Source organism: Actinia tenebrosa, unplaced genomic scaffold (assembly GCF_029948245.1).
Source record: "Actinia tenebrosa isolate PJP-AT-01 unplaced genomic scaffold, QUT_ActTen_1.0 PGA_scaffold10__47_contigs__length_13832649, whole genome shotgun sequence".
Classification (NCBI taxonomy): domain Eukaryota; kingdom Metazoa; phylum Cnidaria; class Anthozoa; order Actiniaria; family Actiniidae; genus Actinia; species Actinia tenebrosa.
The window spans coordinates 12,505,603-12,792,374 of record NW_028292570.1 but is presented as its reverse complement, the minus strand read 5'-3'; the positions used below and the strand labels follow the sequence as shown (position 1 = coordinate 12,792,374).

The following is a 286,772-nucleotide window of genomic DNA, read 5'->3' as shown; positions in this document are numbered from 1 at the left end:
GTGTCCATTGTGTTGGTAAATGATTATGGGGGCACCTCTACCTCCGTATTTGTGCGTACCTGGGTAAATGAACCCGTCAGTGATATCTTTTACGTGTATGCGGCGTTCTAAGGCAGTCTCTAACTTCTTGATGTTGTCTATGGTGGCTCCGGCCTTATGTGTGTCTTTTTCCCATTTCCTGATGGCTTCTCTTCTCTTTAAAGTTAACTTACTACCACGGGTGGAGTCTTCAAAGAACTCTCTTACTAACTTCGCAACACAGTTACCTGGATGTCGCATTGGTTTGAGCTTCTTAACGTCGGGCTTCTTAATCTCGTACGCACCGTAAATGACCACAGTAACTGGGTAAGCGACCTCGTAAAACATCATGTCAATACCTACTAACGCTCCCGGGCGCGTATTTTCACTTAAGACAAACAGGTTTTGCTTACCTGACGCCCGAATAGGATTACGGCCCTTTTCGATTATCCACTCGCCGTCTAAATACTTTATAAACGTCAACTCCAAACGGTAGTTACCTTCGGGCATCATGTCGATAATTCTTTCTGCTCTTTCTTCGTTCATCGTCTCATCTGTATCTCCCTCCATAAATGTTGTGAAGGCAAAGTCGGCGTCCAGGCGATCCAACACCTGAGTTCTTAGCTTACGCACAGTTTTGTTTCGTATGCTCTTGATGGCGTCCATCTATATCTAAGGAATATCTTAACCTCCGTTTGCAGTACCCAACAGAGCAGCAGTAAGGGACTCTTCGCGCTGCCACCCGATCGCGCAAGACCCCCTGTAGGGCCTCGTCACTGCTCCAAAAACCCCACCCCCCCCTGGTGTTTTTCGATTTGTGATTTTTGGCAATGCCGGCGATTCGCGAGTCCCCCTTACTGCTGCTGTTTTCAAAGAAGTCTTGAATGATGACAAGCTCTCAGAGTTCCTAATTGAAGATGGAAGAGCATTCCAGAGTTCAGGTGCAGATACGGAGAAAGAACGGTAACCATAAGATTTCAGTTGGTACTTTTTGTGTTCAAGAAGAAAAGCAGAAGAAGAACGTAGGCGTCTTGTTGGAGTATAACGAGAAATCATATCAGAAATGTAGGATGGACCCAAGTCATAACTAGTCATAAGGTATAACTCAAAAACAAGAAAAATTAAACATGTTAAATGGAATTATTTTTATTTTTATTCCAGAAACAAAGGCAGAATTGAAGTCGAAATTTTTTTTTTAATTGTATCAATTTTTTTTATTACAATTTCAATTTTGTTGTCGAAAAATTATCATCTGTATTTGCACGTTTCCCCCTGTATAAACCCCGAAGTTGAAATCAGTTAATTTAAACACAACAAACAATATTATTTCTATTTTCTAGCAGAAATAATATCTCAAAAGAAAAACTACTTAATAAATCTTGAGGTTTGAGAATCTTTTTAGCAAGGTTAGCTAACAAAGCAGTGTTGTTGTCCCAAAAATGCACTCGATTCTCTAATTACCTCTAAAAAAAATCTCATCGGAGGGAAACAACATCAAAAAATTCGAATCTTTTATAGCCATAAATTATATGAGCTTGAAATCTCTAAATATTAACTCTGTGTTAGCTATAATTTTATACAATATCGTAATAGCAGTTTAGTTTTAATGAGAAATATTGCGAAAAACTAAATATATTTTTCTTGAAGTTTCATATTCTACGTGGCAATTGGAATATTGTAACTGTAAAACGCTATAATGTTTTTTAAATACTATTTTTTAGAGTCGTTATTAATTGTATTTTTTATATATTTTTTTTGCAATTTTTGTAGGGAAATTATCAATGGAAGACTTTGCATTGTTTACTCACAGACAGTGAAAAGGTTTCTTTTAGGAGAAATCGAATGAGTTCAAAGTACGAAGGTTCATTTATGACGAACTTCATGAGTAACCAGCTCCATCAATCCGATTTGTGTTTCGGTTCTTTTCGAAACGGTGTAATAGCATATCCTCCGACTGTAGAAACTGCTGAACAAGTCGTCGATATAGCAGATCCCGCAATCCATCCAACTCCACCAGCAACAGTGGCAGCTTTATTATAAACGCCACCAGAAATTCGCCATAAGAGATTACCTTGAGGCTCTTCTATCTTCGCTTCGTTTTCATTAGCGTTTTTCTCCTCTTCAGATTCCATTTTCTAACCAAAAAGAACACGACTCAATAAAGAAATATCAATACTAGAAGCTAACTTAGAGTCCTTGAAGCTATAAATGAGCAGTTGTGTGAAGAAAAGCTCTTAAGATGCTAAGTATTACTTACCTCTTTCATTGTGTTTTCAATAAATATTTTTTTCCCGCGATGGAAATTTAATTTCGGAAAGTTTTCTTCGTTCCTTGTAACCAGAGACACGAAGGATTATATTCGTAGGTAAAATTTTCAGTGTTACGTTTTCGTTTGATAACTACGTATTTGAATGTCGCGTAAACGATGATAAAATACTGCAAAAAGATGTCATAAATTGTTAACGAATCCTTCCTTGCAACCCAGGTAACCTGTATTCTAACCGGAAATGACCTGCTTTGTAATGCGACGGCCAAATAAAAAACTCTATTGTTTTAGCGAGTGATTTTGTTACAATTCGATATCATTTTACAGTATGCGTCTGGGAATTGTTTTAGATCGTGTGACTGTCACGAGAATTGGAACCCTGAGAAAACTAGAAAATAATTTTGTTTTAAAGAAGATATAAATAAATAAAACTAGTTATTGGGGAAAATGGAGGAAAAATAGAGTGAAAAGAAAAATGGGATGATTTTTTTCTTTTAATTTTTTAGTTGAATTTCATAAATTTTCCTTAACTTAATGAAATGTTCTGTAGTATCTAAAGGTTAAATCATTAAAAAATGAGGAATTGAATGAGTGAAAATAATGGGACTGCATTTTTGCATTTTTTTTCTGGGGGAGAGGGGTGTACTTGGGTTGGGATGGGAAATCGAAAGCGTTGATGAAAAAAAAATTCCCAAATTTTTTCCACAATTTTTTAATTTCATTTTTATAAAAATTAAATAGGATTTTAGAGGTGACGCAGGGATTGGAAAGGAAATTAAGAGAAAGATTGTCATTTGAATGAGAAAAAAAATGAGAAAAAAAGACGATTTTGAATGTAATGAGGAGCGCAAAGCACATTGGTCTTTATTCAATATGGCGGCTCAATCACGTTGTATCCTTTTGAAGCTTAGGAAAACTTAAATAATTCCTTAATATTACAATGGATCAAGAATCAAAAGAAGAAAAAGACTCGAGCACTTGTCCTAATGAGTATAAAGATGAAAATATCGATGGTAAAATGGCCGAGGAGAGCTCAAATTATTTATCAATTCAAGCAAGTGGTTGTACTGCAAGAAGGACATCTATAGGATCAGCTGAAGGAGACAAGACGGAAAAACTTCTTAAAATACTTCAATTCAGAAACCCTGGACCACAGTTGGCTAGTTTTGATCCTGATAAAAGCAGACGGGAACAAAGGAAAGTAAGACAGTTTGTGAGAACAACAGATAAACACCTTAACGATGACTTGAATCAGGTAAATTTGAATGGCAGGCGACCAAGAAACCCTCCCAAAAGACGAAATTATCACGATCGATCTGGTATTCGTTTATCGGATAATAAAGATGTGTGTGATTGTCAAGATCTTAACTGTCCTGGATGCCATTTTCCATGCGATTCGTGTGGGTCTGAGAAATGTGGCGTTGAATGTCGTTGCAGTAGAAGGTGGACGTATGAACCTTTAGTACAGATAGAAAATCCTTTTGTAACGTAAAAGGTTCAGGCTGTTTGAACTCAAAATAGCTCACGTATCCTAAAATATTTATCGAGCTTTAAATAATTAGATTATTATATTTAATATAGTAAAAACAGAAAAACCCAAAGTTTTTTTTATGGACATGACCTTGTAAAACTGATTGGGTTGTCTTTGTTCCTGAGACTAGATTGCCTCGGAACACGGCTAACTCGCAGATCGAACATTGAAACAACCTCTGGTTTGATCTACGTCAGGGCATGGCTAACGCACAGATTGAACACTGAAACAACCTCTGGGCTGATCTAAGTCAGGGCATAGCTAACTCAGATCGAACCCTGAAACAACCTCTGGGATGATCTAAGTCAGGGCATGGCTAACTCACAGATTGAACCCTGAAACAACCTCTGGGCTGATCTAAGTCAGGGCATGGCTAACTCACAGATTGAACCCTGAAACAACCTCTGGGCTAATCTAAGTCAGGGCATGGCTAACTCACAGATTGAACCCTGAAACAACCTCTGGGCTGATCTAAGTCAGGGTATGTCTAACTCACAGATTGAACCCTAAAACAACCTCTGGGCTGATCAAAGTCAGGGTATGACTAATTCACAGATCGAACCCTGAAACAACCTCTGAGCTGATGTAAGTCAGGGCAAGGCAACATGTAACTCACAGACCTTCTTGTATAGTACAATTCAGAATTTATAGATACTCATGATGTTTTGAAAGTTGTCAAATTGAAAATGTTCAAAACTTGTACACATAAATTCTGAATTGTACTCGAGATTGTGCAATTTGCTATACTTATTGCTTTTTATTTTATATCCAAGGCTTGTATTTTTGTGCGATGAATGTTAAATTAATGTTAATTCAGCTGACGTAACTAATTTTTTACAATATGTATTGTACTTTTTAAAAAAGATATCTTATAATTTAAACAATTTGTTCAACCAGGTAAAAATGTTAAGTATTTGTGACAGAGTCCAATAAACAGTAGTTTTTTATTTTAATTTTCTCACGTTATTATGGGGAGTGTTAACAACCGATGTAATATGTAAGGTATATTTCAATTAAGAAGCAAAATTTTATAAAATCGTTTTTTTCTTTGTTCAAATGTTTTTTTGTTTTTGTAAAAAGATTTGTAACTTGTTGTTTAAAGCTTGAATTTTTGGAATGGTACCAGTGAAGTAAGGGCATTATGCAATGGCTCAAAAACGTCCAAACCATTTTCCAAGGTGTTAAAAGTCTCTTTTCTACCCCACTTCCTTTTCCATGTACTTTTTTGCTGCTGCTTCTCATTTTGCTTGCATAGGAGTTACATTTACAGACTGAGGCTGTAAGGCTGAGGGGCACAGTCTTTCTCTATCCGGACTGACTTTAGGATGGTAGTAAACTATATTCCCCATTACTTTTTATTTGCTTTGCAATTTGTTTTCTTGTTTAACAATCTGTTATCTCATGGGTGTGAGTGATGGCAAAAGCAGCCAGGATACTGGACCAAGATCAGAGAGAGCCAATACTGCCTGCTCTAACAGCCAATCAGAATGCATGATTTCACCATCAGTTATTCAACCTTTATTTCCCTATAGCCTGTTAACGAGGGCTCTCCGGGGAGCAGGCTATTTCCCTAAAACACAGCAACCCCAATCTCTATATTATTTTCATGTCAAAAAAAGGTACAATTTTTTAATTGAAAAAAAAACCTGGAGTCATTTGAGCTTATTAAATGAGGATGGGATTTGAAGTAAAAAGCTTAAAACAAGACATGACGTTTGTTTGGACGCAAAGGTACAGGATATGACGTCATGCCAGGAACTAAAGATACAGCGGATTGTCTAATGCGCATGCGGATGGGAGTTTCCCATTACAGCGGAAGTCAAAAGGAAGGCATATCTTTTTACAGTGAGCTATTTTTTACACCAAAAAAATCTGTTTGATTCTGCGATGAATACTCTTAAATAACGCACCTGAAAAATGCTAGAGAATCATAGATACCTTCTTATCAAATTTCGCGATGAAATCGCCACAGATCTCTTAGTAGATGATGTACTTGTTTGCCTGGAAAGCAAACATGTTTTGGACTCAGATGACAAAGAAGTCATAAGGAGCCAATTCACCTCTAAAAGACGGGCAGAAAAACTCCTTGATATCCTACCAACTAAGGGATACGAAGCATTTGCTGTGTTTTTCAAGGTACTAGGGGAAAAATATCCACATTTGGCTGAGCTCTTGAAAGATGGAGTTTCAGAAGAGGAGCTTGGTGGATGTGTTTTGGATTTTGTAGATTCCCCTGGACAACGTGAGTAATTTTAACGTGAAAACTTGTTCTAATGCAACTGGATTTACCTATCTATAAAACTATAAATGCTTATAACATAAAAAATTCTATCTAACTATGAAATCTAATTCATAAGTGCTTCGAATCGCTAAAATTTTAATTTAACTAGGTTCATGCACTTACAGGTCTTTAGGTGTTAATGAGATAACCAATGTTTTTGTGTTGATGGCTTTTAAGGTTTATTGACATTTTGTTATGCGTTCGTTATATCTATTGTACTATTACAATTCTGAATGAAATTTTGTTTATAAAAATACTAATGAATGTTTTTGTGATACAAACAGTATAATATATACATATATATGAGCTTAAACACATCCTGTAATTTGCGTTGTTAATATTTTAATTTTGTTGTTACATGTGGAATTGTAAAAAATAAAATAAAATCCACTTTATTAACGTCTCAATGTATTCAGCTCTTCAGAGCTAATTGGGGAGACAAATTAGAAACTGAAATAGATAAATATAAACATAATACTGTTAGGAAATCCCAACTGGCAAGGAGGTAAACCAGTTGGCTATTTACAAGCATATGGTCAAGAAACTGGATTTGAACTAATCAGGACAAATACAGTCTCAGCTAGTGGCCACAGCGGGACTCAAACCCTGCACCACGGGATTGCGAGACCAATGTTATGACCACTCGACCATGCTGCCTCCTTTTTGCACAATTGTGCAATTTTTCATTATAACAAATTTTGATGGGTGTCAATCAAGTGTTGAACTATGACATTGACGGAAAGTGCGAAGTTTTCGAGGGCATGTGACTACAGAATCTCACGGTCCAAGACTTTGATTGACATCCACAAAAACTTACTTTGTTGATTGTGGCAACAAATTCAGTGCATGGTATTGAGAAGCAATTTGAAAAGCTGATTACTATTCTGGGATCTTGCATTCTTTACTTTACTGTTGGTATTTGTTAACATTTAAACACGAATATGATAAATCAGTAGTTTTTTCATCTTTTCACGGTGTATAATTTACCTTTTATCATTACTGTTTCATTAGAAACACAGACGCAGCTCACACTAGTTTTTAGCTAGTTATCTCTTTAGTATTAGTGTGTATTTTATATTTGTACCAACATATAATGTATATATTCTGATACAACATTTCATTTGTTTTATATATTGCTTTAGTTATGAGAATGAGCAGCCTTCATCATGACATGCTAACGACCAACAGAGTAGAGATCGTAGAAGACCTTCTAGTTCACGATGTTTTGAATTCTCTGCAAAGTAAATTGGTCTTTGATACTGAAGACGTTGAACTGATAAAAGCAGCCAGAACTTCCAAGAGAAGGGCAGAGAAACTTCTAGATATTCTTCTTTCTAAGAGCGATGCAGCATTTTACCACTTTAAAGACTCTTTAGAAGAACCTTATCCACATCTTGCTGAACTTTTGGAGGGAGAAAGTTTGTTACCAAGAAAAGTTTCAGATGCTAGAGAAATACAAGAACAAGGTAAACCTATTATAACAAAGAAAATATCATTTATATTAAGTAAAAGTTCTGTTGAGGGCTGTGTTGAGATAAAACCAAACATCTGGGTTGCTTCTATTGCACATTATTTAATTGAATGGTGTCCTGTAAATTGAAGCTAGTAAGGCAAGTCAGGGGGCAAAGGTGGGGGGAGGGGGAGGGGGAGGCTCCAGAGGTAGGCCCACCAGTGTCAAACCATTTTATTTAGACCAAAACTGAAGCTAAACTGTCTTAACTGCAATGCAATCTCCCTATTAATAAAAGTTAATGAATGATTCATTTTTCAGTGGAAAATGTTTTGTTAGAAGGGGATGTACCGCAAAGACCAGATGTCTTCACCAACAGAGCACGTGAAGTTCACCGTGTTCGTACTGCATTACGATCTTTAAAGGATCGCGATGGATGGGTTATATTGCATGGTATGGCAGGGTGTGGTAAGACAGTGTTGGCCGCTGATGCATTAAGAAGCCCACAGATTTTAAACGAATGCTTCCCTGGGGGTGTGTTCTGGATCCGGATTGGTCAAATTGATCAGCCAAAACTTCTGATGAAAATGCAAAATCTTTGTACCCGACTTGATTCTGACCACGCCCGAGCACCTCCGAGAAACTTAGAAGAAGCTAAAGATCGGCTAAGAATTCTCTTTGCACACCAACACCCTCGGTCTTTACTCATCCTAGATGACTTATGGAGTGAATGTGACTTACGCTACTTCGACATCCGTGTACGTGTTCTTGTAACCACTCGTGATGCCTCGATATCTAACGTTATTAATGGCTTGAAAAGCAAAGTTAAAGTTAGCGAAGGATTCACTAACAAAGAGTCGCTTGAAATGTTGTCTCACTGGACTGGGTTACGCATGAATGAGTTGCCAAGAGAAGCAAATGAGATTGTTTCTTTGACGCATGGTTCTCCATTAGCTATTTCTATGATCGGTGCTTTATTGAAGGAACATTCAGAGAGATGGAGGTACTATCTTGGCCAACTAAGAAAGAAAAAATATAATAAACTTAAAACTAGCTTTTCCTATCAATACCCCACGCTCAGTGAAGCTTTATCCATTAGTATTAACAATCTAAAAACGGAATTACGAGAGCGTTATATGGATTTGGCAATGTTTGAGGATGATGCAAAAGTTCCGGCACAAGTTCTTTGTATTCTTTGGGATGAAGAGGTGAGTTAGTATTCACAATTGAGCCTGACTTGCATTCTCACCACTATGCCATCTGGCTTTCCTTCCTGTGTGCCAATCTAAGGTTTGATCCATGGACTTTACATCATGTGTGAGTAGAGTATTTCCGGTCCCTCCCTACTGTAATACTACTCCAATATAGGATGCCCTGTGGCTAGTAGGGGTGAGGGAGATGCTTAAAGTGCAAATGAACCCTTTGACAATACATTCAGTACTGGTTCTGCATAAAGTAAATAGTTGATTGGTATAAACCTTCATAACTTAGAAACGCATCACTCAAATCAAGAAATATTTTACCAATCAACTATTTACTTTATGCAGAATCAGTACTGAATGTATTGTAAAAGGGTTCATTTGCACTTTAAAATCCTTTGGGGGGTAAGCTGGGGTAGCCAGACATGAAACTCTTCTGACTGAAATACTTTTTTAATTCATGCCAAAGTTCGAAGAAGTAGAAGACATAATGGACGAATTAGTAAACAAATCGTTGGCCAGGAAAAGTGTCCAGTCTGGTGACATGACGGAAACGTGGTACAGCATACATAATTTACAGCTGACGTTCCTTAGAGAACAGAATACGAATCCAGAAAACCTACACAAGAAGTTAGTGGAGGGATATCGACTACTATATGGTAATAAACTAGTAGCTATACTTGTACTATCAGTATGGTAATGAACTAGTAGCTATACTTGTACTATCAGTCATTTCATGGTGATCAGTAAATCTTGCTATTTTTTTGTTATTTTGCAACAGTATTGATGATAATTAATGCATAAATACTAAATTTAGATTGTATGAACATTAGTTATGAGAATGATGATGATAATGGTGATGATGATGGTGATGATGGTGATGATGGTGATGATAATGGTGATGGTGATGGTGATGCTAATGATGGTGGTGATGGTGATAAAGGTGATGATGGTGGATACAACGACTGGTGGTGTTGGTGATGATGATGATGATGATGTGTAGTGATGATGATAATGTATTCTCATCTTTCCTGTCTTCAGACAAATTTGATGAGATGGAAGATGATGGTTACATTCACTGGAACCTTGTTCCACACATGGAAAAAGCAGGAATGAAGGAGGAGGCTTACCACCTTCTTGTTGATCTGTCCTGGGTTGTTGCAAAACTAAATGTTACTGGACCAGCTAATCTACTAAATGATTATCTCAGCGTAAAGAAATATAAGGTAGAGTTACGCTTACATCATCAACATCAGCATCAGCATCATTATCATTATCACCACCATCATTATCATTATGATCATCATTATCATCAGTACCAACACCATCGTCATTATCACTACCATCATCACCATCATCATCACCACCATCATCATCACCATCATCAGTACCATCATCATCACCACCATCATTGCCATCATCACCACCATCATCATCATCACCATCATCACCACCATCATCATCACCATCATCAGTACCATCATCATCACCATCATCATCATAATCACCACCATAATCATCACCATAATTATTATCATCATCATCACCATCATCATCAACATCATCAGTCATTATCACCATTATCATCATCGTCATCATCACCATGATAATAATCATTAACAATATCTTTTTCGTTTTATCTTCCAGGACTCAGACATTCTTGAAGGATTCTATCATTTCGTTAGCACCAATGCGCACTTGTTTGTAGAGAAGACTTTGCCAGATATCATTCAGTTGGGTCTACAAGAACCAGAAACATCACAAGTATATGTGCAGGCCAAAGAACAAGCAAGGAAACTATCTAGAAGCAATAAACTTTATCTGGACTGGTGGTGAGTGTTCATTAGACCATTACATTTTTCCCAGTTTGGTATTGAATTCCCCAGACTCCTACTAACTCACAGATTGAACCCTGAAACAACCTCTGGGCTGATCTAAGTCAGGGTATGGCTAACTCACAGATTGAATCCTGCAACTAACGCTGGGGTGATCTAAGTCAGGGTATGGTTAACTAACAGATTGAACCCTGAAACAATCTCTGGGCTGATCTAAGTCAGGGCATGTCTAACTCACAGATTGAACCCTGAAACAACCTCTGGGGTGATCTAAGTCAAGGCACAGCTAACTCACAGATAGAACCATGAAACAACCTCTGGACTGATCTAAGTCAGGACATGGCTAACTCACAGATTGAACCCTGAAACAACCTCTGGGCTGATCTAAGTCAGGGCGAGGCTAACTCACAGATTGAACCCTGAAACAACCTCTGAGGTGATCTAAGTCAGGGCATGGTTAACTAACAGATTGAACCCTGAAACAATCTCTGGGCTGATCTAAGTCAGGGCATGGCTAACTCACAGATTGAACCCTGAAACAACCTCTGGGGTGATCTAAGTCAAGGCACAGCTAACTCACAGATAGAACCATGAAACAACCTCTGGACTGATATAAGTCAGGGCACGGCTAACTCACAAATTATTACCACCCTATATTCTCTAGCTAATGATATTCTTTTGTTTTTTCTTTCACCAGTAACAAGCAGGAAGATCCTTTGGATTCCAGTTTAATGATAACTGCCAAGGTTCACAACGGTGCTGTCTATAAGTGCCAGTTCTCTAAAGATGCGCAGAAGGTTGTGTCCTGTGGCACAGATAATAAAGTCAAGGTGAGGAAAAATGGAAAATGGAGAAGAGGAAGAAGAGGAAAAATGGAAATTTCTGTCTTAATTTTCTTTTTGTTATTGCTGTTGCTGTTGCTGCTGCTGCTGTTGCTGTTGTTGCTGCTGCTATTGTTGTTGTTGTTGTTGTTTTGTTGCTGTTCTTGCTGTTTTTGCTGTTGCTGTTGTTGACACTGCTACTGTTATGGTTGTTGCTGCTGCTGTTGTTTCTGCTGTTGTTGCCACTGCTACTGTTGTTGCTCTGCAGTGGGGGCTTTTGTCATTGTTGTAGCTTGTTATCCATCACCATTATTACCTTCCAGGTTTGGGAGAGTCAGTCAGGAAGAGAGTTACTGTCCATGAATAACCATCGTGATGTCGTTAACTGCTGTAGTTTCTCTCACGATAATACACGTATCATCACTTGTTCAGCCGATCAAACTGTACGGGTAAGAAAACACTCACTCACAGTGTGATTCCTTTTAGTTACTGCATCTTTTCATACCTTGTGCACCTTCAAAAGACAGGGTTTGTGCTACTCCTTGAAATCCTTAAAAACTCCTTGAATTAAAAACATGTGATGGGGTCACGTGACCTGTTAGTGCATGTCGTCTATTGCTCTATACATGAGCCCCTGGCTTGGACAAAGGGCAATGACTCTCACATTATAAAAGTATTTCTCATCCCATATAGGTAACTGTCCAATTATTTTCTTAATTGGACAGGTCTTGTTGATATAGGATTAATTAGGCATCTATATAATTAATAGGTAATGGGATTTCATGCTCCCCAATCAAGAAATAATTAGACTTGAAAAATTAGATTGCCAAATTGGACTCGGCCTAGGACCTCATCCAATTTTGGAAGTCCTCGGAATTTTCCTCGCCCAATTATTTCTTGATTGGACAGCATGGAGTCCTATTACATATACTAACATTTTAGCTTTGACTTTGTACCTTTTTTTTACTTTTTTCATGATATATAAATATCTTGAATACAGTTGTTAGTCTGTCTTCAGTTGAATGAAATTACTTCCTTTGCCAAAATGAAAAAAAAAGCAGTCCTGGTTGAATGTTTCTTGAATTTTTTTTATTGAGAAGATGTTGGATCTTTAAAGCTCTATTTCATAAGCATTGTCATCATTGTTTTTTACAGATTTGGGACAGTTTGAATGGAGAAGAATTGCTTTGTTTCACTGGTCATCGGCAAGATGTGTTCTGCTGTGCTTTCTCTCCTTGTGATGGAAATGTCGTTTCTTGTTCAGCTGACAAAACTGTCAAGGTAAGAATGAAGTGAAAGGGTTTTGGTGGTGTTCATCAGTAATGGTAATGACAATGACTGAAGATGATGGTGGTATGGCTGATGATGATGATACATGATGATGATGATGAAGCGAAAGGATGTTGGTGGTGTTCATCAGTAATGGAAATGACTCAGTGGTGGACAATGACTGAAGATGATGGTGGTATGACTGATGATGATGTTACATGATGATGCTGACGATGATGATAGTGATGTCCTTGGTGATGGTGATGATGGCGATGATGGTGATGATGATTATGATGATGATGGTGGTGATGGTGATGGTGGTGATGATGGTGATGATGATGATGATAGTGCATTTGACAGTGTTAAGCTTACATGACACTCACTTATCTGATTCATATAGATATGGGACAGTAAAAGTGGCACTGAGAGACTGACATTCACTGGACACACGGACATAGTCAGATGGTGTTGCTACTCTTCTGATGGAAGTAAAGTTGCTTCCTGCTCCGATGATACCAGTGTTAAGGTAAAAATCGCTTATTTGATAAGACACTGCCGAAACCCTTCTATATAAAACAAACCAGTAAATATCAATAAAAATAGAGAGCTTGAAAGACTATATAATAACTAGAGATGTATAATATGGATTATCAATCATTAATATTAGTGTTTATAATTAATCATTAATCATCGATTATTAAAGATTAGCTATTATATTAATAATTATACAGCTTGTCATTAATCCCATATAGGTAACTGTCCAATTATTTTCTTAATTGGACAGGTCTTGCTGATATGGGATTAATTAGGCAGCTATATAATTAATAGGTAATGGGATTTCATGCTCCCCAATCAAGAAATAATTAGACTCGAAAAATTCCTCTGACTGCCAAATTGGACTCGGCCTATGGCCTCATCCAATTTTGTCAGTCCTCGGAATTTTCCTCGTCCAATTATTTCTTAATTGGACAGCATGGAGTCCTATTACATATTCTTATTATTAAAGATTAGCTATTGTATTAATAATTATATTATCATTACGATAATCTTATTAATCACTATTTTTACTACTTATTATTATTATTATCGATTAGTATATGTAATAGGACTCCATGCTGTCCAATTAAGAAATGATTGGACGAGGAAAATTCCGAGGACTTCCAAAATTGGATGAGGCCGTAGGCCGAGTTCAATTTGGCAGTCAGAGGAATTTTTCGAGTCTCATTACCTATTAATTATATAGGTGCCTAGCTAATTAATCCCACATCAACAAGACCTGTCCAATTAAGAAAATAATTGGACAGTTACCTATATGGGATTAATGAGAAGCTGTATTATTATTATTATTATTATTATTGTTATTAATTATGTAACTTTGAAAGCACAAAAATGCAGCCTAATATTAATAGTGTCACCAATTTGCTATTATCGAATATTTTTAGGTTTTTAACTCCAAGAATGGTGCACTTCTTATTTCACTTGAAAACCATGTCAATTCTGTGTCGTTCTGTTCCTTCATGAGTGAGGACAAAAGTGTTGTAGCTGTTTCAAACAACTGTGTTAAAGTAAGCTTTTTTAATATAAGAATCATGTCAGAATGCAATTCCAAATAGCTTCTGATTTTTGTAATGTTTTATCTATCCATTCATTCGATCCCATCCAATCATCTGTCTGTCCATCTGTCTATTTATCTCATATCCTTCCCATCCATTCATTCATTTATTCATTTATACATTTTTTCATTTTTTCAGGTCTTAGATTGCAGCACTGGACAGGAAACCAAAAATTTCAATGCTTCATCAAACTGCTTGTCATTGGCCTTTTCTCCTGACGAGACTGTTGTTGCTATGGGATTTTCTGACACTACTGTACAGGTGATTGACATGGTAAAGTGTTTGGGGTTTGTAACTAGGGGTTAATGCTTATCTAAGCCAGAAAATAACTCACAGATCAAACAACCTCTGGGCTGATCTAAGTCAGGGCATGGCTAACTCACAGATCCAATCCTGAAACAATCTCTGTGCTGATCTAAGTCAGGGCATGGCTAACTCACAGATAGAACTCTGAAACAACCTCTGGGCTGATCTAAGTCAGGGTATGGCTAACTCACAGATTGAACCCTGAAACAACCTCTGGGCTGATCTAAGTCAGGGTATGGCTAACTCACAGATTGAACCCTGAAACAACCTCTGGGCTGATCTAAGTCAGGGTATGGCACAGATTGCATTGGAATTCAGCATTTTAGGTTTTGCTGAGGGAGGGAAACTTCAGAACTGGGATAAAAAAACCCTGGAATCAAGGAAGAGAACCAACAAACTTTACTCACATGTGATGTATCTAGGCCCCGAGATCTGAGTTGATATGTGAGTAATTGTCCATTGTAAGTTGTTTTATGTTTTCGTCATTGTTGTTGCAGCTGTGGAATACTATTTCGTACGGCAGTCTTGGTGTTTATCGGGGACACACTGGGTGGGTACATTCTGTTGGTTTTTCATCGGATGCAACCAAGCTGGTCACTGGTTCTGATGATGAGACAATCAAAGTGAGTTATTTTTCAAAACTTTGTGAGATAAATGACATCATTATCATAATCATTATCACTATCATCATCACCATCACCTTCATCACCATCATCATTATCATCATCACCACCATCACCACCATCATCACCATCATCATTATCACCACCATCATCACCATCATCATTATCACCACCATCATCACCATCATTATCATCATCACCATCATCATCATCACCATCATCATCACCATCAAGTAGTATAGGGGATGGGGGTTCCAGCGCAACGACCACCGGAGGATTACCCGTCTAAAGTACCCCCCTCGATTCGTACCGCGATTACCCGCATCCCGTGTTTATGTAAAATATGTTAGTCTATATATGGAGTGCGAAGATTGTAAAGAGTTTGCTTATGATTTCTGTGTAAAGTGCTTGAAACCCAAGTTTGTACCTACTAAGCCAAATAAGTATATTTGTTGTGGTAAGAAAATGCAAATAGAAGACGACACGTCAGCACAGTGTTACGAGTGTGGTAAGAATATTCGTAATGCCGTACCAAATGCCACCAGAGAGCAGTATTACGCTAATGGAGGCCGTAAGAAGACCCCATACAAAAGAATAAAATACTTCAGAGACTGGATGAGTCACATTCAAGGTCATCGGCCGGTATATTTAGACGACGAAGTAATGGAAAGAATTATAAACCACTTAGAAGAGCCAACGCCACAAAGCCTACGGAAAACGCTGAAAAAATTAAAGCTAGGGAAATATTACAAAGCTATTCCCTATCTTTTGTCTGAAATTACCGGTAACTCTATTCCTGAGGTTTCTGATATGAGCAGAGCCGAGTGGATGTTTTGTCGGCTGGATAAGGATATCCCTTATTACCCTGACGTAATCTACGAAATATTTTACAAAATTGACTCCAACCACCCCCTGTTAGTAATGATGAAAAGGTAAATTATACACCGTGAAAAGATGAAAAAACTTACTGACGTTTCGGACGCTAGTCCTTCGTCGGAGTAAAAGAGAAAGAAGTGGTAGAAAGGAGTGTATATATGATAGAATAAGACAAAAGAAACCAATGAGAGCAAGGTAGGCAAGGAAACAAAAACAAACAATCAAAAGACAAAAGAAAAGGTTAGTTGAAAATAAAGCGTTCATTAATCCCGTTGGGACTAAGAGTGCCCAATAGGTGAATAAGCCGCATTTCTTTGGTCTTGCGACAATCATTGTTGCCGTTAAGCAAAGAAAGACCGAAAACAATGAAGTCAGAAAGAGAATGGTTAGCTAGATTAAAATGGCGGGAAACTGGTTTGGTGGGATCGTTATTGCGAATATCATAAAGATGATTGCAAATGCGATCACCAAGACGGCGGCCAGTCTCGCCCACATACAAAAGATTACAGCGGGTACATTTAATACAATATACAACATTAGAAGTGGTACAAACAAAATGGTCAGTGATTTTAATGGTAGATTTAGGACCGACAACAGAAGTGTGAGAGGCTATGTGAGGACAAGTATAACAACGTTTACGAGAACAGCGAAAAGTACCAGGTTCTTTGTTAGAGGGAAGAACTCCCTTGACCAAGAAAGAACGGAGATTACGATCACGTTTATAGGAAAAGAGAGGGCGGTTGTTGAAAATAGCAGAAGTGCGAGTATCAGAGTCAAGCAGAGAAAAGTTGCGGTTAACAATGGGTTTAATGGAAATGTTAATAGGATGATACGTAAGAGTGAAAGGAATGCGGTCATTAGAGGGACGAGTGTGAGGAGTGAGAGCGGTGGTACGATCAATAGTAGAAACTTTACGAATGGCGCGATCAATAACATGAGCAGGATAATTACGCTTAAGGAAGAAGGAACGCATCTCAGAACATTTAACAGAAAAATCAAGATCATCACTACACAAACGACGAAGACGAAGAAATTGCGAGAACGGAATAGCGTTAAGAGTGTGCTTAGGATGAGAAGACGAGTAGAGTAAATAAGAATGAGAGTCAGTAGGTTTGTAATGGACACTAGTGCTAAGACGGTCGTCATTAACACTAAGCAAGATGTCAAGGAAAGTGACTGATGTTTCACTAACCTCCCACGTAAAGTCTAAGGCAGGGTGAAAAGAGTTAACAAAAGAGATGAAAGAATCTAAGTCATTACGCGAACAAGAAGTAGCGCCAATACAATCATCAATATACCGTCCAAAAAACTCAGGTTTAGGTCCATTATATTGTTGAAAAACAAGGTTTTCGATATAACCAACAAACAAATTGGCATAACTAGGGCCCATCTTAGTACCCATAGCAACACCGTTTACCTGCCGATAATACCGATCACCGAAAGAAAAACAATTAAGAGTAAGAACAAGTTCAGCTAAGCGTAACAAAGTGGGAGTGCTGGGCTCGAGGACAGGACGAAGATCGAAAAAATGCTGAAGAGCACGAAGGCCCTCATCATTAGGAATAACAGTATACAAAGATTTGACATCCATAGTAAACAAAAGCTTAGAAGAGTTATCAGGAAAGCGAAAATCATTAAAAATACTAAGAGCGTGATTAGTATCCTTAATATAAGTAGGTAAAGACTGAACAATAGGCAACATGAGAGAATCTAGATAGCTAGAGATGAGTTCGGTGGGACAACTACAAGCAGAAACAATAGGACGACCAGGGTTGTTAGCTTTGTGAATCTTAGGAAGAAAATAGACGTGAGAAGTACGAGGAGTAATAACAAAAAGGTTTTTAGCAGTGGAGGGTAAAGAGCCATCAGAAATGAAAGAGTTAACAGTGTCTTTAACTAATTTTTGATTGTCAGGGGTAAGATCCCCTGTTAGGGGTAAGACCCCCTGTTAGGATGGATTCCAAGGCGACTGACGTAATAATATGACAGCTGCGAGGCGGGGTTTTAACTTTCACGTGGCGGAAGTGGCGTACCGAGAAAGAATAATGAGTTGTTCACGTGTAAGACAATAGACAACATTCCAATCATACCCCTTCGCCTTAACAACCAGCGAGTTTGAAAGTAGATTTGAAATTTACTTTTTGGAGGCTTCGTTGTTACGGCGCTCAGGAATGTGCTGACGTCAATGATAGCTTCAGATATAAATATGAGAAGTTCGAACCGATTGACATACTAATGAATCAGCCCGATGAAGAACTACTCGATTTTGACGAATATGATTTAACCGTTATTTCACAAGGCTCCGGAGTTCAAGTACCACCAGCAAGAAAAAGGGAAAGCCTAGATGATTTCTTGATGAATCTTAAGATGAAAGACACCATTCCAAAGCAAGATGTTAGGAGGATGTGGGTAAAGAAGTCGGATGAAAGAGACAAGGCCTGTAAGCAACTTAGGGACGCAAAGTCCAAGATAGAACGTTGGATGGCGAAGGCAAGGATGCTGGAGGTAGTAGTCAAGAAATGCGAGCAAGACTTACAAGGTCTAGAAGGTCTCATGATGGCTGATATTATGACTCGATAAAGGCTTGAACCCTTAGCAATAAGGAGTATTTGTGAGAACATAACATGTAATAATAGGACTTGACGAAATAAAAAGATGTGAAACTACTTGATTACGCATATTTTCTAGACTGTCGTTCAATATGTAAATAGAATCCCGTCACGTTCTTTTCAAAGCAGATGTTTACTGAGCAAGCTTTCTTTGAAGCTCTTCTTTCGCTTCTTGATAGATCTTTTTGCGAGATTCCTCGGAAAGATCTCTTACGATTGTTTTTTTATTCCTTATATCCGACTTTAATTTCTCGTACTTTTCCTCTTCGGCCAGAATAAGCGAGAATTCTACGTCGTCTATCTTTCTATCACGCAAAGCCTTTGAGACAAGGTCAGTGATAGTATTTACTTTAGCCCTTGACAGAGCTATTGTCGTGTCATGCTTGGATATCTTGCTTGACAACTGTTTCATAATGCCTGTTGTAACAGCGGAAACGATGCCGCAGACGGCGCCGACGCTAGCCAAAGGAACTCCAACAATTATTCCCGGTCCAGTAAGCGAAGTAGCAACGCCAGAGCCTGTTAACGCCACGGACATGGAGCCGGAAGTTATCGCGATTTTATGTAATATGCTTCGGGCTCTAGCATACCTTTTCCTGACCTCCTCATAGTGCTTCGTTTGACCCTCTAAGTAAGCGAGGATTAGATTTGCCTTATTCAAGCGGAAGTTCTCGGCATTCAATTCATTGGGTTTTGTAGGTAAATCAGGATAGAGTGGAGGTGCTGATGGTATGACATCCATTATATATACTAATGTACGACGCTTTTGGGAATGATATACAGGAGCAGCCACATCACGACAACCGGGATTACTGGAACTGGAGGGCCTTCAGGAAGATGTTTCCACATGCGGATGCTAGTAAGTTCGAAAGAAGACCCGATGGTATTTACTATAACGGCTCCAGAATGTACAGTAATGAGGATTTGAAACCTACGCTGGTTAATCAGATAGACGATCAACTGAAGAATTCTGGTTATGTTGAACATAAGCCTAAGCCAACATATGTTGAACATAAGCCCGTGCAAGGTTGGTCAAAGGAATTATTGCTGGGTACCAGTACTTATCCGATACCCGCAGTTTCATTTGATAAACACCCAAGCTTGGACCTAACGCTGAACATGCGGATCTCTAACAAGCATTCCTTTCCGTTAAAGGTGCGAGATATCTTCAAAAACGTGCCCATTAATCATACCACCGCTAAGGAATCTCATGAATGGTTAAGTGGTCCTAACATGCGTTATTGGCCGCAGCAGCTGAACTTTGCGGTTTGGTGTGCCACTAGCGGCTGTGGGGTAAGCGCAAACTTGATGAAGAATTCAATATTTATGTTTCATTTTCACTTCACGGTTAGGAGAATACTACATGAGATGGGCGTTACTGCATTGCCGGGAGATGCTGCGTTTTATCCTAGAGATAACAAATACGACGTTCCAGCCTATAACAGGCTTTGTAAGGAGTTCGGTGTTGTAGGGAAGGATTTTAGATGCACTACCGGTGCTAACAATGGTTTGGGACATATTTGGGCTTATTGGGGGATTGGTGGGCATGTGCTAAGTGATAAGGAAGTTCATGCGCTGCAGTTGCGATGGGACACGGGATATCACAAAGAAACTCACGACAGTAGCACCTTCTTTGAACCAAATACCAAAACCACTAAGGAAGTCAGAGACGGACCTCTGTTCAAAGATGAGGGCGGTAAGTATGCAGGGGCCAATCCACTGATTATTAAGATTACCAACGACGAGCAAACGAAGCAATACTTTAATTTCATACCCCCAGAAGGTAAAGGACTAACCAAAGCCGGCCTTGCCCGTTTCAACCGCAGCATAGAAGCTTACGTGTATTCCATCCTTGGAGCTCAGGTAAACACCCGATCGAGTATAGTGGGGGATACCGGCGCCGCAGAAGAGACGCGAGCCGAAGCTTTGATTCTATTCGAAAGTTCGATTTTGGAGGGCGACATTAGCAAGGGCGTACAGCGTTACCAACTAGCTATACAAAATTCTAAGGCCCGACTGGACTACGCAGTAGCCCCGGGTTGTTGGTTAATGCCTAGTAATTTATCTATAAATACTGGTTCTGTAGTAGGATACAACAACAAACTGCAGCGAGCTACTAAGGATATGAAGTTTGGGGTGAACGACGTGAACTCTGACACTCTTAGGAACATTCCTCACTTCGTAGAGAAGCCAAAAAAGTCACACGAAACGAAGCTACCCACAGTTAAGAAACCATCAAAGAAGGTCCTACCTGCGATACCTGAGGAATATGACCATAACTTATTAAAAGCCGGTCTAGCAGCTGCAAGCATTGGTCTGAGCTATTATATATGGCGATGAACAACCCCTACGTAACTGGAGTAGATTGCGTTTATACGACTTACACAGGCGAGAAAAAATACACCCAAGCATCTTGGGTTGATGTCACGGGCATGTCCGTGAATTTGAACTACTCAGGAAAGAAGTTGATAATATGCAGTATTTGCATTGGTACGGCGAGTGATGCAAACGTAGGATTTCGTTTCTGCGACGACAATGGAGTATTACAGCCCATGCGCGCGAAGACAAACAACAGAGAGCCTACACATTTCTCGGTAGAGCCGCCCGACAACAGCACCGAAAATCTCTCGGTTTGGACTTTTCACATGGTTGCTGATTGCCATGGGAAGGTAAAGTTGCAAATACGCGTAGATGACACGGCGTCGGCGTGCATAAATAGCATAGAAGATCAAAGAGATCGACCTTATAATCACGCGACCATCAGCACTCTTACAGTGTTAAGCCTGTGAGAATCTGTGATTCTTAAATTATATGAATCCGCATTTAAGTGAAACGCATTACGTTCACTACTTAGACGTAAAGGAGTACGCAAGGCATGAGTGGTTTGATATGGGAATGTGGGTTGAAGTTGGAGGTCCTGCGTTAGTCATTTGCACCATTAGCATTAACACGGGAATGAGCGCGAATGTGGGGTTTAGGCTTGTCGATGAGAATGACGAGCCTTTGCCCCCCTATCGAACTTCCCCGAACAGCAGAAGAGCGACCCACTTTTCGATGGAGCCAAACAAATTTAGCGGAGAAGATCTGACGCCGGTCACGTTTCATATGGTAATTAATTGTAAATATGCTAAGTTACAAATATTTCCTGATGACGGTAGCAACGATGGGTCGACGCCGGGCGGCGCAAGGATAAACAGCATTGGCGTGGGTAGCAATATTATCGATGCGGTTTGGAGTCATAAACCCATTTCCACTATGAGCGTGCTGCCGCTAGCCCCAAATTATCAGGGCGGCGCAAATACTATCTTTCATCATCCTCAATCAAGGACGCGGAAAGAGCGCAGCAATTCTAAGGACAGGAAATCCAAGGTCCCTTCATCGACCTAGCTTCTTCAGGAGTACCACCCCAATAGCGACAACCAAGACCCAAATGTTATTCCCCACGAACTTCAACAGTTCTCCGCCAGCCCTAAGTGCCAAGGAAACAACCGAACCCAGCAGCCCAGGCAAGCCGGCTGCCATCTTTTTTCCCAAGTCCGTCAGCCCATTGCCTAATTTCTTTACGCCCGCGCCTGTAGCCTTAAGCGCGGATAGGATAACTCCTACTACGCTTGAAATAGCGACCGCAAACGCCAGCGGAACGCCATACTTCAAAAGGGCTCTTTTTACCTTTTCCTTGGTGGTAAGCCCCAGCTCCTTTTCCAGGTTTTCCTTTTGCGCCTGTAATTCCGCAAGGTGTACCTGAAGGGTTTCTGATTCCCTTTGAGCTGCCTCCCTTTCCTCTTCGGGACGAGTCTGGTCGTTGATTATTTCCTGCTGCCGCTCTATTTGCCCCTCCAGGTCTTCGATGGCCTGATCTCTTTGCCGGATTTGCTCCTCTTTAGTGTTGATTTCGGCAACCAACTGCCGCCGTTCCTCCAAAGAGCCGGTTATGGTGATATGCAAGTTTTTAGCTTCTTCCTTGCTCATATCCAGGTCTTTTAGAGTAAGATTGAAGGCGTGTCTGGCTCGGTCTCTTTCGTCTAAAGCCGTTTCAGCTTCTCGCTTGAATTGCAGTATGACTTCGTTCTTGCCCTTGATTTCTTTCTTTTGAGCATCGGTTAGCTGCCGTATTTGTCTTTCGTACTTTGCTTCCTTTTCTTTCAACGTTTCTTGTAGTTCCTCGGCGTGTTTTTCTAGTGCGACCCTTTCATTCAGGGCTCCCAACCTTTCTAACACACTTCTGGTAGCTAGTTGAAAGCCTCTTAATCTTGCCACGTTAACCTTGACCGAGCCATTTTCGTCAAAGAGGACTTGTGGTTTGGTCCAACGGTTTTTGTCGGGATATCTCATGTCTTGAACGCTTATGAGGACTTTGTTTCCGCGTTCTGTGAGCCTTACGTCGTCGGCCTCGAAGTGGGAATAGCGCTGCGTTAGCTCTTGCGTTGCCCACTCTACAGTTTCCCGCGCGGCTGCCTCAGGCTGCTCTATGTTTTGAAGCTCCAAGTACTCAGGGACGGGGCTGCCGTGGTTTTTTGATTGCCACATGCGATTCAAGGCGGCCTTGAAGCTTTTCCATCTACTGCCGTACGTGTTTTCTAGAGCCATGTCGTAGATTAGGGGGTCGGTTTCCGCGCCTTTAGTCCATGCGTCGTATTCTTCGTCGTTAATGTCTACTTGACCTTCTTCGGTAAGGGGATCAAAATCCGTTCCTTCTACTTCCATTATATATGATAAGCTCAAAGTTAAACCCCAATGTATTACCTAAGCAGGTTGGCGGACTGAAAGCAGAACGCACCTTTCACCGTGTCACCTTTACCCCCAGCAGCGCTAAGCCAGGGGAAACCCTGTACGTAGGCGTGCCCCGCCTAACGGATAACCTAGTCTTAGTTCCTGGCACCCTGGCGCTAAGGTTTGACCTAGCAATACAGCCAGATACCGCAGACGCGCGTTACGTCGTCAATAATGCGGGTAGAAACCTCGTTTCCAAAATGCGTGTAAAGTTCGCCGGGGAATCCCTCTTGGACTTAAACAGGTATGATTTGTATACCACGTACAAAGACTTATGGTTGACCGCATTTGACCGCGCGCAAAGGATAGAGCAGGGAATCGCCAGTGCCGCCATACGCAAGGTAAGGAGCGCAACCTCTGGCGCCTCAGGAGAAGACGAAATAAAGACGGCTTATGGTACTAAATATGTCGTTCCATTAGATTTCGAAATTATCACGAACCACGGTGCATACTACCCAAGGCAGCTAAGCGAGCTGCAGTTCGAAGTGACCCTAGCAGACACTACGAACATCCTGCAAGGAAAAGATGTAAGTTCATCAGCCGTGGATCCTTATTTCATCAAGAACTTGGAGCTGCAGTACGAGACGGTATACAGCGAAGAGCTGGCTCGTAGCGCCGATATGGAATACAGTTCTGGGAAGGCTTTCCTTTACGATCACGTCGTGATGTACAAGACGTTCAGCTTTACAAATAACGTCGAAGAGGTCATCAACCAAAGCATTAACCTTCCCAGGCGCAGCCTTACAGGGATAATGTTGCTGTTCGCAAAGACATACACGGCAGGATTGCGTGACTCCGAGGCGTTCTTTAATCCTAACATTACCAACGTAGGTGTTAGCATTAACGGAGTGCCTAATAAGGTTTACTCACAAGGGATAAAGCCCGAGGACATGTACCGGGAAGTCGCGCGTAAGTTTGGTGATCAAATTGGCCCAAAGGAATTCTTTAAGGATAAGTATGCGCTGTGGATCGACATGCGCACGACGAACGACGAAGACCTACATGGACAGGGTTTACGCCTGGTAAATACCCAGGACGGCATTACGTTGGAGATCAAGCGCACCAAAGACGCCAGCGACACTACTAAGATCAACGCATATATCTTCGTAGTCTCAGACGCGCAACTGAGTGTAGAAATGAATCAGCTAAAGAGCGTCGCATATTAAGAAAAAAAGATATATATATAATGCTCCGTGTATTCGAAAATAACGAAACTAAACTGCAATGCATAACGCAAGGCGATAAACTATACTTCAAAGCAAAGGAAGTAGCTGCTGCATTGGGTTATGAAAGGCCTAAAGATGCAATTAAGGTGCATGTTAGGGATAACTACAAGGTCAAACTCAGCGATTTAAGAGTGGAGGTGAATCGCCTCCCCCTGTATTCACAGCCCAATTCCCTGTACGTAACCGAATCAGGCTTGTATCAGTTAATATTCTCTTCAAAGATGAAAAAGGCAGAGGAGTTCTAAGATTGGGTCCTGGGGGAAGTACTTCCTGCGCTAAGGAAGACGGGTAAGTATGAGCTGGAGAAGCGCTTCGATAGCCCTAATAAGTTGGTATTCAAGATAGAAAATGAGTTCGATTTGCATAAAAAGCTTGTAGATTACATACGTAGATTTCACCCTCAAATGCTAATTGCTCCAGGTCTAGGAGAATTACAGGATTCCAGTCACAAGCGCATCACTTGCTGGCAGAAAGGTTATCAAGCAGGTCAACCTGACCTTTTAATCTTAAATGCTCATAAGGAATACAATGGACTCTGTCTGGAACTGAAAACGCCCAAAGGCAATGGTGTGTTGTCAGATAAGCAGAAAGATATGATGGATAGATACCAGGATAATGGATATTTAACCATGGTAAGCAACGATTACGATGTGCTTTGCAGGGAAATCAATGAATATGCCCTTGGAATACGCATACCTTGTCCTTGGTGCGTTAAGGCTTTCAAGTCACAAGATACTTTACGAATGCACCAAAGAATATTTCATAGATATAATGATAATTAAACAAACACACTGGCGCGATCTGCTGCAAGGAGTCTCATACCGAATAAAAAATTATGTCATGTTCGAGGACATCAACCGTTTGAGGTTAGTCTTGGAACGCGACGGTGAGGAGTACACATTATGGGCACCCGACTGTGTAAGGTATGTACTGCAAGGCGAAGAATACACCAACATACGTAGTCATGGTAAGGTCAATGGTCGATGGAAGTTTGACATCGAACGTAGAACTGAAGCTAATCCATTGTGTGATTAGTCATCCTCATGAGCGGTTAAGTATTGGTCTGCTACGTCGGACCTCATTTTTTCCGTCATTTCATACACCGATAAGGTAATAGTCACACCTCCTAAGAACGCTGCAATGTAAGGTAACATTATATACTTATTTTTTATTGTTATTTTGTTAAACTCCACTCCTTCCTTACCAACAGATAATGATCTAAGGGCTTAGGACCATCATAAAGACAGCACCAAATATGCTGATCGCTACGTCTACAACCACAATCTTCACAGATTCCTTCCCAATGTTCCCTATTCTCCCACCTTACACCTTCAACGTCGTCGAAACCAACGAAGATCTCATCTATTTCTTGCTTTAACTTAGTCAAAGTCCTGGACGTTTCTGTGGGACAACAACGCTCTGCTACGTCTCCATGGACTTCACAGACAATGTCTTCGAGATGATAACGACGACAGCGATATTTATGCCAGTTCTCCTCGAAGAAGGGTTGGTCACAGCGAGTACAGCAGCCTTTTAGACAGACTCTATTCTGACGGTGATATTGTAAGGCCTGTAAAGTAGACATCTCCTTGTTGCAATCATTGCATTTGGTGCTTTTGGTCTTCTGACAGACTTTCTTGGAAACGTGGTATTGTAGTCGCTGCTTGCTACTAAAAGTTCTATCACATTGCATACACTTCATTATATACATCTTATTTTTTATTGTTAAATTGTTAAACGATGGGGTCTATCTTTGAAATTAGTACATATCTTCCATTTAACAAAATAACAATAAAAAAGAAGACTTACCTACGATCTATCTTCCATTTAACAATAAAAAATAAGACTTACCTACGATCTATCTTCCATTTAACAATAAAAAATAAGACTTACCTAAGAGCCTCTTTGCAATCGATAGGTCTACTTTGAACCTCATGATTCACTTATATCATCTAAGGTCCTTCTCGCCTTAGTATCCGCAGGACACCAATGCCCAACGAAGTCATCTTCAGGGAAATCCTTATTACAGTGAAAGCATTTACATTGCTTCTTCTTACGTGGCTTTGGTGTTGGTTGCACGGTAAACAAGCAATCCGCCGGTAACTCACTCGTAATGCAATCCATATATATGATCACAGAGGGTATCGAATGAAGTCCTTAACGGACTCCTTAGCCCACGTCGCAATCGTCAACAAGGCACCAAACCGTTCTGCGCGCTTCAGGTCGCACATTTCATCGTACAATTCCTGCACGCGCTCTTTTAACCGGTCTATCTCCTCCCTTTGCATTTCTATGGTGTCTCTTTTATCTTTTGCGTCGGCGACAATTCTTTGCACTGCTTCCACTGGTTCCATCTATATATGAACCCAGATCACATACCTTGTAACGCTCTGATAGTAGGACCCACCGGCTGTGGAAAGACCCAATTCGTCGTGGAGCAGCTATTAGGACCCTTTAGATACCGCTTTGACTATATCGTGCTATTATGCCCCACCTACGTGAATAACCGCACCTGGACGGGTATAGGAGTGAAAGACGACGACTTCTTTGTAGATATCTTAGACCCTAATGAGTTATCCAGCCATTTGAAGTTCTGGCATAAGCAATTCTCGTCTCGCGAGGCTCGACGAGCGAGTACGCAGACACTCCTTATACTGGATGACATCGCCTGCGGGGACGACGTAAAAAGACGCACCTCCGAGCTCGTTAAACTCGCCTTCAGCGGCAGACACGACAATATCAGCGTTTGGTTACTCTCGCAGCAGCTTACCAGTGTCTCTAAGCCCTTCAGGGAAAACATAGGCTCCCTAGTTGTCTTCTACACTCCAAGTAAGTCTGACCTGGAAACCATCTTAAGCGACTACGGTGGTGAGATATCCAAGGAACAGTTGCATGAATACATGCGGCATTTAAAAACGCACCAACATTCCAAGATGATCTTCTCTTTGAGGTTTCCCTACACGGTTGGAATCTATGATTCCTAATGTATATGGACATTGAGCAGTTGATAGATGAAGTCCCCACACAGTTAGATGAAAGTAACCTCAAGGAACAACTCAACATCCTTGTGTCTTCGGGGAAGTGCAAGGAAATGATAGGCAGGGAACTTACCCATGAGCAGGTTAATAAGCTGTCGGAAGAGGAAGTCAAGAAGTTCCATAAGAGGTATGAGGCTGCCCTTGCAAGTAAGACCACGGACGCCGTCGCAGACTCCGCCATCCGACTTGCGACTAAACTGCTTGGACTTGCGCTGCCCATAGACGACGTGGAGCAACTACAGAAGGACATAAGCGAGGACTATGTCATCGCTCAAGAACTTAAGATAACCTGCGGGTGGTTGTCTTTGAAGTGCGGTAAGTTAATGGCAGTCGCCTCTGCGGCACTTCACGTAGCTCAGCACGTCGACTTGAAGGAGGTACTAGGTTCCTTTGGAACATCTTGGAAGGACTTCAAGAAGGACAGAGAAGTCGAAAAGGTCTTCCAGGCAGCACTTGCTGAGGTACCTGATCAAGTCACCTCAAGTACTTAGTCAAGTCGTTGTCAAGTACTTAGTCAAGTCGTTGTCAAGTCATTGCCAAGTCATTGTCAAGTCGTCATCAAGTTACTTGTCAAGTCCTTCAAGTCCCTTAATATAAGATGAGTGGCACCGAAGAACAACCAGAAAAGGCTCCCGTAGAAGATACCAAGATTACCAAGGCTAAATCTCCGGGCAGAGTCGCTGCCGGAAAGAAGCTCGCGGAGATGAACAGGAAGAACAAAGCCAAAAAAGAAGAAAAGGTGGAGGAAAAAGAAGAGGAATCCTTTATTAATCCGGGATACGTCATTGGCGCGTTAGGAGTCGCTATAGCAGCAGGCAGCCTCTACTTACAATGGCGGGCAACGAAAAAGGTAGAACCACCAACGTATCGCGCACCTGTGGAACCGGCTGTTAGAAAAAGTAAGATCCCTGAAATGGAGTAGATTTATCACAACGTACCGTGGCGACCTAGATTTTCCTTCTCGCTTTGTAATATAATGTCAACCGCGTTATTGAAAACTGTTGAAGAGGCAGCTATCATTACTTCCATCGTTGCGGGTATTGGTTGGGTAGGTAAGAAAGTGCTCAAAGAAGACTTTACTGAAGACCCAAGCAAGAGCTTCGCTAATTTTGCTAAGATGACCGCTGCCGTTGGCGGGGCTATCATGGTAAAGGATTACCTACGGAAGGAAAAGTACATCCCTAATGTATAAATGGCTAGCGTGGTCGCAGGTGGAGTTATTGCAGCTCTAGCATTCACTGGAGCTAATTATGGTGGTCAATATTTGGATAGATTAGTTAGAGGCGACAAAAGCGGAGATTTGGCCGCCGAAAGGAAAAGGCACGATTTAGCGCTGGAGAAATATCAGCGGGACGTGGCAGCTTGGAATGAAAAAAGACAAGCTTACAGGGATTGGTTGGACAAGAACTACCAAGACAAAATGCAGGCGGATAAGAACTTTGAAAATACAGACTACGCCTTTAAACTTTATGCGCAAGCACACCCCGCGGTATTAACGAGGTTAAGAAAGCCTCAGTTCAAGAATTACTATCAGCCTTCTAAGAAACAAAAAGATAGTGAGTTGGTATTCGTGGGAGTTGCAGGGCTGGCGGGAGGCGTAGCCTTGGCGTATCTGCTCTAACGAAGGGGACTTGTCCCCTGTAATATATGATCGTCTTTTTGGAAAGCGACAAGAATAACTTTACCACTTATCTGAATCCCCCCATCAAAGCCTGTAAGGTTCGGCTGGTTAGTTGCTCTTTGTATAATTCTTGGTATAATTTAATTAATGGCTTTGTCATCGGAACTTCCGGCACCAAACCAAAAATACCAGATTCCCATTACACCCCTATAACACTGGCTAAGGAGCTAGCAAAGCATGGATATACTCTTACCACAGGATTACCCCATGAAATGAAATTCAAGAAAAATAGTGGAAGCGCTAATTTAAAGGACAGTTCATTGGTAGAACTCCTGGGTCTTACTAGTACCACAATAAATAGCGGCAATACATATGATGTGAAATGGAAAGTCGCATCCTCTTACGAAGTCTATTGCGACTTGGTTCATAGTTACGATAATGGAGAAAAGTCTTCTCTTATGTCCAAGTTTCTGCCCCAAGGTAATCCATTTGACCCAGTGGAATACACTCCCATTTCTTTGAGCTATGACTTGTCTAATTTGGTAGAAAGCATAAACATCACCATTAAAGTGGACGGAAAGACGGTGGATTTTAACGGACGTAAGATCAATCTTGTTTTGGAATTCATATAATGGGCCGCGTAGAGGACAAACTTAAAAGGATTTACTATGGGCCGGAAGGCTATTGGAGAGGAGCGTCAGCTATCAAGAAACTCGCGACCGCGGCCAGGGTATCAGACGAAACAGCTAAGAACTGGTTGAAAAAACAAACCCTCTGGCAGGTCTATCTTCCCGTGCCTAAGTACATTCCCAGGCCCAGCTTTACCGTAAATACCCCCAACGAAGTTCATCAGGCGGATTTGCTTTTCTTGCCGCACGACAAGGTGAGAAAAAAGACCTATAGGTACGCTTTGACCGTAGTTGATATCGCAAGCAGATACAAGGACGCCGAACCCATAATCAGCAAGGATTCTGGAGAAGTCGCAGAAGCCCTAGGTAGGATTTATAAGCGCGTCTTGAAATGGCCTAAGCTGCTGCAAGCGGATGCGGGAACGGAGTTCATGGGCGTGGTTACTAAGACCCTGAAAGACCACGACACTAAGATTAGGAGAGCCAAAGCTGAGTACCACAGGGGTCAGAGCATCGTCGAAAGATTCAATAAGACCTTGGCAGAGCGTCTCTTTGGATACCAGTATTGGAAAGAGCTGGAAGATCCCTCCAAACGCAACAGGGAATGGACTCAGAGGCTCCCCCAGGTCGTCGCGGCTTTGAACAACGAGGCGGCCAGGGCTACGGGAATGAAACCCAGGGATGCCATAAAAAAGAAACACGTGGAACACAAGTCCTTCGTCAGAAGTTCGAGGGCGGTCTTCCCCCAGGAAAAAAGATTAGGTGATGTCGCGGTTCGATATCTCTATGAGCCGGGTGAATTAGAAGGAGGATCCAAAAGAGCTACGGATCCTAATTGGTCTTTGGAAACTTACCAGATACGAAGTGCGATAGCTAAGAAGGGTCAGCCCATCTTGTATTATCTTCATGATGGTCCCACGCGTGGGTTCGTCAAAGAAGAACTGCTTATCGTGTGATGTCCGAATGCTATCGTATGGATACCATCATCACACATCCACCTCTTACCGTCAAATGCAGACAGTGACACCTTCTCCTGTGTAACGTTGTGTATTTGATGTCCGTAGCTGCGCAGGCTGTTCATTTTATGTCGCTGTTCCTTACGCGTACGCAGGACCTTTAAGTAGGACTCGTGCGTAATGTCCTTCTTAACCACGTATTTTTTTACGCCTTTAGCTTTCTTTTCTACACCGTCCAGCTTTAGCACGCTGTACATCTTTGGTTTCAGGCCCACGTATTCCACGATGGGTTTTCCTTTCATCTCATCCTTCATTTTCCCGATTACTTTCTTGTTTTTAGGGGAGTAAAGAAAGTGGTCGCGTGGGTAATCGCTGGTGTCGTATTCATCGATGTCGGGAACACAGTCTTCGTAAATGTCTTCCGTCTGCACCTCTAGTATCAAGGAATCGGTGTCGGTGTATAAGAGGCGGCACTTATCACCGTATTTCGGTTTTAGCTTGTCGTAGTAAAACTCATACATGAGCAGCTTTGATAGGTCTAACACTGTAAACCCCGTGTATACGGGTTTATTCAGGAATAGATTCGCTTTCTTCATGTGAATCACGTAGAAGTTTAACATTTCTACGTATCTAACGAATCCAGGCTGTGACACGTATGCTTCTGCTTCCTCTCTGGTGCTGGCTATCTTTATGCTTACGCGCTTGCGGATGTTCTCCATTGTCTTACCAAATACGCTATTGTTCATTAGTTTAAACAGGTTCTTTTCGAAGTCATTCTTTGCCTGCGCACGCTTTTGTGTGTTAAAGTCAATGTAGGAGCGCATCCATGGTTCCTGCGTGAACTTCAAAACGCGGTGAATCTTCTTCACGCGTAAGCCGTGGCGCACATAGAACTGCAGGTTGCGGTAATGCACCACGTACTTTCGCTTGTCCATTAGGTTCATCGTTAGCTTCCTGTAGGGTTTGTAGCCAGGACACATTTCCCTCTGCAGCGGACTCAGCTGCTTAAATGGTATTTCTATTGCTTCTGGTGCTAATGGGAACTCATTGTGTGCGTCGTGCAAGTGCTCTGGGTATTCCAGGTCCACCTCCAGCACGTAACCTTTGTCGTCTTCTTTACCTACGTTTAGGTAAAACTCTATGGGCTTTATGTTGTCCCATTCGAAGTCGCGTACAGGTAAGTACTGCGACATTGCCCAACCGTAGAGGTTGTTTGCGTCTAAGTAGAAGATGTATGTGGTTGGCTTCTCCGGGTCGTACTCCACCGTGGGATTGTTTGCGCGGGCGTATCGTCTGCTGGGTCCGCAAACACCGCCGCGGATACCGTCTTCCATAAAGCGGTACATGTCGTATTCCGTTAGGAGATCCAGTTGCGCGTTTGTCTTCTTTAGAAGCGCACTCCAACTAAGCCCAGGAGCCGTGTAGAAGTTCGCTGGATCCAACCCGTAGTATTCCATTGCCATCTTTCGAAAGCTTTGGAAAACATCTGCGAGCAGCACTACGTCTGAACGTAGGTAGATGTCGTGGTATTCTCCCATATTCTCACAGGAGTACTTTTCCCACACATCTAACGCATGCTGGTACTCCTCGTCCTTTATACCGGACTCGTTTAGGGTGCTGTAGAATCTCTCTTTGGGTGGTAGGGGTTCTTTGAATCGATCCCAGGAGTCCATGTATTCGTATGGGTAGACTCCTTTCCTTTCCGCGCCGTATTGACTGGAAATGGGGAACTCCGTGTTGTATTTAACCAAGTTTGCTAAGGAGTCCGCCATGAACTGCTGCGAGTCTAAGAACTTCAGCTTGCCCACAGTTACGGACATGTACCTTTCTTTGTTGTTGGGTATGCACTTTACTTCGGAGCCGTCCGTTCCTTGTAAGAGTAAGTGACTGTCGTAACCCCTTAAATTATGAAAGAATACGGGTATTTCCATTTCTGGATCTACTTTGAAGTTTATATTACATTTCCAATGAGCCGCACCTCTGTATTTACCCGTGATGTGGCAGTGATCCCTAACCTTATCCACATAGAAATCCTCAACAAATGCTTTGTGGCAGTGAATGCAGTGCGTGGAGGGCTTTCCCGGCTTCTCACCTTTCTTAGCATACTTCCCGCATTTAAAATGAGCTTCTCCTAGATACTTTCCATCTTCATCCCACGCTTTCTTGGCTCGTCTTCCAAACTGAAGAAGCGTATGTTGGCAAATGTGGCATTTTTTTGCCTTGTTAAAAGCCTCCTGGTTCTCTTTGGTAAATTCCATCTTCTTTGGACGTCTTAATTGTTCTCTTATCTCTTCCTCCTCTTCTCGCAATGCTTCTAGAAACTCATTAGCTGCGTTCTTACCTCGGTAAATTACAGGAGGGTCGGCCTTACCGTCTGATCTGACTACTATGTAACCAAAGGAGCAGATCTCGTGTAATCCCACCTTATTCGTAGCACCACTTTTCTGCTCTTCCTTAGTTATCAACGCTTCAAAGTCTGCATATATCACGTAAGGCACCTGCATCTGCTTTTGATGGTCTGAGTAGGATAGGTTCTTATCTGTAGGCATCTGGATCCGTTGCGCCACTTCTTCGACTCCGCGACATATTTCGTCGTGATCCTTTAGAGCTTTAACGCTGGTAAAGGATAATAAGCAGCAATCACAGAAGTATTTCTTACCTTTGTGTTTGGTGTGTCTGTAAAATAGTCTGCTAATATGTTTAACCCACGAATAATGTCCGCCGTGGTAGAAAAGGTGTATTCGTTCTCCTTTACTCTTTGACAACACTAGTGGTACTATCGTTTGGTCTCTGACTCCGTAAACGTTAATTGCTAAATCGTTTATTTCCTCAAATATGGGGATGTCTATCAACTGCATGGGAAATTCCACGCCGTCCCACTCCAAATCGTCTGTTGGGTACTTGCTTGGTCTACATGGATCCTTATCTACTGGATACAGTGCAGACCTGATTGCCCACATAAAGCAGCGGTTGTCGTCATTCTTTACGTTAACGATTGCCTTCTTCCTTTCTACCCACACCGGCAGGGGTACGTAACTTCCTCCTCGTATTGGCACGTACCTTGCCATGCTAACCTCCATACCTTCTACCTCCTCCACTGTCCAACCTGATCCTTCTTTCGTGTAGTTAGACAGCGATTCCATTATTGCTTCTAAGGCTTCGCTGAGTGACCTATCCAGATTCGTGGACTCTAATATCACTAACGACTTTGATCGCAGCATTGCTGTCGTCGTTACCTCATCTTTTGATAAACTTACTTCTACCATTATACTCGCTTTCAGGGCTCCTAATTCTTCTATGCCTTTTCGAAGCGTTCTCTTGACCTTCCTTTCTGACTGACGCCAAAACTGCCTAACGTCAATCTCACCGTTACCGGGTATTGACACCGTTTCGAAATTGCTTTGGGATTCCATCTATATAATAGGAAATATCTTATACCTAATTCCAGACCCTTTTCAGATCGTCGTAGTCATACTCACAATCCTGACAATGCCAAAACAATTTAACCTTAGTCTCAAACTTCTTACCACATCCACAATCATAGCTGCTCATACATTTCGTCTTCATCTTCAAATGCTTCTTTAAGTCCACTTCTTTCTTAAAAGTTCTCTTACAATCTTCGCACTCCATATATAGACTAACATATTTTACATAAACACGGGATGCGGGTAATCGCGGTACGAATCGAGGGGGGTACTTTAGACGGGTAATCCTCCGGTGGTCGTTGCGCTGGAACCCCCATCCCCTATACTACTCCATCATCATTATCACCACCATCATCACCATCATCATTATCACCACCATCATCATCATCATCATTATCACCACCATCATCACCATCATCATTATCACCACTATCACCACCATCATCACCAACATCATCACCATCACCACCATCATCATCATCATCACCACCATCATCATTATCACCACCATCATCACCACCATCATCAGTCATCATTATCATGTCATCCTTGTCATCATCATCATAATCATCATCAACATCATCATCCTCATGACCATCATCATCATCACCATCATATGTCATCATTATCATGTCATCCTTGTCATCATCATCATAATCATCATCAACATCATCCTCATGACCATCATCATCATCACCATCATCCTCATCACCATCACCACCATCATTACCATTACCATCATAATCATCATTATCATCACCATCATTAATATTATTACTAATGTATTAATTAATAATTTTCCAGATTTGGACCATAGATTCAAGTGCCGTCCATGATGTCATATCACTAAGAAGAGTAATTGATGCTTATTTTGACGATGGTTCTGTGATTGTTGCTGTCACAGATTTGTTGAACAGGCTTCTAGTGAGTCAAATAGTAATCCATAGCAATGATAAACATGGTTGGTGAAGGGTGGGATGTAAAATAGGGACCATTTTTGTTTCCTGTAAGAGTGTAACACTTCCTGGAAAAGGACTATGTTTCCAGTTCTAAAAAACCATGTATGGATTAGAGACGATTGCTTTTTTGTTGTGTAGGGAGGGGGAGGAGGGGTGGAATTTATTTGCTAACCCATACCAGAAATCATCTACTCCCTCTCTCTCCATTGTTGGATATGAAAGACAACTACGAGAAGCACGGGTGGCGTAGCGGTGAGAGCGCTCACCTCTCACCAATGCGACCCAGATTCGAGTCCCGCTGAGCTCGGTTTCGTATGTGAGTAGAGTTGTTTGTTGTCTTGCTCCTGTGCTTCGAGGGTTTTGCGGGTTCTCCGGCTTTCCTCCCTCCGCAAAAATCAACTCCTAAATTCCAATTGGAATTACAGTGGATGAATAGCTACTGTAGAAATGCCACTGTTAAATCCCATTTATTTATTTTATTTTATTTACTTTGTTTCCTGTTTATCGTAAAAAGGTTTTGTGGCTCAAATGTTTTTGTAAGATCCTCACTTTTTAGCCTGTTGTTCCTGTTGTTCTTTTAAGAAGGGGCACTTGGATAAAAACGCCCCAATTTTTCAAAGTCTGAGTAATTGAAGTATTTGAGGATAATATGACTCAATTACGATTATGAAAATCAGATTAGTGAAAATTTTAGCCTGGGAGCCACTTGCTGTTGAGATATTTTGGGTTAAGAGCGAAAAGAACAATAGGATTGAGTAAATGAGGTCATTTACTTACAATTATTTATATGCTGAATGAAATTGATAATTTATATCCGCCACTTTTTACAGCGAAGAAAATATGTTGCTTGGCTACTATCTGGGCCATATAGATAAATTTAAACAAGTTTCAAGTCATTTCCAATTTTTATACATTTTCATCCAAGTGCCCCTTAATGACCTCCCTCCCCACCCCACTCCCCGCAAATCTTACTTGTCCCCATCCCCTATCCAGTAAGAGAATAAACAGTCCCTTAATGTATTTGTTTCTGCTTACCAGTTGTATGTTGGTGAGGAGGGCAGTTTGAAGGAAGAGAGTGAAGCATTTCCACACAGAATAACCAGCATCACGTTCTCTCCCGATGGGAATGTCATTGCTGTGGGAAGTGAAGACGGCAGCGTCAAGGTACTAACGATATTCATCATTTAAATGTAATTTTCTAATTACTTGGGCTACCTGTGGCAGGCCGAGTCTAGGTGTAGATCTATCTGTCGTTGTAGTCGAGAATCTGCCATGAAAACGAGGCAATTATGAAAATGAGGCGGAATTGACATCACATGACCACAGATTCGATTGCCACGTGAAATGAACTCAAATCAACTGAAATGTAACTCAAATGGGACTCAAACTTACTCAAAAGAACAAACAAATACTAAGTCAAATAGTTCCTTGTTGGTTGTTGTTACATTCATAATAGTTTGTTTTATCAACCATAAATTTAATAAATATGATCTGAGCTTTCGGCCTACTCGGCCATCCTCAGGGAAATGACGCTCGGATCATGTCGATGTCAAGTCTTTAGCAAGCGGGATATTAATTAATTGAGAACGATTCTGAAGATGAGAGACACGGAGAATATATCCCAAACAATTTTGGAATCTTTCAAGACACCAGCTGACCAGCTTCACAAGACTTCAACCTCCAAAACATTTAAAAAAACTACAAAACATTTAAAAAAGAATTGCATCTATTTTTGCAAAATTTCGGAATAGAATCACTAGTTATTTATAATAAAATGAAAATCGAAGGATAAAAGCTGCAAATTCAGCGTTAAAAAACTATCTAGGTTCCGTACGATCCAGCCAACCGAAGTCCAGTCCATTCCAGCTATGTACGGTTCCTGATTTTCCAAACTTAAAAAACACTTAAAATTCGGGCATTTAGAAGGGGAAAACAAGTTTTAGAAGTTGGGCATGTTTTTGCTATACATTAAGATTATCCATGGCCATTCAAAAGGTGAAAATTCAAAATTTTTTTTTTGTGATTCAAGTTCCAGTCACTGGCTGAGGCTCAAACTAAAAACGTTTTACTGGGTTGCCTGTGCAAGACAACCCAGAACATGGAAGATGATGGTGGTGGTGATAATGATGAAGTTTTTGATGATGACTGTTATTAGTATCGATGAAAACTAAAAATTAAGCCAGCAATTTAGTGCTAATTAGTAAAAGTAATTATGATGATGATTATGATAATAATAATAATAATAATAATAATAATAATAGTAATATCTTTATTTACCCTGATTTTAAAAAAACCGATCAGCTGGACACAATAGAACAGCTGGTATGAACCGGTGATCAGCAATATAAAATCTATAAAAATCTAAATAAAATCTATACTAAAATCTGCGATTGAGAACCTTAAAGCATAAATATAAGAAAAGAGAAAATTAAGTATACTATATACATATATACACGGAAACACGAAAACCCCGCGTCCACAAAACATATATATCCATTGTATATACGATTGTATTATGATCACGTTTTTTTCTCTCTAGTTGTTCAACCGATCCTGCCAAGTCTTGCACACTTTCAATAACCACAGCAAGGCTGTCAGATGGTGTAGCTTCAGCCAAGATGGACTTCAACTTGTAACAGCATCTGATGACTCCACAGCCAAGGTTCTTAGTCATCAATACAAAAAATAGCATTAAATTACAAGAATGCAAAAACCATATACAGCTATTTCAAAAAAAGGTTGAATACTGAATATATATTGAATACTTATCTTTCTTGTTAATCCTTTCCATCTAGGTCTACACCCTCCAACCCTATGTGTACGTATTCTCTCTCGATAGTCACACTGATAAAGTACGGCGGTGTAGATTTTTCAATCGAGACCGCAAGATCCTGACGGCATCTTTTGATGGCACAATGAAAGTCTGGGAAGCACAGACAGGCACCTGTGAATTTACATGTTGTCATAGCAACAAGGATTATTTGTTGACATGTGATGTGTCACATGACTGTAAAAAGATTGTGTCTGTATCTGTCGATGGGTTTGCCAAGGTACTGTAACATTAGGTTTCCTTAGGGAAGGGGGGGAGGGGAGGGTAGACAAATGTTTACATAGCTTTCCCTAAGGGGAGGGGGTTGCATGGCTAGATAGTTTTCTCTAGGGGAGGAGGGAGGGTAGACAAATGGTTACATTGCCTTACCTAGGGAAGAGGAGAGAAATAGTTATTTAGTGTCCCTAGGGGAGGGGGGAAAATAGATAATTGTTTACATAGCTTTCCCTAGGGGAGGGGGGATAAATGGTTATATACTTTCCCTAGGGGAGGGAAAGGGCAGATAAATGGTATGTAGAGGCAGGAGGGTAGATAAATGGTAACAGTTTTCCCTAGGGGTGGGGAAGGGTAGATAAATGGTAACATAGCTTCCGTAAGGTTGAGTGGAGGGTAGATAAATGGTAACAGTTTTCCCTGGGGGGGGGGGGGGGGAGGGTAGACAGGCCGATTGATCATAAAGATTGTTTTTGTTTTGTAGGTTTGGGATGCAACAAATGGACTTCTAATCCATTCACTTGGACCTCATAAAGACGTCGTCAGATCTGTGTCCATTTCCAGGGATAATAATTACGTCTGCACAGGATGTGACGAAGGGACACTCAGGGTATCTATACAATGTTTATTTTTGTTGATCAGTCGATCAGTCAGTTGGTCATTCAGTCAGTCAGTCAGTCAATTAGTCAGTCAGTCAGTTGATAAGTTGGTTATTCAGCAAGTCGGTCGGTCGGTCATTCAGTCAGTTGTTCAGTCATTATTAGTTGGTTGGTTGGTCAGATGGGGAGTCAGTCAGTCAATCAATCTGGTAGAAATGATCTCCAACTAAATTCCATCCACTTATTGTCAATATTTTTATTGCATCTATTACATGAGAAGAGGGAGGGAGGGGGTATTAGGGATATTCCTACAGGTACTTCCTGCAAGTGCACACTTAATAATACATTTTTCAATCCAGATATGGGACATGAACAGTGGCAAAGAACTTGCTCATTGTCCAAAACAAGATGGCTGGATCTCTGACTGTCATTTCTCTCCAGATGGACAGACAGTTGTATCTGTGAGTGACAACTTACGGGTAAGTAGCACGCACACACTTCAGGTTAATGCATTTCTTCATAGAATACAGTAACTGTTTTCCCATTTCAGACCATGTCTCTACTCAAGAGAATGACACATGGTCTGAGATGGAAAACATTACTGAAGAAAGAAATAATATTCAAGGGAATGACATGTGGTCTGAGATGGGAAAACATTACTGAAGAAAGAAATAATATTCAAGGGAATGTCATGTGGTCTGAGATGGGAAAACATTACTGAAGAAAGAAATAATATTCAAGGGAATGACATGTGGTCTGAGATGGAAAACATTACTGAAGAAAGAAATAATATTCAAGGGAATGACATGTGGTCTGAGATGGGAAAACATTACTGAAGAAAGAAATAATATTCAAGGGAATGTCATGTGGTCTGAGATGGGAAAACATTACTGAAGAAAGAAATAATATTCAAGGGAATGACATGTGGTCTGAGATGGAAAACATTACTGAAGAAAGAAATAATATTCAAGGGAATGACATGTGGTCTGAGATGGGAAAACATTACTGAAGAAAGAAATAATATTCAAGGGAATGTCATGTGGTCTGAGATGGGAAAACATTACTGAAGAAAGAAATAATATTCAATGGAATGGCATGTGGTCTGAGATGGGAAAACATTACTGATGAAGAAAGAAATAATATTAAAGGGAATGAAATGTGGTCTGAGATGGGAAAACATTACTGATGAAGAAAGAAATAATATTCAAGGGAATGAAATGTGGTCCGAGATGGGAAAACATTACTGATGAAGAAAGAAATAATGTTCAAGGGAATGTCATGTGGTCTGAGATGGGAAAACATTACTGATGAAGAAAGAATTAATATTCAAGGGAATGTCATGTGGACTGAGATGGGAAAACACTACTGATGAAAGAAATAATACTCAAGGGAATGACATGTGGTCTGAGATGGGAAAACATTACTGATAAAGAAAGAAATGATACTCAAGGAAATGACATGTGATCTGAGATGGGAAAACAGTGCTGATGAAGAAAGAGATAATATTCAAGGGAATGACATGTGTTAACTTTCCATTATTTTTCATTTCCAGTGGTGGAGCACCGACGCTGTTCTAAAACAAGAGTTTTTCATCAAAGGAGGTTTTGCTAAGGACATTCGCTTTTCAGAAGACTTTAAAACTTTTGTTATGGTGGATGACACTTCAACACTCTTCATACTAAAACAAATACATTAATTGGAACTACCTAACCATAAAGTATTTCAAGCCTTGATATTCAAGGTTTACTGCAGTATTCTATTAACTCAGTAGTTGCAAACTGCACACTGAAATTTGGTTTTTCACTGTTGTCAATCAAAAATAATCAGTTGGTACCTTATATATTTAAAACTGGCGACAGTGAAAAACCAATTTCAGGACGAGCCATTAAAATGTTGAAGATCACAGAATATCAAAAACCGTAGCAACAATGGACATTGCCACTCCTTTTATTGCTAAGCAGTGATCAAGACAACAGTTGCAACAGGGAAAATGGGCAATACAAATTTGTGTAGGAAATTGCTCAATCTCGAGTACAGTTCAAAAATTCATAGGTACGAGTGATGTTTTAAAAGTTTTCAAAATTAGATGAGCCTTTTGTAGAAAAGTTCAATTTGAAATATTCCAAAACATCACGAGTATCTATAAGTTCCAAATTGTATGAGAGGATCGTGCGTTTTTTCTTAAATAATACACTTAACAAAATTGAGCAACTTAATTGGGACTCTACAGAGTACAATTTGGGATTTAATTGTACTCCTTTTGTCCAATCAGAATAGAGTAATTTTGTAGTGTATTATAAGTTCAGGTATGGAATCTTTATCACGCCATGCCATGTTTATTCTCATGAGAATTTTTTTGTTAAACAATGAATAACGTCATTCTGAAGCGCCTTGCCGTGCTGGAAAAGAATCTTCACAAAATAGACTATAATTTTCAATCATTTCATACAAGGCTCGTAATTTACCTATTATGCATGTTCTTATACAGTCAATGTCATTAACGTTGTCCAGCGAAAAAAGACATTTACACATTTACGCATTTAGACTAAAAGAAATATCACGTTTCCTTGAACGTTCTGGCATAAAATGCTGGAATACCATTCTCCATCTTAAATCCTCTCTAAATGGTCGGGGCATTCTGGATTTTCGATTGACTAGTTAAATTTTACATTTAAAGTTTAGGCTGACGCACACGAGGCAAAGAATACATAATGAAACACGTTATATTTCTTTTAGTCTAAATGTGTAAATGTCTTTTTTTGGTGGACAACGTTAATGACATTGACTGTTTAAATTTCACATATTATGAAGTCACAAGATCTGCCAGTTTGAACAGATGTAAAAACAAAAATCTAAATTATAAATAGAAATTCAATTACTCTAATTTTTTGTAGATAAGCCCTCGAAATCTCTTAGTGATATCTTTTGAATTATTAGATAGTTCCTAGAGAATATTATAATCATTAAATATGCCAATTTTTGTGTGCCAAGTTCTGAGTTTCTGTTGAACTACAATGGACTTTATTTGTAGTAGTGCAGTGCTTTTTCATTTCAGACCATGCGTCGGGTATCACTTCTTCGGTTAACAGTTGCGCATGAATATGGATACAACTCAAACGAAGAATCTTAGGACCTGTCTATACTATGCCGGATAAATTTGAATCCGAATTTTTATTTATTTAGTTAAGCCTATTGTCCACACTAGTCTGGGCGAATCCGGAACAATTCTTCACCGAAAATGAATTTTCAAAATGGAACCGAATAAATAAAAATTCGGATTCAAATTTATCAGGCATAGTGTGAACGGGGCCTTGTTCTCAAGACCATGTGTCATTCCCTAGAGTATCATTTCTTTGTTTAACAGTGGTACATGAGAAGACACATGAATATGGATACAACTCAAACAAAGAATCTTATTCTCAAGACCACGTGTCATTCCCTAGAATATCATTTCTTTGTTTAACGGTTGAGCATGAAAAGACACATGAATATATGGATACAACTCAAACAAAGAATCTTATTCTCAAGAGAATTAATGATGCATGGTCTGTAATGGGAAAACATAACTTGACAAATTAGGGTCTACTGTATTTTACCACCAGCTTGCTGTAAATCCTCCAGGCATGCACCGATTTGTCAAGTTAATTTTTTCAGCTGAACCCTACGAAACTGAGAACAATTTATTCTATCCCACATGACCACACAAAGAAGAAAATACTATTTGATTCAAGATTAGAGTATTTTATTAGCTTATTCACAGATGAATCATTCTACTGTGGGGCACCAAATCCACCACCACCACGACCACGACCAAATCCTCCTCTCTGGAAACAAAATAATATTATCTCAATACTGTTGAAAAAGGCCTATTGGGTTACAATATTGGTTACAATATTGGAATGTTTATTGGTCAGCTCCTGTGACGTTTTTATACGGTCTACGCTTCCAGAATGCCTTTCGGTAGCTCTCTTGCTATGCTAATTTTCATCATTGTTTTTGTATCCTCAAAAGGCCTAACATAGCCCTGTTTACACGAAACCGGATATTTTTTTATCCGGGTAAAAAGAATGTGCGTTTACATGTGGCTTCGTGTAAACGCTCATCATTTTCAACCATTTACGTAAAAACGGTCCATCAACTTGAAAACAATCATGGGAGCTAAATAAGCATGCACATAGTTCCCAAGCCTGCGATCTCCTTTGTTTAGTGACATCAACGTTTACGAAAATATCCGATTTGAAAATCATTTTCAAGAATAGCCGGCTAAACACCATCTCCGTGTAAACCGGAGGCCGAAACGGATAAAAAAATATGCGTTTACAAAAATATCTGGCTTTGTGTAAACAGGGCCTAAGAGACTTTGAAGAGGAGTCTTGTAGTATAGGTATGAAACGTCATTAGAGTTAGGATCTGTTGTCCTTATTTGCATAACGTAAACAACAATAATACTTACAAACTCAGGTTTGAAGTCCGTGCCTGGACCTCCCTTTGGGTCACCCCCTGGGGGGCCTCTCCTGTATGCGTCACGGTCAGAAGAATCTGGGCCACCTTGACGTGGTCCACCATCCATACCTTGAACAAGATTGAAAATATTATAAGATCATCAACATTTAGCCCTGAAACAACCTCTGGGCTAATCTAAGTCAGGGCATGGCTAACTCACAGATTGAACCCTGAAACAACCTCTGGGCTGATCTAAGTCAGGGCACGACTAACTCACAGATCACACCCTGAAACAACCTCTGGGCTGATCTAAGTCAGGACATGGCTAACTCACAGATTGAACCCTGAAACAACCTCTGGACTGATCTAAGTCCGGGCATGGCTAACTCACAGATTGAACCCTGAAACAACCTCTGGGCTGATCTAAGTCAGGGCATGGCTAACTCACAGATTGAACCCTGAAACAACCTCTGGACTGATCTAAGTCAGGGCTTGGCTAACTCACAGATTGAACCCTGAAACAACCTCTGGACTGATCTAAGTCAGGAATGGTCCTAATAAACTCTACTCATGTAAAAGTTGTGGCTGTATGTTAGATAACTTATGTCATGTATACAGCTTTATGTAATATTTCAATTACTTGAGAGAGTTCTTCCTCCGATTTCCAAACACCGAAAAGTGAGTTGAAAAAACGAGGCACAGCCGAGGTTTTTTAACTGACTTTGAGGTGTTTGGAAATCGGAGGAAGAACTCTCTCGAGTGTTTGATATTACTTCTAAAACTCATGAATATTTCTTGGAGAAAATCAAAGAAAAAGTTTATGAAATTTAATGCAAATTAAGAACACATTTCCAAACCACCGTCAAAGTAGTGATTTGCTTTGTTTTCTCATTAAATATTCATGAGTATGAGAATTAATCTTAATCCTCTTGAAACAAAGTCATGACCATGTTTAGCCCAGGATATTGAGTCCAGAGGTGAGCATACAATAAATATAATACATAAGAGTCTGTGTGTTTACCTTTGGGTCGGGGTCTTGCTGTCTCGGCTCGAGAGACTTGTCGTCTGAGCGTGGCAGGGACGATTTCAGGGGGGAGATGAAGGTAATCCCTCAAATATGTAATACCTGTATGACAATGATAATAACATTACTAAATACCTTGGTTAAAAGGGTCAAAAGTGCGGCATTAAGGATATTAGGGAGAATTTCATATAGATACTACTCAAACAAAGAATCTTATTCTCAAGAATAGGTGTGGTTTAAAAGGGGTTAATATAATGCACAAGGTAAAGCAGTCTATAGATTCTAATTTAGTAAAACTATTTATCCAGAAGTATTTAGAAGTGTTTTACTCACATACCTTCATTGGTGAGGTACCAGTAGAAATGTTTCCAAGCAAACTGCTCCGACACGTAACCTCTGGACTTGAGGGACTAAATTATTAATTATACATAATATATTAATAGAGTACACTATTGTACACATTCCTTTAGAAGGTTGAGTACACGGAGAAAATCCTGGACCTCTCTCTGGTGTGTATAATGATGAATTATTCATACAGCACAGCTTACATCGCAATACCAAAAAATAATAAAACCGTTACAAACTATAGAAGGAGTCACAATAGATATTACATAAGATCAGGGTCTGGTTGTACGAAGGGTGGATAGTGCTATCTGTCAGATAAATCTTATCCAGTGTGGATACATTTATTGGATAACAGCATCGACTTATCCACTGGATAAGGATTTATCTATCGGATAGCGATATCCACGCTTCGTACAACCGGGCCCAGCATAAAATTATGTTACACTGGAGAAAAAACCTAAAAACCATTGAATCAAGGGAGATACTAAACAAGCACTGCTCACGTAATGCTGAGACCAGGAATGCTGATATGAGTATACTCATATTGAAATATTATTATTATCATTAAATAGACACATTAGAGTGCATGTAGTCACACTGTTGAATAGTTAGATAAATTTACCTAACTTAGATAATATTATTTAGTCGACGTCACCTAAAATAATATATACACAACAAACCAACGGCCATACTTTACCAGAGAATGTGTGAAGAGACAGTTGATTACATCTTTATTTTCTCCCCTGATTTTCAAACTGTTGGCCCATGAATTTTCAATTTATGTGACGTTGACTATAATAGTAAAGGACTGATCTAATTTATGTGAGGTCAACTATTCACCAGTTAGACTAAATCCACTCTATCAACAACAACAACAACAACTAAGTAGCTATCATGGTTTGTATACCTGCATTGCTTTGCAGACATGAAGGTTTGGCACGTTTTCAATGCACATGTGTTTTGGGTTGTTAAAGTCCTTCTTTGCCACACAGACTCCCTCCTTGAAGAGGTACTCGTAGATAGCAACTCGATTCTTCTTCGGAATAAGCATGCTGTTGAACAGAAAGAACACAGCACTATTTGGTAAGCTAGAGTAAAATCGAAGGTAAGAAGAAAGAGAGAGAGAGAGGAGAGAGAGAGAAAGGAGAGAGAACAGAGTATATATTATTTAGTCATTTTCCTTCCAATTTCTCCTGCTGTTCCCAAAATAAGACTTCCAAATAACGATAAATATCCTAAACTAAAGCTCCTTAAAATACTACATCAATCGGATCCTAGATACTCGCTAAAAAAATAAAGTTCTCTGAAGAGAAGTTGATATAAATAGAGCAGACATTTTAAGTCCAAAATATCAAACGCCTTTATTCTCTAAGCAAAAAAATAAAACGCTAGAAGATTTATTCAATGTTTATTCTTATACTTTCCAAAGATTTCAAGCCGTTTTAAGTTAGGATGGTGAAGATTTTCAACAGATTTTACAACCTATTAACTTACTTTGCGAACCAAAGATGGCAACCACGAAAGAGACCGAACTGCGCATGTGCGTGGCAAATGTTCCTCGAAGGGACCACAGGAAGCCCAACTGTCAACAAACCGTATGTACGAATTCCGTGAAGTGAAATTTTTCAGGAAATGTTGTCAATATTTCGTATGAATAAATGATAAATAAAAGGGATATTTAGCAGTAGAGTTGTTTTCATATGATACAGTGGCTTTTGATTCAATGAATTCCTTGGAATTTAGAAGTTGAATTTTTTGTAGGTAGGAAAACTGCAGAAAAATTCTGAAAAAACATGAGTGACAGTTCCCTCTTTAAACCAATTTTTTTCCCTTCCACACATAATCCTCCCTTATAAATAGCTCCCCGGCCCTAACTAACTCCCAGTTATAAGCCTGTCAAAGAACCCTTATGAATAAGTCTAGGAGTTATAGCAGCATTTTTATGTAGATTTTTTTCCAATGGCCAATACACTCCTGTAAATAATACATTGGGGCAGGGGCGGGTCCAGGGGAGGGGTGTAGGGGGTGCCCACCCCTCGTTATTGTTTTGTATTGGTTGATAATGATTTATTGATAAATGTATATCTTAAAGAGTAGATAATACAGAGTTGTTTTCATATGATAGCGAAACATATGGTACAGAAAATGCATGGTACGACATGCGGTAACATTAATACAAAATTTTTTCCCCTTTGATTCTAAAGGGTGCACCCCTCCCTGGGTTAACTTTGTGTGCAGCACCCCTCCCTGAACAAAATCCTGGATCCGCCCCCGAGGGTGATGGGTGGTTAAGGGATAGATGGGGATGGGGCATGATGGTTGATTACCATCACTTTCATCACAAGCAGTTAGCAATCTCAAGTTGGAACAAGGCTCCTTCATGGTGCATTATGAGAAAGTAATGCATTGTATTAATGCCCTGGTTGAAGACTGTGCTATTAAGAATTATTGATAAAAGAGAGCACAGTTGCCGAGGCCATCTGTACACTCACAGCTTTAAAAAAAATTGAAAACTTTAACAACAAAAACCCAGGATTTGTCAATGTTACGTTCAGTGATACAGAACTTAGAAAACACCTAGAACTTCCAGTGTTTCATATCACTGAAGGGAACATTCAAAGAACCCGTTTTTCTTCGAACAAGAACAAGGACAAGACAGTGAATTTTTAATAACAGTAATCTTTATTACTAATGGTTAAAATAACTGGTTAAAAACTAAATGTACAGAGTTAAGCTTTTTTAAAAAGCTTTGACTACCTTGTTTTTATATCTTTTAGCTTTGTTAGTTCATCAATAGTCCCATTTTCTTATTCTATAATGTGAGTCTGCCGCAATTAACCACATGGACTCATTTTTATGGTTTAAGCTACTAGGTAATACATACATGTATATAAGTATTTTCACACAAGTGAATATAATAAATCCGGAGCACTCATTGGCTACAATTTACATCTTATGCTCCTATATTTACCTACAGTGAATACAGAGTGCATGTGCTCACCGGTTTGCCGATTTGTGTCACTTACAGAGATAAAAAACATTTGAGAAAGGGTAGCAAAACTCTCTCTCCGTTATTTATTAAATTCACTTGTGTTAAAAATACTAAAAGGATTATTCCCCTCAGGCTCAGTAAATATCGGGAAATATCTGATAATCACATTGCATAATAGTTATATATTCATGGGTGATCTATAGTGGGTCGTCATAAGACCAACAAACATCATACATGAATATTACATACTACTTGTGAAATGGTCTACTATTTTTTTTTGAAACTGGAGTGAGTAACTGAGAAAATTCAGTATCAAGTTGAAAGCAAATAAGGATGATTTTGCAACCAATTTACATACTTCTCCTGGCCTGTGATTTCTATTGTTCTCGTTCACTCTCATTAATCATTTTTAACGAGGGCATTGTGTCTATGATTGGATTCGTTGGGCATGCTTTCCCATTCCAACCTCTTCGAAATAATAATTATTTGTCTTTGTTGCATCCATAATGGATTTTCTAGTCAACAAAGGAAATATTCCCAAGAGATCAATGTAACATGGTCTATAATCTATTGTATAAGGATCTATTGTTAGCTATAATCTAGGCTAAACCTGTATAAATGAAAATTTTCACCGTATATTGTTGTTTATAGAACAAGAAATAGGACTACTGGATAACTGTGGTTTTCGATATTCTGCGACCTCACTAGTTGCAAGCTGCCGTCAAAGCTGCCACTGAAATTAGATTTTTCGCTGCAGTCATTCTAAAATAATCAGTTGGTACTTTTTATATTCTTGATAGGCAGTAGTGAAAAAAACAATTTCACAACAAGCTGTTAAAATGACAGAGTTCGAAGAATTTTAGAAAACCACAGTAATATTATTTATATAAAGTATACACACACATACATATTATACCGATATTGTGCTAGGTTTTGTTGAAAGAAGACTAAAGAATGAAAGTTTCAGAGTCATGAAACTAGCTGAATAGTCTTTAGATCTGACACATCCAAAATCGCAGACTTCTATAATATCCTAATGTATAGAGATTTGGCACCATCACATGTCCACACCAATAGAACAGCTTAGGCTGGCTGTGGTTAGATGGCAGAACAATAAAATCCCTTTGCGCTCAGGAATAATCAAATTCTTTCTCATGTAAAATGATTGTATTGTTCCTGCCATCTAGCATGGCAGCCATCACGTGATGGTGCAAAACCTCTATTTTCACAAAGTGCACATTCTAGTTATCCTTCTCAGAGTTCACAATAAGGCTTGATACCTTAAAGATTATAATATAGACATCACATAAATCATAATAGTCTTAAGGTGTATATCAAGGAAATAAAATTATTTATTATATAATTACCAATGAAATATCTATTTTTCTCTATTTCGAAAAATTGATATCTTTACACGTGAATATAACATGTTATTTTCACATGTGAAAATAACACCATTGCGATGGCTATTCAAAAATACATGGAAAGAATTGCCTGAAAAAGCCAAAAGCATACTTCATTGTATATAACTATATATATAATTATATAATAAACAGAATATTACATGGCCGCTTGGAGATAGGAATCTTATATTCTCATGTTGAAAATCATATCTCCGCTCGTCCATGTAATATCCTCTATTTTCAAAATCACTTATATGTGTAAACAGTGTAGTAGTATGATTGCAGTATTTTTTTTAATATATTTTTTCCTTGATATATACTTTAAATATAAGTGTGTTATGTTCAATTGGAAGTGCTCACAAGCAAAACCAAATTTCAGAGCTAGCTCGCAGCTACATCTGAAATTTACATGTTTATGAAAAATAGCAGAAAGGCTTTCTACTGTCCACTATGGAGTGTTATCCTATTAGATATTTCTTTGCATTCAAAAAGTGCCAAACCTTTTGTCAGTGATTGTAGGTTCAACGTTATGATATTTGGCAAAAATTCTGGATTATTTGTAATCATTACAGAGATATAGATGTTTAATAGTATCTTAATGCATAGGTTAAGTATATTCACCAGCCTAATCTAAATCCGCTTCGAGGTTGAGGGAAAAACTTGGTTGTCATTGCAATGTATTGTGGGACTGTTTAGGGGATAAAATAGATGCCATCTTGGAAATACGGCCCCTAAAACAGTCCTAAAATGTACTACAATGCCATCTTGACCCAGTTTCTACCTCAACCTTGGAATAGGCCCTTTCAGTTCAAGGTCATGTGTCTGTACTAGTGAGCAAAATTTTATATTTTAAATTGGTGATTCTTTTAATCTACTTGTAAAGAACTGAATGAAACGATGTGTAACCAGTGTGTTACAAAATGCAGTTTTATTACAATCTCTCGAAACAGGTTGTAGAAAGTGTTTGCTCAACAGTATATTTCACCCATGGGAATCAAGATGTTCATTCATTTGCTCTCAGTGAATTAATCAGCACGTGATTGCTGAGCTGCAAGGGCCTATTGCTAAAACCACAGAAGTCAGAGTTTTTCAAAACTATTGACTTATAAAATGAGAACTGCATTTTTAACCATATTCTCTGATGACTAGTACATTAATCTATGATCCTGGAATACGGGAGTTGTGATTTTGGTAATGATGAAAACAGTGGTCATCTTTTTATTAACCAATTTTCTTTAGTTTCACAAGGTCAAGGTAATAAGTCAGAGAACAAGGAGCAAAGGAGTAAAGTGCAGGAGAGTATATTTCAGGGCTTTCAGAATCGGCTGACAGCTGCCAAGGCTCTTACCATTGCTTCAAAGTGAAGCTGGCTACTTTTTCTTTTCTATAAAATATCTTCTGTTCCTTGTGTTCGATCACAGCCAGCTACTTCTGACTTATGGCCATCTACTCTAAAACAATCTGAAAGCCCTGGTCTCTAAAAACATGTTAGTTAGTCTGAGGATCATTCACACCAAAGTGGTGAAAACCAGTCCATTAAAGCATATCATCTGTGCTTTGTATTAATGTTATTCAGTGCAACTTGTGATTAAACCTTTCTCACAATTAGTATAAAGTTTTTACTATATATCATGGCTTTTTCAGTGGATTGATCTTGTGACCACGAAACAATACCTATAAGTTGAGGTGGAAATTGTAAATATTTAACAATTGTTCGCCGAAGACGAAGCGAATATCGGGGAATAATAACCGAAACGAAGTTGAGGTCATTATTCCCGATATTCACTGAGCCTGAGGTGAATAATTGTTTTAGTTTAAATACACAGTTGCATGATTCTTTCAAAAAAAGAAAAAAAAGAAGATAAAAGACATTTTATGGCTGGCCGCCATTTTGGATTATCGTTGGAGGTGATTACCGTGTGATAATCTGAGTTCCTCGACCAATCAGAGCACAAGATTTTCAATAATCACCTGTGTATTTATACTAAATATGTCTAACCTCGACTTGTAGACATTGTTTTGTGGTCACTCAAGCGAATTCAGGAAAGCTCTATCGGTAGTCCATACACTCTTGAGAATACATCTTGGAATATTCAATTTTTGAATGTTGCAATTACTCTTACTTATGATATGCACTTTTTCCATAAAACATACTAGTAAATATTTTGACTATGCTAATAAATTGAAAACCTTTTACTACTTATTAAAAATATGGTTACCATGGATATATGTTTGTTTCAAAAAGAGGTTTTCATATGAGTGGGAAAGACAATACAACAAAAATTGAAGCTGTAATGCATCTTACACATGTCGTAATAAACCTTTTTTGAATTCGTGAAAAAACTGCTCTGTTCCTTGATGATAGATTCATTTACTCACGGTTAGCGTTTTAATGTCTGAATATTCATAAATACCAACGGGAAAGTAAAGAATGCACAACTTCCGCAATACAAACTCTTCGAAATTCAACAGATCTTAACTGGAACACATGAATATTCTGCACAAAATTGAGGCTGAGAAAATAAATCCATAGTCAATCAAAATAGCAGTACTTTAAGAATTCGAAAAAGTATTATGTACAATGTACATACATTCCACTCATACAAAAACATCTCCATACTGTGTTATGATAGTGTTGTTACATTAAAGATAACAATGATAACTGCTATGAAGAGAAGGAGTTAAAAAATTTTAATATATATTATATTTTTGGACACTAGAATGCTAGATCAACATTATATGAAATGGAAAACCCTAAATCGTTAGAAATTTTCAAGATTATGATATATTACGTTTGTTCGTTAGAATATTACTATAAAATCCTATTTTTCCAATAAATTTATATCTCAGGATAAATCAAAAATGTGTAAACACCCCAAATTCATATTTAATAAATCTGTGAGTTAGCCGTGCCCTGACTTAGATCAGTCCAGAGGTTATTCCAGGGTTCAATCTGTGAGTTAGCCATACCCCGACTTAGATCAGCCCAGAGGTTGTTACAGAGTTCAATCTGTGAGTTAACCATGCCCTGACTTAGATCAGCCCAGAGCTTATTTCAGGGTTTGATCTGTGAGTTAGCCATGCCCTGACTTAGATCAGCCCAGAGGTTATTTCAGGTTTGATCTGTGAGTAAGCCATACTCTGACTTAGATCAGCCCAGAGGTTGTTTCAGGGTTCAATCTGTGAGTTAGCCATGCCCTGACTTAGATTAGCCCAGAGGTTGTTACAGGGTTTAATCTGTGAGTTAGCCATACCCTGACTTAGATCAACCCAGAGGTTATTTCAGGGTTTGATCTGTGAGTTAGCCATGCCCTGACATAGATCAGCCCAGAGGTTATTTCAGTGTTTGATCTGTGAGTTAGTAACTTGGGATAATAGACACACTAACTTTTCCATTACAGTATTTTCAAAGTTAAATTAAGTTTATTGCAAAAACTAAAATCCACCAAATACCAAAAAAGTTAGTTTCAACTATAATAATTTTCGAAATCACAAACATTAACTACAGAAATCTTTATATTTTGAAAATTTTGAAAATAAGATGCAACTTTTGATGACCCCACAAAGCACTCTACTAGAACACAGTAAGTACAGTAGTAACGACAGGTATCATAACACCAACTTAACTAAATCAATAGAATTATTTTATAATGACGGTACCTTCTAATGGAGAAACATACAGTAGAGTGCACACAATATAACCATGAAACTTTAGTAATACTAAATAGCACAATTTCATGCTAATTCCATTGTTTTCTATTGTTTAATTAGCACTATTTGTACTATTTAGTAATTAGTGTTTCATGGATTTATTGTTTGCAGTCTACTTCGTAACTTTTGTGCAACATAATATGACACATCACGAGAAAGTACCAGACTTGTTATTTTTATGTTGCTCTACTTTACCGTTTGTAGGTACATCTTCTAAGCCATGTAGTGGTTCCTGGACCAGTATACATGTTGACGCCATGATATCTCTTGGTTGTTATACAGTATGATCAGTCATATCCTGTAATAAAAATACTTCTAGCGAGTCTTTTTCAAAGAACAAGTTAATAGGTTGAGTATTTGTTGGATAGACTTCATAACAACCAACTCTTCCTTGGCATCTTGAGTGTTCGAGTACCTTGATCTTATAATATGCAGTTTAAACCTCCTCATCAGTTTCAACTTTGATTTCTATCGGCACCCCACTGTTATTGGCCAGTTCAGTATTAGTAGCTACAGAGGATCGATACAGGGAGTCGGTCATTGTTCCCACAGATATAAGGCTATCAGGATTCTCTACTTTACCAGTATTGGTACCTTTGGTTGCTTTCTGTATCATGTCCGTTGCTACTGCAACAGATATCATATCGGCATCAACAACATGCTGGCCTGGGACTCTAGTCACTTGTGCTGCTGTTAAAGGGACTGCAGTTGATCGCTGTGGTCCTCCAATGGCTGTTAGAAAGGTATTCATATGTGGGATATTGGATGGGCCATTACTTGTTGCAGCAAGAGTATAATTGTTGGAGTTTACATCTATGGTAGTGTGAGTCTGCACTGTTGATACAACTGTTCTAAGCATGTAGGGATCGATTCCTCTTGGTTGAGTGACGTACATGCCGTAGGTTGCTTGTGATGGATTTTGCTGACCTTGTGAAGCCTCTATGATGATAGTCTTGTTCTGAGCATTTTCGCCAGTTAATTCTTCTGTTCCTTGAGGTGTAGATGATGACTGTCTATCTCTTGCCGACGACGCGAGGGCTGACAGCATGGACGCCATTGGAGTGCTTGTTGAAGGAACGTAGTTACTCAAACTTGCCAGCATTTCTGCGGCAGATGTATTCCTTTTTCTTCCTCTTGTCTTAGGCTTCCCCTTGGTCTGTCCTGGTTGCTCTGTGGCTGCAGGTTTTGGGTCTTCAGCAGGGGTACTATCCACTGGAATAGGAACTTGTACTAATTGTGTAACAGGAGGCAAACCTTGTACTTGAGCACTGGCTTGATTAGCTACTGTATATTTAGGATCAGGTAATCCTTGAAACTGGCCAGCACTTGTGAATGGTACTTGGGTTATAAATGTCATACCAGGTGTCTGTCCTTGTACAGGGGTTATAGGCAGTAGCGTCTGGAAATTATGCAGAACTTGACCTTCTCTTGGAAATCCAGGTAGGTTAGGATATGTTTGTTGTACGCCTTGTACATTACCTTGCGTGCTGGTCACTGGTATTCCAGACAAAAATCCTCCTTGTGCAGTTTGAATTCCAGGAACACCAGACATTGGAATGGTAGTAATGGTTTGATTCCCAGAGCTCTGGATTATTCCTGCTTGTGCAGCACTTCCTGGAACAGGCATACCTGGAAAAATAGCCCCTTGTAGACCAGCCACTTGCATCCCAGGCATCGTAACGCCAGGGAAAAAAGTCCCAGCCGCCATTCCTGGGAGTAGCGTACCCTGTGGCCCAATTACTGGAATTGTTGTTGTTTGAAGTTGAGCATAACTTGCTGGTACAGACACAATATTTGTTGTTGGCACTTGAGGGTTGGGATTATTTGCTATAGAAGCTTGTAAATGAGTTACCATTGTAGGCAAATTTGAAGGCAAATTACTTCCCATCACGCTGCTTGGAGCTGTCTTGTCATCGAGCAAACCACTCGCCGTCATAAGCTCTGAAACGCTTCCTTTGGAAGAATCTCCAGCTGAAGAGGCTTCCGAAGCACTCCTTCCCTGTGTCTGCATGTTCCTAATTCCTTGAAGAACAGCTTCGCTCGCTCCCCGGCTTTGCGAAGAAGTCGAAGCTGCACGTTTACGAACACCAAGTCTTTCGCGCCTTCGCCTTTGCCTTTCGCGATTACCACGTCGGATTATCTCAAGTTGCTCGGACGTCATAACTTCTTTTCTCCTTCGTCTCCATTCTCTGTATCTCGCTCGAAGAGCTTCAACTTGGTCTGGCGTCATTCTTTCTTTCTGCTTTCGTTTGAGCTCGCGTTGTTTTTCACGGCGAACGGTGATTTCTTCTTCGGAGTTGGTACTGGAGCGTTTCCTTCGAGGAATACGAGCTTCATCGCCATCTTCCCGCTTTCTTGATCGGGTTGATCGCTTGGCTTCTCCGGTGTCAGCATAAGCGTTTTCGTGGCTCTCCTCCTCCCCAGCGCCGTTCAAAACCCCACTATTACTGGGATTTTCACCAAATACCTCGATTTCGCTAGCCACAACAAGCACAGCTAGTTGATCAGTGGCTTCAGAAAGCTCGTTACTCGGTGTAGTAAGCTGTCCTCCGTGACAAACTTCAGTAATGGCGTTGTTTGCCGACTCACTAACACCTTGGTTAGCCGTCTCTCCTGGGGAAGAAACATTCACTGGGGTCCTTTTCCTTCGCGAAATCCGCCTCCTAGTTGCTCTAGTCTTTCCTAAACCAGTTTCTGCATGCTCGGAATCAGTTTTTACTTCAATATCGTCCCTGTCATGGCCAGTGTTAGCGTTTTCAAACACCGCTTCAAGGTTGTCTAAGTTCATGTTAACGTTACTACTCGATTCGGACGCCATGGTTGGTTCATCCTGGCGTGACATTTTCAGTTTCATTCGCCTTCTTCGCTGTCTTTCTCGGTTTAATCGACGGATTCTCTCAGGTCTACTTTCCAGGACAGATCCTTGAGTTTCTTCGGTAGTCGTTATCTCTTGCTGCACCTCTAAAACTCCCGAGTCGTCGTTGGGCTTGCTATTCATTTTGACTGTAGTATCGCATATCAAACCAGCACAAGAATAAACAGTAAGCGACGATTTCCTCGACGTCACGCGATAAAACCAAGCTCTTCTAACTCAAAAATACCCGTTAAAAACCAAACAAATGACTTCGAAATTAATATCAACAGCTAGTTTGGTTGTTGGGAGTGGATTTGCAGTTAAAAGAAGCGAGGAATGAAGCGTTTTTCAAGAATGAGGTAGCCATATTTGAACATCAGTCAATCAACTTAGACGACGAGAAACCGAGCCTCGTTCTGGCGTTACACGAGGCGCGCAGAATCCAAGGAATTTCTAACGTAATTTCAACCCAAATTTATCCAAAATTCACGCAAAAAAATCACCCAGAAAACCCAAATACCCCCTCAAAAAACAAAAAGCAAAATATTTAAGCATTCTTAAAGCATTTGAAGTCGTTATCGAATACGTATGAGTTAAAAATATAGCAGTGTGTAGGCCATGAATATAAATTACAGGTTTTTGGAGTGACGGGGGATCAATTTTCTTGGGAACGAGACTAGACTTTATTAATGTGACGATAAAAATGGCATAGAAAAATAGAAAGCGAAAAAACTCGAAAGCTGAAAGGGATAAAGCACACTAAAGTTTGTCTTTCGATTGAAAAATTTAGCATTAAGAGATATCGTTATTTGTATCAGAGGCTAATGTCACGAAATTTATATTCAAAAATAACAGCAGTGGTCACAAAATCTCTACACTAACAACAGGAAACCCATACTAAAATCTACGAAAAAAAAGTAGTTTATTATACAAGAATTAAAGCTTTTGCACCCAAAAAAAATATTTCCATTCGATTATTCATTCCTTTTCATAAAGAAGTATCTTTTCTTGCTAGCCTAAAACATATTTTCGACTCCCCTCCTCAAAGCTGTGTAGTATTTTTGAGTAACGCCCACTCATACGTCATACCGTGGTCTGCACACTCGAGTTATTTACAAACACGGATTTTTAAAACTACTTCCCGGCATGAGTTCAAGTTTATTAGCTGCTTCATTATAAGACTTCTAAAAGGAAATATAAATTTGAATTTCGAACAAAACGAATAAATTTTTTACATTCTCTTTTTTCCTGCCGGAAAGTTTTTTTTGCCTCAGGAACGCAAAATGAATAATGCGCATGCGCAAGAGACCAAAACACGCCCAGCGCCTCCCCCCATAGACATTCTATACTCTAAACAGACCTGGAAAGATCTCGTCAAGAATAGTAAAGATTATGCTCTACTTTTAGCTCATTTTATGCATTTAAGACTCAAAAATGTCAGTTAGAGGAACACCTAGGGGCTCGGACGAGAACTTAAGTGCTTCGTCGGATAGTTTTTGGGATGTTGGGAACTACAGAAGGACTGTAAAACGCATTGACGATGGAGCAAAGTTATGTGACGAGTTGATGAAGTTGGTAGCCGAGAGAGCTGAGATCGAAGCAAAGTACGCTAACAAGCTGAAAAACTGGGCTAAAAAATGGGAAGAAACTATCAAACTAGGCCCTGAATATAACACTATGGAGGAAGCAATGAAAGGAACAGTGAATGAAGCAAACTCTCGTTCAAACATTCATGTAAAGTGTAAGGAAGACTTGATGAATGATGTGTACGAGTTGGTGAAGAAGTGGAAAAACGAAAACTACCATAAGTCGTTATTCCAATGGAAAGAAACTAAAGATGCTGAAGATGGCTTTGCGAAAGCCCAGAAACCTTGGGCTAAATATCTAATGAAGGTAATGAGAGCAAAAAAGGCCTACCATGGGGCTACAAAAGCGAAAGAACAAGCTGAAAAACAAGTGAGCGATGCGAGTCACGACGTTAGTTTCCCGCAAGAAAAACTTCGAAAGCTCGAAGATGGAGTTGAAAAAAAGAAAGATGACATGGAGAAAGCTAAAGCTAAATATGAAAGACGACTTGAGGAAATAACTAATGAATACAACGATACATATGCAGAAGGAATGACCCGACAGTTTCAAAAGTGCCAAGAATTTGAAGAGAAAAGACTAGAATTTTTCAAAGAGGCTTTGATGAAATATCATCGTTGCTTGAATATTGCAGACAATCCTGAGTGAGTATTTATTTATTTTCTCTTATTTTAACCTATTAAAAATTAAATTTTGTTAACCAAATTTGTTCTATAACGGTGTGGTTAATCGTTGATAAAAATGGAGACTGATTGCCACGAGAAGGGCTCAAAACTACAGCGTCTTCACTCTTAATTTTCGATTTTACTCACTATAAGATGTATTTTAAATTAGTTTTTAAATCCAATCATTATGCATCAATGAACTTAAAGAATTTCCAAAAAATTTCAAGACTATAAATGATTCATCTATACGAATCTAACTTGGGTTTAAATTTTAAAATATGTCCTGAGGTAAAGAGAGCTCGCGGCACTGAATTTATTTAACAAATATGTGTGATTCAAAATATCAAGCTTGTTCACTATCAAAACTATAAATCCTGCATAAATAAATATCGCTCATAATCTGATCATCCTTGTAAATCCTAATGATAATTTATGAGTTTTATGATTAAATATTAATGTTAATTGTTTAAGTAATTAGTATTTTTGAACAAATATTCATCGTGTTATTGATAGACTGATTGTTGCGAAGTTTAGATTTCAGTATTGATTTTGAGATTTAAATCCTCGAAGGGTATGATTTACAGTAAAATATGTTTGTTAAAACTGATAAGTATTAATATTATCAATTATTCATTGCTAATTTGATTCAGGTTATAAGGAGTTGAAAATCTGTTACATTTGTGAAATGATTTGTTTTGATATTGCACGACAGAGTTAAAGCACAGATCAATTACCTATTTCAGGTTTTATCTGTGAGTAAGCCATTCCCTGACTTAGATCAGCCCAAAGGTTGTTTCAGGGTTCAATCTGTGAGTTGGCCATGCCCTGACTTAGATCAGCCCAGAGGTTGACTCAGGGTTCTATCCATGATTTAGCCATGCCCTGACTTAGTTCAGCCCAGAGGTAGTTTCAGGGTTCAATCTGTGAGTTAGCCATGTCCTGACTTAGATCAGCCCAGAGGTTGTTTCATGGTTCAATCTGTGAGTTAGCCATTCCCTGACTTAGATCAACCCAGAGGTTGTTTCAGGGTTCAATCTGTGAGTTAGCCATGCCCTGACTTAGATCAGCCCAGAGGTAGTTTCAGGGTTCAATCTGTGAGTTAGCCATGCACTGACTTAGATCAGCCCAGAGGTTGTTTCAGGGTTCAAATCGTGAGTTAGCCATGCACTGACTTAGATCAGCCCAGAGGTTGTTTCAAGGTATAAATAAAGTTTGAAGGTTTATAATTTGTTTATTGTTTTCCCCCCGCAAAAGTGAAATATGAGACTTCTAATTAGATCCCATGTACTGACATAAACCTATTAAAAAATTGAAATGAATAAACTTCATCCGTTATTTCACTTTCATTTGTTTAAAATTACAGTGACTGTAATGAATATGGCCTTTCAATTTCAATATTGTTGCATTAGGTTCAGAGTTCTTTCCTGTTAGCCCAAGCTATAGAGTATTCTTCATTAATCTGTCAGAATACTTAAATTTGATTGGATGAATGTTGAAATTAAAAACTACAGTGTGACATGTGCTAAAAATAAAATGATGAAAGTAGTAATACTGGGTCTTAAAGAGTCCTACCTAATGCCGAATATACGAATGTCAAACTTTGCATGAGCCAAACCTAATAAGCTCAGAGGACCCCCTTATTATTATCATGGGAGGTTCTTATATAGCGTGTTTGTACGACATCTCAATGCACTTTACATTTTTATGACCAGTGGAGGACTTTTATACACTGCATATTAAGACGCTATTAGCAGGCGTGCAGCTTACAATTATCAGTGAATAATAAGTAATTTGTTATTTATTGTTTTTAATGCATAGGCTCGTGTGAAGTTTGCATAAGGCTTGCTTTTGTGATAACACTGACTGTTGTTGATAATAAAATAATCACCATTGCAATCAACCATCATTATCATAATCATCACCCCTTTCATCCCTGCCCCTCTACGATCATCGTAAATCGTCCTTGCTTTACAAGGGTTAGCACTCGAATCGAAATTTAGAAGTTGATTTTTGTGGAGGGAGGAACACTGGAGAGCCCGGATGAAAAACCCTCGAGATAACAGGAGATAACCAACAAACAACTCTACTCACATACAACACCAAGCATGGTTGGACTTGGGTCGCATTGATAAGAAGCAAGCGCTCTCACCGCTATGCTACCTGTGCTTACCAATAATGACTTTTGCATGATTATTATTTAGTATGCGGGTAATTTTTATAATTCATTTAGTTAGTTAATTTTTGTAATTGCATCAACCAAGGCTACCCAAACAAATTTAAAAACTCACATTTTACCGCTGCATAACAGATAGATTTCTGAATTCTGGGTTTTAAGCTGTTTCTTGTTTATTTCTGGTCATACACACACTGTATGTAGTTGAATATATGATTTTAAAGAGGAAAATGTGAAAATTTGTAAAGATTCTATTGTTTTAAAATACTCAATTGTGATTGGCTAATTTGTATGAAAATTTGTCTGGGTGTCCTTGGTTGGTGTAGTCACACATTAAAAATGTTTGTCTATAAATAAAGACCTTACCTAATATGATGATTATTATTTCATCACAGGTTCTCAGGTATATTTGTTCAAATGAGTACGTCCTTTCAAATGGCCAGCAGTCTGCAAGATTTGGATTGGTGGTCAAGAAACCATGGGACAGCAATGCCACCCAACTGGCCAGTCTTTGAGGTTAGTATATACACACGCACTGGCGTTCAGATTTGTTGATGGCCTATACCCCACAAGGGGAGTAAAGGCTTAGGCTGCGTTCATAATGTATGGCAGGGGGGGCAGATGAAAATTTGAAATGTTCAGAATAATTCTTAACACCCCCCTTTAAAGTCATGCAAAAAGAATATGATTCTCCCGAAGCAAGGCTTGTTGCTTCTTCCAACAATTGTGCATCCCTCCCATCTTTCTGATAAAAATTTGTCTATCCCCCCTTTTCCTGCCAAAATTTTCCCGATGTCCCCTCAATTTTACCTGCTCCCCCCTCAGCCATACATTATGAACACAGCCTTAGGAGGTTACACACACACACATAAATGTATCTAGGTGAAATCTGTCTGAAATCTCTATCATTAACATTCATTGCGAGCATGTAAGCATATGCATATGGAATATGCACGCTATAAAGGTTCTCAGCTATGTTTCTTAAATGAGTATGTACTGAACATATGCATATGGAATATGCGCTTTATAAAAATAGTATTAAAGTTATTATCAACATTGTTATCATTATCTTGTCCATCACAGTAAGTACCAATGTCATTATCATTGTCATCACCATCATCATCATCATCACTATCGTCATCACCATCATCATCACCATCATCACCATCATCATCATCACCATCGTCATCACCATCACCATCATCATAATCATCACCATCATCACCATCATCATCATCATCACCATCATCATCACCATCATCATTAATCTAATACATTCTGTTTCCTGCTTAGAGCTTTAATTTTTTTCAACAAAAGAAAGAAAGAAAGAAAAGATTTTCATCTCTTCATTTATTTATAACTATATTAAACCTCCCTCTAGTGATAGTTTAGTTATGAGAGATGAGGCGGTAGGCTGCGTGGGATGGGCTCGGAAATCATATTAGAACATGCGTAATAGGTAAATTAGGAGCCTAATATTCAAGTAAATTACAAGCTCACTCATTACGCATGTTCTGATAGTTTAGTTATTTCATTATGTGAAATTATAGGAGTGCTTACCCTTTGAACCATCAACAACAAATTGTAGACATAAAACTGTGGCGCAGATATTCAACTTGTTGTTGCCACAGTCATGTGACTCACCGGTCATAGACAGATTGTTTTACGAGAACCTTGGTCCATGTGACAGTAAAGACAGTAATACTGAAGAAACTAGGCCATTAGACAGACAGTGTGAACTGGAATGTCACTCTCCTATACTAGGTAAACTATTGAATGATTTGTAGTTTTTGTAGGAGTAAGTTTTCAGTTAGGTGTCAGTGGAGTGTGATAGTTTGTCAGTAGGGTGTTGGTAGGTTGTAAGTAGGTAGTTGGTAGGTTGTAAGTAGGTTGTCAGTAGGGTGTTGGTGGGTGGTCAGTAGGGTGTTGGTAGGTTGTCAGTAGGGTGTTGGTGGGTGGTCAGTAGGGTGTTGGTAGGTTGTCAGTAGGGTGTTGATAGGTGGTCAGTAGGGTGTCGATAGGTTGTCAGTAGGGTGTTGTTAGATTGTAAGTACAGTGTGAGTAGATTGTCAGTAGGGTGTTGGTAAGTTTTCAGTAGGGCGTTGATAGTTTGTCAGTAGGATGTCGACATGTTATGAACAAGCTAAGTCAAGTGAATAACGACCTTCATGTACATTTTAGGAAATCAAGAAAAGCTTGAACATTATTACAGTTCAGTAACAGACTTAATTTTACCTGAAGGGTGCTTAGACACTACCAAGATAGACAGACAGACAGCTAGTCATCTGGTACAAGGTAGAATCATGGTCAGTAAAGTGTATTCAGTGACTAGTCTCAGTGAGTAGAGTATGTTAGCTCTTTCCCTGATGCTTTTTCTCCAGGTGCCCTGACTAAGATTTATATTTATACATTTTTATAGTATCTATTCATATTATAACTTAGAGGACCACAAGTTTGTTAGTGTATTTACACTATTAAGTCTACATCCTCTTTAAATAAAGTCTTCAGGGTTGTTCAGCCCAGAGGTTGTTTTAGGGTTTGATCTGTGAGTTAGCCGTGCCCTGACTTAGATCAGCCCAGAGGATGTTTTCTGGTATCGATAAAGTTATAAAAGGTTTGTTATAAGGACAACCATACTTCAGATGATGAAAAGTTACTTATCAATCTGTCTTGTTTTAGGAATATGATGAAAATCAAGTAGGACATAAAAGCAACCAGACGTCAAATGCTTACATCTCTAACGAGCCCCAGGCAACATCATACAATACCTACAACCCGACCCCACCTTCACCGCCGCCGTCATATAATCATGTCAATGAGCAGAACCCTTCAGCGCCTCCATATGAACAAGAACAACAAAAGTAAGTGTAAATCATACAATACCTATAATTCCACCTCACCTTTACCACCACCATCATATAACCATATTTATAGACCCCTTGCATCTGACAACTAATATTATTTTCCAGCCCATTTGGACACCAAGAGTCTGAAGAGTATGCCCCAGAACCAGACGACTGGGGTAATGAACCCCCCCAGGTCGACATGGACATAGGTGTACCTGTACGAGCCCTGTATGACTATGAAGGTGTAGAAGGGGATGAGTTATCATTTAAAGCTGGTGAGATCATAACAAAGCTCTCAGAAATGGATGACCAGGGCTGGTGCGAAGGACGCTTTCAAGGCAAGCTGGGGTTATTCCCTGCCGATTACGTAGAACCTGTTTAGATCTATCAAATTCTTTATGCTTAATCTATTTTTTTAAATTGTGTGTTGGGTATATGGTACAAGTAGTTGTACCTTCAGGAGCAGAGGGCTGCCTCTTGACTTCTACATGTGCCTAAGGCCTGTTCTAGATGCCACTCCAGGGCTTAACCTAATAAAATTAAGTTGGACTAAATCAACTTCAGAAAAATGACTTCAGTCAGAAAACTCAGTGGTAAACTCTGGATGATATCAGGGGGGTGGCTGTTACCTTGAAAGCCGCTAGCACATAGTTTCTTCTATAGATTTGACATCAATTTTTATTTTTAAAACATCAAATAGGTAAAGCTAGGCAGTCAATCCACTTACATAATTGTGGTGAAGCTCGTTCACTTTTCTACAGGAATGAAAGAGAAATATTTTCAGTTATCATAACTTATGCGTTACATTTGGTATAGGGAAAAGTGGCATCTGAATCAGTTGCTGCCCTAATGTTGCAAAATACTACAAACCCTTCCAAACTTAGCTGGCTTTGTTGTAGTTAATTCAATCTTCTGTATCAGAGGGATTCTCATATTGCTCTTTGGTCAGACTTTAACCCTTTTGCTACTAAAAAGTCAAAAACAGACCAAAACAGGCCGAAAATTATCATTATTTTTCATCAGCCTGTGTCCACCCAAGAAAATACCCTACTGTAACCCATTGTTCAGTTGTCATACTCAGGGCTGTAACCAGAAATTTTACAGGGAGGGTGCACATCGAATAAAATCGGGCCATTGATCGTTTTTTTCATAACCAACTTAGTGGCGTAACCAGGGATCTTGCAAGGAGGTGCACATGCTACAGGCAATAATTTGCAGAACCAAAAAGAAAAAAAGGTAACCAAAAGAAAGCAGAACCAAAAAAAAAAAGAGATGGAGGAGCAGACCTTAAGCTTTTATGGGGGGGTGCACATGCTCCCCCCTGGTTACGGCCCTGATACTTGAGGTATTATTCAATCAAAGTCCGGAAACTTCACATAAATGATTGTGAGCACAATTTTTGGTCAACTTTCTGAATAGCTCTAGGAACACAGGCAGAATAATGAGGTTGGACCTTAGTAGTCAAAGGGTTAACTCAACATCTCCTGCTACCAATTCTCTGTCACTCAGGGTTACCATTGATTTTGTATAGAGTGTTCATGAGTTACAATGAAGGCTGATGTAATTTCAAAGTCTTTCTATTGTTGAACTTGTGCATTCTTTACTTTGGATGCTGATACAAGGCTAACCCTGAGTAAATGAGTCAGTAATCAAGAAACACAGCTGTGTTTCAAGAATTGGAAAAAGGTCTACAGTCAATTCAAAAAATGTTGTCGTCGACCGGCTCAAGCCTACGCAACTGGACTGAAAGGAATATTGGTAAAAATCACTGAAGCAGTTAAATATTCGTTCTGAATTAATTGTTCCCGCTAGTAATAAGATAATAATGGCGAGAAACAATCCATCAAATGCATGTCTTTGGGTTTAGGGAAAGAAAAACAAAGTAGTTATGATTCAGTTCACAATTTTGAAAATATAAAGGCATTAAAAAAAACGTCTCCTTCAACGCTTCCCGCTCGCCTACGAAGGTTCGTGCTGTAAACCAGGCATAACTAGTCAGATAAAATTATGGAGTCAACTTGGCTTCAATGATTGCTACCCAGAGTTCCTTTCGGTCTAGTTGGGTAGGCTTGAGTTGGTTGACGACAAAATTTTTTGAATTCACTGTATATTTATGTAACTTGTGGAGTGGCATCTGGTTTGCTGTTTGGGGGCTTGAGACCATTTACTAAATACATAAGATCCTTTCAGCCTTAGAGATTCTTAGCAATGTCATGTAAATTGAGATCAAAGAGAATTTTGGTCGCAAAATAACATATTTTCATTGAATCCCTCTTGGCCTTGATAATTATTACTAGAAATCTCTTGAGAGAGAATTAATTGATACAGATACACTTATTTCAATAAAGTTACTCACCTGAAAAGCTACAAAGCTGAGACCAACAAGGATTATAGGTAGTTACGTTTTACATGTTTCAACTGCTTTAATAACTATTGAGGGATTTTAGATCTTTTACCATTACAGTCTCACCTCTTCTGAGCATCCTCAAGCTGCAAATTGTATCAAAAGCTTACGTTTGATATTTAAAATATTCTCATGACCCTCAGTGATATCAGCTTTCTAGTTTTTTTGGTGACTAACTTTTTTGAAATAAGTATATATTCCTCCAAATATGTACATTATATCTTTTCAATTATTAGTGAAGCTACTTTTCCACACATTCCATGAATTATTCAGATGATTTTTATCATAAATGTATTGTTACTGTAGATGTGGGTGCATTGAAGATAGATAGGTAAAATTGATAGATATGTAGATTTATAGCCAGCAATTTTTTATGAAATGAAGAAAAGATTTCCACTCTTGACCAATTGAAAACCTGAACAATACAAGTTATCCAATCACAGAAAAGTTATTTATGGTATCTTGGTTCTCAATTGGCTTCCACTCTGAACCAATCAGAAAGCAGAATAATACACAATATCCAATCACAGGAAAGCCATTTATGGTATCTTGGCTCTCAATTGGCTTCCACTCTGAACCAATCAGGAAGTAGAATAATACACATTATCCAATCACAGGAAAGCCATTCATGGTATCTTGGCTCTCAATTGGCTTCCACTCTGAACCAATGAGAGAGAATGCGATAATGAGACAATGCGATATTTTATCAAAAGAATTCCATTATCTTTAAGGGGTATTTTTATAAATTTCTGAAGTGCATATACCCAATACTCTTACCCCAGAGTCCCCAACCCCCAACGTGTTGGTCACATTGTACCTCATGATACCAAGAAATGCAGAAATTCGAAATTTCATTTATCAACACTGTAAAAGATAGCAAACCTCTGATTTTTACCCCTAATAGATACCACGATTAGACCGTTGGAAATTTGATTAGCCAAAATCAGGGCTTAGGTGCACTTTAAAGGCCTTGTTTATTCATGATTGTTTAGTTGTATACCCATAATTTCTTGAAATTATTGCCCATCTCATCTGGCTCTGTCAACCTTTTGTGAAATAGGTGTATACAAGATTGCAAATCAACAATACTTTATAATAATTAGATCTTATTAACCGAGCGGGAGGTCTGTACGGGATAATCTTGACCGAGGTCAAGATTATCCCGTACAGACTGACCAAACTCGGTTGATAAGAGTTTTATTATATGACCAATATATCAATTTGGGGGGAAAATGTTTTCGCCGTAAGATTAATATGCGATCTGACCGTTTAATACTTGAGAATCTAGACCAGTTCGCGATGCGATCTATCCAATCAGAGTGCTCGATTTGCTAGTGTCCAGGCTCTAAGATTCACGGTCATATAATAATTGTAAATATTGACAGTACTGGAGTATATACCATATATCAGTGAAAAACTTCGTAAGAAATTGCACAAATTTGCACAAATTAGCAAGTTCAGTAGATCTCAGTAGACCTGACATCTTGATAATAATTGGCTTTGATCATTATCAAAGGTATCTATTCAAAGATATCTAAGGAACTTTAATGTGTACTTCCAGAAATCATCCATACCCACCCCACAGAGGAATTTGGAATTTCTGAAGAGTATGGGGGTCAGAGAAAGAACAAAAACTACAGGGATTGTATGGAAGAAAATTGGAATTTCCAGGGGGTAGGGGGGTGTCTTAAAAAAATTCCTCCATGAGGAGGGAATGGATAATTTTTGAAACTACACAATTAACAAGACAATGCGACATAGGCAGTTGTGAAATTCAGATGTGAAATTCACAAATCTATACAATTTTCTTAGTTACCATTTTTACGGATGTATGGTTTGCACTTTATAGAACTAGAACTAACTTGGACTACGACTTCTTGATTTATGGGGCTAGGGCTATTTAAGGGACCAAAACATTTGCCAATGAGATGAAGTTTAATTATGATAATTAAACAATTATTGAATGAGGTTGAGCATGGTATCATAAATTATCAAGACCAAGGTTTGTGTTATCTGCTGAAGCGGAAGGCCGAGGCGAATAACACAGACCTGAGGCCTTGATAATTTATGATATCATGCGAAAACCGAATACAATAATTATTTTATTATACATGTTGTCAATTGAGAAAGCTACCAAGCTGGAGACAGTAGTGATAAAAGGGTGAGAAGATGAAAAAACGGACGCCAGTCCTTCGTCAGAGTAAAAAAGCTAGAGACATGCTGATCAACCATCTCATTTCGAATGGCAAAGCTACCAAGTAGTGACCTTGAGTAAACTTGACAGGATAAATCTATAACCTACAAAACATTTTTGCCAATAATAGACTTATCCTGTTAAGCTTGCACACTATTGAAAATTGTCTTTGTTTTCAGCCAATCAGAATTGAGATAGTGAGTAAAATGTATAATAACAGCAATATTGTTTTCGTGATTGCTATTTTTATTATCATAGTAGATAGTGATGTACAGTGTGATAAGATAAATGTCACTAAGCACAAAAGAATGCTGATTAAAAATAACCTATATTTCTTAATCTAATGATTTGTAAAGAATTGTTGATTTTTTGGGTAGATTTATAAATTTATTTTCTGTCCAAGATTTTGGTGCATTCTTGTAAATCTTTATTCATTCTATTAAAGACCCCTTGCCGCTTACCATGATGCATCACAATTTGTTTACATTTTCAATCGTGTCACCACTGAAAAAACAATTCCAACATTTTGAATAAACTCTTAAAAGAACGTAAAAAAATCATTTTTGTGCCTTAGTGCTATGTCGGAAAAGGATTTAATATGAAGTTATTATTCAATATATGAATCATTGAATTTCATGGACCACGAAATTCATCTGTGACCGCGGTGCATCACGGTAAGTGGCAATGGGTCTTTTTTTATACCCTACAATTCATCAGATATTTCTATAATAATCAAAAATGTGTCATCATGTATTATTTGAGTTTATTCAGTCGATGTTTTTCATGACCAGAATCAAGATATGGTGACTAAATTGAATAACTATGATATCTTCAAATGTAAAAATAACACCATTAGTAAGAATTCTTAGGAATCACATTAAATAGGTAACAAGATGCTCTAGGAGTGTGCACTGGGTTGCCCAATGTGTGGGTATGCTAGAGCTTATTTAACACCTAACTTTTGTTATGTACTGCTATTTAATGATCAATCTTTATTCAGGAAAGCCTAATCCACAAGCGTGTTAGGGTCCTGTAAATATATACTAATGAAAAGACTAATAGAAGATAACTATATTAAGAAGGATAAGTTAAAATATAGGACTATAAAACATATACAAATATATAACAATACTAAAATACACCTCCCTCTACACATCCCCAAACAATAAGTTAAATAATATATTATTAATCATTGTGAAGCTCAAATAAGATTTTAAAATTATACAAGTGAATAGTGAAATAAGCACTAAATATAAAAAGAATCTAAGACAAAGCGTTTCTAATAAAATTCTTAAAAGTAGAAATATCCTTAGCTTCACGTATTTTATCATTGAGGACATTCCAGTCATTACTGGCAAAATTACCTGAGGTCCAGAGTCCCCACTTATGACATGCTACAGATTTCCTTATATTATGTTTAGATCTTGTATTATATTTATGAACATCATGAGCATGTAAAAATGTCAAACTTATGAGAAAAAAAGATTATTTTTACATAAATTTTGTAAATAAAAATCAAATGGTGCATTTCCTTCTTAACTTAAAGTTTTTATCCATGAAAGTTTTTTTTATTTTTTACTTTGGAACATTTTAGGCGTATTTTTTTCCAGAACTTCCAAACACTGCTGATGCTGTTTTGTAGACGGAGAAAACAACTTTGTGTTACTTACATCACTAAATTTCAATATACAGTACTCTCCCTAAGTTTCATTTAATTATTGATTATATTCTTCAAATATAGAGTACAAACACTAAGTGTGCTAAATTATGCTAATTCTATTGTTTTCTATTGTTTGATTACCACTATTTACTACTAAATGGTGCAAAGTGTTGCACACTTTTAGTGTTTGTACTCTAGTATAGTTTCTTAAAATATCCAAAACAGTGAAGTGAAATGAAAAGGTTAGTAAACGGATTCAAAACTTAGCAAAAACGTATAATACCTCATAGAATTTAACGATATCTTCATGTATGTATCTTATTAGCTAAAAAGACTGAAAGCCATATTTTCCTTTAGGCTCTACTAATCCATGCGATTGAAGCCAGAATACTGCCGACTAAAAGCTGTAATAATTCTAATAAATATCTATATTACGATCCTAGAAATCTTCTTTTACTGCTCAATTATATTACTTCTAAAGCCCGGGGTTACATCCTCAGTTGCGAAGCCAGTATGTGAGCCATTAATCTATGAACATGTCATTCAAATCCATATATGGTACTCTTGCGCAACTTTGCACTTTTCCCAAGATGAATCTATGAATCCTGAATAGACCCTTTTGGAGTTCCAAATTACCACTGTGTTTCTTGATTACAGACTCATTTACTCAGGCTTAGCCTCGAATCAGTGTCTAATTACTCGCAAATACCAACAGTAAAGTAAAGAATGCGCAACTTCAACTTCAACTTTAACAACTTTTGTTTGTTTGAACTCCGCTGATTATTTTTTGGCTGTTCTCGGTTCACTAGTTATCAATTTTTACTACTATAACTGTATTAATTTTCCAAGACAATCCTCTATTGATTTATATCGTTAGTCAAAAGGAAATGCCTGGCATGGGACCTAAAGTCCCGTTCGCACTTTCCTCTTTGGGTAGCATGTTGGTTCTATAATTTTCCTTCTTGATTGATACCTAATAAAAGTTGTAAAAGTTAATACGAACACTTTGAAACTTTATATGTTAAGTGTATGCTACTTTGAAACTTGACGGACCTTGACTGGAACACAAATATTCTGCACAAAACCGAGGCTAAGCCTGAGTGAAAAGTCTGTAATCCGAAGAAACACAGCAGTAATTTGGAACTCGAAAAGGGTCTAATGAATGAGAAGAATGTGTAATTTATTGTTTATCATACACTCACCAAAATTGAGCAACTTAATTGGTACTCTACAGAGTACAATTTGGGATTTAATTGTACTCCTCTTGTCCAAACAGAATAGAGTAATTTTGTCGAGTGTAATATAACATAATGAACAGAATATTACATGGCCGATATGTCGCTGTCATGCAGGTCATCATCATTGCTATCATGCAGGTCATCATTGTCGCTCTCATGTAGTTCATCAACATCCCTGTCATGCAGAACATCATCATCATCCCTGTCATGTAGGTCATCAACATCCCTGTCATGCAGAACATCATCATCATCCCTGTCATGTAGGTCATCAACATCCCTGTCATGCAGAACCATCATCATCCCTGTCATGTAGGTCTTCATCATCATCCCTGAAAGATATTTTTTTCAATCTCTGGAATCACTGGAACCCTTTCTTGCATTTGCACTACTTTGCAACACTTAAAGACGTCTTCCTCACAAATGTGTATAAGGTGTTTTCCCAAGCCATCCACAACCATTCTGAACACCATTTGCTTGTGTGGTGAAGTGACATTAGTAGAGGTCTGCACAGTAGGAAAATGACCATAGACATAGCGACAATTGTCAAAGATAAAGAGATTTGAAAACATTTGTCTCTTTTTGGCAGTGTACTCTAATCTTAAAAGCTTTTCTAATACAGGAAATGATGGATGTGCCATTTGACCATAAAGTAGAGTAGCTATCATGCGTGTAGTAACATCTTTATTTGGCACATCAGCAAATTGAGAAAATATGCTATCTTCTCCATCTCCACCGAGAGATTGCATGAATTTTCTCAGACAGTTTTTGAAATCTTCATTGGAACACTCGTCTATAAAAACAATCCAATTTGTCAAGAGATGGATCATCAACAACAACGAAATCTTCTGGTTTTTTAAATTAGTTGATTCCCAGTCTGGGAATACTTCACTAACCCATGTCTTGCAGAAAGGATTACTGGATGATTGTACATGTAGACTGTGTCCTAGTTTTCCTAAGTATGTTTGAGGTTGAGCTTCATGGACTGATAAGTCTTGGACGATTTTATGCTTATCTTGTTTCTTTGATTTCTGTTTTTTCAATAATTTGTCTAACTGCAATTGCCGTTCTTGATTTTCCTTCTTTCCTTGTGCTATCAGCTGGTCTATTTCTAATTCTTGTATCAATTGCATCCTCATTTCTCTTTTTCTCTCAAAGCTTTCTTCAATCAGTATATTTAATTGAAGCCACGAATTTAGGCAGTTGAATTGTGCCATCATACGCCTAATAAGAACTTCCTCTCCTTGAATCGTTTTATTCAGTATATCAAATTCTTCTCCAATTTCTTGTATTGACGATTCTAATCTTTTCAGCTCATCTATTAATGACTTCGAAGTTGACTCTCCCTCCACCATCAATCCTGGTAACAATTCCTCTATAGCCTTAAGTAAGTCCTCTTTCTTCACAAAACTTTGTTCCAATAAGGAATTCCTCTTAGAGTTAAGCATTCTGTGAGCGGGAATATACATGTAAGCTGTGTCAAGAATTTGATAAAAAATATACTCGCTGTAATTTTCCTCGTCGGCTCTCTTCTTTAGAAACTCTTCATTTTGATGAGGAATCTTATGTGCAACGGAGGTGTTTACAAGTCTGTACTTCAAATATTCTACTGATAATTCCCTTAAATGTTTCCTTTCGAGGTCTTGAGCAGCTCCTTCAGCCTGCTTGGGAGGGAACGAAAAGGTCGTGATCAAAGCACCTGGTGATGTTAGCTTGTTGTAGAGAAAGACATAGCCGATGACCTTCAATGTTTCCTGTTTTTCAGATGGCAGTGTACCACAAGCATCGAAGTATATGATATCAAACTTTTGTTCAAAATCACGTAGAAAGTCAAGTAAATTTCCTTCGAAAACCGTTTGGCATTTTCTGGGATTGATTGATATTCTCCAAGGCTTTTTTTAATACATTAGCATCTTTCTCGATCGCCCACATATTCTGAGGAAGGACGCCATTCTCAACAAAAACATTGAAGTCATTTAAGGGGTTGTCTCCTGCTAGATAACACACATGAAGGTCTGAAGGTTTCTTTTCTTGAAAGTTACTTTTGTGGAAAGCTTCCCAGTCTTTGATTTCGTCTTCGATCTCAGTAACTTCTTGTTCGTTGAAGGAAGATGATGCCCCACTTACAGTGAAATTCTTCCCACGCTTTTCGAACATGATCGCGATTAACACAAGTCGAGGTTTTTCTTTCTGTTGTGAGGGATTTTACGGCTTGTTCAATAAGTCTCCTTCGACATTCTATCTTTTCTTCTTGATTATAATTGGATTGTCCTTGAGAAGAATCCATTCTTTGATCACACTTTGAAGACTAAAGCGAAAGCGAAAGTATAACGCGCTAGGGGGCTTGCTCCTTCTGAAACTTTTACGTCACGAAAGTCTTGTACAAGGAACTATGGGATACGCTCGGGGTAAACAAACAAAATGGCGGAGTGTCTTGTATAATGTTTTGGTTTTAGTAGTCTCTCGTACTCCATTTTTTCACGTTTTTGCTTTTTTTTAATCAAATGGTAAATGTTAACTGTTATGTTTCTGGTTGCGTGTCCAATAACCGTTCGTATCAGTATTTAAAGTTTTACAAACTACCCAAAGACAAGGCAAGAAGACGAAGGTGGAAAAAGTTGACACGAAATACGCGAGAAACAGATTCACAATGGACCTGTCTGTGTCGACTCCACTTCCAAGGTGGCTGGAAAAAAGAATTTTATTCTGATCCTTCAGTATTTCCTTGGAGTCCGGAATGGCCTGATGTTGTGACAAGATACAACAACTACGTAACGGAACGTTTTTCGCTGGCCCAAGGTACAGACCATGGATATGCCAAAGCTCCAAAGCTGATGAAAGTTCCAGCAATTTTCAAGAAGTTTGTCCGTCATTCCAACACCTCTAAACGTGCCTTAAAAAGTGTAAGTATTTTGTAGACATACAGTATTTTTTTAAATTTTGTTTGAGGCTTTCATGTAAACAAACTTTTGAATTTAACATACACCCGGCATTACATTACATTTTCAGCTCGAGAAAAGTGAAGAAACGTCTACCCTCCCCAACACAGATCAGGAATCAGATCAAACACATTGCCCAGATCTAGAAGAAACTCCGATTGCCTTATCCAAGAATGGCGAAGTTGACTTAAGAGATGTAACGTTTAAAGACACGTCCACAACGATGAAGGTGTGTCTATATATATACAATATACATTCTTATATGAAAATTCAAATACGTTAAAATTAGACTCCCCTGCTGCTAAATTATACTTAAAAACTTGACTATTAAAAAACAATTCTTAAAACGTTCTGTATTTATCTTAGGCCTTGCCAAGGATTGTGTGCGCAGCTTCCTAGAGTACTCTTTAGCTTTTGGAAGGAAATTGGATATAACAGATGTAATGAATTATGTTAAATCTTAGCATAGAGTATGCGGTCACACTGTTCTAAAATATCTAAAATACCTTTAGCATCTAGTTAGAAAACATTGCATAACATTAAGATCTGACGGACTTGCTTCATAAACAGACAGTGCGTAAGTAAATTTAGTAAGTACAAGTGACTTAAATAAGTGATCTAATTCTAGTGGTGTGTAACCCTCCTTCCCTAAATATGTAATAATATATTAACACCTATTTGCTTCCCATAATTTTGTTTTAACATGAGCAGAGTACTTGCAATTGCTTTGTAAAACAATAATAATAATATGTTTTCGTATTCTTATTTTTTAGGTTGCATATTATCCTGATACCTACTTACTCACTAGGAATGAGTTGCAATCCTTGCTGTCCTGTATTGAAGAAAAACTAGATAAAGGAAGTCCAGATGCTTCACAGCTACTAGCCCTTCTAAAGGTTGTCATCAAGTTATTAAGAAATGTCCAAGAGCAGTTAGATGCAGTGATGGAATTGCGGGAATGGGATAAGTTTCTACTCAGGCGCTTTGAGGGTTCTGATGAGGATATTAAGTTTTGGACAGGATTCCCAAGTTTTTCCAGCCTAATTTACTTCTTTAATGGTTTCATACTCCCTAATGAGTCCCATATGAAGTACTGGGGTGCAAATAATACTGGTTTGAAAAGGGAATTCAAGGCAGGCACAGTTCGACAGCTTTCTGCTGTAGATGAATTATTTCTCACACTCATCAAGTTGAAGCGAGCTAGTGCAAATGAAGACCTGGCAGAAAGATAGACATGTTTCAAGTAGACATGTTTCATCCATTGTCATAACATGGGTTAACCTTATGGCAGCTGTTTTCCGGAAAACAGACACTTGGCTTAGTAGGAAAAAAGTAAGGAAATTGATGCCAAGTTGCTTCAAACCACTATATTCTGATGTAAGAATTATTGTGGACTGCACAGAAATGGAAATAGAACGTCCTTCTGATCTTGAGATTCAATGTGCAACATATTCATCATACAAAAGTAGAAATACAGTTAAAAGCCTTGTTGGTTTGTCTCCTACAGGAGTGACAACATTTGTATCTCCCTTGATGGAAGGAAGTGTCAGTGACAATGACATAACTGTTCAAAGTGGTTTGCTTGCCAAACTTCAGAAAGGGGATGCAATCATGGCAGACAGAGGCTGGACAAACAAGTCAACACTTCTCAAGCATGGGATTAGACTAGTTGTTCCAGAATTTCTGATGGATAAAAATCAGTTTCTTATTCCTGATCTTGTAAAGTCAGTTTCTTTAGCACGGTTGCGTATTCATGTAGAGAGATGCATTGGTAGAATCAAACAATGGAATATTTTAACCAACCGAATACCATTGACGTACTGGAATAATTTGAATGATATTTGGTTTGTGTGTGGAAATTTGCCATTGTTTTGGCCCCCAATCATTGATGTTGAGACAGATAGTGATCATAGCAACAGTAAAGGATCATGAAGCAATTAAATACTCCATATTACTATATATTATTATGATAGATGTGTTGATCATCACAGTGAATGAGCGATCTAAGCGAACGCTGTTAAGAAAGACTTGAAAAATGATTTCAAGCTTCAACGGGAATCGAACCCATGACCTCCGCGATGCCGGTGCGCACCACTGGCATCGAGGAGGTCATGGGTTCGAAACCAGGAAATAGGATTTTAGAATCAGGACAAATACACAGAATGATACTAAAACTCGGAAACAAAAAAAAACTTTACGTCATTTCCTAAAACCTGGAAAGAAAAGAACGGAAAAGAAAGAAAAAAGGAGAGGAAAAGAAAGTAGAAAATGACATTTTAGAATTGTCCAATTTTTAGTTTTAAGATTATATTTTTAGACTAATAACACGTTCACTTAAGAGATCCGGAAATCCAGAATCCGGAACGGAATATAACATTTTTTCTCGAGCATTCAGGAGTAAAAGATAATATAGGTAAGTTGTAGTGCTTGGGAACGAGGTTATTCCGGGCGAAAGCCCTTGGAATTAAATTCGGAAAAATTAATTTCCGACCTCGCTGGGATTCGAACCCACGACCTTCGGAATTGTACTACCGATGCTCTACCAGCTGAGCTAGAGGTCAGACTGAGAGCAGGCCGGGGTGAAATAGATGTTAGGTCGCGGTAATTATGATGCAAAGATGAGAGTATGTGGACCGCGTGGCACTAATGAAAATAGTAGAAGATAATATAGGTAAGTTGTAGTGCTTGTAGTGCATTCAGGAGTAAATTTTTTAAATGCCTTATTACTCGTCTCAGGTCAAAATACCAAAAAAATCACTTTACTCACGATTAGAACATTGTTTAACTTCTCAATTTTTACTTTTCGACGTTTTATTTTATATAGCACATGGTTTAAATATTTTTTGAAAGTTATTTATACTTGATGACGTACCAAAGTAACTTGGTAATAAAAAAATTTTCGCCAACATAAATTTATTGGAAAATAATACAATTTCACAGATTTAAAGCCAAGACAATCCAAAAAAGTCTTTGAACAATCAAGTTCATACACATTTTTGCAAAGGCTCGCGCGGCACTCGATTGGTTTTTCTCGCTTTTCTCGGAAATAAAGTCATATTTCAAAGAACGAAGTATACCACGATTTGTTTTGGCTATATGTCTACCTTATACTTGAATATTAGCGAAATCGATTTTTTGACTGTGGCCAACAAATTTCGGATTTTGTTTGATTTTTGCTGACATCTACTCTAAATATAATCTCTCTTGCATCCGTTTTTTAGTGTCGGTCGTCACGGATGCGAGGGAGACTACATTAAATAATGGAGCCTGAAAAAGGCTGAATTAATCGCACTCATATTCTCACAACCATCAAAAAATTGAAACAATGTCGCGCGATTTCGTTGCCCGTTAGCCGAACGTACCCCACTGAACAAAACTGAACGTCTGGGCTAAAAAATCTTCGAAATAAAAATTGAACAGTACTAACTCTAAGCTCCTATGCTGTCGCTGACGGTCTTTAACTTCGCTTTTTGTGGTTTTATTAAAACTCGTCATTTTTTCTTTCCTTTCTTCTTTCTTTTAGTTTATTTCATTTGCATTCATTTCTCATTTTGTTTTGCAAGTTTCCCTAACCTAACCGTAACGTAGTATTCCCTTAGCTGTCAAAATTTCATAAATTCAGTATTTTATGCGTCGTATGAATGAAACAGGGTAGCGGTGAAACGTAACCATTTTCAACAATATCTTCCCTGCGATCATATATCAATCTAATACCGCGTTTCTCTTTTGCCAAAGACGAACTAATGTATCGACCCGCCTTGCGTGAAAGCCATCTTTTATTTATGTTAAACATTAATTAACATTTACAATCGATTGATTGACTTGTATATAGTTAAGGTCCGCTGCCTGTTTGATCTCTTTTCCTCTGGGCTGTAATGATGGACGGCAAGGCTGATCTGGTAGCTCCTTTGAATCAAGAATCCCTTACTCCTCAACTAAACAAGGTAGCTTTAGTAAAAGCCATTTCTTTGTGTTTTGAGTACTTTAGTCTTGATCCTGTATTGTGTTTATTCTAATGTTTGACAAGCTTAATGAGCTCCACATGCAAGGACTACAGATACATCTTGCAAACGATGCAAAAATTGCTCTTCTTACACGTGCAAACTCATCTAAAACAAACCTTATATTTAAGCAGCATTTTTAGATAACTTTTACTACAAATTTCTCCAAAGATGGTTTCAAATTTATGGAATTTTTAGGTCTTTTCTTCTCGTCCATCAACGCCACGTGCTAAGGACATTGCCTGAATGACACGAGGGAGGGGTCCCTAGGGCAAACCTGCTCAACCGTGAATCAGAAAACTATCCTAGAGTTTATAGTAACCAAGTAAACAAAGAGATATGGAGGAATCTGTGGAATTTGACCTTCAACCCTGATATAATACGAATCCATGGCATATGTCGATTTAATTAATAGCAGGGCTCCACTGAAACGGATGTTACAGTAACACAATGGTTATAACGACATGCACACATAACATATACATATCATTTTCGTAAAATCTGAGACCCAATGAGTGCATTAACTGGATTAAAACTTGGTTGTTTTCATAGTCATTTCATCACCTAACTCTTTCATACTTGCAAGGTCTCCTTTACCTATTGTTTTCACGTTTAGATAGCTACTCTACTGAAGAAACTAGAAGTATCTAGGGTTTTTACATCATTTGTTTATTCATATTTACAACTGCATGCTTGCATTTTGTCCAGCATCTTAGAGTTGTGTGACTTCACGTGTAAATATAAGTGATTATTACCCTGAACTAGCTGTCAAAAATTGGTCATGAAATATCTGTAAGAGGCCGTTTTGAGCATGTTTGCACTTCTACAATTGCTCAGGGTTGGCCTCGATTTTGTGCAGAATATTCGTGTGTTCCAGTGAAGGTGGAATTTCAAAGTGTTTGTATTGATGAAGTTGTGTATGTATTCTTTACTTTACCATTGATATTCATGAATGTTTAGACACTGTTACAAGGTTTTATAACTCTGAGTGAATTTGTATGTAATTTAATAAGGAAACACAGCGGTATAATGAGTGAATTTGTTCAAATTTGAAAAAAAAAATCGTATTAGTTTTAATTTAATTGTATTTAATCAAGAAACATAGCGGTATAATGAGTAAATTTGTCCAAATTTGAAAATGGTTTATACGGGCTAGTATACCTTTCATATTAAAACACTCACAAAGCCACATCAACAGCAGTGACATCAATTTTTCCATTCAGAAATTACATCATATTTTTGGACATTTTGTAAATGATACGACTACTATGGAAACCACCAAATCATGGTTTCGCCAGAAAAATATGTATGATTGCTAACAAACAATCCTGTTTATGTCTCAAAACATCATACAAATTAATGTCTATGCTTCTTAGCGGCAGTTTGATAAAAGAACATATGTGAGAGCAAACTAGGGGCCTTTTTAAGCAACATTTCATAAAATCACAGGGGCGGCGGAACCGGGGGTCCTTTCACCCCAAAAAATATTGGTTCTTAGTCATTGTTTTACGGCGCATGCATCTGCAATCAAACAAAACATTGTCATTATCATATAGCGCTAAATATAATATTCAGTGCCCCCCAAAGATTTTGCAGTGCCCCCCTGAAGATTTTTAGCTTCCGCTGCCCCTGAATCATAAAGCTAAACCAAAGCAAATTTGAAATAAATTTAAAATATGAAAATAAAATAAAATGTATTTTGTAAAATATTAAATATTAAATATTTTATAAAATAAAATATAATGTAATTATATGGAGAATACAAGCATATTTAAGTGCCTAGAAAATTTTTAAAACCTTCCTAATATGTTGATGTTTTTGGGGGAATCCATCATGTATTTTTCCAACAAAACCACGGTTTGATGAATTCTTTGTGTATATTTTTCCATTTCCTTTTTTTATTTTTATCCACCCACCTCTCCCCCAATAACGTGATATACTGCTCTCTCAATGAACAGCAGAACTTTCAAAGGCTAATCTATTAACTCTGTTTTGTTTTTCATTAGTTTTTCCATTTTCCTCATTCCATTTTCTCCCATTTAATCTGTTTAGATTTCTGCAGAGGTTACAAGTCCCAAAAGACCATCCAAAGCCAAAAGAAGATTAAATTTCTGTGATAGTTATGTAAAGAAAAAGAGAAAACCCAAGTCACAAACAAAAACACTTGAGACAGCAAAGAAGCAAAAGGTTGATGTGCCAGTCCAAAAAAATGATGGCTTTGCAATACCTGATGAATGCAGTATCAAGGTACTTCTATTTTTGCTGGCATTGCCGACTCTTGAAATATGCGCATAGCCTCAAATCCAGAGTGATTCCTGATGCCCACAACCTATAGAACAATGAAATAGTCCCTTTCAAGGTTCCCTGTCAGAGGCTGTAGAAGTTAATAGCCATTTGTTAGCAAACCTATGGCACTATCATTTCATTATGAATTTGGAATTTAGAAGTTCTTATTTCCCAGGGGATTTTTTTACTTTCAAAACTCATTTAAACAACCTTCTTACTGTTGAGTGAAGCTGTTAACAGTGTACTTGCAAAGCATCATGGATACATTCTAAATAGTCCCCTTCACAGTTCCTGGCACTATCTTGAAAGGTCAGCCATGCCTTTGCATCGACGCGAGACGAACAATGAACTTGGAATGATAGAGACCTTTATTTAACTACTTGGACAATTATTCACATGTGTCTATCATTGCAAACTCACTGTTTGTCCCGCTTCAATACAATAAGGCATGGCTACCTTTCAAGATGCATGGTACAGGGAACTGTGAAGGAGACTATTAAGTGGGAAGCATGGGTGGCGTAGCGGTGTGAGGGCTTGCCTCTCATCAATGCGACCCCAGTTAGAGTTCCCCCGGGTTTGGTGTTGTATATGAGTAGAGTTGTTTGTTGGTTCTCTCCTGTGCTTCGAGGGTTTTCCGGATTCTCCGGTTTTCCTCCCTCTGCAAGAATCAACTATTAAATTCCAATTCGATCTTGGAATGAGGGCACAGGTTTGTTAGCCACTGGCTATTAAGTGCTACCCTCGTGAAAAAAGGACGTTATTTTAAGTACCGATCTGTTTTAGCATCACCGTACTCACACCATAGTTTTCTAAATATTTCTAGGTTGAAGCACCAGTTAGCTTCTCAACTGGTGATCTAGTGTGGGCCAAGCTCAAAGGATTTGACTGGTGGCCAGGAAAGGTGGTGTCTTATCTGGAGGCTCGCCGTTCTGCACCAAATCCAGGAAGCCACTGGATTAAGTGGTTTGGAGACAGCAAGTTTTCACAGGTCAGAATTCCTAATTGACGTAATTCATGTTGATGCAATTAGTTATTCTATTACAGACCACGTGTCATTCTTGAGAATAAGATTCTTTGTTTGGGTTGTATCCATATTCATGTGTCTTCTCATGTGCAACTGTTAAATAAAGAAATGATACTCTAGGGAATGACACATGGTCTTGAGAATATAAAGATTCTTTGTTTGAGTTGTATCCATATTCATGTGTCTTCTTATGTGAAACCGTTAAACAAAGAAATGATACTCTAGGGAATGACACATGGTCTTGAGAATAAGATTCTTTGTTTGAGTTGTATCCATATTCATGTGTCTTCTCATGTGCAACCGTTAAACAAAGAAATGATACTCTAGGGAATGACACATCGTCTTGAGAATAAGATTCTTTGTTTGAGTCATATCCATATTCATGTGTCTTCTCATGTGCAACCGTTAAACAAAGAAATGATACTCTAGGGAATGACACATGGTCTTGAGAATATAAAGATTCTTTGCTTGAGTTGTATCCATATTCATGTGTCTTCTCATGTGCAACTGTTAAAAAAAGAAATGATACTCTAGGGAATGACACATTGTCATGAGAAAAGAATGAATGAAAGGAACTGAAAGGATGGACAGATGGGTTAAAGGATGAATAAGTGAGTGAGGTCATAAGAAAGGTAGGAATAAGGATTGAAGGTAAAAAGAAAGCGTACTGGAAGCGCAATCTTAACCAGTGTGATGGCTAGCCATGAATGACAGTGCAATGATATATCTTGTTTTGTTTTGGTGTGCCAGGTTCTTCACACAGTCGTGCGGCCATTTCACGAATTCAACTCCAAATACAATCCTTCTAAGATGAGAGGGCTGTACAAGAAAGCTGTTTATGAAGCCTTAGAGGTACATGACAATGGTGATGGTGTCTGATGATGGTGATGATAATGATGTTGATGAAGATGGTGATAATGATGGTGATGATGATGGTGTCTGATGATGATGATGAAGATGGTGATGGTGAAAATGTTGGTGATGATATCGATGATAATGGTGGTGGTGATGATGATGATAATGGGCAATGATGATAGTGATGGTGATAATGGTGATGACGCTTAAAATGATGGTGGTGGTTATGAAGATTATGGGGATGATGGTGATGGTGATGATGATGATACCAATTTTTTGATATTTTTCAATTTTCTTGAAACCTTCTTTAAGTATTTATTGAAAAATAAATTTCTTGAAACCAGTTTGCAGCCAAGCGATCCAAACGAGCCTTCACCAAATCAGACATGACGATCAAGGCAACAAAGAAAAAGCGTGTTAAGAACAAGAAACAAAGGCAACAATGCGAAGAACCATCAACAAACTTGACCAGCAAGAATGACGATGAACCCTTGACCGAGGAAGAATATCGAGAAGTGATAGTGGACTGGGCTCTGGGTGGATTTCTACCCAGTGGGCCTCCTGGGTTTGCACCAACAGAAGGTACCATGGTCATAAAAAAATTATATTCAGCTTATCTTTGACATGGATTCGATAATGGTAAAATGTTCGTTTTTCTCCATTACAAGTCCTAGCCTGACTCTCTCGTTCGAGCCCTGCAGACATCATGTGTGAGTCGAGTTTGTTTGATGTGTTGTTCTCTCCCTTGCCACGAGGGCTTTCTCTAGGTACTTTTGTTTCCTTCCTCCGTAAGAAAACAATATGTGAGTCGAGAGGTAGAATACGCATAGAATATTCAAGTTTCAAGTTTAGTTCAAGTTTCAAGTTTAATTTACAAATAAAGATTGTCATATTTACAAAATGTATCACCCTCCCGCGAATAGCACTAAACTAATTAGACTAAATCTAAGCGGGAGGCCATTTATTACATTGAGAAATAGATATTTGAAGATTTACAAATAACTAAGAAAACTGACAATTTAATTACAATAGTAAAGAAACGAAAAGGGGAAAATGTGGAGATAGTGTGTGTGTGTGTGTGTGTGTGTGTGTGTGCGTGTGTGTGTGTGTGTGTGTGTGTGTGTGTGTGTGTGTGTGTGTGTGTGTGTGTGTGTGTGTGTGTGTGTGTGTGTGTGCCGTGTGTGTGTGAAAGTGGGGCAAAAAGACCATTTTAGCTTGGGCACAAGGTTTTCACTTTTTCTTATTTGCTTTTATGATAATTTGTTGTTAGAGGAGATGAACGTTCGATGCTCAGTAATACCATCTGATAGCGATGAAGATGATGATGCTGATGATGAATCTGACGGAGCAGACAAGTCAAAGGTTCGCTTTGGTAAACCAGTTAACGAACCAAACCTCGCCAGTGATGTCAAAGGTAGCGTACCTCACTAAGTCTATCATCCGCTTTAATCCGTGATACAAAACTACAGTTACACACGTCGCGTCTCACCACCGTCGCGTTATCACGGGTTTTATCCTTTAATACATACGCCATTATGTGTGAGAAGAAAATTTATAAAAATGTTGAGCTCTTGAACACAACACAAAGTTCTTTCTAGACCTGTAGAATTTTCGACCAACGCTTAGGTCTTCTTCAGTACTCGGTGTTGTGGTCAAACGTTCAACAGTCGTTTTTTCAATGAGATGGTAAAGGGTCAAGGAGTAAACATAGATTTTCTTATTGTCTCTGCAGCATTATTTGATGAAGTATTGGACGGAAAACGGAAGCTAGAAGGTATGAATATTTCATGACTTCCGGTTAATTTTGGCGGGAATATTTTCGCGCCAAAACGCGCGTGGCACACACTCCCAGCTCTTTTCAGTGTCCTTCTTGAACCGTAATGAAGATATGTCTTTGACTGCATTTTTATTTTACTATTTACTTTAGAAATATGTTTAGGTTGTGGGGATCTCAAAGTCTGTGCCAAACATCCATTGTTTGAGGGCGGCCTCTGTAAAGAATGCAAAGTAAGACCACATGTTTTTCTATCGAGTAATATTTCTTTCATCGGTAGTGTTTGCCCATCTCAGACCACATCATTCCCTTGAGTATTATTTCTTTCATCAGTTATGTTTCCCCCATATTAAACCACATATTGTAACACAGTTTTCTCGTTTCTATAGCAAACGTTTCTTGAATGTTCATATCTCTTTGATGGTGATGGATATCAGGTAAGCTGTGCTTTGTTGTGCTTTGCTGTGCTGTGCTGTGCTGTGCTGTGCTGTGCTGTGCTGTGCTGTGCTGTGCTGTGCTGTGCTGTGCTGTGCTGTGATGTGCTCTTTCTTGATGCATGCTGTGCTTAATATCTTTGCTGTTCATTTCCAGATGTACTGTACTATTTGTGGTGACGGTAAAGAAGTATTCATGTGTGACAATGAGGGATGTTTCAGGTAACAAGCATAAAATACCCAGTTCAACTCAACCATTCTAGCGTGTTAATTATGGCTCTCTTGTGTCACAGGTCTTATTGTGGATTGTGTATTGACATGTTGGCAGGACAAGGCACAGTTAGATCGGTAAGTGGAACAGTAATGCGCCTACTTTTGAATCATGCATTCTTTGTAGTCACGCGTCGCGCCATCCATTCTTTACCGGAATACCCGTGTCACGCGAGCAGCAAAAATATATGCCAAAGATATTGATTGCTTAATGTTCCTTTCAAGATAATGTCACAAGAGAAGTGGATATGTTACATGTGTTCTGGGAAAACTAAACGATTGATCAAAAGAAGAAAAGACTGGCAAACCAGGTTACACGAGCTGTTCGTTAGTGACAGACAGGCTGAATACGTAAGTCACTTTATAACACCATCGATCATTATCATCATCATAATCATCATCACAATCATCATCATTATCATTATCATAACCATCACCATTATCATTATCATTTTCACCATAGCCATCATCACCATCATCATCACCAACATCACCATTACCATCGTCATCATCATCATTATCATCATCACTATCATCATCATTATCATCACCATCATCATTTCCATAGCCATCATCATTATCACCATCACTATCATCATACGAGCCAGTACTAGTCGTTCTTTGCAGCTGAATTAAATGCAATACTGTAATTGTCAACTCTGCAGGAATTACCACCAGTGTATCCCATAATTCCACCTGAAGATCGTAAACCAATCAAAGTACTTGAGTAGTATAGGGAATGGGGGTTCCAGCGCAATCTCAACACGGGCAAGACCCGTGTCAAAAATCCACCTACGGAAACAACCCACTCCAAGTGTGGTTGGGGGCAACAGCGCAAATATGTTAGTCTATATATGGAGTGCGAAGAATGTAAGAGAACTTTTAAGAAAGAAGCGGATTTGAAAAAGCATTTGAAAATGAAGACGAAGTGTATGAGCAGTTATGATTGTGGATGTGGTAAGAAGTTTGAGACTAAGGTTAAATTGTTTTGGCATTGTCAGGACTGTGAGTACGACTACGACGACCTAAAAAGTGCTTGGTATTAGGTATAAAATATTTCCTATTATATAGATGGAATCCCAAAGCAACTTCAGCACGGTGTCAATACCCGGTAACGGTGAGATTGACGTTAGACAGTTTTGGCGTCAGTCAGAAAGGAAGGTTAAAAGGACTCTCCGAAAAGGTATAGAAGAATTAGGAGCCCTGAAAGCGAGCATAATGGTAGAAGTAAGTTTGTCAAAAGACGAGGTAATGACGACAGCAATGTTGCGATCAAAGTCGTTAGTGATATTAGAATCCACGAATCTGGATAGGTCACTCAGTGAAGCCTTAGAAGCAATAATGGAGTCGCTGTCTAACTACACGAAAGAAGGATCGGGTTGGACAGTAGAGGAGGTTGAAGGAATAGAGATAAGTATAGCCAGGTACGTACCCATACGAGGGGGGAGTTACGTACCGCTACCAACGTGGGTAGAAAGGAAGAAGGCTATTGTAAACGTGAAGAATGAAGACAATCGATGCTTTATGTGGGCAATCAGGTCTGCACTGTATCCAGCAGAGAAGGATCCCTGTAGGACAAGTAAGTATCCCACAGATGATTTAGAGTGGGACGGTGTGGAATTTCCCATGCAGTTGATAGACATCCCCATATTTGAGGAAATAAACGATCTAGCAATTAACGTTTACGGAGTCAGAGAGCAGACGATAGTACCGTTAGTTCTGTCAAAAAGTAAAGGAGAGCGCGTACATTTATTCTACCACGGCGGACACTACTCATGGGTTAAACACATTAGCAGACTATTCTACAGACATACTAAGCACAAAGGCAAAAAGTACTTCTGTGACTGCTGCTTGTTGTCATTTACATCCTTAAATACCCTAAAGAAACACGATGAGATCTGCCGCGGAGTCGAAGAAGTGGCGCAACGGATCCAGATGCCCACCAACAAAGAGCTTTCATACGCAGACCATCAAAAGCAGATGCAAGTGCCTTACGTGATATATGCAGACTTCGAAGCGTTGATAACTAAGGAAGAGCAGAAACGTGGCGCCACGAATAAGGTAGGATTACACGAGATCTGCTCCTTTGGTTACATAGTAGTCAGATCAGACGGCAAAGCAAACCCTCCTGTGATTTACCGAGGTAAGAACGCAGCTAATGAGTTTCTAGAAGCATTGCGAGAAGAGGAGGGAGAGATTAGAGAACAATTAAGATGTCCAAAGAAGATGGAATTTACCAAAGAGAACCAGGAGGCTTTTACCAAGGCAAAAAAATGCTACATTTGCCAACATACGCTTCTTCAGTTTGGAAGACGAGCCAAGAAAGCGTGGGATGAAGATGGAAAGTATCTAGGAGAAGCTCATTTTAAATGCGGGAAGTATGCTAAGAAAGGTGAGAAGCCGGGAAAGCCCTCCACGCACTGCATTCACTGTCACAAAGCATTTGTTGAGGATTTCTATGTGGATAAGGTTAGGGATCACTGCCACATCACGGGTAAATACAGAGGAGCGGCTCATTGGAAATGCAATATAAACTTCAAAGTAAATCCAGACATGGAGATTCCGGTGTTCTTTCACAACCTCCGCGGTTACGACTCCCATTTGCTACTACAAGGAACAGACGGCTCCGACGTCAAATGCATACCCAACAACAAAGAGCGCTACATGTCCGTAACTGTGGGTAAGCTAAAGTTCTTAGATTCGCAGCAGTTTATGGCGGACTCCTTAGCAAACCTCGTAAAGTATAACACCAACTTTCCCATTTCCAGTCAATACGGCGCGGAAAGGAAAGGAGTCTACCCATACGAATACATGGACTCCTGGGATCGATTCAAAGAACCCCTACCACCCAAAGATCGCTTCTACAGCACCCTAAACGAGTCTGGTATAAAGGATGAGGAGTACCAGCATGCGTTAGACGTGTGGGAAAAGTACTCCTGTGAGAACATGGGTGACTACCACGACATCTACCTAAGGTCTGACGTAGTGCTGCTCGCAGATGTTTTCCAAAGCTTCAGAAAGATGGCTATGGAATATTACGGATTGGATCCCGCTAATTTCTACACGGCTCCTGGGCTCAGCTGGAGTGCTTTGTTAAAGAAGACAAATGCGCAGTTGGATCTCCTAACGGAGTACGACATGTATCGGTTTATGGAAGACGGTATTCGTGGCGGCGTATGCGGACCCAGCCGACGTTACGCCCGCGCAAACAACCCCTTAGTAGAGCACGACCCAGAGAAACCAACCACATACATTTACTACCTGGATGCGAATAACCTTTATGGTTGGGCAATGTCACAGTACCTACCTGTGAGAGACTTCGAATGGGATCCAGTGAAGCCGATAGACTTCTACATGCAGGTAGGAAAGGAGGAAGACAAGGGTTACGTCTTAGAAGTGGATCTGGAGTACCCAGAGCGCCTGCACGACGAACACAATGAGTTCCCCTTAGCACCAGAAGCGATAGAGATACCATTTAAGCAGCTAAGTCCGCTGCAAAAGCAAATGTGCCCTGGTTACAAACCGTACAGGAAACTAACTATGAACCTGATGGATAAGAAGAAGTATGTGGTACATTACCGCAACCTGCAGTTCTACGTGCGACACGGAATGCGCGTAGAGAAGATCCACAGAGTCCTAAAATTCACGCAGGAACCCTGGATGCGCCCCTACATTGACTTTAACACGCAAAAGCGTACCGCAGCGAAAAATGACTTCGAGAAAAACCTCTTCAAACTGATGAACAACAGCGTGTTCGGAAAGACAATGGAGAACATCCGCAAGCGCGTAAGCGTAAAAATAGTCAGCACCAAAGAGGAAGCAGAAGCATACGTGTCACAGCCAGGCTTCGTTAGATACGTAGAAATGCTGAACTTCTACGTGATTCACATGAAAAAGGCAAACCTCTTACTAAACAAGCCCGTTTACACAGGCTTTACGGTGCTGGATCTATCGAAGCTGCTTATGTACGAGTTCTACTACGATAAGCTTAAGCCAAAGTACGGAGACCGCTGTCGCCTCCTGTACACAGACACCGACTCCCTAATTCTAGAAGTGCAAACGGAAGACGTTTACAAAGACTGCCTCCCCGACATAGACGAGTACGACACCAGCGGTTACCCGAAGGAGCACTTCCTTTACTCTGCGAAGAATAAGAAGGTAATTGGGAAGATGAAAGACGAAATGTTAGGAAAACCCATCGTGGAATACGTGGGTCTGAAACCAAAGATGTACAGCGTGCTAAAGTTAGACGGTGTAGAAAAGAAAGCTAAAGGCGTAAAAAAGTATGTGGTTAAGAAGGACATTACGCACGAGTCCTACCTCAACGTATTACGAACACGCAAGGAACAGCGGCATAAGATGAACAGCCTGCGCAGCTACGGACATCAGATACATAACGTCACGCAGGAGAAGGTGTCACTGTCTGCATTTGACGGTAAGCGATGGATGTGTGATGACGGAGTGCATACGATAGCATTCGGACATCACACGATAAGCAGTTCTTCTTTGACGAACCCACGCGTGGGACCATCATGAAGATAATACAAGATGGGCTGACCCTTCTTAGCTATCGCACTTCGGATCTGGTAAGTTTCCAAAGACCAATTAGGATCCGTAGCTCTTTTGGATCCTCCTTCTAATTCACCCGGCTCATAGAGATATCGAACCGTGACATTACCTAATTTCTTTTCATGGGGGAAGACCGCCCTCGAACTTCTGACGAAGGACTTGTGTTCCACGTGTTTCTTTTTTATGGCATCTCTGGGTTTTATTCCCGTAGCCCTGGCCGCCTCGTTGTTCAAAGCCGCGACGACCTGGGGGAGCCTCTGAGTCCATTCCCTGTTGCGTTTGGAGGGATCTTCCAGCTCTTTCCAATACTGGTATCCAAAGAGACGCTCTGCCAAGGTCTTATTGAATCTTTCGACGATGCTCTGACCCCTGTGGTACTCAGCTTTGGCTCTCCTAATCTTAGTGTCGTGGTCTTTCAGGGTCTTAGTAACCACGCCCATGAACTCCGTTCCCGCATCCACTTGCAGCAGCTTAGGCCATTTCAAGACGCGCTTATAAATCCTACCTAGGGCTTCTGCGACTTCTCCAGAATCCTTGCTGATTATGGGTTCGGCGTCCTTGTATCTGCTTGCGATATCAACTACGGTCAAAGCGTACCTATAGGTCTTTTTTCTCACCTTATCGTGCGGCAAGAAAAGCAAGTCCGCCTGATGAACTTCATTGGGGGTATTTACGGTGAAGCTGGGCCTGGGAATGTACTTAGGCACGGGAAGATAAACCTGCCAGAGGGTTTGTTTTTTCAACCAGTTCTTAGCTGTTTCGTCTGATACCCTGGCCGCGGTCGCGAGTTTCTTGATAGCTGACGCTCCTCTCCAATAGCCTTCCGGCCCATAGTAAATCCTTTTAAGTTTGTCCTCTACGCGGCCCATTATATGAATTCCAAAACAAGATTGATCTTACGTCCGTTAAAATCCACCGTCTTTCCGTCCACTTTAATGGTGATGTTTATGCTTTCTACCAAATTAGATAAGTCATAGCTCAAAGAAATGGGAGTGTATTCTACCAGGTCAAATGGATTACCTTTGGGCAAAAACTTGGACATAAGAGAAGACTTTTCTCCATTGTTGTAACTATGGACCAAGTCGCAATAGACTTCATAAGAGGATGCGACTTTCCATTTCACATCATATGTACTGCCGCTATTTATCGTGGTACTAGTAAGGCCCAGGAGTTCTACCAATGAACTGTCCTTTAGATTGGCGCTCCCATTATTTTTCTTGAATGTCATTTCATGGGGCAATCCTGTGGTAAGAGTGTATCCATGCTTTGCTAGCTCCTTAGCCAGTGTTATTGGGGTGTAATGGGAATCTGGTATTTTCGGTTTGGTGCCGGAAGTTCCGATGACAAAGCCATTAATTAAATTATACCAAGAATTGTACAAAGAGCAACTAACCAACCGAACCTTACAGGCTTTGATGGGAGGATTCAAATACGTGGTAAAGTCATTCTTGTCGCTTTCCAAAAAGACGATCATTATATTAGATACGCCAAAGCCACGCCTCCGGCCAGCCCTGCGACTCCTACAAAGACCAATTCATTGTCTTTTCGTTTCTTAGAAGGCTGGTAGTAATTCTTGAACTGAGGCTTTTTTAACGCCACTGTGGGATGCGCTTGCGCATAAAGTTTGAAGGCGTAGTCTGTGTTTTCGAAGTTCTTGTCTGCCTGCATTTTGTCTTGGTAGTTCTTATCCAACCAATCCCTGTAAGCTTGTCTTTTTTCATTCCAAGCTGCAACGTCCCTTTGATATTTCTCCAGCGCTAAGTCGTGTCTCTTTCTTTCGGCGGCACCGCTTTTGTCGCCTCTAACTAATCTATCCAAATATTGACCACCATAATTAGCCCCTGTAAATGCTAAAGCTGCAATGACTCCACCTGCGACTAAGCTAACCATTATACATTAGGTAGGTACTTTTCCTTCCGTAGGTAATCCTTTACCATGATAGCCCCGCCTACGGCAGCGGTCATCTTAGCAAAGTTAGCGAAGCTCTTGCTTGGGTCTTCAGTAAAGTCTTCTTTGAGCACTTTCTTACCTACCCAACCAATACCCGCAACGATGGAAGTAATGATAGCTGCCTCTTCAACAGTTTTCAACAACGCGGTCGACATTATATTACAAAGCGAGAAGGAAAATCTAGGTCGCCACGGTACGTGGTGATAAATCTACTCCATTTCAGGGATCTTACTTTTTCTAACCTCCACAGGTGCGTGATATGTTGCGGCCTCCCACTTTACTTTTGGCTTCGTAGCCCGCCATTGTAAGTAGAGGCTGCCTGCTGCTATAGCGACTCCTAACGCGCCAATGACGTACCCAGGATTGATAAAGGATTCCTCTTCTCTTTCCTCCGCCTTTTCCTCCTTCTTTGCTTTGTTCTTTTTATTCATCTCCGCGAGCTTCTTTCCGGCAGCGACTCTGCCCGGAGATTTAGCCTTGGTAATCTTGGTATCTTCTACGGGTGGTTGTTCTTCGGTGCCACTCATCTTATATTAAGGGACTTGAAGGACTTGACAAGTAACTTGGTTACGACTTGAGAACGACTTAATAATGACCTGACTAAGTACTTACGAATGACTTGACTAAGTACTTACGGTGACTTGACTAAGTACTTACGAATGACCTGACTAAGTACTTACGAATGACTTAACTAGGTACTTGAGGTGACTTGACAACGACTTGACTAGGTACTTGAGGCGACTTGATCAGGTACCTCAGCAAGTGCCGCCTGGAAGACCTTTTCGACTTCTCTGTCCTTCTTGAAGTCCTTCCAAGATGTTCCGAAGGAACCTAGTACCTCCTTCAAGTCGACGTGCTGAGCTACGTGAAGTGCCGCAGAGGCGACTGCCATTAACTTACCGCACTTCAAAGACAACCAGCCGCAGGTTATCTTAAGTTCTTGGGATATGACATAGTCATCTCTTATGTCCTTCTGTAGTTGCTCCACGTCGTCTATGGGCAGTGCAAGTCCAAGCAATTTAGTGGCAAGTCGGATAGCGGAGTCTGCTACGGCGTCCGTGGTCTTACTTGCAAGGGCAGCCTCGTACCTCTTATGGAACTTCTTAACCTCCTCTTCTGACAGCTTATTAACCTGCTCATGGGTAAGTTCCTTACCTATCATTTCTTTACACTTCCCCGAAGACACAAGAATGTTAAGTTGTTCCTTGAGGTTACTTTCATCTAACTGTGTGGGGACTTCATCTATGAGCTGCTCAATGTCCATATATGTTAACGTCATACGGAAACCTCAAAGAGAAGATCATCTTGGAATGTTGGTGCGTTTTTAAATGCCGCATGTATTCGTGCAGCTGTTCCTTGCTTATCTCACCGCCGTAGTCGCTTAAAATGGTTTCCAGGTCAGACTTGCTCGGAGTATAAAATACTACGAGAGAGCCTATGTTTTCCCTAAAGGGCTTAGAGACGCTGGTAAGCTGCTGGGAAAGCAACCAAACGCTGATATTGTCGTGTCTACCGCTGAAGGCGAGCTTCACTAATTCGGAGGTGCGCCTTTTTACGTCGTCCCCACAGGCAATGTCATCCAGTATGAGTAAAGTCTGTGTATCTTTAGGGAATTGTTTGTGCCAGAACTTCAAATGGCTGGATAACTCGTTAGGATCTAAGATATCTACGAAGAAGTCGTCATCTTTCACTCCTATGCCTTCCCAGGTGCGGTTATTCACGTAGGTGGGACAAAGCAGCACTATGTAGTCAAAGCGGTATCTAAAGGATCCTAATAGCTGCTCCACGATGAACTGGGTCTTTCCGCAGCCGGTGGGTCCTACTATCAGAGCGTTACAAGGCATGTGATCTGGGTTCATATATAGATGGAACCAGTGGAAGCAGTAAGAAGGATTACCGCCGACGCAAAGGATAAAAAAGACACCATAGAAATGCAAAGGGAAGAGATAGACCGGTTAAAAGAGCGCGTGCAGGAATTGTACGATGAAATGTGCGGTCTGAAGCGTGCAGAACGGTTTGGCGCGCTTTTGACAATGGCGGGCTGGGCTAAGGAGTCCATTAAGGACTTCATGCGATACCCTCCATAGATATATGGACTGTATTACGTGTGAAGCACCTGCTGACTGCATTATTGTCGTTCCAGAAGAACCTATCGATAAAGCCCCCTCCAAGCCTGTGAAAGAAGCAACGTCACCCGGTAAGTATCGTTGCCTTAGTTGTAACAAGGTGTATGCGTGCGATGACTTTGAGGGTCACTATTGTCACACGGACCCCAAGCTGATTCTATGAAAGTTCCAGTGAAGAAGACTGAAAACATACCCTAGGATTACTAAATTTGCATGGGTCTTCAAAATAGGGGTATGAAATGTTGACAAAAAGGTTAAGATAATTGTTAAATATATGAGTTGCAAAGATTGTAAGAAGACATTTAGCAGTAGGCAGAGGTTAGAATACCACGTAAATAATGCTGTATGTAAGAAGGAAACCGTTCCTAGGATCTGTAAGGATTGCCTTAAGGAATTCAGTACACAGCAAAAGATGCAGCAACATGTAAAGAAGCGCATTTGTATTACCTGCGATAATTGTGGTGGGGTATTTCCTACAGGATTGCATGAGCATTTAAAGAGAGGTGTATGTATTAATAGCCGTCAATGTAGTTTCTGTGAGAAAGTATTCAGTAGCATACAACGACTCCAAACGCATAAAAGAAGGCATGAGATATCCTATATGCGCCTTTCAAAGGAATATAGTCTCCAGGACGTAGATTGTAAGATATGTCTCGGACCTTTAAATGATTGCATTCATAAAGAAGAATACCTTAAAGGTTGTATAGATAATTATAAACATCTCTTACGGTTATTTCCTTTCTTTGAACGCTCTGAAGGAGTTCCCTGGACTAACAGAAAGTATTGGACAGATGAATGTTATAGCTGTAAATGCGTCAGAGAAGATGAAGGACATATTTCATACTGTATTAACAAAAAGTTAACTTAAACGTCAACATTTGAAACCCCCTATTTTGAAAGCCCTTGCAAAACCATAGTAAAGCTCTAAGGTCCTTACAATATTTGACATTTATGTTAACATTTGAAACCCCCTATTTGGGAGAGCCTTCCTAAAATATATATTATTTTATATAATGATCAGTGAAGTATTGTTCTGCGCCAGCTTCATCGTTGGAACAACCGTAATGGCTGTTGCCTGCCTTTGCGCGTTTGAATTGGGACTACACCACTCCGAATGCATTAACGAGATCCGAAGGGAAAGGGAAGAAAAGCTGGAAAGAGAAGACTAATATATGTTGCCTTGCGGGTGGACTTCTGATATACACCCTTTCAATGATTTTTTTTTTAAAAATAAAGGCAGACACAGCAACTGACTACTTGTCTGCCCATGGAGAGGATTAGTCGCACAATGGATTATTCTCCGTTCGACGTTCAATGGTAAACTTCCATCGGCCGTTAACCTTACCGTGGCTGTGAAGGTGTGTGAATTCTTCACCCTGCAGTATGTATCTCACACAGTCAGGCGCCCAAAGACTGTATTCCTGACCGTCGCGTTCCAAGACTAACCTTAAACGGTCAATGTCTTCGAACACGACATAGTTTTTTATTCGGTATGCAACGCCTTGCAGCAAATCGCGCCAGTGTGTTTGTTCAAGAATCATTATACCTATGAAATATTTTAAGGTGCGTGCTTAAGGTGTCCTGCAGCTTGAAGGCCTTCACACACCAAGGACAAGGGATACGGACGTCAGCCATGTACTCGGCTATTTCCCTGCTCAGCATATCATAATCATTGCTTACGATGGTCAGGTAACCATTCATGTCGTATTTATCCAACATTAACCTTTGTTTCTCGGATAATGAACCGGTGCCTTTGGGTGTCTTCAGTTCAATGCACAGCCCATTGTATTTTTTATGGTTGTTAAGGATCAGCAGATCGGGTTGCCCTGCCTGGTAGCCCTTCTGCCAGCTTTTAATGCGCTTACTTACGGTGTCTTGTAGTTCTCCCAAGCCGGGAACTATGATTGCATGCGGGTAGAACCTACGGGTGTTGTGTACGAGTCGATTATGTATGTCGGACTCCGTTTCTATCTTGAACTTCATCTTATTTGAACCATCGAAGCGCTTTTCCATTTCATACTTGCCTGTCTTCCTTAGCGTGGGCAGGACGTCACCCATTACCCATTTCCTGAACTTCTTTGCCTCCGCCTTTTCAGAGCCAAATACCAGCTCATACAGACCTTCCTCTGTTAGGTACACGGCATTGGGCTGTGCGTTAAGGGTGTCGCTCAGACCGACACCCTTTATAGACCCCAGGGTTACCTTGTTTTCCTCTGATACGTGTGCTCTAGCTGCGTCCCTAGAGTTAGCGTAGCCCAAGGCTCCTGCTACTGACTTTGCTTTAAAGTACAGCTTGTCGCCTTGCACTATGCATTGCAGTTTGGTGTTGTTGTTTTCAAATACGCGAAGCATTATATACCAACGATATTTTTTATCAAAAGGATGAGTCATCAATATGCAACGCTCTTTAGCTGATTCATTTCTACACTCAGTTGCGCGTCTGAGACTACGAAGATATATGCGTTGATCTTAGTAGTGTCGCTGGCGTCTTTGGTGCGCTTGATCTCCAACGTAATGCCGTCCTGGGTATTTACCAGCCGCAATCCCTGTCCATGTAGGTCTTCGTCGTTCGTCGTGCGCATGTCGATCCACAGCGCGTACTTATCCTTAAAGAATTTCTTTGGGTCAATTTGATCGCCAAACTTACGTGCGACTTCCCGGTACATATCCGCGGGCTTTATCCCTTGTGAGTAAACCTTATTAGGCACTCCGTTAATGCTAACACCTACGTTAGTGATGTTAGGATTAAAGAACGCCTCGGAGTCACGCAATCCTGCTGTGTATGTCTTTGCGAACAGCAACATTATCCCTGTAAGGCTGCGCCTGGGAAGGTTAATGCTTTGGTTGATGACCTCTTCGACGTTATTTGTAAAGCTGAACGTCTTGTACATCACGACGTGATCGTAAAGGAAAGCCTTCCCAGAACTGTATTCCATACCGGCGCTACGAGCCAGCTCTTCGCTGTATACCGTCTCGTACTGCAGCTCCAAGTTCTTGATGAAATAAGGATCCACGGCTGATGAACTTACATCTTTTCCCTGCAGGATGTTCGTAGTGTCTGCTAGGGTCACTTCGAACTGCAGCTCGCTTAGCTGCCTTGGGTAGTATGCACCGTGGTTCGTGATAATTTCGAAATCTAATGGAACGACATATTTAGTACCATAAGCCGTCTTTATTTCGTCTTCTCCCGAGGCGCTGTCGGTTGCGCTTCTTACCTTGCGTATGGCTTCACTGGCGATTCCCTGCTCTATCTTTTGCGCGCGGTCGAATGCAGTCAACCATAAGTCTTTGTACGTGGTATACAGATCGTACCTATTTAAGTCCAAGAGGGATTCCCCTGCGAACTTTACACGCATTTTGGAAACGAGGTTTCTACCCGCATTATTGACGACGTAACGCGCGTCTGCGGTATCTGGCTGTATTGCTAGGTTAAACCTTAGCGCTAGGGTGCCAGGAACCAACACTAGGTTATCCGTTAGGCGGGGCACGCCTACGTACAGGGTTTCCCCTGGCTTTGCGCTAGAAGGTGTGAATGTGACCCGGTGAAAGGTGCGTTCTGCTTTCAGTCCGCCAACCTGCTTAGGTAATACGTTGGGGTTTAACTTTGAGCTTATCATATATAATGGAAGTAGAAGGAACGGATTTCGATCCCCTTACCGAAGAAGGTCAAGCAGATATTAACGACGACGAATTCGACGCATGGACTAAAGGCGCGGATACCGACCCCCTAGTTTACGACGCAGCCTTAAGAGACAAGTTTGGTAGTAGGTGGAGGAGGGTCAAGGCCACGTTAAATCGTATGTTCACACAAAAAAATCCATATAAACCCATTCCAGAATTTTTGCAGATGGATTACGTAGTAGGTCCAGGCGGCGACATTCCTGAAGCCCCCAGCGCTGCATGGCTTAGTAAGGTTCAGGAACAAATGAACGAATCCATGGAAGAAACCCCGGACGACTTTGATAGGATCAAGGAAGAATTCCCAAACTGGGATCCAAACAAAGTCCAAGTAATGTTTGACGCGGATAACGAATGGGGCAGGGAAGTCGTAGTAGCAAGGTTAAATAGGTCTAATGCTCATCCATATGTCATCAGGGACATAAATGGTAAATACTACGCAGATAAAAATATTCCTTCAACCCTTAGAAAGGCATTAGGAGAGCCCAACTTACCCGAAAGAATGAGGGAAAATAGTGAGAATATTGACGAAGCCGTCGAAAGAGTTAAGGCCATAATGCAGCGGCAACAAAAAGGTCTTGAGGTGATAAGGGAAGTAGAAGAGCTAAAGCAAGCGATGGAGGAAAGGGAGGCAGATTACATGCGGCAAAACCAACTACTTCTCGATGCTCAAAAGAGAGAAGTTGATGACAAGAATCAACGCATATTAGAACTTAGAGAACAAAGAGACAATGCCCTACGCGATAGAGACCAAGCCCAAAAGACCTTCGAGCTCGCCCTGCAAGACCTGGATATAAGCAAGGAAGAAGCCAAGGACTTACGTGCCACCATAGAGGGTTCTTTGGTGGAGCGGCGGCAGTTAGCTGCCGAAATCAACATTAAAGAAGATCAAATCCAGCAAAGAACTCAGGCCATCGAAGACCTAGAAAAAAACATATCCGAAAAGCAGGAAATAATCAATGACCAAACTCGCCCCGAAGAGGAAAGGGAAGCAGCTCAAAAGGAAGTAGAAACCCTTCAGGAAAGAGTTGCGGAATTACAGGCGCAAAAGGACAACCTGGAAAGAGAATTGGGGCTTACCACCAAGGAAAAAATAAAAAGAGCTCTGGTGAAGTATGGTATTCCGCTGGCATTTGCGGCTGCTATTTCGAGCGTAGTAGGAGTTATCCTATCCGCGCTTAAGGCTACAGGCGCGGGCGTAAAGAAATTAGGCAATGGACTAACGGACTTGGGAAAAAAGATGGCAGCCGGTCTTCCTGGGCTGCTTGGTAGTGTTCTTGGTCTGGCACTTAGGGCCGGCGGAGAACTGTTAAAGTTTGTAGGGAATAACATCTGGATCTTGGTCGTCGCTATTGGGGTGGTCCTCCTGAAGAAGATGAAGGCTTGATCTTATCCTTCTCATCGGACGGTGTCCTGCTTTGAGGATAATGAAAGACGGTATTAGCACCGCCCTGGTAATTTGGAACCAACGGCAACACACTCATGGTAGAAATGGGCTTATGACTCCAGGCTGCATTAGCGGGCCTGCGACCTATGCGATTTATCCCAAACTTGCCGTCATCAGAAGTGACTTGCAACTTAGCATATTTACAATTGGCTAGCATATGAAAAGTCACTGGCGTTAGGTCTTCAGAGGACCTAGTGTAGGGCTCCATCGAAAAATGGGTAACTTTCCTGGTGTTCGTTGAAGTTCGATAAGGAAGCAGGGGCTTATTATTCTCATCGATAAGCCTAAACCCCACATTCGCATGCGTATTTGCATTAATGCTAATAGTGCAAATGACCAATGCAGTGCCCCCAACCTCAACCCACAGTCCAACGTCATGCCAAGCGCCGTTGTCATATCCCTCTTCATCTAAGCGGTGGGTATAACGCGTTTCCCTCACGTATGGATTCATATATTACAGGGAACAAGTTCCCTTCTAGAGGCTCATTACCGTCAAAGTGCTGATGGTCATGTGGTTATAGACAGTATTCCTTTGATTTTCTATGCTATTTATGCAAACACTCCCGGTGTCATCTACTCTTATCTGCAGCTTTACCTTTCCGTGGCAATCAGCAACCATGTGGAAAGTCCAAACGGAAAGATTCTCAGAGCTATTCGTTGGCGGCTCTACTGAGAAATGCGTAGGCTCCCTGTTGTTTGTCTTCGCGCGCATGGGCTGTAATACTCCATTGTCGTCACAGAAACGAAATCCTACATTCGCACTGCTAACGGCCCCCAAAGAAATGCTGCATAATATCAATTTCTTTCCGGAGTAGTTCAAATCCACGGACATCCCCGTGACATCAACCCAAGATGCCTGGGTGTATTTTTTCTCGCCTGTGTAAGTCGTATAGACACAATCTACTCCAGCTACGTAGGGGTTGTTCATCGCCATATATAATAGCTTAGACCAATGCTTGCAGCTGCTACGCCGGCCTTTAGTAAGTTATGGTCATATTCCTCAGGTATCGCAGGCAGGACCTTCTTTGATGGTTTCTTAACTACGGGTAGCTTCGTTTCGTGTGACTTTTTTGGCTTCTCTACGAAGTGAGGAATGTTCCTAAGAGTGTCAGAGTTCACGTCATTCACCCCAAACTTCATATCCTTAGTAGCTCGTTGAAGTTTGTTGTTGTATCCTACTACAGAGCCAGTATTTATAGATAAATTACTAGGCATTAACCAACAACCCGGGGCTACTGCATAGTCCAACCTCGCCTTAGAATTTTGTATGGCTAGTTGGTAACGCTGTACGCCCTTGCTAATGTCACCCTCCAAGATTGAACTTTCGAATAAGATCAAGGCTTCGGCTCGCGTTTCTTCTGCGGCGCCAGTATTTCCGATTATGCTGGATCGGGTGTTTACCTGAGCTCCAAGGATAGAATACACGTAAGCTTCTATGCTGCGGTTTAAACGGGCAAGGCCGGCTTTGGTTAGTCCTTTACCTTCTGGGGGTATGAAATTAAGATATTGCTTTGTTTGCTCGTCGTTGGTAATTTTGATAATCAGTGGATTAGCCCCTGCATACTTACCACCCTCGTCTTTGAACAGAGGTCCGTCTCTGACTTCCTTAGTGGTCTTAGCGTTTGGTTCAAAGAAGGTGCTACTGTCGTGAGTTTCTTTGTGATACCCAGTGTTCCATCGTAGATTCAACGCATGAACTTCCTTATCACTTAGCTCGTGTCCACCAATCCCCCAATAAGCCCAAATATGCCCCAGACCATTGTTAGCACCGGTAGTGCATCTAAAATCCTTCCCTACAACACCGAACTCCTTACAAAGCCTGTTATAGGCTGGAACGTCGTATTTGTTATCTCTAGGATAAAACGCAGCATCTCCCGGTAATGCAGTAACGCCCATCTCATGTAGTATTCTCCTAACCGTGAAGTGAAAATGAAACATAAATATTGAATTCTTCATCAAGTTTGCGCTTACCCCACAGCCGCTAGTGGCACACCAAACTGCAAAGTTTAGTTGCTGCGGCCAATAACGCATGTTAGGACCACTTAACCATTCATGAGATTCCTTAGCGGTGGTATGAACAATGGGTACGTTTTTGAAGATATCTCGCACCTTTAACGGAAAGGAATGCTTGTTAGAGATCCGCATGTTCAGCGTTAGGTCCAAGCTTGGGTGTTTATCAAATGAAACTGCGGGTATCGGATAAGTACTGGTACCCAGCAATAATTCCTTTGACCAACCTTGCACGGGCTTATGTTCAACATATGTTGGCTTAGGCTTATGTTCAACATAACCAGAATTCTTCAGTTGATCGTCTATCTGATTAACCAGCGTAGGTTTCAAATCCTCATTACTGTACATTCTGGAGCCGTTATAGTAAATACCATCGGGCCTTCTTTCGAACTTACTAGCATCCGCGTGCGGAAACATCTTCCTGAAGGCCCTCCAATTCCAGTAATCCCTATTGTCGTGATGTGGCTGCTCCTGTATATCATTCCCAAAAGCGTCGTACATTAGTATATATAATGGATGTTATACCATCAGCGCCTCCACTCTATCCTGATTTACCTACAAAACCCAATGAATTGAATGCCGAGAACTTCCGCTTGAATAAGGCAAATCTAATCCTCGCTTACTTAGAGGGTCAAACGAAGCACTATGAGGAGGTCAGGAAAAAGTATGCTAGAGCCCGAAGCATATTACATAAAATCGCGATAACTTCCGGCTCCATGTCCGTGGCGTTAACAGGCTCTGGCGTTGCTACTTCGCTTACTGGACCGGGAATAATCGTTGGAGTTCCTTTGGCTAGCGTCGGCGCCGTCTGCGGTATTATTTCGGCTGTTACAACAGGCGTTATGAAACAGTTGTCAAGCAAAATATCCAAGCATGACACGACAATAGCTCTGTCAAGGGCTAAAGTAAATACGATCATTGACCTTGTCTCAAAGGCTTTGCGTGACAGAAAGATAGACAACGCAGAATTCTCGCTTATCTTAGCTGAAGAAGACAAATACGAGAAACTAAAGTCGGACATAAGGAATAAAAAAACCATCGTGAAAGATCTTTCCGAGGAATCTCGCAAAAAGATCTACCAAGAAGCGAAAGAAGAGCTTCAAAGAAAGCTTGCTCAGTAAACATCTGCTTTGAAAAGAGCGTGACAGGATTTCGTTTACATATCGAACGACAGTCTGGAAATTACGCGTAATCTTATGGCATAAGATTTATACCATAATACACGGCATGACCTTATTTAGTAAATTATTACGCGTAATATAAATTATTTAGCGAATTATTACGCGTAATATAAATTATTTGCATGACCTTATTTGGCGAATTATTACGCGTAATTTCTCATCTTATGCCATAAGATTCACTATCTTCTTGGAATCCATCCTAAGAGGGGGTGGTTGGGGTCGATTTCGTGAAATATTTCGTAGATTACGTCAGGGTAATAAGGAATATCCTTATCCAGCCGACAAAACATCCACTCGGCTTTTGTCATATCAGAAACCTCGGGAATAGACTTACCGGTAATTTCAGACAAAAGATAGGGAATAGCTTTGTAATATTTCCCTAGTTTTAATTTTTTCAATGTCTTCCGTAGACTTTGTGGGGTTGGCTCTTCTAAATGGTCTATGATTTTCTTCTTTACTTCGTTGTCTAAATATACCGGTCGATAACCTTGGATATGACTCATCCAGTCCCTGAAGTATTTTATTCTTTTGTATGGCGTCTTCTTACGACCTCCGTTGGAATAATATTGTTCCCTGGTAGCACAAGGCACGGCATTACGAATATTTTTACCGCACTCGTAACACTGTGCTGACGTGTCGTCTTCTATTTGCATTTTCTTACCACAACAAATATACTTATTTGGTTTAGTAGGTACAAACTTGGGTTTCAAGCACTTTACACAGAAATCATAAACAAACTCTTTACATTCTTCGCACTCCATATATAGACTAACATATTTGCGCTGTTGCCCCCAACCACACTTGGAGTGGGTTGTTTCCGTAGGTGGATTTTTGACACGGGTCTTGCCCGTGTTGAGATTGCGCTGGAACCCCCATTCCCTATACTACTACTTGCTTTGTTTGATGGAATAGCTACAGGTGAGACAGACAGACAAGATGAACGACAGACTGAATGAACAAAGAGGGATGGATGGATGGATGGATGGATGGATGGATGGGATAGATGGATGGGATAGATGGATGGATGGATGGATAGATGGATGGGATGGGATGGATGGATGGATGAATGGGAAGGAGGATGGAAGCAAATTACTGATCATTTGTATTATCAATATTTATTATTATTATTTTCTCAGGACTGCAGGCCTTGTTAGATCTTGGTATTGAAGTAGACACCTATTACTCGGCAGAGATAGATGAGCAGGCCATACAAGTAGCTAAAGTACAACATGGAGACAAGATTGTCCATCTTGGTGATGTGAAAAGCATCACAGAAAAACAGGTACTCTCTTATCATCGTCATCACCATCACTACTATCATCATCATTATCATCACCATTATCATTATCACCTTCATCATCATCATTATCATTATCGCCACAGCAAAATAAATATCTTCATCAATTATCATTACTTCTTACTCCATTTAGATTCGAGAAATGGGTCCATTTGACCTTGTAGTTGGTGGTAGCCCATGTCAAGACTTGTCCATCGCCAATCCTGTTCGTAGAGGAATATATGGTAAAATACAGTCATGCACAGTAAAGTATAGTTAAGTACTATACTGGAATATATGGCAAAATACAGTCATGCACAGTAAAGTATTGTTAAGTACTATACTGGAATATATGGCAAAATACAGTCATGCACAGTAAAGTATAGTTAAGTACTATACTGGAATATATGGCAAAATACAGTCATGCACAGTAAAGTATTGTTAAGTACTATACTGGAATATATGGCAAAAGTAAAAGAATATATGGGCAATTTTATGGCTTAATGTGTCTCGTCTTTTGTTGTTGCAGAAGGAACAGGCCGTTTGTTTTTTGAGTTCTTTCGGCTCGTTATGTGTGGCAGACCAGATGGCGGTTCATCTCGTCCCTTTTTCTGGCTTTTTGAGAATGTTGTGGGAATGAGAGCTGTTGATAAAAAGACTATATCAAGATTCCTACAAGTAAGATAATCATTTATTATGTATAATCATTATCGTTTTCATTATGACTATCATCATCGGCATCTTCGTCCCTATTATCACCATCACCACCATCATCATCACCACCATTATCACCATCATCATCACCACCATCATCACCACCATTATCACCATCATCATCATCACCATCATCATCACCACCATCATCACCACCATTATCACCATCATCATCATCACCACCATCATCATCATTATAATTAGGTATATCATGCTCTATTGTTAATCTTCTTATAGAGCAACCCAGTGGTGGTTGATGCTAGAGATGTGTCTCCAGCCCACCGCGCGAGGTACTTCTGGGGAAACTTACCAGGCATGAACAGGTACGTGAACCTTGTATACGCTGTCTGGCGGCACGGCACGGCACTGTCACGGTACCGAATTCCCAAAATCATTTGAACCATTCACATAACGCGAGGTCACTGCTTATCCAATCAAAATGCTTCAATCAACTTTCAGTCCCTTTTGGCTTGGGCGTAACGTCTTTCCATTTCAGACCAAGTGTGAATAAGATTCTATTTTTAAGCTGTATCCATGTTCATGTGCAACCGTTAGACAAATAAATGATACTCAAGGGAATGACACGTAGTCATCCGGTCGACTATTGCATGTAAGGTGCTATTAAAGCTGTTATCAGGAGACTAAGCAGTCATTCTACAATTTGATGAAAAATATATCAAATAGGCTAGATGGTTTGACACCAGAACGGCACGGTAAACGCTTCTCAGTTACACAATGAGCTCTGATTCTTCACTGCGTCCTTGCAGACCCACGAGACCAGTCGCTGGCGATAAGCTGACGCTTCAAGAATGTTTGGAACCAAACTGTGGAAGAAAGGCCAGGGTAAGTACGAATAGTGAGCACTGACTAACCCACCCACCCCTCCCCCTCTCCCGTGAATAATTTTGTCTTTCTTAGTTTACAAAGGTTCAAACAATCACTACCAATGCAAACTCCCTGAGACAAACAAAGAAGAACTTGCTCCCTGTGGTAGTCAGTGACCGCGAGGGCATGGAGCGGGAAGATATTTTGTGGTGTACGGAAATGGAGAGGTAAGATACAGGAAGCCCGTCTGATGATTTTACAGCTGTTTTAAAAACTAAATATTAGCTAATCGAAATCGAGAAAATTTGTAAAACTGAAGTGTAACTTTTCCTCTTGAAATTATGGATTTCCATGCCACCAAATGAAAAAATATCGTTGCTAATGAGCGCTCGATTAGTGAATCAATAATTTAATAATATTTTGATAATTTAATACTTATATTGCGCGTGTTACATAGGAAGATGCTCACACGCGCATAATAATTAATGATTTTATATCGTTATTGCTCTGGAGGAATTTTTTGTGCTCGTTCACTCAACCAGAATGTCAATTTAATGTAGAAGAAGAATTAAATCAATCAGGTTTTTCCTGGTATAAAATAAACGATTTATCAGCAAATCATTAATTATTCATAAATAATGCTAATCATTCTATTCTCTGATTGGCTGAATGTAAGAATTCTGTTCTGTGATTGGTTCTTTCAAAAAGATGCGATTAAGAGCTCAAAAGGATGCGATTAATAGCTCCTAAGGATGCGATTTGGGAATTAATCGCACTCCTCTGAACCAATCAGATTTCAGGACTTGGTAGTGATTACAAAAAAGATATGATTAATGATTTTATATTATTATTGCTCTGGAGGAATTTTTTGTGCTCGTTCACTCAACCAGAATGTCGAAATTTGACTATTTTCGCAGGTTTCTTTACGTCACTATTTCATATCAACTGATAATGACGTCTTCATTCTTTAAAGGTTATTTGGGTTTCCTAGTCACTACACGGACGTCAACAACATGGGACGACCTCAACGCCAGCGTCTGCTTGGTAACGCGTGGAGCGTACCCGTCATAAGGCATCTGTTGTCACCACTCAAGGACTACTTTAAATGTCAGGTGTAGCGGGATCCCGAGGGACGGGATAAGTTTAGGGTTTACTTGAATCGGGATTCCCTAGAGATTTCAAACTCCCATCGTTCACATTGGTTGATTGAAGTGTCAATCAAAGTTAGCTTTATATATCCAACCTAATCACGATCGTTCACTTTCATTGATTGACATGTGTCAATCAAGATCTTTTTCTTTTCAAAATACACTGTAGCTGCTATTTTGCTCTTCTCACTCTACCTTGTCTTCTTATCTCTCATTGATTGACATGTGTCAACCATTGTTGAGTTTCATTTCAAAATGGCCGCCAGGGCGTCAAGCGATCTTGTCTTCGTATCTTTCACATCGTTTGATTGACATGTGTCAATCAAGTTGAGTTTTATTCAAAATGGCCGCCGTGCCGTCGTCTTTGAAAAATCAAGTCGTTTTATATATCGGTTTTATTAACGTGGTATAAATCGAAGAAAGTATTTATTCTTTTGGTTCGCTTTGGTTTTAAAATAAGTCTTAAAAATAATAAGGGATTTTAAAAAGGTGTATCATGCAGGCAGTCATTTCGAAAGATAAAATTAAAAATTCGTGTTCTAAATTCGCCAAGTTTTTTCAACCATTAATTTATTACGCATCGAAAATGAAACTTTCTCAAATTTACATCCGTTTACTAAAAATAGCCCAACATGGCGCGTGCGTTATTAAGAAGTTTCCCTCTCTTATTTATGCTTTCTTGCCGGATCTTAATGCGCTTTTGTGTAGGATTGTTTCCAAGCAATAATAATGAAGGAAGAATATATCTTCCTGGCGACGCAAAAAGTTCGCTAGTAATCGTTTACTACTGCTTAAATAGTCAAATATGTTTTTAACAAACTCTGAAACAACCTCTGGGCTGATCTAAGTCAGGGCATGGCTTACTCACAGATTGAACCCTAAAACAACCTCTGGGCTGATCTAAGTCAGGGCATGGCTAACTCACAGATTGAACCCTAAAACAACCTCTGGGCTGATCTTAGTCAGGGCATGGCTAACTCACAGATCAAACCCTGAAACAACCTCTGGGCTGATCTAAGTCAGGGCATGGCTAACTCACAGATTGAACCCTGAAACAACCTCTGGGCTGATCTAAGTCAGGGCATGGCTAACTCACAGATTGAACCCTGAAACAACCTCTGGGCTGATCTAAGTCAGGGCATGGCTAACTCACGGATTGAATCCTGAAACAACCTCTGGGCTGATCTAAGTCAGGGCATGGCTAACTCACAGATTGAACACTGAAACAACCTCTGGGCTGATCTATGTCAGGGCATGGCTAACTCACAGATTGAACCCTGAAACAACCTCTGGGCTGATCTATGTCAGGGCATGGCTAACTCACAGATTGAACCCTGAAACAACCTCTGGGCTGATCTAAGTCAGGGCATGGCTAACTCACAGATCGAACCCTGAAACAACCTCTGGGCTGATCTTAGTCAGGGCATGGCTAACTCACAGATTGAACCCTGAAACAACCTCTGGGCTGATCTTAGTCAGGGCATGGCTAACTCACAGATTGAACACTGAAACAACCTCTGGGCTGATCTAAGTCAGGGCATGGCTAACTCACAGATCAAACCCTGAAACAACCTCTGGGCTGATCTAAGTCAGGGCATGGCTAACTCACAGATTGAACACTGAAACAACCTCTGGGCTGATCTAAGTCAGGGCATGGCTAACTCACAGATCCTTAAAGTTCGGTTCATTCAAATCACGTTATATTTGTATTTCAATACTCCAAATTTTTCTAAATCTTATTCAATCCCATTCAGTTTTTTCACTACAAAGTCCGACTTCCTATTTTTAGTAACATGAGAACATAGATTTTGAATGTTTGTCTTTGGTGATTTAAACCGTAGGTTGAACCAGAAAGAACACGTCACAGAGTACAAACGTCATAAATATATTAATTTCTTTATTTAATCATATAAAACAATAGAGGATTATTAACAAAAACGATTCCTCCACGTCCTCTTATGAAAAAGATACTTTTATTTTTTATTTTTTTTTTTTTGAATAAGAAACGTTTAAGAAATAATTTCCTCGTTCTACGAACCGAAAAATTTTCAATATACATCAATCGTTTTTTGACTCTTATCTCGATTTTTAGCTAGAAAATTATCTTTTTTTTTTTGTTCCAATTCCTTCCTTATATCAATTTTTATTTGTTAATTCGAATTCTCAGACAGTTTAAGCTGTTAATCTATAGTAACAATTAAAATATCGTACCATTCAATACCTCAATACACGCCGACAGCATGGTTTCTAAGTATTTATAAAATTAATTTCTCGATAACTGCTTTTACGCAATTCAAGTAAATCTTCCTCAAAAGATAATTAAATATCATACTAATTGTGAAAAAAGTTATTAACTTCATTACTTTGCTATTTTGAAATAATATTTTTGAGTCATTATAGTTTTGAGTTGAGCATTGTTGAAGAAACTGAAACGAGTGAGTGATGTTTGCCACCAAAAATGAATGTATTTAAAAAAATAGTATTTAGTCTTGTTGTCGTTGCTAATAATTAAATATCATACTAAGTTTGAAAAAGAATAACCAACTTCATTACTTTTCTATTTCAAAATAATATTTTTGAATGGTTATAGTTTTGAGTTGAGCATTGAAGAAACTGAAACGAGTTAAAAGTGAGTGACGTTTGCCACCAAAAATGAATGTATTTTAAAAAGAGTGTTAACCTTGTTGTCGTTGCTAGGAATGTCACTAAGATTTGAAAAAATTGGCGCTTCTCTTGACTGACAACTAAAAGGTTGTCAAATCAATTCGACTTTCTCATTTTCACTTTAAGTATCTCTGTTGAGCAACTCAACTCAGACACCTACAAAATGTTTCCTTTATCTGCAAGTTTTGTGAAGGTGTCTATTATTTTTCTCGGTTTACTCACTTTTATTTTTAACATCACATTTTTGTTAACAGTTTCAAAAACTAGAGTTAATATTTCAAAATACAACTTGTTGAATTTGATTGAGACTCGTATTGTATGGGAAGGTACGATAGATGATGTTGGGCAGAAAAGTGAACTCCATGGACTCAGCCAACATATGTGGCTGAACGTGTGCTGCTCATGCGTGGATTCTCTTTGCAACGTTCCACTTTTTCCAAAAGCTCCAAACAAAAGAACAATCATCAATGGAACAGAATTCTCTTGGCCCGGAAATAAAAGATACACGGAGAGAATCTTTGGTTTTCTTCAGCCTCCGAAAACCGCTTCGTATAGGTTCGCTATTTCTTCGGATGATTCGTCGGAGATTTGGCTCAGTTCCGATGAGAAAAGTGAGAATTCAGTTCTTATCGCCAAAGTAGGAGAAAAGAAACAAAACGCCTGGGCATACAAATATGATTACTGGAAATATTCTACTCAAATATCCAATGAAATAGAACTCATAGCGGGCAAGAAATACTTCATCGACATCATCCATGTACAATTTGGTCATGACGAGCATCTTGTTGTCCAGTGGAAAGACTCTGTTAATGCAAACTTTTCTGACATACCACTAGAATATTTATCCCCCTATTTTACAGAAGATTCGGATACTAATCTTGACATTTTTCACTACGATGTTTTGATACCCGAGGCTGAAAGCTGCAAGAACTTAACCACAGAAAATCCCTTTTTGCTTCAACGTCATCTCACGTACGCAGAACATGATGAATTCAAACAAGTTTTACCAGTTGTTGATTTGGGATTCTTAAACGAAATTCACCACTCAGAAAGGAGCCTCAAGGAACCGTACGAATCACTATCGAAACATTTCCATGGAACGAACGTCTATCCGTTTGAGCCGAAGGTGAAGAACATCTTTGAATGGGATGTAGTACCTTGGGATTCGTTCGGTATGGGAGAAGAGGACGCTATGGCCATTGTAGCATCCTATATGGACAGGTTGAATGCTTCTACTAATGAGTAAGTATCCTCTTTGAAATCGAATTTGTTACTATTTTGTACGTAAATTTGTGAAGGAAGGAAGGAAGGAAGGAAGGAAGGAAGGAAGGAAGGAAGGAAGGAAGGAAGGAAGGAAGGAAGGAAGGAAAGATGGATGGAAGGAAGAAAGGAAGGAAGGAAGGAAGAAAGGAAGAAAGGAAGAAAGGAAGAAAGGAAGGAAGGAAGGAAGGAAGGAAGTAAGGAGGGAAAGAAGGAAGGAAGGATGGATGGATGGAAGGAAGAAAGGAAGGAAGGAAGGAAGTAAGGAGGGAAGGAAGGAAGGAATGAAGAAGGGAGGGAAAAAAGGAAGGAAGGAAGCAGCAAACGTGACAACTTTCAGCTTCTCCAAGAACGCAAAGTGTGTCAATAGATTAAAAAGTGTAAATATTATTAGTAATTGTGATATTTGTCTGGATTTCTTTTTAATTAATTTAGCCCCTCCATATTTTTTGTGTTTAATCTATTTTCATTACCGTGGTTGTACGAATTTCGCACACAAAATTATCTAATAATCACCGCGTTCGCCACGTCAGCTTTAAAGAAACAAATTTACATTTTTATTGAATAATTCCAGCGTAAAAGAACATATTACGCATATATATATTTTGAATTCCTTAATCTATAAATTAATGGATGGGTGGTTAAAATCCCGATTCTTCCTTGTAGCTGATCGTTCTTCAGCTTGGGCGTAAAGTTTTCCCATTTTAGACCACATAATATTCTTTGTTTGAGTCGTATCCATATTCATGTGTCTTCTCATGTGTAACCGTTAAACAAAGAAATAATACTCTAGGGAATGACACATGGTCTTGAGAATAAGATTCTTTGTTTGAGTTGTATCCATATTCATGTGTCTTCTCATGTGTAACCGTTAAACAAAGAAATGATACTCTAGGGAATGACACGTGGTCTTGAGAATAAGATTCTTTGTTTGATTTGTATTCATATTCATGTGTCTTCTCATATACAACCGTTAAACAAAGAAATAATACTCTAGGGAATGACACGTGGTCTTGAGAATAAGATTCTTTGTTTGTGTTGTATCCATATTCATGTGTCTTCTCATGTACAACCGTTAAACAAAGAAATAATACTCTAGGGAATGACACTTGGTCTTGAGAATAAGATTCTTTGTTTGAGTTGTATCCATATTCATGTGTCTTCTCATGTGCAACCGTTAAACAAAGAAATGATATTCTAGGGAATGACACGTGGTCTTGAGAATAAGATTCTTTTTTTGAGTTGTATCCATATTCATGTGTCTCCTCATGTGCAACTGTTAAACAAAGAAATGATACTCTAGGGAATGACACATGGTCTTGAGAATAAGATTCTTTGTTTGAGTTGTATCCATATCGATGTGTCTTCTCATGTTCAACCGTTAAACAAAGAAATGATACTCTAGGGAGTGACACATGGTCTTGAGAATAAGATTCTTTGTTTGAGTTGTATCCATATTCATGTGTCTTCTCATGTGCAACCGTTAAACAAAGAAATGATACTCTAGGGAGTGACACGTGGTCTTGAGAATAAGATTCTTTGTTTGAGTTGTATCCATATTCATATGTCTTCTCATGTGTAACCGTTAAACAAAGAAATGATACTCTAGGGAATGACACGTTGACTTGAGAATTAGATTCTTTGTTTGAGTTGTATCCATATTCATTTGTCTTGTCATGTACTACCGTTAAACAAAGAAATGATACTCTAGGGAATGACACGTTGACTTGAGAATTAGATTCTTTGTTTGAGTTGTATCCATATTCATTTGTCTTGTCATGTACTACCGTTAAGCAAAGAAATGATACTCTAGGGAATGACACATGGTCTTGAGAATAAGATTGTTTGTTTGAGTTCGATCCATATTCATGTGTCTTCTCATGTTCAACCGTTAAACAAAGAAATGATACTCTAGGGAATGACACATGGTCTTGAGAATAAGATTCTTTGTTTGAGTTGTATCCATATTCATGTGTCTTCTCATGTGCAACTGTTAAATAAAGAAATGATACTCTAGGGAATGACACATGGTCTTGAGAATAAGATTCTTTGTTTGAGTTGTATCCATATTCATGTGTCTTCTCATGTGCAACTGTTAAATAAAGAAATGATACTCTAGGGAATGACACATGGTCTTGAGAATAAGATTCTTTGTTTGAGTTGTATCCATATTCATGTGTCTCCTCATGTGCAACCGTTAAACAAAGAAATGATACTCTAGGGAATGACACATGGTCTTGAGAATAAGATTCTTTGTTTGAGTTGTATCCATATTCATTTGTCTTGTCATGTACTACCGTTAAGCAAAGAAATGATACTCTAGGGAATGACACGTTGACTTGAGAATTAGATTCTTTGTTTGAGTTGTATCCATATTCATATGTCTTCTCATGTGCAACCGTTAAACAAAGAAATGATACTCTAGGGAGTGACACGTGGTCTTGAGAATAAGATTCTTTGTTTGAGTTGTATCCATATTCATATGTCTTCTAATGTGTAACCGTTAAACAAAGAAATGATACTCTAGGGAATGACACATGGTCTTGAGAATAAGATTCTTTGTTTGAGTTGTATCCATATCGATGTGTCTTCTCATGTTCAACCGTTAAACAAAGAAATAATACTCTAGGGAATGACACATGGTCTTGAGAATAAGATTCTTTGTTTGAGTTGTATCCATATTCATGTGTCTTCTCATGTGCAACTGTTAAACAAAGAAATAATACTCTAGGGAGTGACACGTGGTCTTGAGAATAAGATTCTTTGTTTGAGTTGTATCCATATTCATGTGTCTTCTCATGTACAACCGTTAAACAAAGAAATGATACTCTAGGGAATGACACGTGGTCTGAAATGAGAAAACATGCCCGAGGTGATGGGTTTTATTATCAATTCTCTTTCTACACAGGACTTATATACTAAAGTCTGTTGTCAACATCGAAACGACCAACGTCACGAACGGCAGTCGATATTTACTGGAATTGGACTTGATGAAGACTACACCGAACAATAAAACAATCCATCTATCGGAATATCTGTATCAAGACAAAAACAATCCCCAGCAGCTTTATTATATTAATCAGATGCAATGGAAACGAAATGCTAAGATAACATTTGTAATCACAGCCAAAAACCAAGGCACATGGGTGAAAATCTTCCTAGACGACATGGCCAAGTTCCTGGGGCAAACAGGAGATTCTAATGTTGATATTATAATATTTGACTGCGAGAGTCAAGATCTCGATTTAAAGAAAGCTGTGCGGGACAGTGGAATTGGTCATCGAATAAAGACTGTTGGTAAACCAGGTCGTTATTCTCGAAGAGAGTCCTTTAACATGGCCATAGATCTTGTGGACGATCCCCACAGTATAGTATTCTTGGTAGATTTGCATTTGAAGTTTGGAGAGGCATTATTGAATGATATTAGAAAGGTAAACATCCCGAAAATATTAAAGAGAGTATTTCTGGGTTCAGCCACCCAAATGGTCCCATTGAAATCAGTCCCTTCCTCACTGCGTGTAGATCAGAGTATTCCTGGGTTGAACCACCCAAATGGTCCCATTGAAATCAGTCCCTTACTGCGTGTAGATCAGAGTATTCCTGGGTTGAGCCACCCAAATGGTCCCATTGAAATCAGTCCCTTCCTCACTGCGTGTAGATCAGAGCATTCCTGGGTCGAGCCACCCAAATGGTCCCATTGAAATCAGTCCCTTACTGCGTGTAGATCAGAGTATTCCTGGGTTGAACCACCCAAATGGTCCCATTGAAATCAGTCCCTTCCTATCTGCGTGTATATCAGAGCATTTCTGGGTCGAGCCACCCAAATGGTCCCATTGAAATCAGTCCCTTCCTCACTGCGTGTAGATCAGAGTATTCCTGGGTTGAACCACCCAAATGGTCCCATTGAAATCAGTCCCTTCCTATCTGCGTGTATATCAGAGCATTTCTGGGTCGAGCCACCCAAATGGTCCCATTGAAATCAGTCCCTTCCTCACTGCGTGTAGATCAGAGTATTCCTGGGTCGAGCCACCCAAATGGTCCCATTGAAATCAGTCCCTTCCTATCTGCGTGTATATCAGAGCATTTCTGGGTCGAGCCACCCAAATGGTCCCATTGAAATCAGTCCCTTACTGCGTGTAGATCAGAGTATTCCTGGGTTGAGCCACCCAAATAGTCCCATTGAAATCAGTCCCTTCCTCACTACGTATAGACTGACTTTACTGTTTCTTTACAGCACACTATTGAAGGCCATCTGATCTATTGTCCAATCATCGTCCGCCAATTTGAATGCTCCACACTAAACAATTTATTTGCTGGTTACTATGGTTACTACGAGGTACAAGGCTTTGGTATTGTTGCCATGTACAAGTCGGACTGGGACCGAGTCGGGGGGTTCACGATGGACGACAAAAATAAATACAAGTGGGGAGGAGACGATTACGATTTGATGGACAGTGTCTATTTACGTGGCCTTGATTACGCCAGAGTAAAATGCCCGTATGTGTATCATTTTTTTCACTCGAAAGATGGAATGTGGTCATGAGGAATGTGGTTGATGCTTCTCAGGGTAGTTAATGGAAAATTAAATTTAATTAAGCATGCCAAACTTTGGTGCCGAACTCTATCGGGAATCGAGCTGATACCGAGCCTTGGCCGATCAATATCGGGTGTCGAACTCCCACCGAGTTCTGATGCCGAACTATGTTGGGAACAGCGAAGTTAATGCTGGTTTTTAATCATTCTGAAGAGAGTGAAATAACAAAAGACAAGACGGAAATGCTGGTTGATATAACAAGAGAATTCACTGACAATTCTTGTGTAAAAGCCGATCAAGATGGCGGCTATGACGTCATGTGCAAACAAAGAACACCAAGTTATGGTACGTCAACCTTTATCGGAAACCGAAAGCTTGTGTATCACTCGAAGATGCAAAAAGCTATTTTCTTCCTAATCCCGGCCCTAAAATAATAAATGAGGAAAACGTAAATTAAACTTAGAGCTAAAATGTGAGATATCATTGTAAAACTTTGAAATTAAAATATCTTATGTGGAAGCATCTGAATATGTAGAATATTAACTCCAAAAGTTTGAAAAATTACATTAAAGCAAGCGTGGATAATACAGAGTTAAAAGAACGCTTTAAATACTGAGGTCAAGGAAAAGACTGGGTCGAGCTGCAATTGCAGTGCATTGTGGGACTGATTTAGGGGACATTTTTTACGATGGTGGCTATTTCGTCCTTTCTTATATATAGCCACTCCGAGGTTTTGGAAAAGACTGGGTCGAGTTGGTGTTGAAGTGCATTGTGGGGCTGTTTTACGGGACATATTTCCAAGATGGCGTCTATCTCGTCCCCTTAAAATTAGCCACAAATTGCACTGCAATGACAACTACTAGAAATATATCCGCTAGTTCTTTTATCGAAAAGAGATAGACTTTTATACTCCAATCAGCCTCAATATTGCTCTTCCTCGTGGCCATTTGCTACAATGACCAAGCGGTTGAAAATATGCACTGAAAATAACCGAAAAATAGTTCACTATAAATTGATCATAATGTGGTCCTAAGAAAGCCTACAAAAGTTCCAGTTGCTATTGTTCTTTCAGCAAGTTTGACTTGTCAATCCGTTTAAATCTTTTTAGCTCTATCAAGCCGACCATCCAGCGACAATTTGTTGTCCAAATCGTTTGGGTCTTCATCTTCTAATCTTTTGACTCTAATAAGTGTTTTTTCGCTTTGGTTATTTATCCTTCCTAAACGCTTTACCCTTACTAAAGGTTTGTCCGCGTCACTATTACGTCTTTTTAACAGAAGCTCTTGCTTTGCTCTTGCGAATTTTTCGCTAAATTCGCCAGGGGTCTCTGCCTCTGTTACAAGCTCCCTCAACACTCTAGTAAGATTAAATGGCCGATAGTTTCCTTCTAGGGACGTCTTTATTCTCATAACATCGTTTTTTAGTTGCTGTTCGTCTTTATTGAGAGCTGACTGAAGAGCCAGTTTGATATGTTGGTCATTAATATTTCGTATTGACCGCCGTAATTCTCTCGTCGAAATACTTCTGTTTGAATTTATTCCGCTCCCTTCTTCGACCTTTATCTTCTTCTTCTTGTTCCTTTTCGTTTTCACCATACCAGATGACGTCATATTGTTGCCTTGACTACTAACTTCAGTCTTGTTAGTAAATAATTTGCTGTCAAGACTTTTCATCGCATCAAAACGGTTTCCTTTTTTCTCAAGCAAATTATTTTCGGAGTGAAAAGCTTTCTTTTCTATTTTGTTGCTTCTTTTTTCGTCCGGCGACGTTTTATTTTCATGGATATGAAGTCTAGATTTTTTAAAGTTGTGTTTAAAATGTCGACTCGACTTTGGTGTCAAGCTCGTGTTTCCCCGCCATTCAGCTTCGTTGCTGTGTCGTTGTGCGTACACAATAGACTCGTTTCTATACTTTAAAACGTCCAGTGGATTAACAGCCTCGTTTGTAAAATTATTTTTTTCTTCTCTTTGATTGACGCTTATTTTACCCAAGTCTTTTTTACGTAAATGCGACATCTTCGAAAAATGAGGTTCGTTGCCAGGTTTGCGCATGCGCATTACCGCATCCGCTCTCTCAAGCTTTTTCTCCAGTGGCTTATCAATACGACCCTGTTTAGAAAGCCTGTTAATCCTGATTTTTCTAAGCTTTCTCGGAGGTTTTCTGATTAGATGAATTCGTGGCTGCATATACTTTATCCCCAGATCTCCTCGGTTTTTCGTAATCGGGGTAAACTGGGTCGGTATAGGCTTTGATTTGATCAAATCTTCTCTGTCAACTTGTTTATCAACTTTTTCCTCTCTAAACAGTTCGCGATTTGCTTCTTCTAATGAAGTGTTTGATTTCCGTAAAATATCCAACGCTACTTTCCCTGTGATGTCGGATGGAGGATTATTGGAACTCGACCCATTCTTTTTCCTCGTGTTATTCTCGTCACCAGGCTTTCTCGTCGTTTCTTTTGGTAGGTGGGGTTTACCTTTGACTTTGGTGTAGAAGTATATTGTATTGCTTGCTAAAGAGAAAACGAAAAAAAAAATTTTTTTTTAATGTGTAAGTTGGGACCATACCTCCAGACCCAGTGCTGAAGCGCAGTATGGCAGCGCGAAGCGTTTACGGCTATGCCGGAGATTTCGGCCCCGACACCGCTATCCAGTGACTGATCAGGAAGCTCGGCCTAAGCCTAAGGGAGAGGTTAGTCGGCCCCTAGACCGTAGATGATTAACCCCTTTTTGTTTTAGCTTCGCACCAGTGTCCCAAGATGTGCAAAAGGGACAGCATGGTGGTCTTTAGCAAGGGGGGTCCTACATGGACGCCAGAGACACGCCGGGGTAATGAGCCCCGCCCCCCATGTAGACCTACACACTACAGATTACTACAATAAACACTAATACAAAAAGATAATCAAAACATCATTTACATATAGAGTATCATCCTGGTCTACCTAGGATTATACTCATCAAAACACTTCATAGGTATATTCAAGCGAACACAACGTTTTCCCTTGCTAAATTCGATTTTTTCTGAGTTGTGTACTTCTATATAGTTGCATTGTTCCATGTGGGATTTATTTTGCACTAACAAGATGCGAATATAGAAAATAGTGCGCATACTCAGAATCTTACCATCATCGCGTGATTCTCCATTTTCGTCAATGATGTATGACGTCATCAAGACTTTACCCTTGGAAACCGAGCCACTTCTGATGCCGTTTAGGAATGGGAACGTAAAGCAAACATTGAGACCTCCACAATACGAGTAGAACACGGCCATGAAGACGAAGAAGAAGAAAAACCCGATAAACAGGTTGAACTTGGTAGAAATCTTCATGCTTGCTGCTGGAAGGTAAGAAATACTTCTTTTAAAAGTTTGGAAAATAAAAGCTATGCTTTAAGCTGCAATGACACGTAGCATAGCTTGAAGTGAAAATAATTTCGTCATAGCAAAAAGGCAATATAAGTATAGATTTTGAATAATATTTTGATTCTCGAGTTTCAAGTTCTCTGTTGCTCATGACCAGCCTCAATTTTATAGAATATTCATGTATTCCAGTGAAGGTCCGTGGAATTTTATTAAACTCGGTGATTGTAAATTGCTGAATACTCCAGTTTTGAGTTTTCTGTCGAGTTTTCTGAATATTCATATGCTCCAGTGAAGGAGTTTATATTCTTGAAGTTGTGCATTCTTTACTTTACCGTTGGTATTTGTGAATATTTAGACACTGATACGAGGCTAACCCTGAGTAAATGAGTCTACAATTGCCCTAATTCATTATGACTTCACATCAAAACACAATCTTCAACAATCTATTGTTTAAACGCAAAGGATATTGGTCGTCGGACGGGGTCAAATCAGCGCAAATTCACCGAAAATTGCTCTAAAACCCGTATCAATCCACGAAGAGAAGTAGAATAGCCAGCAAACGCTCAGAATATTTTTTAGTATATATTAACACATATTATATCCGAAAACCAGGCCATTTTAGATTAAACTGTTTAGCTAGGAGCAAATTTTGTTGAATTTTCTATTGGATTTGGCGATTCTATCCCCCATATAAACAAACACTGATGTTATATTGAACTAGTGCAATTAAGGAGCACAGCGGTATTGTTCAATTTAAAAACGAGCAAGGGGCTGCATGGGGTGCACGACTTTTGAATCTTATTCTAATTAAAATATATTCTAAATCTATTAAATTGTAATCTTAATAGAGGCGTGCGTCCCTAATGTCTACTATTAACCAAACTTTCTTCGTAAAATTTCGACGCTTTTAAAAGCTTGTAATTCTATTCATTGAAACATGTTCAAACTTGCCTGTCGTACTAATCTTGAGATGCCTTTTCGAATTTTTAGAAGAGTTAGATTAAAATTCAAAATTCTACTCATTCCCTTGCTCGTTTTTGAAATGGCCAATTTACACCCTGATAAAAGGTGGCCGGATTCCGTGGATTCCGCAGTCCTCTGCTAGCCATTCAGGTGACTGATGTATTCGGATTCCATATCTGGAAATATAGGAATATCTTTTGAAGGGAAAATAGAAGCTAACAAATGCAACGAAAAGTAAAAATATCATACCTTTTTTATCTAACATATATCGTTAGTAAACAATATCTTTTGGTTGTTGTCTTCTTTTTGATGGTAGTTTGAACTTTTTGGTCCATCGAATAATACTATAAGTAATACACTCTTTTTCTGGAGTTTTTCAGCTGCTTTCTTGGCTTGTGGCCTTTTCTTTTGTCTCTTTGGAAACCTCAATTATTTGTCAATACGAATTTTATGATTAGGCCTGTCTCAGGAACTCGACTCGGTTCTTCGGGGAAACCATTTAACGATCGTTTGAAAGAATATGAACCATTTTGCTATTATTTCGATTTGTTTATTGCTGTACCTGCTCAAGTCATGGAAAGCCAGGCCACGTAACAATCCATGTCACTGAAGATACGGGTGGCTGTTTGATCGAACCGTGCTTGTACTTGTCTGTCAAGCACAGGTAGCCCATAACCATATAAAAATCCCATTAGAGATCAATATTTACCATCGCGTGAGTAAATGAACCTGTGATCAAGAAGCACAGCGGTATTGCCTGATTTCTTATTTATGGCTTCATAAACTACAAATACTTTTACCAGAAAAACTGGAAGTTCTGCCATAAAATAAATGATAAATATCATTCCGATAGGAAAGTTCCGGAAAACTCGGTCTTCCAATTGAGACAATCCACTTTTCCCGCTCTTTTCTGTTCTTTTGATAGACGCGTGTACGATTTTTCGAACTCAAAATTTCCCGCTCTTTTCTTCCAATTAGCGACGAAGAAGCTTTTGGTGGACGTCAATTAAGGTGTTTCCATGACATCCATAGGCACGTGCCCTCAGTATAGCTTTGTGTTTTCCGACAATGTTATGAAAACGCCTTGTGATTGACGTCCACCTAAACCTTCTTCGTCGCGACAAAAAAAGAAAATCGCTAGAGAGCGCGTATGATTGAGCAAAGTGACCCGTTCAAGAACCAGCAAGAAGTACGCATGCGCAAAAGCACTGATATCAATGATTCATCAACTGCCTTTGTTTCGAAAAAGTCAATATTTAAAATTTACATCTTTCTAGCGGATGTTAAACGATCAAGAGACACTGAAATATTTTATTATCAGGTACGAAAAGTGTTTTTTTTATTAATGTGATAACGATTCTACTAAAATTAGTACTTTCTTTTGTTTGCTCCAAGTTTTCTGTTGCGATTTGATTTTTTTTCATTGAACCTCATTCAACTTCGTCCATTTTTATTTGTATTTAACTTGAACTTTTATTTATATAAAACACCCGGTTTTATGACGTCTCTAGTTATTCAAGCATTATTCTGTCTCGTTAAGCTGTGTCTTGACGTGTGTCTCATCGAAGAAATAGAAAAGGCGCGCGTTTGCAGGGTCCGCGAGTTATAAAAGCACGCGGGAATTATTGGTGTTAGGAGAAGCACATCGCTTTGCAGGTGTTGTGGTTGTCCCCGTGTGCTTTAAAAGCCATTCCGAGATTAGTTAAACGAATGGCTTGAGTTGGTATTGCAGTGCATTTTGGACTAGACTGTTGAGGGGGACGCGCGAAACAAACTCGACGGATCTTGACTTGAACTCGTGAATATTCTGCACAAAATCGAGTGTGACCTAGCTGTTTAAACGACTGTGTAATCGAGAAACACAGCGGAAAAGTCTGTTTGCCTCATGATTGAGGATCATTTGTAGTTAGTTATCTTATAATAAATAATGATAACATAATAAAGATCATCAGGGATTACTGAGTCATCAAAAATTTCATCAACAACCCGATCACGTGATCAACATTGGCAACTACGTCATCGAGAACCCGAGATCACGTGATCAATGGTTACTGCATCATCAAGAACCAACCTCGTTCACAGGGGCATCATGGCGGTCGTCGGGGAGAAGACGACCGACGACCGCCATTTAGTTTTGGAGTCGGGCCGAGAGGGCCCTGGGAACGAGGTTGATCAAGAACCCGAAAGAGCGATCACGTGATCATTTTTGACGTCATCATTATTAACCATTCTTTTGTCTGTAGAGGGTTACCAAGGAGCAGGGATGTCGAAGAAGACAATCAACTACCTTATTGTATTCATTTTTTGCTGGAGTATATCCTTCGTTATCATAATCTACACCCAGCTCTATTCACCTAAAGACACGATATCTCCTTTCAACACTCGTCAACTCTTCCTGGTCGGACAAAAAGGAAGCGGGGGAACCCCTGGTTGGTTCCATAATAAATACATATTAACGTACGGCCATTATCCACAATGCTTTCCACTCAACCCAGATATACTACTTTACAACAGGATTTTTAAGACAGGCAGTACGAGCACACAGTACTGGTTGGACGCCTTTGCTCAAACTATGAACTTCCCTTTAGAGTTTGCAACCACAGAGGACTGGTACGATACTGGGAAGTCACGTGTCTACCCAGGGATCATTGCAAGGCACGCCAGGAAAAAACTCTCGCGTCCAGAGGTCAAACGATTTGTTTTTGTCGCGCATTTTTACTTCCGGTTTAAATTGAACCTGACTTCTACGTATACATATATTAATCAGGTTCGAGAACCTGTTAAACGGGTTATTTCGCATTATTTCTATATTCGTAGAAACAAGGAAAGGCCGAAACACCGACTTAAGGAGCTGGAAAAGAGCGGGAACTTCGACGAGTCTTTAGACGAATGCTTACGGCTGCAACACAAAGGATGCGAGAGTAACGTCATGACAAGGTTTTTCTGTGGTAAGCATTCGTATTGTAAGAACGGAGACAAGAGAGCTCTGCGTAAAGCGAAAAAAAACATTCGTCGTTATTATGCTGCAGTAGGTTTACTTGAACATCTTGAAATATACCTAAAGATTCTACAAAAGAGGTTCCCATCGTTCATACCGTCCAATGCTACGTCATGGGTCTCTAAAGAGAAGGTTAATCATCTGTATAACATGAGCGAGGTTTCTATGGCAACCATACAACTTATAAAAACGTTAAACTCGGATGACTTGAAATTGTATGAGTTTATCAAAGAGAGATTCTGGAGTCAGGCCAAAGCTTGTAAGATAATTTAAACCTAAAATCTTTAGTGAAAAAATATGTATTCATTGCAAAAAAAACTGTCGTCATCTCGTACACCACTCCCTCCTCCTCGAGTTATTTGCCTCCTTTTAAAACCATTCCCATAAAATAAGACGTAACTAAACATTACGAAAACTAAATCCTTGCTCATTACAGAAACGCCATACATTAACTTTGAACCCAACACTCAATTCTCAGAGCAAGTAGACTACAGTGACGTAACAATAGATCTTGCATGGGGTTGAACAGGCAATGATTTGCAGAACCAAAAAAAAGAAAAAAAGAAAAAGAAAAGGCAGAACCAAAAGGTCCGTTTCCTTATTCTCCAAACTACCGTGGATATCTATCTTTGATCTCATTAAATGCAGAAAACTCTCACTTCTTTTCAATGTACTTCTAAACCCTTATGCAACAAGTTGTCTCAAAAGAAGGTTCCATGCAGCTCCTTTCTGAAACACGTGGTACTTTAGGTCGTCGTACCAGGGCGGCTTGCTACGACTTGCCAAGGTGCAAAATCCTTGCATCAGCTATGGAAAGTGAACATTGACTTATGGTTCTACTAAACTTTACAATGATCTTCGTTCTTATTTCAAACAGCTCTCTTTTCCTTCGTTTCCTTTGACTCCTAAATCTTTGGCTTCCACTCTTTCTTCTATAAAGTCTAAATTACATAATCTATTTTATCGTATGACCCGTACGGCCCTGCTCGCGCGCTCTAATAAAACCATTGGAAAAAGTCACGTGCTGGGGGCCGGACGGGTTGACGTAAGCGGGCCGGAAAAACCCGTCCGGCCCTGCTCGAATCCGCGCGCTTCCTTTTTCTTAATTATTTTTATTTTCGTGAGGGTCATATGATAAAATGCTTATTGACGGAGTTAGGTCGGGCCGTACGGGAAAATATTTGGCTCTCGGTCATTTGTACGGACCTCGCTACGCTCGGTCCGTACGACATGACCTCGAGCCAAATATTTTCCCGTACGGCCCTCCCACTCAGTCAATAAGTACATATGATTCGCCCATGTCCTTGTTTGAGAGCATTGGAAGATCTCATGTGCTCCAACTATCGCTACTCTATTTACTGTAACTATTTTAAAGCGTATTCTCTACTTTCCCATACCCATAATCCTTTGCGTCTTTGGGGGGTAACCAGAGGGTAAAAACCCACTTATTTTGCTGAAGGCTGATCAAAAAATGTTGAAAATACCTTGTTTGATTACCAAAAATATAATGAAGAAGTATAAAACAGAAAAAGATAGAAGCTTGAAGACGTTTAAGGTAAATTTTAAACATTTTTTCGTAAGTCAATACATTTTCTGTAACACCAAACGTCTTGATGATCTGTACACGCAAAAATAACTTGGAATAAACTGATAACCAGTATTGTACAGATAAAAGCAGGTATAGTAGAAAATTCAATTAAGAAACCTTTCAATTTTGGACAGTTTTTTGATTGGTTACCCCATTATGGGTCATACGCAAATAGAGAATATATAAGTATTCATAAAATAACGAATTGTCAATATTTAAGAATTCTGTGCGCGACAGATCACCAGGGCTAGATAATTTGTCCTAGACACACTGGGTGCTATTGAGGTAGAACTAGTAGTTAACACAGCACGTGAACTTTAGTTATGAGTTTTTGTTAATATTTTTGAGGAATATTTGAGACTTTTAGCTACATATAAAGAACTGTGTTACTAAATGCAGTGTATTACGATCTCTCGAAACAGGTTGTAGAAAGTGTGTTTGCTCTTCAGTAAATTTCACCCATGGGAATCAAGATGTTCATTCATTTGCTCTCAGTGAATTAATCAGCACGTGATTACTGAGCTGCAAAGGGCCTTTTTTTTTTTTTTTTTTTTTTTTTTTTTTTGAGATATAATCAGATTCTTTGTTTATTTCCTTTAATTGCCCCCCCCCCCCCCCCCCCCCCCACCACCCATCTCGCAAAAGTCACTTGATTCATTTCGAACGTGGCATGTTGGGTTTCCTGTGGTATAGAGAAATTCTGATCGATCGTCCTTTTTATGTAAGTATAAACCATACTTTGATACTATTTATATGTTTAGTTAAATATATGAATTTTATTTGTATAGCACAGAGTAGAAAGCCATATAAATGATTATTAAGCTTAGCTTATGGTCGTTACATGGCCTCATTTTAACTCAAAATCATGTTAGCCTGCGTGCAGACGTCTTGCATGTGGATATGAAATCTGTACATAAAATCACACAAAATCTCGCCAAAATATTTGACTTTTAAGCTTATTTTCAAATTCTCTCGCCAGTTTAAATAGTATTTCAATATTTCACTTTAATATGATCTTTTCTTGCAATATGGACTGCATAGTTTGACTTTAGTTGGATCTAAATCTACATGTATAAAAAAGTGTTGGTGCTACATATACGAGACGTACATTAAGTGCTCCAAAATTAAGGGATCTATTACTTTGAGCCCTAGTTTAAAATTGATTGGAAAAAAAAACTTATTTTACACAACAAAAATCTCAGGCCTTTAAATTTTAACTAGGGCTCAAAGTAATAGATCCTTTGGAGGACAAAACAAAAGAATTTCAATCTCCTGAGAATATTGGAAACCTTTTTTCTTCAAATTGAGCTACATTGCGAAGTGCTGCAAGGGGTCTTGCAACAAGCAAAATACATTAGGTGATAGATCTCGACCCTCTTTCCACTGCTATGGAGGGAAAATAGGGGAATTCAAAACTCCCTTTCCCTAAAAAGTGGTCCAACTAAATACCTAGAATGATTTTGTGTTTCCCATTGTTATTCTCTCATACTTTGATTACTTATGTTTAGTTGAATGACGGCCCATACTTTGAATGACCTAAAGCACTCACAGTAAGACCCCCGGGGGGGTGCTCCTGCCAGAATTTGGGTAGGGGTGTTCCGCTGGGATTCTGAAAGGGGTACCCTGTTTATGATAAAAAAACTCAAATTTGTGGACCCTGATATAATAATTTATTGCACTGAGTTCCTGTTTCAATTATCATGTCATCTCGTGGATCATTTTTGGACCAGTTTCAGTCAATATGAAAGTAAAATCCCTGAATATGACAGGAAACTCAGGAAGAACTTGGAACTTGAGTGATATTGCATACCCTGTTTATGACAAGAAGCTCGAAAAACCATACCCTGTTCAGCGGATCATCCCCGTATAGTCCATATATGGGAGTACCCCCCCTCCCTCCCGGGGTAAAACCATGAAATAAAAACAGTTCACTGACAAATAGTAGATATTTAGTGACTCATAGTAGATGCTAGTTATCAGTCAACCAGAACATTTATTTCACAAAGCAAGGGCAGGTCCAGGGGGGCAAAGGGGGGCTGAAGCCCCCCCCTTCAGCAGAATAAAACGATGCTTTTTTATATTGTTTTCTGTTGTGTTGACGGAAGAAACTCAATTAGCCCCCCCTTAAACTCAATTAACCCCCGCCCCCCTAAAATTTTTTCTGGGTCCCTCCTTGCAAAGACAAATACAAGACAGACCATCTCCTTTGCCAACAACAATTTTTATGACAAAAGTGGATACTTTCTATTTAGGAGCAGTCTCCCAAGACTCAAGATGGTAGTACCAATGCGCTATCTGATAAGCTTTATCATCACCTGGTCTTTTACATTTCTTTTCATATGTAATAAACTCTATTTAAAGATGAAGATAATGAGCTTGTATGACATCGCTACTAGAGAGCCAATAAGCAGAATATTAACATTCAATGACAACCCAGACTGTCTGCCGCTGAACGCCAAAATTCTTTTATATAATAGAATATTTAAGACTGGCAGTACGAGTACTTTCTGCTGGTTTCAGAGCTTCTCTAGTGCTATGAAGTTCTCTGTGGATTTCTCAACAACAGAGGATTATTACGACAAAGGGATTTCCCATCCTTACCCAGGAATCATTGCAAACCATACTGCAAGTCATTTATTGATTCCGAATTTGACACAGTTTGTTTTCATGGCCCATTTTTACTTCCGGAATACATTAAAGCTGACTTCTACGCATACATATATTAATCAGGTTCGAGAACCTGTCAAACGGGTTATTTCACATTATTTTTATATCCATAGAAACAAGGAAAGGCCGAAACACCGACTTAAGGAGCTGGAAAAGAGCGGGAACTTCGACGAGTCTTTAGACGAATGCTTACGGCTGCAACACAAAGGATGCGAGAGTAACGTCATGACAAGGTTTTTCTGTGGTAAGCATTCGTATTGTAAGAACGGAGACAAGAGAGCTCTGCGTAAAGCGAAAAAAAACATTCGTCGTTATTATGCTGCAGTAGGTTTACTTGAACATCTTGAAATATACCTAAAGATTCTACAAAAGAGGTTCCCATCATTCATACCATCCCATGCTACGTCGTGGGTCTATAAAGAGAAGGTTAATCATCTATATGACATGCGCGAGGTTTCTATGGCAACCATACAACTTATAAAAAGGTTGAACTCGGCTGACTTGAAATTGTATGAGTTTATCAAAGAGAGATTCTGGAGTCAAGCCAAAGCTTGTAAGATAATTGCATGAAGTAGGTGGTTAGGTTAAAAATAGGGAATAGCAAAATTATATATTATATTTATTAGAGAGTTAGGCCGCCTCTTAGATGGGAGAAAGAGAAGAAGAAAAGGGAGAAATTAATGGAAGAAAGAAAGGAAAAATGGAAGGATGAATGGAAAGAAAGGAAGGAAAAAAGGATGTAAGTATGGAAGAAATAAAGTAAGAGGCAAGATAGAAAGGGGTAAAGAGGAAGGAGGGAAGGGAAAATAGGATGGAAGTAAAGAGGAGAGATAGAAGGAAAGGAAAGAGGAAGGAAGAGAAGAAAGGGAGGGAGGAAGGAAGGAACAAAGGAGGGAAGGGAGGGAGGAATGAAGGGAGAAAGGAAGGAAGGAAGGCAAGGAGGAAGGGAGGGAAGAAGGGAGGAAGGAAGGGAGGAAGGAAGGGAGGAGGGAAGGAAGCAAGGAAGCAAGGAAGGGAGGAAGGAAGGCAAGGAGGAAGGAAGGAAGGAAGGGACTGAGGGAGGGAGAGAGGGAGAAGAGTAATATGCTATTTCATTTCTAGAAGCAAGTCTTTATTATAAGGTAAACAAGATATCTAGAAACATTAGCAAGTAAAATGCACTTACACCAAGCATTTTTTGACAAACTGTGTGTTCTTTCACAAAAACATCTTACTAACAAGAGTGAAGTTAAGTCTTTGAACAATTATTCATCTGTAAGGGATTCCATAGTTATTATACAAAAACAGAATTGGGAACAACAGCAAAGTATGCCGCAAATTCATAAAGTAACGATTATAAACTGATTAACGGCAGATAAACCTCGCCTCTTTCATTGATTTATAAAATCTCTGTACTTGTTCAATTTCTGTAGATATGTGCACTTGTACACTATTACCAGTCATACTGAAATTTTAATATTAGACGAATAATCTCATACATCAAAGACAAAACACATACTATTGGCACTTTCTTTCCTTATTGTGGGCTGTTTAGTCTCCCTCTCAGCCATCTTAATCTCTTTCCATTCCCCTAGGGAATTGGACTGTAAGGGAATGGAACAAGACTATAACGGCTGCAAGGGAGACTATGAGCTGTTAGAGACTGTTCCTTTTTTATGGACATGGGTGGGCTGGCTGAACTTGGGGGGGGGGGGGGGGGGGGCGTGAAGTAAAAAATATGGCATTTAAGGGGGCCACCCCAAAAAATTAGCTTGATGAAAAATTTATTTTAAAATGTATCCTGTTTAACAATTCAGGTTTGGGAGGGGGGTCAGACATTTTATTATAATCACAAAATCTCATCAGCCTCCACCCATACCTGTAAAAATGAATGGTCCCTTATGCATGACCACTATTACTTATCAGGTAGATCAACCATTCGTTTTATATTCCATCATAAAGTTTTCGGTTCAACTTTCACTGGGTACTTCCATTTCTTCTGAACCAGCTTCTTCAACAGCCTCTTTGAACACATCTTTATTTTGAGTGTTATTTTTTCCTTCGCTCTTCTCTCCCAGTTTCTCAAACATATTTGCTGTGAAATAAAAGAAACTTATCAAAATGACTGTCATTGAGAAAACGAGGTTGGTGTAGCATCTTGCCTCTCCCCTCTGGGGTTTAAGGTTCATTTCTCAGACTTGGCTTCAAATGTGAGTAGAGTTTGTTAGGTCTCTCCCTTGATTCAAGGGTTTTTCTCTCCCCAAAAGGGTTCAGTCTGTGAGGTAGCCATGCCCTGACTTAGATCAGCCCAGAGGTTGTTTCAGGGTTCAATCTGTGAGCTAGCCATGCCCTGACTTAGATCAGCCCAGAGGTACTTAGATCAGCCCAGAGATTGTTTCAGGGTTTGATCTGTGAGTTAGCCATGCCCTGACTTAGATCAGCCCAGAGGTTGTTTCAGGGTTCAATCTGTGAGTTAGCCATGCCCTGACTTAGATCACCCCAGAGGTTGTTTCAGGGTTTGATCTGTGAGTTAGCCATGCCCTTGCTTAGATCAGCCCAGAGCTTGTTTCAGGGTTCAATCTGTGAGTTAGCCATGCCCTGACTTAGATCAGCCCAGAGGTTGTTTCAGGGTTTGATCTGTGAGTTAGCCATGCCCTGACTTAGATCAGCCCAGAGGTTGTTTCAGGGTTCAATCTGTGAGTTAGCCATGCCCTGACTTAGATCAGCCCAGAGGTTGTTTCAGGGTTTGATCTGTGAGTTAGCCATGCCCTTGCTTAGTTCAGCCCAGAGCTTGTTTCAGGGTTCAATCTGTGAGTTAGCCATGTCCTGACTTAGATCAGCCCAGAGGTTGTTTCAGGGTTCAATCTGTGAGTTAGCCATGCCCTGACTTAGATCAACCCAGGGGTTGTTTCAGGGTTCGATCTGTGAGTTGGCCATGCCCTGACTTAGATCAGATCAGAAGTTTTTTCATGGTTTGATCTGAGTTGTGTATCGATCTGTGAGTTAGCCGTGCCCTGACTTAGATCGACCCAGAGGTTGTTTCAGGGTTCAATCTGTGAGTTAGCCATGCCCTGACTTAGATCAGCCCAGAGGTTGTTTCAGGGTTCAATCTGTGAGTTAGCCATGCCCTGACGTAGATCAGCCCAGAGGTTGTTTCAGGGTTCAATCTGTGAGTTAGCCATGCCCTGACTTAGATCAGCCCAGAGGTTGTTTCAGGGTTTGATCTGTGAATTAGCCATGCCTTGAAAAATTCTTTCTCTTCAAAATATGAATATGTGTTTTTGCTAATCATAATGGGGATATTTAGCAGGGCAAAATGTAGCAAAACAAAAAGTGGTTCTCACCAAACATTTTCTTTTCCTCCTGGCGATAAATCTTTAGCTTCTGGTCAACAATGTTAAGCTGTTGCCGTGCTTCTCGATTTCTTGGGTCAAGTTCTATGACATGAAGGAAATCTGCCTTGGCTGCGTCATAATCCTTTAACATCAGTCGAGCCTAAAAAGGTAATGATGATAAACGGTTTCATTAAATCTATCCATCCATCTTCTGTTTGTTGTCTGTCCCTCTATCCATCCATCCATTTCATTCATCCATCCATCCATCCCATTCATCCATCCATCCATCCATCCATCCCATTCACCCATCCATCCATCCATCTGTTTCTCCCTCCAGCCGTAATCTATCCATCCCTTAATTACTCCATGCATCCATTCCTTACTCCATCCCTCTATCCATCCCTCCATCCAACTCTCCGTCCATCCATCCATCCATCCATCCATCCATCTGTTTCTCCCTCCAGCAATCATCCATTTTAAATTATCATTTTATTCATTCATTTTTTCTTTTCTTTTCCCATATCCCCTATTACCTTTCCTCTCCTGAATAAAGCTTTTATACTTTTGTTGTCAATCTCAAGAGCCTGAAACAAAGGAACTTGCAACTTGAGTTCAATGGAAATTAAGTTTTATAAGTTATTCATCCAGATTGATATGTGTGTATGAGAATATATGTGAATGAGAATATATGTGTATGAGAATATATGTGTATGAGAATATAAGTGTATGAGAATATATGTGTATGAGAATATATGTGTATGAGGATATATGTGTATGAGAATATATGTGTGTGAGAATATATGTGTATGAGAATATATGTGTATGAGAATATATGTGTATGAGAATATATGTGTATGAGAATATATGTGTATGAGAATATATGTGTATGAGGGTATATGTGTATGAGAATACATGTGTATGAGAATATATGTGTATGAGAATATATGTGCATGAGAATATATGTGTATGAGAATATATGTGTATGAGAATATATGTGTATGAGAATATATGTGTATGAGAATATATGTGTATGAGAATATATGTATGAGAATATATGTGTATGAGAATATATATGATTAAATATAGTATTTGTACTGCAGTTGTAATTTATATATCAAATTATTGAGCTGATCCTCGCAGCATATGAAGCAACTTATGCAGCTGTAAATTGAAAGATTCAAATTTTTTCTGAATCTTTCAATAGCGCAGCACAGTCGTGACGTCATAAAAACGAAGACAAAGGCGAAATTCGGACAAACAAACTTACAAGTTTAGTTTCAGCAGATAATTTTCACAGCCGATCGCGGTTGATCTTAATTTACATGGGTTATTACTGTAACTTTAAGTAAAAATAATAAAATCAGTTCGTATAATCCTCGTAGCGGTTAAACAGAATGCAATGTTTGTCCGAATCTTTAAGCTATTTTTAGAATCAGTGTGCTGCGCTATTTGCAACTGCATAAGTTACTTCATATACTGCCAGGACCAGCTCAATTTGATACAGATTGATATAATAGGTATAAAGATAATGAGTCAATCACAGAAATTTAGAAACAGAAGCTAGTTTCCACTAGAACCACTAGTCTTCTTCAATCTTGCCTGAATGAGTTTAAGGAGCAGCATGAACCCTGTATTCTTCCTCACCTTTTCACATTCTTTGATACACTTCTGGTTTTTACCCAGCTTAAGGTGACAAGCGGCAATGTTTAGATGCCCTGCTACTTTAATCGGGTTGGTTGTTTTGAGTTCTTCGGTATCAAAATAACCATCCAACATCTTTATAACAACACCATATTGACGACAGGCTATTTTGGTTTTACCTTCCTAAAACACAAATGATTACTTTTCAGAGCCCGTTGGTCCCGGGGGGGGGCTCTCCCATATATGGACTATACGGGGATGATCCGCTGAACAGGGTACGGTTTTTCGAGCTTCTTGTCATAAACAGGGTATGCAATTTCACTCAAGTTTGAAGTTCTTCCTGAGTTTCCTGTCATATACAGGGTTTCTACTTTCATATTGACCAAAACTGGTTATAAAAAATGGTCGTAAAAAAACAATATGCGAGATGACATGATCATTGAAACAGGAACTCAGTGCAATTAATTATATCTTTTGTCATGAACAGGGTCTACAAATTTGTTTTTTTTTGTCATAAACAGGGTACCCCTTTCAGAATCCCAGCGGAACACCCCTACCCAAATTCTGGCGGAGTACCCCCCCCCCCCCCCCGGGCGGTGGTACAAAGGGTGGCTAGCGCTCTCCGATAGATAAATCCTTATCCAGTGGATAAGTTCCGTTCTTCAACCCCCTCATTTTGCTTTGCATTTATTTCGTTGTTGTTGTTCTCCTTTGTAAGCCAAGCGTGATGCAAGCCTCTAAATGAATAGATAGATAAACAAACAAAAAAAACCGGCAAGCAAGAAGGTAAATGAATAAGTTGATGCTGTTATCGAATACATTTATCCACTGAATCTAATCTTTCTAAGAAAGTGTTCTCTTCATGCACAATCATATAAAATAATGTCTGTACCTTGAAGAATTTTGTTCCTTTTTCCTTCATTCTCAGTGCTGTAGCGATCTTTTCCTCGTTTGAAAGTTCCCATGCTTCTGAAAACTAGGAAAACATGATATAATCAGTTTTTACTCTTCCTGATTGAGTTTGATGATGACGATAATGATGATGATGGTGGTGTTGATGATGGTGATGACAATGATGATGATGATGATCATGGTGATGGTGGTGACGGTGTTGATGACGGTGATGATGATGACGATGATGATGATGATGGTAATGTTGATAATAGTGATGATGGTGATGGTGTTGATGACTGTGATGATGATGACGGTGATGGTGTTGATGATGGTGATGATGGTGATGACGGCGATGATGATGATGGTAATGCTGATAATGTTGATGATGGTGATGGTGTTGATGATGGTGACTGATAATGATGTTGACTAATGATTATGGTGATTGATGATAATATTATGGTGCTGATAATAACAATGACAAGCAATGCAGGGCTTATAGAATGTTTTAGAGCTGTCTATGATTCGATACAAGGAACACAAGGTATTTTATAGAAAAGAAAAAGTAACCATTGGTTAACCTCTAAATGATTGCATCATCAGCTTCGCCTCTTAAAAAGCGCCGTCTCGGGACCACAAAACACACTATTACCCTCGGTCCCAGTCAATAAGTATTAAATGTTTACCTTTTCAAAGTTCTTTATTTCAATAACATAAGTAAGAGCGGCATTAGGAGGGACTCCAAGTTCGGAGTTTCCTTCTGGTCTGTATCCGTACTTTCCAGGCTTGATAAACACTTTTGCAGTCTCTTTATTCATCATTTTGCCAATCCCTTCTTCGGCACCTTCAACGAGGCCAATCTCTGAACCTTTAAATCAAAAACATTTGAATTTGTTAATAAACCTTGATTTAAAAAAATTAATTAATTAATAAGGAATACAGTGTAAAATATGCACTCATGTCTCTGTTCCCAAGATATATATGTGAACTGGTTAGCATTAAGGATAACAATTCTTATAATCTTAGATCTTCTAAAGGTTTGCTTCTGCAGCCGCCAAGCTTTTTGACCAAAAAGACACTAGGAGACCGTGCTTTTTCTGCGGCTGCTCCGAAGTTAAGGAACAATTTACCACAAGAGATACATAACAAGACGTTGTTAAAGACCCACCTTTTTAGACTAGCTTTTAATTAGATTTCCTTTTACTTAATATTTACAAATTAGTTTCCCATTTGTTTTAACGTGTTGGGCCCCGTTTGGACGTTATAATTATGGTGATGATGAGGATGGTGGTGATGATGATGATGATGACGATGGTGATGATGATGATGGTGATGATGATGATAGTGATGGTGATGACGATGGTGATGACGATGGTGATGACGATGGTGATGATGTATGATGATGTATGATGATGATGATGGTGTTGATGTAGATGATGATAATTATGGTGATGATGATGATGATGGTTATTAACACATCAGTTTTCCATTACTAACCTTCACCAAATGTAAACGTTATATCTCTGTCGTCAAACACTTTCTCTTCACAGGTACCAGTTATATGAGCTAAAAGAAAGAAAAATTATTATACAACATATGCTTTGCTTTATAAAATAACTGTTATAAATCTCGCATTCTGATTGGTTAGGAGCGTGTGCTTTATGAGAGCACACAGCACATGCATGCACTTTCATTTGCGTCATTCCTATCCAAAAAAAACAAAAAAGAAATAAAAACCTTGCTGACGTGGTTTGACTGTAAATTGTGGTCCCATCTCTCCACACTCATCATTACTAACCAAAATTGGAGGAATGTAAAAGAACCACTGAGGACATAAAGCAGCCCTGACAGACCACCCTTAGTACCTACGCCTCATATTAACCACCTCGTTGTAAGCGTCTTTGAATATGTACACAGAAAGGGTGCAATATAAACCACAATCATAACCTTACATTACATTACAGTGAATAGTTAGCATTATTCGCCGAAGGTGAAGTCATTGAGTCTTCTCCATATTCACTGAGCCTGAGGTGAATAATTGTTTTAGCATATACCAACTTGTGTACAGGGTAACTTATTTTTATATATACTTATTTCAATAAAGTTAGTCGCCTGAAAAGCTACAAAGCTGAGACCGGCAAGGATTATGGGTAGATACATTTTACATGTTTTAACCGCTTGATAACTGTTTATGGACTTGAGATCTTCTACCAGTTACAAGTTATCCTCCTCTGAGCATCCTCAACTGCTGCAGTTTGTGTCAAAAGCTTTACTTGTTGGATATAAAACATGATTCTCAGCGATCACAGCTTTCTAGGTTTTTGGTGACTAACTTTATTGAAATAAGTATTACAATAATTCAATAAAACAAACAAACAGAAACTTTTAGTTTGCGTGACCAATTCACACAAAACTTTTAGCAAAACTTTTAGGCCATACTTTGTTGCCTTTTTAGTATTGATAGGAATGACATTTACTTTCACAGCAAAACGATTGCCGGCAGATGCCATTTTGTTGCCGACTCAATATTCCAAGATTCAGAGGTGAATATCACAATATTCACCTCCAATTAACCAATGAGCATGCGCATTCTTAGGAAGTACACAAGTTGGTATATGCTAATAATTATTATGATATGCCTTCAACAGGAAATTGTTGCTGAACAGGAGACAATACCTTCAATTTGTGCACCAATATTAGGTCTGTCGTATCCAACTCCTTTCTTCATGACTATTTTAGTTACTTGGCCATCCTTTGTTATGTTAGTGCCCTTCCAGTCTAGCAGTTCAATTTCAAACTGTAACGTACTGTCAGGGGGTATTTTACTTCCCCCCTTCTTGCCGTAACCGTACTCTGGCTTGATTGTCAGTTGTGCTTTCTCTCCTTTTTTCATTGTTGCTACTCCAATATCCCATCCTTTGATTACTACACCTAATAAGATAATCAAAAATGGTGAAAAACTTGATTTCCTAAATTTTAAAACCTCCAATTTTTTTAGCCTCTGGGCTGATCTAAGTCAGGGCATGGCTAACTCACAGATTGAACCCTGAAACAACCTCTGGGCTGATCTAAGTCAGGGCATGGCTAACTCAGAGATAGAACCCTGAAACAACCTCTGGGCTGAACTAAGTCAGGGCATGGCTAAATCATGGATTACACCTTGAAACAACTTCTGGGTTAATCTAATTAAGTCAGGGCATGGATAACTCACAGATTACCCTTAAACAACCTCTGGGCTGATCTAAGTCAGGGCATGGCTAATTCACAGATCAAACCCTGAAACAACCTCTGGGCTGATCTAAGTCAGGGCATGGCAAATTCACAGATCAAACCCTGAAACAACCTCTGGGTTGATCTATGTCAGGGCATGGCTAATTCACAGATCAAACCCTGAAACAACCTCTGGGCTAATCTAAGTCAGGGCATGGGTAACTCACAGATTGAACCCTGAAACAACCTCTGGGCTGATCTAAGTCAGGGCATGGCTAACTCACAGATTGAACCCTGAAACAACCTCTGGGCTGATCTAAGTCAGGGCATGGCAAATTCACAGATCAAACCCTGAAACAACCTCTGGGCTGATCTAAGTCATGGCATGGCTAACTCACAGATCGAACCCTGAAACAACCTCTGGGCTAATCTATGTCAGGGCATGGCTAACTCACAGATTGAACCCTGAAACAACCTCTGGGCTGATCTAAGTCAGGGCATGGCTAACTCACAGATTAAACCCTGAAACAACCTCTGGGCTGATCTAAGTCAGGGCATGGATAACTCACAGATTGAACACTGAAAAAACCTCTGGGCTAATCTATGTCAGGGCATGGCTAACTCACAGATTGAACCCTGAAACAACCTCTGGGCTGATCTAAGTCAGGGCATGGATAACTCACAGATTAAACCCTGAAACAACCTCTGGGCTGATCTAAGTCAGGGCATGGATAACTCACAGATTAAACCCTGAAACAACCTCTGGGCTGATCTAAGTCAGGGCACGGTTAACTCACAGATTAAACCCTGAAACAACCTCTGGGCTGATCTAAGTCAGGGCATGGCTAACTCACAGATTAAACCCTGAAACAACCTCTGGGCTGATCTAAGTCAGGGCACGGCTAACTCACAGATTGAACACTGAAACAACCTCTGGGCTGATCTAAGTCAGGGCGAGCCTAACTCACAGATCAAACCCTGAAACAACCTCTGGGCCGATCTAAATCACGGCATGGCTAACTCACAGATTGAACCCTGAAACAACCTCTGGGCTAATCTAAGTCAGGGTATGGCTAACTCACAGATTGAATCCTGAAACAACCTCTGGACTGATCTAAGTCAGGGCACAGCTAACTCACAGATTGAACTCTGAAAAAACCTCTGGACTGATCTAAGTCAGGGCATGGATAAATCACCGATTAAACCCTGAATTTTGTTGTGTCATCCAACATGGCTGCCATGCTTGTTCCTTCAATCTCTTCAATCTCAATCTCTTGGGAATGATTGACACTATTCGATTAGGCAACGAGATTTAAGCAAATAATTACCTTCTCCTAAAACAAACTGGAAAGGTTCTCCAGCAAGATTTGAATCGAAAACCTCTCCATCAAGAAATCTGCCGACATAGCTGACCATAACAGTACATCCTTCGCCAACTGAAGTCTGACCACGTTTCCCTTCAACCAAGATTTTTTTTCTCACACCGCCATCTTGAGCCTCTGTTAAATCGACTCCGTATAGCTCTTCTTCATTGACTGTGGGTTCTTGTTTGGGATCTTTTTCGTCTACAACTGAAGGCATTGCAGAAAGCAAAGGTTTAAGAGAAAGACAAATGTTTTTCCTTTCACAACTAAACTTCAAAATGGCGGTAAACAAAGTCTCACTATGCCTACCCCCCTGAGTAGGAAGTTTCATTCTTAGGCACAGGGATCCCAGTTTCGAGTTTACGTTGCCGTTATTACTTTTCTCTCAGTTCTCCTTTCTTTTCCTTCATTCTTTTTCGCTTACTCTTCATGTAGTTTATTTCTTTATATTGCGCGTTCTTTGGTTCTTCCCTCTTCGTTGCATCCGTCCCTCCTTCCGGACTGCCGGACGTCCTTCACGTGCGGTCGCTGTCCTTCGTCTTCTTCTCTTCTTTCTTTTCTTTTCTTCTTTTTTTCTTTCTTTCTTTCTTTCTTTCTTTCTTTTCTTTTCTTTCTTTCTGTCTTTCAATTATTCCACAATTTCTCTTCATCTAATCATTTTCTTAAATTCTTTTCAGTACTCTAAAAGGTAGTTGGATTATGCCACGTAAGTTTCAAGGGTCAACATCAGAAGAAAAAGAAGTTGTACTTGGGGTACAGGGACACTTCGGGAAAACAGCAGGTATTCCAGTAGGTATCCTAGTTCATTCTCTCTTGGTAGAAAAATAAACATCGTCGCGAGCAGGATTTGAACATGCGCGGGGAGACCACATTAGATTTCTAGTCTAACGCCTTAACCACTCGGCCATCGCGACTGTTTTTTTTAAATTCATGTATGAGAGTTGGTAGCTCAGTGGTTGAGCATGGCAACGGAATTGCCAGGGCAAAGGTTCAAATCCCGTTCAAGACTCGGGATTTTTTCTTAGTCTTTCAAGTTGCAGCTGCATAAGTTGCTTCATATACTGCGAGGATCAGCTCAATATAATACATGCGTAATAAGTAAATTACGAGCCTTAGATGAAACGACTGAAGAAGAGTGCCATACAAGCCTTTCACAACTTCAAGTCGCGTAAAAAATGAGCCAGCTCAACTAGAAACTGTGGACAGCTGTTTCGGCCTGTATTGGGCCTCGTCAGCACAGTGTATCTAGTGAGCTGGCAATCCCACGAAAAAGTAGTACTAGATAGATGTGGCAGTGCGCCGTGTGGGATGGGCTCGGATTATCAATATAATACATACTGGTTAATATTAATTTCATTTAGAAATGTTACTTCTAAATCACGTGATTAAATGTCCCAATTGAATAATTTGAGAGGAATACTCGATCAAGAACAGAGTTCTAGCAAGGAAAAGAATACCAAGAAATAATCAACTTCAGCTGTAAGTCTAGTCTCTGTAGTTAAGCCAAAGCATTTTGGGAAAAGATTTTCTCTGATACTGAATATGTTGCTTAGCAACGAAGTTTATACAAAGCCATATCTACAGCCAAAACCTTTCTCTTTTATGTCTTTAGTATTCTACTGTCTTCACTAGTTTTCATTTTACCTGTTAACTGTGAAGTTTGAGTTATATTCTCGCTAACCAATAAGTGCGCTAATAGGATTTTCAGCCGCTTAGAAATTAAGTTCAGGCAGAATCGACGTCGGTAAAATCACGTGATATTGAGATTTGTATAACACGCAAAGTTCATCTATGGTTACCATAAATAAGGTTTGCTGGTTGAACTTTTGCTCACGAAAAGCACAGAGAACTGAGTTGCGATGGCCGAGCGGTTAAGGCGTTGGACTAGAAATCCAATGGGATCTTCCCGCGCAGGTTCGAATCCTGCTCGCAACGATCTTCTACCTTTTTCTCCTAACTCTGAAGATTGTTCTTGCTTTTAAATGAAAAAATAGTTATTTCTCTTTGACACAGACATGTTGAACACACTAGAACTTTAAAGTGTGACTCAGTTGTATGGAAAAAGACTTTCTGGTCCAAAACCAAAAGAAGTCTTATCAAGTTCTAATTGTAGTTTCAGGTGGAGGTTAAATGATTGAGAACATTTTGGTTACAATACATGCTTTATTTGATCGGTTTGGAATCCACGCATTTGCGCACGTCCTACCACCCCTCCCCTCACGTCTACACATATTTTCAAAAATGTCTTACTTATTGGTTCTTTAAGCACATTTTTCACCAAAGGAAATTCCAAGCATTGGCTTGTTTAGATTCCTCTTCTACATAATGTTTTACATGTTTTGAGAAGTGTTGGTATTTCCTTTCCCCCTCCCCCCTCCCTCCCCCCCCCCCCCCCCCCCCCCCCCCCCCCCCTCAAGGCCGACACCACCCAAACACACCTTCTCGTACCAGTCTTTCTGCTGTTATCTGCTTGTTTGATTTACATTTCCTGTTTGTCTGATGAAAGCAAAGCAAAGGTTTGGTAATCTTTCTCGTCCTCTTCTCTTTGAATTTCAAGTAAGTGATACGTGTTAATTTGTATCAATCAGTGTATAAATACATTAGTTACGTGTGATATAGTAGATCTCTTAGTATATTCTAGATAAGATTTACTGTAAGGTTCTACAATACACAGCTTTGATCATGGAAGAGTTGAACTCGTAACTGTTTGATTTGAAAGCCCGTAAAATACCTCATTTGACCAAATAACCAGATAGGATAATGCTTGTAGGATAATGAAGTAAGAATTTGGATTCCAAGCAGTTTAGCTGGGTTGATATCGTCTGTTAGTGAAAAGTTTTGATATCGATCGAGCGAAGGACGCTGTAAATATGGGTGTTGGCTGTCTTGGCGAGTTTCCAAAGCTTCAGGAAGCCGTGTTCGTGTCTTGTACTCAGAGAAAATCATACGAATGGTTTATTTGGAACACCAAGCCATTTATCAAACGTCTAGGTGTATAATTTCTTCATTTAGTATCGTATTTTAACTTTTTTTCTCATATATTTCTATGATTTTCTTGACGATCCTGTATGTCGTAGTGTCCTAATCTAGCTTGGTAATATTCAATTCTATATTGTATTATTAAACATTTTTCTTGGATCTGTTATATTCTTGGTACCCGATCGATGAATTCACAAACGTTTGGTTTCCAGTTTGTCATATTTTTTGACGAATTTAGATATACTTGTTTAAGGAGGCTGTGGGTAGTTTTGGTCTGGCACACCTAGCCACATTGAAACGGCTACAACTTCGTCTTGAATAACTCGATCTGCAAGCGCTTTTCACACAATGCCAGGAAAGGATTAAAGGTTTCAAAAATGATAAATTAGTTTAAAGCGGCCTTTTCGTTTTGAGTATGAATCATAGAAACATACTTATAGAAATAAGTACGCTCACAACTTTTTTTGCTCACAGCTGCTTGTTGATTATTCACGCTTGATATAGTAGATCTCGTAGTATGTTCTAGATAAGATTTACTGTAAGGTTCTACAACACAGCTTTGATCATGGAAGAGTTGAACTCGTAACTGTTTGATTTGAAAGCCCGTAAAATACCTCATTTGACCAAATAACCAGATAGGATAATGCTTGTAGGATAATGAAGTAAGAATTTGGATTCCAAGCAGTTTAGCTGGGTTGATATCGTCTGTTAGTGAACAGTTTTGATCATCGATCGAGCGAAGGACGCTATAAATATGGGTGTTGGCTGTCTTGGCGAGTTTCCAAAGCTTCAGGAAGCCGTGTTCGTGTCTTGTACTCAGACAGAATCGTACGAATGGTTTATTTGAAACACCAAGCCATTTATCAAACATCTAGGTGTATAATTTCTTAATTTAGTATCGTATTTTAACTTTTTTTCTCATATATTTCTATGATTTTCTTGACGATCCTGTATGTCGTAGTGTCCTAATCAAGCTTGGTAATATTCAATTCTATATTGTATTATTAAACATTTTTCTTGGATCTGTTATATTCTTGGTACCCGATCGATGAATTCACAAATGTTTGGTTTCCAGTTTGTCATATTTTTTGACGAATTTAGATATACTTGTTTAAGGAGGCTGTGGGTAGTTTTGGTCTGGCACACCTAGCCACATTGAAACAGCTACAACTTCATCTTGAATAACTCGATCTGCAAGCGCTTTTCACACAATGTCAAGAAAGGATTAAAGGTTTCAAGAATGATAAATTAGTTTAAAGCGGCCTTTTCGTTTTGAGTATGAATCATAGAAACATATTTATAGAAATAAGTACGTTCACAATTTTTTTTGCTCACAGCTGCTTGTTGATTATTCACGCTTGACTTCCGTGTTATTCCTTGTCGCGTGCTGTTATGGCTGGCTGCACTGCTTACGCTTTGCTGGGCTCTGTGTACAAAGTCTTGTAACGCCAGCAAAGCGTAAGCATACTTATTTTTATTTGGCTGCCTTAAAACCCTTCAATGCATAAGAAATTAAAGGAGAATATTTGTAAAAAATACATCTTTTAGTGACTTCATTTAGAAAAAAATCGTTCAATTTTTTGAATGCTGCTTTCATCGATATTTTCTATCACTTTTGACAACAAATGGGGTCAATTAGCTTCATATCAAAAAATCCATAATCTTAGAAAGCCGAAAGTCACAATTACTTGATTCATACTCAATAAGGACAGTGTCTATATCCATACCTATATTCTAGCTACTAAAAATATTGAATCCACTAAATTAAAGTACTGATTTTGAGGGTATAAAGTTGATACGCTGGAAATAATAGTAAAAGTCCATGAAAATATTCATCGCGTAATATTTGGAAAACGCTCTCATACATTTTTTTCATATTGCAATATATTGGGTGCCTTGATGATTACTATCGACTGGTGCAAGTCGCTTTGAAAGTTAAGGTCTAGTTTTTGAGAAAATAAGCGGTAAAGGATTTCTATGATGTCACCATTGCGTCATAATGAAAAGGCCGCTTTAAACTAATTTATCATTTTTGAAACCTTTAATCCTTTCCTGGCATTGTGTGAAAAGCGCTTGCAGATCGATTTATTCAAGATGAAGTTGTAGCCGTTTCAATGAGGCTAGGTGTGCCAGACCAAAACTACCCACAGCCTCCTTAAGCGAATTATGAGTACTAAGATCTAGAACTGTTGTAAATTAATACATTACCCAAGAGATTTGAATGTGTGTCGACAGATCACGAGACTTTAGAGGTCACGCGACCATCTTATGTTACATAGATGAACAGTTTTGATTGACAGCTGATGACAAAGAACTTGAACTGAGTTCAAAATATAAATTCTATTGAAGAGGTTTCAAGGTTCCTAGTGGATGACAATGAAGTTGGGAAGCATTCTTATTATGGATTGAAGGATGCTGTCAATAGTGATTTAAATAAATATACAGAACTCCATCCCTGAGTCAATAGAGTGTTATTCTTTCCCGCGGCATGCCTTTTGATTGGTTAGATACTGGATTCAGTTAATAATAATAATAAACTTTATTTAACACAGAATTAAGAAACTTATTTACACTGAAGCTGTGTATGTATAGAATAAATCATAATAAATATATTCAGAAAATTAAAATATAATGTTAAATATATTATGTGATAATAATAGAAATATATAGCTAAAATTGAGATCTATAAAAATACAAATAATAATAAAAGGGAATATGTACACTAAGTTAAGATAATTAATATTAAATGAGTAAACTAGCAATGACAAAGGCAATGAGGTAGTTTGGCACCAATCTGGTAATATGTTACAGTAATGATAAAAAGGTAAATTATACACCGTGAAAAGATGAAAAAACTTACTGACGTTTTGGACGCTAGTCCTTCGTCGGAGTAAAAGAGAAAGAGGTGGTAGAAAAGAGTGTATGTAAGATAGAATAAGACAAAAGAAACCAATGAGAACAAGGTAGGCAAGGAAACAAAAACAAATAATCAAAAGACAAAAGAAAAGGTTAGTTGAAAGTAAAGCGTTCATTAATCCCGTTGGGACTAAGAGTGCTCAAAAGGTGAATAAGCCGCATTTCTTTGGTCTTGCGACAATCATTATTGTTGCCGTTAATCAAAGAAAGACCGAAAACAATGAAATCAGAAAGAGAATGGTTAGCTAGATTAAAATGGCGGGAAACTGGTTTGGTGGGATCATTATTGCGAATATCATAAAGATGATTGCAATAACGCCAGCAAACGCTCAGAATATTTTTTAGTACATAATAACACATATTATATCTGAAAACCAGGCCATTTTAGATTAAACTTATTCGCTAGGAGCAAATTTAGTTGAATTTTCTATTGGATTTGGCGATTTTATCCCCCACACAAACAAGCAGTGACGTCATAGTGAATTAGGTCAATCGTTCAACCAAAAATCTATGATCATAAATTGTGTTTCATTAGCATTTTGGCTGATGGCGCTCATCTGGAACATCTTCCCTTTTGTTTCAAAAGTTCTAAATATTTGATAATAGATGGATGATTATGAAAATAATTTGAATATCACTTTGATTAAGGCAGCGGCAGTGGTCAACTATTACTGCATATGTTTTCCAGTATTGATACCAATAATAAATACTTAATATCTTTCACATTCAATCTTTTTGTTGATAAATTAATTGAGATTCATTTTCTCTATTTTTGAGTAAAATATGTTATTTATTGAGCCAAAAACCTGGAATTGCTCTAGAAAATATAGGAAGGTCTTAAATAGATTTTTGAGTTCAATGGTGGCAGATCTAATACTTTTTTCAGAGAATGAGGGGGACCTCAAATTTTACATAGTATTGAAAAATATCACCTGTTAATGTTTATTGCATGATACAATTGTTTTGTGAGATGTTTTAGTTTATATTTATTACATTATGGTATTTTTACACGAGTGAATATAATAAATCTGGCTGGCTCATTGGTCACAATGAACCCTTCTTAGAAGTATTGTGGATGTGAGACTAACATGAAGAAATCCCACTTTTTCTTGATGGATTTAGTGGCATTTCTTTTGTATTTCCATGTTAGCCACAAAGGATGCATTTACATCTTATGCAGCAAATTCACCTACAGATGATTATGAGGCATTTATTCGCATCTCGTTTGTCGATTTGTGCTGCTTGCATAGATGAATAAATGAAAGAAAAGCTCTCTCCATTATTGTGTTAAAAATACTAAAATGATTATTCACCTCATCCTCAGGGAATATTGAGGATTAGTAAAAATACACAGGTGATTATTGAAAATCTTGTGTGCTGATTGGTTGAGAAACTCACACTATCACATGATAATCACCTCCAGCGATAATCCAAATGTCCAAAAAAATGTGTCTTTTATCTTCATTTTTTCCTTTTTTTGAAAGAATCACCTGTGTTTTTATACAAAGACAATTATTTGCCAAAGGCAAAGTGAATATCGTCGAATATTTACTGAGACGCTAGTCTGTTATATAGCTACCAAATTTTGCAATATAATGAACACTCTCATTGGTTGAAAGATGACCACATCACACTAGCTAAATCCGGTCAGGAAATAAGTTGCACGTGACAAGAATGGTGAAAATAAACAAGTGCATGTGATCAGAGCATGAAAAAAGCTAGCTGTCATTATCATCCATCTACATTCATTTAAAAAAATTTCACGACATATCACGATATTTGTAGACATACACACCTGACCTCACTCCTTGAATAAAACTTTACTGACCCTCCCCTCCCCAACCTTTTTTCCTGGAACAAAAGTGTTTATTTTTAACTTGTTATTCAACAGAGATAAACCTGATATGGCAACCAGTTGGGCATCTTCAAGTAAAGAAAATGTAAACTTTGCTCGCCTTTCTAAATTATTGATTGATGGTGGAACACGTGCCTTAAGAGATATATTTGACTCGATCCATTCACCAAGCTCCCTTCACAGGACACTACTCAGTACAACAGTCCATTCTACTCTAAAGGAACTGAGAGCAAAGAGGATTCTAAACAAACAACAATGGGACAGACTCTATAGCACAGCTGTCACTTCAGCAGATTTTGACATCACACTGTTATTTGTACTGTTGCGTAATATATGTGGTTTAACACCCCCATCAACAAAATGGGACAACCCTCCTGATGCTACAGACCTGAGTAAAGAAGCTGATTTGGCTCGAGTCAAATATTATAGAAATGAACTTTATGGCCACATCACAAAAACAGCTGTTAGTGACAGTGATTTTGAGAAATACTGGAGTGAGATCTCAGATGTGTTGGTGAGACTGGGTGGACCTCATTACAAACCAGAGATTGAGAAGATGAAAATAGATACAATGGACCCTGAAGAGGAAAAGAATTTTATTGGAGCTCTTAAAGAGTGGGAAGAAATGGACCAGACAATCCTTCAAAAGATTGAGGAGATTGTTCGTAAGGGATTGAAAAGAATTCCAGCAGATGCTTCACAGGCCAAAGGTGTGTACAATTGTAGCATTCAGTATAATCATTTAGTATACCCCTAATGGTTTTTGTATTTTGATGAATCACTTGGGAATACAGTTTTATATTTCACACTAAAAATTTTATAATATGTCTTGTAAAGAGATCAATAATAGATTAATATGTAATCAAAAGTAGCTAAATATTACAGTGTATATCATGAACACAGGATACAATTTTTAGTAAGAAATAAATATATTCATCTTATTTAAAAGATTTCCACTTGCTTTCCATTCAATTATCCCATCCATCTCCCCAACTCAAAGAGAGTATAAGGTTGCTTAATAAATTTAAAACTGTTTTTTAAAGCATAGTTAATAGAGGGGAATGGTTATGAAACCTATTGTAATAAGTCTTTGTTCGCTTTGGAGGTTGAACTGGTCATGACAGTGCACAATGTTTTATTTATGCTCATCCGAAATTGCAAAATAAGTGAACATAAATTTTGTCTATGGGATTGTTGTAAGAAATATTCAAATATCTCTTATAAATCTTTAAGTAATTTGAATTAGCAGTCAAAAGAAAGATTTTTGTCTGTTCACTCAGCCATTGCCAACAATGGTAAAACAATGGTAAAACAAAGGATTGTGCACTGTCATGCTTGAAAAAAGTGAACAAAGACTTATAACAATATGTTTCAAAACCATTCCCCTCTATTAACTATGTTTAAAGCTAGCCATGTTTCAAGGTATTTTCAAGTACCGGCTAAAAGACCTGGGATGAAGGCCAAGTATGGCTAGAATCTCTTTTTTAAAATGTCTTTTATTATGCAAACCTTACCAAAGTTGGCATAGGCACATTAATTTTGATGAATTCTTACAAATATGTATTTACCTTAGTATAGTTTGGGACCCTCGTAATGCTGATCTGGTTTGCACTTGGCATTGTTGTGAATTTGAAAAAAAATAGACAAGGATTTTTAACAAAATGTTGTTGTCATGGATTGAAAAGAAATTTCCCAAAATTGCCATTTTTTTCATTGCTACATCATTCTCTCTTTGAATTTAGCAAAATAATATCTTTTTGGCCACCATTTACTAGTAATTTTGATTTCTTCACAATACTATACACAGTTTTGAGGCTTTTCATGGGAATAAAGTGGTAACTGAGTTGCCAAATATTTGAGCTTTTTAAATGTCTAAGGTAAAAATAACAAAAGCATACAAGACTTTCTTTTAGTTATCCTAATAAATGTCATGTTAAACTGAAAATACATCACGAGACTTGCTTTTTCAATCAAACATCAGCAAATATCCCCTACAAGAGCAATGGTAGTTCAGGTGTTAAGACAGATCCTTACACTTCTTACTAGGAAGAATGAAGATAGAGATGATAACCTTCAGCCCATTTTAATATTATTATTTTTAGTTCATGGTTGTGAAGATCAAGGTCAAGAATGAGTTAAAATTTATCCTAAAACTGAATGAATGAATGAATGAATGCATAAATTAATAAAAGGAGAAATGAATACATATATGCATAAATGAATGAATAAATACATGAATAAATTAATACCGAATGAATGCATAATGCATAAATAAGAGTGAATGCATCAACTGATTAATTGATAAATGATAAATAGTTCAATAGATGGATAATTAATTTTGAAAAATACCAATAGTTTTAAACCAGTGGGAAAAAATTGTATTTATTCTTACCTTTTCTTCCTGTGTTTTGGGTGTTAAACTGTTGTTTTGATTTTCAGAATATACAGAAAAACTGAAGTCATCCATTAAACAACAAACCGATTTCCTGTTGTCAGAGGAAGAAGACAAGAAAATTAGAACCGATGACATCTTTACGAGTGTGACTATCCAACGCGGTCCAAAACACTTCCAGGAACCCAAAGAAAAAAGGTTTGGCAGGAGGCAATTGGATGAAGTTCAAGCAAGTAGTAAAAAACTCGTGGACTGTTCAGAAATGTTTCTTTGTCCAGAAAATGATGATCAGAAATCCACAGCTTCTTGCACGACCAATCCTAAATCTATCTTGTTGACGGGCAAAGCAGGAATTGGAAAATCCCTTTTTTGTCGGAAGCTGGCACGGGATTGGTCGCATGGCCGATTGTTTGAGGAAGGTCAAGAAAATGCCAAAGTACCTGATTTTCAGTTTGTGTTCTCGTTGACATTCCGTCAATTTGTTCTTCCAGAAGAAAAACTTAATTTGTGTGAAATCTTAAATCGGTCCTCCCTACTGAACGAGCACTCAGTGATAGACGAGTCATTACTGCAGTACATGATTGAAAATCCTGAGAAGCTGCTCATCATTCTTGATGGGTATGATGAGTATAAACAACGACAGAAAATCACCGGGGACTTTGAGACAAGATACCCAAACGACCCAGATGAAAAAATACCTGTTCCTGCTTTGATTGCCAAAATCATGAAAGGAAAGATGTTAAAAGGTGCAGTGGTCCTTTTATCCTCGAGGCCTGGCTAAGCAGAGGAATTAAAAAAACTTGCCTTTGATGTGAGATGTGACATTCAAGGATTTTCTTCACTTCAAGTGCTAGAATACATCGAAAAATATTTTAAAGAGAACGAAAGCATGAAGAACGAAGCACTTGATCACATCAAAACGAATGAAATTCTTTTAAGTTTTGGTCACATTCCTGTGATGTGTTATCTAATGTGCTACTATATTAAATGGTACATGACTAAATCCAAAACCACAGAAAAACTACCGAAAAACTACCCGTCACAAGAACAGAACTTTATCATGAAGTATTCAAAGTATTTATTAAGAAACATTCCTCTTCTAAATATGAAGAAATGGAAGAAACTAAAGTACAAGAAATATTACATAAACTAGCTGAACTAGCGGTGAATTTAATGATGGAAGATAAATATATTTTCAACGAAAATGATATGAAAGAATTCAATCTTAACGATGAAGAAATAACAAACCTGAAAGCGAGTGGATTACTTGACTGTTGTCCTGGCGTTAAAAAATCTCCATTCGAGAAACCACCACTTGAATTTACGTTCACCCACTTAACGATTCAAGAATTTCTGTGTGCTTTTTTGTTTGTAGAGAAAAAACAAATCCCAGAGAAAAAGAAAACGAGCGATGTGACATTCATGTTCATGGCGGGAATGTTTTCAAGAGAAAAAGATGAAAAAATGATGGAAAAGTTGATAGAAAATATCAAACCAGGGGATGAAAAAGATACGAGGAATAAACTGCTAACTTTATCCTGTCTGTACGAGTACAAAGACGATGGATTTTCTACCAGAGTAATAAATAACCTTAAACACATATACTGTAATAGGGATGGGAGGATTTTATTTAGTGGAATAACGGATATCGATTGTTTGTACATAAGTTATTTATTAGATATAGTGAATTTAATCAACGCAGAAAAAACTAAACAACATCCAATATTTACACAGTCATTCATTGTTAATAGATTGCTCATTGTGTTGTCATCTTTATCAGCATCAGGGATCAGAATGTTGTGTAATTCTCTTGTTCGTATTTCTATTGTTGATGAACTGTCGCTGTTTCATTGTAATTTAGACGATGAATGTGTTAAAATAATATGTGACGTGTTGCCTCGTACTAAGATAACAGACCTAGACCTAGCTTATAATAATATAACAGATGTTGATGTTGAAATAATATGTGACATGTTGCCTCGTACTAAGATAACACACCTATACCTAATTGGTAATAAGATAACAGACGTTGGTGCTCAGTGTCTGTATTCAGTATTAATACGTGATGATTGTCGTGTAAAAGTGTTAAGCTTAGAGCTTAATAACATAACAAGTGAATGTAAACTGTCGTTAAGACAACAACTGCTCCCTGGTGTTTGGTTGTCTATTTAGATCAATAAAACTCATATATGTAGAGAATATTGAATGAAACCATAATAAACGAGTAGAATATAATCTGTTTTTGTAAATAATATCATATTTTATTGAATAATAAAGAAATTCTTGTAGTTTTATTTTTGTAGTTGATTGAAAAGATTTGTGTTTTACTCAACAAATATTCAAACAAATCCATTGAAAATCAAAAATATCCCTTGACAAATGTCCAGTAGTTTGATATCAATACAAGAACAAGTTTGTTTTCATCAATATTTTTATTCAACCAAGTTAAAAGAGACTTTTTTTTGACAAATATTCATTTTTTCTTCATATTTTGAACAAAGTGAGTTGGACTTGAAATACGGACAACAGCAAAAATACTTGTTTTCTTTGTCAAATCATAATATTTCTTATCGTTTTGAAAGAATCCATCGATATTTAATCTTATTTCAGAGCATTTCATTGATAAAATAGTATTTTGAGTTGGTTATGTTTTGTTTTGAAGTCAACAAACTTGTGTTAAAAAAATGACGGCAAATGATGGCTTGTTTTGTACAAGACTTTAGTTGAACATGGACGAAGAAAACACTACACGACTAATACAAGCTGGAATGATCCGAGTAAATCAAGAAATAATTCTAGCCTAATGTGGTTCAATAATCATAGTTATCTAGTTTTTCAATGTGAGGATCGGCAATAATTCAGCTCACCTTTTTTACTTGTCTTTGTTCAGCTCACCTCGAGTCTGAAAGAAAATAAATAACACGGATGTTTAGAACAAATTCTATATACTCAAGACAAGACTAAAAAACAAAACAAACTTTCCTTGCTGTTTGGTTTTTCTTTTCCTGGGTCTTTTCACATCAGATCAAAGAAGACAAAATACTGACTAAACGAAGGTCTTGACTGCGAACATTTTTACAGTTTGACATATTCTCGCCAAAAACAAGCGATTTTTTCCATAACTTTTCCAGTCTCCTCGAAGCAGATGTAAATAGGTTTAGTAGTTGAGGTATTTACTTGCAATGTGGTTGGTTGTGTAAGTCAGTAAACTGTTGGGAAGAGAGCAATAATCCAGTAGAAATTCTTGGTTGATGAAGAACAAAGAACAAAACCAACTTTGAAAAACTTCCAACCAACCAGTCACGTGATGAAAAGAGCGGGAAAATAATAATCCACGCTGATTGGTTCATGTCAGGGAACTTGAACCAATCAGAGGACATTGATCATCATCATCATCATCATCATCATCATCATCATCATCATCATCATCATCCACAGGCTAACCAATCTGATAAAAGGAAAATATGAATGTGTATCGTCTTTTGACATTTCCCCTAACCGGCTTCCCATCTTAGTAGCAATTTTCTCCCCGGCTTATAGTGGTTAGCCAATAACATAACAATTTTATGTGAATAAGAATTAAAAGCTTTGCATGAAAACACTAGAGGCAAAAGACAGTAGAAACTGCAAGGCAGGAAACAGCTGTAATGAACAAAGACCAGATAACACCACCAAACTATATATACTGACAAGGTGAGTAGATTGAAAAGAAATTCAAAATTGGAAAAAAATGGTACCAAACATTGCAAACAAATTTTTACTAAAACGAAATATCCAAATTAATATATCCTCCAAAAAATGTTTACTTCCGACACCAAATTGCGAATTGCTAATTTTCAGTCGTTTTTGAGCAAACGACCCATGGTTTTAATGCATTCCCTACTATTTTGAAAAACGCTAGGCAGCGCTTATAGTATCTGAGACGGATGAACCTCTTGAAGACATCAACACGGAAATAGTATAACATGTCTAAGACCAAAATCCTGATAAGCCATACCCTATCCAGCAGAACATCACCATATAGACTATATATGGCCGAATACCCTCTTCACCTGTTCCCACCATTCCCGAGGGTGCTCGCCACGCTCCTTCTACTTGCTGTACCGTGATGCAGGGTTTTAAGTGTAATACTCAAAACACGGAAAGAGGGAGCAGCCTTAGATTTTCCCAAAATCCTAAGCTTGCTCCAAGTCGACCTCTATTGTCTCCCGCGTGAGCTAATACTCGGTCCATGATTTTTCATGATTATACAGTACGTTAGTTTGTTTAAATAAAGTTTATCATGATTATCATTAACAATGCAGTTACCTTCACGCGACCGAAGCGAATCGAATTATGACAGAAACTATAGAGCGTTTTCACGTGACGTCTCAGCGGCCATGTTGGTGTATTAAAACAATACATTTTCTATCCTCCGGGAATTGAACTCTATTTTTATGCAAAAACTGTGCAGAAAGTTTCTATTGTTTGGTACACTAATATGGCTGCCTTCTCACGTGAGTGAAAACGCTCTATACGACCTTTTTTAAAAGTGCTTTGAAAAGCATTCCTTTGGGTACGTTAATTATTGTGAGGAGGCGTAGCTCTGTTGGTTAGTGCGCGGCCTTCAGAGCTAACTTCTCTCTGTTCTGTGTAGCTTTAATTAGCTTTAAATACCCGTAAAAAGGAGCACTGATAGTTAGAGGGGGTAGAGGGCGCACCTTCGAGCGTATTAAACATGAGCCCTAGGCTCGGAAGATTTGGGCAACCACTCCCCGCGTTATCGAAGTAAAAAAAAATTACCTTTACCTTTGCCTTTGAGGGAGAGAGGGGATGGGGTTTTATCACCGAGTGAAACGAAGAAGGTTACAATCATTTTAAAAAGCTTAGTGCAAAATCCCCAGCTCCAGGGTGATTTGATGTATCGTTGACAAAAGGATGATTTGATGTGTTTTATTAATTGTAATCATTTCTTTACAATATTAACCAATATATATATTTTGATACTGCGGTTGAACTGCGCTCCCAAATTCATGAGTTTAACCGCGAGGGTCTGAGGTGAGGATAGTTCCCAGTGCTCCTCATTCATTACAGGTTGTTAATAAAAGTTCAACAGGTTTTTTTCGAAGGGATTCCAAACAACATCCAACATAAAAACACCCCAAACCACCTCTGATCTCTTCAATAAAACGTCATGGCCAAGCTAAAGGAGTCAACCGAGTGTAGATGTACTTGTGGACAGTGCTGTTGTAAGAGTTCTATGGAGAAAGTCATGAAGTTAAGTGAGCAATCAACAGTACGAGCCAATGGTGGAGACCATGTTGAACGACGTCCTTTTGCCATCGCATGTGAATGGGAATGGAAATGCATAAAAAAGATTAGTTCTTATTAGTTTTTACAGCTTTTTTTTTTTTTTTTGCCGCTGTTGATATTGTTTTGGCTGTGTTTCCATAGCGACTTAATTCAGTACTCCTACGGAGTACAATTAACACTATAATTGTACTCCTCTCGACCAATCAGAGTCGAGTAATTTTGTGGAGTGTACTACAAAAGTGGAAATTAGTATAATCTGAGACTTCGATGTAGAATTTAGTGCACTGTGATTGGTCAAGCAACCAGTGATTATGAGACAATATTCTGATCACTGCTTGAGCCGTGATTATGAGGTTACCCAATGTTTGCCACAGTGGAAGTAATACAAAAACAGTTTTTTATCTTGAATTTTGTGTTTATTCTGGTTTAGACTTTCACAATGTCTACTGTCATCTGTGTGTTGCAACTGATGGTGTACTACAGACTTTTCTATCTTACATTCAAAGCTGAGAGCATATTCCCTATTTGGACCAGTTTTAGGAATAAGAAAAAAGTTGTTTTCGGACAGCCTTTGTTTGATTTTATCTGCAGGCAAACACATACCATCACAGTCCTTGTTGGAATGTTTGCTGTGCTTGTATATGTTGCATTGTTTGAGTTAATGCCGATGGATAGTCAATATAATACCAAAAGGTACCAAGCCACACTTGATCCTTAAAACAAGTGTGTGAGGTCACTAAGGATCAAACTATGGACCTCTTGCTTAGCAGGCAGCACACTAACCAATCAATCCATACTTTTTTCTTTTAATGTTTGTTATTTAACTATAAAATTTGTTTCCATTTGTAGAGAGGATTGTTCGCTTGTGTAATGGTGTTCTTGTTGTTTGGTGTCACTCAGATCAGAGACGGATCATTCAAGCGTCCACATCCTGGTAAGGATTGACCAATAACTAACATCTCTCTAGAGTACCAAAGTGATGACGTCACAGAAATATTTTTAAAGAACTTTGGGGGGTTTTTGACATTACTGTATCTGAAGCTGCATGTAAAATATGATATACTGTGAAATTTCAGAATGATAGTGTGAAAAGCAAATATAATACAAAATACATGTATCTTCATACATTTTCGTTTATTTGGTACTGAATTTAATAAGTTTGGATCCAGTGCAAAATAAGAGAAAATTTATGAGGATTTTTTTAACTTAAATCACCCTTAATTTTGCAGAATGTAGGCAATGTCATGTTCTCTTCAAATATGAAATTTGCTAAATTTGGAATTTGATGACGTCACACTTCGGTACTATGATATGTATGCTATAAAATACATTAATTTTTTGCATGAGTTTGAGTTAAATAATAATGAAAAAGTTTAAAATATATGCGCTGCATATTGGGAATTTAGAATAAGGAAAGCAACCAAGGAAGGGACTGAAACTATGGAATCCTAAAATACATTTCTAGGACATTTCTTCTTACTAAACAGCTCCATTAATGAATTAAAATGACTAACAAACTCCAACACATTAATGCATATTTTTTGTTTTAATGTGTAGCATTTTGGAGACTGATGCTGTGTTTGAGCGTGTTGTACGAGTTGGCTTTGATTTTCACCTTATTCCAGGTACTGTTCCATAATAATAAAAATAACATGCGTGATAGGTAAATTATGAGCCTTGTATGAAACGACTGAAGAAGAGGGCCATACAAGCCTTTCACAACTTGAAGTCGCGTAAAAAATGAGCCAGCTCAACTAGAAACCGTGGACCGCTGTTTCGGCCTGTATTGAGCCTCATCAGCATGGTGTATCTAGTGAGCTGGTAGAATCCCATGTAAAAGTAGTACATATTAAGTACGTATATTTTTCAGAACTACACATTACATTCTTTTGGTAATTATCATTAATATCGTATTTTGTGTAAAGACTTTAGATGATGCTCGACAGTTGTTAAAATATGTTGACAAAAGTCTCGGAGAACCATTACCAGAGACATTGTACTGCGACGATTGTTCACTCTATACTTCTGGCCATCCAGATGGTCCATTTCATAACTTCATGGTAATTAATAATATTATCAGGACGCTATTTCGCTAGGATTCACATCATGTACAGAACACATTGTGACATCCAGGGCTGTTTTCAAAGCCATTCATCAACGTGGGCCAATCATCTTTTGTAGTGATCCTTTGTATGCTTAAAGGGGCACTTGGATGAAAATGCCCCAATTTTTGAAAGTCCGAATAATTGAAGTATTCGAGGATAATATGACTCAATTATAATATTATAAAAATCAGATGAGCGAAAATTTTAGCCTGTGAGCCACTTGCAGTTGAGATATTTTGGGCCAAAAGCGAAAAGAATAATAGGGTTGAGTAAATGACATCATTTACTCACAATTTAGATGCTGAATAAAATTGATAATTTTCCCCCGCCACTTTTGACTGTGAAGGAAACATGTTGCTTGGCTACTATCTGGGCCATATAGATAAGTTTAAACAAGTCATTTCTAATTTTCATTGATTTTCATCCCCTTTAACTGCAATTCATTTTGGAGCTATATAATGCTTGTCATTCGTTGATTGATATTTAATTGGTTTTGTTTTTGTTCAGGAAAAATGTGACTTCTTTGTGTTCTGCCACTTGATTGGATGGTGGGCCAAGGTACGTACTGTACGCTGCTTAATTTACAGTCAAACTACCTCAAGCGTGAACACGTAGAGGTCATTAATGACTTTATTTTTGGATTCTTGATTTCATTGTTTGATTCGAACATTCATTATTAAAAACGAATCTTCAAAGCATGGCATATACAAAAGCCAAGCATATATGCAACTGAAATGCAAAAACAACTTTTCATGCAAGGAATATGTAATATTAATGACTTACCTTCTGTTTTTGCTATAAACAAGAGCCTACGAGCCAAGTTAATCGAATTTTCAAATTATTATTATCTTTTGAATATTGAAGATTCGGCATTCTGATTGGTCGGGAGCAAGTGCTTTATGAGAGCACACAGCACGCACAGGCCCTTTGCATTTTATAAAAGAAATAAAAAGCTTGCTTGCTGTGCTGTGTGCCGTTATAAAGCACTGGGGGATTAGCAAAACATTTGAGAAGTGTCGAGAAGCACTCCACTATGTGTCATGCTTCTCCTAAACACTTCTCTCTTGTTCTGCCAACCCCCGCATGCTTTATAACTGCACACAGCACGCGCACACGTTTTCTATTTCATTCAAAAGGTAATTTTGACATACTTTTTTCTGAATGAGTATTAGACTTGTGTTCATTATGTACGTATATAAAACTATTCTAAATGATATTGGCTAGAGATCAGGAATGCTGAAGAAGTTAACAACGAGTATAATACTTGAAGGAAACATATTTTAAAAAAGTATTTGAATATTAATAAATAATTTACAAAATTCTTGCTTGATGTAACGTGTTTGCTATTCTTCTGCAGGCGCTGATGATCCGGGATTGGTGGTTGTGTACTGTAATTAGTGTTTTATTTGAGATTCTTGAATATACGCTGGAACATCAACTGCCGAATTTCTGTGAGTGCTGGTGGGACCATGTGAGTTGAACACCTCTAATGAAATTTAACTACACTACAGATATGTTTATATTCTGTCATACTCAAAACATAAACCATATTGGGAAGCATGGGTGGCGTAGCGGTGAGAGCACTCACCTCTCACCAATGGGACCCAGCTAGTTTGAGTCCTGCTAAGCTCGGTGTCATATGTGAGTAGAGTTGTTTGTTGGTTCTCTCCTGTGCTTCGAGGGTTTTCCGGATTCTCTAGCTTTCCTCCCTCCACAAAAATCAACTTCTAAAACTTCGAAATAATAAGAAGCAATTATTGTCATCACCATCATTATCACTATTTTCACAATCCTCGTCACCATTTTCACTATCAATCTAATCATAAAATCACGATCATCATGACCATCATCATCATCACCATAACCATCATCATGACCATCATCATCATCACCATCATCATCCTCATCCTCATCCTCATCCTCATCCTCATCCTCATCCTCATCCTCATCCTCAACAACAACAGCAGCAGCAGCAACAACAACAACAACCTCCCACACTCAACAGACTGATGCTCTTACCCATATACACAACATTCATAATTCAGAGAATAATAGAAAAAATAAGGTCTTTTTACCAGAAAATGTCATTGCAATTATTTGAGAAATTACGTCATGAAAAGTTTTTCCAGAAAATTTTGTAAAATTTGACTGAATACCAAAAGAAGAAGATATGAAAGATCGAAAATAGAGAGTTTTGTACGTAACTTGTTGCTGCTAATTTGCATAAAAGTTAAAAATTACAGTGCTTATAAGCCTTTACACAATATTTTCAGAATTGATTCTTTAAATAGTGAATAGTTGATGGTGAAAATAATTCATCACTTGAATGTCGGGTCTTTGAGATACAAAGGTTTATATTTCCAATATGTTAATGACTATGACGTAACATATACGGTTATAAAAGTTGTGTATGTATTGAGCTAATGAGGTGGTGATATGAAATGAAAGGTTTTTTTATATTTGTTCATATTTGTAGTGGATAATGGACGTGTTGATATGTAATGGTTTTGGAACATACCTTGGGATGAAGACTTGTGACTACCTGGCTATCAAGGTAATGAATCTGTATTGTTACTAATAAAGGTTCAACTCTGGGTTCAACTCATAAATTCCAAGTTGATCTTTCGTCGATTCTTTAGGCAAGCCTCTGGCTCTGTAGATTTAGCTTTAATCACTCCCTACATTTGTCGTAAAATAATTTCACATTACAGGTCTACAATACCTTTTATTTCTTCCTATTTCTCTTTCATTCACACATACTTCCCATTATTTTAATCCCATATTGAGGCTTCACACTGACCTCGTACTGTCATTTATTGCAGCCGTTTCATTGGAGTGGGTTGTACAATATCCCCACATACAGGTAAGCTGGTTATGTTATGATTGAGTGTTGAAACGAGGTGTTCATCAGTCCAGAACGTTAGGAATAGTGGGAGAAATTGTAAAGAACCACAATTGATCCTCCATCTAATTTCCTTGTCATCATCATTATCATCATCACCATCAACAACTCAATCACCATCATTATTATTATCACCATCATCATTACCATCTCCATCATCACCATTATCATCAGCACCATCATCATCATCACCATCATTATCATCATTTTGTTCTATGCAATATTATGATCATTATCTTCATCATCATCATCAGCATCACCATTATCATCATCGTTATCGTCATCATCATCATCATCAACATTATCATCATCAGCATCATCAGTACCATCATCTTCATCATCATCACCATCATCATCACCATCAGTATCATCATTCAATCATTATAATACAACCAATGTTTTTAGTGGGAGTTAAAGAGAGTAGCAGAACAGTTCACCCCATATTCATGGACAGCCTATGACTGAGGTGCTACAAGGAATCTAAAGCGCTGGTTAGCTGTCTGTGGTATTGCCGCTGTGGTTTGTACTCAATTGATTCATCTTTGTTAGTTATTCATGCATAACATGGTTGTCATGGTTTCCTGTGTGGGTTGATCATCACACACACACACATGATAACCTAGGTATCGCCACTGTGGTGTGTACTCAATTGATTCATCTTTATTAGTTATTATTCATGCATAGTCGAAGTCAAAGCAATGAATGGGTGATTACTATGTTAACCAAGGGTTCTGGTCATGGAAACTTGTAACCATGGAAATCAAAGAAACGTTACTATAGAAACACGTTACTATATATGGGAAAATGTTACTATGAAAACGTTACTTTGGCAACACATGACAATGGAAACAGGTAACAATAACTACAACTAACTTGTGGTTGTTACTACAGGAAAAAAATTGTGATGTGATTTTCATGACAAGACAATACTGTAATTAACACTATGGTCACCATGCATGGTGGTAAGTGGTAAGTGCTCTTTCCGATGGAAGGTTTATCGTTGTGATTGCCTTTAACAGTACCTGACGTCAGAGTTAACACTATTTTACATGAAGTTCATTCTGTGGATTCCTCCGCCCAACATCTTGATGTGAACACATGTTGTCATTCTATTGTTTTGTGGCTCGGTCGCTTTGAATGAAACCTACCAGTACATGTATGACAAGTAAGTAACCTGTGCCGCATATAATTAACTGTATTATTAACCTATTATACTATTCTATTCTTACTAGAATACAAACACTATAAGTGTGCAACATAGTGGTGAGTATCCCCGTCTGTCACGCGGGAGACTGGGGTACGATTTCCCGCCAGGGAGGGGATTTCATTTTTGTATCCCCGATTAGTAGGGCACTTGTGCCCGGCTAGAAGAAATAGAGACATTAATAAAGTTATTATTATTATTATATTATAAATACCACTAAATAGTGCTAAATTATGATAATCCTATTGTTTAATTAGTACTATTTACTACCAAATAGTGTAAAGTATAGAGTACAAACACTATAAGTGTGTAACATTAATACCACTTAAAACACTCATTAATAATTCATGAAGAAAACACAATAGAAATCATGACCATGAAGGTGATTTTATATCTGATATAGATTTGTCTTCATTTGCATAAACTTTAACTTGGATATTCTCTGTCAAACTTGGTTTATTTCGTAAAGAATTCGGTATAGTATTAGAACATACATCAGGAGTTTTTTAGGCCATTTAATAAACTCGCAGATCGTGTTCTATCGGGTCTAAAACCACTCGGCTACGCCTCATGTTTTATACCCGATAAAACACTCCTGCTCGTTTATTAAACAGTACTAAATACTGCTAAATTATGCTAATCCTATTGTTTTCTATTGCTTAATTAACACTATTTACTACCAAATAGTGCAAAGTGTTGCACACTTTTAGTGTTTGTACTCTAATCTATAAAGATTTACAATAACTTAAAACAATATCGCACACTGATTGAATATGGCATTGTTGATTGTAAACGGCTGTGATATTATCATAGTATGATGGTGATGATAATAGTGATGCCTATGGTGATAGTGATGATGATGATGATGTGGATATGATGGTGATGGTGATGATGGTGGTGGTGATGTTGTTGATGGTGATGATGATGTGGATATGATGATGATGGTGGTGATGATGAATGTGATGATGAGACTGATGATGAAGATGATGATAATGATATTGATGATGATGGTGATGCCAATGGATGATGGTGATGGTAATAATGATGGTGATGGTGATGATGATATTATAAATAGTGACGGGGATGTTAATCATGGTGATAGTGAAAATAGTGATAAAGATGACAATATTTATCATCATTTCTTTATTCCACCAGTAAAGGTATGGAAGATGACATGTTAACTCTAGAAGGCATGAGTGATCATATGCCCATGATAGGTGGTTACAGTGGAGTCAGAATACGAGAGTTTGATGACGGGAATGTCAACCCTGAGCCTGTAAAAAGAGACGACGAGGAAACAGACAACTTGTGGGAGGAGTTTCTGTCACCAAATAAACTTGTAAGTTGAATCACAAACATAATAAATGACTATTGGAAATTCACAGTGCATTCTGATTGGCTACGCTACTTTTATATAAAGTTTTTAGTAATGGGCAATAGGTGAGATAAGTCTCAGTTGAGTATGTAACTCAGAGGAATCGTGTGGTTCTAGAATATAACCATTTAGTATAAATACACAGGTGACTATTGAAAATCTCGCACGTTAATTGGTCGAGAAACTCAGATTATCACACAATAATCACCTCCAGAGATAATCCGAAATGGCGGCCAGCTGCTTTGTTGCTGTTACCTAATTTTAAATATGTCTTTTATCTTCTTTCTTTTCTGTTTTTAAAGAATCACCTGTATATTTATACTAAAACAATAATTATTATTCACCTCAGGCTCAGTGAATATCAGGAATAATAAGCTCAACTTCATTTCAGTTATTATTCCCCAATATTCAGTTCGTCTCGGCGAAAAATTGTTAAGTATTCCCCACCACGAAGAAAAAATTGAAATTCCAGAGAAGTGGGTGTACCTTTTTTAAAAGTTCCTCCATTGTTGGGTATGCAAATTTTCTTGAACGATACATTCTCAATTCTACATAGAATTGAGGCTATAGGGTACAGCCCACAATAAATTTTGAGAAAAATTATACAAAATATATGGGCTTTGCTTTATATTTCTAAAGCTATTTTCTACAAGCATTTTGCTTTGCTGCTCATAAAAACGATGGCTGAACATTTTACATTTTAAAATAACTTTTAGAAATCCTTGTCTGGTGTGAGTAATTTGGAGGATGCCACCTGCCTGGAGATGCTAGTAAACACTGATGAACAGAGCCTGGGGAATTTTGGTAAGAATATTTCTCAAGTTGATTTATGTTAATTTAACCTGCCACCCGGTTAGCTCAGTTGGTAAGAGCGTTGGTCTGTTGTGCGGGAGGTCGTTGTTCAAGCCTGAGACGGACCTACAATCAGGGTCTTAAAATAACTGAGGAGAAGGTGCTGGCCTTTGTAATTACATCTGCAAATGGTTAGACCTTCAAGTCTTCTCGGATAAGGACTTAAAAACCGTAGGCCCTGTCTCCCAACCCTTCCTAACCTGCAGTAAATGGGGGATATAAAAGAACCTGAGCCATAAGTGTGGTTATTCACTACACAGCTTAAAGTAACGGCTGGTGAGTCACTGGTCATGATGACAGGCCAAATTAGTTTTAGCTTAGTTATACCTTCTTTTGAATTCTGACTCAACATTACTGGTCAAAATGACCGGCAAGGTAAAAATTGACTGGACGAGTTCCAATTCTGGGCGAACATTGTCCAATATCTTGCCATTAGTTTAAACCCAGCATGAAGAATAACATGCACATTCTATTGAGTTCTCATTGTAAGCTCTTGATGTTGTTCCAGGGTTTGATACAAAGCAAAAACAATTTTTTAGTCACTTGACTAAGATACATTGGTTTGTGGCTGTTTAATTTTAAACTTTTTTTTCTTTCGCTGATTCCAGGTGCAATGCTACCAAATCTTGTTCAACTTAAATTATCAAACAGTGTAATATCCACAGTCAGGTAAGGTTTAACAATCTGAAGTTTAGATTTAAGGTTTTTATAGATTTATGGTTTTAAAGGAAAGCACTGTTGGTCGTCACGGCAACTTGTGTTTTATTCCCAGAGTTAGCGGTGTCATGTGAGTACAGTGTTCCAAATAGCGGCCTGCCAATGGCCAAATGACAGGCCAAATTTCAAGTTTTGCGGGCGAAAATAATGATACACTGCCAAATGAATAATAAGATGACATGCAAAATTTACTGGAATGACCTCTTTTAGCATGCGCCTTTGCTATGGCAGGCTGCAATTTTTTTCTATTTCGAGCTCCGGAGTAGAGTTGCTCGTTGGTTCTCTCCTGTGCTCAAGGGTTCCCCCAAATCCCCATCACCCCCTTCCCCTCCCCCCCTCCCCCCTCCCCCTTCCCGCTCCCCCTCCCCAGCTTCTTCAGTTTTTTCTTCCACCATAAGAATCAACTTCTAAATTCCAATTGGAATCCTGAAGTGGAAGAAGAGCCACTCTGTGGGATCCATGGTTGCATACCAATTCCTTTAATCCCATTTAAAAATTTCTCTTCATGTCATTCCCATTTATTCCCATTTCCACCACATTTTCACATTTGTTCTCCACGTCATTGTTATCATTATGATATAGAGACTTGGGGACTTCTTTGGGTAACCTGAAGATTTTGTGGATGTCGCAGTGTGGACTGACTGACTTGGACGGTATTAGCTCTCTTTCATCTCTTGTGGTATGTGTCAATGATAATGATAATCATTTTGATGATGGTGGTGGTGGTGTTGGTCGTGGTGATGTTGATGTTGATGTTGATGATGATGGAGGTAGTGTTGATCGTGGTGATGATGATGATGATGACAATGAGGATGATGATGACGGTGGTGTTGGTCATGGTGTTTATGATGATGATGATGATGTTGGTGTTGTAATGTCAGTGGATCTAGAGTGAGCATGCACTCTCCTTGACAGAACACTTGAGAAGTGATGAGAAGCACTCTGCTACCTGTTGTGCTTCTCCTAACACTTCTCTCGTGTTCTGCTAACCCCTGCGAGTTTTATAACTGCACACAGCATGCGCGCACGTTTTCTATTTTTTCAATACAAATCAAGCTTGTTGTATCATGTGACATGTTTTAATGTGATTGATTGACAGGAGTTATTTGTAGCATTTAACGACATCAATGACGTTAGCCCAGTCAGTATGGTGGATAACCTAGAGGTCTTGGACTTGGAAGGAAACCTGATTGACGACCTATCCCAAGTAGAGTTTCTTTCACTGTGCTCATCACTCAAGAGTCTTAATCTTGAGGGAAACCCTGTTTGTGTTGCACCACATGCTAACTCTTCTGCTGAGGTAAGAATACATGTTTAATATACCTTCAATGATTATTATTATAAACCTGCATGAATAATAATAATAATAATAATTATACAGCTTCTCATTAATCCCACATAGGTAACTGTCCAATTATTTTCTTAATTGGACAGGTCTTGTTGATATGGGATTAATTAGGCAGCTATATAATTACTAGGTAATGGGATTTCATGCTGCCCAATCAAGAAATAATTAGACTTGAAAAATTCCTCTGACTGCCAAATTGGACTCGGCCTACGGCCTCATCCAATTTTGTCAGTCCTCAGAATTGTCCTCGTCCAATTATTTCTTAATTGGACAGCATGGAGTCATATTACATATACTACTACTACTACTAATAATAATAATGATAATAATAATAATAATAACAATAATAATCTTTCATCAGGGAACCCACTCACGATAGGTGATTTTCAGTGAGGCCCTGAGAAAACACACACACAGAAAAAGAACATAAAAAGGCATATATATATATATATAAATATAAAGTATAATTCTATAGAGCATAAAAGTCAGACCCAGTTTTAGCGTCAAACTCCACATGCAAACGCAAACGAACAGACCTGTTGTTGTTCAATGACTTACTGATATCACAGCCATCTTGAATTATGGGATACCAAGTGGGCAAAAACGTAGAAAACATAGAGCAGCAGCATTACATTTTCAAGTAATTTGAAGTCTTGGTGTTTCGCATATTGTTAAAATACCACCAAATTCAATAATAGATGTGCTTCCTATTTAAAAGCAAAACGTTACAGAGTGCACGCACTAATAATAATAATATTTAGTACTAATTAGTAGTAATTCATACAGAATCCTTTGTTTCCTATTGTTTGATTATCACTATTTAGTACTAAAAATTAGTATTTGTTTCACGGGTTTAGTGCAAGCACTCTATAAAAAGGCATTAAATGCCTAGCAATATAGATTGAAGTGAGTTTTGCTGAGAAAATTCTGGTTAAAGTTGAATGTAAATATAGGCAATTGTGTATCAGATTTACAGACTGCTAATGATAATTTAACAATAATAATTTATTACACTCATATTGCACAATTATCAATGGAGAATTTTCAATTGCGCATAAGAAAAAATCTACAGCACCAGGTATTCCCAGGCAGTCACCCATCCAAGTACTAACCTGGCCCTACTGGGCTTCACTTCTACCTGGTAACAATAGACCCCTTTCGAATTCCAAATTACCGCTGTGTTTCTTGATTACAGACTCATTTGCACAGGGTTAGCCTCGAGTTTGTGCAGAATATACACGTGTTCCAGTCAAGGTCCGTCGAGTTTCAAAATGTTTGTATTGTTGAAGTGGTACATTCTTTACGTTTCTGTTGGTATTTGTGAATATTTAAACACTGATATTTTACGCAGGCTAAACCTGTGCAAATGAGTCTATAATCAAGGAACGCAGCAGTAATTTGGAATTCGAAACTGGTCTATTTCTTGACTTCTACAGTGTACCTAGTAATAATTTCTGTTGTGCTTACCTCCTCGATTATTACACCGACGCAGCTCACACTAGTTTTTAGCTAGTTATATCTTTTTTTCCCTCGATTATTAGTAATTTGATCATAATAACTATTAGGAAATGGCAGGCTATAAATACCGTAAATCCATCCATCAAGGGGTACCAAGGTTGAAGATACTGGATGACGAACCGTTCTTAGTGGAGAAGGTTGGTGGGAAGGACGTTTTGAGAGACATGCCAGAATCTGCTAAGAGTGCAAGGGTACCTAATCACTTAAAGGAGGAATGGCAGCTGATTAGTAATGCTCTCAAAACAGTAGAGAATGAGCAGGAGGAAACAGGTATGTCATTATCATCATCATCATCACCACCATGATCATCACCATCAGCATCTTCATTATCATCCCCACCACCATCATCATCATTCACCATCATTATCATCACTTTCACCATCATCACTATCATCATCAACATCATAATAATCACCATCACCACCATCACCACCATTATTTTCATCATCATCATTCATCAATATCATTACACCACTATTTTAATGGTGCTGCTTCTGCTGATATGATGAAGTATCAACTTGCTCATCAGAGCCATCCAAACCAGTAGCAGCAGCAAGGCCAGCATCAGCCAGGAAAAATACCAGACCCAAAACAGCCATGTCCAGGCAGAGACCATCATCAGCCATGAGGCAACGTCCAGGAAGCTCTATTGGTCAGCGTTCAGGTTCATCTTTAGTTTCTTCTGGTAATACTTCTGAGCTGTCTGGTATATTTCAGGGAGACGACAGCAGTGATCTTACCCATGGTAGGATTTGATTTACATTTTAGAATATTAAGTACTGTACTTAAAAGGTACCAAAGTGTGATGTCATAAAATTCTGGATTTTGCAATTCCATGTTCAAATGTTCATTTTAGAAGAGAACAACCGCATTGCCTTATACATTTCTTCAATGCATGTCAAAAAATGTCCTGAAAATATTGCTCCAAGATTATCAGAAGTACTTACTAGTATTACACTTTTGGCTTTTGCACCACACAGTCTCATTTTTATGATTGTTTTCTTGTTTAGGTTCTGGTGAGGTAATCTGTGGAAATATCTCAAAAGCCCTTAAGAGTAGATGTCAGCAAAAATCAAACAAAATCGAAATTTTCTGGCAACAGTCAAAAAATCGATTTCGCTTATATTCAAGTATAAGGTAGACATATAGCCAAAACAAATTGTGGTATGCTTCGTTTTTAGAAATATGGCTTTATTTCCGAGAAAAACGAGGAAAACCAATTTGTGCATAATTGACCCTCTGAGAGAGCCAAAATATCATCCAACTTCGAGTGCCTCGCGTGCCTTGACAAAAATATGTATGGACTTGAGTATTGAAAAACTTTTTTTAACATTGTCTTGGCTTTAAATCTGGGAAATGTTATTATTTTCCAATAAATCTATGTTGGCGAAAAATTTTTTATTACCAAGTTACTTTGATAAGTCATCAAATATAAAGAACTTTCAAAAAATATTTAAACCATGTGCTATATAAAATAAATCGTCGATATTTAGAATTTGAGAAGTTAAAACAATGTTCTAATCGTGAGTAAAGTGATTGTTTTGGGTATTTTGTTCTGCGACGAGTAATGGAGATTTAAAATTGGAGAAATTTCGAAGAAAAAGCGGCCGTTTGGTACGATCAAATAAATTTAAAATATTTCCTTAAAGAGCAAAATATTAAAAAAAATGCAAACTACTAGCTTGAAATACTATAAAACTACATAGTTTGAAAAGATGGATTAATAAAATTAAAATTATCCACAATAAAGGAGCATTTTTTCAGAGTCAAGTGCTTTTACTAACAACAACAGCGTTGCGTTACCCAAAGTTCGTGAACGCGCGGCATTCTAAAAGAAGTGGGTGTGGCCTTTGATGCTACCGCGTCACACCTTTACATGTCACGTTCGTATTGACAAAGACGAATTCTCCTGAAAATATCCTTATACGTTCTAGCTTCTTTAGAAGTAGGCTTTATTGGACCATAAAGGATATTAATATACAGTCATTATCAATCATTACGCTTTAAAAAAATAAAATATGAAAGTAAAATCCGTATATCGCTGGCTGATAAACGATTTTTAGAACAGTCACCATTAAACGTATTCGTAAAGTAGAGCAATTTTCTCCAACTTTAAACCCTTATTACTCGTCGCAGATCAAAATACCCAAAACAATCACTTTACTCACGATTAGAACATTGTTTTAACTTCTCAATTTCTAAATATCGACCTTTTATTTTATATAGCACATGGTTTAAATATTTTTTGAAAGTTCTTTATATTTGATGACGTGTCAAAGTAACTTGGTAATAAAAAATTTTTCGCCAACATAAATTTATTGGAAAATAATAACATTTCCCAGATTTAAAGCCAAGACAATGTTAAAAAAAGTTTTTCAACAATCAAGTCCATACACATTTTTGCAAAGGCACGCGAGGCACTCGAAGTTGGATGATATTTTGGCTCTCTCAGAGGGTCAATTATGCACAAATTGGTTTTCCTCGTTTTTCTCGGAAATAAAGCGATATTTTGGCAAATGAAGTATACCACGGTTTATATCGCATCAAGGTCTTCCTAATACTAAAATATGAGCAAATTCGATTTTTCGACTGTTGCCGGCGTATGTTCGATTTTTGCTGACATCCTCTCTTAAGGCAAGAAGAAAGGTTAGTACCTGTCATATATGTCTGACTCACCGACCGACCGACCGACCGACCGACCGACCGACCGAGTGACTAATTCTGTCTTATTCATTCATTCATTTATATTTCTTATTCTTAACAGAATATCAAAGCTTTTAATTCAGTTATCCCTCCTTTTACCACCAACTCACCAATTCATACTCCTGAAAAAAGCTATGAAGAAGAAAACAACAAACAATTCCCTTCAAAACACGATGTCTTCACGGAGCTGAGGGAATGGAGGCAACAGTTTGCAAAGTGAGTGACAAAACAAGGCAATTTTATTAGTCAATAAATTAATTTTAAAATGAAATTTGTTAATGTCATCTTAAGAATTAATTACATTTTGCACATGGGGTGGGGAGGGAGGGGGAAAGGGCATGATTTGGGGCGGGGGGGTTAGTATAGTAATGCAACCCTAAGCAAGTATGATTTAAAGATATGAATTTATGGTATTTAATCTATATGTCAAATCCATGTTAGCTCAGTTGGTAAGAGCGTTGGTCTGTTGTGCGGGAGGTCGTGGTTCAAGCCTCGAGTGGACCAACACTCAGGGTCTTAAAATAACTGAGGAGAAGGTGCTGCCTTTGTAATAATATCTGCAAATGGTTAGACCTTCAAGTCTTCTCGGACAAGGACTTTAAACCGTAGGCCCTGTCTCCTAACCCTTCCTAACCTACAGTAAAATGGGGGACATAAAAGAACCACTGAGGACGTAAAAAGAAACCCTGGCAGTGACCACCCTCAGTGCCTACGCTTCATACTAACCATCTCTCATGCTTGTAAATTGCATAAAAAGCAATCATTCTGTCATTCACAACTCCATGTAAAGCGCCTTTGATTATATCCACATAGAAAAGGGCGCTATATAAATCATCATCATTTCATTTTTCATTTCATGTTATATTGTCTATTATATTTCTATTTCTGTAAATTTACTGTTATGTTATATCAGGACTCCAGTTAAACTAACCTTGATAAACTGTTATGTTATATCAGGACTCCAGTTAAACTAACCTTGATAAACTGTTATGTTATATCAGGACTCCAGTTAAACTAACCTTGATAAACTGTTATGTTATATCAGGACTCCAGTTAAACTCACCTTGCTAAACTGTTATGTTATATCAGGACTCCAGTTAAACTAACCTTGATAAACTGTTATGTTATATCAGGACTCCAGTTAAACTAACCTTGATAAACTGTTATGTTATATCAGGACTCCAGTTAAACTAACCTTGATAAACTGTTATGTTATATCAGGACTCCAGTTAAACTAACCTTGATAAACTGGATGTCTCTGTATAAATATTGACTTCAATTATCTCTTCAATAATCTTCTCCTAACACTTCTCTTGTGTTCTACCAATCCCTCTGTGCTTTATAACTGCACACAGCATGTGTGGCATATTCTATTTCTTCAGTATTACAACTTGATGATGGCTACAGTGAAAGTAAAGTGATAAGTGGCCATGTATTCTCAGGCCAGTCCCTGAAATATTATCATCATATTATTCTTTGTTTGTTAAGATTCTTAGAGGAAGATCATAAGTTACCAACAAATGCTGATACAGAATCTAGCCAATCAGAAGGGTGAGTAATGACTACACATTATGATGCCCATGATGGTGATAGTTATGATAATGTTTGTGATGGTGATGACACTGATGATGATGATAACGTTGAAGATGATGATGACAGTGAAGATGTTGATGAGGATGACAGAGATAATGGTAATGACATAAGGATGATGATGATAGCAATGATGGTGATGATGACCATGATGATGCCAAATAGTGATGATGATAATGACGATGGTGATGACGACGACAATGATGATACTGATGATAAGAACGATAATAACTATAAATAATAATAATTAATGAGTGGTTGAATGAAACAACTAAGATGATTAGCCAGAAGGTAATTAATATCTTGAGCATACAAAAATAAAAAACTCAAAAAGAGATGTTGTTCACATTTCAGGGAATCCCCTTTTTCCTCACCAAGAAAAACTGAAGCAGCTGACTCCATTTCCTCGGCATCACCAACCATTCCTCCACCAGAAATGTCACCCTCCCCTCCCCCACCCAAGGAACATCGTCACAAAAGACCATCTCCTTTGGGGAGATCATTACCTACGGCACCCCTGGTGGGGAGGAATCTCCAACGACCACACACTTCTGGAGAGTTTAGGATAAGAAGGTATTGATCAAGACATTTTATACAGTGGTTTTGGTATGAGTGGGAAATTATACGGCAAATGTGTAGCCATAGCTGTACTGTAGCCGTAACTATGCTATGTGATTTGATGAATTACTGAAGACAATGGGAAGCCATTTTGAATATTATGGCATGTAGTACCATGTACGTGCTGTAAGTCAGTACCATATGTTAACCACTCATACAGTAACCATTCTTATGGAAAGCCATTTCAATGTTATGGCATGTCGTACCTTGTACGTGCTGTTAGTCAGTACCATATGTTTCCCACTCATACAGTAACCATTCTTATGGAAAGCCATTTCAATGTTACGGCATGTCGTACCGTGTACGTGCTGTAAGTCAGTACTGCATGTTTCCCACTCATACGATAACCATTCTTGTGGAAAGCCATTTCAATGTTACGGCATGTTGTACCATATACGTGCTGTAAGTCAGTACTGTATGTTTCCCACTCATACAATAACCATTCTTATGGAAAGCCATGTTTCCCTTGGCTGCTTATCAGAGGTTTGACCTTTCTTTATCATGGGCTTCCTGTGGAAAACAATTAACTCTACCCCTCCCCCCTAAAATTCAATACTGACATATACGTGCATTCCCTTGCAAGGTATCGACAAACATCCACAGAAGAAAAAGTAGAACGTTTACTAAAGAATAAGTTGGATTTGGACGTCAATGAAAATCAATCGATATCTACGGTGGTTCCCAGGACCCCTCCATCTGCTTCATCTGTGGTAGAGACTGAGCCGAGGTTGTCTTCAGCTCCTGTCAGAGCTCTCAGGCGTTACAGGTATTGATAGTTAATAAATAATCAATATATAAATATCGGGATTCCTAGGCAGGATGCATTCTGGTCTAGCATGGGTACAAGCAACTCCATATTAGCCATTCAGAGGTTGAGAAAAAAACTTGATTGAGTTGGCATTGCAGTGCATTGTGGGACTGTTTAGGGTAAACATTTCTCAGATGGCGCCTATTTCGTCCCCTAAATAGTCCCACAATGCAATGCACTGTCAACTTGACCCAGTTCCCCCTCAACCATGGAGGGTGTAATATGGTAGTGCTGTAGCAGATTGTCATCTTCTATAGAGGGTTTTAACGGCGGCCATGTTTTTTTGGTAGAGTTTTACCAGACCCACCAAGTACTCAGAGAACGTCTGAAGATTCGCCTCAACCCTCCAGCCAATCACCTGTCACTCAGGTATCCCATGGTTACAGGCCTGGTACAGCTGCCGCTGCTCTACAGAAGCGAAGGCTCAAACCAAACTAGTAATAGGTTTGATTCGTAGGTCAGCAAACAGTATCCCCAGCCGGAGGGAGGAGTCAGGTACTTTTAATACAAACAAGATTGTCCGGTGTTAGCTGTAAGAAAACCGGTGTAAAATGTGCAGTACTGTGCAGTGCCCATTCTTTCCAATACACTGTGCTTTTATGGTAGCTATGTTGTTGGACAACAAGCCTAGCAAATTTAACGAGTCATATACCCGGCTACCGGGGAAAGAAGGGGCATAAAATCCCGTTGTGTGTCCGGGATTTGTAAGTTTCATTAATATAACTATAACGAGCGTTTATTTCTAAATCAGGTACTACCTTACGGGATATAAAGTCGGGTCGTGAAAAACCCGGTGTTTGCTCGGTGCTTCCAATATTATCAACTTGGGGCAACGTCATGCAAAATGCCCCTACTTTGCACGAGGGGGGAGGGGAGGGGTTCATTCTGTGTTAGACACGATGTAAGATATTTCTAATGTTTGATAAAACTAACTTGTAAATATGTGTTATTGTTAAGAATTATTAAACCCAACGACAAGCTCTCGCCAGTGTTTCTCTTTAATATACAGCTGCTTCTAATTTCTTTGTTTTGCTTTTTACATTGAATCACCATACACCGTATCAAAATATGGCGACCAATTTGAATAACTATTGTTCTGCACCGACCTGCCACTGACTAGACTGTCATGCATGTGAAAACGCTTTTATGCTTCCATGTAAACACCAGGCTAGTCAGTGACGTAGAGAGTAATTTGAAAACAAATGTTGCGTGACAAGGTGCAGCAATCTTTGCATAAAGTAGAATTTGTTTCTACTTTTGTCAACGATTGCTTCTCCTTTGCACAGTGTAAACCCTCTTGCAACTTGTGTCGCAACGCCGTTGAAAGACAAGTTGCAGAGAAAATTGCTCCGTGTAATCGCGCATTTAAGGCTACAGTACGACAGGATATTTGACTAGATCTACTTAACAAAGTAAAGGGTTTGTACCCAGGGTCGTAACATGAGTGTTGAGTGTATTAAGGCTACAGTACGACAGGATATTTGACTAGATCTACTTAACAAAGTAAAGGGTTTGTACCCAGGGTCGTAACATGAGTGTTGAGTGTATTAAGGCTACAGTACGACAAGATATTTGACTAGATATACTTAACAAAGTGAAGGTTTTGTACCCATGTCTCGGTATGAGCTTCGGGATCTTTATTCTACTCTCTGTGTTGAACTAAGAGCGAAGAGCGCACAGATTCTAAAAATAGCTTAAAGACTCAGATAAACATTGCATTCTGTTTAACCGCGACGAGGATTATACGAACCGATTTTATTAGTTTTACTTAAAGTTACAATAAGTAAGAGTTAATTACCTCGAACGGAGGCCATAAGCCATATACATCCCGAGGGCCGCAGGCCCGAGGGATGTATAGGCTTATTGCCTCCGTTCGAGGTAATTAAGTATTTTATTTATCAATTGAGAAGGTTTTCTATCAAATGTTGCTCATTATAAATGCGAACGGTCTATATATAGTTATTAACCGGGTTAAGTAATGTTTAATAAACGAGCAAGAGTGTTTTATCGGGTATAAAACACGAGGCGCAGCCGAGTGGTTTTAGACCCGATAAAACACGATCTGCGAGATTATTGAACGGCTTAGAAAACTTATGATGTTTGTTCTCATTGTGTACCGATTTTTTAACGAAATGAACCAAGTTTGATAGAGAAAATCCAAGTTAAAGTTTATGCAAATGAAGACGAATCTTTATCAGATATAAAATCACCTTCATGGTCATGATTTCTATTGTGTTTTCTTCATGAATTATTAATGAGTTTTCTAATAACTATATATTGAACTCGCATTTATAATGAGGGTTATAAAAATAAAGCCTTGTGAATAACAAAGAAAACCGTGTCAATTGATAAATAATAACCCATTTAAACTAAGATCTACTGCGATCGGCTGTGAAAATTACCTGCTGAAAGTAAACTATAAGTTTGTTTGTCTGAATTTCGCGTTTGTCTTGGTTGTTGACGTCACGGTTGCTCTGCGCTATTACATGAGCTATATTTATAATAATTCTATGACTGGTGTCAGTCTCTAATCATTATGATAATATCGTCGAATTATGATTGGCTAAAAGAATAAGCAAATTCCTTAGCACGATATTCTATTGATGAGTAATACGAGTGAATATCATGGAATTAAACATAGCTTAAACTAAAGTTAATATAAGAATATATTGTAAATGTATAGAAAAGGCTACGAGGAATATTTCTATCATAAGATTCTAGAGAATAATCCTAAAATGACTGAGCAAAGGGGTAGAAAGTGTGTAGGGCGTAACCAGAGGTATAAATGCTAATGGGAGGAGCTAAGAGGCTTACTTTCGAATTCAATGCATCCATTATCTAAACTTGTGCGTAATGTTAGCCATGCTGAACTCTTTTATCGACAATTTTATATATCTAATTGATCGTTCTTTATCTTGTTTTCCTACGATAAGCAATGGTAATTAGAAAACTGATTGCTTAGTTCGTTTGTGAAAATAATCATTTTCTCTCTCATATAACAGTACCATGAGTGTTGAACAGTAAGTGAAGGGTTTCAAGTGTTTTGCAATTGCGTTTCAGATCATCAATTATCAATCGAATTGTTATTTCCAAGAAATCATATCAGCTGAGCTCAAGCTGTGTTTCCTTGCGATCACAAAACAGGAAAAACAAGAAAAGCAAGAAACAGCACAGTGACGTGGGGGCCAGTTGTCAGTTTTGATTGGCTAAGACTATTTAACGTCATAGTTCGATACAACGATTCTATTGGTTGAATAATGACCTGGGTGTAAGCTAAAGGGCAAGGCACAGCCCCAAACCAACCAGACTCAGCTGATCTACCAACCGATCAAGACGTCGAAGAAAGTACGGAAAACTTTAAACAAGTTTTATAAAGAAATTAAACGCTATCTGAAGGTAAGGACTTGTGCGTCATGCAATACTTACATGTTAAGTGTTTTAATCTTAGTACTTTCTAACTTTAATTTTTGTATTCTGTACTGTATTTTTTGTCTGTAAGTTTGATTTAAACAGAGCCCTATTCAAACCAGCTTCGCTGAATTGGGCCCCTCTGTATAAATATTGTTGATAAATAAATAAATTTATAGATTTCTGTAAGGTTTTTTAGTTTTATAGCGCTAGAATTCGTTTTCCGTTTGTTAGTTGTTTTGCGTCATTTTGTTTCACTTTCGTTTCGTCGGATAGAATCATATTTTCCTCTTGTACCAAAAAAACATGTTCAGCTTTCAATAAACTAATTAACCATGTCTGTACATAAAGAAGATATAGTGTATTAAGAACCTAGTTTGTTTGTAGCAATTGAAAGATTCCAAGGGTTGTCTGAGATATAGCTGACTGACTTGGTTTTGATTTGAAATCAGTAAAGAAATGAATCATTCGTGCAGTGATATCATGAGCAAATGGAGTAAATCTAGTCTACAAGTTTTATGTTTAACAGTTATTTTTCTAAATGGTTGATGTATTTTTGTTGGTTTGATACAGAAGACAAGAACCAAGTAAGTTCTGCACTGCTTGGTAAGCGACGGAGGAAGCAAAGCGGAAAGCAAGAATCTACTTCTCCTGCAGACTGATGGTGAGTACTCGATGTATTTGATCAATCCCGACTTTAATATCTTAAGATTAGTAATTTTAAAAAAAAGTTTCTTAACCAAAAAACTTTTGGAAAAATTCGAAAAATTCCACACATTCCACAAATTCCACAAATTTTACAAATTCAATCGAGAAAAATGCGATTTTCTTTTGTTATAAATTCATGGTATCCTCGCATTCAAGATAATGTTGAGAAGGATCCATTGAAAAGAGGCTGGAATATCCACAATTAATATTCTTGATGGCTTACTATTGCACTCAATAAGGAAATCGAAGACCCGTTGTGTTCATCAGAGGAGATAGAGAGAGGAATTTGTCTGAAAACGATTCCTTTTGAAGTTTTTATCGTCATATTTCCGCAAGATTAAAGTCACATAGGTAGCTCATATATAGCTCATATCATATAATGATCGTAATTTACCTATTACACATGTTCTTATAGCTCTCATATATAGGTCGATAGAATATCCACAATCCACAAACGATCGATAATGCCGGAATTCGAATGTCAATCGGCTATATAAAATGGATGCTAATAAGATATCTTTTGTTAAATGGCACCAACGCTCCCCCGAGAGGCCGCGATGACGTAACGTGCAATCGAAGAAAATGAAGACATGAAATTTGCACGTGATAAGTTACAATATTCTTAATAATAACGAAAAGAAAACATAGATGATATTAAAACAAGTGAAAAATAAATTATTTACAAGATCAAGATGGAATTAGATTATGGTAAATTTTTGAAATTATTATGTGATGATTACAAATTATTTAGGAAAAAATAGATTATCAATAGTGATAAAATATCCCCCATTATCAGGCTTTTAAATAAACTTTGCTTGAACTATGCTAAAAACTTTTCTTCCGTAACTTTCTGATATGTGCTGGTATTTGAATCCCACCGAAATGATAAAAGGATTTTGTTGAATATTTGATCTTGAATGATTAGTAAAGGAGGCGAGTGCAATTAAAGAACTTTCAAAACATTACGAGTGTCTATTAATTCCAAATTGTACGAGAAGATCGTGCGATTTTTGTTTATAGTTCCACTCAACAAAATTTCAGTAAAAATTGCTAAGCGACGCCGTTCATCTTTATCTATTTGGCGGCCGATTTTCAGCCCATCGCGCAACTGAAATGCATAAAAAAGATTAGTTCTTACGGCTTTAAAATTTTATTTTTGTTTTTTAAGTACAAAATGATAGAAAATAATTGTTTTGACATTATTTTGGCCGTGTTGCCATAGCGACTTAATTCGGTACTCCAACGGAGTACAATTAACGCTATAATTGTACTCCTCTAGACCAATCAGAGTCGAGTAATTTTGTTGAGTGTACTATAAATGTAAAAATTGTTAGAAGCAGCTGCTCTTGTATTATAAGAGTGAGTATCGTATAAATCATTTTCACCGCCAAAGCAGCCATTCACCTCATACACGGAGTTAAGTTTTGGGAACACGAGTTTTGCCGAGGCTGTGATTAAGCTACCGTACTGAACTGTTATAATGGAGAACGAAACGTCACCGAATGGGAGGTGGGTGGGGTCAAAAATCCGTCTAGCACTGACTGGTACAGCGAACCTGAGTAAATGAGGTCGAAACCTTGGATTTTCTCGCTTAAAATAGGCAACTGCCGACCCGGGGGCATTCATAATGCTTCTCACCTAGGAATCACACCCAGACAGTCATGATAACATTCCGCGCGTACTCGTTTCATTGCTGCTATAGGGCTGAAAATACTTAATGTAAGTAAATAGATTGCATATATTTGTTGGAGCAATATTGTTATTCACATCGTGCATAAGGTTTGTTCAATATAGGACAAGCTGGATGGCAAAATGTTAAGTCTTCGTGAACAAAGGAATAAGTGTTTAGCATTTTGGCTAACGGCACTCGTGTGGAACATCTTAAGTTACACAGTTCAGGATTATATACTGTTTATATACAGTCAATGCAAAAAATGTTGTCGTCGACCAACTCAAGCCTACGCGACTGGACCGAAAGCAACTCTGGGTAGCAATCATTGAAGCCGAGTTGACTCCATAATTTTACGGACTAGTTATGCCTGGTTTACAGCACGAACCTTCGTAGGCAAGCGGGAAGTGTTGAAGGATACGTTTTTTTAATGCCTTCATATTTTCGGAATTGTGAACTGAATCATAATTACTTTGTTTTTCTTTCCCTAAACCTGAAGACATGCATTTGATGGATTGTTTCTCGCCATTATTATCTTATTACTAGCGGGAACGATTAATTCAGAACGAATATTTGACCGCTTCAGTGATTTTTACCCATATTCCTTTCGGTCTAGTCGCGTAGGCTTGAGCCGGTCGACGACAACGTTTTTTGAATTGACTGTATTATATAAAGCTCTCACTGTATGTCAGGATATAAACAGGGGTGCATCCAGGGAGGGGCAAAGGGGGCCTGTAGTGCCCCCCCTGAAGCCATATAAATAATTTTATTTGCTCAAAAAAAGGCATGTTTTTACAGTGTGGTTAAGTATTTGCAGCGTTTCTCAATCACATAATAAAGTTTTGATTGACGCCAATCAAAGTGTTTCCCAGCATTGGGGGGGAGGGGGGGATGTGTCCTCTACATGAATTAATAATAATAATAATAATAATAATAATAATAATAATAAATTTATCCAAGAGACCTACTCGCAAAAGCGATTTTCAGTAGGGTCCTTATTAAGTTTAAGATAGCTTCTAGTCAGCTTGTTTTGCTGTGCAGCTGTGCAGTGATGTGTAAAACAGGTCAAAGAACAGGTATTTTTTATTCTAATGTTTTATTCTTTATCTTATAAACTGAAGTCTCAAGTCCAATTTCTGTTCTGCTTTAGAATGTTCACTGAAGAAAACAAGTAAACAAAAGAAGATCCAATGTATCCATGTTGAACACTTCAATGCTCCACTGAATAAACATGGACGAAGAAGAAAGGTAAGATATTGTATGGTTTAGCTACTATATCTATCCATGTTGAACACTTCAATAGTCCATTGAATAAACATGGACGAAGAAGAAAGGTAAGATGTTGTATGGTCTAGCTACTATATCTACTTTGTGGAAAACATTTTAAAATGATATTGGCCAATCAAGGGCACTAGGACACTGAACGTGGTTGGATTTTTAATATTTTTTTTCCTTTCGATTATTTGAATTAAATTAAGCGTATAGTACTGTTCCGTCGGCGTTATAATGCAGACGTTTTCTTCCAAAGGTCAAATGGTTTGAATAGCCGATGAGCGTTACTTCTTAACGGCCGTTGTACTTGACTCTGTTTGTACTTGACTCGGTTTGTGCTTGACTCTGTTTGTACTTGACTCTGTTTGTGCTTGACTCTGTTTGTACTTGACTCTGTTTGTACTTGACTCTGTTTGTACTTGACTCTGTTTGTACTTGACTCTGTTTGTACTTGACTCTGTTTGTACTTGACTCTGTTTGTACTTTACTCTGTTTGTACTTGACTCTGTTTGTCCTTGACTCTGTTTGTTCTTGACTCTGTTTGTACTTGACTCTGTTTGTACTTGACTCTGTTTGTACTTGACTCTGTTTGTACTTGACTCTGTTTGTACTTGACTCTGTTTGTACTATACCAACAACCAGGCGACCGCGCGATGCTCCTTACGTCAGTAATATTCAACCGTCCAGTTAATATGGTTAATCAAATTCACCTTAATGCGGTCGCATTGTTGTTGGTATAGTACAAACAGCCGGAGTCAAGTACGGAACGGTCCGTGTACCTTCCGGCCATTTGATTTTTAAAAATAAGAAAATTAAATTTCGTTCACCAATTTTTTTGATTTTGTTGTTTTGAGAGTAAGAAATTACCAAAAATAGCATTTTTTTGATTTTTGATAATAAGAAATTAGCTTTTTTTGATTGAAATCTAAAAACTGAAATCAATTTTCAATTTTCAAAAAAACAAAAATTGAATCGTACAAAATTTACTCTAACGGGGGAGGGGTAAGACAAGTCGTGACTCTGTCCCAGGACCTTATCTGACAATGCATAATGTGCATTCTGATTAAAAATGGCCGCACTGTTGTCAAACAGAGGTGTCATTCGTATGTTTTACTATTTGGCATTAATCTTGGAAAGTTTTTCGTGGATTTTAAACACAGCTGGAACCGAAATAGTTGGCACATTGTAATTCAACGCTGGAACCTGAATATTCTGCCAAACGTTATAATCGTCTCGATGGTTCGGTGAAAGGAAAGGCTTGGTTTTTAACAGATTTTTGTATTATATGTCATTGGCCGGCGAGATACAGCATTGGAGATGCTTCAAGCAAGAATCAAAGCATTTTTTAAAGAGTATAATCGTTGGATTTGGCTTTTTTTTGTGTGGGTTTCTTTGGAGTAAGCTTACGCAAGACAAGACAAGACAAATTATAACAACAACAATTTCCTTTTTATTGCTAATAATTTTGGATTAACTGTGTGGGAAATATAAGCTTACAAGGCAAGAACGCAACAGGTATATATCAAAATGCTTAAAAAAATTCATTAGCATTTACTACAGTAGTACTACAACTTTATGCAGTACATCCTAATCAATCTACCAAGACTCAAAGGGATTCATGAAAACGAAATCCTGCTTCATGGCTAAGGGTATTATAATGTTGATGTACTATGTGATTTGAAAATTGGCTAATACTCCAAAGAAACCCACACAAAAAAAAGCCAAATCCAACGATTATACTCTTTAAAAAATGCTTTGATTCTTGCTTGAAGCATCTCCAATGCTGTATCTCGCCGGCCAATGACATATAATACAAAAATCTGTTAAAAACCAAGCCTTTCCTTTCACCGAACCATCGAGACGATTATAACGTTTGGCAGAATATTCAGGTTCCAGCGTTGAATTACAATGTGCCAACTATTTCGGTTCCAGCTGTGTTTAAAATCCACGAAAAACTTTCCAAGATTAATGCCAAATAGTAAAACATACGAATGACACCTCTGTTTGACAACAGTGCGGCCATTTTTAATCAGAATGCACATTATGCATTGTCAGATAAGGTCCTGGGACAGAGTCACGACTTGTCTTACCCCTCCCCCGTTAGAGTAAATTTTGTACGATTCAATTTTTGTTTTTTTGAAAATTGAAAATTGATTTCAGTTTTTAGATTTCAATCAAAAAAAGCTAATTTCTTATTATCAAAAATCAAAAAAATGCTATTTTTGGTAATTTCTTACTCTCAAAACAACAAAATCAAAAAAATTGGTGAACGAAATTCAATTTTCTTATTTTTAAAAATCAAATGGCCGGAAGGTACACGGACCACGGAACGGCCGTTAAAAAAGTAATGCTCATCGGCTATTCAAACCGTTTGACCTTTGGAAGAAAACGTTAACTTTGCATCATAACAGCGACGGAACACGGACACAAGATAAGTCAACAAGTATATACGTTTAATTGAATTCAAATATAAATCGAAAGGAAAAAAAAACAACTCCAAACCACGTTCGCTGTCCTAGTGCCCTTGGTCCAATAATATAATTGCTTGCTAAGAAATGTGAGCGCTTTTCCTCTTGTGGTTAACTTACCATATATAATGAACATATACGAGATAAAAATACCATAGATGTAATATTACCAGACTGTAATCAATACTAATTTAGTGGGTGTATCTTAAACAGAAACTACTGTTGCCTTGGCTTACTTCTGTTAAGAGTAGGGAATCCATGTCTGCGTCGTTACTTCAAAAATCAGTGGAATGCTGCAGGAAAATACATACCTTGGACTGACTGTGCTCAGAATGGAGCTGACTTGATGCGGATATTTAAGCCTCTCTTATATGAAATAAATGCAGTACAATCTGGTGATACATCACAATGGGACATGTCCCTTTTGGTGAAAGCACTACTTTATTCAAAGCCACCATTTGTTGTAGCAGCTAATCTGGTAGCAGCCCTTAAAGCGTTAAAAGAAATGCGAAACAAGTTGTGTCACTCTCCAATTCCAAGAGTTGAAGCTACTGATTTCCAAACATCATGGAGGGATGGATGTAATGCACTGAGCTTATTTGGTGCTACTGCTGGGGACTTTGATAAAGTGAAACAAGGTGAGAGTGATATTTCAGATAGATCACATCCATCATGTATGTCATTCAGCACTATTTACAGTCATGTAGTCATGGAATAGAGTAAGAACAGACTGGATTAGAACAGAATGAAATAGAATGTGAGAGAATAGAATAAGAAAAAATGGAATAGAGTAGGAATAGAATGGATTAGAATAGAATGAAATAGAACGTGAGAGAATAGAATAAGAAAAAATGGAATAGAGTAGGAATAGAATGGATTAGAATAGAATGAAATAGAACGTGAGAGAATAGAATAAGAATAGAATGGATCGAATAGAGTAGGAATAGAATGGTTAAGAATAGAATGAAATAGAACGTGAGAGAATAGAATAAAAATAGAATGGAATAGAGTAGGAATAGAATGGATTAGAACAGAATGAAATAGAACGTAAGAGAACAGAATAGAATAAGAATAAAATGGAATAGAGTATGAATAGAATGGATTAGAAAAGAATGAAATAGAATGTAAGAGAACAGAATAGAATAAGAATAAAATGGAATAGAGTATGAATAGAATGGATTAGAACAGAATGAAATAGAACAGGATAGAATAGAATATGAATAGAATGGAATAGAGGATTCAATTTTTTCAATTCACTCTGATGAGCGTGAGTTGCTGTTTCAGTGTTGTGTGCGGACTTTTTGTGACGAATAAGCCTATTATATGGAGCCGCTAAGTTAATTGAACTGTTTAGTGGATGATGCTTAAACTTGGTAAACCAACTCTCCAGCACAAGTCATTGCTGCCTATTGTTGCAAAAAGAAAGGCACTCACTGGATTCCCATTCTATCGTATGACCAGTCTTGGTATGATGCCTGGCAATGTTATTATGTTCATTGTGCTGTTCAACAGCACTTTGATGTTCTTTACGTCTGATATTAAACGATCTGACTTCCTCTTAGGTTGTCGAAATGTCAGTCCCATCAAACAGTCCTAATACTTCGATTAACATTCATTCATCTGGGTTCAGACGTTATATACTATACAAATAGAATGAATTTTAGAACAGAATGAAATAGAATGAAAGATATCGATACAGGATAGAATAAGAATAGAATAGAGTAGGAATAGAATGGATTAGAAGAGACTGAAATAGAATGAATACAGGATACAATAAGAATAGAATGGCATAGAGTAGGAATAGAATGGATTAGAACAGATTGGCTTTGGGGGGGGGGGGGGGGGGGGGGGGGGGTGATGGGGATTTCTTTTTCAGATGACATTTGCATTTCAAAATATTATTTTAGCATTGTAATCTGCAAAGGCAATTTATTTTTAAAAAAGCCATTTATTTTTCAAATTTAGGGTGCTTATTTTAGGTAAAACTGGGTCAGAAGTGTTTTAATATGAAAAATAGTATGAAATAAAAGCGAAAGAAATGGAATGAATAGGACAGAACAGGATTGAATGGGAGAGAACAAATAGAATAACAATGAGAACAGAATAGAATAGAAAGGAATTGAATGGGACAGAATAGAATAGAATAAGTATGAGAACAGAATAGAATAGAAAGAAATTAAATGGGACAGAACATAATAGAATAAGTATAAGAACAGATTAGAATAGAAAGGAATTAAATGGAACAGAATAGAATAGAATAAGTATGAGAACAGAATAGAATAGAAAGGAATTAAATGGAACAGAATAGAATAGAATAAGTATGAGAACAGAATAGAATAGAATAAGTATGTGAACAGAATAGAATAAGTATGAGAACAGAATAGAATAGAATAAGTATGAGAACAGAATAGAATAGAATAAGTATGAGAATAGAATAGAAAGGAATTAAATGGGACAGAATAGAATAGAATAAGTATAAGAACAGAATAGAATAGAAAGGAATTGAATGGAACAGAATAGAATAGAATAAGTATGAGAATGGAATAGAATAGAATAGAATAGAACGGTATTGAATGAGACAGAACAGAATAGAAAGGAATTGAATGGGACAGAATAGAATAGAAAGGAGTTGAATGGGACAGAACAGACTAGAATAAGTATGAGAACAGAAATAAGGAATAGCTATGGTTCGTTGTTTACTTGTTCTGTATAAACAAGTGCTTCTCTTATACACATGTCTCTTTTCTCAAGATGTTCAAAAGCCATTGAGTGAACTACTTTCAATAATGAAACACTGTTCAGACCAAAACCAAGCCATTCTAGATGAATTGCATTTATGTAAGTTATGTGTTAAGAAAGATTCTTTTCTTTGTATCTAAGTGTATGCATGTATATCTGTATTCATGGAACTTGACTCGAATTCAAATATTTTGATGCATTTATATTTATTTTAACATTAAATGCTTGTTACTAGTGAGACAAGGACAAGACACCATCATAAAAATTCTTGAAAGTCATACAAAAGGTTAGTTGACTTAAACACAATATTGTTTGTTGGTCCTCTTTTGAGAGTTAGAGTGGTAGGACATGTATATGACATGAAGTGGATGGTATGGTGACTGTCAGGTCCAGTCAGGTTATGGTGTGTAAGATGTCAGTTAGAGTGGTAGTACATGTATGTGATGTGAAGTGGTTGGTATGGTGACTGTAATGGTCCAGTCAGGTTATGGTGTGTAAGATGTCAGTTAGAGTGGTAGTACATGTATATGATGTGAAGTGGTTGGTATGGTGACTGTAATGGTCCAGTCAAGTTATGGTGTGTAAGATGTCAGTTAGAGTGGTAGCACATGTATATGACATGAAGTGGATGATATGGTGACTGTAATGGTCCAGTCAGGTTATGGTGTGTAAGATGTCAGTTATAGTGAGTGTTTCATATGTTAGACTGTCGTGAGAGAGTCATTTTCCTTGGCCTGTGAAAGAATATAGTCAACAATATGTGCAGTAGTAGTCACAAATTTTGTTGTTTTTTGTTTGTTTTAGTTTTACTGTTAGTCACTAATCATACAACATCATTTGACAGGCCAAATAAAATCACTTAAACTGAGTTCTGGTGCTGTAAATATTCATATTTTGCTTGAATGATTTTCTTTACTGATAGTTTTATACAGCGATAACACTCTTGAATGATAAACATGAATAATGATGATGATCATTTAAGGATATGATGATCATTAATGGATACTTATGGAACATAAATTATTTTTCAGAGGACAGACCTGCAGAGAAAGATCTCTCTTCAAGAGCACTAGGTAAAGGTCAGATCTTGTGTTTATAATAATTATTCATTTTTCTTTCACTTCAACCTCAAATGCAACCACGATTGATTGATTAATTGCACAGTAATTTTTTCATATGAATATTGCAAAATTTACAAAAATATATTCTAAACATTTGAGACTATAAATGGAGAACAATTCTAGTAAAAGTCTAATAATGGATAACAAATAATCAAGGGACCATTCTTTATTTATCAGAGGGGAGGGGTGTAGTGTAATGGGTTCCCTGTGGTTTCACAATAGTCTAATAATGGATAACAAATAATCAAGTGACCATTCTTTATTTATCAGAGGGGATAAATAGAATAAATACCTTTTTACTCCAACCCCCAACTCCCTCCCTCACATTAATATGCCAATTTGTTTTCAGCATCCCCTTTTTATTTTCAACATTTAAAAGGCTCTCCTATATGTAACTCATCAATTATTTCACTAAGATTCCAAGACCTTCTAACCCACTTTCAATAAATATTGCAAGGCATTGAACAGTGATACATGTGGATCACTAGAAAGTGAATTAGTTATTTCTAGCGGGATGAGCTCTTTGTGTACACCTCACTTTAAAAAATATTTTCTCCAAAATTTGGATAGGACGAGCTGTAGAAATTTCACTACCATTTAGATAAAAGTCTGGTCTATTGATGTAGGAAGTTTAAAGAAAAAACTTGCCATTTTGAAGGAAACGTCGGAAATGTGATTTTTAGCAAAACCCTCATTTTTGAGGTTTACAACGACAATTAGTAAAAAAACATTTATTCAATGAGTTTTTAAGTTTTGATGCTGATTTTTCGTAAGGCTCATTCGCAATACTTGGAAATAGGTATGTGAAAACTTCAAGGCAATCCATTAAATGGTAATGTTTCTGCAGCGCGATGTTTCATATGCTTCAAATTTTGGATCAAATTTTCAAGCAGCGTCTTACCTTTTTTCTCCCCAAGACTTTCCATTCCAATTTATACACAGACTGAAATAGTACTAGATGATAAGATTCTGAAAATTTCAGGAAAATCGTACCTGGGGATGAGGAAAAAAAAGTCAAAAACTAAAAATAGCACTGTTTGATTTTCGGCCGTAATAGGCTAAATATTTAATCTTAATATAAAATGCACTGTTAGAATCTAGGATAATCCAAGTACATTATATGAAAAATATAGTTAAATTGACGTAATAGTATTGCGAAGAGAGAGAGAATAAAATTGTCCCAAATTCGCTCTGAATTAGTTTGGTTCCACCTTAAATAGGTGACCGATCATTTATTCTGTTGTAGGGGGAGGGGGCAGTAAATTTCCAGGGGGGAGGGGTACAAATTTCAAGATCATTTGAAATTGGGAGTACAAGTTATGTAATTGCAAATTATGGGGGTACAGTTGTAGGTTTTTAATGCAAAACAAGTGACATTTATTTCAGCTACTGAGCATAATATTTTCTAAATTATGATAAAGAAGGAAGTAAATTTTTTATTATTTTGTAAGATATTGTAGGGGGTACACAATTTAGCTCATTTTTATAAGATATTTTATTCTTACCTTTTCTTCCTGTGTTTTGGGTGTTAAATTATCGTGTTTTGATTTTCAGAATATACAGAGAAACTGAAGTCATCCATCAAACAACAAACCGATTTTCTGTTTCCAGAGGAAGAAGACAAGAAAATTAGAACCGATGACATCTTTACGAGTGTGACTATCCAACGCGGTCCAAAACACTTCGAGGAACCCAAAAAAAAGAGATTTCGCAGGAGCCAATCGGATGAAATTCAAGCAAGTAGTAAAAAACTCGCGAACTGTTCAGAAATGTTTCTTTGTCCAGAAAATGATGATCAGCAGTCCACAGCTTCTTGCACGACCAATCCTAAATCTATCTTGTTGACGGGCAAAGCAGGAATTGGAAAATCCCTTTTTTGTCGGAAGCTGATACGGGATTGGTCGCATAACCGATTGTTTGAGGAAAGTCAAGAAAATGCACCTGATTTTCAGTTTGTGTTCCTGTTGACATTCCGTCAGCTTCTTCTTCTAGAAAAAGAAGAAGAAAGGGTTGACTTACGTGATATCTTAAATCGGTCCTCCCTACTGAACGAGCACTCGGTGATAGACGAGCCATTACTGCAGTACATGATTGAAAATCCTGAGAAGCTGCTCATCGTCCTCGATGGTTATGATGAGTATAAAGATCGAGACAAAATCACCAGTGACTTTGAGACAGCATGTTCAAAGGACCTTCATGAAAAAATACCTGTTCCTGCTTTGATTGCTAGAATCATGAAAGGCAAGATGTTAAACGGTGCAGTGGTCCTGATATCCTCGAGGCCCGAAGAAGCCGAGGAATTAAAAAAACTTGCCTTTGATGTGAGATGTGACATTCAAGGATTTTCTTCACTTCAAGTGCTAGAATACATTGAAAAATATTTCAAATACAACGAAAGCATGAAGAAAAAAGTACTTGGTCACATCAAAACGAATGAAATTCTTTTAAGTTTTGGTCACATTCCTGTGATGTGTTTTCTAATGTGCTTCTACATTAAATGGCACATGACTAAATCAAAAACCACAGAAAAACTACCCGTCACAAGAACAGAACTTTATCATGAAGTAATCAAAGTATTTATTAAGAAACATTCCTCTTCTAAATATGAAGAAATGGAAGAAACTAAAGTACAAGAAATATTACATAAACTAGCTGAACTAGCGGTGAATTTAATGATGGAAGATAAATATTTTTTCGACGTAAATGATATGAAAAAATTCAAACTTAACGATGAAGAAATAACAAACCTGAAAGCGAGTGGATTACTTGACTGTTGTCCTGGCGCTAAAAAATCTCCATTCGAGAAACCACCTCTTGAATTTACGTTCACCCACTTAACGATTCAAGAATTTCTTTGTGCTTTTTTGTTTGTAGAGAAAAAACAAATCCCAGGGAAAGAGAAAACGAGCGATGTGACATCCATGTTCATGGCGGGAATGTTTTCAAGAGAAAAAGATGGAGAAATGATGGAAAAGTTGATAGAAAATATCAAACCAGGGGATGAATTATTCAACGATAGGAATAAACTGCTAACTTTATCCTGTCTGTACGAGTACAAAGACGATGGATTTTCTACCAGAGTAATAAATAACCTTAAACACATATACTGTAATAGTGATGGGAGGATTGTATTTATTGGAATAACTGATATCGATTGTTTGTACATAAGTTATTTATTAGATATAGTGAATTTAATCAACGAAGAACAAACTAAACAACATTCAACATTTACACAGTCATTCATTGTTAATACATTGGACATTGAGTGGTCATCTTTATCAGCATCAGGGATCAGAATGTTGTGTAATTCTCTTGTTAATATTTCTATTGTTGATGCACTGTGGCTGAATGGTTGTAAATTAGACGATGAATGGGTTAAAATAATATGTGACATGTTGCCTCGTACTAAGATAACACACCTAAAACTAAATGATAATAATATAACAGATGTTGGTGTTAAAATAATATGTGACATGTTGCCTTGTACTAAGATAACAGACTTAGACCTACCTGCTAATAAGATAACAGATGTTGGTGTTAAAATAATATGTGACATGTTGCCTCGTACTAAGATAACATACCTAAACCTAAATCGTAATAATATAACAGATGATGGTGTTAAAATAATGTGTGACATGTTGCCTCGTACTAAGATAACATACCTAGTCCTAGGTGATAATAATATAACAGATGTTGGTGCTCAGTGTCTGTGTTCAGTATTAATACGTGATGATTGTCGTTTAAAAGTGTTAATCTTAGATGGTAATAATAACATAACAAGTGAATGTAAACTGTCGTTAAGACAACAAGTGATCCCTGGTGTTGGGTTGCGTATTTAGATCAATAAAACTCTCATATGTATTGAATATTGAATGAAACCATAATAAACGAGTATAATATGATCTGTTTTTGTAAATAATATCATATTTTATTGAGTAATAAAGAAATTCTTGTAGTTTTATTTTTGTAGTTGATTGAAAGTTGATTTGTGTTTTACTCAACAAATATTCAAACAAATCCATTGAAAATCAAAAATATCCCTTGACAAATGTCCAGTAGTTTGATATCAATACAAGAACAAGTTTGTTTTCATCAATATTTTTATTCAACCAAGTTCAAAGAGACTTTTTGACAAATATTCATTTTTTCTTCATATTTTGAACAAAGTGAGTTGGACTTAAAATACGGACAACAGCAAATACTTGTTTTATTTGTCAAATCATAATATTTCTTATCGATAAGAAAGAAACCATCGATATTTATTCTTATTTTAGAGCATTTCATTGATAAAATAGTATTTTTGAGTTGTTTATGTTTTGTTTTGAAGTCAACAAACTTGTGTTGAAAAATGACGGCAAATGATGGCTTGTTTTGTACAAGACTTTAGTTGAACATGGACGAAGAAAACACTACACGACTAATACAAGCTGGAATGATCCGAGTAAATCAAGAAATAATTCTAGCCTAATGTGGTTCAATAATCATAGTTATCTAGTTTTTCAATGTGAGGATCAGCAATAATTCAGCTCACCCTTTTTTACTTGTCTTTGTTCAGCTCACCTCGACTCTGAAAGAAAATAAATAACACTGATATTTAGAACAAATTCTATATACTCAAAACAAGACTAAGAAACAAAACACACTTTCCTTTCTGTTTGGTTTTTCTTTTCCTGGGTCTTTTCACATCAGATCAAAGAAGACAAAATACTGACTAAACGAAGGTCTTGACTGCGGACATTTTTGAAGTTTGACATATTCTCGTCTAAAACAAGCGATTTTTTCCATAACTTTTCCAGACTCCTCGAAGCAGATGTAAACAGGTTTAGTAGTTGAGGTATTTACTTGCAATGTGGTTGGTTGTGTAAGTCAGTAAACTGTTGGGAAGAGAGCAATAATCCAGTAGAAATTCTTGGTTGATGAAGAACAAAGAACAAAACCAACTTTGAAAAACTTCCAACCAACCAGTCACGTGATGAAAAGAGCGGGAAAATAATAATCCACGCTGATTGGTTCATGTCAAGGAACTTGAACCAATCAGAGAACATTAATCATCATCATCATCATCATCCACAAGCTAACCAATCTGATAAAAGGAAAACATGAATGTGTATTGTCGATTTTGACATTTCCCCTAACCGGCTTCCCATCTTAGTAGCAATTTTCTTCCCGATTTATAGTGGTTAGCCAATAACATAACAATTTCATGTGAATAAGAATTACAGACTGCATGAAAACACTAGAGGCAAAAGGTAGTAGAAACTGCAAGGTAGGAAACAGCTGTAAAACCAAAAACCAGATAACACCACCAAACTACGCCTGACAAGGTGAGTAGATTGAAAATAATTTAAAAATTAAAAAAATTGTTCAAACCTTACAAACAATCGATGTGTAAATCGTTTGTAAATTAATATACCCAAATTTATATTATCAAAACAAGTTTACTTTCGACACCAAATTGCAAAATTATAAGTTTCAGTCGTCTTTGAGCAAAACGAATGGGCTGTAGCCCATGGTTTTGATGTATTTCCTATCATTTTATGAAAAACGCTAGGCAGTGCTTATCTAAGATGGATGAACCTCTTGAAGACATCAACATGGAAATAGTATAACTTGTCTAAGACCAATATCTCGATAAACCATACCCTATCCAGCAGAACATCCCCCATATAGACTATGTATGGAAGTGCCCCTCTCATGTTTGTGAGACTTGGAACATACCCTCTTCACCTGTTCCCACCATTCCCGAGGGTGCTCCACGCTCCTTCTACTTGCTGTACCGTGATGCAGGGTTTTAAGTGTAATACTCAAAACACGAAAAAAGATAGCAGCCTTAGATTTTCGCAAAATCATAAGCTTGCTCCAAGTCGACCTCTCTTGTCTCGCGCGCGAACTAGTACTCGGTCCATGATTTTTCATGATTATGCATGTACAGTATGTTAGTTTGTTTAAATAAAGTTTATCATGATCATCATTAACAATGCGATCATCATTAACCTTCACGCGACCGAAGCGAATCGAATTATCACAGAAACTATAGAGCGTTTTCACGTGACGTCTCAGCGGCTATGTTGGTGTATTGAACTCTATTTTTATGCAAAAACTGTGCAGAAAGTTTCTATTGTTTGGTACGCTAATATGGCTGCCTTCTCACGTAAATGAAAACGCTCTATACGACCTTTTTAAAAAGTGCTTTGAAAAGCACTCCATTAGGTACGTTAATTATTGTGAGGAGGCGTAGCTTTGTTGGTTAGTGCGCGGCCTTCAGAGCTAGCTTCGCTCTGTTCTGTGTAGCTTTAATTAGCTTTAAATACCCGTAAAAAGGATTTGATGTATTGTTGACAAAAAGATGATTTGATGTATTTTATTAATTCTAATCATTTTTTTACAATATTAACCAATATTAATTAACAACTGATATCTTTTGATACTGCGGTTGAACTGCGCTCCCATATTCATGAGTTTAACCGCGAGGGTCTGAGGTGAGGATATATCCCAGTTCTCCTCATTCATTACAGGTTGTTAATAAAAGTTCAACAGGTTTTTTTCGAAGGGATTCCAAACAACATCCAACATAAAAACACCCTAAACCACCTCTGATCTCTTCAATAACACGCCATGGCCAAGCTAAAGGAGTCAACCGAGTGTAGATGTACTTGTGGACAGTGCTGTTGTAAGAGTTCTATGGAGAAAGTCATGAAGTTAAGTGAGCAATCAACAGTACGAGCCAATGGTGGAGACCATGTTGAACGACGTCCTTTTGCCATCGCATGTGAATGGGACCGAAAACAGACCCAACAATTCAGTGATGATGGCACTAATACCTTTTTCTGGTAGGTTAAAATGGTGTTATTGATCTTGAACTAAAGGAAACTGATAGTTGAAGGAATAACCTTCACCAGCTTCGTGCATAAACGTCTGGGTTAATAAGTGTAAACCATTTGTTTATATTAACATTTATTATAACTTGGATTTAAATTAGCTCATAAACGCTTCTAGGTGAACTTTTATATCGCTTACAATGACAGTCTTAAGCCAGTTAGGTATAGATGGTATAGATGTTTCTGTGTATTTGAGTAGAATAAATTTTATTACCATCCTGAAAGTAGAAACTGAAATAGAAACAGAAGCAGTAGTAGAAAAAGAATTAATATATTATACGTATAATTATGAAAAATTATTGTTACATCCGATTTCCAAACAGAGCGGATCCGAGTTATTTTTACACCAAAAACTTTGAGGTGTTTGGATAGAGGGTGGAAGAATCTTTCAAGTGCTTTATATTGGCTTCTCAAACTACAAAAGATACTAAACAATACTTGGACTTCAAATTATTTGAAAACCTAATTCCCGCTCCTCTCTCTCCTCTCTGTTTTGAACGTTTTCTACGTGCTTGTGCCCTTTTTTTAAATATAATTTTAGACTAAGTATAATACTCGAAGAAAAAATATTTTAAAGGAGTATTCAAATATTGATAAATAATTTCCAAAATTCTTGTTTGATGTAATTTGTTTGCTATTCTTCTGCAGGCGCTGATGATCCGGGATTGGTGGTTGTGTACTGTAATTAGTGTTTTATTTGAGATTCTTGAATATACGCTGGAACACCAACTGCTGAATTTCTGTGAGTGCTGGTGGGACCATGTGAGTTGAACACCTCTAAATTTAACTACACTACAGATATGTTAATATTCTGCCATACTCAAAGCATTAACCATATTGGGAAGCATGGGTGGCGTAGCGCTGAGAGCACTCACCTCTCACCAATGGGACCCAGCTTAGTTTGAGTCCTGCTAAGCTTGGTGTCATAATATGTGAGTAGAGTTGTTTGTTGGTTCTCTTCTGTGCTTCGAGGGTTTTCCGGATTCTCTAGCTTTCCTCCCTCCACAAAAATCAAATTCTAAAACTTCGAAATAATAAAAAGCAATTGTCATCACCATCATTATCACTATTTTCACTATCCTCGTCACCATTTTCACTATCAATCTAATCATTATCACCATCATCATCACCATCATCATCACCACCATCACCATCATCATGACCATCATCATGACCATCATCATCATCATCATCATAATCATCATCATCATCATCATCAACCTCCCACACTCAACAGACTGACGCCCTTACCTATATACACCACATTCATAATTCAGAGATTAATAGTTATCAGGCCTTTTTACCAGGAAATGTCATTGCAATTATTTGAGAAATTACGCCATGAAAAAAGTTTTTCCAGAAAGTTTTGTAAAATTTGACTGAATACCAAAAGAAGAAGATATGAAAGATCAAAAATAGAGAGTTTCGTATGTATTTATCACTGGGGGCCATGATGATGGTCTTGTTTTGATTCATTTTCAAAACTTCAAATGCTCATATCTCGTAAAGGATTTAATATTTCTTTCATTAGAAACTCACACACCTTATCTAAATCAACAAGTTCAATGATTTAAAGTGTAATATCAAGGATAAAATTTTATTTTCAAAATTACTTATATGTGAACAGTGTAGTAGTGTGGTTGCAGTATTTTTGTATGTGGCCTTCTCTTTTCAGAGAAATAAGCATTTGAAATATCAATATGCAAATGAGATGACGTAATTTCCAGAATGTGCTACATTTTACACTGTCATTTACGACAAGTTTTCTGATTAAGTGAAATAACCCAAAAGTGTACAAAGTCATACATTTCAATTATAAGTATGATTTGCAATTAATGAAAAAAAAGCAGTACTTTCCACGACAGCATTTTTGTATAATAAATTAGTCTTGAATTTACGTCATCTCATTTGCATATCGATATTTCAAATGCTTATATCTCCTAAAAGAATATGTTACATACAAAAATACTGCAACCATTCCACTACACTGTTCACATATATGTGATTTTGATAATAACATTTTATCCTTGATATACACTTTAAACAGGTTTTCACTCCAAAAACATTAATTTTTAACTTTTATGCAAATTAGCAGCAACTGGTTATAAAAGTTGTGTACGTATTGAGCTAATGAGGTGGTGATATGAAATGAAAGTTTTTTTTATATTTGTTCATATTTGTAGTGGATAATGGATGTGTTGATATGTAATGGTTTCGGAACATACCTTGGGATGAAGACTTGTGACTACCTGGCTATCAAGGTAATTTATATTGCTACTAATAAAGGATTGGCCATAGGTCATATGGAGGCTGCAAAGAAAGCGTGAGAGTCCCACAAGGCATAGCTGAGTGCGACTCTAGATTCTTGAGTGATTAAGCAACCAACCAAGTGCACCTAAAACTTGATGGATGTACGCTAATCAATGACCAATCCTTTTATAACATAGCAAATGAGTAAAAACAATTTGGTTAATCAAAACAAATTCAAGATATTTTCAAACTTAATATTTATTACATATGTGCATTATTCAATAACATCAGCAGCATCATCAATTTTTTGGATGCATACTTACACATGCTAAGTAACCAATCAGCATGCATTATATCGTGGCTATATTCTAAACCCTCTACATCTTTCTATTTCCTTTCCCATCCCATTACATTTTCATATTTTTTACATTTTCACCTCTTGTGTATTATTAACCTATTATACTATTCTATTCTTGTTACTAGAATACAAACACTATTAAGTGTGCAACATAGTGGTGAGTATCCCCGTCTGTCATGCGGGAGACTGGGGTACGATTTCCCGCCGGGGAGAGGATTTTATTTTTGTCTCCCCGATTAGTAGGGCACTTGTGCCCGGCTAGAAGAAATAGAGACATTAATAAAGTTATTATTATTATTATATTATAAATACCACTAAATACTGCTAAATTATGCTAATCCTATTGTTTTCTATTGTTTAATTAACACTATTTACTACTAAATAGTGTAAAGTGTTGCACAATTCTAGTGTTTGTACTCTAATCTATAAAGATTTAACAATAACTTTAAAAATTATTGCACACTGATTGAATATGGCATTGTTGATTGTAAACGGCTGTGATATTATCATAGTATGATGGTGATGATAATAGTGATGCCTATGGTGATAGTGATGATGATGATGGTGATGGTGATGATGATGGTGATGATGATGGTGATGATGATGATGGTGATGATGATGGTGATGATGATGATGATGATGGTGATGATGATGATGGTGATGGTGATGTTGTTGATGGTGATGATGATGATGTGGATATGAGGGTGATGATGGTGGTGGTGATGATGATGATGGTGATGGTGATGATGGTGATAGTGATGATGATGGTGGTGATGTTGTTGATGGTGGTGATGATGAATGTGATGATGAGACTGATGATGAAAATGATATGGATGATGATGGTGATGCCAATGGATGATGGTGATAATGATGGTGATGGTGATGATGATATTATAAATAGTGACGGGGATGTTAATCATGGTGATAGTGAAAATAGTGATAAAGATGACATATTGCTTCTTATCATTTCTTTATTCCACCAGTAAAAGTATGGAAGATGACATGTTAACACTAGAAGGCATGAGTGATCATATGCCCAGGATAGGTGGTTACAGTGGAGTCAGAATACGAGAGTTTGACGACGGTAATGTCAACCCTGAGCCTGTAAAAAGAGACGACGAGGAAACAGACAACTTGTGGGAGGAGTTTCTGTCACCAAATAAACTTGTAAGTTGAATCACAAACATAATAAATGACTATTGGAAATTGACAGTGCATTCTGATTGGCTACGCTACTTTCATATAAAGTTTTTAGTAATGGGCAATAGGTGAGATAAGTCTCAGTTGAGTATGTAACTCAGAGGAATTGTGTGGTTCTAGAGTATAACCATTTAGTATAAATACACAGGTGACTATTGAAAATCTTGTGCGTTAATTGGTCGAGAAACTCAGATTATCACACAATAATCGCCTCCAGAGATAATCCGAAATGGCGGCCAGCTGCTTTGTTGCTGTTACCTAATTTTAATGTCTTTTATCTTCTTTCTTTTCTGTTTTTAAAGAATCACCTGTGTATTTATACTAAAACAATTATTCACCTCAGGCTCAGTGAATATCGGCAATAATAACCTCAACTTCGTTTCAGTTATTATTCCCCAATATTCAGTTCGCCTTCAGCGAAAAATCTTCAAGTATTCCCCACCACCAAGGAAATCCGAAATTCCCAGGGAGTGAGGGGTAAGGAAAAACAAAACAAAGGTTTTTATGAAGAAAAAATTGAAATTCCAGAGAAGTGGGTGTACCTTTTTTAAAAGTTCCTCCATTGTTGGGTATGCAAATTTTCTTTAACGACATGCTCTAAATTCTACATAGAATTGAGGCTATAGGGTACAGCCCGCAATAAATTTTTATTAATTTAACCGCCTCACGGTTAGCTCAGTTGGTAAGAGCGTTGGTCTGTTGTGCGGGAGGTTGTGGTTCAAGCCTCGGCCGGACCAACACTCAGCTATAAAATATTTGAGGAGAAGGTGCTGCCTTTGTAATTACATCTGCATATGGTTAGACCTTCAAGTCTTCTCGGACAAGAACTTAGAACCATAGGCCCTGTCTCCCAACCCTTCCTAACCTGCTGTAAAAAAGGGAATACATTATTTTAAGTCCTGCATGAAGAATAACATGCACATTCTAATGAGTTCTCATCGTCAGCTCTTGACGTTGTTCCAGGGTTTGATACAAGCAAAAACAATTGTTTAGTCACTTGACTAAGATACATTGGTTTGTGGCTGTCAATCCTAACTATTTTTTCACTGATTCCAGGTGCAATGCTACCAAATCTTGTTCAACTTAAATTATCAAACAGTGTAATATCCACAGTCAGGTAAGGTTTAACAATCTGAAGTTCAGTTTTGAGGTTTTTATAGATCTATGATTTTGAAGGAAATACTCCCCTTTCGTCACGACAACTCGTGTTTGATTCCCAGACTTAGCCGTGTCATATGTGAGTACAGGGCTCGAAATAGCGTCCTGTCAATGGACAAATGACAGGCCAAATTTCAGGTTTGGCAGGTGAAAATTACGATACACTGCCAAACTAATAATAAAATGACATGCAAAATTTACTGGAATGACCTCCTTTTACCACATGCTCCTTTACTATGGCAGGCTTAAAAGGTTTTCTATTTTGAGCCGTGGAGAAGAGTTGCTCGTTGGTTCTCTCCTGTGCTTCAAGGTTTCCCCCAAATCCCCAACACCCCCTCCCCCAGGTTTTACAATATGTATATTTTGGATGGAATCCTCGAATAAAAAAATTACCTGTTCTCCAAGCGAAGCAGAGATTTAGCTTCTCGGCAGTGCAGGATTATTCAGCGCAGCTGAATAATCCAAGCAGGGGATGGAAAAGAGTTAAAAATCTCGGGCAACTTTGGTGGGAAGAGGAGCGAAGCAACGATGGGTTGCTCCATACGAAATTTTACCAGTGGATGGATTACGCAATGTTTAATAAACGAGCAGGAGTGTTTTATCGGGTATAAAACACGAGGCGCAGCCGAGTGGTTTTAGACCCGATAAAACACGATCTGCGAGATTATTGAACGGCTTAGAAAACTTATGATGTTTGTTCTCATTGTGTACCGATTTCTTTACGAAATGAACCAAGTTTGATAGAGAAAATCCAAGTTAAAGTTTATGCAAATGAAGACGAATCTTTATCAGATATAAAATCACCTTCATGGTCATGATTTCTATTGTGTTTCCTTCATGAATTATTAATGAGTTTTCTAAAAGATGTTAAAATAATTATATGGAAATCGAGCATTAATTTCAACTAATGGTCGACACAGCTGTGTTGTGACCTCATTTCATGGAAAACTATATGTTTTTATTCCTCGTCATCATGATGAAGTGCATTTATTCTTTAAAAAAGTTTTGTTCATAAAAAATAACACTATAGTATAGTATGAAAGTAGAGATAAGTTATAGTGCTTGCCAAGCCTTATAACTTATCTATATTTCTATATCTTCATGTATTTCATAAGTGTTACGCGGTCCACATATTCTTATCTATAGTATGAAAATGTGCTCGAAAAAAATATCAAAATATCATGGATCAACCAGTACCTGAAAAAAAGTTACCAATTCTAAATCCAGTGAAAGCGCCACAAATGGTAATTCAAAGTAACATTATTGTTAACTGCGCGGCACCAGATATACCTGTAATGTAGTTACGTCACTGATTATAAGTTATGATTATGTATGTACATAAATTAAGGACATAAAATAAATGCACGAGGAGATACAACAACTGGCGACGAGCGATGGCTACAAATATTCCCGATTTTCCGCCTTTTAACGTCCATCTTGACAACAACGCAGGCCCTAGATGGGAAAAATGGTTAAAACGACTTGAACGACTCTTCATTGGAATGAAATTAGAAGATAGCAAACAGAAACGAGCACTTTTACTTCACTATGCGGGACCTGATGTTGATGACATATTTGATACACTTATTGACACCGGAGAAGATAAAGATTACAAGAAAGCAGTTGAGAAACTAGACGAGTATTTTAATCCTCAGGTTAACACTACCTACGAAGTCTACAACTTCAGAACAGCGAAGCAAAAGGAAGGAGAATCGTTGGATACATATCACACAAGATTGCGCCAGCTTGCTAAAACATGTGAGTTCGCCGACGTAGACAAAGAGATCAAAGAACACATTATTTTGACCTGCACATCTAACGCCTTAAGACGCCGCGCTCTAAGGGAAAATTTCAGCCTTAAAGATCTACTTCAACACGGAAGGGCATTGGAATTAAGCGAATCTCAAGCAACCCAAGTAGAAAAAACAGAATCCCAGGTCAATACAGTGAAAGACAACTGGAAAAATGCCCAAAGATACGATCAAAGGCCCGTGCAGAATGCCGGCAAATTCCGATCACGTGCTAGGCAACCAAAACCACAGTCACGCAACAGATCGACGTCACGCACTAGCGAAAACAAGCAACAGAAACCTAACTCCAAGAAGTTAACATGCTGGCATTGCGGAGGAGACTTCCCTCATCGAAATGAATGCCCTGCCAAAGGCCAAGAATGCCGTTCATGCGGAAAGATAGGTCACTTTTCACGCATTTGCAAAACAAATCCGCCGAGAAACAACCGTGTACGAAATGTCACGCAAGACAACGAAGGCGACGAATACTCTACCGAAGAAGAAGAAGAAGAAGAGGAAGAATACTCGTACACAGTCAAGCCCAAGACAAATTCAAAGCTACCATCCTGCAACGTACTAATCGGAAAAACCCAAGTCAAGATGATGATAGATTCCGGAGCTACAGTCAACCTGATCAACCGAATCGACGCTCAATACTATAAAACAGAACGTTCCACTAGAGCTGGAAAATGCAAAGCACAAGATATACCCATATGGCTCAAAGATTCCAATACCTGTCAAAGGCAAGATAGAGACAGATATCCAATTTCAATGCAAGAGCACAGCAACCACAGTGTTTGTAGTCCAAGGAGATGCAGAAAACCTGTTAGGCTACGACACAGCGAAGGAACTAGGTATTATTCAGATAACGGTGAATACCGTCACAACTGGCAAAGGATACAACCTAGATTCAATGCTTAAGGAATTCGACTGCCTGTTCGGACCAATCAAGAAAGTCAAAGGGAAGACAATCAAGCTGCACATCGACGGAAACGTCCCTCCAAAGCACCAGCCTCATCGCAGACTCCCATTTCACATTAGAGCAGATGTAGAGAAGGAACTTGAACGCCTCGAAAAGTTAGACATCATTGAAAAAGTTACTGGCCCCACCCCTTGGGTCAGCCCAATTGTTGTAGTACCCAAGAAATCTGGCGAAGTACGAATATGTGTTGATATGCGAGAGGCAAACCACGCCATAAAAAGAGAAAAACACCCGATGCCAACTCTAGATGAACTCGCAGCTGATCTTAACGGAGCAACTCGCTTCAGCAAACTTGATCTGTCTTCGGGATATCATCAATTCGAACTAGACCCTGAAAGCAGACACATCACAACCTTCACAACGCACAAGGGTCTGAGAAGGTTTAAGCGACTTATCTTCGGAGTGAATGCAGCTTCAGAGATCTTCCAGAACGCACTTGAAGAGATCCTCTCGGGATTACAAGGATGCAGAAACCTGTCTGATGACATCATCGTTTATGGAAAGGACCAGGAAAGCCACGACAACAACCTCCACGCTACACTTACCAGGCTTAAAGAAATGAATGTACGTCTTAACAAAGCAAAATGCAAGTTCTCCCAAGCAGAAATTTCCTTCTATGGTCACGTATTTAATGCAGAAGGCATGAAACCCGATCCACAAAAGGTCGAAGCAATAAAGAATGCCAACCCACCACAGAGCGCAAGTGAAGTGAAATCCTTCCTTGGAATGGCTCAATATGTTTCCAGATACATACAGAACTACGCTGACATCACAGCGCCTCTACGCAATCTTACAAAGCAAGAGATAGCCTGGAAATGGGGAGATGAAGAGCAACAAGCCCTCGACAAGATCAAACTAGCCCTGACTGGCAACGAAGTAATGTCCTACTTTGACCCTGACAAGAAAACCGAAGTCATCGTCGATGCAAGCCCTATCGGACTCGGAGCTATCCTTCTACAGGAGGACAAAGTTATCAGCTACGCAAGTAGAACACTGAGTGATCCCGAGACACGATACTCTCAAACTGAAAGAGAAATGCTTGCTGCAGTCTGGGGATTAGAGAAATTCCATCTATACGTGTATGGTTCAACATTCGACATCGTCACCGACCATAAACCTCTACAAGGCATATTCCCAAGCCATAAAGCAGCCTCAGCTCGAATGGAAAGATGGAAACTTCGACTTGCTCCATACAATTGTAATCTTGTTTACAGACCAGGGAGAGACGACAAGAATCCCGCTGACTTCCTAAGCAGGCACCCAAACACGAAGGAGCCGGATGATGACCATATCGCAGAAGATTATGTCAATTACGTTTGCAGAAACGCCATTCCAAAGGCAATGACATTACAAGAAGTCAAAGTAGAGACCAAGATAGACACAACCATGCAGGCTTTGGCTCGAGCCATAGTAGTATAGGGAATGGGGGTTCCAGCGCAATCTCAACACGGGCAAGACCCGTGTCAAAAATCCACCTACGGAAACAACCCACTCCAAGTGTGGTTGGGGGCAACAGCGCAAATATGTTAGTCTATATATGGAGTGCGAAGATTGTAAAGAGTTTGTTTATGATTTCTGTGTAAAGTGCTTGAAACCCAAGTTTGTACCTACTAAACCAAATAAGTATATTTGTTGTGGTAAGAAAATGCAAATAGAAGACGACACGTCAGCACAGTGTTACGAGTGCGGTAAAAATATTCGTAATGCCGTGCCTTGTGCTACCAGGGAACAATATTATTCCAACGGAGGTCGTAAGAAGACGCCATACAAAAGAATAAAATACTTTAGGGACTGGATGAGTCATATCCAAGGTTATCGACCGGTATATTTAGACGACGAAGTAATGGAAAGAATTATGAACCATTTAGAAGAGCCAACCCCGCAAAGTCTACGGAAAACGCTGAAAAAATTAAAACTAGGGAAATATTACAAAGCTATTCCCTATCTTTTGTCTGAAATTACCGGTAAGTCTATTCCCGAGGTTTCTGATATGAGCAGAGCCGAGTGGATGTTTTGTCGGCTGGATAAGGATATTCCTTATTACCCTGACGTAATTTACGAAATATTTTACGAAATAGACCCCAACCACCCCCTGTTAGGATGGATTCCGAGGCGACAATAACATATTACACGTAATTCATACGATGAATTTATATTACGCGTAATAATTTGCCAAATAAGGTCATGCAAATAATTTATATTACGCGTAATAATTCGCCAAATAATTCATATTACGCGTAATAATTCACTGAATTTATATTACGCGTAATAATTCACTGAATTTATATTACGCATAATTTCCAGACTGTCGTTCAATATGCAAATGAAATCCTGTCTCGCTTTTTTCAAAGCAGATGTTTACTGAGCAAGCTTTCTTTGAAGCTCTTCTTTTGCCTCCTGGTAGATCTTTTTGCGAGATTCCTCGGAAAGATCTTTTACGACTGTTTTTTTATTCCTTATGTCCGACTTTAATTTCTCATACTTTTCCTCTTCGGCTAAGATAAGCGAGAATTCTACGTCGTCTATCTTTCTGTCACGCAAAGCCTTTGAGACAAGGTCAGTGATCGTATTTACTTTAGCCCTTGACAGAGCTATTGTCGTGTCGTGTTTTGATATTTTGCTTGACAACTGTTTCATAATGCCCGTAGTAACAGCTGAAATAATACCACAGGCTGCCCCAACGCCAGCCAAAGGAACTCCAACGATTATTCCCGGTCCAGTAAGCGAAGTAGCAACGCCGGAGCCCGTTAACACAACAGATATGGATCCTGAAGTTATCGCAATCTTATGTAGCGTACTCCGGGCTCTGACGTACTTTTTTCGGACTTTTTCGTAGTGTTTTGCCTGCCCTTCCAAGTAAGCCAGGATTAAGTTCGCTTTATTAAGCCTGAAGTTTTCGGCGTTTAGTTCGTTAGGTGTAGTATAGGGAACATCTGGGTACAACTTAGGTGCTGATGGTATAACATCCATTATATATACTAATGTACGACGCTTTTGGGAATGATATACAGGAGCAGCCACATCACGACAACCGGGATTACTGGAACTGGAGGGCCTTCAGGAAGATGTTTCCGCATGCAGACCCTAGTAAGTTCGAAAGGAGGCCTGATGGGATTTACTTCAACGGCTCCAGGATGTACAGCAACGAGGATTTGAAGCCTACGCTGGTTAATCAAATAGACGATCAACTGAAGCATTCGCCAATGCATAAGCCAACGCCAGCGCCAACGCATGTTGAACCCGGTTGGTCAAAGGAATTATTGCTGGGTACCAGTACTTATCCGATACCCGCGGTTTCATTTGATAAACACCCAAGTTTGGATTTGACATTGAACATGCGGATCTCTAACAACCATTCCTTTTCGTTAAAGGTGCGAGATATCTTCAAAGACGTACCCATTAATCATACCACCGCTAAGGAATCTCATGAATGGTTAAGTGGTCCTAACATGCGTTATTGGCCGCAGCAACTAAACTTTGCGGTTTGGTGTGCCACCAGCGGCTGCGGTGTAAGTGCGAAGTTGATGAAGAATTCGATATTTATGTTTCACTTCCACTTTACCGTCCGAAGAATACTGCATGAGATGGGTGTTATTGCGCTGCCGGGAGATGCCGCGTTTTATCCAAGAGATAACAAATACAGCGTGCCGGCTTATGATAGACTTTGTAAGGAGTTTGGTGTTGTAGGGAAGGATTTCCGATGCACTACGGGCGCTAACAATGGGCTGGGACACGTTTGGGCTTATTGGGGGATTGGTGGGCACGAGCTAAGCGATAAGGAAGTGCATACGCTGCGGTTGCAGTGGGACACTGGGTATCACAAAGAAACTCACGACAGTAGCACCTTCTTTGAACCAAACGCTAAGACCACTAAGGAAGTTAGAGACGGACCTTTGTTCAAAGACGAGGGCGGTAAGTATGCAGGGGCTAATCCACTGATTATCAAAATTACCAACGACGAGCAAACAAAGCAATATCTTAATTTCATACCCCCAGAAGGTAAAGGACTAACCAAAGCCGGCCTTGCCCGTTTGAACCGCAGCATAGAAGCTTACGTGTATTCTATCCTTGGAGCTCAGGTAAACACCCGATCCAGCATAATCGGAAATACTGGCGCCGCAGAAGAAACGCGAGCCGAAGCCTTGATCTTATTCGAAAGTTCAATCTTGGAGGGCGACATTAGCAAGGGCGTACAGCGTTACCAACTAGCCATACAAAATTCTAAGGCGAGGTTGGACTATGCAGTAGCCCCGGGTTGTTGGTTAATGCCTAGTAATTTATCTATAAATACTGGTTCTGTAGTAGGATACAACAACAAACTGCAGCGAGCAACCGCAGATATGAAGTTTGGGGTGAACGACGTGAACTCTGACACTCTTAGGAACATTCCTCACTTCGTAGAGAAGCCAAAAAAGTCACACGAAACGAAGCTACCCACAGTTAAGAAACCATCAAAGAAGGTCCTACCTGCGATACCTGAGGAATATGACCATAACTTATTAAAAGCCGGTCTAGCAGCTGCAAGCATTGGTCTGAGCTATTATATATGGCGATGAACAACCCCTACGTAACTGGAGTAGATTGCGTTTATACGACTTACACAGGCGAGAAAAAATACACCCAGGCATCTTGGGTTGATGTCACGGGCATGTCCGTGAATTTGAACTACTCAGGAAAGAAATTGATATTATGCAGCATTTCTTTGGGGGCCGTTAGCAGTGCGAATGTAGGATTTCGTTTCTGTGACGACAATGGAGTATTACAGCCCATGCGCGCGAAGACAAACAACAGGGAGCCTACGCATTTCTCAGTAGAGCCGCCAACGAATAGCTCTGAGAATCTTTCCGTTTGGACTTTCCACATGGTTGCTGATTGCCACGGGAAGGTAAAGCTGCAGATAAGAGTAGATGACACCGGGAGTGTTTGCATAAATAGCATAGAAAATCAAAGGAATACTGTCTATAACCACATGACCATCAGCACTTTGACGGTAATGAGCCTTTAAATATATGAATCCATACGCGAGGGAAACGCGTTATACCCACCGCTTAGATGAAGAGGGATATGACAACGGCGCCTGGCATGACGTTGGACTGTGGGTTGAGGTTGGGGGCACTGCATTGGTCATTTGCACTATTAGCATTAATGCAAATACGCATGCGAATGTGGGGTTTAGGCTTATCGATGAGAATAATAAGCCCCTGCTTCCTTATCGAACTTCAACGAACACCAGGAAAGTTACCCATTTTTCGATGGAGCCCTACACTAGGTCCGCTGAAGACCTAACGCCAGTAACTTTTCATATGCTAGCCAATTGTAAATATGCTAGCCAATTGTAAATATGCTAAGTTGCAAGTCACTTCTGATGACGGCAAGTTTGGGATAAATCGCATAGGTCGCAGGCCTGCTAATGCAGCCTGGAGTCATAAGCCCATTTCTACCATGAGTGTGTTGCCGTTGGCCCCAAATTACCAGGGTGGTGCTAATACTGTCTTTCATTATCCTCAAAGCAGGGCACCGCCCGATGAGAAGGATAAGATCAAGCCTTCATCTTCTTCAGGAGGACCACCCCAATAGCTACAACTAATATCCAAATGTTATTCCCCACGAACTTCAACAGTTCTCCGCCGGCCCTAAGTGCCAAGGAAACAACCGAACCCAGCAGCCCAGGCAAACCGGCTGCCATCTTTTTTCCTAAGTCCGTCAGCCCATTGCCTAATTTTTTTACGCCCGCGCCTGTAGCCTTAAGCGCGGATAGGATAACTCCTACTACGCTTGAAATAGCGACCGCGAATGCCAGCGGAACGCCATACTTCAAAAGGGCTCTTTTTACCTTTTCCTTGGTGGTAAGCCCCAATTCTCTTTCCAGGTTTTCCTTTTGCGCCTGTAATTCCGCAAGGCGTATTTCGAGGGCCTCCACTTCCTTTTGAGCTGCTTCCCTTTCTTCCTCGGTACGAGTTTGGTCCTCGATTACTTCTTGCTGCCGCTCTATTTGCCCCTCCAGGTCTTCGATGGCCTGATCTCTTTGCCGGATTTGCTCCTCTTTAGTGTTGATTTCGGCAACCAACTGCCGCCGTTCCTCCAAAGAGCCAGCTATGGTGATATGCAAGTTTTTAGCTTCTTCCTTGCTTATGTTTAGGTCTTGCAGGGCGAGATCGAATGCCTTTTCAGCCTGGTTCATTCGACGTTCAGCATCATCTCTTTGTTCTCTCATTTCTATTATTCTTTGGTTTTTATCGTTAAGTTCTCTCTTTTGAGCATCAAGGAGTAGTTGGTTTTGTCGCATGTAATCTGCTTCCCTTTCCTCCAACGTTTCTTGCAGTCCCTTGACGCGTTTTTCTAGCGCAACCCGTTCATTTAGGGTTTCCAACCTTTCTAACGCGCTTCGGGTAGCTAGTTGAAAGCCTTTTAATCTTGAGACGTCACCCCTAACGTTGCCCTCCTCATCAAAGAGGGGTTGTGGTTTCGTCCAGCGGTCTTTGTCAGGAAATCTCAGGTCTTGAACGCTTATGAGGACTTTGTTTCCGCGTTCTGTGAGCCTTACGTCGTCAGCATCAAAGCTGGAATAACGCTGCGTTAGCTCTTGCGTTGCCCACTCTACGGTTTCCCGCGCGGTTGCTCCCTGCTCGTCTATGTTTCGAAGTTCCAAGTACTCAGGGACGGGGCTGCCGCGGTTTCTTGATTGCCACATGCGATTCAAGGCTGCCTTGAAGCTTCTCCACCTATCACCATACCTGCTTATCAAGGCCATGTCGTAAACGTGAGGCGCGGTTTCCGCGCCTTTAGTCCATGCGTCGTATTCTTCGTCGTTAATGTCGACTTGACCTTCTTCGGTAAGGGGATCAAAATCTACCTTCTACTTCCATTATATATGATAAGCTCAAAGTTAAACCCCAACATATTACCTAAGCAGGTTGGCGGACTGAAAGCAGAACGCACCTTTCACCGGGTTACATTCACACCTTCTAGCGCAAAGCCAGGAGAAACGCTGTACGTAGGCGTACCCCGCCTAACGGATAACCTAGTATTGGTTCCTGGCACCCTGGCGCTAAGGTTTAACCTAGCAATACAGCCAGATACCGCAGACGCGCGTTACGTCGTCAATAATGCAGGTAGAAACCTTGTTTCCAAAATGCGCGTAAAGTTCGCCGGGGAATCCTTGCTGGACTTAAACAGGTATGATTTGTATACCACGTACAAAGACTTATGGTTGACTGCATTTGACCGCGCGCAAAGGATAGAGCAGGGAATCGCCAGTGATGCCATACGCAAGGTAAGAAGCGCAACCGACAGCGCCTCGGGAGAAGACGAAATAAAGACGGCTTATGGCACTAAATATGTCGTTCCATTAGATTTCGAAGTTATCACGAACCACGGTGCATACTACCCAAGGCAGCTAAGCGAGCTGCAGTTCGAAGTAACCCTAGCAGACACTACGAACATCCTACAGGGAAAGGACGTAAGTTCCTCAGCCGTCCACCCATACTCCGTTACTAACTTAGAGCTGCAGTATGAAACGGTATACAGCGAAGACTTAGCACGTAGCGCCGGTATGGAATACAGCTCCGGGAAGGCTTTCCTTTACGATCACGTCGTGATGTACAAGACGTTCAGCTTTACAAATAACGTCGAAGAGGTCATCAACCAAAGCATTAACCTTCCCAGGCGCAGCCTTACAGGGATAATGTTGCTGTTCGCAAAGACATACACGGCAGGATTGCGTGACTCCGAGGCGTTCTTTAATCCTAACATCACTAACGTAGGCGTTAGCATTAACGGAGTGCCTAATAAGGTTTACTCACAAGGGATAAAGCCCGAGGACATGTACCGGGAAGTCGCGCGTAAGTTTGGCGACCAAATTGGCCCAAAGGAATTCTTTAAGGATAAGTATGCGCTGTGGATCGACATGCGCACGACGAACGACGAAGACCTACATGGTCAGGGATTGCGGCTGGTAAATACCCAGGACGGCATTACGTTGGAGATCAAGCGCACCAAAGACGCCAGCGACGCTACTAAGATCAACGCATATATCTTCGTAGTCTCAGACGCGCAACTGAGTGTAGAAATGAATCAGCTAAAAAGCGTTGCGTATTGATTCGCGTTCCTTGAGCCAAGCGAAAGGATAAAAAATATTCCTTAGGTATAATATGCTTCGCGTATTCGAAAACAACGAAACCAAACTGCAATGCATAGTGCAAGGCGATAAACTTTACTTCAAAGCGAAGGAGGTGGCGGCGGCGTTGGGTTACGTAAATTCCAGAAAAGCGGCGTCTGATCACGTATCAGAGGAAAACAGGGTAACTTTGAAGTCTTTAAAGGGTGTAACTCAGCGTGACACCCTTAACGCACAACCCAATGCCGTGTATTTGACGGAGGAAGGTCTTTACGAATTGATATTCGGATCTGAAAAGGCTGAAGCAAAAAAGTTCAGGAAATGGGTGTTGGGTGACGTTCTACCCACGCTAAGGAAGACAGGTAAATACGATATGGAGAAGCGATTCAATGGTTCAAATCCAATGGCATTTAAGATAGAAACGGAGGCAGACATACACGATAGAACCGTACACAGGGTGCGTAGGTTCTACTCGCACGTAATCATAGTTCCAGGTCTTGGAGAACTGCAGGACACCGCAAGTAAGCGCATTAAAAGCTGGCGGAAAGGCTACCAGGCAGGCCAACCCGATCTGCTGATCCTTAACAACCATAATAAATACAATGGATTATGCATAGAATTGAAGACACCCAAAGGCACCGGCGTATTGTCCGAGAAACAAAGGGTAATGTTGGAACGATATGAAGAAAATGGATATTTAACCATCGTAAGCAATGATTATGATCTACTTTGCAGGGAAATAGACGAATATGTTGCCGGTATTCGCATTCCTTGCCCTTGGTGCATTAAGGCATTCAAAGGTCAAGACACTTTAAGCACGCACCTTAAAATATTTCATAGGTATAATGATTCTTAAACAAACATACTGGCGAGATCTGCTGCAAGGCGTTTCATACCGAATAAAAAACTACGTCGCATTCGAAGACATCGACCGTTTGAGGTTGGTCTTAGAACGCGACGGTCAGGAATACAGCCTTTGGGCGCCTGACTGTGTGAGATACATACTGCAGGGTGAAGAATATACACACCTACGCAGTCATGGTAAGGTAAACGGCCGATGGAAGTTTGACATCGAACGTCGAGCGGAGGATAATCCGTTGTGCGACTAATCCTCTTCATGGGCGGATAAGTAGTCATCTGCTGTGTCTGCCCTCATTTTTTCCGCCATTTCATACGCTGATAAGGTAATAGTCACACCTCCTAGGAACGCTGCGATGTAAGGTAACATTATACCTTAAGTAGATTCCACTCTTTTCTTACCAACAGATAATGATCTAAGGGCTTAGGGCCATCGTAAAGGCAGCACCAAATATGTTGGCCGCTACGTATACAGCCACATCGGTCGCAGATGCCATCCCAGTGTTCCCTATTCTCCCACCTTACACCCTCATAGTCGTCGAAGCATACGAAGTCTTCGTCGATCTCCTTCTTACGTCGCGTGAGCACCCGGCCGGTTTCAAGGGGGCAACATCGCTCTGCTAAATCGCCGTGGGTCTCGCAGACCACATCTGTGAGGTCATAGCGACGGCAGCGGTACTTATGCCAGTTTTCTTCGAAGAGGGGTTCATCGCATCGGCGGCAATGACCTTTAAGGCAGACTCTATGCTCGCGGTGATATCGTAGGGCCTGTACTGTGGACAGTTCCTTACCGCAGTCACCGCAAACAGTGCTGATGGTCTTCTGACAGACTTTCTTGGAAAGATGGTATTGCAGTCGCTGCTTGCTACTAAAAGCTCTATCACATTGCACGCACTTCATTATATATACCTTATTTTTTATTGTTAAATTGTTAAACCCTGTAAGAGGGTTTTAGGATAGGGGCTATTATTTCTTGTTATTTTGTTAAGCCCCCATTAAAAGATGAGGTATCATTCTTTCTCATCGTTGAAACCAGCAAAAAGATAATCATGTTAACCATTCTTCGATTACGATGATTTAACAAAATAACAATAAAAAATAGGTCCTTACTTGAGACCTCTTTGCAGCATTTAACAAAATAACAATAAAAAAGAAAGACCTATGCTAATTCCCCTTGCCGGGGCTTAGTAAGATCTTCTTTGCGACCTCTTACTCTTCTCGAGCGTCGTCTAAAGTCCTTTGTGCTTTAGTATCCGCGGGACACCAATGTCCAACGAAGTCTTCTTCAGAGAATACCTTATTACAGTGACGGCAGGTGTATTTTTTACACGGTTTGGGTATCGGTGTTTTGGGAGGGATTATGCAGTCAGCAGGTAGTTCGCACGTAATGCAGTCCATATATCTATGGGGGATATCGAATGAAGTCCTTAATGGACTCCTTAGCCCACGTCGCCATTGTCAAAAGCGCGCCAAACCGTTCTGCACGCTTCAGACCACACATTTCATCGTACAATTCCTGTACGCGCTCTTTTAACCGGTCTATCTCTTCCCTTTGCATTTCTATGGTGTCTCTTTTATCCTTTGCGTCGGCGGTAATCCTTCTTACTGCTTCCACTGGTTCCATCTATATATGAACCCAGATCACATGCCTTGTAACGCTCTGATAGTAGGACCCACCGGCTGCGGAAAGACCCAGTTCATCGTGGAGCAGCTATTAGGACCCTTTAGATACCGCTTTGACTACATAGTGCTGCTTTGTCCCACCTACGTGAATAACCGCACCTGGGAAGGCATAGGAGTGAAAGATGACGACTTCTTCGTAGATATTTTAGACCCTAACGAGTTATCCAGTCATTTGAAGTTCTGGCACAAGCAATTCCCTAAAGATACACAGACGCTCCTCATATTGGATGACATTGCCTGTGGGGACGACGTAAAAAGGCGCACCTCCGAATTAGTGAAGCTCGCCTTTAGTGGCAGACATGACAACATTAGCGTTTGGTTGCTTTCCCAGCAGCTTACCAGCGTCTCTAAGCCCTTTAGGGAAAACATAGGCTCTCTCGTAGTATTTTATACTCCGAGCAAGTCTGACCTGGAAACCATTTTAAGCGACTACGGCGGTGAGATATCCAAGGAACAGTTACACGAATACATGCGGCATTTAAAAACGCACCAACATTCCAAGATGATCTTCTCTTTGAGGTTTCCGTATTCCATTAACATATATGGACATTGAGCAGCTCTTAGATGAAGTCCCCACGCAGTTAGATGAAAGTAACCTCAAGGAACAACTTAACATCCTTGTGTCTTCGGGGAAGTGTAAAGAAATGATAGGCAGGGAACTTACCCATGAGCAGGTTAATAAGCTGTCGGAAGAGGAGGTTAAGAAGTTCCACAAGAGGTACGAGGCTGCCCTTGCAAGTAAGACCACGGACGCCGTAGCAGACTCCGCTATCCGACTTGCCACTAAATTGCTTGGACTTGCACTGCCCATAGACGACGTGGAGCAACTACAGAAGGACATAAGAGATGACTATGTCATATCCCAAGAACTTAAGATAACCTGTGGGTGGTTGTCTTTGAAGTGCGGTAAGTTAATGGCAGTCGCCTCTGCGGCTTTGCACGTAGCTCAGCATGTCGACTTGAAGGAGGTACTAGGTTCCTTCGGAACATCTTGGAAGGACTTCAAGAAGGACAGAGACGTTGAAAAGGTCTTCCAGGCAGCACTTACTGAGGTACCTGATCAAGTCGCCTCAAGTACCTAGTCAAGTCGTTGTCAAGTCACCTCAAGTACTTAGTCAAGTCGTCCTTAAGTCATTCTCAAGTACTTAGTCAAGTACTTAGTCAAGTCGTCCTTAAGTCATTCTCAAGTACTTAGTCAAGTCGTTGTCAAGTCATTGCCAAGTCATTGTCAAGTCGTCATCAAGTTACTTGTCAAGTCCTTCAAGTCCCTTAATATAAGATGAGTGACACCGAAGAACAACCACCCGTAGAAGATACCAAGATTACCAAGGCTAAATCTCCGGGCAGAGTCGCTGCCGGAAAGAAGCTCGCGGAGATGAATAAAAAGAACAAAGCAAAGAAGGAGGAAAAGGTGGAGGAAAGAGAAGAGGAATCCTTTATTAATCCGGGATACGTCATCGGCGCGTTAGGAGTTGCTATAGCAGCAGGTAGCCTTTACTTACAATGGAAGGCAACGAAAAAGGTAGAACCACCAACATATCACGCGCCCGTGCACGCACCTGTGGAGGCGGCTGTTAGAAAAAGTAAGATCCCTGAAATGGAGTAATAACCTTCTCGCTCTGTAATATAATGTCAACCGCGTTATTGAAAACTGTTGAAGAAGCAGCTATTATTACTTCTATTGTTGCGGGTATTGGTTGGGTAGGTAAGAAAGTGCTCAAAGAAGACTTTACTGAAGACCCAAGCAAGAGCTTCGCTAATTTTGCTAAGATGACCGCTGCCGTAGGCGGGGCTATCATGGTAAAGGATTACCTACGGAAGGAAAAGTACCTCCCTACGGTGTAATATATATGGTTAGCGTGGTCGCAGGTGGAGTTATTGCAGCTTTAGCATTCACTGGAGCTAATTATGGCGGTCAATATTTGGATAGATTAGTTAGAGGCGACAAAAGCGGTGCCGCCGAAAGAAAGAGACACGACTTAGCGCTGGAGAAATATCAGCGGGACGTGGCGGCTTGGAATGAAAAAAGACAAGCTTACAGGGATTGGTTGGATAAGAACTACCAAGACAAAATGCAGGCAGACAAGAACTTCGAAAACACAGACTACGCCTTCAAACTTTATGCGCAAGCACACCCCGACTTTAGAATGAAAAAGCCTCAGTTCAAGAATTACTACCAGCCTTCTAAGAAACAAAAAGACAATGAGCTGGTATTTGTAGGAGTTGCAGGGCTGGCCGGAGGCGTGGCTTTGGCGTATCTAATATAATGATCGTCTTTTTGGAAAGCGACAAGAATGACTTTACCACGTATTTGAATCCTCCCATCCGCGCGGAAAGGGTTCGGTTGGTTAGTTGCTCTTTGTACAATTCTTGGTATAATTTAATTAATGGCTTTGTCGTCGTGACTTCCGGCACCAAACCAAAAATACCAGATTCCCATTACACCCCTATAACACTGGCTAAGGAGCTAGCAAAGCACGGATATACTCTTACCACAGGATTACCCCATGAAATGAAATTCAAGAAAAATAGTGGAAGCGCTAATTTAATGGGCAGTTCATTGGTAGAACTCCTGGGCCTTACTAGTACCACGATAAATAGCGGCAGTACATATGATGTGAAATGGAAAGTCGCATCCTCTTATGAAGTCTATTGCGACTTGGTCCATAGTTACAACAATGGAGAAAAGTCTTCTCTTATGTCCAAGTTTCTGCCCCAAGGTAATCCATTTGACCCAGTAGAATACACTCCCATTTCTTTGAGCTATGACTTGTCTAATTTGGTAGAAAGCATAAACATCACCATTAAAGTGGACGGAAAGGCGGTGGATTTTAACGGACGCAAGATCAATCTTGTTTTGGAATTCATATAATGGGCCGAACTGAGGACAAACTCAAAAGGATTTACTATGGGCCGGAAGGCTATTGGAGAGGAGCGTCAGCTATCAAGAAACTCGCGACCGCGGCCAGGGTATCAGACGAAACGGCTAAGAACTGGTTGAAAAAACAAACCCTCTGGCAGGTCTATCTTCCCGTGCCTAAGTACATTCCCAGGCCCAGCTTTACCGTAAATACCCCCAACGAAGTTCATCAGGCGGATTTGCTTTTCTTACCGCACGACAAGGTGAGAAAAAAGACCTATAGGTACGCTTTGACCGTAGTTGATATCGCAAGCAGATACAAGGACGCCGAACCCATAATCAGCAAGGATTCTGGGGAAGTCGCAGAAGCCCTAGGTAGGGTTTATAAGCGCGTCTTGAAATGGCCTAAGCTGCTGCAAGTGGATGCGGGGACGGAGTTCATGGGCGTGGTTACTAAGACCCTGAAAGACCACGACACTAAGATTAGGAGAGCCGAAGCAGAGTACCACAGGGGTCAGAGCATCGTCGAAAGATTCAATAAGACCTTGGCAGAGCGTCTCTTTGGATACCAGTATTGGAAAGAGCTGGAAGATCCCTCCAAACGCAACAGGGAATGGACTCAGAGGCTCCCCCAGGTCGTCGCGGCTTTGAACAACGAGGCGGCCAGGGCTACGGGAATGAAACCCAGGGATGCCATAAAAAAGAAACACGTGGAACACAAGTCCTTCGTCAGAAGTTCGAGGGCGGTCTTCCCCCAGGAAAAAAGATTAGGTGATGTCGCGGTTCGATATCTCTATGAGCCGGGTGAATTAGAAGGAGGATCCAAAAGAGCTACGGATCCTAATTGGTCTTTGGAAACTTACCAGATCCGAAGTGCGATAGCTAAGAAGGGTCAGCCCATCTTGTATTATCTTTATGATGGTCCCACTCGTGGGTTCGTCATGGAAGAACTGCTTATCGTGTGATGTCCGAATGCTATCGTATGAATACCATCATCACACATCCACCTCTTACCGTCAAATGCAGACAGTGACACCTTCTCCTGCGTGACGTTATGTATCTGATGACCATAGCTGCGCAGGCTGTTCATCTTATGCCGCTGTTCCTTGCGTGTTCGTAATACGTTGAGGTAGGACTCGTGCGTAATGTCCTTCTTAACCACGTATTTTTTTACGCCTTTAGCTTTCTTTTCTACGCCGTCTAACTTTAGCACGCTGTACATCTTTGGTTTCAGACCCACGTATTCCACGATGGGTTTTCCTAACATTTCGTCTTTCATCTTCCCAATTACCTTCTTATTCTTCGCAGAGTAAAGGAAGTGCTCCTTCGGGTAACCGCTGGTGTCGTACTCGTCTATGTCGGGGAGGCAGTCTTTGTAAACGTCTTCCGTTTGCACTTCTAGAATTAGGGAGTCGGTGTCTGTGTACAGGAGGCGACAGCGGTCTCCGTACTTTGGCTTAAGCTTATCGTAGTAGAACTCGTACATAAGCAGCTTCGATAGATCCAGCACCGTAAAGCCTGTGTAAACGGGCTTGTTTAGTAAGAGGTTTGCCCTTTTCATGTGAATCACGTAGAAGTTCAGCATTTCTACGTATCTAACGAAGCCTGGCTGTGACACGTATGCTTCTGCTTCCTCTTTGGTGCTGACTATTTTTACGCTTACGCGCTTGCGGATGTTCTCCATTGTCTTTCCGAACACGCTGTTGTTCATCAGTTTGAAGAGGTTTTTCTCGAAGTCATTTTTCGCTGCGGTACGCTTTTGCGTGTTAAAGTCAATGTAGGGGCGCATCCAGGGTTCCTGCGTGAATTTTAGGACTCTGTGGATCTTCTCTACGCGCATTCCGTGTCGCACGTAGAACTGCAGGTTGCGGTAATGTACCACATACTTCTTCTTATCCATCAGGTTCATAGTTAGTTTCCTGTACGGTTTGTAACCAGGGCACATTTGCTTTTGCAGCGGACTTAGCTGCTTAAATGGTATCTCTATCGCTTCTGGTGCTAAGGGGAACTCATTGTGTTCGTCGTGCAGGCGCTCTGGGTACTCCAGATCCACTTCTAAGACGTAACCCTTGTCTTCCTCCTTTCCTACCTGCATGTAGAAGTCTATCGGCTTCACTGGATCCCATTCGAAGTCTCTCACAGGTAGGTACTGTGACATTGCCCAACCATAAAGGTTATTCGCATCCAGGTAGTAAATGTATGTGGTTGGTTTCTCTGGGTCGTGCTCTACTAAGGGGTTGTTTGCGCGGGCGTAACGTCGGCTGGGTCCGCATACGCCGCCACGAATACCGTCTTCCATAAACCGATACATGTCGTACTCCGTTAGGAGATCCAACTGCGCATTTGTCTTCTTTAACAAAGCACTCCAGCTGAGCCCAGGAGCCGTGTAGAAATTAGCGGGATCCAATCCGTAATATTCCATAGCCATCTTTCTGAAGCTTTGGAAAACATCTGCGAGCAGCACTACGTCAGACCTTAGGTAGATGTCGTGGTAGTCACCCATGTTCTCACAGGAGTACTTTTCCCACACGTCTAACGCATGCTGGTACTCCTCATCCTTTATACCAGACTCGTTTAGGGTGCTGTAGAAGCGATCTTTGGGTGGTAGGGGTTCTTTGAATCGATCCCAGGAGTCCATGTATTCGTATGGGTAGACTCCTTTCCTTTCCGCGCCGTATTGACTGGAAATGGGAAAGTTGGTGTTATACTTTACGAGGTTTGCTAAGGAGTCCGCCATAAACTGCTGCGAATCTAAGAACTTTAGCTTACCCACAGTTACGGACATGTAGCGCTCTTTGTTGTTGGGTATGCATTTGACGTCGGAGCCGTCTGTTCCTTGTAGTAGCAAATGGGAGTCGTAACCGCGGAGGTTGTGAAAGAACACCGGAATCTCCATGTCTGGATTTACTTTGAAGTTTATATTGCATTTCCAATGAGCCGCTCCTCTGTATTTACCCGTGATGTGGCAGTGATCCCTAACCTTATCCACATAGAAATCCTCAACAAATGCTTTGTGGCAGTGAATGCAGTGCGTGGAGGGCTTTCCCGGCTTCTCACCTTTCTTAGCATACTTCCCGCATTTAAAATGAGCTTCTCCTAGATACTTTCCATCTTCATCCCACGCTTTCTTGGCTCGTCTTCCAAACTGAAGAAGCGTATGTTGGCAAATGTGGCATTTTTTTGCCTTGTTAAAAGCCTCCTGGTTCTCTTTGGTAAATTCCATCTTCTTTGGACATCTTAATTGTTCTCTAATCTCTCCCTCCTCTTCTCGCAATGCTTCTAGAAACTCATTAGCTGCGTTCTTACCTCGGTAAATCACAGGAGGGTTTGCTTTACCGTCTGATCTGACTACTATGTAACCAAAGGAGCAGATCTCGTGTAATCCTACCTTATTCGTGGCGCCACGTTTCTGCTCTTCCTTAGTTATCAACGCTTCGAAGTCTGCATATATCACGTAAGGCACTTGCATCTGCTTTTGATGGTCTGCGTATGAAAGCTCTTTGTTGGTGGGCATCTGGATCCGTTGCGCCACTTCTTCGACTCCGCGGCAGATCTCATCGTGTTTCTTTAGGGCATTTAAGGATGTAAATGACAGCAAGCAGCAGTCGCAGAAGTACTTTTTACCTTTGTGCTTAGTATGTCTGTAGAATAGTCTGCTAATGTGTTTAACCCATGAGTAGTGTCCGCCGTGGTAGAATAAATGTACGCGCTCTCCTTTACTTTTTGACAGAACTAACGGTACTATCGTCTGCTCTCTGACTCCGTAAACGTTAATTGCTAGATCGTTTATTTCCTCAAATATGGGGATGTCTATCAACTGCATGGGAAATTCCACACCATCCCACTCTAAATCATCTGTGGGATACTTACTTGTCCTACAGGGATCCTTCTCTGCTGGATACAGTGCAGACCTGATTGCCCACATAAAGCATCGATTGTCTTCATTCTTCACGTTTACAATAGCCTTCTTCCTTTCTACCCACGTTGGTAGCGGTACGTAACTCCCCCCTCGTATGGGTACGTACCTGGCTATACTTATCTCTATTCCTTCAACCTCCTCTACTGTCCAACCCGATCCTTCTTTCGTGTAGTTAGACAGCGACTCCATTATTGCTTCTAAGGCTTCACTGAGTGACCTATCCAGATTCGTGGATTCTAATATCACTAACGACTTTGATCGCAACATTGCTGTCGTCATTACCTCGTCTTTTGACAAACTTACTTCTACCATTATGCTCGCTTTCAGGGCTCCTAATTCTTCTATACCTTTTCGGAGAGTCCTTTTAACCTTCCTTTCTGACTGACGCCAAAACTGTCTAACGTCAATCTCACCGTTACCGGGTATTGACACCGTGCTGAAGTTGCTTTGGGATTCCATCTATATAATAGGAAATATTTTATACCTAATACCAAGCACTTTTTAAGTCGTCGTAGTCGTACTCACAGTCCTGACAATGCCAAAACAATTTAACCTTAGTCTCAAACTTCTTACCACATCCACAATCATAACTGCTCATACACTTCGTCTTCATTTTCAAATGCTTTTTCAAATCCACTTCTTTCTTAAAAGTTCTCTTACATTCTTCGCACTCCATATATAGACTAACATATTTGCGCTGTTGCCCCCAACCACACTTGGAGTGGGTTGTTTCCGTAGGTGGATTTTTGACACGGGTCTTGCCCGTGTCGAGATTGCGCTGGAACCCCCATTCCCTATACTACTAGCCATAGAAAACGAAAACTGGTCAGATCCTGCAGTACAAGAGTACAAAAATCTCAAGGAAGAACTGTCCATTTACAACGGAATCATTCTCAGAGGAAACAGAATTGTGATCCCAAGCTCACTTCAAGCAAAAGCAGTTGATCTCGCACATATCGGACATCAAGGGATCGTCAAGACTAAAGGACTGATACGAGAAAAGGTATGGTTCCCAGGAATTGATAGAATGGTTGAGACCAAAGTAAGAAACTGTCTAGCCTGTCAAGCTACAACAAAAGGAAAGGTAACACCGGAGCCAACCAGGCCAACAAAACTACCAAGAGCACCTTGGAAAGAGGTCGCAATCGACTTTTGCGGACCATTCCCTTCAGGAGAATATCTAATGGTAGCCATAGATGAGTACAGTCGCTTCCCGGAAGTTGAAATACTGACATCTACCTCAGCAAGAGTAGTTATTCCCAAGCTTGATGCAGTTTTTTCCAGACAAGGAATTCCGGATGTTGTCAAAAGTGATAACGGCCCTCCATTTAACGGCGCAGAGTTTAAAGCCTATGCAGAAAACTCTGGATTCCATCACAGAAAAGTCACACCCTGCTGGCCAAGAGCTAATGGAGAAGCTGAACGATTTATGAAAACACTTGAGAAGTGCATCAGATCTGCTCATGTAGAGAGAAAGAATTGGAAACAGGAGATGTACAGATTTCTTCGTCAATACCGAGCTACGCCGCACTCTTCAACCTACACCTCACCTAGTGAAGCGCTCAATCAGAGAAAGCTAAGGACTGAACTTCCTCAAATTACATCAACGATCATGCCAACAAGCAAGCTACAACAGAAGGATGCAGAATCCAAATTCAAGATGGCTGAGTACGCAGATAAAAGAACACATGCAAAGGAGAATGCTGTAAAGCCGGGAGACACAGTGCTAGTACGCCAACCCAAACGAAACAAGTTGAGCACACCTTACAACCCAACACCGTTCATCGTGGAAGAAAGAAAAGGGACGATGATAACGGCATCCAACGACAACAAATCAATAACAAGAAACTCATCACAGTTCAAATTAATACCAAGTCATCTTGCACAGTACCAGCCCAATGACGAAGACGACGACTCCATCACTGGATCACCGGAAATGACGCAGCAAGAAGATAGCGCCCCTACGAGACCACCAACACCTGTGCAGAGACGTTCCAGCAGTCGTCAAGTGAGACCACCTGTCAGATTCTCAGACTATATCGTCTACAAGTGAACTCTAAGTGAACTCTAAGTGAATATTAAGCACTGAGACGACGCAAGAACATTGTTGACATTTATTACTAATTACTAACGAAACACGTTCATGGGGATGATTAGTTGTTTAATTCAGAGAGCATTGATTTAAGAGGATGTAAGCTTTTTCCACGTAGAGAGGGATGTAATGTAGTTACGTCACTGATTATAAGTTATGATTATGTATGTACATAAATTAAGGACATAAAATAAATGCACGAGGAGATACAACAATACCTTGGCCAAATATGAGTTTATACTAAGTGTAGGGATAGATGGAAGTTTTAAAGACCCATTGCCACTTACCATGATGCATCACAATTTGTTTACATTTTGAATCGTGTTCAACACTGAAAAAACAATTCCAACCTTTTGAATAAACTCTTAGATAGTCACTAAAGCCGTAAAAGAATGTAAAAAAATCATTATTGTGCCTTAGTGTTATGTCGGAAAAGAATTTAATATGACGTTATTATTCAATACATTTAATTTCATGGACCACGAAATTCATCTGTGACCGCGGTGCATCACGGTAAGTTGCAATGGGTCTTTAAATCGTGTGTATTTCGTGACCATCGGACACGCCCTGGAGGCACAGTGACGTCACAGTGACGTTTTTTAAATCTATTTTTCTGAGCAATGTAAACAAAGATGGCTCAAAACAAAACAACGCAAGGAATTATACAGGAAAAAACGGGATCAATAATTCTCCGCACTGAAGGTAAATTTGATTAACTTATTAAAGGAGAGTAATCGCTAACGAAGCGACGCCGGCGCTGCCTGGCACGGATAGTGCAGCGGTAAATACTCAGAGCGTACGTACAGCTGATTCAAATCAGAAAGACCGTTGGTGGGCGTGGTAAATATATTCATATTGTACAGCTGATTCAAACCAGAAAGACCGTTGGTAGGCGTGGTAAATATATTCATATTGTACAGCTGATTCAAACCAGAAAGACCGTTGGTTTGAAAGATAAGTGATGTAATATTTCAAACACGCGAGAGAGTTCTTCCTCCGATTTCCAAACACCGAAAAGTGAGGTGAAAAAACGAGGCGCAGCCGAAACCACCGTCACAGTAGTGATTTGCTTTGTTTTCTCCTCATTAATTATTCATGAGTATGAGAACACTATTTAGTATCTATTTAGAAACAAACATATATCAATTCAATTAGAAATCTACGAATAACTGAAACAAACACACATATTTAAAACCCAATCCGTCTGTCCAGGCGCCTTTGAAAAGAAGAACAAAATGGCAACCCAAAAACACCCGCTCGCAAGAAACTCTGGTTACTGCGCATGCGTGCTGCTCTTGTTTTCGTGGAAGCCGGGATCCTTCATAAGTGTAAACAGGTGCGATAACAGGTCACAAGACAGACATGAGGTAGTCGACAGTCGCATGATTTTTTCAACCAATCAGTTGTCATTCTCTATCACATTGTGTTTGTACTGTATTGAATATCACAAAAATAGCCTGCGTGCCGTGCAGACCAACGAAACTCTGGTTTAGAGGCAAAACCGAAATGGATGATCTTAATATTTTACATATCCAAAGTCAAGCAGTATTAGATTTGGGATTTGGTGTAACTCTGGAATCTCAAGCTGATATTCCTTCAAAAACAATGGTATGTTTTCTTGATGGCAATTCACATTTCCATTATGGTTTCTGCTACAAGAGTAATGCTCTTAGAGCAGTATGTTGGGAAGCGAATCAACGTTCAAATAAAAGTCTTCCTCGTGGTGCACTTGTCATTGCCTTCCGTGAGGAAATGACAGCAAAATCTATGACAGATAAATTCTATGCCAACGATTTCAATATCCCTTGGTTTGACAATGATGTAAAAGATGAAGTGAAGGAAGAGCTGTTAGCTTTACAAGCTAAGAAAGGCAAAGTGGACGAGATCGTGAATGGATTATGCGATCTTACTCTTCCAGAACTCGACCAAGTCATTAATAAGATTAAAGAACTGAAAAACATTTAAGTTTCTTATAACCACAGTAACATCACGACACACTAGCTTTGGAACACCTGAAATATTCATAGCACTACCATTAGAACTTATGAATAATAGACTTGTGTTGTTTAATTTGATGTCATGACACATCAGTGTCGGAACATCTATCAAAACATATACCAAGCTAGACCAGCAACTCCAACTGTTATTACCGCTAATTTAGTATCATGACGATTAGATGATGTATTATGTTTTATGTAGTGTTTTTAAACTAAATTAAAATAAACGAGCAGAAGTGTTTTTAATAAACCAGCAGAAGTGTTTTGTCATGGTTTAAAAACACGAGGCGACTAGCCGATAAAACACGATCTGCGAGTTTATTGAACGGCTTAAAAAACTCATAATGTAAGTTCTCATATTGTATCGAAATCTTTACGAAGTGAAACAAGTTTGATAGAGAAAATCCAAGTTAAAGTTTATGCAAATGAAGACGAATCTATATCAGATATAAAACCTCCTTCACGGTCATGATTTCTATTGTGTTTCCTTCATGAATTATTAATGAGTTTTTGAAATTTGGGTTACTAAATTTATTTGTAGTGTCATTTTTACTAAAACTATTCGTAGTGTCTTTTTTATTTGTTGGGTTTATCAACCGGTTTCTGATGGGGTAATAATTTAACTTTTGAACCTCCCATATTAATTTTTAGATATTCCAACCGATTTAGTATCATTATTAATATCATATGTTGCCCGTCAAAGTTTATTGGTGTAACCACTCTACTGATTGAGTATTTATGACTAGATTTGAAGGTAATAGCCAACAACCAGGTGATATAGATAAATTAAGTCTGACTTGAGCTTCTTGAATTGCCAACTTGTATCTTTGTATACTTTTAGAATTTTTTTTTTTTCAATTACTGAACTTTCAAATAGTTTTAAGAATATGTCATGAGTTTCTTTGGCTGAACCTGAATCGCCTATGATTGAGGATCGTGTATGAACCTGTGAACCTAGTATGCAATATACAAAAGCTTCTATACTTTGATTCAATCGTGACATTCCTGCTTTTGTTATACCTAAACCTTTTTGAGGTAGAGAGAATCTTTATCGTTAATATTAGCAGAGAAGCTCTTATTTGGTGTCACATATATTTTAAGTTGGGATAATTGGCTTTTAATAGGTTGCTATCAATAGAAGTCACTTCTGGTCTTTTTTGATGGCTTGTAGAATCCTGGAGGTTGTTTTGATCTCTTGTTCTTTCTGGTTTGATGTTGTGAAAATAGTCAAATACAATAGTTTATGGACTTATTTTGATATGTTTTGACTTAGCATCCGCTAGTTTGCCCCCCAGTCAACCGCTTGCCTGCCCCCCAGTCAACTCCAAAAAAAGTCACATGATTGATCGATAGTAAGCAATATCATGTGGTTTATCATTGCTGGAATTGGATACTTGTTATTAGTAAGCATTACAGCTTTTTGGGATGTTTGATCCAAGGAAGTCCTGGATATTTTCTGGTGAATGATGATGCCCTTCATAGGTTGGAAATTGATATAGTATTTTTACTAGATTACCATTTTTATCTAACAGATCATAACCATTGAAGATAAGACGTGCATTACCATTTTTATCACTATAAAAGCAGTCGGTAGTATAGTTTGGGTATCTTTGTTCAAACTCCGTAAACTTCATCTTATATTATAATTTATAATATAACTTTTTCATATATTTAATAATTTATTTCTATTTTATCTGATTTTATACATGAATCCACCATAGGGATCTCTATTATAGGAAAAAAGTTATTTCTTTGGATTTGTGAGTTGTTCTACCAGCTCCTTTTTCAATTCCTCTCTTAATTTCTGAACATCTGAAACATCGTTGTTTAAAAACTCCTTATTACATTTTACTTGGATGCTATTTTTATCTTTCATATTTTTGCAGCTCTTCCTTGATGAATTTAAATTCTTTCTCTTCAATCCTATCGTTATGTAATGCTTTTTACACAAGATCACTTTATACTATTTTCCTTTGATTTTATAAGCTGAATCATTTTTTCATGTTTTGATATCTTTTTTTGTAAGCTTTTTTGTTGCTATTTCACATGAAGCTGAAACAATACCAAAGAAACCTTCTACTGCAGATAGTGGGACTCCAACAACTAGCCCAGGGCCTGTTAAACTTGTACTGCTGATACCACTAATTATTGTTGTTTCTTGTGAACTTGACATATTTTTTTATAATATTAATAATTAAATATTTTATGTTTAGTTTTTTTTATTCCATTCCTATTCTTGGTATAGGAATCTTAGATTTAAAATTAGGTTTTTCTTCACTTTCTTTCTCTTCATTATTTTCTTTTTTTGGTTTTGGTGGAGTAATAACTTGATTATTATTATTTTTCCATCTTAAATATAAATATATCAGTATCAGTATCAGTGTTATTCCGCTATTTCCAACTATAAGTTGATCAGCAGGGACTATATAGTCTACACAGAGCCAAAGTTCTGATGTAGTAGTCCTTTTAGAACTTTTCTGTCTTGTGTAGATTTCTTAGCTTGGTGTTTATCAACATTAAGTAGTTGACTAGTTTTGATCCATGGATCTCTAACATATTTAGCAGATGGAATTGCAAACAGCAACTGTTTCATTAAATTTGAATTTGGTCTTCTACAAACATGTGCAATGTACTTCAAGTAGCGTATGTATATAACATCACGAAGTGCCAGGGTTCCCACTATTCTCTCCAAGTCTGAGTTCCTATATTTAAAGGCAAACGTTTCTTCTCCATCACTGTTCATTTTCCTTTCCCAGCCATTCCGTACCATTCTTCTTAGTAGACCAAACCAACAGGATTCAAGCTTTTTCAGTTCATTTTCATTTGGTAGTTCAGCCTCAGTACAGTAAGTAAGTCTGGATCTGATACAGGATTCCAAGAGTTTTCTGCGTGTATTCATAGATACTTTATGATCTGTAAGGACGTTCTTGAGTTCATGGAATTTTCCTGTTGCACTTTAGTATTCTGTTATCGACAAAACTTTCCTTCTGATCACTATAAAACATATGACCAAGATACTTGAACTCTTTTACATTTTCAATATCATATGTCCTGATATATTTAATAAGCTCTTCTTTTCCATAAGCTGCGCATCATGAAATACCTGTGTTTTGGTTTTCTTAAAACTTTACTGAAGCCCATATCTTAAGCATGTTCCATGGATGATTTCCAGTATCTCCTGTAGATCAGTAAGATCCTTTGATAGCACAACAACATCATCAGCATATAAAAGCCATTTAATTATCTCCACACCATTCATTCGTAGCTGTTAAACTTATTCCAACTGTTAGATCTGAAAAGCCTTTAATGAGTTTTTAGTGTAGTTCTCTTGTTCTCTTTGTCTTAGGTTTGTTTATAAGTGTTCTATAGCTTTTGTTTCACTCGTTTCAGTCTAAGTATTTTCATCATTGTTTCGTCATTTAGTCTTGTCCCTTAGGAGTTTTTGTATGCCATATATACGCCCTCTATGTAAATACTTAGTTAGTTGGTGCTCGCAGTTTCGTCCCTTCGTACACAAATGTAAGTTATTCGTTTCTATAGTTCTTATCGTTTTGCAGTTTAATGTTTCGTAGTTTTTCCTATTTGTCATACGTACTTACTGAGTTATTTATCTATTTAATGTATTTATCCAGTCTTTACCGTACGTTTTACGTATGTGTAAGAAATAAAATCAAGAGTATGGGACAAGCAGTGCCAACACCAACTAACGATAAATTTGTAGTTAATGATATTTCAGGCATCCATAATTTGAATTAGAATTTTCAACATTTTGAACACCATTATCACAACTTTTTTCTAATTCAAGTGCTTTCTTGGCTTTTTTATGATATTCAGCAACCTGTTTTCGATCAGCAACCTTCTTAGGATCTTTTTGTTTAATTATTGGATTTTCAGGTTCCTTAGTTATTTGATCATTTTCATTCATTCGATTTTCTGACATAATATACATTATTATATATGAAATAAAATTTTAAGTAAATTTTATATTATTAAAATCTGCTTTTATCTGAGTTTGCTCAAGAGTTTGCTCAACAGTATTATTAATATATTCATCAAAATTATCAGTGTGTTTACTCTTACTATTCTGCCCCCTTTAAAACAATATAACCTGCTATATTGGATAGTTCTTGTTTCACCTGTTTATTGTTTTGCAAATCTTCACAAAGCTTGTTCATCAATAGGGATAACGCAAGAGACCAACTAATCCATTTGTAACCTTGTTACGGTTTCCTTGTTACCCATGATAATTTGTCATATCTATTATAATACTTTTCAACAATCCTTTGCTGTTGACTTCTTAACATCACTTAAAGTCATATTGACACCTGTATAAACATGAATAGTATTTATAGTTGTTTGCGTTTTTCTTCAGCTACTTCTGCTGAATTATCATTTTTCTTTACTAATTTCTTCTTAGGTTTCATTTCTACTATTTCTTCATTTTTTTCTTTATTTTTTTCTTTGGGTATTAGTTTCTAGTTTATTTTCATGATCCATATATTCATTAAGAATTGACGTTATCTTTTAATATATATTATTCTTTAATTTTTTTATATATTTATACTTGGAATTTCTGAATAATGATTATATGGATGTCTTAAACAAAAACAAATCCTTGCATATTTTTCTGATATTAATAGTTTCATCCATTCTTCCTTTATTATTCAGAAATTAATTCCCCACCATATAAAATGAAACCACACATGTTGCATTTTCACGAAAAGGTTTGGCTATTGCGGTTAGTTGTTGAGTTATTACCCAAACTGATATTTTATCATGTCTACCTGAGAAAGCTAAATTAATAAACTTATTTGATCGTTGTTTTAGAAAAAGCACAGTCATCTAAGATTTGTGTTTCTTGATAACAGACTCATGATTTACTCAGGGTTATCCTCACATCAGTGTCTAAATATTCACAAATACCAATGGTAAAGTAAAGAATGCACAACTTCAACAATACAAACGGTATCCGGTCAAGTCGCCTGAGAGTCAAGTCGCCCGGAGTCAAGTTGCCCGGAGTCGTGGTCAAGTCGCCCGCAATGTATGGTCAAGTCACCCACAATGTATGGTCAAGTCACCCACAATGTATGGTCAAGTCACCCACAATGTATGGTCAAGTCGCCCGTAGTTTTTTACTGAAGGGAATTGTCAAACCAGTAACACAATACATGTATATGACTTCTTTAGCAGCAGTAAAGCTTTATTAAACATTTTTTCGGCAATTATTACGGTGTACGACCCTGATCAACCAAAAATCCAGTTGATCATGATCAACTCTTAAAATACTAAGACACATAATATGTTTTTATCCCGGGGGGGTACTCTTGCCCATTTAGGGTAGGGATATGCCATTGAGCCCACTGAACCCTGACCCTGTTCCAGACTAAAATCGCTGAAATTCATTCCCTGTTCCAGAGAGAGATCGCTGAAAACCATACCCAGTTCCTGTATTTGTGAAAATAGATACCCTTTTCTAGAGAGGAGAGAGCGTGATTTTAAATACCCTGTCCCAGAGATAGCGTGATTTTATATACCCTGTCCCAGAGCGAGGGCGATTTTATATACCCTGTTCCAGAGTAGAATAGCTGAAAACCATACCCTGTTTGGTGGCACATACCTGTATAGCAAATATAGGGGAGTACCCCCCCCCCCCCCCCCAGGAGTTTTTATAGGAAATACACATGATGTGACTGCATACCCATTTGAAACATTGATTATCCATATTTTTGGGGTAAATAATAGCTTCTTTCCTTTTTAATTTTTGTGGAAGCTCTATATAATCAATCAATCTTTATTGTGCTCAATAGCTTACAGATATAAATAATAATAGTTGAAATTGCAGGTGATAAGAGCACAGCCAATTAGATTTGGCTGTAATAGGTTTATATTGATCGATATGAATATCAAAGTTAACCACTTTATTGAATATCCATCCCGACCCTTTATTTTGAAAATTAACAACCTTAAGATCACCTCCTTATTTCTTTCCTCATCCAGATTAGTTCATTCTGTAACTATAATCTTTTTTTCAACCATCTTATTAAACTCACACTCTAAGAGAAACTTCCTCTTGATAGGCTTTTTTTGTTGTCAATAAAAGGTTGATATTAAACAGCTTGTTATTCTCTAAAAAGGTTTTTGGATCTGTTTTATTCTATACGATGTAATGAATCCTTTAAATGCAGACTCTTTCTTTTGAAATTTAGTGGTTGTTTTTAACCTATTATAGATATCATTAACCTTTTTCTTCAAATCTTCTACACGCGTATTAATATGTTTCTTAATCTCTGGTGGAATGTATGACATAATCCAGCTGCAAATTTTTTAAAAGAATAAATGCACTTCATCATGATGACGAGGAATAAAAACATATAGTTTTCCATGAAATGAGGTCACAACACAGCTGTGTCGACCATTAGTTGAAATTAACGCTCGATTTCCATATAATTATTTTAACATCTTGTAATCCATCCACTGGTAAAATTTCGTATGGGGCAACCCATCGTTGCTTCGCTCCTCTTCGCACCAAGGTTGCCTGAGATTTTTAACGCTTCTTTTCTAAGCTGCGCTGAATAACCCTGCACTGCCGAGAAGCTAAATCTCTGCTTCGCTTGGATGTTGATGATAATAATATGATGGTAGTGTTGGTGTTGGTTGTGGTGATGTTGTTGGTCGTGGTGATGTTGATGATGATGTTGGTGTTGTTGGTCGTGGTGATGGTCATGATGATGATGTTGGTGTTTGTTGTGGTGATGATGATGATGACAATGATGATGATGTTGGTGTTGTTGGTCGTGGTGATGTTGATAATGATATTGGTGTTGTTGGTCGTGGTGATGACAAATGATAATGATGATGGTGTTATTGGTCATGGTAAATTTTTAAGGACAAAATTTTCCTTTTGCAAGTTTTATGTCATTGGATCTAGAGTGAGCATGTGCTCAAGAAAAAACAGCCTCCTTAAGAGCTTGAAGAAACTTCCAGTTTTGTCATTCCTGTAATTTGCATTTTATAAAAGAAAAAAACTTGCTTGCTGTGCTGTGTGGAGTTATAAAGCACTTTGGGATTGACAGAACACTTGAGAAGTGTTGAGAAGCACTCCGCTACCCGTCAAGCTTCTCCTAACACATCTCTCGTGTTCTGCTAACCCCTGCGTGTTTTATAACTGCACACATCATGCGCACACGTTTTATATTTCTTTAAATACAAATCAAGCTCATTGTATCATGTGACATGTTTTAATGTGATTGATTGACAGGAGTAATTTGTTGCATTTAACGACATCAATGACGTTAGCCCAGTCAGTATGTTGGATAACCTAGAGGTCTTGGACTTGGAAGGAAACCTGATTGACGACCTGTCGCAAGTAGAGTTTCTTTCACTGTGCTCGTCACTCAAGAGTCTTAATCTTGAGGGAAAACCTGTTTGTGTTGCACCACATGCCAACTCTTCTGCCGAGGTAAAAATACATTCAATAAGTGTTTGTAAGCCGAGTTAAGATACATGATGCAGAGCAAGATGCTCTGAAGCTTGGCTTGATTTATAATTAAAAAGCTAATGAATCAAAACTATCATGTAAAAATACGTTTAATACGCCTTTAATAAATATTATTTTAAGCCTGCATGAATAATAATAATGATAATAATAATATCTTTCATCCGGGAGCCCACTCACAAATAAAAATGATAATAAATGATAATAATGATAATAACAATAATGAAAAGGAGACCAACCTAGAAGCTGAATGGATACATACAGTAACAGAAGCTCCAGAAAACAGTGCCCATAAACCTGACATAGTTGTAGAAGTTAAAGAAAGCAATGCTTCGACACTATTTGAACACAGCGGTAATTTGGCATTCCAAACTGGTCTATTTCTTGACTTCTACAGTGTACCGAGGAATAATTTCTGTTGTGCTTACCTCATAAATCATTAGTAATTTGATCATAATAATTATTAGGAAATGGCAGGCTATGAATACCGTAAATCCATCCATCAAGCGGTACCAAGGTTGAAGATACTGGATGACGAACCGTTCTTGGTGGAGAAGGTTGGTGGGAAGGATGTTTTGAGGGACATGCCAGAATCTGCTAAGAGTGCAAGGGTACCTAATCACTTGAAGGAGGAATGGCAGCTGATTAGTAATGCTCTCAAAACAGTAGAGAATGAGCAGGAGGAAACAGGTATGTCATCATCATCACCATCATCATCATTCACCATGATCATCATCATTATTCACCATGATCATCATCATCACCATCATCAACACCATCATCAGCAGCAGCATCACCATCATCATCATCACCATCACCATCATATTCACATCATCATCACCACCATCATCACCATAATCATCATCACCATCACCACCATCATCATCACCACCATCATCACCATCATTCACCATCATTATCATCACTTTCACCATCATCACCATCATTCACCATCATTATCACCATCATCATCACCAACATCATCACCATCATCATCATCATCACCACCATCATCATCACCATCATCATCACTATCATCATCACCATCATCATCACCATCACCACCATTATTTTTCAGCATCATCACCATCATCATCATCATCACCATCATCATCACCATCATCATCACCATCACCACCATGATCATCACCATCACCACCATTATTTTTCATCATCATCATCATTCATCAACATCATTACACCACTATTTTAATGTTGTTGCTTCTGCTGATATTATGAAATATCAACTTGCTCATCAGAACCATCCAAACCAGTAGCAGCAGCAAGGCCAGCATCAGCCAGGAAAAATACCAGACCCAAAACAGCCATGTCCAGGCAGAGACCATCATCAGCTATGAGGCAACGTCCAGGAAGCTCTATTGGTCAGCGTCCAGGTTCATCTTTAGGTGCTTCTGGCAATAGTTCCGAGCTGTCTGGTATATTTCAGGGCGACGACAGCAGTGATCTTACCCATGGTAGGATTTGATTTACATTTTAGAAAAAAGTACCAAAGTGTGATGTAAAGAAGTTCTGGATTTTGCAATTGTTAAGATGTTCATTTTAGAATAGAACAACCACATTGTCTTTTCTGAAACGTGCTTCAAGATCTTCAGAAGTACTTCAGAAGAATCACTCATAGTCTCTTTTTTATGGTTGTTTTCTTGTTTAGGTTCTGGTGAGGTAATCTGTGGAAATATCTCAAAAGCCCTTAAGGCAAGAAGAAAGGTTAGTACTGACAGATATATCTGACTGGCTCACTGACCAATCCACTGGATGACTGATGGACTGACTGACTGACTGACCGACTGACTGACCAACTCACTAACTCCGTCTGATTCATTCATTCATTTATATTTCTTATTTTTAACAGAATATCAAGGCTTTTAATTCAGATATCCCTCCTTTTACCACCAACTCACCAATTCATACTCCTGAAAAAAGCTACGAAGAAGAAAACAACAAACAATTCCCTTCAAAACACGATGTCTTCACGGAGCTGAGGGAATGGAGGCAACAGTTTGCAAAGTGAGTGACAAAACAAGGCAATTTGATAAATTAATGTATTAATTTTAATCTTAAGAATTAATTACATTTTGGACATGGGGTGGGGTGGGAGGGAGAAAGGGTATAGTTGGAGGGGGGGGGGGGGGGGGGGTTAGTATAGTAATGCAATCCTAAGCAAATATGATTTAAAGAAGGGATTGAATTTATGGTACTTAATCTATATGATTGTCAAATCCATGCTATGTCTATTATATCTATATGCTGTAAATTTACTGTCATTATGTCATATCAGGACTCCCGTTAAACTAACCTGGATGTCTCTCTATAAATATTGACTTCAATAATCTCTTCAATAATCTTCTCCCAACACTTCTCTCATGTTCTACCAATCCCTCTGTGCTTTATAACTGCAGACAGCTTGTGTGGTGTATTCTATTTCTTCAGTATTGTAACTTGATGACGTCTAAAGGCTACAGTGAAAGTGAAGTGATAAGTGGCCATGTACTTTCAGGCCAGTCCCTGAAATATTATCATCATATTATTCTTTGTTTGTTAAGATTCTTAGAGGAAGATCATAAGTTACCAACGAGTGGCGATACAGAATCTAGCCAATCAGAAGGGTGAGTAATGACTACACATTATGATGCCAATGATGATGATAGCTATGATAATGTTTGTGATGGTGATGACACTGATGATGATGATGGTAATAGTGATAATATTGATGATGATAGTGATGATAATGTTGATGATGATGACGATAGTGAAGATAATGTTGATGATGATAGTGATAATAATGTTGATGATGATGATGATAGTGAAGATAAGGTTGATGATAGTGATGATAATGTTAATGATTGTGATGGTGATGACACTGATGATGATGATGACGGTGAAGATGATGATGACAGTGAAGATGAGGATAAGGATGACAGAGATATTGGTAATGAGATAAGGATGATGATTAAAGCAATGATGGTGATGATGACCATGATGATGCCAGATGGTGATGATGATAAATTATGGTGATGATGATGACAACGATGATACTGATGATAAGAACATTAATAATTATAAATAATAATAATTAATGAAGGGTTGAATGATATAACTAAGATCATTAGCCAGAAGAAACCTAATATCTTGAGCATACAAAAATAAAAAACTCAAAAAGAGATGTTGTTCACATTTCAGGGAATCTCCTTTTTCCTCACCAAGAAAAACTGAAGCAGCTGACTCCATTTCCTCGGCATCACCAACCATTCCTCGACCAGAAATGTCACCCTCCCCTCCCCCACCCAAAGAACATCGTCACAAAAGACCATCTCCTTTGGGGAGATCATTACCTACAGCACCCCTGGTGGGGAGGGATCTCCAACGACCACACACTTCTGGAGAGTTTAGGATAAGAAGGTATTGATCAAGACATTATATGTACAGTGGTTTTGGTATGAGTGGGAAATTATACGGCAAATGTATAGCTGTACTGTAGCCGTAACTATGCTATGTGATTGGATGAATTACTGAAGACAATGGGAAGCCATTTTGAATGTTACGGCATGTCATACCTTGTATGTGCTGTAAGTTTCCCACTCGTACAATAACCATTCTTATTGAAAGCCATTTCAATGTTACGGCATGTCGTACCATGTATGTGCTGTAAGTCAGTACAGTATGTTTCCCACTCATACAATAACCATTCTTATGGAAAGCCATGTTTCCCTTGGATGCTTATCAGAGGTTTGACCTTTCTTTATCATGGTCTTCCTGTGGAATACAATTAACTCCACCACTCCCCCTAAAACTAAACGTGTAATGACTTGGCTGGCTGCTTATCAGATGTCTGACCTTTCTTTATCTTGGTCTTCCTGTGGAATACAATCCACTCTACCCCTCCCACCTAAAATTCAATACTGACATATACGTGCATTCCCTTGCAAGGTATCGACCAACATCCACAGAAGAAAAAGTAGAACTGTTACTAAAGAATAAGTTGGGCTTGGACGTCAATGAAAATCAATCGATATCTACGGTGGTTCCCAGGAACCCTCCATCGGCTTCAGCTGTGGTACAGACTGAGCCGAGGTCGTCTTCAGCTCCTGTCAGAGCTCTCAGGCGTTACAGGTATCGATAATTAATAAATTATCAATATATAATTATTGGGATCTCTAGGCATGATGCATTCTGGTCTAGCATGGGTACAAGCAACTCCATATCAGCCATTCAGAGGTTGAGAAAAACACTGGGTTGAGTTGGCATTGCAGTGCGTTGTGGGACTGTTTAAGGGTAAACATTTCTCAGATGGCGTCCCCTAGACAGTCTCACAATGCAATACAATATCAACTTGGCCCAGTTCCCCCCTTAACCATGGAGGGGATAATATGGTGGTGCTGCAGCAGATTGTCATCTTCTATAGAGGGTTTTAACGGCGGCCATGTTTTTTTGGTAGAGTTTTAGCAGACCCACCAGGTACTCGGAGAACTTCTGAAGATTCGCCTCAACCGTCCAGCCAAACACCTGTCACTCAGGTATCCCATGGTTACAGGCCTGGTACAGCTGCCGCTGCTCTACAGAAGCGAAGGCTCAAACCAAACTAGTAATAGGTTTGATTGGTAGGTTAGCAAACAGTATCCCCAGGAGGGAGGGGTCAAGTACTTTTAATACAAACAAGATTGTCCGGTGTTAACTTTAAGAAAAACAGGTGTAAAATGTGCAGTACTGTGCAGTGCCCATTCTTTCCAATACACTGTGCTTTTATGGTAGCTATGTTGTTGGACAACAAGCCTAGCAAATTTAACGAGTCAAATACCCGGCTACCGGGGAAAGAAGGGGCATAAAATCCCGTTGTGTCCGGGATTTGTAAGTTTCATTAATATAACTATAACTGGCGTTTATTTCTAAATCAGTTAGTCTGAGTTATATCATCAGTTATACCTTAGCGGATATAAAGGCGGGACGTTAAAAACCCGGTGTTTGCTCGGTATGACCTCACGGGATATTAAGTCGGGTCGTCAAAAACTAGGTGTTTGCTCGGTGCTACCTTACGGGATATAAAGTCGGGTCGTCAAAAACCCGGTGTTTGCTCGGTGCTTCCAATATTATCAACGTGGGGCAACGTCATGCAAAATGCCCCTACTTTGCACGAGGGGGGAGGGGAGGGGGGTTCATTTTGTGTTGGACACGATGTAAGATATTTTTAATGTTTGATAAAACGAACTTATAAATAAGTGTTAAGAATCATTAAACCCAACGACAAGCTCTAGCCGGTGTTTCTCTTTAATATACAGCTGCTTCAAATTGCTTTGTTTTGCTTTTTAGTTTTAACCGCCACCCGGTTAGCTCAGTAGGTAAGAGCGTCGGTCTGTTGTGCGGGAGGTCGTTGTTCAAGCCTCGGCCGGACTAACACTCAGGGTCTTAAAATAACGGAGGAGAGGGTGCTGCCTTTGTAATTACATCTACAAATGGTTAGACCTTCAATGGCGGTCCCGTCCCTAATTAACTAGAAACGTTAACAGAGGACCACAAATGTATCTATAAACAAAGTTAATTATTTTTATTATTTTATTATTGAATCATCATACACCGTATCAAAATATGGCGACCAATTTGAATAACTATTGTTCTGCACCGACCTGCCACTGACTACACTGTCATGCATGTGAAAACGCTTTTATGCTTCCATGTAAACATGAGGCTAGTCAGTGACGTAGAGAGTAATAGCACAGCGCACTGATTTTAAAAATAGCTTAAAGATTCAGACAAACATTGCATTCTGTTTAACGTAGATATACTTAACAAAGTGAAGGATTTGAACCCAGGGTCGTACCATGAGTGTTGAGTGTATTAAGGCTACAGTACGATTGGATATTTGACTAGATGTACTTAACAAAGTAAAGGATTTGTACTTAGTAGGGCACTTGTGCCCGGCTAGAAGAAATAGAGACAGTAATAAAGTTCTTATTATTATTATTAAACTAAGATCAACTGCGATCGGCTGTGAAAATTATCTGCTGAAAGTAAACTATAAGTTTGTTTGTCTGAATTTCTCGTTTGTCTTCTTTGTTGACGTCACGGTTGCTCTGCGCTATTACATGAGCAATATTTATAATAATTCTATGACAGGTGTCAATCTAATCAATGTGATAATATCGTCGAATTATGATTGGCTAAAAGAATAAGCAAATTCCTTAGCACGATATTCTATTGATGAGTAATACGAGTGAATATCATGGAATTAAACATAGCTTAAACTAATGTTAATATATGAAGATATTGTAAATGTATAGAGAAGGCTACGAGTAATATTTCTATCATAAGATTCTAGAGAATATTCCTAAAATAACTGAGCAAAGGGGTAAAATGTGTGTAGGGCGTAACCAGAGGTACACACTCTAATGGGAGGAGCTAAGAGGTTTACTTTGGAATTCAATGCATACCATTATCTAAACTTGTGCGTGATGTTAGCCATGCTGAACTCTTATATAGACATTTTTATATATCTAATTGATCGTTCTTTAAGAAGGTGCATAAAATCCCGTTGTGTGTCCGGGATTTGTAAGTTTCATTAATATAACTATAACTGGCGTTTATTTCTAAATCAGTTAGCTTGAGTTATATCATCAGTTATACCTTAGCGGATATAAAGGCGGGACGTTAAAAACCCGGTGTTTGCTCGGTATAACCTCACGGGATATTAAGTCGGGTCGTCAAAAACTAGGTGTTTGCTCGGTGCTACCTTACGGGATATAAAGTCGGGTCGTCAAAAACCCGGTGTTTGCTCGGTGCTTCCAATATTATCAACGTGGGGCAACGTCATGCAAAATGCCCCTACTTTGCACGAGGGGGGAGGGGAGGGGGGTTCATTTTGTGTTGGACACGATGTAAGATATTTTTAATGTTTGATAAAACGAACTTATAAATAAGTGTTAAGAATCATTAAACCAAACGACAAGCTCTAGCCGGTGTTTCTCTTTAATATACAGCTGCTTCAAATTGCTTTGTTTTGCTTTTTAGATTGAATCATCATACACCGTATCAAAATATGGCAACCAATTTGAACAACTATTGTTCTGCACCGACCTGCCACTGACTACACTGTCATGCATGTGAAAACGCTTTTATGCTTCCATGTAAACATGAGGCTAGTCAGTGACGTACAGAGTAATAGCGCAGCGCACTGATTCTAAAAATAGCTTAAAGATTCAGACAAACATTGCATTCTGTTTAACCCCTACGAGGAATATACGAACCGATTTTATTATTTTTACTTAAAGTTACAATAATAACCCATGTAAACTAAGATCAACTGCGATCGGCTGTGAAAATTATCTGCTGAAAGTAAATTTGTAAGTTTGTTTTTCCGATTTTCGCCTTTGTCTTCGTTTTTATGACGTCACGGTTGCGCTGCGCTATTTGAAAGCAAATGTTGCGTGACAAGGTGTAGCAATCTTTGCATCAAGTAGAATGTGTTTCTACTTTTGTTAACGATTGCTTCTCCTTTGCGCAGCGTAAACCCTCTTGCAACTCGTTTGGCAACGTCGTTGAAAGACAAGTTGCAGAGAAAATTGCTCCGTGTAATCGCGCATTTAAGGCTGCAGTACGACAGGATATTTAACTAGATATACTTAACAAAGTGAAGGATTTGAACCCAGGGTCGTACCATGAGTGTTGAGTGTATTAAGGCTACACACTACGACAGGATATTTGACTAGATATACTTAACAAAGTAAAGGAATTGTACTTGGTAGGGCACTTGTGCCCGGCTAGAAGAAATAGAGACATTAATAAAGTTCTTATTATTATTATTAAACTAAGATCAACTGCGATCGGCTGTGAAAATTATCTGCTGAAAGTAAACTATAAGTTTGTTTGTCTGAATTTCTCGTTTGTCTTCGTTGTTGACGTCACGGTTGCTCTGCGCTATTACATGAGCAATATTTATAATAATTCTATGACAGGTGTCAATCTAATCAATGTGATAATATCGTTGAATCATGATTGGCTAAAGGAATAAGCAAATTCCTTAGCACGATATTCTATTGATGAGTAATACGAGTGAATATCATGGAATTAAACATAGCTTAAACTAATGTTAATATATGAAGATATTGTAAATGTATAGAGAAGGCTACGAGTAATATTTCTATCATAAGATTCTAGAGAATATTTCTAAAATAACTAAGCAAAGGGGTAAAATGTGTGTAGGGCGTAACCAGAGGTACACACTCTAATGGGAGGAGCTAAGAGGTTTACTTTGGAATTCAATGCATACCATTATCTAAACTTGTGCGTGATGTTAGCCATGCTGAACTCTTATATCGACATTTTTATATATCTAATTGATCGTTCTTTAAGAAAGTGCATAAAATCCCGTTGTGTCCGGGATTTGTAAGTTTCATTAATATAACTATAACTGGCGTTTATTTCTAAATCAGTTAGTCTGAGTTATATCATCAGTTATACCTTAGCGGATATAAAGGCGGGACGTTAAAAACCCGGTGTTTGCTCGGTATGACCTCACGGGATATTAAGTCGGGTCGTCAAAAACTAGGTGTTTGCTCGGTGCTACCTTACGGGATATAAAGTCGGGTCGTCAAAAACCCGGTGTTTGCTCGGTGCTTCCAATATTATCAACGTGGGGCAACGTCATGCAAAATGCCCCTACTTTGCACGAGGGGGGAGGGGAGGGGGGTTCATTTTGTGTTGGACACGATGTAAGATATTTTTAATGTTTGATAAAACGAACTTATAAATAAGTGTTAAGAATCATTAAACCAAACGACAAGCTCTAGCCGGTGTTTCTCTTTAATATACAGCTGCTTCAAATTGCTTTGTTTTGCTTTTTAGATTGAATCATCATACACCGTATCAAAATATGGCAACCAATTTGAACAACTATTGTTCTGCACCGACCTGCCACTGACTACACTGTCATGCATGTGAAAACGCTTTTATGCTTCCATGTAAACATGAGGCTAGTCAGTGACGTACAGAGTAATAGCGCAGCGCACTGATTCTAAAAATAGCTTAAAGATTCAGACAAACATTGCATTCTGTTTAACCCCTACGAGGAATATACGAACCGATTTTATTATTTTTACTTAAAGTTACAATAATAACCCATGTAAACTAAGATCAACTGCGATCGGCTGTGAAAATTATCTGCTGAAAGTAAATTTGTAAGTTTGTTTTTCCGATTTTCGCCTTTGTCTTCGTTTTTATGACGTCACGGTTGCGCTGCGCTATTTGAAAGCAAATGTTGCGTGACAAGGTGTAGCAATCTTTGCATCAAGTAGAATGTGTTTCTACTTTTGTTAACGATTGCTTCTCCTTTGCGCAGCGTAAACCCTCTTGCAACTCGTTTGGCAACGTCGTTGAAAGACAAGTTGCAGAGAAAATTGCTCCGTGTAATCGCGCATTTAAGGCTGCAGTACGACAGGATATTTAACTAGATATACTTAACAAAGTGAAGGATTTGAACCCAGGGTCGTACCATGAGTGTTGAGTGTATTAAGGCTACACACTACGACAGGATATTTGACTAGATATACTTAACAAAGTAAAGGAATTGTACTTGGTAGGGCACTTGTGCCCGGCTAGAAGAAATAGAGACATTAATAAAGTTCTTATTATTATTATTAAACTAAGATCAACTGCGATCGGCTGTGAAAATTATCTGCTGAAAGTAAACTATAAGTTTGTTTGTCTGAATTTCTCGTTTGTCTTCGTTGTTGACGTCACGGTTGCTCTGCGCTATTACATGAGCAATATTTATAATAATTCTATGACAGGTGTCAATCTAATCAATGTGATAATATCGTTGAATCATGATTGGCTAAAGGAATAAGCAAATTCCTTAGCACGATATTCTATTGATGAGTAATACGAGTGAATATCATGGAATTAAACATAGCTTAAACTAATGTTAATATATGAAGATATTGTAAATGTATAGAGAAGGCTACGAGTAATATTTCTATCATAAGATTCTAGAGAATATTTCTAAAATAACTAAGCAAAGGGGTAAAATGTGTGTAGGGCGTAACCAGAGGTACACACTCTAATGGGAGGAGCTAAGAGGTTTACTTTGGAATTCAATGCATACCATTATCTAAACTTGTGCGTGATGTTAGCCATGCTGAACTCTTATATCGACATTTTTATATATCTAATTGATCGTTCTTTAAGAAAGTGCATAAAATCCCGTTGTGTCCGGGATTTGTAAGTTTCATTAATATAACTATAACTGGCGTTTATTTCTAAATCAGTTAGTCTGAGTTATATCATCAGTTATACCTTAGCGGATATAAAGGCGGGACGTTAAAAACCCGGTGTTTGCTCGGTATGACCTCACGGGATATTAAGTCGGGTCGTCAAAAACTAGGTGTTTGCTCGGTGCTACCTTACGGGATATAAAGTCGGGTCGTCAAAAACCCGGTGTTTGCTCGGTGCTTCCAATATTATCAACGTGGGGCAACGTCATGCAAAATGCCCCTACTTTGCACGAGGGGGGAGGGGAGGGGGGTTCATTTTGTGTTGGACACGATGTAAGATATTTTTAATGTTTGATAAAACGAACTTATAAATAAGTGTTAAGAATCATTAAACCAAACGACAAGCTCTAGCCGGTGTTTCTCTTTAATATACAGCTGCTTCAAATTGCTTTGTTTTGCTTTTTAGATTGAATCATCATACACCGTATCAAAATATGGCAACCAATTTGAACAACTATTGTTCTGCACCGACCTGCCACTGACTACACTGTCATGCATGTGAAAACGCTTTTATGCTTCCATGTAAACATGAGGCTAGTCAGTGACGTACAGAGTAATAGCGCAGCGCACTGATTCTAAAAATAGCTTAAAGATTCAGACAAACATTGCATTCTGTTTAACCCCTACGAGGAATATACGAACCGATTTTATTATTTTTACTTAAAGTTACAATAATAACCCATGTAAACTAAGATCAACTGCGATCGGCTGTGAAAATTATCTGCTGAAAGTAAATTTGTAAGTTTGTTTTTCCGATTTTCGCCTTTGTCTTCGTTTTTATGACGTCACGGTTGCGCTGCGCTATTTGAAAGCAAATGTTGCGTGACAAGGTGTAGCAATCTTTGCATCAAGTAGAATGTGTTTCTACTTTTGTTAACGATTGCTTCTCCTTTGCGCAGCGTAAACCCTCTTGCAACTCGTTTGGCAACGTCGTTGAAAGACAAGTTGCAGAGAAAATTGCTCCGTGTAATCGCGCATTTAAGGCTGCAGTACGACAGGATATTTAACTAGATATACTTAACAAAGTGAAGGATTTGAACCCAGGGTCGTACCATGAGTGTTGAGTGTATTAAGGCTACACACTACGACAGGATATTTGACTAGATATACTTAACAAAGTAAAGGAATCGTACTTGGTAGGGCACTTGTGCCCGGCTAGAAGAAATAGAGACATTAATAAAGTTCTTATTATTATTATTAAACTAAGATCAACTGCGATCGGCTGTGAAAATTATCTGCTGAAAGTAAACTATAAGTTTGTTTGTCTGAATTTCTCGTTTGTCTTCGTTGTTGACGTCACGGTTGCTCTGCGCTATTACATGAGCAATATTTATAATAATTCTATGACAGGTGTCAATCTAATCAATGTGATAATATCGTTGAATCATGATTGGCTAAAGGAATAAGCAAATTCCTTAGCACGATATTCTATTGATGAGTAATACGAGTGAATATCATGGAATTAAACATAGCTTAAACTAATGTTAATATATGAAGATATTGTAAATGTATAGAGAAGGCTACGAGTAATATTTCTATCATAAGATTCTAGAGAATATTTCTAAAATAACTAAGCAAAGGGGTAAAATGTGTGTAGGGCGTAACCAGAGGTACACACTCTAATGGGAGGAGCTAAGAGGTTTACTTTGGAATTCAATGCATACCATTATCTAAACTTGTGCGTGATGTTAGCCATGCTGAACTCTTATATCGACATTTTTATATATCTAATTGATCGTTCTTTAAGAAAGTGCATAAAATCCCGTTGTGTCCGGGATTTGTAAGTTTCATTAATATAACTATAACTGGCGTTTATTTCTAAATCAGTTAGTCTGAGTTATATCATCAGTTATACCTTAGCGGATATAAAGGCGGGACGTTAAAAACCCGGTGTTTGCTCGGTATGACCTCACGGGATATTAAGTCGGGTCGTCAAAAACTAGGTGTTTGCTCGGTGCTACCTTACGGGATATAAAGTCGGGTCGTCAAAAACCCGGTGTTTGCTCGGTGCTTCCAATATTATCAACGTGGGGCAACGTCATGCAAAATGCCCCTACTTTGCACGAGGGGGGAGGGGAGGGGGGTTCATTTTGTGTTGGACACGATGTAAGATATTTTTAATGTTTGATAAAACGAACTTATAAATAAGTGTTAAGAATCATTAAACCAAACGACAAGCTCTAGCCGGTGTTTCTCTTTAATATACAGCTGCTTCAAATTGCTTTGTTTTGCTTTTTAGATTGAATCATCATACACCGTATCAAAATATGGCAACCAATTTGAACAACTATTGTTCTGCACCGACCTGCCACTGACTACACTGTCATGCATGTGAAAACGCTTTTATGCTTCCATGTAAACATGAGGCTAGTCAGTGACGTACAGAGTAATAGCGCAGCGCACTGATTCTAAAAATAGCTTAAAGATTCAGACAAACATTGCATTCTGTTTAACCCCTACGAGGAATATACGAACCGATTTTATTATTTTTACTTAAAGTTACAATAATAACCCATGTAAACTAAGATCAACTGCGATCGGCTGTGAAAATTATCTGCTGAAAGTAAATTTGTAAGTTTGTTTTTCCGATTTTCGCCTTTGTCTTCGTTTTTATGACGTCACGGTTGCGCTGCGCTATTTGAAAGCAAATGTTGCGTGACAAGGTGTAGCAATCTTTGCATCAAGTAGAATGTGTTTCTACTTTTGTTAACGATTGCTTCTCCTTTGCGCAGCGTAAACCCTCTTGCAACTCGTTTGGCAACGTCGTTGAAAGACAAGTTGCAGAGAAAATTGCTCCGTGTAATCGCGCATTTAAGGCTGCAGTACGACAGGATATTTAACTAGATATACTTAACAAAGTGAAGGATTTGAACCCAGGGTCGTACCATGAGTGTTGAGTGTATTAAGGCTACACACTACGACAGGATATTTGACTAGATATACTTAACAAAGTAAAGGAATTGTACTTGGTAGGGCACTTGTGCCCGGCTAGAAGAAATAGAGACATTAATAAAGTTCTTATTATTATTATTAAACTAAGATCAACTGCGATCGGCTGTGAAAATTATCTGCTGAAAGTAAACTATAAGTTTGTTTGTCTGAATTTCTCGTTTGTCTTCGTTGTTGACGTCACGGTTGCTCTGCGCTATTACATGAGCAATATTTATAATAATTCTATGACAGGTGTCAATCTAATCAATGTGATAATATCGTTGAATCATGATTGGCTAAAGGAATAAGCAAATTCCTTAGCACGATATTCTATTGATGAGTAATACGAGTGAATATCATGGAATTAAACATAGCTTAAACTAATGTTAATATATGAAGATATTGTAAATGTATAGAGAAGGCTACGAGTAATATTTCTATCATAAGATTCTAGAGAATATTTCTAAAATAACTAAGCAAAGGGGTAAAATGTGTGTAGGGCGTAACCAGAGGTACACACTCTAATGGGAGGAGCTAAGAGGTTTACTTTGGAATTCAATGCATACCATTATCTAAACTTGTGCGTGATGTTAGCCATGCTGAACTCTTATATCGACATTTTTATATATCTAATTGATCGTTCTTTAAGAAAGTGCATAAAATCCCGTTGTGTCCGGGATTTGTAAGTTTCATTAATATAACTATAACTGGCGTTTATTTCTAAATCAGTTAGTCTGAGTTATATCATCAGTTATACCTTAGCGGATATAAAGGCGGGACGTTAAAAACCCGGTGTTTGCTCGGTATGACCTCACGGGATATTAAGTCGGGTCGTCAAAAACTAGGTGTTTGCTCGGTGCTACCTTACGGGATATAAAGTCGGGTCGTCAAAAACCCGGTGTTTGCTCGGTGCTTCCAATATTATCAACGTGGGGCAACGTCATGCAAAATGCCCCTACTTTGCACGAGGGGGGAGGGGAGGGGGGTTCATTTTGTGTTGGACACGATGTAAGATATTTTTAATGTTTGATAAAACGAACTTATAAATAAGTGTTAAGAATCATTAAACCAAACGACAAGCTCTAGCCGGTGTTTCTCTTTAATATACAGCTGCTTCAAATTGCTTTGTTTTGCTTTTTAGATTGAATCATCATACACCGTATCAAAATATGGCAACCAATTTGAATAACTATTGTTCTGCACCGACCTGCCACTGACTACACTGTCATGCATGTGAAAACGCTTTTATGCTTCCATGTAAACATGAGGCTAGTCAGTGACGTACAGAGTAATAGCGCAGCGCACTGATTTTAAAAATAGCTTAAAGATTCAGACAAACATTGCATTCTGTTTAACCCCTACGAGGATTATACGAACCGATTTTATTATTTTTACTTAAAGTTACAATAATGACCCATGCAAACTAAGATCAACTGCGATCGGCTGTGAAAATTATCTGCTGAAAGTAAATTTGTGAGTTTGTTTTTCCGATTTTCGCCTTTGTCTTCGTTTTTATGACGTTACGGTTGCGCTGCGCTATTTAAAAGCAAATGTTGAGTGATAAGGTGTAGCAATCTTTGCATCAAGTAGAATGTGTTTCTACTTTTGTTAACGATTGCTTCTCCTTTGCACAGTGTAAAACCTCTTGCAGCTTGTTTGGCAACGTCGTTGAAAGACATGTTGCAGAGAAAAATGCTCCGTGTAATCGCGCACTTAAGGCTGCAGTACGACAGGATATTTAACTAGATATACTTAACAAAGTGAAGGATTTGAACCCAGGGTCGTACCATGAGTGTTGAGTGTATTAAGGCTACAGTACGACAGGATATTTGACTAGATATACTTAACAAAGTAAAGGATTTGAACCCAGGATCGTACCATGATTGTTGAGTGTATTAAGGCTACAGTATGACAGGATATTTGACTAGATATACTTAACAAAATAAAGGATTTGAACCCAGGGTCGTACCATGAGTGTTGAGTGTATTAAGTTAGGTCTAGTTTTGGAGAAAATAAGCGATAAACGATTTCTATGATGTCATCATTACGTCATAACGAAAAAACCGCTTTAAACTAATTAATCATTTTTGAAACCTTTAATCCTTTCTTGACATTGTGTGAAAAGTGCTTGCAGATGGAGTTATTCAAGACGAAGTTGTAGCCGTTTCAATGTGGCTAGGTGTGCCAGACCAAAACTACCCAGAGCCTCCTTAAGGCTACAGTACGACAGGGTATTTGACTAGATATACTTAACAAAGTAAAGGAATTGTACTTGGTAGGGCACTTGTGCCCGGCTAGAAGAAATAGAGACATTAATAAAGTTCTTATTATTATTATTAAACTAAGATCAACTGCGATCGGCTGTGAAAATTATCTGCTGAAAGTAAACTATAAGTTTGTTTGTCTGAATTTCTCGTTTGTCTTCGTTGTTGACGTCACGGTTGCTCTGCGCTATTACATGAGCAATATTTATAATAATTCTATGACAGGTGTCAATCTAATCAATGTGATAATATCGTTGAATCATGATTGGCTTAAAGAATAAGCAAATTCCTTAGCACGATATTCTATTGATGAGTAATACGAGTGAATATCATGGAATTAAACATAGCTTAAACTAAAGTTAATATATGAATATATTGTAAATGTGTAGAGAAGGCTACGAGGAATATTTCTATCATAAGATTCTAGAGAATAATCCTAAAATAACTAAGCAAAGGGGTAAAAAGTGTGTAGGGCGTAACCAGAGGTACACCACAGTGCGAAATTACAGATTTCCGAAATCGGAAATATTGTCGGAAATTTGATAGTTTGGAATTTCCGTCAAATTTACGGGTACGGAAATCCACTTTTCTGAAAGCCAGTCCTCCTTCACATTTCCGTTAAGCGTTTAAGGGAAACAACGCCGTATACACATTGCTACATGTTTCCGTTCCATTTAAGGCACACGGAAATTGAATATAATTGTGAACACTTAGAAAAAATGTAACAGTTAAATGTAAATATAAAATATGCATGGATCGATATCGTGCAAGAAAATGCAGAAGGTCTACGAAGGATCTATGTAAGATCTAATCAGCTAAAGTGAAAATCATAAAATATTTTGAATAACTGAATCATACTAGGCAGAAACTAAAACGGCTTGCCAAAAAGCCATGCAGAAATAGCCAGTATTTGGTGAACAGCAGCGCTGTTTCGTCCTATTTGAGTTTGTCTTTTTAACTTCGTTTATGCGAACTACAACTTAAAACACATTATTTTGTGTCATTGCCATTTAATTAAGTTTTTCTTTATATTAGATTTCGAGGAAAGGGTTATATTTTTGCAAGAGAAAATACAAATTTTGACAGATATAATTTGCAGCTATTTCACAAATATGTTCAGTGGTGTAGGATTTGAAGTTCGGTGCAATATTTATCAAATGCTAGGTCTTCACCTTTATTCGAAAAAGAAGAACAAATGAAGTGATAGTATATACCATAAAAAAGCATCAGAGGTTCTATTTCTTTAATTTTGATTTGATTTACTGAACATTGAAAAATAATTTCCAACTAAATTAGTTCCCGAAAAAGCGAAGCAAGCGGCTTATAACAATCCGCTCTTGCACCTTTGGATTAACGTAAATCAAGTATGTTTAAAATTAAACAAAGTGTTCTGAGGCATGGATCAGTTTGTGAAAGAAAGAAAGAAAGAAAGAAAGAAAGAAAGAAAGAAAGACTGAATAATAAATTAATGAATAAAACATTTATTTTGTATTTTTTTGAATAATTTTTATTACTGAAACGTGTCTAATCAGGGGTGAGACAACGATTACATGTTGGTTTTCGCTTCTGTGTTCTCCGTAGACAAACCTTGAGCTTATTCTCTGAACTGGAATGAATATTGCTGGCCCTGGTTCCTCAAAATGTTTTGCTTCCCAAACACTTAATGGATTGCGATATGATGTGATATGATTATTCTTTTGGTACCATTGAACGGCTGCAAGAATATGAGTTAATTGATCTCCATTGATCACAATAGTATGGCACAAATAAAACAAAACAAAGCCGGGTCTGCCAGTAGATGTTGCCTCAATTATTCCACCATTACCTGCCCATGAGGCCATGATCTTTCCTGAAGAATCAAGACGTGTGTTAAATCTTGAACCTAGTCTTTCGTCGAATACTGTAACTGACTTATACTTTCTAAAGGCTCGGTTCACTCGCTGACGGTCAAAATTCACTGTTGGATAAAGTTTCCGTTACATTTCTTTTAGGTTGAATAAGTCGTCGTTGTCAAACGAAGAGATCACGAAGCTATTTGGCAATGCTACGTCACTAAAATCTGTCCACACATCTGTAAGGCTTTCTATTGATCCTCGTATTGCGATTTTAAATTTAGAAAGTCTATCTTGATTAATTTCCTCCTGAATATTATCCACTATAGCATCCCTCAGAAGAGCTTTGCAAAATGGAAAGAAAACTTCGCTGTACTCTTTCGGCAATGTATACTGCAAGTCTGCAGCGCTGCTCATGCAAATAAACTTCCTCATTAATTGTGATTCAATGAACCTGTTATTGGTGTGAAAGTTGCCTAACAATCCGTTATAACGCTCAAAGCTGAAACACCAAAAACCAAACACACTTCCATAGTTTTCAACACATTTCTTTAAATGCATATGTAGATGAATATTCGGAGTAACGGCTTCTCTTCCATAAAGATTTTCAAATTTTATTGCAAAGTCTAGTAGTTTTCTATCAGCTAAAAAGAGATCAGTTTTCGAAATAGAGGTCTTGCACAGTAGCCGACAGGCGATTACAAAAGTTTGTAAACAGTTCAAATGTTCTTCTGGGAGAATTCCTTCGAGACAATACAAAGAATAATAAAGAATCCAGTTTTGCCACTGAGAAGCTGTAAAACCACCATAGTTTGTTGTAATTTTATGTGGTAATCTACCAAGATCAGAAGTGGAATTAATGTTTTGTGTACGTCGCTCGATTTCAATAATATTCTCTCTTGAAAAAAGCTCGTTATTGCTCCAGAGTTTAAAAAGGTGCTTAGCAGTACCCAGAAATAAATTGTGCATCGGATCAATCACACACATTGTGATACTACCGTAATACGGAAGTCGTAACAATTCGGTGTATCTTGTTCCAAGTTCTTTTTCCATTCGTTTCTGTGCAGTCTTATTTTTACATCTAGTGGTTTTAAGAGCATCTCGTCTATGCTGCTCATCTGTTCTTTTTGGCCAGTTGTCCCGATCTGTGAACCCGCTGTAATCCTTCTTTTCTCCAAAACCCCCAGGAAAGGTTTTTAGGCAATGACTACATCCTTTGTGTGCAGCGTGTGATAGAAATCCGCATAATTTTCTAGCAGCAGGAATATCAGATGCACAACAGAGAAGAGCAGCTCTTATCTTTATTCCACCTTCTGGTGCACCATGGGCATTGACTTTTACACCTTTCCATAAAGCTAATAACTCGTCCACCATAGGTTTCAAAAAATGCGTAAGCGTTGCTGGTTCCTTATTTAATGCAGGTATTATTCCTACCAATATTATGTTCTCTTTCTTAAAACGTTCAGCTCTTGGTAAGTTAATCAAAGCCAAATACAGAACTCCTATAGAATAATCACTGCGTCTCTTAAATGGCTGAAACCAGTCACAGTTCAGCATTAAACCATAAGAGTGTTTAAGGTTTAAAAAGTCTCGTCCTTTATACTTTAGGAATGTTTTCCAAACGTCTCCATCCATAACGTCTGCATATGTATCTTCATTAACATTTCGTTCACGCCATTCCTCACATTTTTCCTTGAATCCTGGTCTTTTCAATATCGTCTCTAACGAATCTATAACACTCCTAAAGCAATAAGTATATATTGGGTAAAATTTGACTGAACCATTATTCAGGAAAACTTTTTTAACTAGCTGGCCTCCGCAGGGTTTTCGTCTTGAAGAGTGTGGAAAAAGTACATTGTCGCAAAGTTTTGCTTGGTATTTACCATTTACCTTCTTGACACAGTCCTGCTCTTTAAATAACTTTGTGCACTTTCCACAAACCACAAATTTTTGAAAGTTGTCCCTGTCTATACCTAGATATCGTCTCAGAGAATACATTGTTACAGGTATAAGTCCAGCCAAGGAAATCAATAGGTCAGATCCTGCATTTGCTGGTAATCCTTCGCCTACTTTGGAAAGTAGTGCACTTGGGTACTTCAAAAGACCTTCGATACCTCTGTCACTGATAAGATTGTAGTATTGCCAAAGAAAAATAAAATATAGGAGCACTCGACGAAATAATGGATTTGGTCATCATATGTCCACTTGGCAAATGTTGTGCAAATATGGTGCTCTATATTTGCCCATACATTTGCCTATGCAGGCAAAGGTCGGGGTAAATTTCTAATAAATTTGCCATTGCTTTGCCATACATCTGAACACATGGGTAAATATGTTATATATTTGCCCTTAGTTTAGACGCATTTACCCAGTGGGGATATATGATAACCGTTTTTGCCCTATATTTGCCCTATTGTCAAATGAAGGGCACATATGAAATCAACTTTGCACTAGGCTTTGCCCCATATTTACCTGGGGAGCAAATACAATACCCCAAACTGAGTATATCCGATGTGAGGTTTCCGTTTCAATTCATTGCAATCAAAACTTTTCAAAACAAATCAATAATTTTTCAACTGAATTATAATGGATGTTGGCTTGTTTTTACGACTTACGAGGGGGGAGTGCATGCAGGTCCATCTCAGTCATATGTGTCAATTTTTTCTCCTAACGCATGACATCAATGTTGCGACCACATTAATTCAATCATTGTTTTGCTTTGATGTCATGGAGAGGTTATATGCGTTGATACACACAGGAAAATACGCGGACGATGTATTTATAATATGCGTAAGTCGTATATGCGTTTTTTCCAGTGACAATAAGAAAACTCATTAACCCATTAACCTCATGAGCTGCATTTCAAACCGCTAACATCTGTAATATTATTTGAAGCATCAATTTTGTTTAGTCTAAACATATGAATTCATCTTTTTTATTGGCAATATATGCAATTTCATTCATAATTATTTTAATTCATCTAATTTTAAAGTCATCAAATAATTCATTCAATTTTCATTTTGACTATCTAGTTACTGATGCACAGTTCAAACAGTTTATTTTTGATAGCTTTGAATATTTTTCCTGGATGATACTTTACTGTCATCTCCATCATCCGTACAATTTACGTTGTAAAGGACAAACAATTAATACTCTTTCTTTGTCAATAACATCGTAAGCAGCAACAAACTGGCTGTGTATCCTTTGTATGGGTATGAATGTAGAGGGCCCTTCCATTTCAAACAAGTTTCTGCACCAAATTTCATGTGGTCTGCCAATCCTGTGTCTTTCTGGATGTCGCTGATACCATCGAACCTTTGCCATACACAATGATTCCTGCTTGCCATCAATTATAATGGTTTGTTTAAGAAAGAAATCGACAACACCGGGGCGCAAGTCAAATGAATCGGTCTCAATACTGCCACTATATTGGCCACACCAACTTGCAAGAATGAAGGAAGAACGTTCCAGTCTAGAGTCAGAGGACCCTAGCTTTGTCCCCGAATATCCAATGGTACTAACTCTCTCAAACGTATCGGTAACACTTTCAATGACCGAGTGTTGAGGTAAAATTGTTTCATAAGCTTTAAAGAGATATTCTGTATAGTCATCATCAAGAACATCAATGGATCGAGGTGAAAAACATGAGTATGCATTCATATTGCTCCACTCTAGCAACGTAGTACTTGACCAACTGAAAGATTAAGTGTTGATGGTATTGATGGGATGCTTTCGCCAAGTGTTCCTACTTGTTGTGCCTCCTGAAGAAGTTGAAATACTGGTTGGAAAGTTTCTCGAAATCTCTCTGGTAAAGGGATATCTCTTAGTTCATGCTTTTGGAGAAATTTTCTCATGATTTGTATTTCAACAGATCTATTGTTAGTTCGAAACGCTCCTAAAATCCCATTGAAACGTTCGAAGCTGAAAAGCCAAAATGAATATACAGGCCCGTAATCTAAAATACATTGTTTGAGGTGCAGGTGTAGATGCATGTTTGGCGTAACACGTTCCTTTCCATATCTTTTTTCAAACGATTTACAAAATTCCACTAGGTAATCATGTCCTTCTTGTAGCTCTTCAGTTGTAATAAGTGGAGAGCAAAGGTGAAAGCAGGACAATACGAATAACCTCCACAGCTCCAAATCATCTGTTGGAACGATATTCCAAATGCAGAATACAGAATACAAGAGAGTCCATGTTTTCCACTGATCAGCAGTAAATCCTCCAAACGATGTTGATATCTTTTTCGGGAGACGCCCAATAAATGATGGTGCTTTGACGTCATCTACCTTTTCCTGGATTTTATTCAAATTTTCTTTAGAAACAATTGGCGTTTCAGCATTTAGCCATACATTTTTCATTAAATGTTTTGCTGTCCCTAAAAACAAATTGTGCATAGGATCAACAACATGGTAACGAGTACAATCGAAGTAAGGCAACTGTAAGAGTTCAGAATATCTTGTTCCAGTGGAAGTTTCAATTTGGTTTCGTTCATCAGCGGTTGTTGCATTGAGTATTTTCTGAGCCTCTCTTCGGTGCTCTTCATTTGTCCTTGGTGTATTGTCATCTTCGAAACCTGAAAAATTCATGCTACTAAAATCTCCGGGAAAAAATCTTGTGCACTTTGAGCACCCTCGGTGAGCAGTACATCCTCAGAAGAAACCGCAAACTTTTCTTAGTGCAGGAATGTCACAAGCAATACAAAGGAGGGCAGCTCGAAAACATCTTGCTGTTCTACTCCCATGAGGCCGAACTTGGATGCCTTCGTGCCACAATAAGTTCAATTCGGCTACAAGTGGTTGTAAGTACGTATTGATATTCAATTTGGGCTCGTGTGGACCAGGTATTATCCCAACTATTATTACGTTTTCCTCTTTGTACCTTTCTTTTCTCGGAAGATTTAGGAGGACCATATATATGACTCCAACGCTATAGACACTGTGCTTAAAAGGCTGAAACCAGTCAACATTCAGCATAAAAGCATAATTATTAGGCTGGGCAAGGAAAGGAGTGCTGTTAAAATATTGCCAATCTTTCCACACTTGGCCATCGTAAATATCAACTAAAATATCATCCGGTACATTCCGATTTCTCCAAATCTCACATTTTTGTACAAAGTCTGGTCGCTTAATAAAGTGAGTTAGAGTCTCTCTGATGCTTTTATAACAATAAACTTTACGTGGGTACAATTTCGTCTGTCCATTTTTCAAACGAATTTCCTTAAGCAATTCCGCTCCACAAGGTGTGCGGCGAAACAATTGACGGTGATTCGGAAAAGCAATGTGAGAACATGGTTTAGCAATGACACGCCCGAATCTTGTTGTTATGCAGTCTTGAAAACGGTATAGGGTGTCGCATTTCGGACAAACAACATACTCTGAATGCTTATCTTTAAAAGAAAGATAATTTTTCAAGAGTTTGAAGGAGCTCGGGAAAACCAATACTGCGGTTGGGAAAATGATTGGCGAAAGCTCACACAAAACCTGAAAAATCGCTTTAAAAAAGGCGAGGAGAATATCAATGCCTCGGTCTGGTACAGAAAAGTATGCAGACCAAAAGCACACAAACAAGGCAATCTAGTTAATAAGGGTCACTCGGGAACTTGCTTCGACGGCAACGCTTATTTCTGCACTAGATTGTTCAAAATCTCTTTCTAGGTCTTCGATATCAATATCCCAAGTTTCAACCAATCTCCTTCTTTCATTTCCTCTTATCTCTTCATGGTCAGATTCACTGTCCGACTTGTCATCCCAAAACACTTGATCTTCTTCCTCAAAGTTATATATTCCGTCTCCTTTAAACATAAGCAAATACGATGTATTTTATTCATTCGGCATTGCATAACTGCAACATAGTATAAGATAAAGTCTGAAACCATTATAATACTAGAAAAAAAAATGTCAGTAAAAAAAACCTCATGGGCTAAGGGACCGGTCATTATTTAAGTTGGGGGGGGGGGGGGGGAAGAAAAAATTGGGGGGGGGGGGGGGCCTGAAATTTTTGCTAGTGAAAAATGGGGGGTCTTGGAATTTAAAAATGACTTTTAGGGAAAATTTTTAAATTTTTTACTACAATCCATGGGGGGTTTTCAATAAACTTGGATGCCTTCAAAGGGGGGGCCTTGAAATTTTTTTGCCTCACTGACAATTTCTCCTCCACCCCCCCCCCCCCCCCCCACTCCCCCCCCCCCCCCTCCAACTTAAATAATGACCGGTCCCTAAATGCATAATTTTGACCCAAATTTTGCTCTGAAAATAAATGATTTCCATTGAAAATAAAATATAAATTTCTAAGTCAGCAAAACAACAATTTATAATTCGTGAAAGAAAAATGATAAATCGAAAATAAAAAACCCAAGAGACATATTAAATAAATTACTTATAATTGTATTTCTCTAACTTGACAAACATGTTTTGCCGGATACCATGCTATCTCAGGATGACCACAGTCATGAATTGATTTGGAGACGAAAATGTACAGCAATATCCATTTGAACATAGTAAATTCTTTTTGGCGTTTTAAATGAGTTATCTCTAGCTATGATTTTATAAACTCTTTGAATGAACCTTTCTGAATGAACACTGAGGTTTTGATGGCAACCATAAGCCGATTACTTAATAATGCACCCTTCTTAAAAGTAACGGTGAAAACGAGGCTAAGATAGAAATAGAAAAGAATCATTTGTACCTCTAACTTAATCTCGCTTCAATAACACTAATGCTTGGTAGTAAATCCAATAGGGGAGCTAGATCATGTGCAAATCAGCCGCTTGTTAAAGATTCAGTCTTTTATCTATATGCAGTTTGACTTTAACATTTAAAGATTATATAATCTAATCATCAAATAAACGTATAACATCAATACCTTTTTGTGAAGTAGCTGGTAAGAATTCGTCACTTGATGGTTGGTTTGTATTTGGCACATCAGAGGAGTCTTGATCAGTTTGGTCCAAAACGTTTATCTCGCTGTAGTCATTAGAAGAAGTGTCGTTCTGGCCGTCAATCTCGTGAGTGAAAATACTATCATTTGAGTCTTCGTCGTCATTCCGCTGTAATTGCCATTGATTTGTTAAAGGATCATAAAATTCTTCTTTGTGACGGCAAAATACTCTGTAATGTAGATCTTCGTTACAATGAAAGCAATGATAACGCTTTGACATCGCAGAAGACATTTTGTTTTCCAGAACTATATAATTAAAAAGACGGTGTGTATCATTGGGATAATTACTCAAAATCCAAGCATTTTGAATGACTAAAAGCCATATTCCAGCGTAATAAAGTTCCACGTCCATCAACCACATGCCATTGGACAAAAGCACGCCGGATCTTTATTACCGCACCCTTTTCCTTAGAGCTGTCACTGTTGGCGGCAGATCAATGGTACGATGGTTTTAGAGCTAGAAGCTAATCAAGTTTATTGCAATGATATTTCGTGAATCTAGGCTTTAGAAAAAATTTCATAACTTTATAAAATGGAGCAAATAGCTTTAAGATAATAGATATATTACTTAACATGAATCCTGGATACAACTTCAGCATTTTTATAAGACAGTTATTCCTTTTTTTATTATTAGACTTCATTATATGAACGTATATGTCATCACAAGTCACGTGATACGCCGTGATAGATAGGGGGTAGATTTGTTCAGTGGATGTACTTATTCGTTCATTCGCCTTTTGGTCACAAACAGGTAACAAACTCTGTCGGTCATCTAGTTTCCCGCACATTCTATATCTTTGCTTATAAATTGCGTTCGTTCGTCGCGATCAAAAAATGGGAAGAACATCTACACCTTTACCAGGACGCCCAATGCCAATCCATTCTGTTACTGCAACTACCAGTACAAGCAGTAGACATACTGAAAATGGCGCCAATTCTCAAAGGCTTAATATACTTATTCCCTCTGTCCCTGGTGGTAACGAGGATGTGCTAAGAGAACACAGAAATCGCCTATTGCAAGCAACAAGCGAGAATGAGAACGTTGACCCCGACAGCGAAAAAGAAGAAATTTCTTCAAATTTCGAAACGATTGTAAAACAGTTTAAAGAACTGCAAGAACAAAACCGCCAAATACTAGCGGCCTTAAAAGAAAGCCAGCAGAATAAGGACAACAGCAAGACCAAGATTACTGTCTCAAAGGCTGTTGCAGTAAGTAAAGTGGCAATATTTAAAAAAGCAAGCTATTTTTATTGATAATTTTACTGGGAATTCTTGGCGCGAAGAGTAGTTGGTATAATTATGTAGCGGTATAATTTATGCAATACTAAAATTGGCGGGAAACCCGCCATGGCAGTGGTTAATGCTACCAAACTTTACTATTGATTTCCAATAACAAGACACTGAATGATAATGATAATTTCCTTTTTTGTAAAGGAATTGATTTGATTTCGATTTTTTCCCCAATATTATACAATCACAGCCATAAAAATAATGAAAACATTATTACTATGTCTAAGAATAACTTAAGGTACATCTTATGATTTTAATGAATTATATTATGTTATTACAGTCTGAAGTACGCTTGGTAGCAAAGAAATTACGGGACAGGGAAGAAAACCCTCTTATATGGGATTTTACTAAAGCGTAAGTATGAAAATTTAATAAAAATGATATTGTCTGAATCATCCATAGTTACTTTCCATATTAAGTTTCCACTTACCACTCAAATATGGTATTTCCTAATTAGTTTCAGAGATGACGTCAACGAACAGATTAATAACGCAATAAGGGATAGAGTTCTGAATGTTCATAAGGATGTCTCTGCCGTCGAGTTAGAAGGTATTTATGTATTTTATATTACGAAGTGCGAAAGGCCTTATGCACCTATCAAAGTTAACCCGGGGGGGAGGGGTGAGGACAAAGGATGGGGGTGGTGGTCGGGGGGGGGGGGGGGGAGGGGGTAACGAAATCCTTTTAGAAATATTCAAATGCCGAAGGGAGGGGAAGCAGTTTGAAATAAAATAACATGGGGAAAAAAAAAAAAAAAAAAAAAAACGAAACAAAACAAAACAAAGCAAAAACAAATGGATGCTAAAGGAGTAATTGTCGGCCAAATGCCAACATTTCTAACAAATTTTGTCTCAAGTTTTAATATATGGGTACTTGATGTAATTTCAGCTGCCCTTAAAAGTCACTTTCTGACGAGGAGAAAGAGAAACAAAAGAGAGCGTTCAGGGGCCCTTGGAAGGCATCAAAAGATGCAGCGGAAAACACAAAGAAAACAAAATGTGAGTAAACTGAATTTGCAACGATTATGACTTTGTTTAATAAGAAACTTTGACTGACGGTGTTTTTTTTTTTCTTTTTTCTTTTTTCTTTTAGCTCCTAAAATCCAGATCCAAGGCAGCGGACTTGTCAACCTCGCTATCACCAGGGGACAAAGAGAAAGTCAAGGCAATTATGAAACTGGAGTATATGTCATCAGAGGAGTCGATGTCAGAGGCGGATGACCAGGCTGATGACGATACAGCGGACAGTGGCTCTGATAACGAAGGGGGCCCTACTAAGCAGAGTAAAGTTTTAATAAAACACCCTCTGGCATGGAGAAGCCCCCTAGCTAACCAGTTCGTGGAAAGCATGGACCGAAAAGCAAAAAGGAGGCTGTCAGAGCGCAGTCTCACCATGCTTTTGAAGTGGAAAATCGGAGAGCCGTCAAGACGCCCAACGCTATCTGGAGGTCCCGAATGGGCATTGAGAGCCTAAAGGTTTTTATCAAATCAAGGGCACTGGGACACCGAACGTGGTTGGGGTTTCTACGAGTTTTATGAATTAAATCTTGTGTCACTGTTCCTCCGTTCCTTTGGCCTGATTTCTAGGGTTTTCGTTCTTCTTTCGATTACTTGAACGTTATACTCGTTTACTTGAAGAAATCCAAAGGTCAAACGGTATAGCAGCGGCTATTTAAGCCTATTGACCTTTGGATTTCTTCAAGTAAACAAGTATAATGTTCAAATAATCGAAAGAAGAACGAAAACCCTAGAAATCAGGCCAAAGGAACGGAGGAACAGTGACACAAGATTTAATTCATAAAACTCGTAGAAACCCAACCACGTTCGGTGTCCTTAATTAAATTTTTGCAGTTATAAATGAAGTGTACTACTACAGAATATCTAAAAAGAATCGTACATAAGCCAAAGATCGATTGACAACTAAATATATTATGATCTTCTTTCACAAATTCTGTCACAAGATCAATCAAACACCTATAATTAATTTACAGAACTAGCATTTTCAATTAGTTGTAGTTAACAAATTGTTCATAGTTAATCAGTCGTCAAGAAAAGGAAATTCACAATAAAAATTTTTCAGTATGATTTATGTCTTTTTTCCTGCTTCTTAACATAGGTTAGCTATGTTTAAAGTATGAGGTGGTTGTCACGGCATATATCGTTTCTATTTTTTTTGGCCTGCCATAAGTGACAATAGCTGAAGACTGATAACATAGTTAAATTTAGCAAATATGATGAGCATAATTCAACTGAGCAAATATGGCTAAGACGCGCTGGTACATCTAAGGCATTAAGGGGGCATTAATCACATATACGGTCAGAGCATATCGCATGGTATATGTAAGGCATAAATCACATATACGGCCTGGAAAAATACAGGGTATATGTAAGGCATTAATCACATATACGACCTGGGCAAAGACAGGGTATACGTAAGGCATTAATCACATATACGGCCTGGGCAAACACAGGTTATATGTCAGGCATAAATCACATATACGACCTTGGAAAATACAGGGTATATGTAAGGCATGAATCACATATACGGCCTGGGCAAATACAGGGTATATGTAAGGCATAAATCACATATACGGCCTGGGCAAACACAGGGTATATGTAAGGCATAAATCACATATACGGCCTGGGAAAATACAGGGTATATGTAAGGCATAAATCACATATACGGCCTGGGGAAACACAGGGTATATGTAAGGCATAAATCACATATACGACCTGGGCAAAGACAGGGTATATGTAAGGCATTAATCACATATACGGCCTGGGCAAACACAGGGTATATGTAAGGCATAAATCACATATACGGCCTGGGAAAATACAGGGTATATGTAAGGCATGAATCACATATACGGCCTGGGAAAATACAGGGTATATGTAAGGCATGAATCACATATACGACCTGGGAAAATACAGGGTATATGTAAGGCATGAATCACATATACGGCCTGGGGAAACACAGGGTATACGTAAGGCATAAAACACATATACGGGCTGGGCAAATACGTGCACATATCAAATGAGCATTCACATTTACTACCGGGTAAATGTATGGATGATATGATATCTGCTATATATTTGCCGTTTGGGATTTTACTGGGCCATACGGACTTTGCCATCTGTGCCCATGGGATAAATGTGTAGGTACATATCATATACAGTCATTGGGCAAATATTGTCTACTATTAGTCAAATATGATATTTGCCCATATATTTGTCTATATGTTTGCCTACATGACAAATCCATTTTTTCGTCGAGTGGAGCCACGTTAGAAATGTGCGTGATTTTTGCCTATTGTTGATACTAAACTGCTCCTCCGTGACGTGATTTACAGTGCCATCGGAATTTTCTTCATCAATGATATCGCGCAAATCTTCTTCACTTAATTCATCCCAATGTTCAGGCGTTTCATCAGCATTCGAGTCTGAATCATGTTTGTCCTCATCACTCTCGTCCTAAAAGTAGGTAAAACAAACGTTTTTTCTATTATTATCAGCCCGTTTAGTTTAGTTTCATGAATGTTGAATAAGCCAAAATTATCGAATGTTAATCTCAGAACTGGATGTAGAAAGTCATCACTGAGGCAAAAATGAACTGACGTTTTCAATGAAGCCTTCGAAAATTGTCTAATGACTGAAAGCTTGTATATGACACAAATCAAGATTTTCGTCCGATTTTCGGAACAAGAGTTTTTACTAATTAAAATAACCGTTTCGCAAGTAACAGAGCGAAACTTCCATTTTGCAAATTGTTTCCGTTTTGATTATGTTATTTTTAATTCACTTTGTAAATAATTTGCTAAATAGCAACATGGGCGAAGGTGTTTCATTGTATAACAAACCTCTTCTTCGCTTGAAGAGTCGTCCGATGCCGCGACTGATCCTGATGTCATATATTGATCTAATGATTAAAATAATCTGGTTTAGTATTCAAAAATAATTGATACATGAATAATCAATGATTGGATTCTTTTCCAAATCCATATAACAAAAGTTTATCTATCAGTACCTGAATCTGTACGGATGTTGTGTGGTCTTAAAATTGGCCGTTCTTAGGCATGTACGCACGTAATGCATGATTTATTTAAATCCGCTTAAAATGAAGATATTACTAATATAATATATAATAGAATAGAATAGAATATATAATAGGATAGGATAGGATAGGATAGGATAGGATAGGATAGGATAGGATAGGATATACTAATATACCTGAAGTTAGTGTCCGGTCGTAATTAGAAGCATTATTTTCTGTTGGGAGTGTACAAGTCTCATCTGAAACAAAAAATAATTGAAAGAAGATTGAGAGAGAAGAATTTAAAGATTTTAGATATATTTATCTTTAAAATTTCCGCATTTTCCCCCCAGAATTTGTTAGTGGTAAAACTTATGAAAAGTCTCCTCAAATTAATTCTACGTACTCCACGGGTAGTCCAACACTGACACTCATGAACTGCTGTTATTGAATTACTTTTTAGTTTGGCATTTTTATACCAGCATTGAACATAACACGATTTCTCAAAGTACACAGAGTCCGTACCCCGCTTTTCAAAGGAAACATCATTCAATCGGAATTCCTGATTACAATCCAAAATCATTCTCCTCTCTTTTCTTCCCCAATACCGGCCTAATGATATACTACTGACAACGATACATTTGATAGATTAAGTATTAACTCGCTCGGCCAGCTCCGCGCAAATCGATCTCGCAATCTTTCAAAATCATTACCTTCACTTGAGCTACCAGGCAAATCTTCAATAACTCCACTAGTGACTGCTTGCTTTTGTAAATTCCACATATTCTTACTGGCATCGTAAAAACGCCTTTTGTGTTCATAATACTGACTCTTACCGAGCCGTTGTCCACAATGAGGACATTCAAAGCCTTCGCTGTTTTTAGATGCCCCAGAAGATCCCTCATTATCTACTGCTGACTCTTCAACGTCCGTCGTCCAAATGTTTTTCGCATAGTCGTAGAATCTTCGCTTATGTTCAAAAAACTGTCTTTTGCTGAGAATTTTTTGACAATGTCCACATTTGCGTCTCTTGGAATCAATTGAATTTTGCACGTGGCCACCTCTAGAGGAAGGGCGTTTTGAAGCTCTACTGGACATCGGTTAAACTAGTGCTCGGTTTATGTGTATACGTAATGGAACTTAAAGCTAGAAGTCAAAAACTCTTAGCGAATCTCAATCAAAAGCTAGTACAGAGCTCGATTTAAAATTTCTCACAACACGCCAAAAATACAATAAAGACTTTTAAATACATGTTCTATTGACCCATAGGTGATGACAGAAATGTCACTGTACACCTTTTGCTGTTCCTTAACCGCAAAGGAATATTCATTGAAGCGAAGAAGCATTGTCATTAGAGCGAACAGGCATACAATAAGGCGAACGGAGTCTTAATAGTGCGATTGAACGTTCATTAAGAAATTTAGCATTGAATTTGACAATCATGAATATGTTAGCGTGGGTTCATCAACGTTTTGGAACTTTCATTAGCGTTTTGGTGCAGACAATAAACCACAACACATATTCAATACAGTGTTTTGGACATTTATTTACGCAATACAAATAAGTATATTGTGCTTTTACGATTGTAGATTTTCAAAAACAAAAAAGTGAATTTAAGTTTGATGAATGTGCTCTCTATTTAAACATCTTGGACGATATGTTTACATGTGGTTGTACCATTGTATGCATTTCTGTGGATCTTCATAGGCACTCAAAAGACGCTAGTCTGACTCATTTGGAATTTGGTTTACACCTTTTGCTGCTCCTTAACCGCAAAGGAATATTCATTGAAGCGAAGAAGCATTGTCATTAGAGCGAACAGGCATACAATAAGGCGAACGGAGTCTTAATAGTGCGATTGAACGTTCATTAAGAAATTTAGCATTGAATTTGACAATCATGAATATGTTAGCGTGGGTTCATCAACGTTTTGGAACTTTCATTAGCGTTTTGGTGCAGACAATAAACCACAACACATATTCAATACAGTGTTTTGGACATTTATTTACGCAATATGTTTATTTACGCAAATGTTCATTACGTCACGGCGCCGTATGGCAGCCACAAAATTAGGTCTCTATTTTTTAGTATATTTTATTTATTATTTGAGTTTTAACACTACAAAATGTGTTTTAGATCGATCCTTTTACTTACAATTACCTGCTGACCTGAAAATTTCATCAAATCTATTACTCTGGAGTGATATTTTTCTATGTTTGAATTTTCGACCGTTAGCCGTTAGAATCTCCTTGTCTCCGTGTGGTTATTTCAAGTCTTCGTTCTCTCGTGTAAAGCTGACTAAACATGGTTCTACTTCTCTACTTATCGCTGGTTATGATCCTCCTTTTGACATCACTATTTATATGGACATTGAACGAAATCCTGGACCTTCAAATATTTCACCGTTTGACCTCTCTACAGGATCTGGATCTGTCAACATTCTGCTTCAGCCTTCAAATTTGCCGTCTATACCGTACTCTAGAAATGAACTATATCGTTATCGTAACTGTGTTTCAACCAAAAGCCTGTCATCTATTAATTTTGCTGTCTTCAAAGAACTAAACATTTTTCGCTATCGTGGAAATCGTGGTGGTCGTTGTAAATCCTCTTCTGTTGATCGCTATGCTTCACTGAGCCTTAAGTCTGTTGAAAATACCCAACGTGTAATTCCTTCTGCTGATAATTTGCTCAATTTCTGCCTTTTCAACTCGAGATCGATTAACAACAAATCTCTTCATTTAAAAGACCTTGTCGTTGATGAAAATATTGATATTCTTGCTTTGACTGAAACCTGGCTTAGGAATAATGATAGTAACAGTGACTTTGCTTCTCGCGATATTTGTCCAGATGGTTTTTCTTTTGAACACTGTCCTCGAATTAATCGTTCTGGTGGTGGAATTGGTCTTCTTTTCAAGAAATCGATTAAGATCAAACGTATTAACACTACTGTTTCTTACTCTTCTTTTGAACACTTGGAATTTACTCTTCGTGGTAGTTCGAGTCAAGTCCGTCTTATTGTTGTGTACAGACCGCCGCCTACTTTGAAAAATAATTCATCAACTTCTAAGTTCTTCCAAGAATTTTCGTCGCTGCTTGAATCTCTTTCTATGTTCAATGGTAAACTGTTAATTGTTGGTGATTTTAATTTCCATGTTGATAACCCAAATGATGTCTATGCTGTTCGTTTTACTGATTTACTTGATTGTTTTAATTTATCTATCTTGAATAACTTGGCTGAACCTACTCACAAAAACAATCATGTTCTTGATCTCCTGATATCTAGGAATGATGACTTGCTTGTTAAGAATGTTTATATCCGTGATCCTGTGTTGTCTGATCATTTTGCTGTTCATTGTAAGTTAGCTGTCACCAGACCCTGTGCTTCTATACGTACTCTGGCCTATCGTAAAATTCGTTCTATTGATATGGATCATTTTAGCCGTGATTTATCTCAATCGTCATTAATACAATCTCCTGCTGCTGACTTAGATGATCTCTGCCTTCAATATGACTCTGTTCTGAAATCATTGCTTGATAAACATGCCCCGTTATGTACTAAAATTGTCACGCAACGCCTGAAAGCACCCTGGTATAATGACGTCATAAAAACAAATAAAATCAAGAAAAGAAAGCTTGAAAGGCGCTGGCGAAAATCTAAACTAGCCATTGATCGTGAATTGTATATTGAACAAAGTAACCTCGTGAAAAAGTTAATATTCGAAGCTAAAATGAATTTCTACTCAAATTTAATCTCTGATGCTGGTTCTGATTGTCACGCAATCTTCAAATCTATTGATCATCTGCTACATTTAACTCCTGAAAAAAAGCTACCATCTTCTTCTTCGTCGCAAGTTCTCGCTGATACTTTTGTCGATTATTTTAAAGATAAAATTATCAATATTCGTAATGGTTTTCCTACTTCTGAAAATTCTATGTCAACTCTTGTTGTCTCTGAATTGGACTCCAGTACAACTAGGTGTAGATTGGACTCTTTCTCTCCAGTGACTATTGATGAGCTAACTAAACTCTCCAGTAAACTGATGTCAAAGTCCTGTGAGCTTGATCCTCTTCCTGCTAGTCTCCTTCAAGATAAATCTGCTTCTCTTCTGTCTGTTATCTGTAGGATTGTCAACTCATCTCTCATAAATGGTTCTGTCCCTCCTTCTTTAAAAACTGGTATTGTCAAACCTCTTCTTAAGAAATCATCGTTGGATCATGAAAAACTCGTTAATTACCGTCCTGTATCAAATCTTAAGACTGTCTCTAAAATTATTGGAAAAGTTGTTGCTGATCAACTTTGTGCTTATTTGTCATCTAACAACATGCATGAACCTCTTCAGTCTGCTTATAAACAATTTCATAGCTGTGAAACTGCCCTGACTCGTGTCCATAATGACATCCTTAAAGAAATTGATAATCGTTCTGGTGTTGCTATGGTTCTTCTGGATCTATCTGCAGCTTTTGACACTGTTGATCACACTATTCTTCTTGATCGTATGTATTCAAAGTTTGGAATTTGTGGAACAGCTCTTAAATGGTTTAAGTCATATCTCTGTAATCGTTTGCAGTATGTTTCTGTTCATGGTTCGTTCTCTAAAATTGTTGATATAAATTGTGGTGTACCCCAAGGTTCGGTCCTTGGTCCGCTTCTCTACTTGTTGTACACGTCACCACTAGCTGATATTCTCCGTCGTCACAAAATGTCCTTCCATTTCTTCGCTGATGACACCCAATTATTTATGCCTTTCAGTTGCAATGATGATATTTCTACTGCCTTAACTATAAAAAGAATTGAAGCCTGTCTCTGTGAAATAAATGACTGGATGACTGAAAATAAACTTAAACTTAACAAAGAAAAAACTAAACTCCTTATCTTGTCCTCGAAGTATAATCCTCATCTGTCTACTCCTCTTCTACACTTTGGCGATCAGGTTATCAAACCATCCCGTAATGAAAGAAATATTGGCGTAATCTTTGATTCTGTGATGTCAATGGTTCCTCATGTTAATAATATCTGTAAGACGTCGTTCTATCATTTGCGTAACATTGCTCGTATTCGTAAATTTATCTCCGTCCATACTACTGAAAGACTTGTCCATGCTTTTGTGACATCCAGGCTTGATAATTGTAATTCTCTTCTATATGGTTTACCTAATGCTCAAATTGATAAATTACAATATGTTTTGAACTCTGCTGCTCGTCTTGTAACTCTCTCCAAGAAGTATAATCACATCACTCCTGTCCTTTGTTCTCTGCATTGGCTTCCTGTGAAACATCGCATCAATTTTAAGATTCTACTCCTCACTTTCAAAGCACTTCATGGTCTGGCTCCTGTCTACTTGTCTGATCTCATAACTGTGTATAAACCTAAAAGAACTCTCCGCTCATCCAAGGAACTGCTTCTTGTTACTTGTCCGTACAATCTTAAATCTTATGGTTATCGTTGTTTTTCTGTGTCTGCTCCTGTTCTATGGAATTCACTACCGTCTCCTCTTAGAAACACTTCATGTATAAAAACTTTTAAGAAAGACCTTAAGACTCATTTGTTTAAACTAGCTTTTGAATCATAATTTATATATATTTTACAGCGCTTAGAGCCGACTTGTATAGGCGCTATATAAATCATATTATATTATTATTATTAATACAAATAAGTATATTGTGCTTTTACGATTGTAGATTTTCAAAGACAAAAAAGTGAATTTAAATTGATGAATGTGCTCTCTATTTAAACATCTTGGACGATATGTTTACATGTGGTCGTACCATTGTATGCATTTCTGTGGATCTTCATAGGCACTCAAAAGACGCTAGTCTGACTCATTTGGAATTTGGTTTATTTGTTGAACCATTGCAATATCCAAAAAAGAGGGATTAAAAAACTCAAAACTGACTGATATTTATACCTAAGGGCGCTTTGTTTGTACGAAATAGAGTGCATTTAGTAAAAGCGTGAAACTTTACTAATACTAAATTGTACTATTTTGTACAAATTAGTAATTAGTAAATTTAGTGTGCACGTGCAATCAATGAACCGCGATTGTGCGAATAATCAAGTCGAGCGCAGTCGAGCGCGTTTTAGAAACGCTTGTGTACAAAAAGCAACGAAACCACTAGGTATGATTACTTTTGTGATACTGAATGCCGTGTACATTTATTGACGTTTACAGCCAGCCAGAGTATTTGTAAGGTGAGCGAGCTGTAATAGAGTAAGTAGCACTTATTCTTCTAGTGTGCCAAACCATTTCACTTGCGGTTATTTTAGCTTTAGGTGTGTCTTTTGTCTTGATTTTGCAGCAGCGCGAGAGAATAAAGGCTTTCAAACCATTTCACTTGCGTTTTGTGGTTATTTTAGCTTTAGATGTGTCTCTTGTCTTGATTTTGCAGGAATTGATAAAAACTTTCAAACCATTTCACTTGTGTATTGTGTTATTTTTTATTCGACGCACGTGCGCATTTGCTCTTCACGCTTCAACTAATTTTTAACAAAATAGTACTAAATTGTACTATTTAGCAATTAGAGTTTCACGCTTTTAGAGTGCTTTTAATAAAAGCGTGAAACTCTAATTGCTAAATAGTACAATTTAGTACTATTTTGTTAAAAATTAGTTGAAGCGTGAAGAGCAAATGCGCACGTGCGTCGAATAAAAAATAACACAATACACAAGTGAAATGGTTTGAAAGTTTTTATCAATTCCTGCAAAATCAAGACAAGAGACACATCTAAAGCTAAAATAACCACAAAACGCAAGTGAAATGGTTTGAAAGCTTTTATTCCTTCGCGCTGCTGCAAGATCAAGACACAAGACACACCTAAAGCTAAAATAACCACACAACGCAAGTGAAATGGTTTGAAAGCTTTTATTCCTTCGCGCTGCTGCAAAATCAAGACACAAGACACATCTAAAGCTAAAATAACCACAAAACGCAAGTGAAATGGTTTGAAAGCCTTTATTCTCTCGCGCTGCTGCAAAATCAAGACAAAAGACACACCTAAAGCTAAAATAACCGCAAGTGAAATGGTTTGGCACACTAGAAGAATAAGTGCTACTTACTCTATTACAGCTCGCTCACCTTACAAATACTCTGGCTGGCTGTAAACGTCAATAAATGTACACGGCATTCAGTATCACAAAAGTAATCATACCTAGTGGTTTCGTTGCTTTTTGTACACAAGCGTTTCTAAAACGCGCTCGACTGCGCTCGACTTGATTATTCGCACAATCGCGGTTCATTGATTGCACGTGCACACTAAATTTACTAATTACTAATTTGTACAAAATAGTACAATTTAGTATTAGTAAAGTTTCACGCTTTTACTAAATGCACTCTATTAAAAGCACTCTAATATTCACGGCTTGTAAAAAAAATGAAAAGACAGTTAAAATCCTAAAATTCCTAGTGGAAAATATACTTATATTGTATTGCGTAAATAAATGTCCAAAACACTGTATTAAATGTGTGTTGTGGTTTATTGTCTGCACCAAAACGCTAATGAAAGTTTGAAAACGTTAATGAACTTACGCAAACATATTCATGATTGTCAAATTCAATGCTAAATTTCTTAATGAAAGTTCCATCCCACCTCCGTTCGCCTTATTGTATGCCTGTTCGCTCTAATGACAATGCTTCTTCGCTCCAATGAATATTCCTTTGCGGTTAAGGAACAGCAAAAGGTGTAGTATTTTGATATTTGCCAGATAAACACACCCACGTTTAATTTTTAAAAAATTATTTTACTTTTATTTCATATAGCAATGACTGTTTACAATAAAGAAAATAATTTTTTTTGTAGAAAATCTAATATAGTTCATGCAGTAGTTCAAAGTTCTGTGTAAAGAACTGTCTGAATGTTCTGTTTACTTCTCTTGCAATGAATCGAATTTGTTAATAAAACCCTGGATTGATAACCTCTTTACAGCATCATCGGTATAACATTCGTTAGCAATTTTTTCATACACTTTACATGATCTAACCTTACGGCATATACGACTAGCTAACCGTCCAAAACTGTAAGCATCAGTTATAGCAGTTGCTATTGCTGTGCCATCTAACAATTCCGGGGCAATATGAGGATATCTTTGTTTATCTTCCGGATCCCTATCTGTGTTACGGGAACGTGGTTGCATTGAATGTGTGTGAATACTTTTTCCAAAATCTACAACAACTGGGCACCACACACCATTTCTTCGAAACATTAATACGTTACTGCCATGGATATCGCAATGGATAAACCCTTTCGAGTGCATATGAGCTATTGACATTGCTAACGAGTAAATAATTGTAGGCCAACAACTGTCATCTGTTATTAATCTTGTTAGCAAAGCCCCATTCAAAGTTAACACTTTGCCATTCTCTTCACAAAACTCCATGACCAGCAGTATATTTCCATTCTTTTCACAAATTCCATAGAAGTACGGGAAGCCTGGATGATCATCTAAGTTGGAAAGTAACTGCGCTTCTTTCTCAATCAAATAGCAGTACTTTTGTTGCTTTATTGTCTTGACTGCTACTAAATTAGTTCTGTACCTCATCAGTCGAACGATACCAAATCTTCCTTCTCCTAAAATAATATTCTCGTCACATTCTTGTAACAATGTGGGGTTCAATGAGTCTGTCGGACGTGGGCTGATCAGCGAAGATGTTGGCTTTGTGGGGTTTGGCTGAGTAGGATGAGGTTCATTCAAACGGAAGTTTCTCTTCAGCTTTGCCGATGATTGTCCAATTTCTGGTCTAGCTGCCAACAAAACCTTTCCTGCGTAAGTAGAACCCAATAAACGGCTATTGTTCGGATTGAGAACAAAACCTTTGTCGGGTTTGATTTTTTTATCTGTTTGATGTGTAGTACTATTTGCTGTGGATACCACGCTGTCTTCACTCTCTTGTACTGTATCCAGTGCGCTTTGATGTGTACTGATGTTTTCTGAAGATTTCTTTTGTACGACAGCTGTCTTCTCCTGTACACGTCGCAACGCCTGCTTTTTCCTTAAATTTTTTCGGCGCAGTGACCGTTTCTCCTTTGAACGCGTGTATTTCTTGACTGGTTTCATGATAACACTAGTAAATCATCTGAGAACGCATAGGGTAATTGGGCATTATTTCAATCCGGAATTGTGTACCACCCTCTAACAACCGATGACGTCAAACGTCGAGAAAAGGCGGGAAATGCAGTTGTTTCAGACCAACGTACCGGTAATATCTTATTCGTGCTTCTAAATATATTTCTCTGTACTAAAATTATCTTTCGTCAAAATGATTGGCCTTGAGGATGAAACAACTGTTGAAGAACTACGGAGAGAGGTGGAATTGCTAAAAAGAGAGATGAAAGCCCTCAAAGAATCGAGAATAGAAGATCAACGATCGCGAAGGCAAACAACAAGCAAGAAGCAAAACATCGACCATGACTGCTCTGTAAGTAAATTAAATTGTTGCAATACTTAGTGGAAGGACTAATTTATTGGTTATCTTGTATGCAGTCTATATTTCTGCGATTGATACATATGCTAAGGAGGAAAGTGAGTTTATTTTAGATTACAATTAAAATGTGCTTACTTGGGTAAATTTCGCGCGCTTTTTAAGATCTATAATTTATGCAGTGCATTAATCAGTAGCCGTTTCAATTGCGCATACATTATGAACATACTAAAGTCAATAGTAATCAATGTTTGACATCAATTCGGGCCTATAAAATCTCGAAAGGCTATAGAAATCATTACAATCAAACAGTACAGTAAAAACCATAGTTCTTATGACTGGCGTACAAATATAATCATGTCAACCTAGAGAATAGAGTATTTATACTTGGGTTTCCTGTGGTCAATTACCTACGGACGACTGTTACACGGTCTTTCATCACTTCAACAAGATTAATGTCATAATTTCTATATCACGTTAATTTTCTTTTGTCTTCGAGAAAATCAGTTTGATATCAAATTTTTGACATCAAAAAGACTGCAAAGTTTAAGATCACACTGATTGTTGTTACTAACTTAACGAAAATATGATTTTTTATGTCGAATATTTGGAATGAAATGAGGTTTTAGTCTCGTCGGATATGCGATGAAAGGAAATTAAAATATATTTCTTTGCCAAGACGCTTACCAAAAACATAATAATAATTTTTGCATCTTTGCAAAGTCACTATCATGGATGTGACATATATTTGACAGTACGAACGCTTTTCTTGAAAATAAAATATTGCATATCACGCTAGAGTGTATACCATCTCGTACATTTTTCAGCGTAAAACTAAGCGAGTTTTGTCCCAAAACAAAAAAAGGTGTTTATTCCTATATTATGTCATTCAATTATTTGTTGTTTTTTTTATTTTTTAGAAAGCAGTACACAAAGTGTACCGTCAGCTCTTAAAGAATGCTGACTTTAGTGAATGGAGCTTTCAAGAAGGGTATAGTACCGTTTTCAACAAATCATATGAAATAAGTTAGTTCGTCTCATTCGACAGGCCATCCGTCTTTGAGTGGAAAGCTAGTCGGTGCAGTTTAGCCGTCTTTGAATGGCAGAACAGCATTGAGACATTTTAATTGAAGAGCATGTGTATGTAGGCATCAATAGATTGCATAGTTTGTCTCACTCGACAGGCCATCCGTCATTGAGCGGAAAGCTAGTCGGTGCAGTTCAGCCGTCTTTGAATGGCAGAACAGCATCGACGATTCCGGTAAGTCATCTGTGCATTTTCATTCTTTACGTTGCCTGCATGTTTTGTGCTGAATTCTGTTCTCTTGTCTTTCCGTGTACTTTTCCCCCTAGATTTTTCTCTGATAGCAACAGGGACACCTCGCGAAAACTTAGAAGAGAAGTGAGAGGTCTGTACGGAGATGGTACTTGGAAGAAATCCGCTTTAAAAGGTTAATTTAATGTTTATATTTGTATCGAGTTGCACAATTCTGTTCAAGGTACTTGAAAATATGCAGTGCAAACAAGACGCTATGAATTAAAAAGCACATCTCCTTGCCCTCAGATAAGAAATCCCTATTTTTAACTCCGCGCGAACCTAAATTACTTTTATCATTATGATCTAAAAAATCAAAACTTTTGAAAGTGTTTATATCTGCCGAAACATTGTCCATTTCAAACTCCAATAGAATCCTATTCAACTGCAATGCACTGAGGGTCAATGCCAATTTAATTTACAGTATAATGCATTGGATCCAGCGAATTTTTAACAATTATCGATATATATGTGTTTCAATTGTAAATCTTACAGTTGCTGTTCATAATATGTTCAGATTCTATTCACCGGTACTGGAAATCCCTGAGGGACGATCAAACAAGACGGAAAAACCAGAAGTTTATGGAGCATAGGAATAACCTACGACAACAACAACGAAAAAAAACGGGTAAATGAGTGCCATCAGATGTTTTCCCTTCGTCTTGCCTGAAAACACCGCTGATATTTATTAATACATAGTTCTATACTTCCTTTGACAGAAACTTGAAAGACGAAGAAAAGCTCTTGCTTCCGTTGAGCTGTCTACCGGCGACAGGGAAAAAGCAAAAGAGATAATAGAGGGGCCATTCGCACTTGAGTGCATGTCAAGCGAGGAGAGCTGTGACGATGAGGAAGTGGAAGCTGGCCCAGGTCCCAAGCCTCGAAAGATTCGTAGGCTGTCCTGGGAAAGATCGCGATTGCATAACATCAAAAAAGCGATTGATGATCATATCAAAAAGAATCTAACAGCGGCGCAAAAAACGGCTTAGTTCCAGGACCATCATTGCAACTGAGAAATCGAATCGCACAAAGCCTAAGGAAATACCTTCTTGGGCAGCCAGAGAAGGCAATGAATGAAGGCAGATTTGTCTTCTCCTTTACGATTGTATAAGAGCGATATCACATAAGCAATGTTTTACATGCAAATGAGCTGCCCAGTGAAATAGCATGATAATGAAGTGAACCAGATGAGTTTTGTAAGCTAAAACGTTACAACGATTGCCTTGTATTGGAAATATTATTTTTGACAAACTAAAGATCGATAGGACTTGAACTGTTTTCTAATACTGTGAAAATTGTATGATTCACGCATATCTCATTTTTAAACAGCAGTGAATATCGGACTGTTTTCCCACCTATACTATGCATGGTGCAATTTTTATTATTCACGACATCCAAAAAATATTGCTGTGCTTCAAGGACTTAATCAAAATTGAATATAGCAGTGTAAAGCCGTTTTTTGTTCATTATCATTTTTGTTAGAAAAGTTCAACACGTCTCTCGGCCATAAAAGCCACAAGCTCAGTAGTGCAAACAGCATGTGCACACTTCATTAGCATGCTATTTCACAGGGCAGCTCATTTGCATGTAAACATTGCTTATGTGATATCGCTCTATTGTATTGTTTCTATTGTATTAGAGTACATGTACAAGCCCTAAAAGCTTGCAAATTTTTTCACTATTTAGTACAAATGGTACAAATTAAAATATAGAAAACAAAATAATTACGAAGTGAAAAAACATTCGACAGCCGGACGCGATCTTCAAATTACTAGATGTCCACAGTCAAATAATTAAATGGTTTAGTCAAATAATTGGCATAACTATACATTACTGTTTATGATCCACGCTTTTGATGTTTATACTTTAAGTATGTCAGAGTATGTTGTCATAATTAAGAAGACATACACTATATAAGAGAAGCTAAACTCAGCCCATTCATCAGCATTGAATTGTCCGTTTTTCTCCTCGCATACTTTGCTTTTGTGATTCCTTTTTTTTTTTGTTCATTTTTTCTTTAATGCAATTTGTACTTATATCGCGTATTTGTTTATTATTTCTTTCGTTTTCAATTTTGATTTCTATAATTTGTAAGCTTGATTTGTTGTTATCGCTAAATCTAAAGTAGTTATTGCATTATTGATTGACTATTAATTTATACAATTGTAATATTTATATATAAAATGAAATGTAATAAAAAATATATTTTTTAAATCCCCTCGTGGATAAATGTCTAAATACGGATTGCAGCAGTTGCGTGAGGATATGAATGAAGTGAATAGTAAAGTGAATAGTGAATTGAAGTATATAAACCACACAATCATGAAAAGTAGCGGCTTGATAAAAAATCAATACGGCTCTTATTGATGCGTATATAAGCCTTTCTTATTATGAGTATAAGTCTCTTATTCATGAGTATAAGCTACCAAAACACGAGTATACGTTACTCGTATACTTGAGTTTCAGATGACTTAAACTCAACGGAAACAGAGTGCGGTTTTTAGTGCGTTTCCGTAGTTTACGGTAAAACGGAAACATGACATTACGACACGTTTACGTCAACTTATACAAATGAATAAGCAACGGAAACGTTAACTTATCCTTACGATTCCATCAGCTTTCCGTTGACTGAAATTGAGGATTTCGCATGCACACTCTAATGGGAGGAGCTAAGAGGTTTACTTTGGAATTCAATGCATTATCTAAACTTGTGCGTGATGTTAGCCATGCTGAACTCTTATATCGACATTTTTATATATCTAATTGATCGTTCTTTTTCTTGTTTTCATACGATACGAAATGGTAATTACAAAACTGATTGCTTAGTTCGTCTATAAAAATAATCATTTTCTCTCTCATAACAGTACCGTGAATGTCAGTGAACAGTAAGTGAAGGGTTTGAGAAGTGTTTTGCAATTGCGTTCCAGATCATCAATTATCAATCGAATTGTTATTTCCAAGAAATCATATCAGCTGAGCTCAAGATGTGTTTCCTTGCGATCATAAAACAGGAAAAACAAGAAAAGCAGGAAACAGCACAGTGACGTGGGCCAGTTGTCAGTTTTGATTGGCTAAGACTATTTAACGTCATAGTTCGATACAACGATTCTATTGGCTGAATAATGACCTGGGTGTAACCTAAAGGGCAAGGCACAGCCCCAAACCAACCAGACTCAGCTGATCTACCAACCGATCAAGACGTCGAAAAAATTACGGAAAACTTTAAACAAGTTTTATAAAGAAATTAAACGCTATCTGAAGGTAAGGACTTGTGCGTCATGCGATACTTACATGTTAAGTGTTTTAATCTTAGTACTTTCTAACTTTAATTTTTGTATTCTGTACTGTATTTTTTGTCTGTAAGTTTGATTTAAACAGAGCCCTATTCAAACCAGCTTCGCTGAATTGGGCCCCTCTGTATAAATATTGTTGATAAATAAATAAATTTAGAGATTTCTGTAAGGTTTTCTAGTTTTATAGCGCTAGAATTCGTTTTCCGTTTGTTAGTTGTTTTACGTCATTTTGTTTCACTTTCGTTTCGTAGGATAGAATCATATTTTCCTCTTGTACCAAAAAGAAAATGTTCAGCTTTCAATAAACTAATTAACCATGTCTGTACATTAAGAAGATATAGTGTATTAAGAACCAAGTTTGTTTGTAGCAATTGAAAGATTCCAAGGGTTGTCTGAGATATAGCTGACTGACTTGGTTTTGATTTGAAATCAGTAAAGAAATGAATCATTCGTGCAGTGATGTCATGAGCAAATGGAGTAAATCTAGTCTACAAGTTTTATCTTTAACAGTTTCTTTTCTAAATGGTTGATGCATTTTTGTTGGTTTGATACAGAAGACAAGTGCCAAGTAAGTTCTGCACTGCTTGGTAAGCGACGGATTAAGCAAAGCGGAAAGCAAGAATCTACCACTCCTACAGACTGATAGTGAGTACTCGATGTATTTGATCAATCCTGACTTTAATATCTTAAGATCAGTAATTTTCAAAAAAAGTTTCTTAACCAAAAAACTTTGGGAAAAATTTCAAAAATTCCACAAATGCCACAAATTCCATCGAGAAAAAATGCGATTTCTTTTGTTATAAATTCATGCTAGCCTCGCATTCAAGATAATGTTGAGAAGGATCCATTGAAAAGAGGCTGGAATATCCACAATTAATATTCTTGATGGCTTACTATTGCACTCAATAAGGAAATCGAAGACCCGTTGTGTTCATCAGAGGAGATAGAGAGAGGAATTTGTCTGAAAACGATTCCTTTTGAAGTTTTTATCGTCATATTTCCGCAAGATTAAAGTCACATAGGTAGCTCATATATAGCTCACACCACACAATGATCGTAATTTACCTATTACACATGTTCTTATAGCTCTCATATATAGGTCGATAGAATATCCACAATACACAAACGATCGATGAATTCGAATGTCAATCGGCTATATAAAATGGATGCTAATAAGATATCTTTTGTTAAATGGCACCAACGCTCCCCCGAGAGGCCGCGATGACGTAACGTGCAATCGAAGAAAATGAAGACATGAAATTTGCACGTGACATATTACAATATTCTTAATAATAACGAAAAGAAAACATAGATGATATTAAAACAAGTGAAAAATAAATCTTTTACAAGATCAAGATGGAATTAGATTATGGTAAATTTTTGAAATTATTATGTGATGATTACAAATTATTTAGGCAAAAATAGATTATCAATAGTGATAAAATATCCCTCATTATCAGGCTTTTAAATAAACTTTGCTTGAACTATGCTAAAAACTTTTCTTCCGTAACTTTCTGATATGTGCTGGTATTTGAATCCCACCGAAATGATAAAAGGATTTTGTTGAATATTTGATCTTGAATGATTAGTAAAGGAGGCGAGTGCAATTAAAGAACTTTCAAAACATTACGAGTGTCTATTAATTCCAAATTGTACGAGAAGATCGTGCGATTTTTGTTTATAGTTCCACTCAACAAAATTTCAGTAAAAATTGCTAAGCGACGCCGTTCATCTTTATCTATTTGGCGGCCGATTTTCAGCCCATCGCGCAACTGAAATGCATAAAAAAGATTAGTTCTTACGGCTTTAAAATTTTATTTTTGTTTTTTAAGTACAAAATGATAGAAAATAATTGTTTTGACATTATTTTGGCCGTGTTGCCATAGCGACTTAATTCGGTACTCCAACGGAGTACAATTAACGCTATAATTGTACTCCTCTAGACCAATCAGAGTCGAGTAATTTTGTTGAGTGTACTATAAATGTAAAAATTGTTAGAAGCAGCTGCTCTTGTATTATTAGAGTGAGTATCGTATAAATCATTTTCACCGCCAAAGCAGCCATTCACCTCATACACGGAGTTAAGTTTTGGGAACACGAGTTTTGCCGAGGCTGTGATTAAGCTACCGTACTGAACTGTTATAATGGAGAACGAAACGTCACCGAAGGGGAGGTGGGTGGGGTCAAAAATCCGTCTAGCACTGACTGGTACAGCGAACCTGAGTAAATGAGGTCGAAACCTTGGATTTTCTCGCTTAAAATAGGCAACTGCCGACCCGGGGGCATTCATAATGCTTCTCACCTAGGAATCACACCCAGACAGTCATGATAACATTCCGCGCGTACTCGTTTCATTGCTGCTATAGGGCTGAAAATACTTAATGTAAGTAAATAGATTGCATATATTTGTTGGAGCAATATTGTTATTCACATCGTGCATAAGGTTTGTTCAATATAGGACAAGCTGGATGGCAAAATGTTAAGTCTTCGTGAACAAAGGAATAAGTGTTTAGCATTTTGGCTAACGGCACTCGTGTGGAACATCTTAAGTTACACAGTTCAGGATTATATACTGTTTATATACAGTCAATTCAAAAAATGTTGTCGTCGACCAACTCAAGCCTACGCGACTGGACCGAAAGCAACTCTGGGTAGCAATCATTGAAGCCGAGTTGACTCCATAATTTTACGGACTAGTTATGCCTGGTTTACAGCACGAACCTTCGTAGGCAAGCGGGAAGTGTTGAAGGATACGTTTTTTTAATGCCTTCATATTTTCGGAATTGTGAACTGAATCATAATTACTTTGTTTTTCTTTCCCTAAACCTGAAGACATGCATTTGATGGATTGTTTCTCGCCATTATTATCTTATTACTAGCGGGAACGATTAATTCAGAACGAATATTTGACCGCTTCAGTGATTTTTACCCATATTCCTTTCGGTCTAGTCGCGTAGGCTTGAGCCGGTCGACGACAACGTTTTTTGAATTGACTGTATTATATAAAGCTCTCACTGTATGTCAGGATATAAACAGGGGTGCATCCAGGGAGGGGCAAAGGGGGCCTGTAGTGCCCCCCCTGAAGCCATATAAATAATTTTATTTGCTCAAAAAAAGGCATGTTTTTACAGTGTGGTTAAGTATTTGCAGCGTTTCTCAATCACATAATAAAGTTTTGATTGACGCCAATCAAAGTGTTTCCCAGCATTGGGGGGGAGGGGGGGATGTGTCCTCTACATGAATTAATAATAATAATAATAATAATAATAATAATAATAATAAATTTATCCAAGAGACCTACTCGCAAAAGCGATTTTCAGTAGGGTCCTTATTAAGTTTAAGATAGCTTCTAGTCAGCTTGTTTTGCTGTGCAGCTGTGCAGTGATGTGTAAAACAGGTCAAAGAACAGGTATTTTTTATTCTAATGTTTTATTCTTTATCTTATAAACTGAAGTCTCAAGTCCAATTTCTGTTCTGCTTTAGAATGTTCACTGAAGAAAACAAGTAAACAAAAGAAGATCCAATGTATCCATGTTGAACACTTCAATGCTCCACTGAATAGACATGGACGAAGAAGAAAGGTAAGATATTGTATGGTTTAGCTACTATATCTACTTTGTGGAAAACATTTTAAAATGATATTGGCCAATCAAGGGCACTAGGACACCGAACGTGGTTGGATATTTAATTTTTTTTCCTTTCGATTATTTGAATTAAACGTATAGTACTGTTCCGTCGGCGTTATAATGCAGACGTTTTCTTCCAAAGGTCAAATGGTTTGAATAGCCGATGAGCGTTACTTCTTAACGGCCGTTGTACTTGACTCTGTTTGTACTTGACTCTGTTTGTACTTGACTCTGTTTGTACTATACCAACAACAACAACGCGACCGCGCGATGCTCCTTACATCAGTAATATTCAACCGTCCAGTTAATACGGTTAATCAAATTCACCTTAATGCGGTTGCATTGTTGCGAACGCACCCCCTGCACCCCCCCTAGCTACGGGCCTGGCAATATAAAATCTATAAAAATCTAAATAAAATCTGTACTAAAACCTTAAAGTATAAATATAAGAAAAGAGAAAATTAAGTATAGTATATACATATATACACAGAAACAAGAAAACCCCGCGTCCACAAAACATATATATCCATTGTATATACGAGGCTCGAAAAAGAAAAAAAACAAAAAACAAAAAAACCAGAAACATTAGTGCCCTTGGTCCTAGTGCCCTTGGTCCAATAATATAATTGCTTGCTAAGAAATGTGAGCGCTTTTCCTCTTGTGGTTAACTTACCATATATAATGATCATATATGAGATAAAAATACCGTAGATGTAATATTACCAGACTATGATCAATACTAATTAAGTGGGTGTATCTTAAACAGGAACTACTGTTGCCTGGCCTTACTTCTGTTAAGAGTAGGGAATCCATGTCTGCGTCGTTACTTAAAAAATCAGTGGAATGCTGCAGTAAAATACACACCTTGGACTGACTGTGCTCAGAATGGAGCTGACCTGCTGCGGATGTTTAAGCCTCTCCCATATGAAAAGGATGCAGTGAAATCTGGTGATACATCACAATGGGACATGTCTCTTTTGGTCAAAGCTCTACTTCATTCACGGCCACCATTTGTTGTAGCAGCTGATCCGGTAGCGGCAGCCCTTGAAACCTTGAGGAAAATGCGAAACAATTTGTGTCACTCTCCAATTCCAAGGGTTGAAGCTACTGATTTCCAAACATCATGGAGGGATGGATGTAATGCACTGAGCTTATTTGGTGCTACTGCTGGGGACTTTGATAAAGTGGAACAAGGTGAGATTGATATTTCAGATTGATCACATCCATCATGTATATCATTCAGCACTATTTACATTCATGTAGTCATGGAATAGAGTAGGAATAGAATCGAGATGGATTAGAACAGAATGAAATAGAATGTCAGAGAACAGGATATAATAAGAATACAATGGAATAGAGTAGGAATAGAATGGATTACTACAAGAGGGAACAGAATTGAGACAAAGAAGGAAAGTCTGTTTAGGGGGGGAGGGGTGCTTTTTCAGATAACATTTGCATTTCAAAATATAATTTTAGCATTGTAATCTGCAAGTGCAAAGAGTGAAGGAAGGTTATTATGTTATTATGTCAAATTTAAAAGACAAAGGCAAATGGAATAAATATAAAGGAACAGGATTGAATGGGAGAGAACAAATAGAATAAGTATGAGAACAGAATAGAATACAAAGGTATTGAATGGGACAGAACAGAATAGAATAAGTATGAGAACAGAATAGAATAGAAAGGAATTGAATGGGACAGAATAGAATAAGTATGAGAACAGAATAGAATAGAGAGGAATTGAATGGGACAGAACAGAATAAGTATGAGAACAGAATAGAATAGAAAGGAATTGAATGGGACAGAATAGAATAGAATAAGTATGAGAACAGAATAGAATAGAGAGGAATTGAATGGGACAGAACAGAATAGAATAAGTATGAGAACAGAATAGAATAGAAAGGAATTGAATGGAACATAATAGAATAGAATAAGTATGAGAACAGAATAGAATACAAAGGTATTGAATGGGACAGAACAGAATAGAATAAGTATGAGAACAGAATAGAATAGAAAGGAATTGAATGGGACAGAATAGAATATAATAAGTATGAGAACAGAATTGAATAGAGAGGAATTGAATGAGACAGAACAGAATAGAATAAGTATGAGAACAGAATAGAATAGAAAGGAATTGAATGGAACATAATAGAATAGAATAAGTATGAGAACAGAATAGAATACAAAGGTATTGAATGGGACAGAACAGAATAGAATAAGTATGAGAACAGAATAGAATAGAAAGGAATTGAATGGGACAGAATAGAATAGAATAAGTATGAGAACAGAATTGAATAGAGAGGAATTGAATGGGACAGAACAGAATAGAATAAGTATGAGAACAGAATAGAATAGAAAGGAATTGAATGGAACAGAATAGAATAGAATAAGTATGAGAACAGAATATAATAGAAAGGAATTGAATGGAACAGAATAGAATAGAATAAGTATGTGAACAGAATAGAATAGAAAGGAATTGAATGGAACAGAATAGAATAGAATAAGTATGAGAACATAATAACGAATAGCTATGGAGCAGCAGTAAGGGGGACTCGCGGTCAATGTCAAAGATTTACGGGTTTTACAGGCGGTCTAAGGAACGGGTCGGCAGCGGGAATAAGCCGCGCGACAAGTCCTTACTGCTGCTAGTTGTCGAACCGCAAACGGAGGTTAAAATATCCTTTACATATAGATGGACACCATCACAAGCATTCGAAATAAAACTGTGCGCCGACTGCGAACTCAGGTGTTGGATCGCCTGGATGCTGACTTTGCCTTCACAACATTTATGGAGGGAGATACGGACGAGACGATGACAGAAGAAAGGGCTGAAAGAATAATTAACTTAATACCCGAAGGTAACTACCGGTTGGAGCTAACGTTCATAAAGTATTTAGACGGCGAGTGGATGATAGAAAAGGGGCGCAATCCTATCAGGGCGTCTGGTAAGAAGGACCTGTTTGTCTTAAACGAAAACACACGCCCGGGAGCATTGGTAGGAATAGACATGCTGTTCTACGAGGTTGCTTACCCTGTTACCGTAGTCATTTACGGTGCGTACAAGATAAAGACGCCAGACGTTAAGAAGTTGAAACCGATGCGACATCCCGGTAATTGCGTAGGGAAGTTAGTAAGAGAGTTCTTTGAAGACTCCTCTCGGGGCGGTAAACTGACTTTAAAGAGAAGAGAAGCCATCAGGAAATGGGAAAAAAATACTAATAGGACCGGAGGGTCGATAGACAACATCAAGAAGTTAGAAACGGCGCTGGAGAGGCGAATCCATGTGAAAGATATCACCGACGGCTTTATTTACTCCGGAACACACAAATATGGGGGCCGTGGTGCGCCTATAGTCATCTACCAGCACAATGGGCACGCCTGGCGCGAACTGCGATTCCCAAGAAAGAAGGAAACGAAGGTCTATAAGAATTCTCCATTGGCAGAGTTAATCCATGAGAATTCCATTTGGTTGATGGATTCAGAAGGAAGTCAGTTTATGACGCAAGACGGCACTTTGTATCGACCCGAAATTGAACAACAGCGCATTCAAAGCGCCTGTGAGACCTTAGGGGAAGACTTCTCTGACGAGGTCCTTAGCAGTCGCAGCTTGGACTTCTTAGCCGCAAAGAAAAGAAATGGATGGAAACCTGCCCCAAAAGAGTTCGGAGACATAGCCAAAGCCTGTGTAGAACACGGTCACGGTGGTCTGTGGAACATGGAGTACGACAAAGATGAGTATGTGTCGCTGGATATGAAACACTGTTACCCTGCAAGTTTTAAAGGTCTAGGGGATTGTAAGGAATATTACGACCGTTACGGACATCCAGACTCCCAATTCTTCCGCGTTTCGTTAGACGGTCACTACGACGCCCCAGCAACTGGATTCGTACGATTAACGTCTTGGAAGTTGGCTAAAGACTTACATCCCATAATTTACGCGTGGTACGGGAAGCATCTACAAGAGAAAGAATGGATACCCGTACCTCTATTGAAGTTCTTTGAAGAGCGCAAGCTTTTAAAATACACGGCGCATGAAGCCATACTTTGTCATGGCGCCTTTACGCAATGGCTCCCAGAACACAACCCCACAGCACGCGTTGTCATAGGAAAATTCACGCAGGGCGCTAAGGAGGGCGAGAAACACATGCAGCGACGCCTGATAACAGACGAAGGAGAGTTAAGCTTCCTTATTAAGCGCGCCCACGAACAAGGAACAATGGTGTCTGTGGAGAAATGGGACTACTTCATAGAAGGTCAGAAAGAACAGAAATGGAATGCACTTTGTTACTACCAAGACCACAGGCCGCAATATTACCACCTGCGTGCGAGTATGTTAGCATATGCGCATATTAACCTACTTGCGATGCTCCTACGGTTTGACAAAGAGGACGTTCCGCGCGTAGCCACGGATTCCTTGTACGTAAAGCCTGAAGTGTTAGAGAAGATGAAAGAATTCTACACCGAAGATGAGTTGGCGGAAAGTGGTCAATGGCGCGTTAAAGATGAGGAGATAAAAGCATGGAGAGAACGTGTAGAATGTCACGGAGAACATCTTTGCGGTAGCGTGGAACCAACCGGGGAGCCACTGCCTTCGGTTGCCGACCCCATTTCCTACCAACGCTTCTCTTACCTCTACGGTACAGGAGGCAGCGGTAAGACTACGCGTGTGTTAGAACTCTTTCCTAAGATAAAGGTGCTAACGCCAACGCATCGTTTGGAAAGAGAAATCTGCGAAATGGGTTACGACGCGCAGACCTACCACAGCTTCTTCCGTTGGAATGGCCAAAAGTGGGTACCAGAAGCCATCCACGACATACCTCCGGTGATACTTTGGGATGAGATTTGCACCGTTCCTTTAGAAATCCTCAAAGAATTCGTAGAATTCCTCCGTGGAAAGTGTCAAGTAATATTCGCCGGAGATCCCTGCCAGCCTCCTCCAATAGCCGGAGAGATGCCCCACGAATGGCTAAAGGGGTTCGTAGACTACTCTGAAGAAATTAACGCCGACTACCGCAGCAAGGATCAAGTAAGGAACCTGAAAGCGGAATTAAGGGGCCTTAGTGACGCCGACCAATGCAAAACACTGCGCAAACGCGTACGAGCGAAGAAATACGAGGACTTCCTTTACGCATGGCATCCAAAGGATCTGGTGCTGAGCAGCAAACGCGCAGCACAGTCTCGCATACAAAAGGATTTGCTAAATATACACCGAGAGCGCTTCCCTACGCATCCCGTACCTGTTTGTTATAAACCCCACGACACCCGCATGCAAAAAAGAGACGTCTGGGTACCTGGTACCGACATCCAACTGCAGAACGCGGTAACGCATGACAAAGCCTGGGTACCCATAGAAAAGGTGGAAAAAATAACCTCCCATCCAGATTGGCGCTTGGGTTATTGCATGACAGTCCATAGTGCGCAGGGGCTTACCATAAAAGAAACGCTGTGGATCATAGACCAGCGGCTGTGTTGGAGCAACCTTATCTACACTGCCGTAAGCCGCGTAGAATATGCCAAGCAGTTAAAAAGAGCCTGGGGTCCGCAATTGCGCTACGATAAGACGCCAGAGGACGTAGCCAAAGAGAACATTGCTAAGAAACTCCTTCGCTACAAACGGCACGACGAAGAAAAGAGTACGGATCCCCGCTATGCGGGGGTCAAATTCGACCTATGCGTGGACGACGTCTATAAGAAAGGCGCCCGCTGCGCAAAGTGTAACATACCTCTACTATGGAGGTTTGACCCGAATGATGATCAGCAGTTCTCCGTGGATCGCATAAATAATAAACGCGGGCATTGCAGAGGCAACGTAAGACTGACATGCCTAGAGTGTAATCGGGCGCGTGGAGCTGCACTACTCTGAGTCTTTGGGGACTATGAGCAGCTCTTCCTTGACAAATCCACGACTTGGGCCATTTAGGTAATACAACACGGGTTGCCCTTCCTTGGTGACGGACTTCGAAATCTCATACGTTTCCAAAGACCAGTTAGGATCCGTGGCTCTCTTACTGCCACCTTCGAGTTCCCCCGGCTGATAGAGGTATCTGACCACTATGTCGCGGGGTAGCTTTTTTTCCTTCAGTCCGACCGCCCTCGAACTTCTGACGTAGGACTTGTGTTCCATGTGTTTCTTTTTTATGGCATCCCTGGGTTTCATTCCCGTAGCCCTGGCCGCCTCGTTGTTCAAAGCCGCGACGACCTGGGGGAGCCTCTGAGTCCATTCCCTGTTGCGTTTGGAGGGATCTTCCAGCTCTTTCCAATACTGGTACCCAAAGAGACGCTCGGCCAGGGTCTTATTGAATCTTTCGACGATGCTCTGACCCCTGTGGTACTCTGCCTCGGCTCTCCTAATTTTAGTGCTGTGGTCTTTCAGGGTCTTAGTAACCACGCCCATAAACTCTGTCCCCGCATCCACTTGCAGCAGCTTGGGCCATTTCAAGACGCGCTTATAAATCCTACCTAGGGCTTCTGCGACTTCCCCAGAATCCTTGCTGGTTATGGGTTCGGCGTCCTTGTATCTGCTTGCGATATCAACTACGGTCAAAGCGTACCTATAGGTCTTTTTTCTCACCTTATCGTGCGGTAAGAAAAGCAAATCCGCCTGATGAACTTCATTAGGGGTATTTACGGTAAAGCTGGGCCTGGGAATGTACTTCGGCACGGGAAGATAAACCTGCCAGAGGGTTTGTTTTCTTAGCCAGTTCTTAGCCGTTTCGTCTGATACCCTGGCCGCGGTCGCGAGTTTCTTGATGGCCGACGCTCCTTTCCAATAGCCTTCAGGCCCATAGTAAATCCTCTTGAGTTTGTCCTCTACGCGGCCCATTATATGAATAGAATCGCGCTTCGCTTGATTCAAGCGAAGGATAGGACAAGATTGATCTTGCGTCCGTTAAAATCCACCGTCTCTCCGTCCACTTTGATGGTGATGTTTATGCTTTCTACCAAATTAGACAAGTCATAGCTTAAAGAAATGGGAGTGTATTCTTCTGAGTCAAATGGATTACCTTTGGGCAGAAACTTGGACATAAGAGAAGACTTTTCTCCATTGTTGTAACTATGAACCAAGTCGCAATAGACTTCGTAAGAGGATGCGACTTTCCATTTCACAGGTATGGCTGTGTTGGTAATTTCCTTGCCTGAGACACCTAGTAAAGATCCTAATGCATCAGTTTTTCCTAGGGTTACCGAGAAATTGTTAGGAAGATTATGTTTGAAGGTCATTTCGTGCGGCAATCCCGTGGTGAGAGTATAACCGTGTTTTGCTAATTCCTTAGCAAGGGTGATTGGTGTGTAATGTCCATCGGGCAGCAATACGCCTTGATAATTGCCGCCGCCTTTATGCACGGTGACCATACCATTGACTAGATTATACCAAGAATTGTACAAAGAGCAACTAACCAGCCGAACCTTATGGGCTTTGATGGGGGGATTCAGATAAGTCGTAAAGTTATTTTTATCGCTTTCCAAAAAGACGATCATATATTTCAGGAAACACAGTTTCCTTCGTTAGAGCAGATACGCCAAAGCTACGCCTCCTGCCAGCCCTGCGACTCCCACGAATACCAACTCACTATCTTTTTGTTTCTTAGAAGGCTGGTAGTAATTCTTAAACTGAGGCTTTCTTAACCCCGTCAATGCCGCGGGGTGTGCTTGCGCATAAAGTTTAAAGGCGTAGTCTGTATTTTCAAAGTTCTTATCCGCCTGCATTTTGTCTTGGTAATTCTTGTCCAACCAATCCCTGTAAGCTTGTCTTTTTTCATTCCAAGCTGCCACGTCCCGCTGATATTTCTCCAGCGCTAAGTCGTGTCTCTTCCTTTCGGCGGCTAAATCTCCGCTTTTGTCGCCTCTGACTAATCTATCCAAATACTGACCACCATAATTAGCTCCAGTGAATGCTAAAGCTGCAATAACTCCACCTGCGACCACGCTAGCCATTTATACATTAGGAATGTACTTTTCCTTCTGTAGGTAATTCTTTGCCATGATAGCCCCGCCTACGGCAGCGGTCATTTTAGCAAAATTAGCGAAGCTCTTGCTTGGGTCTTCAGTAAAGTCTTCTTTGAGCACTTTCTTACCTACCCAACCAATACCCGCAACGATGGAAGTAATGATAGCTGCTTCTTCAACAGTTTTCAATAACGCGGTTGACATTATATTACAGAGCGAGAAGGTTATTACTCCATTTCAGGGATCTTACTTTTTCTAACGGGCGGCTCCGTAGGCGTGTAATGCGCTGGCTCCAACTTTACTTTTGGCTTTGCTGCCCGCCATTGTAAGTAAAGGCTTCCTGCTGCTATAGCGACTCCTAACGCGCCGATGACGTATCCCGGATTAATAAAGGATTCCTCTTCTTTTTCCTCCACCTTTTCTTCTTTTTTGGCTTTGTTCTTTTTATTCATCTCCGCGAGCTTCTTTCCGGCAGCGACTCTGCCTGGAGATTTAGCCTTGGTAATCTTGGTATCTTCTACGGGTGGTTGTTCTTCGGTGCCACTCATCTTATATTAAGGGACTTGAAGGACTTGACAAGTAACTTGATGACGACTTGACAATGACTTGGCAATGACTTGACAACGACTTGACTAAGTACTTGAGGTGACTTGACAACGACTTGACTAAGTACATGAGGTGACTTGACAACGACTTGACTAAGTACATGAGGTGACTTGACAACGACTTGACTAAGTACTTGAGGCGACTTGATCAGGTACCTCAGCAAGTGCCGCCTGGAAGACCTTTTCGACTTCTCTGTCCTTCTTGAAGTCCTTCCAAGATGTTCCGAAGGAACCTAGTACCTCCTTCAAGTCAACGTGCTGAGCCACGTGCAAAGCCGCAGAGGCGACTGCCATTAACTTACCGCACTTCAAAGATAACCAGCCGCAGGTTATCTTAAGTTCTTGGGCGATGACATAGTCCTCGCTTATGTCCTTCCGCAGTTGCTCCACGTCGTCTATGGGCAACGCAAGTCCAAGCAATTTAGTCGCAAGTCGAATAGCGGAGTCTGCTACGGCGTCCGTGGTCTTACTTGCAAGGGCGGCCTCGTACCTCTTATGGAACTTCTTAACCTCCTCTTCTGACAACTTATTAACCTGCTCATGGGTAAGTTCCTTGCCTATCATTTCTTTGCACTTCCCAGATGACACAAGGATGTTAAGTTGTTCCTTGAGGTTACTTTCGTCTAACTGTGTGGGGACTTCATCTAAGAGCTGCTCAATGTCCATATACATTAGGAATCATAGATTCCAACCGTGTAGGGAAACCTCAAAGAGAAGATCATCTTGGAATGTTGGTGCGTTTTTAGGTGCCGCATGTATTCGTGTAACTGTTCCTTGGATATCTCACCGCCGTAGTCGCTTGAGATGGTTTCCAGGTCAGACTTACTTGGAGTATAAAATACTACGAGTGAACCTATGTTTTCCCTGAAGGGCTTAGAGACGCTGGTAAGCTGCTGGGAAAGCAACCAAACGCTGATATTGTCATGCCTACCGCTGAAGGCGAGTTTAACGAGCTCGGAAGTGCGTCTTTTTACGTCGTCCCCACAGGCAATGTCATCCAATATGAGGAGCGTCTGCGTATCTTTAGGGAATTGCTTATGCCAGAACTTCAAATGGCTGGATAACTCGTTAGGGTCTAAGATATCTACGAAGAAGTCGTCATCTTTCACTCCTATGCCCGTCCAGGTGCGGTTATTCACGTAGGTGGGGCATAATAGCACGATGTAGTCGAAGCGGTATCTAAAGGGTCCTAATAGCTGCTCCACGACGAACTGCGTTTTGCCGCAGCCGGTGGGTCCTACTATCAGAGCATTGCAGGGAATATGGTTCGGATCCATTATATATACGATGGACCCAGTGGACGCAGTAAGAAGGATTGCCACCGACGCAAAAGATAAAAGAGACACCATAGAAATGCAAAGGGAGGAGATCGATCGGTTAAAGGAGCGCGTGCAGGAATTGTACGATGAAATGTGCGGTCTGAAGCGTGCAGAACGGTTTGGCGCGCTGATAACGATGGCAACGTGGGCTAAAGAAAGCGTTAAGGACTTTATGCGATATCCCCTGTAGAATGTCGACGTTTAGGTTAAATCTTTGTTAAGTATATGCTATTTAAAAAGTGTCTTAGAATGTTGACAATAAGGTTAAATCTTTGTTAAGGATGCCTGGAAACTATTTAAAAAGTGTCTTAGAATGTTTACAATAAGGTTAAATCTTTGTTAAGTCGCCCATAAGCTATTCCAAAAAATGCCTCAGAATGTTGACGTTTAGGTTAAATCTTTGTTAAGGATGCCTGGAAACTATTTCAAAGAGTGTCTCAGAATGTTGACGTTTAGGTTAAATCTTTGTTAAGGATGCCTGGAAACTATTTCAAAGAGTGTCTCCGAATGTTGACGTTTAGGTTAAATCTTTGTTAAGGATGTTAAATGGAGGCTAAGATATTGTTAAGTACATATGGACTGCTTGTTGTGTAAGAAGGTGTTCAGCACCAAACAAAGACTTCAATACCACGTTCGTCGCGGCGTTTGTACAAAGAAACCCCTTAGCCGCGCTTGTAAGGATTGCGGTAAGGAATTCAGCACCGTTCAAAAGATGCAACAACATCAGGATAAACGCATTTGTGGGCTTTGTAAGGACTGTAATAAGGAATTCCCCAACCCCTCCGAAATGCAGCAGCATCTGAAAAGGAGCGCCTGTAATCGAACCAGACAGTGTAGTTTCTGTAATAAGATACTTAGTAGTCGTCAACGTTTACAGACGCACCGGAGAACGCATGATTATAGGTTTCTCTCCCGCGCTTACGACTTGGAAGGCGTGGATTGCTACCAATGTGCGGATTTGATGTGTCGCTGCCCGCATAAAGAGGATTACTTAAGGAATCGCATAGATTACCATAAGAAGATAGTCCGTACTTTCCCCTCTTTTGAACGCGCCGAAGGCGTTCCGTGGACTAAAAGGGAGTATTGGAGGCAGGAGTGCGATCGTTGTGGTTGTGTTAGAGAAGAGGAACATATCTTCAACTGTCTTAACAAAGATTTAACCTTATTGTTAACATTCTGAGACACTTTTGAAATAGTTTCCGGGGTGTCTTAACAAAGATTTAACCTAAACGTCAACATTCTGAGACACTCTTTGAAATAGTTTCCGGGGTGTCTTAACAAAGATTTAACCTTATTGTTAACATTCTGAGACACTTTTGAAATAGTTTCCGGGGTGTCTTAACAAAGATTTAACCTTATTGTTAACATTCTGAGACACTTTTGAAATAGTTTCCGGGGTGTCTTAACAAAGATTTAACCTTATTGTTAACATTGTGAGACACTCTTTGAAATAGTTTCCACACATACTTAACAAAGATTTAACCTTATTGTTAACATTCTGAGACACTCTTTGAAATAGTTTCCACACATACTTAACAAAGATTTAACCTTATTGTTAACATTCTGAGACACTTTTGAAATAGCATTTCTTGGGGCCTTTAATAGTAAGGTAGGGTTTGCGCAAAGAGTCTCAAATCCCATCCTTATTTTTATTCATTATTATTAAGGATAATGAATAATAATAAATAAAGATGAGGACCCCTTTTAAAGGTATATGCTAGCCTACGCAGCTGCCTTTCTGGGAGGCATTCTAATTACCCTTTCAATATATGGACTGTATTACTTGCGAACTACCTGCCGACTGCATTACCCCTCGTAAGCCGCCGCGTAAAAAATACACCTGCCTTCATTGCGACAGGGTATTCTCCGAAGGATCCTTTGTGGGGCATTGGTGCTCCGCGGATCCTAAAGCGCAGCGGACTTTAGCAGACGCGCTTAACTACAAAGAGGAGATGGAGTGACTGTTCTTTCAATGTCAAACTTCCATCGGCCATTTACCTTACCATAGCTGCGTAAGTGGGTGAATTCCTCGCCCTGAATTACGTACCGCACGCAATCCGGCGCCCAAAGGGAATATTCCTTGCCTTCTAAGTCTTTGAGGACTAACCGTAAACGGTCGATGTCTTCGAAGACGACGTAATTTTTTATTTCGTATGCTTACCGTGGACAAGATCACGCCAGTGAGTCAAGCTGAGCTTCATTATACCTATGGAATATCTTTAGGTGCGTTTTCAAAGTGGCGTAGGACTTAAACCGCTTTACACAGCCCTTACAGGGAATACGAATACCATCCGCGTAATCCATCAGGGCACGGCAGATAATGTCGTAATCGTTGCTAACCATCGTTAGGTAACCATTTACGTCAAGCTGTGAGATTTTCTTAGATTGCTTCGCGGATAAGACGCCGTTTCCTTTTGGGGTTTTCAACTCATACACAACCCGCGGTATTTCTTATGCGCATTTAGGATTAAGAGGTCGGGTTGACCGGCTTGGTAGCCTTTTCGCCAGCAGGTTATTCGCTTGCTGTCTGAATCTGAAGTTCGCCAAGACCCGGCGCTATGATGAAATCGGGGTAAAACCTACGTATGTAGTCGACTACCTTCGCGTGTAGGTCGGCTTCATTTTCGATCTTAAATACTAACTTGTTTGGACCGTCGAAGCGCTTGTCCATCGCATACTTACCCGTTTTCCTTAGCGCGGGTAGACTTCCTCAAAGACCCAATCGCGAAACTCCACAGCTTTGGGTAGTTTGGAGCTAAATGTCAGTTCGTACAGACCAGGTTCGGATATAAACACGGCATTTGGTTGCGTAGTAAAGGAGCGGTGATTCGCAGCCCCTTGTAGATCAACCCATTTTTTTCTGGTATTTCTCAGATACATGTGCTCTAATCGCATCTCTAGGGCGCTCATAGCCCAACGCAAAGCCCACCTCCTTTGCTTTGAAGTACAAAGTTTCGCCTTGCACTATGCATTGCAGTTTGGTTTCGTTGTTTTCAAATACGCGAAGCATATTATACATAAGGGATATTTTTTATCCTTTCGCTGGGCTCAGGAAACGCGAGCCTAGTAGCAACGCTCTTTAGCTGATTTCATTGTCTAACGCTCAGTTGCGCGTCAGACACGACGAAGACGTAGCAGTTTATTTTATCACCGTCCGCCCGCGGAGGCATTCTTGGTGGCGTTTGATTTCAATGTTATGCCATCCTGCGTATTTACTAGACGAGGCCTTGACCATGTAGGTCTTCGTCGTTAATGGTGCGCATGTCAATCCACACGGCGCATATTTATTCATTCAAGAATTCGCGGGGCTATTTGGTCTCCAAACTTGCGCATTGCCTCCCTGACCCGCTGCGGGTTTTTCCCTGGGAGTAAACCTTGTTCTGGAACCCGTTTATGTTGACCCCCCCCACGTTAGTAATGTTGGGGTTTGTGAAAGGCCTCGGAGTCGCGCTTAACCCAGCCTCATAGGGCTAGCAAACACCAGCAATCAACTGGCCCTTAAGACTTCTTCGGGGAGGTTAATGCTTGGTTGATAACCTCATCCCCTTTCCAGGAAGTAACGTCTTATCATCACTACGTGGTCTTAAAGGAATGCCTTGCCGGAGCTGTATTCATGCCACGCTACGGGCAGCCTCTTCGCTGTACCGGTCTCGTACTGCACTCTAAGTTGGTAATAGAGTATGGGTTTGTTGTTGTGTGAGTGCTTATCCCAATGGATGTTATTAGCATCTGCTAACGTTTACTTCAAACTGTGATCTCTGAAACTGCCTTGGGTAAATACTCTCCGTGTTCGTGATTTACTTCAAAGCCAGTGGTATGACATCACTTACTAACTACATAGGCTGTCTTTATTCGCTTTGCGTCTGCCCACTGCGGTTTCTCCGCTGCCGCGTAGGCTTGCGTTTTCGTAGGTGTGGGCGGACCTTACTAAATTACAACTACCAATTCTGTTTGGTTTTTTCTAATCCTTTTGCGCGCGGTCAAGCCGTCACCATAGTCTCTTGTACGTGGTATACAGATCGTACCTATTTAAGTCGCAGCG

General features: G+C 38.8%; 25 protein-coding genes, 1 long non-coding RNA gene, 2 other non-coding genes and 2 pseudogenes across 35 annotated transcripts; 18 read left to right on the top strand and 12 right to left on the bottom strand.

Annotated features, from left to right (window-relative positions):
• Window positions 1–1,148: 1,148 nt before the first annotated feature.
• Window positions 1,149–2,521, bottom strand: LOC116306923 (uncharacterized). The gene is made up of 2 exons (XR_016119107.1): window positions 2,276–2,521; window positions 1,149–2,153 (listed from the first exon to the last, which is right to left on the bottom strand). It is a non-coding gene; the product is annotated as an uncharacterized LOC116306923 (long non-coding RNA).
• Window positions 2,522–3,157: 636 nt separating this feature from the next.
• LOC116306914 (ARL14 effector protein-like) lies at window positions 3,158–4,768 on the top strand. The gene has a single exon (XM_031717049.2). The coding sequence runs from the start codon at window positions 3,225–3,227 to the stop codon at window positions 3,774–3,776; it is 552 nt and encodes a 183-aa protein (XP_031572909.2). The 5' UTR covers window positions 3,158–3,224; the 3' UTR covers window positions 3,777–4,768.
• An 871-nt stretch (window positions 4,769–5,639) lies between these two features.
• On the top strand, window positions 5,640–42,764 carry LOC116306912 (apoptotic protease-activating factor 1). The gene is made up of 20 exons (XM_089027020.1): window positions 5,640–6,057; window positions 7,239–7,562; window positions 7,868–8,754; window positions 9,215–9,404; window positions 9,787–9,971; window positions 10,393–10,577; window positions 11,278–11,410; window positions 11,725–11,850; window positions 12,557–12,682; window positions 13,071–13,196; window positions 14,113–14,235; window positions 14,422–14,544; window positions 15,087–15,212; window positions 35,167–35,286; window positions 36,360–36,485; window positions 37,861–37,983; window positions 38,117–38,371; window positions 38,849–38,974; window positions 39,323–39,442; window positions 40,516–42,764. The coding sequence occupies exons 1-20, from the start codon at window positions 5,733–5,735 to the stop codon at window positions 40,657–40,659; spliced, it is 3,993 nt and encodes a 1,330-aa protein (XP_088883146.1). The 5' UTR covers window positions 5,640–5,732; the 3' UTR covers window positions 40,660–42,764.
• LOC116306915 (uncharacterized) lies at window positions 12,469–18,010 on the bottom strand. The gene is made up of 4 exons (XM_089027021.1): window positions 16,181–18,010; window positions 14,997–15,192; window positions 13,054–13,236; window positions 12,469–12,674 (listed from the first exon to the last, which is right to left on the bottom strand). The coding sequence occupies exon 1, from the start codon at window positions 17,788–17,790 to the stop codon at window positions 16,330–16,332; it is 1,461 nt and encodes a 486-aa protein (XP_088883147.1). The 5' UTR covers window positions 17,791–18,010; the 3' UTR covers window positions 12,469–12,674; window positions 13,054–13,236; window positions 14,997–15,192; window positions 16,181–16,329.
• LOC116306921 (small ribosomal subunit protein eS10) lies at window positions 42,684–46,351 on the bottom strand. The gene is made up of 6 exons (XM_031717059.2): window positions 46,270–46,351; window positions 45,683–45,827; window positions 44,768–44,840; window positions 44,428–44,532; window positions 43,417–43,535; window positions 42,684–42,787 (listed from the first exon to the last, which is right to left on the bottom strand). Exons 2-6 carry the CDS (start codon window positions 45,824–45,826, stop codon window positions 42,734–42,736), a joined length of 495 nt encoding a protein of 164 aa, XP_031572919.2. The 5' UTR covers window position 45,827; window positions 46,270–46,351; the 3' UTR covers window positions 42,684–42,733.
• A 1,087-nt stretch (window positions 46,352–47,438) lies between these two features.
• Window positions 47,439–56,193, bottom strand: LOC116306919 (uncharacterized). Its single transcript, XM_031717057.2, has one exon. The coding sequence runs from the start codon at window positions 55,877–55,879 to the stop codon at window positions 53,318–53,320; it is 2,562 nt and encodes an 853-aa protein (XP_031572917.2). The 5' UTR covers window positions 55,880–56,193; the 3' UTR covers window positions 47,439–53,317.
• Window positions 56,194–57,069: 876 nt separating this feature from the next.
• On the top strand, window positions 57,070–65,271 carry LOC116306920 (protein kinase C and casein kinase substrate in neurons protein 2). The gene is made up of 4 exons (XM_089027019.1): window positions 57,070–57,963; window positions 60,553–60,673; window positions 62,837–63,018; window positions 63,127–65,271. The coding sequence occupies exons 1-4, from the start codon at window positions 57,170–57,172 to the stop codon at window positions 63,383–63,385; spliced, it is 1,356 nt and encodes a 451-aa protein (XP_088883145.1). The 5' UTR covers window positions 57,070–57,169; the 3' UTR covers window positions 63,386–65,271.
• Window positions 65,272–67,795: 2,524 nt separating this feature from the next.
• On the bottom strand, window positions 67,796–72,881 carry LOC116306916 (uncharacterized; annotated as a pseudogene).
• Window positions 72,882–72,895: 14 nt separating this feature from the next.
• LOC116306917 (uncharacterized) lies at window positions 72,896–75,394 on the top strand. 2 transcript variants are annotated; one of them, XR_004198333.2, is made up of 4 exons: window positions 72,896–73,399; window positions 73,506–73,664; window positions 74,209–74,767; window positions 74,943–75,394. XR_004198333.2 is itself a non-coding variant. In XM_031717055.2 (3 exons), exons 1-3 carry the CDS (start codon window positions 73,001–73,003, stop codon window positions 74,665–74,667), a joined length of 1,017 nt encoding a protein of 338 aa, XP_031572915.2. In that variant the 5' UTR covers window positions 72,896–73,000; the 3' UTR covers window positions 74,668–75,394. The 2 variants fall into 2 exon arrangements, 1 of the variants encoding a protein (XP_031572915.2); XM_031717055.2 differs by having other exon boundaries at window positions 74,209–75,394.
• Window positions 74,720–75,367, top strand: LOC148913100 (uncharacterized). Its single transcript, XM_089026403.1, has one exon. The coding sequence runs from the start codon at window positions 74,720–74,722 to the stop codon at window positions 75,365–75,367; it is 648 nt and encodes a 215-aa protein (XP_088882529.1).
• Window positions 75,395–77,282: 1,888 nt separating the features above from the next.
• Window positions 77,283–105,550, top strand: LOC116306918 (DNA (cytosine-5)-methyltransferase 3A). The gene is made up of 21 exons (XM_089027018.1): window positions 77,283–77,379; window positions 79,489–79,683; window positions 80,546–80,710; window positions 81,497–81,598; window positions 81,946–82,183; window positions 82,872–83,015; window positions 83,334–83,375; window positions 83,529–83,608; window positions 83,765–83,812; window positions 83,967–84,031; window positions 84,103–84,157; window positions 84,305–84,430; window positions 84,745–84,805; window positions 101,935–101,958; window positions 102,177–102,322; window positions 102,471–102,561; window positions 102,846–102,994; window positions 103,268–103,353; window positions 103,798–103,873; window positions 103,949–104,082; window positions 104,829–105,550. Exons 1-21 carry the CDS (start codon window positions 77,311–77,313, stop codon window positions 104,971–104,973), a joined length of 2,241 nt encoding a protein of 746 aa, XP_088883144.1. The 5' UTR covers window positions 77,283–77,310; the 3' UTR covers window positions 104,974–105,550.
• Window positions 105,551–107,093: 1,543 nt separating this feature from the next.
• Window positions 107,094–113,989, top strand: LOC116297961 (uncharacterized). Its single transcript, XM_089027014.1, has 3 exons — window positions 107,094–108,909; window positions 111,836–112,358; window positions 113,162–113,989. Exons 1-3 carry the CDS (start codon window positions 107,831–107,833, stop codon window positions 113,468–113,470), a joined length of 1,911 nt encoding a protein of 636 aa, XP_088883140.1. The 5' UTR covers window positions 107,094–107,830; the 3' UTR covers window positions 113,471–113,989.
• LOC116297176 (uncharacterized) lies at window positions 113,802–118,313 on the bottom strand. Of its 2 annotated transcripts, none has more exons than XM_089027015.1 (3): window positions 118,031–118,313; window positions 116,581–116,793; window positions 113,802–115,970 (listed from the first exon to the last, which is right to left on the bottom strand). In XM_089027015.1, exons 1-3 carry the CDS (start codon window positions 118,044–118,046, stop codon window positions 114,556–114,558), a joined length of 1,644 nt encoding a protein of 547 aa, XP_088883141.1. In that variant the 5' UTR covers window positions 118,047–118,313; the 3' UTR covers window positions 113,802–114,555. The 2 variants fall into 2 exon arrangements, with proteins under 2 accessions (XP_088883141.1, XP_088883142.1); XM_089027016.1 differs by having other exon boundaries at window positions 116,581–116,790.
• Window positions 116,714–121,653, top strand: LOC148913099 (heparan sulfate 2-O-sulfotransferase 1-like). Its single transcript, XM_089027017.1, has 2 exons — window positions 116,714–116,800; window positions 120,025–121,653. The coding sequence occupies exon 2, from the start codon at window positions 120,045–120,047 to the stop codon at window positions 121,050–121,052; it is 1,008 nt and encodes a 335-aa protein (XP_088883143.1). The 5' UTR covers window positions 116,714–116,800; window positions 120,025–120,044; the 3' UTR covers window positions 121,053–121,653.
• A 2,972-nt stretch (window positions 121,654–124,625) lies between these two features.
• Window positions 124,626–125,700, top strand: LOC148913098 (heparan sulfate 2-O-sulfotransferase hst-2-like). Its single transcript, XM_089026917.1, has one exon. It carries the CDS (start codon window positions 124,642–124,644, stop codon window positions 125,602–125,604), a length of 963 nt encoding a protein of 320 aa, XP_088883043.1. The 5' UTR covers window positions 124,626–124,641; the 3' UTR covers window positions 125,605–125,700.
• Window positions 125,701–126,730: 1,030 nt separating this feature from the next.
• Window positions 126,731–135,759, bottom strand: LOC148913097 (peptidyl-prolyl cis-trans isomerase FKBP4-like). The gene is made up of 9 exons (XM_089027013.1): window positions 135,419–135,759; window positions 133,557–133,811; window positions 132,378–132,446; window positions 131,567–131,748; window positions 130,882–130,965; window positions 129,993–130,172; window positions 128,882–128,932; window positions 128,358–128,508; window positions 126,731–127,108 (listed from the first exon to the last, which is right to left on the bottom strand). Exons 1-9 carry the CDS (start codon window positions 135,669–135,671, stop codon window positions 126,984–126,986), a joined length of 1,350 nt encoding a protein of 449 aa, XP_088883139.1. The 5' UTR covers window positions 135,672–135,759; the 3' UTR covers window positions 126,731–126,983.
• A 527-nt stretch (window positions 135,760–136,286) lies between these two features.
• Trnas-aga (transfer RNA serine (anticodon AGA)) lies at window positions 136,287–136,368 on the bottom strand. Its single transcript has one exon. It is a non-coding gene; the product is annotated as a tRNA-Ser (tRNA).
• A 939-nt stretch (window positions 136,369–137,307) lies between these two features.
• On the top strand, window positions 137,308–137,389 carry Trnas-aga (transfer RNA serine (anticodon AGA)). Its single transcript has one exon. It is a non-coding gene; the product is annotated as a tRNA-Ser (tRNA).
• A 548-nt stretch (window positions 137,390–137,937) lies between these two features.
• On the top strand, window positions 137,938–147,325 carry LOC116290263 (uncharacterized). The gene is given in 3 exon segments (XM_089027012.1): window positions 137,938–138,010; window positions 143,241–143,914; window positions 145,644–147,325. Coding segments are annotated over 2 exon segments (1,767 nt in total). The 5' UTR covers window positions 137,938–138,010; window positions 143,241–143,253; the 3' UTR covers window positions 146,750–147,325.
• Window positions 147,326–150,651: 3,326 nt separating this feature from the next.
• Window positions 150,652–156,415, top strand: LOC148913096 (phosphatidylserine synthase 2-like). Its single transcript, XM_089027010.1, has 9 exons — window positions 150,652–151,581; window positions 151,740–151,822; window positions 152,446–152,513; window positions 152,814–152,948; window positions 153,501–153,551; window positions 154,351–154,464; window positions 155,470–155,547; window positions 155,816–155,856; window positions 156,301–156,415. The coding sequence occupies exons 1-9, from the start codon at window positions 151,328–151,330 to the stop codon at window positions 156,308–156,310; spliced, it is 834 nt and encodes a 277-aa protein (XP_088883136.1). The 5' UTR covers window positions 150,652–151,327; the 3' UTR covers window positions 156,311–156,415.
• On the top strand, window positions 156,301–175,645 carry LOC116307457 (uncharacterized). The gene is made up of 18 exons (XM_089026402.1): window positions 156,301–156,414; window positions 156,915–157,060; window positions 158,255–158,438; window positions 159,191–159,278; window positions 159,935–159,995; window positions 160,626–160,722; window positions 161,143–161,343; window positions 162,957–163,179; window positions 163,439–163,654; window positions 163,920–164,046; window positions 165,670–165,828; window positions 167,101–167,163; window positions 167,557–167,775; window positions 168,404–168,586; window positions 168,919–169,123; window positions 171,689–172,024; window positions 172,610–172,700; window positions 175,564–175,645. Exons 2-15 carry the CDS (start codon window positions 157,050–157,052, stop codon window positions 169,064–169,066), a joined length of 1,980 nt encoding a protein of 659 aa, XP_088882528.1. The 5' UTR covers window positions 156,301–156,414; window positions 156,915–157,049; the 3' UTR covers window positions 169,067–169,123; window positions 171,689–172,024; window positions 172,610–172,700; window positions 175,564–175,645.
• Window positions 175,646–175,677: 32 nt separating this feature from the next.
• LOC148913095 (NACHT, LRR and PYD domains-containing protein 3-like) lies at window positions 175,678–185,968 on the top strand. Its single transcript, XM_089027005.1, has 6 exons — window positions 175,678–175,747; window positions 178,367–178,791; window positions 180,905–180,991; window positions 181,128–181,178; window positions 181,924–181,965; window positions 183,568–185,968. Exons 1-6 carry the CDS (start codon window positions 175,731–175,733, stop codon window positions 185,850–185,852), a joined length of 2,907 nt encoding a protein of 968 aa, XP_088883131.1. The 5' UTR covers window positions 175,678–175,730; the 3' UTR covers window positions 185,853–185,968.
• A 2,574-nt stretch (window positions 185,969–188,542) lies between these two features.
• On the top strand, window positions 188,543–232,610 carry LOC148913094 (uncharacterized). Of its 4 annotated transcripts, XM_089027007.1 has the most exons (15): window positions 188,543–188,843; window positions 189,540–189,653; window positions 191,075–191,152; window positions 191,625–191,656; window positions 192,483–192,666; window positions 193,756–193,816; window positions 225,413–225,613; window positions 226,117–226,339; window positions 226,909–227,124; window positions 227,319–227,374; window positions 227,520–227,674; window positions 228,211–228,273; window positions 228,848–229,066; window positions 229,595–229,777; window positions 230,103–232,610. In XM_089027007.1, exons 7-15 carry the CDS (start codon window positions 225,461–225,463, stop codon window positions 230,248–230,250), a joined length of 1,416 nt encoding a protein of 471 aa, XP_088883133.1. In that variant the 5' UTR covers window positions 188,543–188,843; window positions 189,540–189,653; window positions 191,075–191,152; window positions 191,625–191,656; window positions 192,483–192,666; window positions 193,756–193,816; window positions 225,413–225,460; the 3' UTR covers window positions 230,251–232,610. The 4 variants fall into 4 exon arrangements, with proteins under 4 accessions (XP_088883133.1, XP_088883132.1, XP_088883134.1 ...); XM_089027006.1 differs by lacking the exon at window positions 191,625–191,656; XM_089027008.1 differs by lacking the exons at window positions 188,543–188,843; window positions 189,540–189,653; window positions 191,075–191,152; ... (1 more) ...; window positions 192,483–192,666; window positions 193,756–193,816 and adding an exon at window positions 216,632–216,859.
• Window positions 232,611–242,602: 9,992 nt separating this feature from the next.
• On the bottom strand, window positions 242,603–245,200 carry LOC148913093 (uncharacterized; annotated as a pseudogene).
• A 2,399-nt stretch (window positions 245,201–247,599) lies between these two features.
• On the bottom strand, window positions 247,600–248,513 carry LOC148913092 (uncharacterized). Its single transcript, XM_089027004.1, has one exon. The coding sequence runs from the start codon at window positions 247,927–247,929 to the stop codon at window positions 247,606–247,608; it is 324 nt and encodes a 107-aa protein (XP_088883130.1). The 5' UTR covers window positions 247,930–248,513; the 3' UTR covers window positions 247,600–247,605.
• LOC148913091 (uncharacterized) lies at window positions 248,512–250,311 on the bottom strand. Its single transcript, XM_089027003.1, has 2 exons — window positions 249,818–250,311; window positions 248,512–248,747 (listed from the first exon to the last, which is right to left on the bottom strand). Exons 1-2 carry the CDS (start codon window positions 250,251–250,253, stop codon window positions 248,530–248,532), a joined length of 654 nt encoding a protein of 217 aa, XP_088883129.1. The 5' UTR covers window positions 250,254–250,311; the 3' UTR covers window positions 248,512–248,529.
• Window positions 250,312–250,716: 405 nt separating this feature from the next.
• Window positions 250,717–252,655, top strand: LOC148913090 (uncharacterized). Its single transcript, XM_089026400.1, has 5 exons — window positions 250,717–251,101; window positions 251,463–251,536; window positions 251,640–251,731; window positions 252,071–252,180; window positions 252,275–252,655. The coding sequence occupies exons 1-5, from the start codon at window positions 250,727–250,729 to the stop codon at window positions 252,653–252,655; spliced, it is 1,032 nt and encodes a 343-aa protein (XP_088882526.1). The 5' UTR covers window positions 250,717–250,726.
• Window positions 252,656–254,090: 1,435 nt separating this feature from the next.
• On the bottom strand, window positions 254,091–256,383 carry LOC148913089 (uncharacterized). Its single transcript, XM_089027002.1, has 4 exons — window positions 255,925–256,383; window positions 255,409–255,471; window positions 255,039–255,097; window positions 254,091–254,652 (listed from the first exon to the last, which is right to left on the bottom strand). The coding sequence occupies exons 1-4, from the start codon at window positions 256,307–256,309 to the stop codon at window positions 254,386–254,388; spliced, it is 774 nt and encodes a 257-aa protein (XP_088883128.1). The 5' UTR covers window positions 256,310–256,383; the 3' UTR covers window positions 254,091–254,385.
• Window positions 256,384–264,431: 8,048 nt separating this feature from the next.
• On the top strand, window positions 264,432–266,912 carry LOC148913088 (uncharacterized). Of its 3 annotated transcripts, XM_089027097.1 has the most exons (5): window positions 264,432–264,622; window positions 265,546–265,886; window positions 265,979–266,076; window positions 266,458–266,568; window positions 266,660–266,912. In XM_089027097.1, exons 2-5 carry the CDS (start codon window positions 265,861–265,863, stop codon window positions 266,665–266,667), a joined length of 243 nt encoding a protein of 80 aa, XP_088883223.1. In that variant the 5' UTR covers window positions 264,432–264,622; window positions 265,546–265,860; the 3' UTR covers window positions 266,668–266,912. The 3 variants fall into 3 exon arrangements, with proteins under 3 accessions (XP_088883223.1, XP_088883221.1, XP_088883222.1); XM_089027095.1 differs by having other exon boundaries at window positions 265,546–266,076; XM_089027096.1 differs by lacking the exons at window positions 265,979–266,076; window positions 266,458–266,568; window positions 266,660–266,912 and having other exon boundaries at window positions 265,546–265,930.
• A 2,171-nt stretch (window positions 266,913–269,083) lies between these two features.
• Window positions 269,084–274,887, top strand: LOC148913087 (uncharacterized). Its single transcript, XM_089027011.1, has 4 exons — window positions 269,084–269,201; window positions 269,788–269,878; window positions 272,717–272,814; window positions 273,626–274,887. Exons 3-4 carry the CDS (start codon window positions 272,798–272,800, stop codon window positions 274,074–274,076), a joined length of 468 nt encoding a protein of 155 aa, XP_088883137.1. The 5' UTR covers window positions 269,084–269,201; window positions 269,788–269,878; window positions 272,717–272,797; the 3' UTR covers window positions 274,077–274,887.
• Window positions 274,888–286,772: the final 11,885 nt, after the last annotated feature.

Excerpts from the sequence above, each read along its gene's own strand:
- LOC116297961 (XM_089027014.1), top strand. The coding sequence starts at position 107,831 with ATGTTTCCTTTATCTGCAAGTTTTGTGAAGGTGTCTATTATTTTTCTC. Across the intron at positions 108,910-111,835 it reads TTGAATGCTTCTACTAATGA|GACTTATATACTAAAGTCTG; the intron begins GTAAGTATCCTC and ends CTTTCTACACAG. Across the intron at positions 112,359-113,161 it reads TATTGAATGATATTAGAAAG|CACACTATTGAAGGCCATCT; the intron begins GTAAACATCCCG and ends GTTTCTTTACAG.
- LOC116306918 (XM_089027018.1), top strand. The coding sequence starts at position 77,311 with ATGATGGACGGCAAGGCTGATCTGGTAGCTCCTTTGAATCAAGAATCC. Across the intron at positions 83,609-83,764 it reads GCCTCTGTAAAGAATGCAAA|CAAACGTTTCTTGAATGTTC; the intron begins GTAAGACCACAT and ends TCGTTTCTATAG. Across the intron at positions 102,323-102,470 it reads AAAGCATCACAGAAAAACAG|ATTCGAGAAATGGGTCCATT; the intron begins GTACTCTCTTAT and ends TACTCCATTTAG.
- LOC148913096 (XM_089027010.1), top strand. The coding sequence starts at position 151,328 with ATGTCTACTGTCATCTGTGTGTTGCAACTGATGGTGTACTACAGACTT. Across the intron at positions 151,582-151,739 it reads AGTCAATATAATACCAAAAG|AGGATTGTTCGCTTGTGTAA; the intron begins GTACCAAGCCAC and ends CCATTTGTAGAG. Across the intron at positions 152,949-153,500 it reads GTCCATTTCATAACTTCATG|GAAAAATGTGACTTCTTTGT; the intron begins GTAATTAATAAT and ends GTTTTTGTTCAG.
- LOC116306921 (XM_031717059.2), bottom strand. The coding sequence starts at position 45,826 with ATGCTTATTCCGAAGAAGAATCGAGTTGCTATCTACGAGTACCTCTTC. Across the intron at positions 44,533-44,767 it reads CTGGTACCTCACCAATGAAG|GTATTACATATTTGAGGGAT; the intron begins GTATGTGAGTAA and ends ATTGTCATACAG. Across the intron at positions 42,788-43,416 it reads CGGACTTCAAACCTGAGTTT|AGAGGAGGATTTGGTCGTGG; the intron begins GTAAGTATTATT and ends TTTTGTTTCCAG.
- LOC148913091 (XM_089027003.1), bottom strand. The coding sequence starts at position 250,253 with ATGTGGTTGATGGACGTGGAACTTTATTACGCTGGAATATGGCTTTTA. Across the intron at positions 248,748-249,817 it reads ACCAGCTACTTCACAAAAAG|GAGACGGAATATATAACTTT; the intron begins GTATTGATGTTA and ends TTATGTTTAAAG.
- LOC116306912 (XM_089027020.1), top strand. The coding sequence starts at position 5,733 with ATGCTAGAGAATCATAGATACCTTCTTATCAAATTTCGCGATGAAATC. Across the intron at positions 9,972-10,392 it reads TCAGCGTAAAGAAATATAAG|GACTCAGACATTCTTGAAGG; the intron begins GTAGAGTTACGC and ends TTTATCTTCCAG. Across the intron at positions 12,683-13,070 it reads CAGCTGACAAAACTGTCAAG|ATATGGGACAGTAAAAGTGG; the intron begins GTAAGAATGAAG and ends TGATTCATATAG.
- LOC148913097 (XM_089027013.1), bottom strand. The coding sequence starts at position 135,671 with ATGCCTTCAGTTGTAGACGAAAAAGATCCCAAACAAGAACCCACAGTC. Across the intron at positions 130,966-131,566 it reads AAATAAAGAACTTTGAAAAG|TTTTCAGAAGCATGGGAACT; the intron begins GTAAACATTTAA and ends ATGTTTTCCTAG. Across the intron at positions 128,933-129,992 it reads GTATCAAAGAATGTGAAAAG|GCTCTTGAGATTGACAACAA; the intron begins GTGAGGAAGAAT and ends CCTTTGTTTCAG.
- LOC148913089 (XM_089027002.1), bottom strand. The coding sequence starts at position 256,309 with ATGTCCAGTAGAGCTTCAAAACGCCCTTCCTCTAGAGGTGGCCACGTG. Across the intron at positions 255,098-255,408 it reads CGACCGGACACTAACTTCAG|ATCAATATATGACATCAGGA; the intron begins GTATATTAGTAT and ends TTTAATCATTAG. Across the intron at positions 254,653-255,038 it reads ACTCTTCAAGCGAAGAAGAG|GACGAGAGTGATGAGGACAA; the intron begins GTTTGTTATACA and ends ACCTACTTTTAG.
- LOC116306919 (XM_031717057.2), bottom strand. The coding sequence starts at position 55,879 with ATGAATAGCAAGCCCAACGACGACTCGGGAGTTTTAGAGGTGCAGCAA.
- LOC116306917 (XM_031717055.2), top strand. The coding sequence starts at position 73,001 with ATGGTAAATGTTAACTGTTATGTTTCTGGTTGCGTGTCCAATAACCGT. Across the intron at positions 73,400-73,505 it reads CTAAACGTGCCTTAAAAAGT|CTCGAGAAAAGTGAAGAAAC; the intron begins GTAAGTATTTTG and ends TTACATTTTCAG. Across the intron at positions 73,665-74,208 it reads ACACGTCCACAACGATGAAG|GTTGCATATTATCCTGATAC; the intron begins GTGTGTCTATAT and ends CTTATTTTTTAG.
- LOC116306915 (XM_089027021.1), bottom strand. The coding sequence starts at position 17,790 with ATGTTGCCTATTGTTCAGTCTTTACCTACTTATATTAAGGATACTAAT.
- LOC148913095 (XM_089027005.1), top strand. Across the intron at positions 180,992-181,127 it reads TCTAGATGAATTGCATTTAT|TGAGACAAGGACAAGACACC; the intron begins GTAAGTTATGTG and ends GCTTGTTACTAG. Across the intron at positions 181,966-183,567 it reads TCTCTCTTCAAGAGCACTAG|AATATACAGAGAAACTGAAG; the intron begins GTAAAGGTCAGA and ends TTTGATTTTCAG.
- LOC148913099 (XM_089027017.1), top strand. The coding sequence starts at position 120,045 with ATGTCGAAGAAGACAATCAACTACCTTATTGTATTCATTTTTTGCTGG.
- LOC116297176 (XM_089027015.1), bottom strand. Across the intron at positions 115,971-116,580 it reads TGGAGAATCACGCGATGATG|CAAGCAATACAATATACTTC; the intron begins GTAAGATTCTGA and ends TTTTCTCTTTAG.
- LOC148913094 (XM_089027006.1), top strand. The coding sequence starts at position 225,461 with ATGTTGGATAACCTAGAGGTCTTGGACTTGGAAGGAAACCTGATTGAC. Across the intron at positions 225,614-226,116 it reads ATGCCAACTCTTCTGCCGAG|GAAATGGCAGGCTATGAATA; the intron begins GTAAAAATACAT and ends AATAATTATTAG. Across the intron at positions 227,375-227,519 it reads CCCTTAAGGCAAGAAGAAAG|AATATCAAGGCTTTTAATTC; the intron begins GTTAGTACTGAC and ends TATTTTTAACAG.
- LOC116306914 (XM_031717049.2), top strand. The coding sequence starts at position 3,225 with ATGGATCAAGAATCAAAAGAAGAAAAAGACTCGAGCACTTGTCCTAAT.
- LOC116307457 (XM_089026402.1), top strand. Across the intron at positions 163,655-163,919 it reads CAGCAGTGATCTTACCCATG|GTTCTGGTGAGGTAATCTGT; the intron begins GTAGGATTTGAT and ends TTTCTTGTTTAG. Across the intron at positions 164,047-165,669 it reads CGCTTATATTCAAGTATAAG|ACAGAATATCAAAGCTTTTA; the intron begins GTAGACATATAG and ends TTCTTATTCTTA.
- LOC148913092 (XM_089027004.1), bottom strand. The coding sequence starts at position 247,929 with ATGCTGAATGTTGACTGGTTTCAGCCTTTTAAGCACAGTGTCTATAGC.
- LOC148913088 (XM_089027095.1), top strand. The coding sequence starts at position 265,926 with ATGTTTTGTGCTGAATTCTGTTCTCTTGTCTTTCCGTGTACTTTTCCC. Across the intron at positions 266,077-266,457 it reads GAAGAAATCCGCTTTAAAAG|ATTCTATTCACCGGTACTGG; the intron begins GTTAATTTAATG and ends TAATATGTTCAG.
- LOC116306920 (XM_089027019.1), top strand. The coding sequence starts at position 57,170 with ATGTCAGTTAGAGGAACACCTAGGGGCTCGGACGAGAACTTAAGTGCT. Across the intron at positions 57,964-60,552 it reads AATATTGCAGACAATCCTGA|GTTCTCAGGTATATTTGTTC; the intron begins GTGAGTATTTAT and ends ATTTCATCACAG. Across the intron at positions 63,019-63,126 it reads TATGAACAAGAACAACAAAA|CCCATTTGGACACCAAGAGT; the intron begins GTAAGTGTAAAT and ends ATTATTTTCCAG.
- LOC148913098 (XM_089026917.1), top strand. The coding sequence starts at position 124,642 with ATGGTAGTACCAATGCGCTATCTGATAAGCTTTATCATCACCTGGTCT.
- LOC148913090 (XM_089026400.1), top strand. The coding sequence starts at position 250,727 with ATGGGAAGAACATCTACACCTTTACCAGGACGCCCAATGCCAATCCAT. Across the intron at positions 251,102-251,462 it reads CTGTCTCAAAGGCTGTTGCA|TCTGAAGTACGCTTGGTAGC; the intron begins GTAAGTAAAGTG and ends ATGTTATTACAG. Across the intron at positions 251,537-251,639 it reads ATATGGGATTTTACTAAAGC|TTTCAGAGATGACGTCAACG; the intron begins GTAAGTATGAAA and ends TTTCCTAATTAG.
- LOC148913100 (XM_089026403.1), top strand. The coding sequence starts at position 74,720 with ATGGCAGCTGTTTTCCGGAAAACAGACACTTGGCTTAGTAGGAAAAAA.